The 277,333-nt window shown below is 50.8% G+C and overlaps 13 protein-coding genes and 1 pseudogene across 32 annotated transcripts in view; 6 read left to right on the top strand and 8 right to left on the bottom strand.

Annotated features, from left to right (window-relative positions):
* The first annotated feature begins 31,503 nt into the window (after positions 1 to 31,503).
* Positions 31,504 to 49,739, top strand: LMTK3 (lemur tyrosine kinase 3). Its single transcript, XM_045077085.1, has 15 exons — positions 31,504 to 31,870; positions 32,782 to 32,915; positions 33,170 to 33,320; positions 33,831 to 33,907; positions 34,383 to 34,501; positions 37,954 to 38,041; positions 38,380 to 38,528; positions 38,926 to 39,010; positions 39,090 to 39,211; positions 39,373 to 39,522; positions 39,948 to 42,472; positions 44,995 to 45,410; positions 46,602 to 46,737; positions 46,974 to 47,111; positions 49,226 to 49,739. Exons 1-15 carry the CDS (start codon positions 31,795 to 31,797, stop codon positions 49,240 to 49,242), a joined length of 4,383 nt encoding a protein of 1,460 aa, XP_044933020.1. The 5' UTR covers positions 31,504 to 31,794; the 3' UTR covers positions 49,243 to 49,739.
* A 3,830-nt stretch (positions 49,740 to 53,569) lies between these two features.
* On the bottom strand, positions 53,570 to 61,420 carry CYTH2 (cytohesin 2). Of its 2 annotated transcripts, XM_004767430.3 has the most exons (13): positions 61,207 to 61,420; positions 60,233 to 60,380; positions 60,078 to 60,144; positions 59,001 to 59,119; positions 57,876 to 57,956; positions 57,243 to 57,355; positions 57,009 to 57,157; positions 56,444 to 56,555; positions 54,891 to 54,893; positions 54,540 to 54,616; positions 54,182 to 54,253; positions 53,929 to 54,083; positions 53,570 to 53,848 (listed from the first exon to the last, which is right to left on the bottom strand). In XM_004767430.3, the coding sequence occupies exons 1-13, from the start codon at positions 61,223 to 61,225 to the stop codon at positions 53,761 to 53,763; spliced, it is 1,203 nt and encodes a 400-aa protein (XP_004767487.3). In that variant the 5' UTR covers positions 61,226 to 61,420; the 3' UTR covers positions 53,570 to 53,760. The 2 variants fall into 2 exon arrangements, with proteins under 2 accessions (XP_004767487.3, XP_004767488.3); XM_004767431.3 differs by lacking the exon at positions 54,891 to 54,893.
* Positions 61,421 to 63,575: 2,155 nt separating this feature from the next.
* On the bottom strand, positions 63,576 to 73,565 carry KCNJ14 (potassium inwardly rectifying channel subfamily J member 14). The gene is made up of 3 exons (XM_004767434.2): positions 73,094 to 73,565; positions 67,177 to 67,933; positions 63,576 to 65,522 (listed from the first exon to the last, which is right to left on the bottom strand). The coding sequence occupies exons 2-3, from the start codon at positions 67,879 to 67,881 to the stop codon at positions 64,926 to 64,928; spliced, it is 1,302 nt and encodes a 433-aa protein (XP_004767491.1). The 5' UTR covers positions 67,882 to 67,933; positions 73,094 to 73,565; the 3' UTR covers positions 63,576 to 64,925.
* Positions 73,566 to 73,719: 154 nt separating this feature from the next.
* Positions 73,720 to 79,691, bottom strand: GRWD1 (glutamate rich WD repeat containing 1). Its single transcript, XM_004767435.3, has 7 exons — positions 79,445 to 79,691; positions 79,128 to 79,245; positions 78,876 to 79,038; positions 76,731 to 76,944; positions 76,450 to 76,592; positions 76,096 to 76,293; positions 73,720 to 74,750 (listed from the first exon to the last, which is right to left on the bottom strand). Exons 1-7 carry the CDS (start codon positions 79,629 to 79,631, stop codon positions 74,430 to 74,432), a joined length of 1,344 nt encoding a protein of 447 aa, XP_004767492.1. The 5' UTR covers positions 79,632 to 79,691; the 3' UTR covers positions 73,720 to 74,429.
* A 1,054-nt stretch (positions 79,692 to 80,745) lies between these two features.
* Positions 80,746 to 119,124, bottom strand: GRIN2D (glutamate ionotropic receptor NMDA type subunit 2D). The gene is made up of 13 exons (XM_045077086.1): positions 119,016 to 119,124; positions 115,341 to 115,831; positions 111,341 to 111,960; positions 107,068 to 107,182; positions 106,527 to 106,738; positions 106,103 to 106,271; positions 105,486 to 105,639; positions 102,838 to 102,963; positions 102,413 to 102,642; positions 100,294 to 100,454; positions 83,689 to 83,876; positions 83,240 to 83,472; positions 80,746 to 83,061 (listed from the first exon to the last, which is right to left on the bottom strand). Exons 2-13 carry the CDS (start codon positions 115,803 to 115,805, stop codon positions 81,730 to 81,732), a joined length of 4,005 nt encoding a protein of 1,334 aa, XP_044933021.1. The 5' UTR covers positions 115,806 to 115,831; positions 119,016 to 119,124; the 3' UTR covers positions 80,746 to 81,729.
* A 2,872-nt stretch (positions 119,125 to 121,996) lies between these two features.
* Positions 121,997 to 130,278, top strand: KDELR1 (KDEL endoplasmic reticulum protein retention receptor 1). Its single transcript, XM_004767436.3, has 5 exons — positions 121,997 to 122,251; positions 122,917 to 123,017; positions 123,337 to 123,495; positions 128,084 to 128,336; positions 129,499 to 130,278. Exons 1-5 carry the CDS (start codon positions 122,161 to 122,163, stop codon positions 129,531 to 129,533), a joined length of 639 nt encoding a protein of 212 aa, XP_004767493.1. The 5' UTR covers positions 121,997 to 122,160; the 3' UTR covers positions 129,534 to 130,278.
* Positions 130,279 to 132,889: 2,611 nt separating this feature from the next.
* On the bottom strand, positions 132,890 to 140,735 carry SYNGR4 (synaptogyrin 4). Of its 3 annotated transcripts, none has more exons than XM_045077088.1 (5): positions 140,569 to 140,735; positions 139,597 to 139,793; positions 134,709 to 134,946; positions 133,475 to 133,614; positions 132,890 to 133,164 (listed from the first exon to the last, which is right to left on the bottom strand). In XM_045077088.1, exons 2-5 carry the CDS (start codon positions 139,687 to 139,689, stop codon positions 132,931 to 132,933), a joined length of 705 nt encoding a protein of 234 aa, XP_044933023.1. In that variant the 5' UTR covers positions 139,690 to 139,793; positions 140,569 to 140,735; the 3' UTR covers positions 132,890 to 132,930. The 3 variants fall into 3 exon arrangements, with proteins under 3 accessions (XP_044933023.1, XP_044933022.1, XP_004767497.1); XM_045077087.1 differs by having other exon boundaries at positions 139,597 to 139,796; XM_004767440.3 differs by having other exon boundaries at positions 139,597 to 139,796; positions 140,458 to 140,735.
* Positions 140,736 to 140,897: 162 nt separating this feature from the next.
* Positions 140,898 to 160,529, top strand: TMEM143 (transmembrane protein 143). Its single transcript, XM_004767437.3, has 8 exons — positions 140,898 to 141,078; positions 141,430 to 141,670; positions 143,029 to 143,133; positions 151,284 to 151,478; positions 152,313 to 152,443; positions 153,689 to 153,968; positions 158,627 to 158,816; positions 159,450 to 160,529. Exons 1-8 carry the CDS (start codon positions 141,056 to 141,058, stop codon positions 159,662 to 159,664), a joined length of 1,380 nt encoding a protein of 459 aa, XP_004767494.1. The 5' UTR covers positions 140,898 to 141,055; the 3' UTR covers positions 159,665 to 160,529.
* An 876-nt stretch (positions 160,530 to 161,405) lies between these two features.
* EMP3 (epithelial membrane protein 3) lies at positions 161,406 to 165,152 on the bottom strand. Its single transcript, XM_004767442.3, has 5 exons — positions 164,996 to 165,152; positions 163,974 to 164,136; positions 163,596 to 163,698; positions 162,551 to 162,691; positions 161,406 to 161,681 (listed from the first exon to the last, which is right to left on the bottom strand). The coding sequence occupies exons 2-5, from the start codon at positions 164,049 to 164,051 to the stop codon at positions 161,512 to 161,514; spliced, it is 492 nt and encodes a 163-aa protein (XP_004767499.1). The 5' UTR covers positions 164,052 to 164,136; positions 164,996 to 165,152; the 3' UTR covers positions 161,406 to 161,511.
* Positions 165,153 to 168,177: 3,025 nt separating this feature from the next.
* On the top strand, positions 168,178 to 189,647 carry ODAD1 (outer dynein arm docking complex subunit 1). Of its 8 annotated transcripts, none has more exons than XM_004767443.3 (16): positions 168,178 to 168,236; positions 169,202 to 169,258; positions 169,594 to 169,685; positions 170,882 to 170,981; positions 171,150 to 171,339; positions 179,486 to 179,608; positions 179,955 to 180,068; positions 182,213 to 182,280; positions 184,260 to 184,447; positions 184,600 to 184,734; positions 185,459 to 185,541; positions 185,643 to 185,811; positions 187,758 to 187,921; positions 188,031 to 188,134; positions 188,437 to 188,515; positions 188,592 to 189,647. In XM_004767443.3, the coding sequence occupies exons 3-16, from the start codon at positions 169,616 to 169,618 to the stop codon at positions 189,135 to 189,137; spliced, it is 2,133 nt and encodes a 710-aa protein (XP_004767500.2). In that variant the 5' UTR covers positions 168,178 to 168,236; positions 169,202 to 169,258; positions 169,594 to 169,615; the 3' UTR covers positions 189,138 to 189,647. The 8 variants fall into 8 exon arrangements, with proteins under 8 accessions (XP_004767500.2, XP_044933028.1, XP_004767502.2 ...); XM_045077093.1 differs by lacking the exon at positions 168,178 to 168,236 and adding an exon at positions 168,987 to 169,005; XM_004767445.3 differs by lacking the exon at positions 168,178 to 168,236 and having other exon boundaries at positions 170,885 to 170,981.
* A 7,810-nt stretch (positions 189,648 to 197,457) lies between these two features.
* ZNF114 (zinc finger protein 114) lies at positions 197,458 to 222,377 on the bottom strand. Of its 7 annotated transcripts, XM_045077094.1 has the most exons (7): positions 222,236 to 222,377; positions 216,774 to 216,926; positions 205,070 to 205,251; positions 204,479 to 204,539; positions 203,647 to 203,785; positions 201,420 to 201,546; positions 197,458 to 199,423 (listed from the first exon to the last, which is right to left on the bottom strand). In XM_045077094.1, exons 6-7 carry the CDS (start codon positions 201,451 to 201,453, stop codon positions 198,423 to 198,425), a joined length of 1,035 nt encoding a protein of 344 aa, XP_044933029.1. In that variant the 5' UTR covers positions 201,454 to 201,546; positions 203,647 to 203,785; positions 204,479 to 204,539; positions 205,070 to 205,251; positions 216,774 to 216,926; positions 222,236 to 222,377; the 3' UTR covers positions 197,458 to 198,422. The 7 variants fall into 7 exon arrangements, 6 of the variants coding, with proteins under 6 accessions (XP_044933029.1, XP_012919597.1, XP_012919595.1 ...); XM_013064143.2 differs by lacking the exon at positions 203,647 to 203,785; XM_013064141.2 differs by lacking the exon at positions 203,647 to 203,785 and having other exon boundaries at positions 204,479 to 204,564.
* A 3,986-nt stretch (positions 222,378 to 226,363) lies between these two features.
* LOC101681477 (caspase recruitment domain-containing protein 8) lies at positions 226,364 to 266,295 on the top strand. 4 transcript variants are annotated; one of them, XM_013064148.2, is made up of 14 exons: positions 226,365 to 226,730; positions 228,850 to 228,930; positions 230,715 to 230,832; positions 232,036 to 232,164; positions 233,785 to 233,919; positions 236,225 to 236,281; positions 236,534 to 236,589; positions 238,519 to 238,669; positions 239,461 to 239,684; positions 239,755 to 240,017; positions 241,781 to 241,906; positions 242,261 to 242,402; positions 243,670 to 243,714; positions 248,840 to 249,242. In XM_013064148.2, exons 3-14 carry the CDS (start codon positions 230,753 to 230,755, stop codon positions 249,109 to 249,111), a joined length of 1,680 nt encoding a protein of 559 aa, XP_012919602.1. In that variant the 5' UTR covers positions 226,365 to 226,730; positions 228,850 to 228,930; positions 230,715 to 230,752; the 3' UTR covers positions 249,112 to 249,242. The 4 variants fall into 4 exon arrangements, with proteins under 4 accessions (XP_044933030.1, XP_012919602.1, XP_012919601.1 ...); XM_013064147.2 differs by having other exon boundaries at positions 228,850 to 228,909; XM_045077095.1 differs by lacking the exons at positions 228,850 to 228,930; positions 248,840 to 249,242 and adding an exon at positions 266,215 to 266,295 and having other exon boundaries at positions 226,364 to 226,730.
* The window catches only part of LOC101681965 (caspase recruitment domain-containing protein 8-like), an 18,897-nt gene continuing 7,819 nt past the window's right edge, over positions 266,256 to 277,333 (top strand). The window contains exons 1-6 of the mRNA XM_013064126.2: positions 266,256 to 266,338; positions 267,970 to 268,068; positions 269,424 to 269,570; positions 270,797 to 270,952; positions 275,089 to 275,144; positions 277,176 to 277,326. Coding sequence (XP_012919580.1) covers positions 266,295 to 266,338; positions 267,970 to 268,068; positions 269,424 to 269,570; positions 270,797 to 270,952; positions 275,089 to 275,144; positions 277,176 to 277,326 — 653 coding nt within the window. The 5' untranslated portion in view covers positions 266,256 to 266,294. The remainder of the gene's footprint in view (positions 266,339 to 267,969; positions 268,069 to 269,423; positions 269,571 to 270,796; positions 270,953 to 275,088; positions 275,145 to 277,175; positions 277,327 to 277,333) is intronic.
* Positions 273,286 to 274,338, bottom strand: LOC106007305 (annotated as a pseudogene).

Here is a 277,333-nt window from a genome sequence, read left to right on the forward strand (position 1 = left end):
GCCGTCACTGTTTCTCTCTCTCTGTCAAATAAATAAATACAATCTTTAATAAAGTAAAATTAAATTAAATTAAATTAGATTTCCTGACCAATTATTGCCTGCCCCGTGTTGTTGCACACAGGAGGGATAGGGCACACGAGACTCACTAACAGATGCACAAAGGCAACTCAGAGAGGTGGGATGAGCTGCCCAAGGTTGCACAGTGTTGCCCACTTTCACTCCAATGGCAGGCAGAAGACAAACATTCCAGGACAATGCACCCCCTTGGTTCATCTGCCCAAAGGCCCACCACGGCTGAGGTGCTGCGGTGTGAGGAGCCGCCCCCAGCCCCACTCCCAACAGATGAGTTGGAATCTTACCTTGGCTACTTTCAGAATTAGCCTTGATGTGCCCATCTGGGCAGGGGGCTCCCTCGAAGGGAGTGGGGGAAATCAAGAGGGCTCGCTCTCCCTGCCTGGGGATGATGGACTTCTCTGATGTCAGGGAAGTAGGAGCACTGAGCTGGGACACCTTTCCTGGCCCTCTGGGCTAGGCTGCCCTGCCTTTCTTCTGCCTTAATGACTTTGTTTCCGGCTCTGAGGAGGTGACAACCTGTCTTATCCCTCCCATGGGAACCTCCCCTGAACCCTATCCCAGGTCCCCCCACAGCACTGTCAGAACCAGAGGAGAAACCCACCTGTGCCAACCTCAATTTCCAGAGGAGAGGGACTGTCTAGGGGGACCAGAACACTCAAACCTTCGAGGGAGACTGGGAAAGAAACTTGGGAAGGGGGATTGCCCTGGGGGACAAGGACATCTAGGAAGACCCAGGGAGAGTTGAAGGAGGACAATGTTGAAGGGAGAAGGAGGACCTGGTGGCTGTACCTGACTGGACAAGAGACCATTTAGATAAAGTAACCCAGAGACATAGAAATGTTTGCACCTCAGGGCCTTTGCACTGCCATTCCTCTGTCTGGTGTACACTTCCCCAGAAAGCTGCATGCTTTGGAGCCTCCCTTCACTGTACCCGGCCCTTCTTCTCTTTCCTGAACTTGCCTACCAAGTTCTCCAACCTTTTCACTCATTACCTTTTTGACATCCTAAATGTTTTACTTCTTGGTCTTGCTGACTGTCTATCACCTCATCAGACTGTCAGTCCCATGAAGACAAGGCTTATTATATGTTTGTCCCCTCTTGTAGCCCAAGGGAAGTGCCTGGAAAAGTTGCTGGGACTTAGGGGTTCCTGAGTAAAGGCTGTGGATGGAGTGAGTGAATTATCACAGGGTGAGGGGAATGAGCAGCTGGCCGATGGTGGTGCCTAGAGAATTAGTTGGATCTCTTCAGAAGATGCGGGTAAGGATGGGGAGAGGCAAGACCAGGTTGTATGGGCCTAGACTACTGAGGAGGTGGCAAGGGGAAACAGAAGACAGGGTGGCTTCTTACCCAATGACAGGAGGGGAGGGACAATAATGGGAATCACTGACCCCATCAACAGGGACATGAGGTAGGTATTTGAGGGACAGTAAAGAGATTTGGAGGTTTGGGGGGGTGTGGAGAAGAAAGTGGAAAAGCTGGTGTCCGCTGGTGCTCCCTGGGAGGAGCAGGGATTGATTATCCATCATCCCTCCATCCATTCATCTACCCACCCCCCAAACATCCATCCATCTATCCATCCTCCAACCATCCATCCATCATTCCTCCCTCCATCCATTCACCATCCATCCTTCAACCTTCTATCCATCATCCCTCCATCCATCCATCATCCATCCCTCAACCACCCATCCTTCATCCCTCCAACTCTCTGGAGAGGCCTCCTCTGCAGGACTTGGTGTTGCATCCATAAACAAGACAGTGAGTAAACACGGCTTAGAGCTGCCCTCTCAACACAGGACCCATCATCCACATGTGGCCACTGGGCTCTAGAAACGTGGCTCACGTGACCCGGGAAGTGAACATTTCCAGTTATATTTAATTTTAATTAATTTACATGTAACTTTAAAAACAGAAACAGCACCGAATACTTTCCTCATAAATGCAACAGTAATGCTTTGGTAAGATGACATTCTGACTTGGCACCTGGGTGGCTCAGTGGGTTAAAACCTCTGCCTTTGGCTCAGGTCATGATCCCGGGGTCCTGGGATTGAGCCCCATGGCTCTCTGCTTCTCTTCCTCTCTCTCTGCCTACTTGTGATCCCTGTCTGTCAAATAAATAAATAAAATCTTTTTTTTTTTAAAGATCTTTTAATTTATTCACTTGACAGATCACAAGTAGGCAGAGAGGCAGGCAAAGAGAGAGAGAGGAGGAAGCAGGCTTTCCGCAGAGCAGAGAGCCCGATGTGGGGCTCGATCCCAGGACCCTGGGATCATGACCTGAGCCGAAGGCAGAGGCCCCAACCCACTGAGCCACCCAGGCGCCCCAAATAAATAAAATCTTAAAAAAAAAAAAAAAGGATTACATTCCAACTTAACCCTTGGAACTGAGCAATGCCATTGAGTTCAAGCATGTAAAATATCTCCCGAGTAGTTTTTATATTGATTACACGTGGAAATGATGGTCTTTTAGACATACTGGATTAAGTAAAATGCATTCCTCAAATTAATCTTATCAATGTCTCTCTCTCTCTCTCTCTCTTTTTTTTAATGTGGCTGCTGGAAGGTTGAAAATAACATGGGTGGTTGCATACTGGTGGGCTTGGGTCTGTTGGCCTGGGGCAAATGCAGTCTGGTTGGTATCCTGCCTGCAGGTCCTGGGCCCCTGTGGGAGGTCAGGGATGGCTTTCCAGTGCCAAGGATGCCCCAGGAGGGGAACCTCTCCAGGTGAGAAGCCTAAAGCTCCCAAGCGCAGGGTCCGGTGGGGACAAAGACCCGGACGCTGGAGAGGCACCTGGAAGGGATGTTCTTTGTCCAAGGAGGGAGACTCTGGGGATAAAGGGGACATTTTGGGGCCCTAGGGTGGGAGCTTAGACCTGTCCCTGGGGGGGTTAAGGGTAGCAAGAATCAGTGCTAGGTAAAGGTGGGCTAGGCTGGCCAGCAAGCCCCCCATGAAGATGAAGATGTCACCACTGTACATGACTGACCAGGAGAGGAGCCCCTCTGCCTTCAGATGTCAGGGAAGGTCTCACATGTGTTCCCCTGTTCTGGGCCCCCCCAAACCAATTCCTTGGTATTTCTCCAGGCCCCCACTGGGGCCCTGGGAAGCCCCAAGCTATGTCATTTTGTTCTGGGAGCTCAGATGTGGGCAAAGGGAGGTCACTGGGTCATGATGTCATGTTTCCACAGAATCCGGGCCATTGTCACCTCCAGAGCCTGACCTTTCCATTAAAAGCTAGTAATTGCCGGGAATTCTGGGAGAGCCAGGACCAGGCCAGCTCTGGCGGCTTAGAGGCTGGGTTCCCAGGAGGGCGGAGGCTGGGGGGCAGGGCTCCCAAATCCTGGAGTCGGGAATAAAGAATCCATCTGAATTAGATTGGGGAGTAGTACAGAAGCTGGGGGTTCTGGCTTCTGGGTCTCAGGGAGGAGGGGGCTGGGGGCCAGGAATTCCTCGGTCGGTAGGATGAGGGAGGCGGGGCTGGAGGCCGGGACTCCCATGACCTAGACAGACACGAAACTGGGACACCAAGACACCGCGACCTAGGTTAGGGGTAGGCCACAGGCGAGGGATGCCCTTGTCGTCAAGGCTCTGGGGGACCCCTTGGAGAGGGCCAAAGAAGACGTCAAGCTGGACGGGAAGGGAGGAGTGCGGCTGACACCTCAAAGGCAGCCTATCCCTCCCGCCAGCTTTCCCCTCTAATCAGTGGGTCCATCTCGGGCTGTGCAGCGTTGCAGAAACCTCGTTCTCGGCTCCCCACCCCGATTACTCCATCCCAGTGGAGGAGCCCGCCCCAGGGCCGATACTGCGGGGCCGGGCCCCACCTGCACACTCACCCGGGCGCCCCGCCCACCCTGTTCCTGGGGCGGGGCTGGGGCTGCTGGGAGGAGGAGGCGGCCACGCCTGGTCCCCTGGAGGGGGGTCGGGTTGGGTGGGGGGACTGCACGGCTGGGGACCCTTATTCGGGCCAAAGACTGAGGAGGGACACTGGCGGCGGACCTGAGAAGCCGGGTCTTCACCAGATCACAAAAGAAGAGGGGCACAGGTGTACAGAGCGCGGGGATTCCCGGAGGTCAAGCCGGGTGATGACAACGTGGGAGAGCCCAAGACTTGGGAGCCTGGAACCCTGGCTCTGGGAGGGGGTCGGGCATAGGGAGCTTAGCTTCCTGGTCCCTGGCCCTGAGGCAGAACCCGGCGAGGCTTCCCGGCTGGGGGTGTTGGATATGGGATCCCTGGGTCCACAGGCACCTGCGTCTTCCGGTCCTCCCAGGTGCTCCCAGCAGCATCCTTGCCTGTCCCCAGGGCTCTCCTCTGCCAAGATGCCGGGACCCGCCAAACCCGCTGTGCCAGTCAGGCCTCCCGGTGACAGCCCCCCCCCCCCTCCCTGCAGTGGCTCCTGGAAGACCTGGGCCCAGCCCGAGGGCAGGGCAGTGAGTAGGTGGGTGGGAGGCGGGCTCAGGCAGGAGAACAGGATGGACCGAGTGATGCTTCATCCTCCGGCCAGACCGACCTGTCCTGCTCATCCCTGCTCCTTCCATCATCCTCCCGCCTTGGGCCAGGGGCGTCACCTCCACATCCTTCTGGGGATGGCACTTCCTCTTTGGCCCCGGGTCCCCCCAAACCTGCTCTACCAAACTTCTCCCCTGTCCTTCCTGCTCCGGTGTTCCATTCGTTCACTCGGCAACTCCTACAGAGTTCCTACAAGAGCGCCTATTGTGGGCCAAGAGCTGTGCCAGGCACTGAGGATGCGGCGGCGGACAGAGGCTGAGAGTGTGAGGCGGGAGCTCAGTCATGACCCTGGGCCCCGGTGGTCCCAGAACAGACCCGGGACCTAGCACGGCAAAAGGGGCTTTGGAGAGGCGATCAAGTCAAGGGTCTTGAGATGGGGAGATGCCCCTGGGTTTCTAGAGTGGGGTCAGTGTCATCACAAGGGTCCTAAAAAGTCAAAGAGGGAGCCTGGACGGTCTAGACAGATGTTCGGCAGCTGGTTTGAGAGAGGCAGGAAGGGGCAGTGGCCGAGCGGGGCAGGAGGCAGCCTCTAGAGGCTGGAAAAGGCCCAGAAATGGAGTGTCCTCTGCAGCTTCCAGAAGAGACCCAGCCTAGGGCACGGTAGGCTTTTTAACCCCATAAGAGCCACTTTGGACTTCTGATAAATTTGTGTTGTGTTAAACGACCACGTCTGCGGGAATTTGCTCCAGCAGCAATGGGAAACTACTGTCCTAGACAAGAAAGATAACAAGCAGCTAAAAATCACATCAACAGCCCAGAGCAACAAGCACTAGGGAAAAACTTAAGTCAGGTGAAGTTGCTGGAACATGGACAAGGGACTGTTTTCAGTGGGCGGTCAGGGCACTAGGAGACCGGGAGTGGGTCTGGAGTTGAATTGCAGTTTTTTGTTTTATGTTTTAAATGTAACTTCCACACCCAACGTGGGGCTCAGGACCCTGGGATGAAGATCGGACACTCCACTGACTGAGCAGGTCAGGTGCCCTGAATGGCAATTTTAACCAGAGGTGGTGACGTCTGAGCAAATGCTGGAAGGGGTGAGGGGGGGAAGGGCAGACCGTCTGCAGGAACAAAAGTTGGAGGTGGGACCCTGCCTGTCAAGGGGCAGAATGGAAGGATGGTAAGAGCTGGGGGCAATCCCAGTTTCCCTCTGGGACCTGGGACTCTTCCTCTGACTCCACAGGCTCTCTCCCAGCTCAGGGAAACTGACCCGCATTGCACAATACACAAACACAACCAGGGATGCTTTAGTCATACCAAGATCCATATTCAGTTCTGTTGTATTTGTGAAACACTTACGTAGCATTTATTGAGTAAGTGATGTAGGAAAGAACATTAGGGTTCAAAGCCAACAGCCAAGAAAAAATTATTTTCTTTAAAAGATTTTATTTATTTATTTGATGGGCTGGGGGGAGAACACAAAGCAGGGGGAGCAACAGGCAGAGGGAGAGGGAGAAGCAGGTTTCCAGCTGAGCAGGGAGCCAGATGCAGGAATCGATCCCAGGACTCTGGGATTATGACCTGAGCTGAAGACAAATGCTTAACTAACTGAGCCATCCAGGCTCCCCCAGAAAGAATTCTTGAGAAGTCTTTGGTGCAAAAAGGTGGTTTTATTAAAGCACGAGACAGGACTCGTCTGCCTTCTGCTTAGGTCATGATCTCTGGATCCTGGGATCAAGCCCCAGGTTGGAGTTTCCAGCTCAGTGGGGAGTCTGCTTCTTCCTCTCCCTCCACCTGCTGCTCCCTCTGCTTGTGCGCTCTCTCTCTCTCTCTCTCTCTCTCTGTGTGTGTGTGTGTGTGTGTCAAATAAATAAATAAATGAATAAAATCCTTAAACTTATTTCATTACTTTTAAAGTCATCTCTATCCCCAGTGCGGGACTCGAACTCATCATCCTGAGATCGAGGGTCACTCGCTCCACCGACTGAACGAGCCAGGTGCCCCTCACGGAAAAAAAGTTTTGCACATTGCCTGGCCCACAATAAATGCTTAATTAACAGTAGTCTGGGAGTCACCAGATCTCATCCTGGCTGCCCATCCAAATCTCTTTGGGAGGCTTTTAAAAGCCAGTCCCTAGGTCAAAGAAGTCAGAAACTCCAGGGGCCCAAGAGTAACAGCCTGTCTCTCTGGTTGGTTGACGGTCCCTGGAAGAGGGATTGTGTCCACTCACCTCACCGCCCAGGACTCCGCCTGGGGAGTAGGAGATGCTCCTGGGAATAGTGGGTAGAGGCCAAGATGAGGTTCAACACCTTGTAGCACACAAGGAGGCCCCACTTCAGAGTCATCTGGCCCCAGATGTCAGTGGTGAGACCTGCTGGAGACACCTTCCAGCTTTGAGGGAACCCGGAGGCAGGTGGGTGGTCTGAGCGAAGGGACTCCTCAGAGAGAGATGAACCCAGAAGGTGGGGCATTCCATCTAGAACAACAGACCAGGCTCCTCAGCTCCTCAGATCAGGAGCAGCAAAAGGGAAGGACCGCCCAAGTTACCCATTTCTCAAAGCTCCCTGAATTAAGATTTTTGCATTTCACACCATGTACATTGCATCCCATTTAAACAGCTACAACTGTGAACAAAGCTGAACTCGAGTGAATGACACAGTTGTGGAAGGGTGGGGTGAAATGCGCTGATTTCTGCAACTCACTTCTTAAATGAATCAAAAGATTAAGGGCGCCTGGGCGGCTCGGTTTATTAAGCGACTGCTCTAAGGCTCGGGTCTGGATCTCAGGGTCCTGGGATCAAGCCAGGGGCGTGGGTCTCCATGCTCAGCAGGGACTCTGTTCCCTCTCCCTTTTGGTCTCCTTCTGTGCGTCCTTTCTCGCTCTCTCCAATAAAGTAAATAAAATATTTTAAGAAGTAAAATCAATCAGTCAAAAGATTAGATGCATACCGTGATGTTGTGGTTTATAATAAGAAATATATATGGGGCACTCGTCTGGCTCAGTTAGAAGAGCATGTGACTCTTGATCTCAGAGTTGTGAGTTCGAGCCCCACAATGGGTACAGAGATTCCTAAAAAATTTTTAACTTAAAAAAGAAAAAGAAAAATATATTTGGTCCCTGTTCCTGGCACAAAGCTCCTAAAACCCTTGGCATTTCCTAAGCAACAGCAGCATGAAGGAGTTTCAACCACACCTGAGAATATGTTAATGAAGTGGCTTTTGGAAAAGACCTAAGGATGTGGATGGTTGCCTGGAGATGAGAGGAACCTCTAACCTACCCCCTCACCTCTGGGGAGGAGAAAGAGGCTGAGGGTGGAATTAATCACCAGCGGCCAATGAGTTAATCAATCACACCTATATAATGAAACCTCTGTAAAAAGCTGAAAGTTGGTGAACCCATGAAGATCGGGAATAGAGTTCAGCTTGGAGAGAGCATGGTCGCTTCATCTGCCCCTATGCATCTCTTCCATTTGCTGCTCCTGAGTTATAGCTTTTTATAATAAACTCGGGATCTAGGAAGTAAAATGTTTCTCGGGGTTCTGTGAGCTGCTCCAGCAAATTCATCCAACCTAAGAGTCATTAGAACTTTGCATCAGCTAATAGAAGGTGACAGCCGGGGTCATTGGCATCCAAAACTGGGGGAAGGGCGGTCTTGGAGGACAGAGCCCTTCACCTGTGGGTTCTGATGGTGTCTCCAGGGAGACAGTGTCCGAATTGAATTATAGGGCTCCCAGCTAGAGTTGGAGAATTGCTTGGTGTGGGGGAAAAAAAAATCCATCCGTCGGAATTGGTATTGGTGTCAGAATATTATATACCCACTAGGGGTGCCTGGCTGGTCCAGTTGGCAGAGACTGCAACTCTTGATCTGGGGGTCATGGGTTTGAACCCCATGTTAGGTGTGGAGATTACTCAAAAATAAAGATTTTTAAAAAATATTTTGTTTATTTATTTATTTGGCAGAGGGAGACACAGCAAGAAAGGGAACTCAAGCAGGGGGAATGGGAGAGGGAGAAGCAGGCTTTCTGCCGAGCAGGGAGCCCGATGCAGAGCTTGATCCCAGGACCCTGGATCATGACATGACCAGAGCTGAAAGCAGATGCTTAATGACTGAGCCACCCAGGCACCTCCCAAAATAAAATCTTTAAAAAAAAAATAAAAAAAAAAATAGAAAGGCCACGTGCTGGCAAGAATGTGGAGCCATGGGGCGTCTGGGCGGCTCAGTGGGTTAAAGCCTCTGCTTTCGGCTCAGGTCATGATCTCGGGGTCCTGGGATTGAGTCCCACATGGGGCTCTCTGCTCAGCAGGGAGTCTGCTTCTCTCTCTCTCTCTCTCTGCCTGCCTCTCTGCCTACTTGTGAGCTCTGTCAAATAAATAAATAAAATCTTAAAAAAAAAAAAAAAGAATGTGGAACCAATGGGAGTTCTTCTATATGGCCGGAGGGGTATAAAACGACACAGCTACATTGGAAAACAGTTTGTTGTCTCTTCACAAGGCAAACATTGACTGGTGTGACCCTCCATCACAGTCCTGGAATTTACCCAAGAGAAGTGAAAGCACGTGTCCATCCCAGTCCCAAGACTTGGACCTGGACGTCCACAGCTATTTCATTATAACCAAAATCGGGAAGAACATAAACATCTATCAACAAGCAAATGGGTCAGGAGATCGGCCCATCCAGACCGGGGACTACTGCTCCACTGGGAGAAGGAATGAACTGACACACGCAACAATGTTGGACAAACCTCAAAATAATCCTGCTGAGCCAAAGCAGCCAGACAAAAAATAGAACCTTCCATATGATTCCATTTATATAAAAGTCTAGAAAACGCAGACTGATCTACAGTGACAGAAAGCAGGTGGGTGGGAGGTTGGGGACAGCAATTCGGTTGGAAAGGGTAGGAAGGAGGAATTACAAAGGAACCCAGGAAACTTTTGGGGTGACAGATGTGTTTACTGTCTTGACTGTGGCCATGACCTCGTAGGGGTACACAGAGGTCAAAACTTGCCAGACTGTGTACTTTCGAACGTGTACAGTTTATTGTATATTAATGACCTCAGTAAAGCCGTAAGTCAATGAAAACCTACTCATTGAGCTTTGTACTTTCAAAATTGAGCCAGGGGGGCCTGGGTGGCTCAGTCATTAAGCATCTGCCTTCAGCTCAGGTCATGATCTCAGGGTCCTGGGTTTGAGCCCCACATTGGGCTCCCTGCTTGGCGGGAAGCCTGCTTTTTCCCTCTCCTGCTCTCCCTGCTTGTGTTCTCTGTTTCGCTGTCTTTCTCTCTCTCTCTGTCAAATAAATAAATAAAATCTTAAAAATAAAATAAAATAGAGTCAGGTACTCTAAGGGGATGAGTTCTACCATATTGAAATTGTATGACTGTAGGTAAGTAAGTGACACCGCGAGAAACTTGACTTATAAAAATAAGATGGACACAAACTTGTGATGGATAGATAAGTCAGTCCTGGATATCCAGCACCAAGCACAGTGATTATAGACAGCAACACTGTGTCATAAACTTCAAAGTTGCTAAGAAACTAAATCTCTATTGTTCCTACCACAAAAAAGAAATGATAATAATGTGACGTGATAGAGGTGTTAGCTAATGCTCTAGGGGTAATCATATTGCAACAGAAAAATGTAGCAGATTGACACACAGGTACACCTTGAGCTTACGCAATGTTACCTGTCAGTTGTATTTCAATTTAAAAAAATGGGTGAACAGAAAGGCTGTAAAGCAGAGTGAAACTGTCTACACTGACTCTAAGGGCCGAGTGTGGGGTATTCAGTGTCTAATCCTTTGGATTGTTCTGCATGTTTGAAATATTTTATATTAAAGTGCAGGTGAGGGGCACCTGGCTGGCTGGCTGAGGTGGGAGAGCCCGTGACTCTCAGTCTTGGGGTTGTGGGTTCGAACCCAACATGGCGTGTAGAGGTTACTTAAAAAACCAAAATCTTTAAAAACGAATAAAAAAATAAAATGGGGGAGAGAGGGTTTTCTCTCTTCACAGCATGCTGAGACCAGAAGTGTAGGCTATCCCCACCTTCCCGTCCCCCACCCTGAACCAACAAATTCCCCATCTCTCTGGACCCCAGCTGGGAGTCCAACACTTCAATTCAATTATGACCCTCACTACCCGCACTCACCACAGACCCCACAGATGAAGGGCTCTCGGTCCCTCAAGACTGGCCACCACTTCAGATCCCAGTCCCGGGTCCCAGTTTTGTCCACCTATACTTTTTTTTAAATTTTTTATTTTTATAAACATATAATATATTTTTATCCCCAGGGGTACAGGTCTGTGAATCGCCAGGTTTACACACTTCACAGCACTCACCAAAGCACATACCCTCCCCAATTTCCATAACCCCACCCCCCTTCTCCCAACCTCCCTCCCCCCAGCAACCCTCAGTTTGTTTTGTGAGATTAAGAGTCATTTATGGTTTGTCTCCCTCCCAATCCCATCTTGTTTCATTTATTCTTCTCCTACCCCCTTAACCCCCCATGTTGCATCTCCACTTCCTCGTATCAGGGAGATCATATGATAGTTGTCTTTCTCCGATTGACTTATTTCGCTAAGCATGATACCCTCTAGTTCCATCCACGTCATCACAAATGACAAGATTTCATTTATTTTGGTGGCTGCATAGTATTCCATTGTGTATATATACCACATCTTCTTTATCCATTCATCTGTTGATGGACATCTAGGTTCTTTCCATAGTTTGGCTATTGTAGACATTGCTGCTATAAACATTCGGGTGCACATGCCCCTTCGGATCACTATGTTTGTATCTTTAGGGTAAATACCCAGTAGTGCAATTGCTGGGTCATAGGGTAGTTCTATTTTCAACATTTTGAGGAACCTCCATGTTGTTTTCCAGAGTGGTTGCACCAGCTTGCATTCCCACCCACAGTGTAGGAGGGTTCCCCTTTCTCTGCATCCTCCCCAGCATCTGCCATTTCCTGACTTGTTAATTTTAGCCATCTGACTGGTGTGAGGTGATATCTCATTGTGGTTTTGATTTGTATTTCCCCGATGCCGAGTGATGTGGAGCACTTTTTCATGTGTCTGTGGGCCATCTGGATGTCTTCTTTGCAGAAGTGTCTGTTCATGTCTTCTGCCCATTTCTTGATTGAATTATTTGTTCTTTGGGTGTTGAGTTTGCTAAGTTCTTTATAGATTTTTGACACTAGCCCTTTATCTGATATGTCGTTTGCAAATATCTTCTCCCATTCTGTCAGTTGTCTTTTGGTTTTGTTAACTGTTTCCTTTGCTGTACAAAAGCTTTTTGATCTTGATGAAATCCCAATAGTTCATTTTTGCTCTTGCTTCCCTTGCCTTTGGCGATGTTCCTAGGAAGATGTTGCTGCGGTTGAGGTCGAAGAGGTTGCTGCCTGTGTTCTCCTCAAGGATTTTGATGGATTCCTTTCTCACATTGAGGTACCTCATCCATTTTAAGTCTATTTTCATGTGTGGTGTAGGGAAATAGTCCAATTTCATTTTTCTGCATGTGGCTGTCCAATTTTCCCAACACCATTTATTGAAGAGGCTGTCATTTTTCCATTGGACATTCTTTCCTGCTTTGTCAAAGATTAGTTGACCATAGAGTTGAGGGTCTATTTCTGGGCTCTCTATTCTGTTTCATTGATCTATGTGTCTGTTTTTGTCCAGTACTATGCTGTCTTGATGAGGACAGCTTTGTAATAGAGCTTCAGGAGAATAGGAATTAGTTCTTCTTTAAATGTTTGGTAGAATTCCCCCGGGAAGCTGTCTGGCCCTGGGCTTTTGTTTGTTTGGAGATTTTTTTTTTTTTTAGATTTTATTTATTTATTTGACACAGAGAGAGATCACAAATAGGCAGAGAGACAGAGAGAGAGAGAGATGAGGAGAAGCAGGCTCCCTGCTGAGCAGAGAGCCCAATGTGGGACTCGATCCCAGGCCCCTGGGATCATGACCTGAGCCGAAGGCAGAGGCTTAACCCACTGAGCCACCCAGGCGCCCCTGTTTGGAGATTTTTAATGACTGTTTCAATCTCCTTACTGGTTATGGGTCTGTTCAGGCTTTCTATTTCTTCCTGATTCAGTTGTGGTAGTTTATATGTTTCTAGGAATGCATCCATTTCTTCCAGATTGTCAAATTTATTGGCGTAGAGTTGCTCATAGAGTTGCTCATAGTATGTTCTTATAATAGTTTGAATTTCTTTGGTGTTAGTTGTGATCTCTCCTCTTTCATTCATGATTTTATTTATTTGGGTCCTTTCTCTTTTCTTTTTGATAAGTCGGGCCAGGGGTTTATCAATCTTATTAATTCTTTCAAAGAACCAGCTCCTAGTTTCGTTGATTTGTTCTATTGTTTTTTGGTTTCTATTTCATTGATTTCTGCTCTGATCTTTATGATTTCTCTTCTCCTGCTGGGTTTAGGGTTTGTCCACCTACACTTTTGACCTACCAGCTATCCACGGAAGTTTCCCTCCAGTGCCTCCTTAGGTTTGAGAATTCGAGAATTCACTATGGCAGCTCACAGAATGCAGGGAAACCCTTTTCTTATCTTTATCAGTCCATCACAAAGGATTTTATGAAGGATCCAGATGAACGGCCAGATGAAGAGGAGTATGGGGGGAGGAGGAGGAGATCCAGAGTGTAAGAAGTTCTGTGCTGTGAGGTATGCCACCCTCCCACGATGTGGGTGCTTTCACTGATCCCTGGGCTTTAGAAGTTCTTGTGCAGGAAATGAGATGAAGACCAAGTATATGTTTCTTATAGCTCAGTCTCACAGCAGGACTGCCCAGTGGAGAAGAAACTGAAGAGATCTAACAACTCGACAAAACACGGGACCCTTAGCTAGGATCCTGGTTCATTTATTTCTTTCCTTTCCTCTTCTCTTCTTCTTCCTTCCTTCCCTTCCCTCCCCTCCCCTTCCTTCCTTCCTTCCTTCCTTCCTTCCTTCCTTCCAGAAATCTCTATACCCAACATGAGGCTTGAACTCACAACCCTGAGATCGAGAGTTGCACGCTCCACAGACTATGACAGCCAGGTGCCCCTAAGGATCCTAGTTCAAACAAACCAGCTCAAGAGACCAGGGGGACACCTGAATATGAAGGACTCATTGTTAAGGAATTACTCTCCTGTATTGTGGTTGTGTGTGTGTGTGTGTGTGTGTGTGTGTAGGGGGAAGCTGTCCTTATGTTTTAGTGACACACACCAAATATTGTGGGGTGAGACGTCCTGCTGTCTGGGGTTTGCTTTAAAACACTTCAGCACTCATGTGACGACAACAGTGTGGGATTTCCTAAATGATGCTGAGCGGAGCGAGCTTGGCGTCAAAGAGTGCACACTGTGTGATTCCATGTATAGAATGTTCTAGAAGGAGCAAAACCAACTCATGGTATTGGAAGTCAGGTTGGAGCTGAAAATAAAGAGCTATGGTGAGAGGCAAATAGAGTGTTTCTTTAGGATCAAAGAATTGTCATTTAGGGGGCGCCTGGATGGCTCAGTCGATAAATCAGCTCAGGTCATGATCCCGGGGTCCTGGGACTGAGTGTTGGGCTCCCTGCTCAGCAGGGAGCCTGCTTCTCCCTCCGCCTGCTGCTCCCTCTGCTTGTGCTCGCTCACTCTCTCAAATAAATAAACAAAATCTTAAAAAGAAAAATTTCAGGGACGCCTGGGTGGCTAAGTTGGTTAAGCAGTTGCCTTCAGCTCAGGTCATGATCCCAGCATCTTGGGATCGAGTCCTGCATCGGGCTCCTTGCTCCGCAGGGAGCCTGCTTCTCCCTCTGACTCTGCCTGCCACTCTGTCTGCCTGTGCTCGCTCTCACTCGCTCTCTCTCTCTCTGACAAATAAATAAATAAAATCTTTTTAAAAAAACTTAAAAAAAAATTCAATTGGTCCTAACAGGCTCAGTCGCTTTTTTGTATCAATAAACTCCTAGTATGCTCTCCTTAACTATTCTGTCTCCAAAAGTCTGCAACCAACATTCTGAAGATCAAGATTCCCGCATCCTATTTACTACACAACAATTGCTTGTAAGACAAGCCATTTTGGCCTGTCCCAAGAGTTTGGGCCCTCCGCTCCACAGTTCATTTCTCTGCCCTAGCCCCTCCCACTCTTTTGGGAGGGGGATGGGGGTAGAGAGAGACAGATTCTTAAGTAGACTCCACTCTGAAGTAGACTCCACTCCCAGCATGTGAGCCTAACAGGGGCTCAATCCCATCACCCGAAGCCCAAACAAGGCCGCTTAACTGACTGAACCAGTTAAGTTAACTGACTGGTTAACTGACTGAACCAGGCACCCCAGGTTCCATGTTTAAATGGCTCCTCCAGTTCATGGCCATTTTTCATGGTGGTTAATTTGGGGGAGGTGGTAGTGCCAGGGGAGGGGGTATGCACACATGTTACACTTCAGGATAAGGTTCTAGGCAAACACCTGGGGGGAAGCACGGGGTTTGTTCAGGAGACAGAAGCAGGTGCAGCAGGAATCCCAAGCCAAAGCCTTTACCAGGAATTATGCAGGGCTGGGTTGAAGGGTTTAGGATTGGCTACTTCCTATAATTCTGGTGGGCTTTGGGATATAGGGGCAGTCTCTAGTCGCCTGGTATCTGGTCCTGGGTGACTTAAAGCAGGGGAAATAGTGGGTTAGTGTGAAGGTTGACTAAAGAGGGTATCTGGGGACTATGGGTTCAGGATGGGTCAGTTTGCATCTGAAAGGTGTGCTAGTAAGCACCTTGTTATCTTTAAGGGTCAGAGAGCCTGGGTGGGGGAGGGGCTGTTTTCCCTGGACCTCTAACCCCTAAATGTCAACATAAGATGCAGAAAAATGTTAAAGTGATTAATATGCTTGTAAATGCGTGATCTCACGTAGCAAACGTGATTCTGCGGGTGTGATTAAATTAAGGATCTTGAGATGGAGAAATGATCCTGGAATAACCAGGGGAGTCCAACTTGATCACAATGGTCCCTGTAAGAGGGAAGCACAGGGGAGATTTGATATACACTCAGAAAAGGAGGAGATGGTGTCGTGCAGACAGACACAGAGTTACCCTAGAAGGCACAAGAGGCAAGGAAACAATGGATTCTTCCCTGGAGGCTCCAGTGGGAACCCATCCACCTCAATTTAACACCAGAAGACTCACTTCAGACTTCCGGCCTCCAGAACTCTAAGAGAAGAAATGTAAGCTGCTTGAAATCACTTAGTCTGTGATGATGTGTTGCAGCAACCGTGGAAAACTAACACAGTTGGTCTATTTCAGGGTTGAATGAGAAATAGGGAACCAGCGATGGGAAAATGCCTGGATTGGAGCAGACCAAGGTTAATTGGGATGCTTCCAGCCTCTAGCATCAGGGGCCCTGTCCCCTCAGCTAGGGCTCCTCTCTCTGCTCTAAGGTCAAGGGGCTATGGTCCTGGAACCTAAAGAGACACAGCCCCAGTCTTGTTTCAGATTCCCAAGACTGTGCAGAGTCTCTTACAGAATAGTCACTGGCAGGATGTGGGGGGAACTTTATCCCCCTTTTCAAACCTGTGGTTGGGAATACTGAGACAAGACCAGGTCGCCCTTAACACCTGGAGAGGGGGTCCCCAGAGGGGGTTATGGACATTTAGTCCATGAGACTAGGGGTGTCCCAACTTGACTTCCAGGAACTGGGGAGCAAGTGGCATTCTTGGAAATCACCCCTGATATTCATGTTCATGAAAACACAGGCTCAGGATGGAACAGCTGACAATCATGAAGGAGGAAAAGAGGAAGAGAGTCATGGCCATGTTTTTTATCATGGCAAAAGAATTGGGAACGGGTGGTTCAGTGGGTTAAAGCCTCTGCCTTCGGCTCGGGTCATGATGCCAGGGTCCTGGGATCGAGCCCCGCGTCGGGCTTTCTGCTTGACAGGGGGCCTGCTTCCCTTCCTCTCTTTCTGCCTACCTGAGATCTCTCTCTGTCAAATAAATAAATAAAATCTTAAAAAAAAAAAAAAAAAAAGAATTGGGAACGACCCAAATGGTATCAGGAAGACAATAATTAAATAAGCCAGGACTTCATGAATATGGTATACCATGTGTTTCAAACCACAAGCAGGTGGGAGGGACAATCAGCCCTTGGAGGCATGTTAACTGACAAAGGCAAGTTACAGTACAATTCATACAGTATGATGTGCAAGGTTTAGGTGGGAAAAGATCTGCAGAAGTACGTATTTATAAAGGTTCAGACATGTGGGAAATACATGGGGATAAAAACCTGCGTGGGGTGGGAGGGTTGCCTGCGTGGCTCAGCGGGTTAAGCTTCTGCCTTCAGCTCAGGTCATGATCTCAGGGTCCTGGGATCGTATTGGGCTCTCTGTTCAGCAGGGAGACTGCTTCTCTCTCCACCCCTCCCCCTGCTTTGCTCTCTCGCTTTCAAATAAATAAATAAAATTAAAAAAAAAAAAAAGAAATAACAAGTAACACTGAGACCCATTTATTTCCAGGTTTTATTTTTGTAAAACTGTGTTGTTAGCACCCTCTTTTTGTCTCCAATTTCCTATATATAGATAAAATTTATATTTTATCTATATACGTATATAACGCACACTATATATGTCCCTTCTATGGTGCATATGTGTGTATATATATACTATGTACAATATATACATACATAGTATATATATACATACATATATATATAATCCTCCCTAGGAGAGGATAATACTGCATATGTCATTTTATATCTTACTGTTTTACACATTATTTTATTTTATATTAATTATTTTTATTAACATATAATATATTATTTGGCGCAGGGGTACAGGTCTGTGAATTGCCAGGTTTACACACTTCACAGCACTCACCATAGCACATACCCTCCCCAGTGTCTGTCACCCAACCACCCTCTCCCTATCCCCCACCCCCCAGCAACCCTCAGTTCGTTTTGTGAGATTAAGAGTCTCTTATGGTTTTACACATTATTTTAAACATAATAAGCATTTGCTGTGGTTTCAGGCTCTTCATAAACATGATTTCTAATGCCTGCTTCAGAGTCTAGGGATAGATTCTCATTTATTCCCCAGTTCCCTGCTGTTGGCCGTTTGGTTCATTTCCAGGATCTCACTGGGGTAATTACGTCTGTGTCCAGCACTGGTTCTGCATTTTTGGATTTGTTTCCACCCATCTCCAGACAGAATCCATGACTGCCCAGAGGAAGTGAACACTCGTTCTGAAGAGAATTCTCTTTCTTTGCACTCACAAACAAACAAAACAAAACAAACAAATAAACAAACAAAGCAATTGCATCCATATTTTTGTAAAGAGTTTGGAGATACAGATAAGCAAAAAACAAAAACAGAAACCGTTGGCGATTCTGCCATTATTTGCTATTGAGTTGTCCAGTAATTTAAAAATTATGGATCATTTTCCTTCTGTTTCTTGCTGAGAACACATTACACAGCACTTCTGAATCCTGCTTACTTTTACCTAATAGACCGTAAAACATAAAAACATTTTCCCATTTCATTTACAACAATTGCATGATATTCCATAATGCTACAGAACCTATAAAGTTTTTTAAAAATTTATTCATTTGACAGAGAGCACACGTAGGCAGAGAGGCAGGCAGAGAGAGAGGAGGAAGCAGGTTCCCTGAGCCTGAGCAGAGAGCCCCATGTGGGGCTTGATCCCAGGACCCTGAGATCATGACCCAAGCCTAAGGCAGAGGCTTAACCTGCTGAGCCACCCAGGCACCCCTATAAAGTCTATTAGTATAAATATTTGTTATATCCAATTCTGTGGGTTTAAAAAAAAACTTACAAATAATGCAATAGGGAAAATCATCATGCATAAACTTTTGTGCAGATCTTATGTTATTTTCCTAGAACCTAGTCCCAGGAATGGAATACTGGCAAAGAGTGCCAAGTCAGTTTCTAGAAAGGTTAAAATAATCTCTGTGTGTTCATAATAAGCTCGGTCTGGCAGGATTTGTGTCCCTGCATTTTTGTTATCATTGAGTGTCATTATTTTATGAGCCCTTTGCTAATGCATAAGTGAACAGTTCACTCTCATTTTCATTTATATAAATAAATAAATATATTATATATCCACTCAATAAATCAAAAAATAGTTATTGAGCACCTGTTACATGTCTAGGCTCAGGGGAACAAAAGAGACTCATATTCTAGAGGATGTAGGAAGGGTGATGGGCAGCCAACTAATAAATCATTGAACAAGGTTATCTCAGAGAGCGATACATTCCGTTAAGAGAGCTCATAATGAAAATCAATGTAGGGGTACCTGGGAGGCTCAGTAGTTAAGCATCTGCTTTTAGCTCAGGTCATGATCTCAGGGTCCTGGGATCGAGCCCTGTATTGGGTTCCCTGCTCAGCGAGGAGTCTGCTTCTTCCTCTCCCACTCCCCCTGCTTATGTTCCCTCTCTCGTTGTGTCTGTCTGTCAAATAAATAAATAAAATCTTAAAAAAGAAATGTGTTCTCACGAGTGTGTAATCCATTGTAGTTCTGCCTGTGACTTCTCTGTTCCCATTCTTTGCCCATTTTATCAGTATTGAGGTTCAGCATCTTCTAGTCTTTTTTCCCTTCCCTGCCCCAAGCTCAGCATTTTCTTTTTCTTTATGCTTTATCCTATCTATGGCAAAAACAGTGGTAGTACCGTGTATTGACCATCTGCCCTGTGACAGTGATTCTACTAAATGTCCTGCCCTCGTTATCTTGGGCAATTTTGCCAGGTACGTAGTTATTACCTTCACTTCACAGATACAATTTGAGGTTCAGAGAGGTTAAGCAACTCGCCCAAAGCCACACAGCTTAAGTGGGACAGCCCAGGCTTCCCCTCACCAGGCAATTTTGTTCCTAAAAAGCCTGAGACACTAGTTGTCTTATCTGATTATTTGCTTCCCTGGCAACAATAACTTTTCTTTTAAAATTTTAATTAGATTACAATGCACATATAAAAAAAGAACACAGTTCAGTAGTGGAAAGCAGGATGAATTAATTCTAAGCGGACACACCAGTTATCCAGCACCCTGATTGGAACAAAGCAGGAAAACCTTGCCTCTTGTGCCCTGTGGTGCTCCTGCCAAGGTAATCATGCCCATGACTTCTCATACCTGGTAATCATATTTTATTTTACTTTATTTTATTAAAGATTTTTAAATCTTTATTTGTCAGAGAGAGAGAGAGAGAGAGGCAGGCTGAGGAAGAAGCAGGCTTCCTGCTAAGCAATGAGCCTGACACAGGACTCGATCCCAGGACCCCAGGATCATGATCTGATCCCACTCACTTAACCGACAGAGCCACGCAGATGCCCCACAACTATTTATTATTGATGAGGGGTGCCCATTCCGTAAAGTTAGATGTCAATTGTTTTAAATCAATACACTGAAATAATTATGTTTCAAGTAGAAAGACAATCTCACAAGTTATTGTCCTGAAGGTCACTGGATGTTTTTGTCCCTAAAACTTCATCATCTGGGGACACCTGGGTGGCTCAGGTCAAATGCCTTTGGCCTTTGGCTCAGGTCATGATCCTGGGGTCTGGGGATCAAGTTCCACATGGGGATCCCTGCTCATGGGAGTCTGCTTTCCCCTCTCTCTTTGCTTGTCTCTCTGCCTACTCGCGATCTCTCTCTGTCAAATAAATAAATGAAATCTTAAAAAAAAAATGTTCCAGAGATCTATTGCACAACATAGTGTCTAAAGTTAACAATATGGTATTGTGTACTTAAAACTTTGAAAAGAATGTGCTATGGTGAGTGCTGTGAAGTGTGTAAACCTAGTGATTCACAGACCTGTACCCCTGGGGCTAATAAAACATTTTAAGTTAATTTAAAAATTTTTAAAAAATTTTAAAAAGACTTTGAAAAGATTGTAGCTCTTTCTTAAGTATCCTTACCTGAAAAACAAAAAATAAAAGCAAAGGGGTGCCTGGGTGGCTCAGTGGGTTAAGGCCTCTGCCTTCAGCTCAGGTCATGATCCCAGGGTCCTGGGATTGAGCCCCTCATTGGGCTCTCTGCTCGGCAGGTCATGATCCCAGGGTTCTGGGATTGAGCCCCGCATTGGGCTCTCTGCTCAGCTGGGAGCCTGCTTCCTCCTCTGTCTCTGCCTAATTGTGATCTCTGTCTGTCAAATAAATAAATAAAATCTTAAAAATAAATAAATAAAAGCAAAAATCAACAAAGACAAACCACACACACAAGAGGACACAGTAAACTCTTGGAGGTGATGGTATTATTACCTAGACTGTGGTGATGGTAACACGAGTGTATACGTATGTTTAAAGTCATCAAATTGTACACATTATGTGAAGTTTTTGTATATCAGTTATACCTCAATAAAGCTGGAGAAAACCTAAGTGGGTTACTTACACTAAAACAGAAGACAAAATTCAAATGATCCAGGGCGCCTGGGTGGCTCAGTGCGTTAAGCCGCTGCCTTCGGCTCAGGTCATGATCTCAGGGTCCTGAGATCGAGTCCCGCATCGGGCTCTCTGCTCAGCAGGGAGCCTGCTTCCCTCTCTCTCTCTCTGCCTGCCTCTCCATCTACTTGTGATTTCTCTCTGTCAAATAAATAAATAAAATCTTTAAAAAAAAAAAAAATTCAAATGATCCAGACTGCACGTTTCATGCCCACCCCCAAATTTGTTTTACAAGTTTGTTTTGTATCCTTGAATACCTTTCGTCTGAGCATGTATATGTATGTGCCTCAAAAAGTAGCTTTGGATTACTGTTGCTTTCTACTTTTTTTCTTTTGTAAATAGCATTGCACTGCACTCAGTGTTCTGTAACTTGGGTTTTTCAGTTGACAATACATCCTAAAACTCTTTCTCTATCAGTCCAAGACTCCTTCCCATTTTTAATTTTTTTAAAAGTTCCTTCATTTATTTGAGAGAGAGGGTGCATGTGAGATTAGGGGAAGGGGGCAGAGGGAAAGAATCTTCAAGCAGATTCCCCTCTGAGCATGGGATGCGATGAAGCAGGGCTTGATCCCATGACCCATGAGATCATGACCTGACCTGAAACTAAGAGTTGGATGCCTAACTGACAGAGCCACCCAGGGGACCTTCCTTCTCATTTTTTTTTTAAGATTTTATTTATTTATTTGACAGACAGAGATCACAAGTAGGCAGAGAGGCAGGCAGAAAGAGAGGAGGAAGCAGGCTCCCAGCTGAGCAGAGAGCCCAATGCGGGGCTCAATCCCAGAACCCTGGGATCATGACCTGAGCCGAAAGCAGAGGCTTTAACCCAATGAGCCACCCAGGCGCCCCCTTCCTTCTCACTTTTTAAACAGTTGTATAATATTTCATAGAACAGATGCCCCCCTTTTATGAAGCCACTTCCTATCAAGGAGCATTGAGGAAGCTTCCAATTTGGGGGGCTTTTACTTTAATGATGATCAAAGACAAATACACTATAGACAGAGAGGATCTGGACAGAGTGGAAGTATTGCTTCAGATTCTATAGTCAGACCTACACAAATATCTCTCTCTCTTGCTAGAAAAATCCAGCCAGCAGATCTGGACTTGCTGGCATAGCCCTTGGGCTCACCGCCTTCATGCCCTAGGTCAAGCCCCAGCCCTGTCTCTTCCTAAGTGTTTATGGCCATGGGCCAGGACCATGAGCTCTCAGAGCCTCTGTTTTCTCTTCTGTAAAATGGGCTGATAACGATATCTGTCTCTTAGACCTGTTAGGACAACATCTGTGGCCTGGTGAGTGTTCAGTGTGGTATTAAACACTCAAGCTGTTGCTTTTCTTATCAAGCTAAACATACCCCCACTTTCTGACCCCACCATCCCACTCCTAGGTATTTACCCAAGTGTCATTACAACAGAGATCCACGTTGAGACCTGCACATAGCTCGTTCACCCTTGTCCTGAACTGAAAAAGATCCAATAGAAGGCGGATGGACAGACCGTGGTCCGTCTCTATAATGGCATACACCGCAGCAGTAAGGAAGGAACAAAGCCAACAACAGGGACGCACTTCCAAATCGTTGTTCTGTGGAAACGGGTGCAGACTCTAAAGATACCAACTGGCAGTCCCCACTCACGTGAGGTTCAAGGAGACTTTCTGTAGAACAGGGATGTTCTAGATCTTCTTTGGGCCGTGCTTACAGAACTGTATGGATTTGTTAACACCCATCTAGCTGCACTCCTGCGATTGTGAATGTGACCCTATGCAAACTACACCTCAATGAAAATGAAGTGAAGGGGGGCCCTGGGTGGCTCAGTCGGTTGAGCATCTGCCTTCAGCTCAGGTCATGATCCCAGGGCCCTGGGATCAAGTCCCACATCAGGGAAATCCCCGCTCAGCAGGGAGCCTGCTTCTCCCTCTGCCTCTGCCCGCTGGGATGGAGGCATGTAGTTACTGAATGAATGAATGAATGAGGAAAGGGACTAAATTAGGTTTGAGGCAGCGCAGTGGCTCATGGAATATCCCTTGCTGAGCCCCTCACACCCCTGTGGCCCCCTGATTCTAAAAACGAGGAAGCGGCTCTACGCCCTGATCCTGGTCATCCTGGGCAAGGGCCCCTCCTGGCCCCAGAGATGCTAGGCAACTTGGCTCAGCAGACCAGACCTTCTGGGCACCTCACCCCTGCCCCCTGCTTAGGTCCTTCTACCCTGTCACTGCAGGCTCACCCCTTCAATCACTAGACACACAATTTCTTCTTTTTTTAAATAAGATTTTATTTATTTGACAGAGAGAGAGATCACAAATAGGCAGAGGGGCAGGCAGAGAGAGAGGAAGAAGCAGGCTCCCTGCTGAGCAGAGAGCCCAGCCTGGAGCTCAATCCCAGGACCCTGAGATTAGGACCTGAGCTGAAGGCAGAGGCTTAACCCATTAAGCCACCCAGGCGCCCCCCCCACACACAATTTCTGAGCATCTCCTGTGCACAGGCACTAGGGAGAGAGCTGGGGACAAGGTAAACCGATCCTGTCCTGATGGGCTCCGTAAACAAACGGGCAGTGTGATACCAGGGAGAGCTAAACACAATGAAAAACTGGGCTCAGGGCCCCGCGAAGGTGGGGGCCTTCGAAGAATTGGGGGCTGCAGCTTTGGTGACCAGGGAAGCCCTCTCTGGAAAGATCACATGTGGGCAGAGAGCCCTGACTGAAGCAAGGAGGTCAGCCAGGTGGAGATCTAGGGAAAGGGCATTCCCTAGAGAAAAAGAGCCAGTGCAAAGGCCCTGGGGGTAGTTTCTTATTTACACTGTGTGATTCAAGGAACAGGAATGAGGCCTGTGTAGCTGGAGGTGGGTGAGGGAGGGGAAGGGCGGGAGGACCAGACGGGAGGGCAGAGAAATATTGAGAGGCAGACCATTTAGGGCCTCATGGGTCATGGGTAAGAGCCAAAGGCTTTTGCTCTGCGTGGGATGGGAGCTGCAGGACAGTTGGGAGCAGAGGGGGAATGGGAGCTGACTTAGGTGTTAGCAGGCTTTCCTGGATGTCGTGGCGAGAAGACACTGTGTGTGCATGTGTGGGGGGCCAAGGGAGGGAGGCCCCTGGAGATGATACTGCAATGGTCCGAGCAAACTGTGATGGTGGGAGCAGAGGTGGTGAGAGGTGGTCAGGCTCTGAGACTATTCTGAAAGCAGAGCCAGCTGACGGATCGGGTGTGGGGGTGTGAGAAAAAGGCAGGATTTGACAATGACTGTGAGGTTTTGGGTGTGAGCCACTGAGCTGGGGGAGGCAGTGGGTGGGACGGGGGGAAGTCTCCTAAATGTTCCAGCCTGTCTCACACCTCCAGACCTTTGTGCACTCCATCCTCCCGGGCTGGAATGTCCTCCCTTCTCCACTTCCCACCTCCGTCCTCAGCCTCGCCCCGCTCCGGTTACAGCTGAGCCCAAATACCACCCTTTCCTAAAGCTTCTCTTTCAGCGGCCCTGGCTTGGCGCCAAGTGGGTGACTCTCTCGAGAGTGGCTGGGTAGGGGCCATGGCTTTAATCCAGCAGCAAATGTGTCAACAGGAAATGGCCCTGAATTCTTTTCTTCATTCAGCAAGTATTTATTGTGTCAGAAACTCTCGCAGGCACTGGGAAAACAGCAGGGAACCGGAGAGACAGGTCCCCTGCCCTCATGGGGGTCTAGTGGGAGAGATGACAATAACCAATGCAAAGAAATAAAGATCTAGCATGTCACATGGTTAGGGAGAGGAAAGAGGGTGGGGTGCAGTTATTAGTAAGGTGATCAGGGAGGGCTTCACTGAGGAGGTGACATTTGAGCATAAATTGAAAGTGAAGGAGGAGAGCAATGGGTATCAAGGAAGAAGGAACAGCCAGTGCAAAGGCCCTGTGGTAGGACTGAGCTTAGAATAGGGGAGGAATCTGGAAGTTCATCTGGCCAGAGCACGTGAGGAGAGGGGCCAGAGAGAGTAGGTGCTGAGGTTCAGAGAGAATGAAGGGAGTTGGGACAATCTTCAGGGCCTGGAGGGCCACTGTGAAGACTTTGCTTTGACTCTGAGTGAGTGGGAGCCATGGAAGGGTTCTGAGCAGAGGAGGGACAGGCTGGATTCAAGCTTCAACAGGGTCACCACAGTTGCAGCAAGAATTATTGACATTTCTGGAACATTTTCTGCTAACCAGGAACTGTGCAAATTGCTTTGTACAAATGATGTTGGCAGAAGGCCACGTGGTCTATCCAGTTGTCCAAGCCACCCTGGTGATCAATCTAGACACTTCTTCTCCCTCAGGCCCTGCGCCCAAACCAGCACCCAGGTTGGTCCAGCCACCTGCCCAAACAGTTTTCGACAGCTTAGACCACGCAACTGGCCCGCCCCCTTAAGTTGTCCAAATCAGTGGTCCTTCGTACATTCACGGGGTTGTGAAACCATCCCACCATCCATTTGAGCTCATGTTCGCCATCCCCACTGAGAAATCCTTAGCTCCTCCCTTCCCAAGGCAACAACTAACTTACTCTCCGATTTGCCTATTCTGGACATTTCCTATAAATGGAATCCTACAAGGTGTGGCCATTGGTGGCTGACTTCTTTCGCTCAGCACCGACTGGTCGGCGGTATCCATTGGAGCTGCAGCGTCCATCAGGAATTGCCTCCCTTTGGTGGCTGAATGACGTTCCATTTTCTGGATCTACCGGGCTTTGTCTGATGGGCACTGGGGCTGCTCCAAATCGTGCCTCTGGGAATTCCCATGCGCAGGTGCTTTGTGACCGCGTGTTTTCACTCCGCGTGGGTAGACACCTCGCAGCGGCATTGCAGGGCCCCAGAGGAATGCCGTGTTTAACGGGTGAGGAGCCTTGAGACCGTCTTCTAAAGCGACCGCAGTTTCCACCCGGCGTGGGTGAGGGCTCCGATTTCTCCACATCCTCGCTGACGCCTGAGTTTGTCCTGAAGCCACCTGGTCCTCTCCACTCGCGCTGCCAGCAGCGTCCTGGAGCTGCCTGCACTTGGACGTGGCCCCCAACCCTGGGCTCCCGGTTTCCACCCTGTCTTTCCTCACACGACCGGCAGAGGGCGCCTGTTAGCCCCGAGGTCGGGTCCTGTCGGTCCTCAGCTCAGGCCTCTTCTGCAACTCCTCATTGGCTGAGAGTAAACCCCCAAGTCCTCACCCTCTGACCGGGGGGGGGGGGGGGGGCGGCTCCTGCTCTCCTCTCTGACGTCACTAGTGTCCCCACTTTACACATTCAGACCCAGCCGCGCCCGCCTCCTATTCACTTCCCGATGCCGCAAGGACTGTCCAGTCTCACAGCACCGCCCCCCCCCCCGCCCCGTGCTATTCCCAGTCCCAGTATGCGTTGCCCTGTTCTCTTCCCAACTCATTTTTTTTTAAAGATTTTATTTATTTATTTGAAAGTGAGAGAGCATGAGCGGTGGGGAGGGGCAGAGGGAGAGGGAGAAGTAGACTCCCGGCTGAGCAGGGAGCTGGGTGTGGGGCTCGATCCCAGGACCCCAGAGATCATGACCTAGCGGCAGGACCGAGCTGAAGCGGCTTAAGCGGCTGAGACCCCAGGCACCTCTCTCTTCCCAACTCTTTCCTTCCCTTCTCAGATCAGAGCTTTACTGTCATCTTCCTAGAAAAGCCTCCCCTAACTCCTCTCCAGCCTAAGTCACACTCCTATCCTCTCCCTCTAAGCTTTGGACAGGGTTTAAAGTTGCATGTCTGGGTGACTGTTTGCCCAGTGGCTACCTTCACCGGAGTTGGTTTTCCATGAAGCTGGGCGAGCATCGTGCCTGGTCCACGAAGAGGGCAAACTAAACTATTCTCACTTCAGCCTCTCAACAACCACCTCCTACTGTCTTCTTTGCATGTGCAGTTCCCTCTGCCCAAACACACTCTTCCCTCTCCTTTTCTCTGGCTGACTCCCATGGGGTCTCAGTTTCATGTCACTTTCTCTTGACAGTATTTCAGTTTTTACTATGACACAGTGAATGAATGAATGGGTGGATGGATGATTTTCTTGTGACTGGGACATACATATAGACACAAAGCAGCAGCTCTCAAACCTTCACACCCTTAAAATTATGAAGGACCCCAAAAGGCTATTATTTAGGGAGGTTATATCTATAGATATTTATCACATTAGATATTAAAATTGATTAATGTTTGCAATGTTTATTATCACATTTTAAAATAACAATAATAGGGGCACTTCAGTGGCTCAGTTGGTCAAGTGTCTGTCTTTAGCTCAGGTCATGATCCTAGGGTCCTGGGATCGAGTCCTGCATCAGGCTCTCTGTTTCTCTGGGAGCCTGCTTCTCCCCCTGCCTCTGCCTCTCTCTCTCTGTCTCTCATGAATAAATAAATAAAATCTTAAAAAAAAAACCACCCTCCTACTGCTAATAAATAAATAAATAATTAACAATAATGAACCCATTGCAGTTAACATATAAACCTATGTTAATACAAACATGTTTTCCAAACAAACAAACAAAAAAAATGAGTGAGGGGATGCCTGGCTGACTCAGGAGAGCATGAGACTCTTGATCTCAGGGTTGTGAGTTTGAGTCCACATTGGGGGTAGAGATTACTTAAATAAAACTTTAAAATTTTTTAAAAATAATAACAAAAATTAGGGCATCTACCTTCAGCTCAGGTCATGATCTCAGGGTCCTGGGATTGAGCCCCACATGGGGGGAAGGTGTCTCTGCTCAGTGGGGAGTCTGCTTCTCCCCCTCCCTCTCCTTCCGTGTTCTCTCTCCCTCCCCTGCTCTCTCAATTACATAAATAAAATCTTTTTAAAAAAAGATTTTATTGGGGTGCCTGGGTGGCTCAGTGGGTTAAGGCCTCTGCCTTCAGCTCAGGTCATGATCCCAGAGTCCTGGGATTGAGCCCCGCATTGGGCTCTCTGCTCCTCGGAGAGCCTACCTCCTCCTCTCTCTCTGCCTGCCTCTCTGCCTACTTGTGATCTCTTTCTGTCAAATAAATAAATAAAATCTTTTAAAAATACTTCATTAAAAAAAAGATTTTATTTATTTGTCAGGGACAAGGAGAGAACATAAGCAGGGGGAGCAGCAGGCAGAGGGAGATGCAGACTCCCTGCTGAGCAGGGAGCCCAATGGATGTGGGACTCGATCCCAGGACCTTGGGATCATCACCTGAGCCGAAGGCAGATGCTTAACCGACTGAGCCACCCAGGCGCCCTAAATAAAATCTTTAAAAAAAAATACTAATAGAAACTAGTGAGAAGAGTGGCATTGTTTTTACCATTTTGCAGCTCAATCTGTAACCTCTGGTTCACAGAAAATTTGTTCCTTGTACCTGCTTGTGTTTACTCACAATAGCGCACCCCGTGTGGCTTCTGAAACTCCAGTTTACACTCAGGAGAGAATGAGTGTGAAAGGCAGGTAATGTGTCAATGTTAGTATGAAAAAAATTTGGGGGGTGCCTGGCTGGCTCTGATTGGTAGAGCACATGACCCTCGATCGCAAAGTCATGAGTTTGAGTCCCATGTTGGATGCAGAGATTATAAATAAATAAATAAATAAATAAATAAATAAATAAACTTTTTTTTTTTTTTAAAGAAGGGGAAAAAAAGAATTTTAACCTCTCGGATTCCCTGACAGGGTCTCAGGGACCCCCAGGGGACCCTGAACCACATTTTGAGCACCGTTAACCCACCGATGGTTTTGAAATCAATAAAGCTCCCAAGCCAGAAAGTTTGATCATCAGTTTGGAGGCAGAATTTGACCTAAAATTTAAAAATCTTAAATTTATTTCACCCCGTTATCGGGGTTGTCCACAGATTTCAGTGCCGAAATATTAAAATGATAGCAGTGTCTACCCCAGACACACGGGGCTGTTGAGAATATACAGAATATATTCAACGGCTTTATTTCCCACATCCAGAACACACCTGGCCCCACGGCTTCAGACAAGGGACCGTGAGAAATCCACGTTCCCTGCGTGGATATTTCCTCCACGCGGTCAGGCACTCTGCTATGTTCCAGCTTATTCTATTTTATTTCCCAACAAAACTTTGGTCACAAGCCCCAAGCTTGCTGTCACACCTCAGTAATGGCTCACAGCTCACCGTTTGACAAACGCCAGCGGAGGACCTTCCGTAAGCCCCTGTGACGACCCCGCCTCTGAAGGGCCGGGAAGGGGTTTGACTCATTCCTTGCTGCAAGTCCAAATTCTGGCATAGGGCCTGGCTCAGTACATAACGGGCACTGGATAAATGTTTGCGGAGTCAATAAATGAAGAGTGAGCCAGGGACAGGGTTAGGACTGCAACCCCATCTGTGCTGTTCTCTAGGACTCAACAATTCTGTCCACACTGTTTTCCAAAAACCCCGGCAGCCAGCCAACGGCACCTGCTACTGCTTGCTCTCCCGCAGGCGCTGAACCCGAGCCGCCCTTCTGGCTGAACCAGAACTACGTTCCCCACAAGTCTCAGGGCTGGGACTACACTTCCCGTAAGCCTCTGCGCTCGCCAGGTTCTGTGCCCTTCAGCCACACGGGCAGTTAATTGCATCTTCAGGGCTCCCTCCCCGGCCACCAATTTCGTTCTCTCTACCCGCATCCTAGTCAGTTCACCTACCAGGCATGGTCCCGGCGCCCTCTAACCCCCACTCCTCCTCGCGATGAACCTGCCTCAGTTTCCCCAAGTGAGACCCCAAGAGGCGCCCCTTCTCCCTCCCCGGGACCCCCCCCCCCACACCCTATGGGGCGGGCTGCGCGTCGCTGGCTGCGTGAGCCGCGCGTTCCCGCTGCGTCCCTGCGGGTGGGGGGTCTTGGACACCCTCTCCTCCGCTGGGGGGCGGAGGCGGGGCGGGCGCGCAGGGGAGGGGGGCCCGGGTCGCCGCAGCACAGCGCCGCGGGACTGCGTCTGAGCTGCGCAGCTCCCGCCCAGCCTCACGCGGGAGGGACGCAGCGCAGGTGCTCACGGCCGGCGGGGACGTCCGCGCGCAGGGTGGGAGATCGTGCTTCCGGTGTGTCTGCAGCTCGGCGTGCTGTGGGCTGGGGTGTGAACCCCCCGACGGCCGCGGCCTGGCACGTGACGTGTGCGTCGTTGTCTGTTTTGTCTGTGTGCCTGTCGCACAGGGTTCCAGTCCCCAGATCCGCCCCTGCCCGCCTGGGGCAGGCGACCGCACTTCGCCCTGACTCAGTTTCCTCATCTGTACTATGGGGCTGATCAAAGTACCCGTCTCAGAGCGCTGTTGTGTAAAGCGCTGAGAACGCTGCCCGACGTAGAGTGAATGGTCAGAAGAATAAATCAATAAAATAAACTATGATTATGTATCTTGTATGAAGGAGGCGTCGATGGCTATGTCATGCCGTGTAACCTCTTAGGAAATGTGGGTATTTGTGATGTGCGCGTTTCTGTAAGTGTAGTGTGTGTCCGCATCTCGGTATGTGTTCCCCTGTGTATTTAGGTATGTGATGTGTGCAAATAATGGGCAATGTGTCTTTGTGACCTTGTGTGTAACGTGTGTGTATTTGTAATGTGTCTGTCCATGTGTTTAAGTATGTGATATGTGTATATTTGCGTCTACGTATCTGAGGTGTGTGTGTTTATGTATAATCCCTATGACTATGTTTAGAAATGTATCTGTGTGTATTTTTGTATATGATTTGTGTAGCTTTGTATGTACGTGTAATTCTTTGAATGTGTTGTGTCTCTATGCACGTGTGAGTTGTGGCTATCCACGCGTATCTGGGTATGGGATATGGGTCTGTGTGTTCAGGGAAGTCAAGCGTGGGTTTGTGTATCTTTTAGGTACCTGTGAATATGTGTGTGTTGTGTGTGTTGTCATGTTTGTGATACATGTCTCTTCTTGATCTGCTGTGTGTCTTCATATATTCATGGTATGTGTATCTATCTGTGTTGAGTGTATGTCATGTGTGTGTATCTGTGTGTGTATCTGTGAAAGTGATGCCTGTGTGTATGTGTGTGATGTGTCTGTGTGTCCATGTATGTGAGGTTGGTATTGATGGGTGTTCTTTGTTGCCCATTTGTGGAAGGTCTACATGTTGTGACTGTGTGCCTTGGCAAGTCCCCCATGGGGTCTGCTGGATCTTTGTCTGTGGTGTAGGTGTCTGTGGATTTGGGGCTTGACTTTGTGGCATGTGTGGGTCTTTGTGATGCTTTTCTGTTCTTGTGTGATGGGGTGCATCTGTGCCGGGGGCCTGCTGGCCGGTGCGTACCCAGTGCAGCCCGTCGTCCCTGTGTCTTTGTGTGTGACGTGTACGTGTCCCCGTCTGCCGATGGCTGTCCACCTTTGTATGCGATGTGCTTGTCTATGAGGGTCTCTGCGACGTGTGTCAGGCGTGTGTGGGCTGTGTGCGCCTCCCCGACATCTGCGTCTCGGCGTGGAGCACACGTGTCCATGCTGGTAGTGTGTCACAGCAGTGTCCGGGCCAGGCGCTGTGGGCCCTGCGCCCCCCACAAGGGTCTGCTGGTCCCTGTCTGTCTCTCCTCCTCCCCTCCCTCCTGGCAGCCAATGCTACTGGGGAGCCAGTTGCCATGACGACGCTCCATCCTCCCTCCATCCTCCCTCCTCCCACCCTTCCTCTGACAGGCTCTCTGCTCCCCCAATCCTGGCTGCCCTCGGGGGCGGGGCCCTCATTCTCCCCCCCATCCTACCCTCTCCCCCCCACCCCAGCAACCCTGGCTCCCCAGCTCCTCTCCTCTGTCCGCCTCTCCATCCCTTCATCTGTCTGTCCCTTCAAAGAGGGGGAGGGGGGTACCTGAGCCAGTAAGCAGCCCCTCCCTCCCCCTGTCCTGCGTCTCCTGCCCCTCTCCTGGGCCGGGGGGAGGCCAGGGTCGCGCGGGTCCCCATGGCTGGGGGCTGAGGGCCCGCCCCCCCCTCCTCCCCAGCCGCCACCACCTCCACCTCCCTTCCATCCTCGACAAGATGCCTGGCCCCGGCGCCTTCATCCTCCTCGCGGCCGTCTCCGCCTCCGGCTGCCTGGCGTCTCCGGCCCACCCCGGTGAGTCTGTCCGGCCATCCAGCTGTCCTGCCATCCGGCTGTCCGGCAGCCCCCACCCCCACCCCGGGCCTGCCCGGGGGTCTGTCCGCGGCGCCCCGGCTCCATCACCTGCGTGCGCGTCTCCCCGCAGCCAAGCCGGGGCCTGGAGAGCCGCGGGGACGGTGCGGCTGTCAGCAGGGCCTGTGGGAGGAAGGCTGGGGGCTGGGTGGGGAGGGGGTCCGTTTGGGCAACATGTGTGTGAGCACACACGCATATGTGTGTGCAGGTGTGTGCAGGGAGCCGGGAAGGACGGGGCCTCTGGGAGAATTGGGGGCAGAGGGAAGGAATACTATTTCTAAGGGGGACACAGCATAGGAGGCTGCCTCTAGCTTTTGGGGGAGACCCAGAGCTTGCGGAGTTTCCCTTCACAGGGGCTTGGGCTGGGGACAGAGGACATGTGTGCTCCCCGAGTCCCTAAAAGAGACAGGCCTCAACCCCCGTAACGAGGGGGTTCCAGCGCGGGGCAAAGACTCTTCTCCCCGCCTGCAGCTGGGGGGCTCATCCTCTTGCCCAAATAGGGGGTAAGGAGACTGTCCGTTGGAGTGTATTTTAAAATCTGAGAGCTCCAGGCTCCACTATGACACCTCCTTCCCTCAGTCCTCACTGGAATTCATCCAGGCCTGCGGTGGGGTGATGGGGGGGGGGTCCCAGATTGGGGCGAGAGGAGGGACCCCACCCCCAACACAACCACCTGAGAGGGCCTTAAACTACAACTCCCACAATGCTGGAGGCCATCCGGCTCCTCTGTCAAGGAGTCCCTGGTTGCAGAGCATTATGGGAACTGTAGTCAATCCTGGACAGGATGGGAGGGGCAAGGATTCTGGGAGCTTAGGGCTTGAAGCCGGGACCCCAACCCAGCCCTGTGCCCACAGATGGATTCGCCCTGGGCCGGGCCCCTCTGGCTCCTCCCTACGCCGTGGTCCTCATTTCCTGCTCCGGCCTGCTGGCCTTCATCTTTCTACTCCTCACCTGTTTGTGTTGCAAACGGGGTGATGTCGGCTTCAAGGTGAGGTGCATGCGGGGGTTCTAGTGGGGAGGAAGACTCCCGCAAGGCCTTTGCCCCCCGAGCCCAGGTGGCTGGTGGGGGAGAGAGGCAGTAAGTCTGAGAGCACCTTCTGGCCTGAAGTTCTGGCCAATCCGGAGTGCTGGCATGATCAATCGGGGGACAGTTATCAGAAAGACGGGGAAACACACAATCGAGAAGGGTGATGGCGTGTCTCAGCCTTGTGTTCTCCCACCCCTTACCTCTCCCGGCCCCAGGAGTTTGAGAACCCTGAAGGGGAGGATTGCTCCGGGGAGTACACTCCCCCCGCGGAGGAGACCTCCTCCTCACAGTCGCTGCCTGATGTCTACATTCTCCCGCTGGCTGAGGTCTCCCTGCCGATGCCTGCCCCGCAGCCTTCTCACTCAGGTACTTCCACACCTTGACTAGGATGGTCCCACGGGACAGGGGGCAAGTCCCGAGAGTCTTCCCTCAGGGGCCAGGGAGCTGAGGTCCCCCGCAGCCAAGGGGAAAGACAGAGGTGGGAGCCGCAGAATCTTGGAAGCGGCCTATAGGGAGTCAGAGAGCATCTTGGTAGAAGCTATTGCTTCATCCAAAGCCAGATTTGGGGATTCTTGTGGGGCAATCGGTGGTGAGATCAGCGTAGATCTCAGTCTCAAAGGCAGCCAATGGCAGGTTGAAGTCAAGTCACAGGATCTTGAAACGCTAAAGGGAGGGATGGATTGGATGCCGGGAACTTGCGGGCAGCCAATAAGGAGGCTGAGATCCATCAGGGAATGTTGGGGCAGCCAATGAAAAAAGACTGGTATCGGCTTTGACCCCAGTCCTCACTGAATTGGAAGGGGGTGGTGATGGTGGCACTTGGGAGGGGAGAGAGGCTAAGGGGCCTCCCCTTTTTGCCCCCTCCCCACTCCCCAGACATGACCACCCCCCTGGGCCTTAGCCGCCAGCACCTCAGCTACTTACAAGAGATTGGGAGTGGCTGGTTTGGGAAGGTGAGTGGGGCTGGGGGTGGGAGGGAGGGGGGTCCATATGATCCAGGGCTGTGCTCCTCTTCTGTGTCCATTCCCCCACCCCCCCCCACGCCCTGCTCCCACCACTTCTCATCTGTCCCCTGCCCCTCAGCCCACCCAGCGTCCTCGTCTCTGTCCACCTCTCACCTGCTCCCACCTGCTCCATCCCCCCACACCTGTCAGTCAGCGCCTCCCTCCTCACTCCATTGACCACTCTGCCTCACCACCTGGCTCTCCACGCGTCCGTCTGTCCATCCTTCCATCCGTCCCTGCATCCATCGGACTCTGGGCCCGTGAGTCTCACTCTGCATCTGTTGTTGGGGGACAAGGGCGGTGGGATCTGAAGGGAGAAGTCGGATAGAAGGGGGAAGCTGGAGCCATGCGGCGGGGTGGAGATGGTCCCGGGGCTGGGCCTGGGGCACATGCAGGCACTGACTCCCTGGTCTCCCTTGGCCAGGTGATCCTGGGAGAGATTTTCTCTGACTACACCCCAGCCCAGGTTGTGGTGAAGGAGCTCCGAGCCAGTGCTGGGCCCCTGGAGCAGCGCAAATTCATCTCGGAGGCACAGCCCTACAGGTACCGGGGACTCTGGCGGCGGATGTGGGCCCTGGAGGCCCCAAGCTCCGGGTTTGCTTCTCAGGGAGGTGCCGTTAGGGAGTGGGAGGAGTCTCGCGTGCGGTCAAACCAGGTTTGAATCCTGGGTCTACTTCTTCCTGGCTGTGAGACTTGATGGACAGCATTTGCTTCTCTGAGCCTCGGCTTCCTCCTTGGGGCAGAGTCAGGGATATATTAAAGGAGGGGCAGGATGATGAGGGTGAGGGGAGGGCACGGAAGGTGAGCTAGAGGGCTGCCCTTCTCCACTCTGAACCTCAGAATCTTCATCTAGGTAGTGAGTCTGAGAAGCCCAAACGTCCTCATGTAGAGGGCAGCTGAGAGGATGTGAGATTTTGTGTTAAGCACTGGGTACATAGGGGTTGTTCCCGGCTTCAGGTCCCTGCTTGTGGGTGAGGAAAGCATCATGGACCCAAAATGGCCCTGAGGAGCTTCCACACCTCACCTCCCACCCCTACTGGACTCTTAGGTCTGGGAAGGCAGGACCCTGTCCCTTCCCTGCTTGGTTTCCCCTCCACTCTAAGGACTTCTAGATAAGAACTAGATGAACATTTGCTGCATAAATGTCTCGTGAGGTAGTAATTGCCCCATCGGAGAACCTTTTTCAAACAGTTGTAAAAGTGAGGCATACCCTGAGCCATACAGACACCGGACTTTACCACCCTCATGCTCTTCAACCTCCCATGGCTCCCTATTGCCTGCAGAACAAAGTCCCATGCCTCTGTACAACCCACACACCCTGCAAGGTCTGCCCCTGCTCCCTTCCTGCCCCTGGGCCCCTTGGCCCAGCCATCCTGGCCTCTTCACTGATCCTTTCCCATAACAGTCTCTTTCCTGCCTCAGGACCTTTGTCCTTACTGTTCCCTCTGACTAGGATATCACTCCTGGCTCACTCACCCCCAGCTTCAGATAGTGGGCTCCTTTCCCCTCCTCAGGTCCTGGTCAGAAAGGCCTGCCCTTACACACACACACACACACACACACACACACACACACATGTAAGGAGGGCCCTTGGCTGTTCCATCACACCAATTCGTTCATTTTCTTCCTAACACGTATTTCATTGGCTGGCTTGTTTGCCTGCCTCTCCCTAGACCCGTGCTGGCAAACACTAGCCACATATGGCTATTTAAATTTATGTTAAATAAAATGAAATCAAATGAAAAATTCATTTCCTTAGCTACACACAGCACATCGCAAGGGCTTAGTAGCCACATATGGCCAGTGGCTCCCATGTGCGACAGCTCAGATCTAGAACATTTCCACCTTCGCAGAAGGTTCTGGTGGAGAGCGCAGGATGACACTGGCAGCTCGGAATGGGGGGCGTCCTTCCACCCTGTGTAGACGCTTACTCAGAGAGCCAGCAACCTGGGACCAAGTCCCCACAAAACCACTGTTACCAGCTGTGTGACCTTGGGCCTATCGCTTTACTTCTCTGAGCCTCTATTTCCTCTGGATTCAATGGGAAACACCATCCTGCCCACCGGGGTGACAGAAGAGGATCCGATAGCAGAAGTGGCCAGCCTGGGCTCAGAATAGTAGGGGTCCAAGCCTTCCTCCATATCTGCCAACCTAAATCCCACCTTCAGAGCTCCAGCTGTCCCTCAAGTCCCCAGGACACACCGAGCAATTTATGACCACTTTGGTCTCGTGACCAGGCAGGGGTGCGAGGCACAGTCCTCCCAGGTGGAGAAGGTTGGAACTCGGGCGGTGAGGCTGGGCACCAGCCCCACCGCACACCAGTGGCCCCTGCCCCTGGCCCGACCCGAGTGGGAAAATTTCTCACTATACCCTGAAAGCCGGGCATGTTTTCACCTTTCTCCAGACCCCCAGGCTGGGAATCAGGACAAAAGCCTTCACTGGGCCCATTTTCATTGCACCTCCCCACCCCGCCCGCCCCCACCGTCTAGGCACTGGGGACACAGCCACCTACACAGAAAGTCCCCAAATTCTTGTCCTAGCAGGGCTCCCCCCCTAGTGGAGGAAATCTGCAATGGACAAATGAAGAAGGAAATTTTAAGAAGAAAATGTCAGAGACTGACAAGTGCCAGGAGGAAAGCTCTGGAGGATCCTGGGGGAGGCGGGGTTGACTGGGAGGGATCGGTGGCGCAGGCCTGGTGGGAAGCATGTTCCAGGCAGAGGGAAGAGCAGCTGCAAAGGTGGGAAGGCAGGAAAATGTGGGGCGATATGAGAATCAAACAGTGTGTTAACATGGGAACGGAAAAGCCGTAATAATAGCAAGGATCGTCCACTGTGTGGCAGCTTCTCCCTGGTCTCATGAAATTCCTCTTCACGACTGTCTGAGGGAGTTACTACAGCTGTGCCCATTTTACAGCTGAGGAAAACTGAGGCAGGAAGAGGTGAAGTTATTTCTCTGGGGTTACACACCTGCCAAAGGTGGACACAGGGGGCGCCCGGCCGGCTCAGTGGGTGGAGCATCTGACTCTATTTTTTTTTTCCTTAAGATTTATTTATTAGAGAGAGAGAGAGCATATAAGCAGAGAAGGGCAGAGTGAGAGGGACAGAGTATACCAAGCAGGCTCCACGCTCAGCCCTGATGCAGGGCTCCATCCCACCACCCTGAGATCTCCACCTGGGCTGAAATCAAGGGTGGGTCGCTTAACCCACTGAGTCACCCAGGTGCCCCAGAGCATGCGACTCTTGATCTCGGGGTCATGAGTTCAAGTCCCACGTTTGGGGTAGAGATGACTTAAAAAAAAAAAAAAAGTGGACTCAGGATTCAACCCTCCCCTTGCCCCCCAGCCTGACTCTTACCCACAGTGTGAGGCTAAAAGAGGGGGCTTGAGGGCGGTGACGTTTCTTGGGGAAATGATGTTGAAGCCGAGGACTGAGGGAGGAGGAGGACTGCTGAGTGGAAGCAGAACCGCAAAGGCCTGCGGTCTCAGTGGGTGCCTGTGTGTTTGGGGAGATGCGTGGGGCGTGGTGGGGACAAGTGATGCTGAGGAAGGGCAGGACACACCCAGGATCAAGACTTGCTCCGTCCTCGGGTGATCGGGAGCCACGGAGGGCTTTGTGCAGCGAATGGCATGTCAGAGACAGACGGGAGGCAGGGAGGAGGCTGAGAAGAGAGGCCAGGAGATGAAGAAGCTCCAGCCAGGCTTGGGGGAGGGGGTGTGTGCGGGGGTGGGGGGGTGGGGGGGTGAGGTGAAGACGCAGGAGGGCAAGGAGGCACCTGGGGGTCTGGCCTGGGAACTGGGGAGGAGTGGGGTGGTCCTGAGATGGGGACCCGGGGTAGGAAGCTGTGTGTTGAGGGAGCGTGAGTGTGGGGGTGTGGCCGGGAGCCGGGAGGTGGAGCAACATTTTGGTGTTGCGGGGAGGCTGGGGCGAGACAGGGGTCTGCGGTGGGACGGTGGAGGCTGTGCCCTGACCCTGCCGCCTCCCCACCCTGACCCCAGGAGCCTGCAGCACCCCAACGTCCTCCAGTGCCTGGGCGTCTGTGTGGAGACACTGCCCTTTCTGCTGATTATGGAATTCTGTCAACTGGTGAGGGTCTGCGGAGGGAGGGCGGGGTGGCGGGCTGGATGGGTTGAGGGCTGCCAGCAAGCCTGGGGGCCTGGGCATCTTTGGCAAAAACACGCGCGACGTGCGCTAACGTTTCCTGAGCGCTCACTGTGGAAGAGCGCTCGCTCGGTTGGCGCAGTCAACTAGCATGCGAGGTGGGTTCTCTTGTTGTGCCCTTTTAAGCCTCAGGGGAAACAGGCTCAGAGGGACTGCCCCCTGCGTGCAGAGGCCGCCCCCCCATCCTCACCTCGGATAGGTGGGATGAGTGGATCCCTGGAAGGGGGGGGGTCGTACTGACCCCATCCTGTCCTCCCTCCCAGGGGGACCTGAAACGTTACCTCCGGGCCCAGAGACCCCCTGAGGGCCTGTCCCCTGAGCTGCCCCCTCGAGACCTGCGGACACTGCAGAGGATGGGCCTGGAGATCGCCCGCGGGCTGGCACATCTCCACTCCCACAACTACGTGCACAGGTGGCTGCCGGGGGGGCCGCGGGGAAGAGTGTGTGTGGGGTACTACTTAAAGGAGGCAGGCGAGGGTGGGAGGCAGAGCCGCAAGGAAGGGGCTCAACTACGGGAGAAAGCGAGTCAGGAGGGGAGGAACCTGGAGGGGAGGGGTCGGAAGAGGAGCGGGAGGAATCAGGAGAGGGGAGTGGAATCAGGAGAGGAGGAGTCTTAGGGGAGAGGGGGAGGAGCCAGAGGGGAGGGGAGGAGTCAGGAGAGGAAGATGCATGGAGAGGCGGGGCAGGGGAGGAGAAAAGCAAGGAAGGGAGAAGGGGCGGAGCCTACAAGGTGGGCGCTGTGCAGGCGAGGCGGGCAGTCGGTCTCAGGCTGTCCCCCGTCTAGCTTCACGTCCTTGCCCCGCCCCCAGCGACCTGGCCCTGCGCAACTGCCTGCTGACCTCTGACCTCACCGTGCGCATCGGAGACTATGGGCTAGCCCACAGCAACTACAAGGTGGGGGCTGCCCTCCGTCAGGGCGGGGGGCGGGGGAAGGCCCCCGACCCGCCTGACCCGGCTCCGGCCCGCCCCCCAGGAGGACTACTACCTGACCCCCGAGCGCCTGTGGATCCCGCTGCGCTGGGCGGCGCCTGAGCTCCTTGGGGAGCTGCATGGGACCTTCATGGTGGTGGACCAGAGCCGCGAGAGCAACATCTGGTGAGAGGGTCCTCCTGCCCTGGTGCCCGCGTGCAGCCTAGGGCGGCGAGGAAGGGGGAAGGGTCACGGGTCCTGTGGCTGTGGAAACGGAGGCCGGAGGGGAGGCCCCCAGGCGGGGCAGGGCCAGGCTCTGACCTCTCTATGCCCTCTGCTCCCCGCAGGTCCCTGGGGGTGACCCTGTGGGAACTCTTTGAGTTTGGGGCACAGCCCTACCGCCACCTGTCAGACGAGGAGGTCCTCGCCTTCGTGGTCCGCCAGCAGCACGTCAAGCTGGCCCGGCCGAGGCTCAAGTTGCCTTATGCAGACTACTGGTGAGGGCAGGGCCTTACCCCCAACCCCTGACCCTCCCAGCTCACCCCAGGATGTCCCAGAGCCTCTCACCTCTCGGCACATCACCCCCAGCCTCACTCAGCACTCGCTATGCCCCACCCCTGTTTTCTGCTTGGAGGTATCTGCCCCTTGAAAGGGGCAATCCTGAGGCAAGACTGGTACTTGAACCCTAGTTTCTCCACTGCTGAAAGACCCCTGCCGCTTGCTTGTCTCTGATTCCAGAACTCACAGCCCAGAGAAGGAGGCCGCCTAGCTATCATTTCTTTACATCTGCCTTACTGTCTGTCCCCCCCCAGGACCCCTCCCTCCACCACCCCATCTGTCATACACATGCCCTGGGTCTCTCCCTGCCCCCTCCACACACCTTCAACTCTACCTTACTCACCTGTGCCTCCCCCTCCCCCAGGTATGATATCCTGCAGTCCTGCTGGCGGCCACCTGCCCAGCGCCCCTCGGCCTCTGATCTTCAGCTGCAGCTCACCTACCTGCTCTCTGAGCGTCCCCCACGACCCCCGCCCCCACCCCCCCCACCCCGAGACGGTCCCTTCCCCTGGCCCTGGCCCCCGCAGCACAGTGCACCCCGCCCGGGGACCCTCTCCTCCCCATTCCCCCTCCTGGATGGCTTCCCCGGGGCCGACCCTGACGATGTGCTCACGGTCACTGAGAGCAGCCGTGGCCTCAACCTTGAGTGCCTGTGGGAGAAGGCGCGGCGGGGGGCTGGCCGCGGTGGGGGGGCACCTCCTTGGCAGCCAGCATCCGCGCCCCCGGCCCCCCATGCCAACCCCTCCAACCCTTTCTATGAGGCGCTGTCCACGCCCAGCGTCCTGCCGGTCATCAGCGCCCGCAGCCCCTCGGTGAGCAGCGAGTACTACATCCGCCTCGAGGAGCATGGCTCCCCGCCCGAGCCCCTCTTTCCCAATGACTGGGACCCTCTGGACCCAGGAGTGCCTGCCCCTCAGGCCTCCCAGGCCCCTTCCGAGGTCCCCCAGCTGGTGTCCGAGACCTGGGCCTCCCCGCTCTTCCCTGCAGCTCGGCCCTTCCCGGCCCAGTCCTCGGCATCAGGCAGCTTCCTCCTGAGCGGCTGGGACCCCGAGGGCCGAGGTGCCGGGGAGACCCTGGCGGGAGACCCTGCCGAGGTGCTGGGGGAGCGGGGTACCGCCCCGTGGGCAGAAGAGGAGGAGGAGGAGGAGGAGGGCAGCTCCCCGGGGGAAGACAGCAGCAGCCTTGGGGCTGGCCCCAGCCGCCGGGGCCCCCTACCCTGTCCCCTATGCAGCCGAGAGGGGGCCTGCTCCTGCCTGCCCCTGGAGCGGGGGGAAGCCGTTGCTGGCTGGGGGGGCCACCCCGCTCTTGGCTGTCCCCATCCCCCAGAGGACGACTCGTCCCTGCGGGCAGAGCGGGGCTCCCTAGCCGACCTGCCCCTGGCCCCCCCCACCTCGGCCCCCCCCGAGTTTCTGGACCCCCTTATGGGGGCGGCGGCGCCCCAGTACCCCGGGCGGGGGCCACCTCCCGCTCCCCCCCCCCCGCCGCCACCTCCCCGGGTCCCCGCGGACCCAGCCGTGTCCCCCGACCCTCCCTCAGCCGTGGCCAGTCCCGGCTCAGGCTTGTCGTCTCCGGGCCCCAAGCCGGGGGACAGCGGCTACGAGACCGAGACCCCTTTTTCCCCCGAGGGAGCCTTCCCAGGCGGGGGGGGAGCCGAGGAGGAAGGGGTCCCTCGACCACGGGCTCCCCCCGAGCCCCCCGACCCAGGAGCGCCCCGGCCACCCCCAGACCCGGGTCCCCACCCACTGCCGGGGACCCGGGAGAAGCCGACCTTCGTAGTTCAAGTGAGCACCGAGCAGCTGCTGATGTCCCTGCGGGAGGACGTGACAAGGAACCTCCTGGGGGAGAAGGGGGCAAACCCCCGAGAGACGGGACCCAGGAAGGTGGGGAGAGGCCCCGGGAACAGAGAGAAAGCCCAGGGCCCGAGCAGGGACCCCACAGTCCTGGGCAGCGGGAAGAAAGCCCCAAGCCTGAACGAGGACCCGAGCCTCCCCATGAACGGGGTGACAGTGTTGGAGAACGGGGGCCAGAGAGCCCTGGGCATCGAGGAGAAGGTGGCAGAGAATGGGGGCCCAGGGACCCCAGAGAGAGAAGAGAAAGTGCTGGAGAAAGTGCTGGAGAATGGGGAGGTGACACCCCCAAGGAGGGAGGAGAAAGTATTGGAGAATGGGGAGCTGAGGTCCCCCGAGAGAGAAGAGAAAGTGCTGGCGAATGGGGGACTGACACCCTCAAAGATCGAGGAGAAGGTGTCAGAGAATGGGGGCCTGAGACTCCCCAGGAACATGGAGAGGTTGCCAGAGACTGGGCCTCGGAGAGCCCCAGGGCTCTGGGAGAAGGTGCCCGAGAGTGGGGTGCCAGCCCCAGAGACCTCGCTGGAGAGAGCCCTCGAGCCCAGCGCAGTGGCCTTGTCCCGGAACGGCGGGGAGACAGCCCCTGGCCCCACTGGCCCAGCCCCCAGGAGCGGGGTGCTGGAACCCGGGACCGAGAGGAGAGCCCCCGAGACTGGGGGGGCACCGAGAGCCCCCGGGGTTGGGAGGCTGGACCTCGGGAGTGGGGGCCGAGCCCCAGTGGGCACGGGGATGGCCCCCGGCGGCGGCCTCGGAAGCGGCGTGGACGCAAAGGCCGGATGGGTAGACAGCACGAGGCCACAGCTGCCGCCGCCGCTGCCGCCGTCGGAAGCACAGCCGAGGAGGCCGGAGCCAGCGCCGCAGAGGGCCAGGCCGGAGGTGGCCTCCTCCGAGGCAGAGCCCGGGGCCCCAGACAGCAGGGCCGGCGGAGACACAGCACCCAGCACAGACGGGGACCCCCCCAAACCCGAGAGGAAGGGCCCCGAGATGCCACGACTGTTCTTGGACTTGGGACCTCCTCAGGGGAACAGCGAGCAGATCAAAGGTGAGGAGGAGGCTGCTGGGAGCAGGGGAGCGAGGTTGGGGGGTCGAGGCCTGGCTCCTTCCGAGGGACATGGCTGAGCTGAGGATCTCGGGTTGCCAGGGAGCAGACAGGTCAGGCTGACCATAATGAGAGCCGGTCCTGGATCCTCCCCACCTGGGCTCAGATCTGGGCTCTGTGGCCCGGGACAAATGACCTTACTTCTGTGTACCTCAGTTTCCCTCCAAAGACAGATGATGAGGATAACTCATCTTCCTAATAGGGCTGAGTGGCTTCAAAATATTAGGACTTCCGAAGACCCTTTGCAATTCCATTAGACTTGGGGGTCTCAAACTCAGATGCCCATGGGGGCCAGACAGTATTGGGAAATGAAGGAAGCCATCCAGGAGAGAGGGGGTGGGGAGTTGAAAGAGATGCGGCCGCTTTCCACCTCCAGCCAGCAATGCCCACCTGGCATTGCCACATGGCTGCTTTTCCCTTTTTAACCGAAGTTCTGCGTGTTTTAATGGTTGAAGCCAATTCATGCTTACCTTCTCTTTGTGCCAGGCCCAAGCTACCCAAAGCCAGGGCCCAGGGAATTTCAGACTCTGCCCTGCCCTACACCCAGCGCCCCCCTACCCCATGCTATGGGTGACCTGAAAACTAGAAATGTCTTTTCTGGAAACTGAGTTTTGGTAGGAACACAGAAAGTGTTTTTTGTTGCAGAGGGGGATTGATTTAAGAGAAAGATGAATGGCCCCTCTTGAGTGGTGGGCATAGGGGCTGTGGCTCTACCCAAATCACCCAGAGGCCTGATTTCCTTACGTAGTGATATGAAAGTTCTAAATGGCCACTGGTTTATATTGGTAATCTCACAGCCCCCCTTGAGGGAAAGGGTATCCTCTGAGGGAAAGGTCCAGAAGGGGGCTGGGCACAGAACTTTCCTTCCTTTGAGCCCACGGTATTAGAACACTATCCCTTCCTTGAGATTGTTGTGGGGAATTTGTGACCAGCTGTGTCAGGAAGGGCTCCAGACAGCAGGAAAATATCAAGGGATGAGCAGCTAAGATGCTTCAGAGGATTGTGGGAGGAGGGGGGCACCGGGAGGGTGTTGCTGGGTGGGAAGATGCTGGGAATAGCTTGCTTAAAAAAAAAAAAAAAAAAAGTGCATGACCTCCTACTTATCCTTCAAGACCCCACTCAAATTTCCCCTTCCCTGGGAAGCCTTCCTGATTTCCAAAGGCTATCACCTTGTCCTTCCTGAGAGCTCCTTGAGAGCTCCCTCACAGCCCCCAAACCCATCGCCCTGAGATGGATGGTCAAGGAAGGCCTCAAGGAGGTGACTTTTGAGCAGATGTGAAGGAAGTAAGCTGGGTGGTCATTGGGGGAAGGGTGTTTTGGGTGGGGGGCACCTAGATGGGCACTAACTTGGCATGCTTGGGGAAAAGCAAGAGGCCAGTGAAGCTGGGATGGAATGAACGAAGGGAGGAGAGCGACCCCATCCACACCCAGTCTTTTTCCCTGCTCTGCCTTGACCCTCTTGTCATCCCCACCCTTGCCCCCACAGGGCCTGTCCCACATTTACTGGTGCACTAATGGAGGAATGAGTGGCCCCTGTTAATTTCCTGGTGAGGGGACAGAGACTCAGAGAGGTGGATTTCCTTGCCCAGGGGGAAAAAAGTGAGCAAGTAGGCTTGGGATTTGAAGCCAGGTTTCCTCCTCCAGGGACCTGGAGTCCTTACCTTCTTTTTAGCAGGCTGAGATCAGGGAGTCTTAGAAGTGGGGGGAAAGAAACCTTGAGATGATTAGACACTCCAGTTTTGTCTGGCAGTTGAGGACCAGAGAGGGAAAGTACCTTGGTCAACATCACATAGCACAGAACATTCATTCATTAATCCCACAAATATTGCCTGAGTACTTCTGGGTGCTTGGGGATGCAGCCAGAACGAGCCCGAGTCAAGTCCGTTCTGTGGCAAGGCAAACATGAATCACATGACCACAGAAATTCAGCTACACACTGAGCTCATCTGCTTGGAAGGAGCAGCTTGATGCTATGGGGGTGCAGAGCTGGTGGCCTTGCCTGACCTTTGGGGAGAACTCTGAAGGCTTGAAAGCCCAGACCAGAGCTAGGGGTTGAATAGGACTTGAACCAGAAAAGGAGCTTCTGGGCAGAAGGAACAGCCTGTGCAAAGGCTCAGAGGTGGGAGCAATAGGGAGGTGGCCCAAGTGGCTCGCTGGGTGAGGTGAGGAACAGAGCCCTAAGAAATCAGCGGGGCCAGGGCACTAGGGCCTTGGGCCGCAGAGAGAAGTGGGGGCTTTGTGATGCGGACTCTGGGGGAGTCATGGAGAGGGGTTAACCCCTGGAGTAGGGGGAAGATCTCTCCTACTCTGCGTGGAGAAAGGCCCCAGAGCAGCCCTTTGCTTCACAAGAGGGGAAACTGAGGCCCATACTGGGGCCCGATACTACCCGAGGATACACAGCAGGGCAGGAGGGCATGCCTCAGTTTCCCCGGGAGCAGAGGCTCACCGGGTCTCTCCCCTCGCAGCCAAGCTCTCACGGCTCTCTCTGGCGCTGCCGCCGCTCACGCTCACGCCGTTCCCGGGGCCGGGCCCGCGGCGACCCCCGTGGGAGGGCGCGGACGCCGGGGCGGCTGGCGGGGAGGCCGGCGGGGCGGGGTCGCCGGGGCCGGCGGAGGAGGACGGGGAGGACGAGGACGAGGACGAGGAGGAGGAAGAGGAGGCGGTGGCAGCGGGCGCGGCGGCGGGGCCGCGGGGCCCCGGGAGGGCACGGGCAGCCCCGGTGCCCGTCGTGGTGAGCAGCGCCGACGCGGACGCGGCCCGCCCGTTGCGGGGGCTGCTCAAGTCTCCGCGCGGGGCCGACGAGCCCGAGGACAGCGAGCTGGAGAGGAAGCGCAAGATGGTCTCCTTCCACGGGGACGTGACCGTCTACCTCTTCGACCAGGTGCGCTGCCGGGGGCGGGGGCGGGGCGGGGAGGGGCCAGCTGGCCGAGGGCGGAGCTGGGGAATCAGGGCAGGTCTTGGAGACCTTGGGTGTGGGGGCGGTGTCTGGGGAATGGGCCGGGGCATGGAGTGAGGGGTAGGGTGCGTCCTGTGGGGAGGACGCTGGACGGTTGGGGGGGCTGGAGGGTGAAAATGGGTCTGGAAGGACGGTGAGGAGATACCTGGTGGTCGGGGAGGAGTCCGGAGAGGCTAGGGAGAAAGTGCTGAGGAGATTGGGGCGTGGTCTAGACGGCGGGGGCGGGGCCAAGTGAAGTTTGGGGCGGGTTCTGTCGACCTGCGCTCTTGTGGTAGAGGCTAAGGGGCCGGCTCGGGATGAAACGGATTTTACCCACGAGGGGCGGGCCCTGGCGAGGCTGCAGGTAGGGCATAAGAGAAACGGCTTGTAGTGTTAAGATAGAAAGTGCAGGAGCGGGTTCAGAGGTAGATAGAGCTAAGAAACTGCGGTGGGGCTTAGAGAGATGGGTTGAGCATTGTGTTAAGAGTAACTAAGACTGAGAGCATCGTGCTGAAAAGAAACAGGAAAGGCGGGATGATGCTTGTGGATTGGGGCCGAGATGGGTGTGGATGGATCTCGGTCAACCTGGAGCGGGGCACACTGGGATGAGGTCCCGAGATGAGAGTCATGAACAGGGTCCTGGGCCACTGAAGCAAAGGCAGGGTCTGGCGGGCTGGAGCCGGGCCACTTCCGAGTACGGGGCTCAGGGCCTCGGGGGAGGTCGGGATGCGCAGGATGGTAGAAGGGTTTGGAGGACCAGAAGAGTAGGTAGTTCTGCGCCCCGAACTTGAACGCCTGTGGCCGAGATATCGAAAGGAGTTAGGGGTCATGGAGACAAGGCGGGACTTATGGAGATGGTATTGGGTTAGGGGGCTCCCACGAAAGCGTCGCGTTAAGGAGCAAGGAGAGAATTCCTGCGGTGGAGGGGCTTAGCCGTGGGCGGGACTCCAGGGGAGGAGCCTCGGGCCGGGGTGGGGTTAAGGCTGACCTGAGGTTTCGAAGGCAGATCAGGGCCTCCAGCCACCTCGTCAGAGGCTGCGATTGTAAATTGGGGTACCTGAAGCCCCAGAAGTGTTAGCGGGCTTTGTTGCTTGTTGGGTGGCATGTGACGGTTCGCCCCCTAATCCACCTGCACAGGAGACGCCAACCAACGAGCTGAGCGTCCAGGGCCCCCCCGAGGGGGACACGGACCCGTCAACGCCCCCAGCGCCCCCGACGCCTCCCCACCCCGCCACCCCCGGAGATGGGTTTCCCAGCAACGACAGCGGCTTTGGTAAGGGGCGGGGCGGGTCCTGGAGGTGGGGCTGGTCTTGAATGGGCGGAGCTGGGGCGGGGTCTGGAGGCGGGCCAGAGTTGGGGCGCTGTCCACCGTGTAGATTGCTGGAGACAGGTGCCTGTGGAGGGGCGGGGTTGGACAGCTGGAGCTGAAGGTGAGCGGCTCCAGAAGTGCCTGGAGGGTCTGACCGCGTCCTCTCCTCTTCTTTCTCAACACCCCCTTCCCGCCACTAGGAGGCAGTTTCGAATGGGCGGAGGATTTCCCCCTCCTCCCCCCTCCAGGCCCCCCCCTGTGCTTCTCCCGCTTCTCCGTCTCGCCTGCGCTGGAGACCCCGGGGCCCCCCGCCCGGGCCCCCGACGCCCGGCCCGCAGGTACAGTGCTTCAGACCCTCGGGCCTGCCCCCACTTCTGCCTCTCTTTCTCTGTCCCCATCCCTGAATTTACCTGTCTCTTTCTCCTCAGTCTCTCCCCCCCTTCTTCTCTCAGTCAACCCCCACCCAACTCTTGGAACCAGCTCAGACCAGGTCTATCCAACGGATAGACCAGGGCAGTCACGCCCCTTCCCTGAGCCTCAGTTTCCCCTTCTGTAAGGATCCCCTCAGAGTCTGGCTCATCTTTGCCCAGTCTCTTGCCTGGCACTTGTCAGATCCTGATCCCACGTCTGTTTGGGGGCACAGGCTGATCAAAGGCCGACAAAGGGAGAGAAAACCAGTGTGCCCAGAGCTAGTTAGCTGAACTGGAGCAGAGAGAACATGGTCAGGAAGTCCATAGCAATAACAACAACGGCATTACTACTAACAGTAAAAGGCCCTTACAGAGGCCCTATTTTGTGCTTGCACCTCTGAGCCGGGAGACTCCTACGGCGACTTGGGCTCTCTGCTGCCCCCTGCTGCCGCTCTAGAGAATACCCCTGGATGCAGAAATTGCGCTGGCCTGAGCAGACGCACATGCTCCCGAGAATAGGGCTGAGAAGGTGGAAAGTAGGAGCATTCCTGCTCCCCCAAATTGTGCCCGAATCCAGTTGTTGGCCCTGCCTGTCCTCGACTCGGTGACCTAGAGCAAGTCACTTTCCCTCTTTGTGCCTCAGTGTCCCCATCTGTAGAATGGGGATGATCCCAGGATCTAACCCAAAATTATTGAGGGGATTGCATAGTTTCATCCTACACACACACAGCCCCACAGACTGGTCATGCGCATGCGCGGTGGTCTCTGGTAGCTCTCACTGCGCTTAACGAAGTAGATACCCATTGAGCATTGCTTAAGTGCGGGTGCTGGGCTGGGCATGCGGGATTCCGTGCTGAGCAAGGTCCATGAGCCCCACAACACCCTACCCCACCCACAGACACTGACCCCCACAGTGTCATGGGAAATAAGTGTAAACTCAGGGCTGCTGGAGAAGCAGCTGACAAAGGAAAAGGGCTTCGTCAGTTTGGCCATGCCACTGCATCAAGTACTCGAGGGGCTGGCCGTCATGAACTAGGTGAAGGGGAAGGAGGCGACAGCACGCTAGCAGATGGAACAGCTTGCCCAAGGGCCTGAGGCAAGAGAGAACTTGGCCAGTTCAGGGAACAGAAGGCAAGTGGATGCATCTGCGGGCTACTTAGGGAGTGGGGGGAATGGAGGGTAGGGGGAGAGGGCGGACCCTGTAGGGCTTAAGGGTGGGCTGAAAAGAGGGACTTTGTCCAGGAGGCACTAGGGAGCCATGGGCCAGCTGTGATTAGGGGAAGGGCAGCAGTAGCCGCTGGTGCAGGAAGACCCCTCTGGGGCCATGTGAGGGATCCAACCGGAGGCTGGACAGGAGGCTGGCACCAGCGTCCAGGAAGGAGAGGAGAGTAAGTTGGGATTCGGGGCAGGAAGGACAGGGCCAAGGGCACACTCTTCACTTGGCTCCATCGTCAGATTTCACCTCAAATGTCACTTCCTCTCAGAGGTCTTCTCTGAGGCCCCCGTGAGGACAGAGTGGGGTGGGTCCAGGGCATGAGACACGGCCAAGGGGTGAGTCAGGGCTGAGAGCAGCGGGGACCAGCGTGCCAGGATGACTTCACCTTTAATCACTAGGAGAGGCAAGGGAGGGTCCAACTGTGCAAAAGCCCAAATCCCTTCACTCGGCCGATGCTTCTGCTACGGCGGGGCAGGGAGGCTGCTGACCTTTCTGTCTCCCAAGACCCTGGCGGGGGTTGCAGGCTGGGCCCCCCTTCCGTATGGACTTCTATGCTTGGTGGGGCTCTGCCCACTTACCCCTTGTCTACTGGACCCTACCATGCAAAGGCCCTGGGGTAGGCCCTGGAGCCCAGGAGAAACAGCAAGGAAGCCAGTGTGGCCATGGAGGGGACGGGGTGAGGGGGATGGGGTGGGTGAGGACAGAAACGGGATAGGGCAGGTCATGTGGGGGACCCTGTGTGTCCTGGTGAGGGCTTGGCTTTCACTCCAAGAGAGACAGAAGCTGCGAGCCTGTCTGCCCAGTAAATCATTTCCTCTGTCCTCAGGCCCCGTGGAGAACTGACTCCCCGACGACCCCACCCCCCTGCACCCCCAGAAGAGGGGTTGAGAGTAGAATCCTCTGTGGACGACGGAGCCACTGCCACCACCACAGACACCGCCTCTGGGGAGGCTCCTGAGGCTGGGCCCTCCCCCTCCCCCACCATGTGCCAAACGGGAGGCCCTGGCCCCCCACCCCCTAGCCCCCCAGACGGCTCCCCTGAGCCCCCCGACCCCCTCGGTGCCAAATGAGGCAGGAAAGCCCCTCACCCCTCCCTGAAGAGCCGCCTTTCTCGGAACTGAACTGAACTCTTTCGGGCCTGGAGCCCCTCGGCACAGCGGAGGCCCCCTCCTCACCCACTCCTGGCCCCAGAGAGGGGCTGCAGGCTTCGGGGACCTGGACCCCCATCTCGCGTCTCCCCTCCCCGCCCCAGCCTGGCCCCTGGAGGGGTCTCTAGTTCAAACCTTCGCGTGGCATTTTCACATTATTTAAAAAAGACAAAAACAACTTTTTTGGAGGAATGCAGGGCCTGCGTGTGTTTCGGGGCAAAGAGGGGAGGGTCCCGAAGACATCGCCATCAGCCGCCTGCCGCCCACTTCACAGATGAGAACATGGAGGCTTGGGAAGGTGGAAGCGCTGTGCAGGGGGAGGCCGAGGCTCTGCTTCTCTGGCTCCCGGCTGCGTCTGTTGCTGGCGGCACTGACCTGCGCTAAGAGTTGGCAGGGAGAGGCCAGGGCGGTCGGAAGAGCCCTGTTTGCCCAAGGCGGCTGTGGAGGTGGCCAGAGGCCCTGCGAGGGCCAGAGCTGCGGACGGGGTGCTCAGGAATGACGGGTCAGCACCCACGTGGCTCCTGGCCACATCCCCCACACCTCAGAACAGAGCTGCCCTGTGCCTCCACTGAGGCCACTACCTCCCTGCCCCACAGTGCCTGTACCTCAGTTTACCTGTGTCTGCTTGTGAGCGTCCGCCTGCCAGGACATTCTCATCCCACCTGGCCTGAGTTCTGTGGCCCTCTTCCTAATTCTACTATTTCTTTGTGTTTCTGCATCTGGATGTGTCTCCTCTGTGCCTCCCTGAAGCCTGTGTCTTTCTGCCTTGTCTCTTTGTCCCCGTTTCTTTTTTCTGTTTCTCTGGGGCTCCTGACTGATTCTGCCTCCTGTCTCTCTCCTCTGTTTCTGATCTCCTGCCTTCAACCTATTGCCCCATCCCTTTGGTCCCAAGTTCATTTGCATGTTTGCAGGACTCACTTTGGGTGAGAGCAAGGGAGGGAAGGGACCAGAAGTGGGGACCCAGCATGGGTGCTGCAGACTCCTGGCTTAGGAGTTAAGGGGATGAAGGCATTAGGGTCACTTGTTAAGTCCCAGGGATGGAGAAAGGGAGAGTGAGGATTAGACTCTTGCGTCTTTCTCAGAGGCACTGTGAGAAGACCGGGCTGTGCTTCAGCTGATCTGTGGACACACCTGACCAGGGTGTGTGCTGATGGAGCCAGGACTGGTAGGGTGGTGAGGGCCAGGACTCTGGAGTCTAAGGGAGGAAGAGCAGGGGGCCAGGACTCCCGGGTCTGAGGGAAGAGGGGCTTGGGGCCAGGACTCTTGGGTCTGAAGGAGTCCGGGGCTGGAGGTGAGGACTACTGGGTCTGAGGGAGGAGGGGCTGGGGCAAGACTCCTGGGTCTGAGGGAGGAGGGCTATATTACTAGTTCACTGACAGCATCTCTGTTCTGGAGGCTAGAATCCAAGATCAAGATGTCTGCAGGATCTGTTCCTTGTGAGGCTGTGAGGGAGAAACTGTTCCAGGACTGGCCTCACTTCTAGTGGTCGCCAGCCATCTTTGCTCCGTAATGTGTAAAAGCCTCACCCCAATTCTGCCTTCACCTTCACATGTTTTCTCCCTCCCCCCATGCGTGTGTGTCTGTGGGTCCAAATTTTCTCTTTGTATAAGGACACTAGCCATATTGGATTAGTGCCTATATTAATGACCTCATCCATCTTACCAGATTTTATCCGCAATGATCTGATTTCTAAATAAGACCACGTTCTGAGGTACCGGGGTTTAGGACTTCAACATACTGATCTCAGGCTGATATGATTCAACCTGTAACAAAGGGGCTGGGGATTTGGGGTCCTGGGAGAGGTGGGAGCCGGCAGCTAGAATCCTCAGTCTTTGGGAAGGAGATGGATTTGGGGCAAAACTGAAGGACGATTTTGAGGTGACGAGTCTGGTTTGAATGTCCCACAGGCAATTGCAGCTAAAGTTGGCCAAACCAGAGCCACCAATCCCTACTCCCCAGCCCCACAATTCCCTCTCCAACCATCTCGATCAATGGCATTTTCACTCGTTGCTCGAGCCAGAATTCCAGAGTTGGTCTGGCACTCAGCAAATCCTGTGGGTGCCCTTTCCCCGGTCCACTTCTCTCCATGACCTCAGCCCCAGGGTAAAACTGCACTGCGTCCTATCCTGCCTGTAGCTGCCCCCACTCCTTTCCAAATTCTTCTCTTGCAGCAGCCAGAGGCCCCTCCTACAGGCTCAATCCAAATACGTCATTTGCCTTCTTCACACCCTTGGATGGTTTCCATCAACTAAAAATACATCCAAAGTCCCTCCCATGGTGGATCGGGCTCCAAATGATCAGGCTTGTGCATCTCCTTTGACTCCCCTCTCTTACTAACTTCCCTCCATCATACCATACAAGCCTGCTGTCCGTTAACTCCAACACACCGTACCTTTTCCTGCCTCTGCTCATACTGTTCCCTGTGCCTGCAATGCCCTTCCAGGGTACCTCTGCGAGCCGACTACTCTCCCTGCTAGTGGACATTCAGGACCTATGGGTTTACTCCCCGGAGGCGGGCAGGATAGGATGAGGTAGTGGTGGGACCCTGTGTGTATCCAGAGACCTCCTTTCTCCTTGAGCTGATGACTCCCACTTCCCTGGAATGTTTGGAGTTGGGAATCCCATATTCTCATTTGGGAACTCCACTTCCCATCCGAGCCTGGGAGTTAAAGTGCCCAAGGGTCTCTTTGCCCAACCAGCACACAAGTGTAGGAAACTGGGCTAAGTAAGGAACACCCCACCCCACCCCCCTCACTGGAGCCTTAGGAAACTGCAACTCCCAGAAGGCCTCCAGACTGGCTCTCCCACTGGTGGGGACAGCCAGCCCTGCACAGCTTGCTGGGAATTGTAGTCCAAGGCTCCTGCAGGGAGAGGAGCCCACCTTCGAGGACAGCAGTGTTGCTAGTGCGCGTGGAGCAGGTCAATGCCTGTGGCCAAGGCAGAGCCAGGATTTCCACTTCACCAGGAGCACTCAATTAGTGCTTCCACCCTTTGAAGACAGCTTGGGGGAGGGAGGAAATGCAACTGCCCCCCCCCCCAATCCAAAACACACACAACCTGCAGCGGCAGGCCTGTTTCAACCTAATGCAGTCTGGTCCCAGGGCCTGCCCAATGTCGGGGTTTCTCGCACTCAAGCCTCCACAGCAGATTTGGGTGTGGGAGAGTGACGAGGGGGTCTCCCGTCTTGCCACCACCCCCCCATCTCTGTGCCTTTGTTCTTTGGGGATGCCAAGTGTATCCCAAGCTAAATGGCCAGGAGGAACAGGCCTGGCCCTGGGGTTCAGGGGTATCCCATCCCTCAAGTATTTGCTCTCAAGGAAAAGACCTCCCATTTCCGAGGCTGATTCCCAGGACAGGAGCAGTACCACGGGTTCCCAGAGCTGTTCCCAGTGGCTGGTTGAGAACCGCGCTCGTTGGCCCCCCAGTTCTCCACCCCCACCAACCACTCCCTCCTCTGACACCAGCTGCCTCTTGCCCAGCCCCAGGGGACAGCTCTTGGGCTCTTTTCTGGGCTCCTCTGCCCAACGTGCTCCTGGAGCAGGTCCCCCCCACAGCTCGACCCACTCTCTAGTTCTTGCTTGCAAAGCACTGGCCTGCTCACAATCCCATCAGCTCAGAGCTGCGGCCCCTCTGGGAGCACCAGCCGGCTGAGGGGCCCCCGCCTGGGTTTGGCTTGTCAAGGCGTGTCTGGAACGAAGGCTAGGCCTTGCCCCAGGACCTCTGCCCGCCCACTAGCTCGATACTATGCAATTCTAACCACACCACCGGCTGCCCCGTGACACCTCCCCTTTATTCCAGCCTTTATTCCTGCAGGCTTGGGGGGTGGGGGTGGGGGCAAAGGGGCGGACATGGGAGGCCCCTACTGGGCTGCAGCATCCCCAGCATCCATCCCTCACAGGCCCGGACAACCCCCAATAGAGACCAGTGCTCCCGGCCCCGCTGGTGCACAGGCAGCCCCGCGGGCTACAAGGCTGAGGCCCTCCGCCCTGTCAACCCCGAGAAAGGAGGGGTCCCAGGCCACAAGTGGTTAAATAATTAATAAGATTACCAATGGTGTGTTAATTACAAACAACGAGAGAGGAGCTAGAGGTGGTGAATTTTCCAAACAGAGAACCAGGATTGGAGAACCAGGATCCGCAGCCCCGGGGCCCAGGGGTCCGGCCACCCGGGTGGGGCAGCTCCGTAATAAATAACGGGGTTGGGGGGCAGGGGGTCAGGGCTGCTCCTGCTTCTTCTTGACGGAAATCCGCTTCTTCCTTGCTGCCAGCATCTCATAGAAGGGGTCCACGCTCACGGCGGCCCTGCAGAAGGGAGGTTCGCAGGCTGAGGGCCAAGCAGCCAGACCCCGCCCACTGCCCAAGGACCTGGAGCCCCGGCTCACTGGATGGACTTGATCCACTCCTCCTTCTCCTCCTGGGTTGGGGCCGAGATCCGGTAAACCATGTGGTTCCCCTCAACCACCCGGCCGTCCGCCTCAGTTTTACAGGCTTTGATGAGCTGCCCCTTGTTGTTGGGGATGTAAAGCTCAAAGCAGTTCTGGGGAGACACGAGAGCAGAAGAACAGTGGGTAAGAGTGGCCCCAGGACCAGAGGCCGCCCCCACCGCAGCAGGCTGGGGTACAGAGAGGGCCTTACCGGTTTTCGGGGGTCATCTACTTCTCGGATGCTCAGGTTCTCCAGGGGGATAATTCCACGGGGTTCCTTGTCCTGAAGGAAAAAGTAGCACAGGACTCAGACTCCCCAGCCCTCGCCCAGCCCCTCCTCTGGAACCCCAGCAATGTCTGTGGTTTGAGCCACCAACTCGTGGTACTTTGTCCCAGTAGCCCTAGTGCACTGATACAGCCCTCCTCCCTCAGACCCAGAAGTCCAGACCCTCAACACCCTCCTCCCAGCTCCCAGCTCCCTCAGATCTGGGAGTCTAGACCCTCAATGCCCTCCTCCCTCAGACCCGGGAGTCCCTGCCCCCAGCCCCTCCACCAGGCCCTGCCCTCACCGTGGTGTACTCAAAATAGTAGAGGCAGTTGTCTGTGAGGATGAACCAGCGGCGCTTCCACGTCTTCACCCGGCCCCCTGAAAGGGAAGGGGTGGGAGGGGGCCTGGGCTCAACAGGGGGACAGGGCCTCTGGGAGGGCAGGGAGGGCGCCGAGAGGCAGAGTGAGCGCAGGGAAGGCGGGGCTGGCGGGGCTAAGAACAAAGCAATGCGTGGGAAGACAGACAAGCAGGGACAGGCTGGTTTGGGGGCCCCAGGATCTCGCCCACCCCACTTCCTAACCCTGTCAGTCAGCCCGGGAGAGCCCCCTCCCCCGATGTCAGGTCAGGGAGCAAGGATGGGCAGCGTACCTACCTCCTGGGGCAGACAGCGAGAAAGCAGGCAGGACCAGGCGAGAAGGGAAGGCAGAAGAATGGGGTGCCCCCACAAGCCGCAGGCCACAGAAACGGGGGGGGTGGGCAAGGGCCAGAAAGCACAGGGGGTGGGACAGAAACAGAGACAGAGATGGAAACAGCAGAGAGGAACACGCAGAGATGGAGGGAGAGAGGGAGGGAGGGAGGGAGGGGGGAAGAGAGGGAAGAAAACCAGTTACATCGACATGACCCTCTCCCTCCCAGGGAGGCCGAAGATCAGTGCCTGGCTCCAGCCCGTCCCCTCGGGGTAGGTCCTCAGCCAGGAAGGCCCCCCAATGCCACAGTAAAGAGGTCTTCCCCCCACTCAAGTTATCACAAAGGGAGGGGACAAACCCTGCCTGCACTCCCAGCTGCTTGGCCCAAGGTGGCTGGGCCACCTCTTGCCCTCTCTGGACTCCAACCCACAGACCCACTTGTGCCCACACCTTCCTGCTTCAAGATGACCTGCTTTTGGGCTCCTTGACCGTGACAGCAACAACGGCCACCATTAAGCATCCTTGTGAACATGGCCGCAACCACCACCCACCACCACCACCACTGGTCCCCCTCAGCCTCTGGAGGAGGAGATGCCTCTCTCCCTGTCCCTGACCCTGACGCTGTCCACAAAGAACAGAAAGCTATACTCAGGGTCGGAGATCTGGTGCCGAGGCCACCCCAGCTCTGTGGCTGCTGCTGGACAGCGACTGAGCCTCAATGTCCCCACTCCAGAAAATGGGAAGCATCCCTACAGACGGAAAGGTCTGCAGAGAACTAGTTCCTGGGGCCTGCTTGCTGCTTCCCTGCCTTCTCCCTGGGCACCGGAAGCCTTGGCCCCCGGGACAGCGCCGTGGCCCTGGAGCAGCTGTCCGCTGCTTTGGGGCTCAGAAGCTGCGGCTAGCACTCCCACGGCGCCTACCATTACCACGCAGGGCTCCAGGCCAGTGGCTCTCAACTTCGGCTGCCCTGGAAGGCGGCTGGGGAGCTTTCAGCATGACTGACAGCCCATCCCGCCCTAGAAATCCCAGCTCCAGGAGGCTAAGGCTTGGCCGTCGGGGTTTTAAAAGCTCCCCAGGGAAATGTCCCGTGAACCCAAGGGTGAGAACCCCTCCAATCCTCAGATAACCCCCACAGAAGGGGCACTTGCCTGACCCCTGCTGACTTATCTAGAATCTGCTGGATCCCTGTGTTTCTGGGGGAATCGGCTCCACCCCCACCCCATTCCACCCCCGCGGGGACTCTGTGTTCATAAGCACAGAGCCTGGCAATTATTCAGTGCTCCCTAACGCCTACCCTGTACCCACAAATATTTAGGGGGCCCTCCTCTATGCCTGAGCTCGGGCCCGGCACACCGACCTCATCTTGTTTTTGGCCCCGTTTTGCAGATGTGGCAACTGGAGGTTCAGAGAGGTCAAATCGTTTGCCTAAGATCACACAGCAGGTGCGCATGGCAACGAGAACCTGGGACTCCTCACTTTCCCCTGCAGAGGCTGCCAGCGGGGTCAGGAGGGGACGTACCCAGCTTAAGGAGCCAGCCCTCCCGATCCGGGTTGAAGAAGGTGTGGGTCAGGTCATTCCCGTCATCCTCAGGAATCTTGAAGGGCTCGTTTCGGATGCTGTCGTAGAGGTTCTGAGGGGCGAGGATGCAGTCAGCATCTCCAGGCCCAAGGGACCCTCCCGGGGTGACCTGGTCATGGTTGGGGGGGCCCCAACAGCCAGGGAGGCGATGAGACCAATGGGACCAGGGGAGGAGTGGTCCGGGGAGGAGGCAGAAGGATGGAGGAGCCCCAGGAGAGGAAGAAGAGAGACAGAGTAGCAGTGGCCAGCAGAGTTCTCAAGATAGACAGACGGATGGAGAATCAGACACACTTAGACCCCGAGGGCCAGAGAGAAACGGGAAAGAGAAACGAGAGAGATGAAGACTGAGGGAGGCCCAGAAAAGAGAGAGAGAAAAGAAATGGGGCACATTGGCACGACTGCACTGGCCGGCTTGGGCACCGGGAGACCCACGGGGAGGGCCTGCGGCAGGGAGGGGGACAGCACTGGGTGGGGGGGCTGTGGGGAGGGGAAAAGGGGGCCTGACCCTGAGCAGCTCCTCGGGCAGGTCCCCACCCTCGTTGATGCCCCGGTTCATGGCCACGAAGCGCTCCAGGCCCGGCTTGTCCCGGACGTTGGGATTGTGAAGACTGGTGTTCAGCATGATCACGGCGAAGGACAGCACATAGCATGTGTCTGCAGCAGACAGTCAGGTGGTGAGGACACAGACAGGCGGGGCCCTGGCCCCTCCTTCCCAAAGCCCCCGAGGCCGGGCCCCCACCTGTGGACTGGAAGACCCCAGGGTTGCACAGGCAGTATCGCTGGGCAAAGGCTTCCATCATCCGGTCAATCTTCTGGGCCTCTCCGGGGAGGCGGAAGCTCCAGAGAAACTGCCTGCATTAGAGAGGAGCCAGGTATAGGTGCCATGTCTGGCAGAAGGCCCTCGCTGCTCTCTGCCCCCATGTCAGGAAGCAGCCAGTAACAGCCTTATGGCCTCAGCAGCTATCTCAGGTATGGCTCCACACTGACCCATGAGCACTGGCCGAGGGACTTTTGGTGGATTTATACAGGAAAAAAAAACAACAACAAAAAATCCCAAAACCCCTCTTTCTGCTAGGTTTGCTAAACAAGTCTGCAGGGACTTCTGTTGCCACGTGACAGGTGAGTCTACAGAGAGCAATGCCAATACAGTGGCAAGGACAACCCAAAGCTAGAGAAAATGGACCTTCTGACACCACTTGAGCACCTAGATATAGCTATGCCTGAAGGAGGCCCTACCACGGACTTCTGTGTTATGTGAGACAATCAATCCCTTGATCTTTGTTTCTGTTTTTACTCTGAGTGGGTTCATCAGTTGTAAAGAGCGAGCCCTGATAGGTACATTCCTGCCCTCCCAACCCCATCCCTCTCTCACCTGAGGGCCTGCACCAGATTGAGGTCAGTAAACTCGTGCAGGTCCACAAAGGCATGGAGCACTGCCAGGTTCAGTTCTTCCCTGGGAGGGCAGAAAGACATAGAGTCATGCACAGGAAAGAGTCTGGGGAGGCTGGAGCAGGAGCGGACAGGAAGCAAACACTGGGGCGGAGTGTCTGCCCCTGGGGCGGGTGGAAATTTGAGCCTGGCCCCATCACAGGCCTGGCACCAGGACAGGAACACTCAGAACACGCTCTTGGGAGGACCATCTGCTACACAATCACCACCGGTCTAGCGAACCTTCGTGGTCGAGAGGAGCACAGCAAACACATGCTCCACCCACTATCATCTCTCTGATGGCCCTTCTGCAGATGTCCAGAGATGGTCCCCGTGCACCCCAGCTGTCCACAGAACAGTCCCCACCACACCAGCTGTCCCCGGATGGCCCCTGGACATCTACAGAGGGCTACCCACCTCCCCCCGATGTCCAGACAGTCCCCACACAGACTAGATGCTCCTGAAACACTCCCCACGCACCCCAGGTGTCCACAGAGGGTCCCCCAGACATCTCCAGGTGCCATACAATCCCCATGATCCCCAGACAACCAGCGAGCCCTAATACAAGCCAGATGTCCAGAAGGTTCCACACATTCCAGATGTCCACACAATCCCTACGCTACCCAGACATCCCGCTGGTCCCAAGCACCTCAGATGTTCAGATCACCCCTGATGTCCATAGACAATCCTCATGCCCCAGACGTCCATGGGTCCCCGTGTCCCTGAGGACCCCCATAATCCCTAGCTGTCTATGTGGTTACCACGCTTAGAAGCTGTCTACAGGATTCTCACCACCCCCCAATGCTCACAGCTGTTCTCCGCTGTCCCAGACCTAAATGGATGGGCCTCAACTTTCCAGGGGTCCGCAGGAGATTCCCATGCCCCCCAGATGGTCACAGGCAGCCCCAGGTTCCCCTAGATGATCCCAGGCTCCCACCAACCCCTTCAGAGGTCCGCTCTGTCACAATCCAGTCAGAGGGCTGATCCACCCGGGCCTCTCCTTGGGAGAAGTGGGCGGGAAGGGCAGGAGCAGGGCGCAAGGGACTGTGGGAACTGGGCGGGGTCTCACCTCTCCCCCAGGTAGTCCCCGATGGCTGTCTTGTTCAGGCCCTCGCCCTTGTACAGGAAGCGGGCAATCTCCTCCGGTGTGTTCTGCAGAAGTTCATTCTCCACCAAGAACTGGATCCCCTGGTGGATGGGGGCCGGGTCTCAGCCCCGACAGCCAGAAAGCTCCCCGGACCGCAGCCTCCCCAGGGACCTCAGCATCCACACCCACACCCCCGCTCTCAACAGTACTTGGCCAGGTTCTGTCTTCAGGCTTCACCCAGGTACTTAAGCACCACCCCTCCCGCCTCAGAGCCTTTGCACTTAACTGCGCCCTCTGCCTCTGCCTGCTGAGTCCTGCACCAGGAGCAGGGTCCAGCAAGGAACGGGAGCCCAGGGAGTTTGTTGAATGTCTGATAAACTACAGCTGCCCGTCGAGGCCTGTGAGTGCCAAGCCGCAGGCTGGATAGGGCCTTCTGGGGCTCGGTCTGTGCCATGAAAGCTATATCGACTCTGGAGTGCAGTATCCATGTCTAGGGGCTCGCTGAGGCCAAGGAAAGGTCAAGCCCACTCTGGGGCTCCAGAGCTGCTCAGCACAGGGGCAAACCTGAGACAGCGTCAGAGAGCAGGAACGACCGGATAAACAAACATCGCTCTCCACCTGGTGAACACAGACTCGACCTTCAAACTGGACCTGACTGTCCTCTCCCTCCAGGAAGCCCTCCCTCACTTTCCGAGGCTCCCCCGGGAGGGTCCACAGCCTGGCTTCTCTCTGAAGTGGCCCTAGTCAACCCTGCCTTGCGCATGTCACCGTTCATGTTCCCTCTCAGTGTTGAAGCTCCTCATGAGACTCTAGGTGGCCCCATAAGAGGGTCCAGAAATAGGAAGAGAGCCTCCCCCGCAGAGGACACAGACCACACGGGCAAAGGTCAGGAGGCTGGAACGCCTGGTGAGTGGTCAGAGACCAAATGGACAGCCAGTATCTGAATCCGGGGATTAGGACCCCATCTGTCCACCTTAAGCATGCTTCTGGAATCTAAAGTTGCCAGAGCCCCCTGCCTGGATGTCTGCCTGACAGATCCCAGCTCTGTGGTCCAAGCACCTTCTTGGGATCCATGTTGAACTTCTTCCTGCCCATCGCCATCTTCCGGTTCCGCTGCAAGGTCTTACTGCAGGAGAGAGCAGGGGAGGGAGGCTCAATGCCGGGGCAGCCCTGGCCTGGCCCCATAACCCCCAAGTTCCCCACGCAGCCCTCACCTGCCCTCATTGGCCTCCAGACCCTCCACCTCGCTCATGGCTTCACTGAGCTCCTCCCGCAGACGCTGGATCTCCACCAGCAGCTCCTGCTTCCGCCGCCGGATGTTCTCCAGCTCCATCCGCTCCTCCGGAGTCAGGTCTGGGGGCTCTGAGGGTAGGGTCAGGGGTTGGAGGTCAGTTCTGGGGACTGGGAGCCAGGATTCTTGCAATCTGGGGGAGGACAGGGCTGGGGCGGGCAGGACTAGGTTGGAGGGGAGGGCCTCCACTGTCTGCTGGAAGAGGAGGCTGGGGGGTGGCGTGGGTCTAGATTCCTCAGCCCAGAGCAGGAAGGGCTGTGGACCTAGACTCTAAGTTCTGGGGGAGGAGAGGGAGCTAGGGGTCAGGACTCTTAAGTCTGAGGGACAAGGGGGCTGGGAGCCCGAGCTGCTGGGTCCATTACTTGGAAGGGGGCTGGGGCCTTGGTTTTCGGCCTCCATTCTTGGCGAGGTAACTGGGAGCTTGGGTGTCCGGACTCCTGGGTCCATGAAAAGTAACTACGGCTGGCAAAGCCTGACAGCTTGGAAGAGTTGGGGCAGGGGGCGGGGCATCGAAGGCCCCCGCCCACGCCTTAGCGGGATCGCTGCGGCCCCCAAGATTCCTCCCCACCCAAGCGCCCCAGAAGCCCCCCTCGCGGCTCCCAGCAGGCACTGGGCTCGCCCAGCCTTTCCAGCGGGAATGGTTCCGCCCCGGCCTCGCCTCCGTCGCTCCATCCCGCCCCCTCCCGCCGCCACCGGAAACAGGCTCGGCCCAAACAATGGCCTGGAACGCCCTGCTCTCGGGCCCCGCCGGAAGCCCGTCTCGCGCCCCACAAAAGCTAGTCGACGACGGGGCCGAAGGGCTCCGCGCGCCGCGCGCCGGGAGGGATGTTCGCGGCGGAACGTTCGGGTCGAAACGCTCCATCCCCTCCCAGCCGGCCCCGCCCCTCCCTGACCTACCATAGACACCGTCCTCCATGGCGGCTAGGAAGGCCCGCGGGGAGTCCGGGGCGGTCCCGCCGGTCGGGCCTGGATCCGCGTTGGCCCGCGGGCTCGGATGAGCCCGCTCAAACGCCCCGGGAGCCACCGCCGCCTCCTCAGCGCCAGTCCTCAGCGCTGAAAAGACTCTCCCTTCGCCTCCCAACCGCCCCGCCAATAGGGACCGCCCCTCGTTTTGACACTGTCCAATCCACGGAGGGCCCTCTCGTCTGCTCCGCCCCCGACCCCGAAGTATCGTCCTCCAGGGCCAATAGGCACACAAGGAGCAGACGTAGCCCTGTCCGGCTGGAGGTAGACGGTCTGTGGGGCCAATCGGAGTGCGACGAGGGAGCCGGGCCCCGCCTCCGAAACAATAGAAGGCATTTGGCTGGTGTGCCCGCCAATGAGAAGGCTCGGAAAGAAGTTGCATGGAGGTGGGACTATGCGCGAGCAGAGAGGATTGCGCCTGCTCCAGGGCACTGGGAGGCTGCTAGTCCAGTCCAGCCCCGCCTCTAGTCATAGGTTGCTGGGGAGCGGTACTTTGTTAGTCTCGTTGCCAGGGGGCGGCGCCACAACTGTCGGCTGTTTCCGGGAGCGACACCTCCTCGGCTGGCCAAGCAGGCTTTTGACCGCAGCGGTTGCCAGGCAACTGGGAGCGGCTTTGGCCGGTCTTTTGGCCTCTGTCCTCCCGGTACTGGCCCCTCTGATCTCCAGATCCTTTCCTTAACCCTTCTCAGGACTTTCCCATCCACTTCAGCCTCTTGAGAGTTAGGGAGTGGTGAAACAAAAGACTTATTCTTCTCACGCTATTGGGTGTCTGTCAAGGAGAATGGGACATTAGGGGAAGGCCAAATACAGCGAAGGCTCCGCCTCCCTGGCGCCTTCTGCCTCTCAGGGTCCTCCGCTCTCCCTCAAACTACCCCCCCGCCCCATTTAGCATCCCCCCCCCCCCACCCGCATAACAACTCCCTTTACTCAACGTCCTTCCACCTCTCTGGTTCCTTCCTCACTCTCAAAGTCCTTTCCTTCCTCTGTGACTCCCCTCACTTCAGGTACCCCCTCTTCTAAAACTCTTCCCTCCCCTCGGAGTCCCCCCATATAGGATGCCCTTCTCTCCCCTCCCCGTTCCCCAACCCCAGCCTCTGATTTCCATTCCTTGCAGAAAAAGCAGTTGCAGGCAGCTGGCCAGGATAGCGTACCTGGGCATCCCTGTCCTGGGGGGTTCCCTAACTGGGTTTCAGGTGGTGTCTGGGCCTTGTCCTCATTTGCTGTCCCTGGGCTAGGCAGGTGGGGCACAGATTCAGGGCCAGGACCTGGTTAAGCTGACAGATTAGACACGGAGCCTCTTAATCTCTCCCTGACCTTTATGAGTGGCCCAGGCCTTGTCCTCCCCAGTGGAAAGCTAGGCTGTGCCAGCTTTGCCCCACTCTCTTTCCTTCCAAACAGAATGCTTTTCCTGTCCCTTCACCCCCAATTTAACATCCTTCTCCGTGCCTGTGTTTCCAGTACCCCCGTCCCTACCCAGACACCTGCTCTGGGAGAACGGCTAGCTAATTAATCCCATCCGGTTATTAAGGGGGGATTTTGAAGGATAAAGGGAGGTGGAGAAGCCAGATCCGGGGACCTGGGCTGCTGCAGCCTTCGGGCAAGCTAATGGGCAATGACAGTGCCTACCCGCAGTTCTGGGACACGGGTGGGAATGTGTCCTCCTCCCTGGCACTGGCTCCTTCTGCATTTGGCTCCCAGCCTGCTGGGCACTTAATTAAATAGGAGTGGGCTGGAGGACAGGTGTGATGAGCCATCCGCAGAAGGACACTCAGACACACCAACAGAGGCCCCAGTGATTTAATCTGGGGCACAATTCTCCCCTGAACACATACTTTCTCCTGGCATTCAGACCTACCTTCTCCTTTCCCTGCCCCCTAACCTGGACTGGGGCCCTTAGCCACAGCCCACACTACCCCTTGCCTGCTGTGTTGTTCACACATCCAAGTTCAGAGCTGGCCTTCAAGAGCATCTCCTGTCCTGGTTACCCCTGGAAGGCCATGCCTTCCAGCACCAGGGAAAGCTGGGAAATGTATAGGACCCTCACGCCTGCCTCCAGCTGTCCCCTTCAATGAAGTGAGGAATCATCCTGGTGGAAGGGACTTTGGAGAACTTCAAGTTTGAGTGCTCCATTTTTACAGATAGGGAGACTGAGGCAAGAAAGAGGGGAATGATTAGCCCAAAACCACACAGCAAGTTGTTGCAGAGTCGGGATTTAGAGCAAAGCTTCCTGGATCCTCATAAGGGACTCCATTTCAATTAGCTCATACTCAGTTTCTAACCCTTTTGTACGAACCACAGGGAAATATAGATAGATATCTGTATTTATATTATATATATAATACACATATGTGTAACATCTTTAAGAAATAGACACACATTGCTAGGTGTAGGATTCCAGAGCATCATTGACCCATCAGCCTTGGGCCTCTCTTTCCCTTGCCCAACGACCAGCCCTGTAATCCACAGGGTCTTGTGTGGGCCCTCCCTTTCTGGGTCAGCCCAGAAATGCTGCCAATCAAGTCCCGAGTCCCCCTCCCAGAACTGCCAAGTTCTAGGTGCTGCTTAGACCTTCCAGGTTTTAATAATGGACAGCCCTGGATCCCTGGAGCCTTGATTCCTTTTGGCATTACAGAACCACAAAGAATCATCGAGATTCTCAACTCCACTGGGCAAACTGGAACCAGCCAATCTCAGCCATCTAGCATCACCTCTCCTTCCTTGACTCTGTGATCAATCTAGAGCCACAGAATCCTGATTCCTTTGGACATTCTAGAATGGCACTTTTTTAAAAAACCACTGTGGGTCATAAAGAAGCACTGATTATCCCCTGGACCCATGGACCCAAACCCCTTGGTTTGTTGTTCTACGGCTAGTGGCCTGGAGTTATCTAATATCAAGACTCCCAAGCTGTCGCTGTTGCGCTTCCAGACCCACAGACACTGTTTGTGCATTCTAGAAACATGACTCTTTAGCTTCCTCAGTAGCTCAACATTCTAATCAACGTGTTCTAGAACCACCAGTGCTTGCCTCTGTGGCCAATCCAGATTCACAGAATCTTAACTCTTGGGCCTTCTGAAACCACAAGTTCTTTTCTTGACCTGCCTTCAACAATCTTTGTCATTGGTTATTAAAGATCATCTTGAATTCTTGGGGAATTCCATAACCTTCCCTCCTTACGTGGTCTAGGAAAAAAAATGATTTGCTACTTGGTTAGCTGAGGCAAGAAGCAACAGTCCCTTGAATCTTAGGTCAGTCCAGACCTACACACTCTTAATCTCGTTGCTGTACCTGGAGGCAGTATATACCACTGATTCCTGACCCTGCTCAACAACCCAACCCAGCCACGTAGAAGAATCTAGAACCACAAGTCCTTGCCTCTTGGGTGGTCTGGAATTCTGGATCCTGAAGCTCTGGAGAGACTCAGGAATCAGGCTGATAAAGGGGTCTCAGGAAGGAGCATGGACTGCAGAGAGATTAAGATCCAGTATGTCTGTGGTGGGTCCACTGCGCATGGCAGAACTTCACCAGCTAATAATTTACCCAGCAGGCTTGTTGGTCTTGGGAAACACCTGCTCCCATCCCAGGAGAGGGCCTGAACTCTCCATCTTGCTATTTCTGGGAAGGGGGTACAAATAGGGGGACACCAGCTGGCATCACGGGGGTAGGGTCAGTGCGGGGGTTGGTGTTAGTACTTGGGGGCTGGCAGTCCCATCTTCTGCCTCCACCCCATCCCCCTCCTTGGCCTCCTCTTCCTCCTCTTCCTCCTGGCAGCAGCTCAGCGCAAGTTCATTCTCATAACAAAACGCAGCCAGAGAGCCGGGGAAACTGGACTTGGGGCTGTGGGAGGCCCGTTCGGCCTGTTCATCCAACTCCTTGGCGCTGCAGACCGGTGTCCCTGGGACCTCGTAAGTGCGGTGGAAGTGGCGATAGTCAACCTCATACTGGGAGCCGCGCTGGAAGAGGACTGGCTCAAAACGATGGCCCCAGAGCAGCTCACCAGGGAGGTAGGAGGAGCGACACTGTGTGGTCATGGCCGTGGCCTCAACCATGCCCTCGAGAATGACCACCAGCTCAAAGTCAGCCCGGGCCAGCTCGGCACGTCCTAGTTCATAGAGAGGACTGGCAGAGTCAATCTCGTGCACGATGGTGATGGGAGACACGAGGAAGATTCGATCGGTGCCGCCGTCAAAGCCCACGTCCACGTCCTGGTGATCCAGTGGTATGTACTCACCCTCTGGGGTCACACGGGGCTGCAGCAAGAGGGGAGGGTCCAAAGACAGCCCACAGGGAGCACAGAGATGAATGGAGACAGACATGATGAGAGAATGGAATGGAGATGCCAAGGATGGGGGAGCAGAAAGAGGCAGGGGTGGTGGGGTGAGAACACAGACCCAGAGAGAGGGGAATGGAGGCCCAGAGAGAGGATGATGGAGGCCCAGAGAAAGTGGGGGGACAGAACCAGAGGTAAAGAGTGAGGGACAGAGACTCAGAGGGTTTGGGGATAGAGATGCAAGAGAGGCAGAATGATTGGCACAGAGTAGCAGAAATCAGCAAGGCAGAGACAAGTTAAAGAGAGAGCAGAAGGGAAGAGTCATGTGCAAGCAGCAATTGGAGGAGGAGGAGAGGGATAGCAAAATGGTTTTCAATATATAGCCACAGAGGGATAAATAAGCATGACAACCTAGGTCCCACACTCCATATTCTACCACAGCGCTACCCAGGGGCTAGCCTGGGGGCAACCCAACTACAAGACTCTCTGTCCCACTGTGTGTGTGTGTGTGTGTGTGTGTGTGTGCATGGCGGGGTGGGGACAATGCAGTCCCCAGGCCAGATATTGGTAGTTTTCCACCTACAACCCCCCACTGGTTCCACAGGCAAGCTCCCAAGCCGTGTCAGCGCCCCACAGACTCCCGGAAGAGAGAGTATCTCTCCTATTCATGAATCTTAGTCATGAATCCAGAAGGAGCCCCCAGATGCTGCTGGGAGTTGTAGCTCCCACCACCATCCTGTCCTCCCTTTCACCAAACTCCAACCTCACCCCAGGGTTCTTAAGTGTCTCTACCTGGGCAAGGACAACTACTGCCCCAGGCTTTGGGCGGTTTCATCACAATTCTAGAGAAACACTAAGGCGCCTTCTTCGGGGTACCAGAGGGAGCTGCTACCCCAGGCGCCAATGGGGGTCAGTTGTTTTGACTGTCTTAGCAATACCGTACAATTCAAGGGTGTTTTCTAGCCCTGTACTCCCCTGAGCAGGAGGCTGGTAAGGCCGGCTGGGCCACTGAGAACTGCCTTCCACAGCTCTTTCTGCAGGTGTGACCTGCACCCCATCCTTGGGCTTACATCTCCCACAATCCCATGGGCCTAGCCTCAAGTCATAGACCCCTGTAGGTACTGCTCTGTGGGCTATGTGTGTAAACCCGAGCTGTGGTTTACAGCCACCCACAAAACGACATCATTGGCTCAGACCGTCCCTTCCTAACGGGTACCCTGCCCACAGAGGCTTCTGGGAATTGTAGTTCAGAGCCTTTACAGGCCAGGTGTGGCCTCCACAGGTCTCGATATCCCACAACCCCATTGGGGGCCCATCCTCAAGCCACACGAAGCTCTTTATGTCTCAAGATCTGTTTCAAGCCAAGGTCTCCCGTTAGCACTGGTCACAGAACTCTCTCTTGGGTTTCACCTCCTATAACTGATCCAGGAAGGAGCCTTGGGCCACAATGGAGACGAGAGGTTTCCTGCCCGCGTGACTGCTGGGAATTGTAGTCCACGCGCCAGCCAGGCCAGCCGCACACCACCCCTCCAACCTCACGCTCAGGCCTACATCTCCCACCATTCTACCCCCCTCCCCCCGCGGCGGGCCTCTTCCTGCCCCAGGGCGGGCCCTTCCACCCCTACGGCTCCCACCTGCAGCAGCTGGGCCCGCACGTGCGCCTCAACCAGGTGGCTGCGACGGAGGTTACCGACGCGCCACATGAGGCAGAGGCGGCGGTCGCGCAGCGCCACGACAGCGTTCTCGCTGAACACGAGCGTCTCGTTGCGCTTCTTGGGCTTGGCCATCTTGGCCATGACGGCGCCCACGACGAAGGCGTCGAGCACGCAGCCGGCGATGCACTGCAGCACCACGGCGGCCACGGCGGCCGGGCACTCCTCGGTGACGCTGCGCACGCCGTAGCCGATGGACGTCTGCGTCTCCAACGCGAAGAGGAAGGCGGCCAGGAAGCTGGCCACCTGCGAGAAGCAGGGCGCCGCCGGCGGCGGGGCGGCCAGGTCGCCGTGCAGCGAGGCTATGAGCCAGAAGGCCAGGCCGAAGAGCAGCCAGGAGGCGAGGAAGGAGCAGGAGAAGAGCAGGCACATCCAGCGCCAGCGCACGTCCACGCACGTGGTGAACAGGTCGCTCAGGTAGCGCGCGCCCTGGCCGCCCAGGTTCACGAAGCGCACGTTGCAGTGCCCGTCTTTCTTGACGAAGCGCCCGCGGCGCCGCCCCGCCGGCGACGGCGCCCACCCGTTGCTGCACAGCCCCGGCCCGGCCTCTTCTTCCTCATCGCCGGCGCGGCCCTCTCTGGGCTCCCGGGCGCCGCTAAGGCGGCGCAGGGCCCTGGCCAGGCCCATTGGGCGGGGGCACCCCCTCCACTTGTCCTAGTGGGGGGCGGGCGCCCCGAACCTGTGGAAACGAGAAGCGGGCAGCCACGTCAGGGGGGCGCCGGGAAGGGTGGGCTCCTCGGCCAGGCGTGCTCCCTGGGCCGTGGTGGCCTCATCTGGCAAATGGGTGGCTCATTACTCACCCTGAAAGGCGGAACAGTTCAGCATCGAGGACAATGATAGGGGATGCTTGCAACAATAGGGGAACCGCAGCAACAAAGTCATAGCTGTGACAATATGATAGCAAGCACCACAGTAATGAGAGCAGACATCCGTACTGCGCCAGACACTGTTGGGAGCCCCTGACATGAATTTACATAGTTGAGTCTGACACCCATCTTATAGATGAGAAAACAGGTACAAAACGTTTAACTTGCCCAAGGTTGGAGCTGAGTAAACAAGGATTTGAGTGTCACCAATCCAGAGTCCACAGAGTGGTGACTGTTTCTCAACATGGAATCCTCATTGGAGAGAGGGGCCGGGGCTCTCCATCACCTATGGCTCAAAGACGGGTTCAGGAAGCAGAAGCAGCAAAAGGAAAAATGGTGGATGAATTTGAACTTGATCAAAATTAAGAATTTTTTTAAAAAAGATTTTATTTATTTGAGGGAGAATGAGTAAGAAAGTATGAGAGAGGAGAAGGTCAGAGGGAGAAGCAGACTCCCCAAGGAGCTGGGAGCCCGAGGCGGGACGAGATCCTGGAAGTCCTGGATCATGACCTGAGCCGAAGGCAGTCTCTCAACCAACTGAGCCATCCAGGTGTCCCCCAAATTAAGAACTTTAAAAAAAAAACGATTTTATTTATTTAACAGAGAGCTCATAAGTAGAGGGGCAGGCAGAGAGATGGGGGGAAGCAGGCTCCCCGTCAAGCAGAGAGCTTGATGCAGGGCTCAATCCCAGGACCCTGAGACCAGGACCTGAGCCAAAGGCAGAGGCTTAACCCCCTGAGCTACCCAGGTGCCCCCAAATTAAGAACTTCTGAGGGGTCCATGGCTGGCTCAGTCCCTCCAGCCTGGGGTTGTCAGTTCAAGCCCCACAGTGGGTATAGAGATGGTTTAAAAATAAAATCCTTAAAAGAAAAATAAAAGCTCTTGTGCTTCAAAGGACACTATCAAGAAAGTGAAAAGATGGACACCTGGGTGGCTCAGTGGGTTAAGCCTCTGCCTTCAGCTCAGGTCATGATCCCAGGATCCTAGGATCGAGCCCCACATTGGGCTCTCTGCTCAGCAGGGTGCCTGCTTCCCCCTTTCTCTCTGCCTGCACTCTGCCTACTTCTGATTTCTCTCTCTGTCAAATAAATAAATAAAAAATCTTGAAAAAAAAAAGAAAGTGAAAAGACAACCCACCAATGGGAGAAAATAATTGCAAATTATATATGTAAGAAGCTTTCATCTAAAATATCTAAACAGGGGCACCTGGATGGCTCAGTCAGTTACGAACCTGCCTTCAGCTCAGGTCATGATCTCAGGGTCCTGGGATCAAGTCCCACCTCCGGCTCCCTGCTCAGTGCAGAGTCTGCTTCTCTGTCTCCCTCTGCCCCCCACTGGTGCTTACTCTCTCTCAAAGTTTTAAAAATCTTAGAAAATATATTTAAACACCCCTTACAACTCAATAGTAAAAAGACACCACAATTTAAAACTAAGCAAAGGAGGGGCACCTGGGTGGCTCAGTCAGTCAAGCGTCCAACTGTTGGTCTCAGCTCAGGTTGTGATCTCAAGTCCTGAGTTTGAGCCCTGTGTTAGGCTCCATGCTCGGTGCGGAGTCTGCTTAAGACTCCCTCTCCCTCCGTCCCTCCCTCCTGTGCTCTCTGTGTCTCTCTCTCTCAAACCAACCAACCAATCAATCTCTGAAAAAAAATAGGCAAAGGACCTGAAAAGACATTTGTCTAAGAAGGATTTACAGGTAGCCAATAAGATAAGCACATAAAGCATCTAAAGGGATGCTCCACGTGGTCAGCCATCAGGGGAACGCAAATCAAAAGCACAATGAAACTTGGGAAGAGGAGTTGGGTGTCCGCTCAGGACAAAACAAACATCCGCACAGACCGCTTGTTCACAGATCTTCCTGACAGTGTTATTTGAGATCGCCAGCAGATGGACACAACCTGAGGAGCCATCAGTTGATGAATGAATAGCGAAACATGATCTATGCACACAGTGATATACTACCCAGCTAGGAAATGTGCTGACACACCACAACATGGATGAACCTTGAAAGCGTCATGCTAAGGAAGCCGAATACAGAAGACCTCATGTTGGGAAACCTGGGTAACTCAAGTGGGTGAAGCATTTGATTCTTGGTTTTGGCTCAGGTCTGATCTCAGGGTCATGAGAGTAAGCCCTGTGTCAGGCTCTGCGTTGAGTGTAACGTCTGTTAAGACCCTCCCACCACATAGTGTATACTTTCATTTATATGTCCAGATGGGCAAGTCTGTACATTGAGCTCCCCTGGGGCTGGGGACATGGGGCTGGGGTGGGGGAGTGATAGCCAGAGGACATGCTGGGGTGATGAAAATGTTCGAAAACTGATTGTGGTACAACTCCATGAAAATACTAAAAAACACTGAATTGTACACTTCAGTGTATCAGTTGTATTTTATCTGAATTATATGTATTTCTTCAAATTTTAAATTATCTCTACACTCAACTGCGGGGCTCAAACTCATGACCTTGAGACCAAGAGCTGCACACTCCACTGAGCCAGGAGCCCCCTTTTCGAACTTGTATTTCAATGAACGGTCACAAAAATTCCAAACAAAAACCCAAAAAAGAGCCAACCCAAGCTCTGTCCTGCATCTCAGGTCTTGGGCAAATCTTTCTAAGCAGTTTTTTCAACTATAAAATGGGGCAAAATCAGACTTCATCAAAGGCCCCGGTCCTGGCTCAGTGGATGACGCACCGTATGCCCCGGGACCACTGGCTTCCTTTCCTGGAGTCTGGTCTCTAGAAAGAATCTGCGCTTTTGAATCCGAGCTCTGATGCTTCCTGACCGTGGGACTGGTGGCAAGTCACATCCCTGCCTGAGCCCTGGCTCCCTCCTCTGGGAATTTGAATCACCACTGCTCACAGGGTAGAGAAGGAAGGGAAACTGTGGGGCCGGGACCCAGGGACTTCGTCACCCTGCACCCTAGCAGCTGTGGAGGTGGCTAGGTTAGATTTGGGGCAGTCCCACCACTATTTTCCAAGTGCCTATGTATGTGTGGCCCCTGGGTCACACTCTGGGACCCCCATGAGCTCCTAGGCAGGGCCTGGAGTGCTCAAACTGAGAGAGCTGTTAGTCAATGTCAAGTCTGGCACCAGTGGGTTCCGCACTGCCCTCCCCCGCCAACAACGGAGAGCTGCACCTGCTGTCCATAACCACCTGGATGGCTCTGGCTGTTGACTCTGAGGATGCAAAGTGGCAGCTGAGGTCAGAGTGGACGGGGCCTAGCTGTACTGAGCATCAACCACGTAACCCCACCTTGACTCTTTTCTCACCTTCAACAACCCTGGGAGATGGGAGAGCATTCTTCCCGAGAGGGGTTAAGTGAAGCTGATGCTGGAGGGGCCGGGTTTGAATCCAACCTCTGAGCTCCGTGTTTGCAGCCCTCTCCCGCCCAGAAGCCGCCGATACACGTTGGTCCCATCAGCAACCACTGACACGGTAGGGGAGTTGCGTGCCAGGCTGGGTCCTCCCCTACCTGCTCACCGGTCTCTAACCACAACCTTGGATGTGGCGGTGGGTGGGCTTTGTTTTTCACAGTAAAGCAAACTGAGGCCCTGAGGTCCCTTCTTTTTCTCAGGCTCCCATCCAGGTTTCTCAGCTGCCAAAGCCTGAGCGACAACCCAGGACAACCTAATCGGAGCACTCCTGCTCCCTGAGCACCTACCGTGTCCCTGACCTTGCATGAGCTCAGGGATGCCTGCAGCCCGCCCACTGGACTCTGCCAGACCCCACCACTCACCTCACCTCAACTGTCCAGGACACCAGGAGGTCAAGATCACCACCCCACTTCACAGGTCGGGAGCGGGCTCCACGACCTGGCCAGACCCATGCAGTGCCGAGGGTGGGGTGCCGGTTTGGGTCCTGAGCCTTTCCAATGCAGGACTCTGCCTCATAAATTCCCCCCTCAGCCCTGTGAGGCAGAAGTGGCTGTGGCCATTTCACAAAGTCGATGGGGGCCTTCACCTCCAGGGGGCCAGTCTGCATCCCACATGGCCCAGCTCACACAGGGTGGATGGGACAGAGGTTCAAGCCTGCCCTCTCCTCCCCCCACACTGCCCCGTGAAGGCAGGACAGGAGGGGAAAGGATCCAGAGCCTCAAGTCCTCCCCCATCCTCCCCCTGACCTGCCAGAGCAGCTTAATGTTTCCATATAAAGGAGACATGGGGCTTAAGGTGTGTCAACTTGGTGTCAAAGTCACTGTCTAATCTGAGGCCAAGAAGCTCCGCCCCCAGGCCCCAACTCCCCCCACCCCCAAAAAAGGAGTACTTTCACACTTCGGGAGACCCCGGGTGTTGCCCTCCCCCCACTTTTCCCCCACCCACCAACAGAGTCTGAGCAGCAGCTTGGAGGGCAGAGACTGCCAGAGTGGGGGGCTGGGGTGTGAGGAACCAGAGGCTCAGAGGGGACAGGAAAGGTGCTGAGAGGGAGCCTAAAAGAGGGAAAAACCCTCTAAAGGGTATGGGTTGTAGAGGGAGGGGGACAGAAGCTCAGAGGGAGGGGGACAGAGACTGGGTGGTGGTAGGGTGTAGAGAAACCTGGGGAGGTATCAGAGACCTAGAGAGAGAGATCGGAGCCACAGCTGGAGGGGACAGAGACATGGCGGGAGAGGGCAGGAGAGACAGGCCGACTAGGAGCAATTGGGAAGGGAAGATGATGTGTCAGGAAACGGGAAGCCGGAGGGCTGGAGCTGTGGACAGAGATGGGCGGGAGAGGCTCGTGATGACAGGCAAGAGGGGGCAGAAGCCAGATGGAGACGGGGTCAGAGCTGGTCACCCAACCAGGGGAAGAGGTGGTTCTGGGTTTGGAATTGGTGAGACAGGACCTCCCCGGGGGAATAGCGAGGAGAGGGATGTAGGGCAGAGGGGTCCAGGCAAGGAAGGCGCAAGGAGGAACGTGGACTGGGGGGTGGGGGGGTGGGATGATTTCAGCCCAGGACCCTCCCACTCCCCGGCCAGGGTCCCTGTATGGAGACACATACCTGGTGGGGCAGCCCACCCCCATGCCCTTCTCTAGGGCTGTGGGGAGGCCTCTGTGAGTGCCAAGGGGCGGTGATGTGTCCTGGGGCCTTGTGCTGGGCGCCCGACCTCTGTGTCCACAGGCGGATCAGAGGCCCAGCCGAGGGAGGGGGCAGGGGGTGGGGCCAGCTCAGAGCCGCAGAGGGGGAGCCCGGGAGGACGGCCAGGCAGGGCGGCTGGGCCGTAGCCCAAGCAGGCTGGAGGAGATGCGGTGGCAGACACAGGGGGGGGGGGCAGGGAGACACGGGGATGTGGGGACACAGATGAGGGAACAAAGAGAAAGGGGACAGCAGTGGAACGACAGAGAAATGGGGGGGGGGACTCCCTGGTTCCAAAATGAAGCCTTCAAAAGTTGGGGGGACACAGGTGAGCCACCCTTCCAGAGACCCAGACTGTTCCACATGGAATAAAATCTATGGCAGGTGGATGTCAACAGCACCCGATGGGGCCAAGGGACCACATGATGCGGGGCTTCCCAGGGGCCTCTCCAGACACACAGGCCTCTGGACATCTGGGGGCCCACTTCCCACTGCCTCCTCCCGTCTCCGCACAGGGAAGCAGCCCGCCAGTGAGTCCTACACACGTCAGGCCTTGTTCCGGTCCTTTACTGCCTCAGGAGCCCCCTGGCATTCCTCCCCGCATGGAGCCCATCTTGCATGGTGGACAGAGGGGAGGAAGACCCCGTCCCCCGACAGCCCCCACTAGGAAGTCTGGACCAAACCCTGTGTGGCAGGAAGACAAAGGGCAAAACCAGATTCTGCCAGAGGAGCCCAGCTCACCACTTTGGCCCACCCATGGCGAAGTGCTCGAGTTCCCTGCGGGGAGACTGGTGGCGACAATTGGGTCCTGGGACGGAGAGGTCAAAGGGTCGAGCCAGGGGCCAGAGCTCACAAAATATGCACGATGACAGTGGCCCCCACCAGGTCCACCTGGGAAACAGGCCAGCAGGTCCTTGCACAGGTGGTGGGGAGAAGGGGAGGGCAGTCTGGGCCAAACCAAGTCTTCCCGCATGAGGGCCCCCGGCACCAAACGGGGCCCTGTGGTCAGAAGGCTCCCTGGACGGAACCATGCAGTTCTACAGTCATGGGTTAAACCAGAATCTTTGGCAAGAGGGGTGGTGGGATGAAATGAAGTCATTTCAAAGAACAAGACGTCACACAGAATCCATCACGGCAGCCAATGGCCCGCTTGACGTCCTTGGATTGGAGGAGGGTGGGTCGGCAGACCTGCCCCTGCCCGCGGACCCAGTTCTGGCCTTGGCGGCCGAGTGCAGGGCCTGGGGCCGCCGCAGCAGGTGCATCATACGCTGATGGTGCGGAAGACGGTGAAGCCCGACAGCGCCGTGCTGACGAGGAGCCCGGGACACTGCGGGTGCCAGTGCAACTCCTTCAGGTCCGTCTCACCCTGGTGCACGAACAGCAGCTGCTGCGGGAGGCCTGCCAGCCCGGGGTCAGTGCTCTCCACCTCGCCTACCTCGGGGTCACGCTCCACAGCCAGGTCCCACTGCGTGATCTGATTGTCCGCACCTGAGGCCGCGAAAACCCCACTATCCTGGGGGTGCCACTCGACTGAGGTCACGGGGGCCACGTGCTGCTTGAAGGTGGCCACCGGGGAGCCAGACTACGGGAAGAAGAGAGTGCGGGGCTCTGAGCACCTCAGCCTGACTCCCTGGGGTGGCCCAGGCCGAGCCCTCACCACTCCTAGGCTGTCGGGTTCCCCTAGGGCACAACCCCTGGGACCCACACAAGCCCAGGTTCTCTGAAAGGGACAGGAGGCCAAGTGCAAGGGTGATACGGGGCCTAATGTCCTAGGGGGCTGCTGAGAACCGTGGTTTCACCTGCAAAAAAGCCCTGTCCAGCTCCAGGTCACAAAATCCCCACCACTGGTCCTCTGAAACTAAGGGTGTGCCTCAGTTTCCCTTCCTATAAAAGGGAGCAGTTCTCAGGGCCCCAGGTGGCTCATCCAGTTGAGCGCCGACTCTTGCTTGCAGCTCAGGTCATGATCTCAGGGTCCTTGATCAAGCCCCACGTGGGGCTCTGCAACATTCTCTCCCTCTGCCCTGACCCCCGCTCATGCGTGCACATTCTCTCTCTAAATAAATAAATCTTAAAAAAGGAGGGGTGGTGGTGATTCTCAAACCTGCAGATTCTATGAAGGCCTTAAAGAGGGCAGAAGCACAGCTCCCAGGCTCCAGGGGCAGCCGAGGAAAAGAAAAACAGCACTTTTACTAAAGCGAAGGTGCTGCTGGGTGCTGGAGTCTCTCTGGATTGGCCACGTGGTTCCCAAGTACCAGTGGCCAATCAACTTGGCCATGGAAACTGCCCCGACACCTGCCTTGGGGGCTGGAACCCGTTTCTAGAAGCTTCCTTAGAGCTGATGCTGTGGAACTCACCACACCAGAGGGGAGAAAAGATTACGTCGTGGGGGTCCCGGGAAGGGTACAGAGCTGTACTTAGTGGGGGCGTCGGCCAGGGGGGGCGCCAGAGTTGCAATTCCTCCTGCCCAGAGCTGCCACCGACTCCGGGAAGTCAACTTTTGGCCCGATGGTGATGTCTCCTCTGCTCCTGTCCTTCCTGCACCTGTTTCCTCTCCTATGATGAACTACGCAGGTTCCGAGTCTCAGCTGACTGTACAGAGCTCGTTAACAAAAAGGCTACAGCTCAGAGGCGCCTGAAGCCTCCAGCTGCCCGGCTCACGAGCGGGGGCATGGAGTTGGGGGCCATGGCTGCTGCTCGGCCTGTTGTCTCCTGTCCCCTCTCCGGCTGGCGGAACAAGCAACCCTACACCAATCACAGCATTCCTCCCGCTAAGCCTGCTTCCACATCTGTACCCCAACAGGGCCAGACCACCCCCAACAGGCCTTCCCAGCTCTGGAAGACAAGAACCCAAGGGAAACCTGCAAATCCTAGCAGCTGCTGGGAGTAGGCCCCCTTCCAGTGAGGGAAATGTCTGGCTGGGAAAGTACCTTGAACTGCCGCAGGTCCCAGACCTTGAGGGCACCGTCATCCCCACCGCTGAGCAGGAAGGGTTCCCGGCGGCTCCAGCTGATGACGTTGACATCCCCGTCGTGGGCAGCAGCGGCAGTAAGCATGCAGGCCTTGCTGGGGGCGGCCCGGATGTCCCAGATGCGAATGGAGGCATCAGCTGAGCATGAGGCGAATACCTGGGCGAGGCAGCGTCTGTGTGACCCGGGGTACCTGCCTCCCCACCCTGGAGACCAGGGACGAGTAGTGGGCTACCCTCTTTTCCTAGTGTCCCCCTCACTGGGACGTAGCCACAGTCCCCGTCCCGGCCCCAAGACCCCTAAGGCCTCTCTCACTGTGTCCTCAGTTGGGGACCACTGCAGGTCCTCCACAGAGCGTGTGTGGCCCACAAACGGCCGCTGGTCCACGTGCCAGGAGCCGCCGTCCATCGGCGTCCACAGGTGGATGTTCTTCTGACAGTCACCGGTCAGCAGGCGCCCTAGAACCAGGACTCAGGAAACTGCCGGGGCCCAGCTGGCCCCGGCTGGCTCTTCTCCCCACACCCTCAGCCCCCACCCTTCCTATGGACCCTGCTCCCTCATCCTCCGGGGACCGAGTAGGCACCCCAGTGACTTACCAGACACACGAGGGGACCAGTCAAGTGCAAAGCCCTCGCCCATGTGGCCAGAGAAGGCGAATATGGGCTTCACACGGGCCTGCTCGTCCCGGAGGAAGGTCGCCAAGGCCTGGGGGTCATCCACCACCTGCAGGAGCCGCCGCAGCGCATACACCTCCACCTGGCCCTTCTCTGACCATATCCCAGCCACCGGCTCCTCCCCCAGCCACGACACCTGCAGGGGAAGAGAGAAGGGAGAGGGAGGGGAGAGTGACAGGAGGCTCAGGGTGGTGACCACAGTTCCCAGCATCCCCTGAGAATCAGAACTGCAGTTCCTCAGAACTCCCACTACTTCAGGGGTGGGGCTCTGGCTCCCAGAAGCCTTTGCGGGGATGGAATTAGCCGGCAGGACCAGCATGGTACCTGGGACAACTTCCCACATTGTGTAGGGGCGGTGATATGAGACGGAAAATGCCTAGAGCCCCAGGAAGAGAGGCCGTAACTCCACCAACCCTTGGAAAAGGGTTCAGACCACCGGTCTCCGTAACCCTCTAAATACTGGTGGATCACAGGCCTCTGTCCTTGGGTGTCTCTGCCCTGTAACATCTGCTCACTAGGAGATACCACGCGGCCTCAAGGTTTCCAGTAATCCCTCCTACCATACCAACTGTTCAAACATGACCGAAGCCAAGCTCCTAGTCACCACTGGCAACCTCCTCCTTCCTGGGGCTCCCCGCCTCAGGCCCCAAACTATTAGACTCACTGACTTGTCTTTTCCTCCCCACACCCACCCCATGCTACTGGCTACATTCAAAATGCACCACTTTCAACCCCTCAGAACCTCTAATGTCACCACTCCTGCTACCGTGTCTTCCTTTCCCTTGAATTATGGCTTCCCCATAGGACTGTCCTCCCTTGCCTCCCTGCATCTGTTCTCCATACAGTGGTCAGAGGAAATCTCTTTAAAACACAAGTCAGATCCTGGGGCGCCTGGGTGGCTCAGTCGGTTGAGTGTCTGACTCTTGATTTCGGCTCAGATCATGCTTTCAGGGTGTCGGGATCAAGCCCTGTGTAGGGTTTCATGCTGTGCGTGGAGCCTGCTTAAGACTCCCTCTTTCCCTCTCTCAAAAACAAACAACAACAAAAACCCGTAAGTCAGATCCCATTTGTCCTCTGCTCTAAACCCTCCAATGGCTCAAACTTTCTCCCCAAGTAACCAAGTCCTTCCATCAGCCTGTAAGCCCTATACAACCCACCCACTCCCATCCCCCATATGCTGTCACTCTCCCCTTCGTCCATGTGCTTTAGTGAATGCACTGGTCTCCCTGCCTTCCCTTGAACTTCCAAACATGTAATGTTTGTCCCAGGGCCTTTACTCTTGTGTTTCCTCTGCTGTGTTTCCTTTGGCTCATTCCCTTACTTCCTGTGGGTCTCCGTTCACATGGCACCCTACCATAAATACTTCCCTGACGACACTATTTAAAAGAGCAAATCCACTCCAGGAACATCCTACTTCCCTTTCCTTCCTTACTTTCCCCCACAATACCTGGCACCTCTGGATGCATTTACTCAGCTTCTTCTTGTTCCCTTCCCTGCTAGCACTTAAGTTTCAGAATACTAGAGACCTTTTGCTCTCTGTTAAATCTCCCGGGCACAGAACGTTGGCTGAAACACGGTAAGCCTTGAATGGGAACACACAGGAAGAGCTGTGGACCATGCACTGCCGCGAGTGCTGTTCAAACACCATCTAGTTTCATTCACACATCAGCTGCTCTGAAGGGGCTATAACTCAGCAGCACCAAAGTGACCCTACAGCGCAGGCCAGTTCCTGAACAATAACAATAAAACACACATTTCTATACTACAACCAAATGCTGTCTCTAGACACTTCAAATAACCATATGTTATTCCATTTCAGCATCCCGTCAGCTCATCAGGCAAGTTTTGCAATTTTCACCATTTTACTGAAGAGGAAACGTAGTAAAAAACAGCGCCCTACGGCTCCTAACACACAGTGACAATGACAAAGATACCTAAGAGAGACACAAACTAATATATGCAAACTGTGTGCCAGGTACTATTCTAAAAGCCAGAGGCATGGGCAAGAGGGTTAGGGGTGGAGGGGGTTTAGGAGAACGTAGAGAAGGCGCCAGGGACTGTACATACCCGGACCCGGTTGATGCCACCATAGTGGGGCACCATAGCCAGCTCCAGCTGAGGTTTCCGTTCTTCTTCATCCTCCTCATCTTCCTCCTCCTCCTCCTCATCGCTGCCCTCTGACGGTGGGGGCTTTGTCCCATGCAGATTATGCATCCGAAGCACCATCAGTCTGGGGTTAAAGTGTGGGGTGAGTGGATGCCCGGATCCTTAGGAGGGAGGGGGATCTGGGGGCTGGATAAAACCTCAGGTCTCACTCACCTATTGCTCTGGGCGCTCTCCGCCTGGGTCCCAGCACACAGGTAAAGTGTAAGAGGGAGCTCTGTTCGGTTGTCTCCCAGGTGATCGCGGACTATGTCGAAGCTGAGGCAGGGGGCTCCTGTGGATAGAAGGAGTTGGAAAATTAGGATGGGACAGAGATCTCAACCTCCTCGTGTGTGATGTTTTCACCCATCTTACAACCCAGTCTTCTCTCTGAGTGCCTCGTAAGTTAAACACTCAGTACCAGCCTCGCTCAGAACTCGGGATTCCGGTCCCCTCCTAACTCAGGAACCAGAAGTCCTGGTGCTCAGTCCTACCAGTCTGCGCTCGGTGGTACAGCACATAGGCCTCCTCGTCCATGACCAGCTCCTCTCCTTCTCGCAGCGGCGGTCCGCGACCCGGCAGGTACACCTGGGTCGGGCCTTCGGTCCCTGCGTCGCTGGACTCGGCCTCCATGGGTTCCCCGGTTTCACATGTGCGCCGCCTACCCTTGCGCGCCGCCATCTTCGAACCCTCTCACCACGGGCGCGAGGTAAGGACGTCACTTCCGGGTTGCGTTTCCCTCCTTGGGAGTTCCGCCTTGCGGCACGGTTGCCTTGGAAACCTCCCAGCTCACCCAGTTTGAGAGGGCGGTGGGGACCGGGTGAAGGAGAGCTAAGGTAACGGCGTCCCAAGCCTAGCGACCGAGGCCTGCGGTTACGGAGAAGCTACACCCTCCGCGTGACTTTGCGGCGCTATTCGGCAGAGCAGCGGCAAGGCCTCCTGGGAGTTGTAGTTCTGTACGAGGCCAGTTTTGTCCTACTGGAGGAGTTCCGAGCTTCGACTCCATCTTTCACCTTTGACTCATTGCTTCCTTTCCGTTACATTATTCATGTATGCAAATAAGAGTTCTTACTGGCAAGTGGACTGGTTTTTTGCTCCCTGAGGACCGTAAAGCCTGTTTCCTTACCCCTCCTTGTTATGACGGCTTTAATTCACTTCAAAATCCTTTAGCGTAGACGGGATAATATGTGTAAGTTAGTCTGTTGAGTCTACCCTCTTGGGGCAGGCAGTAGCCTAACCAGGCGTTCACATTGCAGCTATGGTCAGAGATAATCAGAAAGTCAGCCCTCTGGAGACCACTACTACGTATGCTTTGGCTCTCCTTATCGCTCATCAGCACCGGAGGTTTGGCTAATTGGCATAATGAAATGCTAAAATAGATTCTCATTGGTGAGATTGAGGGCATTCAAGGTAGATGGATTGGCTAGGACATACTAGACTCTCCCCTCGCTTGCATGAACAGGATGTGAAGACTCTAGCAAGCCGCGTTGCTTGCAGCCATAGGAATGGGACGCTAGACTTAATCCTGAAATGTTTTGATCCTGGATCTTTGTTGAGTTCGCTGTTCCTTCTCTCTAGGTCTCTGTCCGCCCTCACCCCTTCTCATTCCTTCTCTTCTTAGGATCTTTTCTCACAGCTTCCTCTGGGTCTTTGTCTCCCACCTCCCTCCAGGTTCATTGTTCTCAATACAATTTTCCTTCTGCCCTCTCTTCCTCTGTGGGACTTTTCTTAGTTTCTGTTTCCTCCAGAGAAGTTTGAGGGCAACTGAGACAAACACGGAGCTCAGACTTGGGACTGAGGAGGCATAAAAACATGGTTTATTCCAAACACTGCAATGTGTAACAGGAGAGTGGGAGGGGAGGTTGGTGGTGGGTGTGGATTCCCAGACCGTCCCCTCCACAACCCAGCTCCAGACCCGGCTGGAGATCTAGGAAGAGGAGGCTTGGGGGGGTCTGCAGGGTCATCATGGGAGGGTCGCAAATAAGGGCTAGATTTGGTGAGGCTGTGGATGGTGGCACGTGGGGGGTGGGAGTGAGGTGCGACAGGGTGGGAAGTTTTGGCCCCACGTTGGCTGGGATCAACGCTAGGGCAAGGGGAGGTGAGGCTTCCGTTGGGAGTGTCCTAGGTCAAAATAAGGAAAAGCTACGGGGAGGAGGAGGGTGTGTCAAGGTTTGACGTCAAGGGTCACAGTCTGGTCGGGGTACAGTCTGGGATTCGGGTCACAGTTTGGGGTCGGGGGTCACAGTCTGGGGTCGGATGACCATTTTAGGGGTCGGAAGTCACAGTCTGGGGTCAGGGGTTTCTGTGTGGCGGGGCCAAGGTCTGGGGTCACAGTTTGGCGAACGCATCTCACAGTTTTGAGTCCCAATGGATGAAAGGTTAAAAACGGGCTTCCCCGGAGGCGTGGCTGGGGCCGGGGAGCTGCACAGTGATGAGGGGGCCACGGCCCCGGGCGTGGGGGTGGGACGCGGGCGTGGCGTGACCCCCCACCTCCCGCCCCATCTGGTGACGTTAAAAAGCCCTTGTCGGGTTTAAAAAAAAACAAACTCCAGTGGGCTCCGAGACCCCCACCTTTCAGGCTGGGTGAGATTTGGGGGGACCAAATCCTTTCCGGCTTGTGGTGCCCCCAAAGCGAGGGGGCGCAGGACGCTGCTCCAGGCGGGGTCCGGCCAGGTCCGTTTTTTTCCTTCCCAACCCACGCGGGTCCTTTTCATTGCGCGTGCCCCCTCGGGCCGTGGCCTGCGCTGACCGAGGGGGCGCTAGAGCCCCCGGGGCCGCGTCATACCTCGGACTCGAGGCTGGAGAAGTGCGCCGAGCCCCTGCGGGTACCCAGGTCCCCGCCCCGGTGTCTCCGGTGGGGCACGGCGGTCAGCGGCGGCCCCCAGTGCGCAGCGTGCGGGCACCGGCGCGCGTGGCGGGAGGGCCCGGTGAGCCTGCGCGCGGGGGCGGCGCGGGGGCACGAGCTGAGGTCCTCCAGCGAGCGCGAGGTGGGAGCCGGCGGCGGGAGGTCCCAGCCCCCCGCGGCGCGCCGGTGCCGGTGGTGGTGCGGAGCGGCGGCGGCGGGTGCGCGGTGCGAGGCCCGCGGGCGGTGAGGGTGCGGCCGCGGACAGCCGCAGCGGGCTCGGCGCCGGGGCGGGGGTCCCGCGGCCCAGGGCGGGGGCGGCGGCGCCCACCAGCCGCCGTCCAGGCCGTCGTGCGAGCAGCTGAGATGGCGCGGCGGCGGCAGCAGCTCCAGGCTGGCGCAGTGGCGGCAGTGCCAGGCGGCTGGGCCGCTGCGTGGGGGCAGGTAGTCCCAGCTGCCCGCGCGCCAGCCCCCAAGCTTGTCAACCGACCAGTAGCGGCCGGGCGGCGGCCCGAGGCGCTCCGCGTACGGGTAGGGGAAGTCGGCGAACCACCAGGGCTCCAAGCCGCCCAGCGACGCGCCGCCCAGGCTCTCCGAGTCCTCCGAGTCAGACGGCGACGGCTCGAGGTCCAGGTAGGGGCAGGGGGGCGGCGCAGCGCGGCACGGGGGAGGCGCTGCCTGGGCTCCGCCGGCCGCGCCTCCCGCACCCCCAGCGCCGCCAGCGCCCGGCCCCAGCAGGGGCTGGCTCTCGGGGTCGGAGCGCGGCCAGCGCGCGGGCGCCGGTGGGCTCTCGTCCTCGTAGGCCAGCCGGCAGAGCGGCGGCCCGACGGCGGCGGCGGCGGCGGCCGGGGGCGCGGGCGGCGACGGGAAGCCGGGGAAGGGGCCGGCTGGGGGCTCGGCCGGCTCCTTGTCGCGCACGATGGCGAAGTAGGACGGCGGCGGCTTCTGCGGGGGCTGCGCGGCCGGCGGGGACAGCGGGCGCCCGGCCGAGCCCCGGGGTGCCGCGCGCGCCTCGCCCACGCCCAGGCCCTGCGGCTCTATGGGGCCGTAGTAGCGGTGGAAGCCGTCGGCCAGGCCCGGGGCCCCCGGAGGCCCTGCACCTTTGGTGCGACGCCAGCGGTCCACCGCCGCACGCTCGCGGGGCACGAAAGGTGCGGGGCCAGGTGCGGGCCGCGCCGGCGGGTACGCGGGACTGGGCAGCGGCTGCGGCGGCGGCGGGGGCTTGGCCGGCGGCGGGGCGGCCTCCGCGCTGCAGCAGCTGTACATCCCCTGCGGGGGGCGGCGAGAAAGGCAGGGTCAGCGCGGGATGCCCAGCACCCCCTACCGCCCCTGCCTTCCCACCGCTCCTCCCACCTCTCCCGCACCAGGCCCCAGGACTCTTGCACTTGTAGGCATGCCCACCTGCCTCCCGCCAGCTCCGCCCTTTTGCCTCCTCTGACCCCCCTACCCTAGAGAAGGCCAGCAGGAAGTCCATGCGGTGGGTGGGCCCCAGGCAGTGCCGCAGGCGCCAGTACACCAGGTGCTCCCAGGCGAAGACCAGCAGCGAGAGGCCCATGGCCACCAGGAGCATGTAGAAGACACCCGCCATGTTGTCGATGTCTAGCTTACTGCTCATCACCTCAATTTTGTCATTGTGGCAGATCCCGGAGAGCCACAGCCGCTCCAGCATCTCGATCTCATCTGGAGAAAAGGCATGGGGCGGGGAGGTGGGGAAGTGCTGTCATAGGTCACCTTCCATGGGCACCATCTGAGGATCCTCTTATAGGAGTCTAGGCACCCAGCCCCCTCTTCCCTCAGACCCTGGTGCCCTGATCCTCATCCCCTCCTTCGCCCAGGACCCAGGACTCTGGTCCCCCATGCCCCACCCCCAAGGCATCCCAGCCCGCTGCCACACACCGTCCCCTAGGAACTGCAGCAGTGCCAGATCGATGGGCCGCTTCCAGCGGGAGCCCTTGTGCAGGGCGATGCCATAGCCGGTTGTGGCAAAGACCTTGCCTGAGCCGATGGTGACGAGCTTGCAGCCTTCGTCCTTGCGGGCCATGTAGTTGAGCACTGCTGCATCATAGATGAAGGCATCCAGCTTCCTGGGGGTGGGGGTGGGGGGTGCATAAAAGGCAGGGTCAGTCCCACCCAGACACTCTCATGGCCTAGCCCAGAACCCTCCCTCACCCCTAACCTCCAGCTGCTCCAAATCCTGATGGGTGGTGAACTCTTGAGCAAGTCACTGTCTCTCTTGGTGCCTCGGTTCAATCTGTAAAGTGCGGTTAATGGTAACACTTCCCTTCCTGGTCCTTGCAAAGGTAAGAGGGTGCTTGGTGCCAAGCAAGTGCTGGAGACATGTTAGCTGTGACTGATCGTTCTTCATGGAACGCCCCCCACCCCAAGCCGCAGAAGAGTCTGCAAATGCTTCTGTTTTACAGGGGAGGACTGGGGCTCGGAAAGGGGACTCGTACACAGAGCAATAACGCTAACGATCACTTATTTTGTGCGAGATACTGTTCCAGCTACCGTAATAACTCATTCAATCCTCTCAACGTTCCTGGGAGGTGGAAACTCGTTATCTCCATCATTCAGATGGGAAATGCAGGCCCAGACATGCGTCTTACTTTGCTTGGGTTTTCCGACTAGGCCCTCATTTCTCAACCTTGATGGGAAGCCGAAGCCAAGCAGCGAGATGGAAGGAGCGCTCACAGATGGATACACCGTGCGTGTTACTTCCTTCACATATGCTTCTGTGATTATCTGATTCCTGTCAGCCTCTCCCATTAGACCGTGAGCTCCCTTCGAGTGGGATCGGCTGGGACACACTCCTGGCTGGACCCAGCCCGGTTCCTGGCACAAACAGGGTACTTGTAAACACTTGTGGGATACGTGAATGAGTGAATAAATCAATCCACGGTGGGGAACCCTGGGTAACTATTCTAGGAGACAAAATCTGACAGGAAGATGACCAGGGTGTATCCATGAGGGAAAAAAAAAAACAGGAGTCCCAGAATCCCACATAGAGCATAACCCCACATTAATTTTTTTTTAAATGGTACAGTGGGGTATAGTTTTGGTCGTCTCAACTGCAGACACCAGGCCAGTTCTTGGAGGAAGGGACCTGTCCTGCCCAGCATTGTCCAAGAGAATGTTCCATAATGACAGGCATGGCCCTTTCATGCTGTCCAACATGGTGGGGCGCCAGCCCCATGGCAAGGTGACCAGTAAGCCCAAGGGACAGAACTTGATTTTTTTTTTTTAAGATTTTATTTATTTGTTTGACAGAGAAAGAGAGAGAGACAGCGAGAAAGGGAACACCAGCAGGGGGAGTGGGAGAGGGAGAAGCAGGCTTCCCACTGAGCAGTGAGCCCAATCCCAGGCTCGATCCCAGGACCCCAGATCATGACCTGAGCTGAAGGCAGATGCTTGATGACTGAGCCACCCAGCCGCCCTCAAAGGACAGAACTTTAAATTTTACTTAATTTGAATTAATTTAAATAGTCCTAGACAGCGCAGGTCTAGGGAAAACAAGAGAGATCAAGGTATGTGGCTGGACGCTGGGTCATGGGGAAGGCAAAGGAGTTTTGGAGCCGTTTGCCTATCTGCAGACATAAACGCCTCTGGGACTCCAAATCCTCAGTAAAGCCCTGTCCACACTAGCACACACGATCCCATAAATGCCTTGTTGTACTTACACAGCATGACTGGTTGCAGAGAAAGGAAGGAAAAGGACAGAATTAGTCCACGGACCCTGAATGGGGAGACACTCAGAGATTTCCCCACAATGAACTGACTCTGGCCGAAGCAAAAAATTGGGAGTGGGGCAAAGAATTTGAGGCTCTGGAGAAGGAGCAGAAACTTGGGGAGGCCAGTTACTAGCCCATGGTTGGGGAATGGTGTTCGAATTAATTTTATATGGCTCCTAACAGGGAGATCCCAGCTCACATCTGGAAATAAATAAATAAGTAAATATCGGAAGAGGAGGGATGGAGGTACTGAGGACGAGGATGAAATGGAAGGAGGGTGTCCAGAGGTCCTTGAGGGGCGTTAGTGGGGAGAGACCCGGGGACATGGCAGAGAGGGCCAGAAATCAAGGCTTCCAGTGGCGGGGAGGTTTGAGGGATTTTCAGGAAGAGGGGATGCTTTGCTCAGCAAACAATAACTGCCTCCCTTCCCTTACGCCCTACCCCCTATCCCCTACTCCCTGCCCTTGTCACTAAACCTCGCCTGAGACTCAGCCACATTCCACAGCCTTGTTTAGACTCAGGTTCGGGATCTTAACCTTTGAGTCAGCTTCCGGTCCCTCCTCAGCTCACTACCTTCCCTTGGCTCCCAGTATCGCTCAGTAACTGGAGTTACCTCGCATTGCAAGGCCTCACAGCACCAAGCACCCCTGGATCCCTCCTACCCCTCTGCCCTCATCTCTCACCCATGCCTTCCTTGCTCCCCCTGCTCCAACCACCCTGGCCTTCACGCGCAGTTCCTGGATGGCTCTAGCACCCTCCTGCCTTAGGGCCTTTGCACTGGCTGTTCCCTCTGCTGGAACATTCTTCTTCAGAGAGCTGCCTGGCTCTGTCCCTCACTTCCTTCAAGAGTTTGCTTAAAAGACACTTTCCTGGGGCACCTGGGTGGCTCAGAGGGTTAAAGCCTCTGCCTTCAGCTTAGGTCATGATCCCAGGGTCCGGGATCGAGTCCCGCATCGGGCTCTCTCCTTGGCAGGAAGCCTGCTTCCTCCTTTCTCTCTCTGCCTACTTGTGATCCCTCTCTGTCGAATAAGTAAATAAAATCTTTAAAAAAAAAAAAAAAGACACCTTCCTGAGCACCTTATTTAATACTGCAACCCAAAGCCTCCTCCACAGCTCTACCAAACTCACTCCCCCGGCCGTATTTTTGTCCATAGCATGTATCCCCCTTGTAACTATTATATGTTCTTGATTATTAAGTTTATTGTCCAGGGGCACCTGGGTGGCTCAGTGGGTTAAAGCCTCTGCCTTGGGCTCGGGTCATGATCCCAGGGTCCTGGGCTCAAGCCCTGCATTGCATTGGACTCTCTGCTCAGCAGGAAGCCTGCTCCCCCCGCCCCCCCGCTCTCTGCCTGCCTCTCTGCCTACTTGTGATCTCTGTCTGTCAAATAAATAAATAAAATATTTTAGAAAAAAGTTTATTGTCCATCTCCTCCCACTGGAATTTAAATTCCATGAGGGAACAGGTCTTATCTGTTGGGTTTTCTGCTGTTTCCACAGGGTCTAGCACAGGACCTGACATACGACAGGTGTTTCATAAAGTACAGCCTGATGAATGAATTCAGGCTGGCTCAAGATGGGCATTCTGGGGGCCAGGCATGGAACTGGGAGGCAAGAGTTAATATGGACAAGATGCCAAGGGTTTTTTCTCCATGGAAAAAAGCAAGATGAGAATAGTGTGTGCTTTCAATAAGGAATGCATGAAGAGATATGTAGGCACACATAGTTTAGGTGATCGGAGAGAAATTAAAAAAAAAAATGGAAAGGGGACTTGAAGTTTCCTTTTTTGCCCTTCCTGTATGAGTGAGAAATTGAACATCTCTCACCAAATGGGCTTCCAAAACTGGCTGGGAGGAGAAGCCATGTTTCTGTATTTCTTTTTAAGAGATATATTTCTTTTCTTTTCCTGTGACCTTGCTTGCCCCCTGTAGTAGGGGAAGACCACATCTGGTATGTGAGCCACCAAACCCATGTGTGACTGCCAATTCCGTCCTACCCCTCTGTAAGGATGGCATTTCCTAGTGCTGTCCATAGTGGTGACCACTAGCCACACAGAGCTAAGTGAATTGGAATTTTTAATTAAAATTTAAAAATTCAAACAAAATTTAAAAATTCAGTTCCATCGTCACACCAACCACATGTCAAACAATCAGGAACTGCTGGCTACCACGTTGGACTGCCCGGATCTGGAACAGTTCTGTCATTGCAGAGAAGGCTGTTGGAGACTGATACTCTAGGAACATATGTGTGTCTGTCTCCCAGACTGGAAAGGAAGGTCCAAGAGAGCAAGGACTTCAACTTGTTCACTACTCTACCCCCAGTGCCTGGTGCAAGAAGATCTTAATACTTACTAGATGAATGTCTTTTTTTTTTTTTTTTGAGTTTATTTATTTAAGTAATCTACACCTAACATGGGACTCAAACTCACGACCCTGAGATCAAGCGTCATGTTCTTCCAACTGAGCCAGCCAGGCACCCCTGAATGAATGTCTTTTAACTTTTATATTATTGAGGGTTATTTTGTCAAGGAGATCATGATTCAGTATTTGTTTTCCTTGGTCCTCTCTATATTAAAAACATTACATATAATGAATGATACATGTACACACACGTACATATGAAATATTTCATATGTACGTGTGTGTACATGTATATATATGTATATATATATTTCATATGTACGTGTGTGTACTTGTCTTTTATCTTAGTCATATATATATATATATAAAAGACAAGAAAATACTGACATTGGGAATTCCACAACAAAAATGGTCCAGACAGATCACCTCCTTTGACGTTGAGTGAACAGTTTTGCTCATGTAATCACATCCCCACCATTTCTAGAGTTTTGGACTTCCACTCCCAGATATGGACAGACTACCAAGGATTCCTACACATCAGTAAAGTCTCAATAAAAAAGACAGAAACAAAACCAACAAATGGGAGGGAGAGGGGACTTGGAGGAAACAGATTATGCAGAGAGGAAAAAGTGCCAAAAACCCAACAACTACCAATATCATCAGAGAAACAAGACAAGATATTCAACTTTGAACAGCATATCATAAAACATAGAGTACTATCAAATAATACTATAAAATTTATAAAACACTGTAAAAATTCAGAGATTATTGGGGTGCCTGGGTGGCTCAGTGGGTTAAAGCCTCTGCCTTCGGCTCAGGTCATGATCCCAGAGTCCTGGGATCAAGCCCTGCATCAGGCTCTCTGCGCGGCCGGGAGCCTACTTCCTCTCTCTCTCTCCCTGCCTCTCTGCCTACTTATGGTCTCTGTCTGTCAAATAAATAAATAAAATCTTTAAAAAAAAATTCAGAGATTATAAAGTGAGTTCTTAGCAAGGTGCCTGGCTGGTTCAGTTGGAAGAACTTGTGACTCTTGATCTCGGGGTTGTGAGTTAGAGTCCCGTGTTGTGTGTAAAGATTACTAAAAATAATAAATAAACTTAAAAAAAAGAAAGAGTTCTTAGAAATTGAAAATATACTAGCAAAAATGAAAAGCTTAATAAAAGAGTGGAAGGTAAGGTTAAGAAAAACTCTCAGGAAGTAGGACAGAAAGATAAAGAGATGGAAAAATAAGAGAGGATAAAAGGAAGAATTCAGGAAGCCCAATATCGAATTAATAAGAGTTCCAGAAAGAAAGGATAAGAGTTCCAGAGAGAGGGGCACCTGGGTGGCTCAGTGGGTTGAGTCTTTGGCTCAGGTCATGATCCCAGGGTCCTGGGATTGAGCCCTGCATGGGGGGTGGGGTGGGGGTGTGTGTCTCTGCTCAGCAGGGAGCGTTTCCCCCTCCTCTCTCTGCCTGCCTCTCTGCCTACTTGTGATCTCTTTCTGTAAATAAATAAATAAAATCTTTAAAAAAAGAGTTCCAGAGAGAAATGGAGGGAAGGGGGAAATCATAATTGAAAAAAAAATCAATGAATGAATGTCATGAGAATACAATTGAAAGATCCATTAATGAAAATAAATGAAGATGTTGCTGAGAAATGTCAGCTTACTGAGGACAAGGAAAAGAAAAGCAGGTGACACACAGGCTTATGGATCAGAATGACTTTGGGATTTTAACAGTAATATTGGAAATTACAAGACAATGGAATGATGCCTTCAGAATTCTAAAGAAAATGATCTCCAGCCCAGAATTTTATACCTATCTAGGAGGCCTATCAAGACCAAAGATGTTTTCAGATACACAGTGTCTCTAAAATTTTACCCACCCCACCCCCATGTGCTTTTTGTCAGGAGGCTCAGAAGAACAAGGGAGAAAAACCCAGGAAGAGTGAGAATTAGAATATGACAAGAACCAAACCAGGGGGCAGGTGAAGGGATCTAGATGGTAGCTATGTGGCAGATGGGGCAGGCCAGAGGCCACGAGAGAAACTTCTTCCCTATGATGAAATTAGTGGAGTACGTGATGCGAATGAATATGTGAAGAAGAGGTTCGTTTGGTTAACAGAGAATTTTGAATTAACAAAGAAAACTCAGCCACTAAGCAACTTAAAAAAAAAAAAAAAAGACAATTATTAACTCCAGGAAAAACAAAGAATTGTGTGGGAGAGGAAAGTAATCACGGTTTACTACTTGTGGCAGCTGTGGGAGCATTTACACAGTCATAACATGTAAACACTGCATATTCATCTAGCCAGAATCACAGTGTGGGAGGCTGGAGTAATTTAAATAAGAGTATGAGTATGTGTCTTCCATAGTAAGCAGTGAATGGAAAATACCTAAAATTGAAAAATCAAGAGGTAGCCACACAAACATGGTATTTAGAGACAGGGGAGCAAACAGCAAGATGATACAATAAATAAGGTAAAAGCAGATTCCTCTGGGGTGGGAAAAATGGGGGGTGGGTAGGCAGATGGAAGACTGTTGGTTTTCTTTTAAAAAAAAATCTTGTATTTGACTTTCCAAACTATGTGGATGTATAACTCAGATAAAAATAGAACTAAAAGTTAGGGGGGAAAATGTAAAAAGGAATACTGGGGAGAAAAAGAATTCGGCAGAAGCAGAAATCAGAGCAAGAAGTAACAGTGAGAAGCACAAGGTATCCTTTGTGAATCCAAGAGGCTGCTGGGAAGGGGTACAAAGAGGATAATTCTGGAATTTTCACGGCCCACCTGAGGCAATGTAGTGTAGTGGTTGAGGGGCTGGGCTCAGAATCTGATGACCAGGGTTCAGATCCAAGCTCTGCTGCTCGGTACCTGTGGGATCTGGCTGTGCCTCAATTTCCTCATTTGTAAAATGGGAATGATAATATTCACCTCTAAGGTCTTATGGTCTCCCAACAGTTGTAACATTGAGGTCCTACCTCAGTTGGAGAAAGGGTCTTTACAGAGGAAATCAAGTTAAAGTAATTAGAGTGGCCCCTAATCTAGTAAGACAGGTATCCTTTCAAAAAGGGGTAATTTGGACAAAGAGACACATAAATGGAAGACAATGGAGAAGAGACCCATCCACAAGCCAAGGGAAGTTCCTTCCCTTGCCCTGAGAAGGAACCCAGAGGACTTCTAGCTTCCAGAACCATGAGGCAACAAATTTACAATAGCCCCAGAAAACTAATAATGAACTAATTAAATGAGTTAGAGCAGAACTGGATATATAATAAACACTCTAGTAAATTGAAAAGAGAGAGGAACGATCTGAGCCTTGGCAGGGATATGGGACAAGGGGAACTTTGCACTGTAGGCGTGTAAGTTGGCACGACCACTTTGGAGGATGTCTGGCAGGATCTTTTGAAGCCAAGCCTCTCTCTCCCTGTGATCCTGCCATTCTGCCCAGGGGGATTTACCCAAGAAAAATGAATGGCGCACATCCCCCAAAGACTTGTACAAGAATGTTCACAGTAGAGCATTCATAATGGCCAAACTCTGGAAACAATCCAGATGTGCACCAGCAGTAGAATGGACGAATTGTGGTGTATTCAGAGAGTGGTATACTCAGTGGGATATAGGAATGAACGAGCCTGGTAGAGCGTGGGGGCAAAACAAGCCGGACTGGTGGGACAGAGGGGAACCGGAAATGGTCCATACCCTAATCTGGTCATATAAAACAGCCACGTGTTATGTAGACAGTCAATGAGCTTCACACTTAAGATTTGCAGGTTCTCTCCCAACAACAAAAAATGACACAGATGAAGCCTCAAGTCCATTTTTAGCTATTAAGGGCAGGGGTTGTGGCTGACCTTTGGATGAAAAACAAAAACAAAAACAAAACACACACACACAAAAACGCATATCCATCCTTCTCTCAAGTCAGGGGCAGGAGAGATTTGGATTCATTCTTTGAGATGGGGCTGCTCTCGAAAACTCAGGAACTAAGTGGATCGGGGACATGGGGTCCCCCCCAAGTGTCTGAATTTTTGCTCTCTGAAGGTATGGAAATTGACCGAGAAAGTGACACGTAGCTCTAGAACTACAAGAAGACAGTTCCTCGGCTTCCCAAGGAAGAGCTTGTCCCTGTCCGGGAGTAGGGGTGGATGGGCAGAGCTTGGGGAAGCTGCCCCGCTTTGTGGAACAAAGGGAGAAGATCTGGAATTCCCAGGGGCCTTCCTGGAGGGAGGGGCTGAGGCCCAACCGGAAGAAGAGGCAAGGGAGTAGAGATGAGTCAGCTGGCTGCCTGGGGAGGATACTCTGGGGGTGAGCACGGAAGCGGAAAAAGTCCCAGGGGGCTGTTCCTATTGTTCATTAGGAAAATTTGCATTTACATGATGTAGACGGGGCGGCCCAATAGCGTAGCTACACGCCTTTGTGGCTGTTCCACACTCTTGAACGCAGCGAGTCTGAACTGAGATGTGTTGGGTGTAAAATGCACCACCGGCTTCGTGCAGGGCAGGGCAGGGAAGGGAAAACGAGGGGTGTGTGGGGGGGTGGATTATGTAAAAGGTCCCAACCATTTTTATGCTGTATTATTTTGGATCCAATAATATTTTGGATACACTGGGTTAAGTAACATGCATTACTAAGATTAATTTCACCCGCTTCTTATTACGTCTTTTAATGTGGCCACTAAAAAAACTTTACAGCCACACTGCATTCCAGAGGACAGCGGCTTCCCAGGCTCAATCCCAAACCTAGCACTGGACACTCAGGTCTGAGGCTAGTGGAGGCTTTTACGGGGATTAAGGGAAGGGGTGGGCTTTGATTTTGGTTAATAGCTCTGGGGCTGGGAAGACCCACTCGGGGCCAGTGAGATGCTCCAGAAAGCGAATTAGATCTGGCAAAGAGCAGCTTGAAGCAGGAGCGAGTCTGAGAAGCACAGGAAATTTGCAGCTTCTCTGGAGGGGAGTTTGGAGCCAATGTTAGAGCAATCCTTGGCGGGGTGGGGAGGCGGGGAGCCCCTATATGACCTCTGGGGCTGGGGCAAGCAAAGAAGATCAGGAAGGGGAAGAAGTCCAAGTACAAGAAGAGGAAGAGGGGGAGGGGAGGAGGAGGAAGAGGATGTGAAGGAGGAAATGAAGGGAAAAGAAGGAAGGGAAGAAATAGGAACAAGAAAGCTAAGAAGAGGCTCTGGTTGGCTCAGTCTGAAGAACCCAGGACTCTTGATCTCCGGGTTGTGGGTTAGAGTCCCACGTAGTATGTAAAGATTACAAATAAATAAATAAATGAACTTAAAAAAATGAAAAGGTAAAAAGACAAGAGTTCTGGGTTGACACTTCCCACAATGTCAGTCACTAGTCAGGTGTGGCCCATGAGCCCTTGGAATGTGGCAAGTCCAAACTGAGATGTGCTGTGAGTAGGACATACTTCAAATTATAAAAATAAATAAATAGGGGCGCCTGGGTGGCTCAGTGGGTTAAAGCCTCTGCTTGGGCTCTGGTCATGGTCTCAGGGTCCTGGGATTGAGCCCCACATCTGGCTCTCTGCTCAGCAGGGAGCCTGCTTCCCTTTCTTTCTGCTTACTTGTGATCTCTGTCAAATGAATAAATAAAATTTTTTTTAAAAATGAAATAAAAAAATAAATCATTAATTTTTATATCACATATTGTAGTCATATACTGGAGATATCGGGGTAAACAGTATTTCACTAAAATTAGTATCACCTGTTTCTTTTGAGTATGGCCAATAGAAAATTTTAAATTACATATATGGCTCCCCAGCTCTGCTCTAGGGAAAAAAAAAAGCTGGAGGAAACTCCTGGAATCATGAACAGTGGATAAGGAGGGGAAGTGGGGAGATCTTCTCTTTTTACCTCATTATTACTTTTTTAAAATATTTTATTTATTTGAGAGAGGGATAGCACAGAGGGAGAGTGAGAGGCAGAAACAGACTCCCCGCTAAGCAGAGATTTTTTTTTTCCCCCAGATGGGACTCAATCTCAGGATGCTGAGATCATGATCTGAGCCCAAGGCAGGCGCTTAACTGACTGAGCCACTCCCAGGCACCCCTTTGCCTTATTATTTTTAACACCAAGGAAGTGTCATGCTATGCAAGTAAAACCACTAAAGAGAGGTTATAAGACATTTGAGGGAAGGGAAATTTTGTTCCAGGGCTTGGGAATGTGAAGCGAAGGGTGCCAGGCACAGAGAAAGGGGGTGTCCTCCAGATGGGGTAGGCCCGGGGAGGGGTGCAAAGGGGTCCACCAGGCTTCGCAGCTGAAGGAGCATCCCAAGACTGCTTGCTCACAAGTGCCGGAAAGTTCATCTTTGAGAACCCTAGCAGAGCAGGGGTGTGGCAAGCCAGAACTCATGTGACCAGGCCCTGCCCTGACTGCCCCTGATTGGCCCCAGAATAGACACCTGACTCCCAGCTGGATCCACTGCAATGTCACTAGCCAGGATGTGAAATTGAACTGAGGCGTGCCAGGGCTCACAGGGGACCCTGGAGCTGAAAGGCTGCGTGGAAGCTGGGGGCCAAGGTAACGTGCAGATAGACTAAGACAGGAACCAGTGGAAGAGGCAGAGAAGCAAGGGAGGAACCTTGGTTCCTGATGTTTTATTTCCCAGAGCTGCTTCATAACCAGCTGGGATTGTTGATGCCATATTATGAAGGCGAAAATTAAGGCTCAGAAGCTCAACAGATTGGCCTAGGGCCCACAGCAAGTAAGGGGTACTTCCCATTCCAACCCTGGACCATCTGGTTTAACCATCAGTGCTGTCTGCTATTCAACATAGTACTAGAAGTCCTAGCCTCAGCAATCAGAGGACAAAAAGAAATAAAAGGCATCCGAATCGGCAAAGAAGAAGTCAAACTCTCACTCTTTGAAGATGATATGATACTTTATGTGGAAAACCCAAAAGACTCCACTCCAAAACGACTAGAACTCATATAGGAATTCAGTAAAGTGTCAGGATATAAAATCAATCCACAGAAATCAGTTGCATTTCTATACACCAACAGCAGGACAGAAGAAAGGGAAATTAAGGAGTTGATCCCATTTACAACTGCACCCAAAACCATAAGATACCTAGGAACAAACCTAACCAAAGAGGCAAAGAATCTGTACTCAGAAAACTACAAAGTATTCATGAAACAAACTGAGGAAGACACAAAGAAATGGAAAAATGTTCCACACTCATGGATTGGAAGAATAAATATTGAGAAATAGTGTCTATGCTACCTAAAGCAATCTACACATTTATGCAATCCCTATCAAAATACAATCAATTTTTTTCAAAAAATTGGGACAAATAATCCTAAAATTTATATGGAACCAGAAGAGATCCTGAATAGCCAGAGGAATGTTGAAAAAGAAAGCCAAAGTTGGCGGCATCACAATTCCAGACTTCAAGCTCTATTACAAAGCTGTAATCATCAAGACAGTATGGTACTGGCACAAAAACAGACACATAGATCAATGAAACAGAATAGAGAGCCCAGAAATAGACCCTCAACTCTATGGTCAACTAATCTTCAACAAAGCAGGAAAGAATGTCGAATGGAAAAAAGTCTCTTCAACAAATGGTGTTGGGAAAATTGGACAGCCACATGCAGAAGAATGAAACTGGACCATTTCCTTACACCACACACAAAAATAGACTCAAAATGGATGAAAGACATCAATGGAAGACAGGAATCCATCAAAATCCTTGAGGAGAACACAGGCAGCAAACTCTTTGACCTCAGCCACAGCAACTTCTTCCTAGAAACATCACCACAGGCAAGGGAAGCAAGGGCAAAAATGAACTAGTAGGACTTCATCAAGATCAAAAGCTTTTGCACAGCAAAGGAAACAGTCAACAAAACCAAAAGACAACCGACAGAATGGGAGAAGATATTTGCAAATGACATATCAGATAAAGGGCTAGTGTCCAAAATCTATAAAGAACTTACCAAACTCAACATCCAAAGAACAAATAATCCAATCAAGAAATGGGCAGAGGACATGAACAGACACTTCTGCAAAGAAGACATCCAGATGGCCAACACTCACATGAAAAAGTGCTCCACATCACTTGGCATCAGGGAAATACAAATCAAAACCACAGTGAGATACCACCTCACACCAGTCAAAATGGTTAAAATTAACAAGTCAGGAAATGACAGATGTTGGCAAGGATGCGGAGAAAGGGGAACTGAACCCTCTTACCCTGTTGGTGGGAAGGCAAGCTGGGGCAGCCACTCTGGAAAACAGTATGGAGGGTCCTCAAAAAGTTGAAAGTAGAGCTACCCTATAACCCAGCAATCGCACTACTGGGTATTTGCCCTAAAGATACAAATGTAGGGGCGCCTGGGTAGCTCAGTGGGTTAAAGCCCCTGCCTTCGGCTCAGGTCATGATCCCAGGGTCCTGGGATCGAGCCCCACATCAGGCTGTCTGCTCCGCGGAGAGCCTGCTTCCTCCTCTCTTTCTCTCTGCCTGCCTCTCTGCCTACTTGTGATCTCTGTCTGTCAAATAATAAAAAAAAAAAAGATACAAATGTAGGGATCCAAAGGGCCACGTGCACCCAAATGTTTATAGCAGCAATGTCCACAGTAGCCAAACTATGGAAAGACCCCAAATGTCCAACAACAGATGAATGGATAAAAAAGATGCGGTATATATACACAATGGAATACTATGCAGCCATCAAAAGAAATGAAATCTTGCCATTTGCAATGACGTGGATGGAACTAGAGAATATTATGCTGAGTGAAATAAGTCAATCAGAGAAAGACAGTTATTATATAATCTCTCAGGAGGAATTTGAGAGGTGGGGGGGCTGTGGTGGGTAGGGAAGGAAAAAATGAAACAAGATGGGATCGGGAGGGAGACAAATCATAAGAGACTCTTCTTAATATCACAAAACAAACTAAGGGTTGCCAGGGGTGTGGGAGGGTAGCAATAGGGTAATTGGGTGATGGACACTGGGGAGGGTATGTGCTATGGTGAGTGCTGTGAAGTGTGTAAGCCTGATGATTCACAGACCTGTACCCCTGAGGCATATAATACATTATATGTTAATAAAAATAATTTTTTAAAAATCAGTGCTGTTAAACACCCCCAGAATACTGCTTGGGGGACACCAGCACCCCAACATTATATGGGACGATCTGGATGGGTGGGCTCTAGAGAACAAATGAAAGGATGGATGGATGGATGGATGGGATGCACAATTTAAAAAACAGTTTTTCCTGTTCTGTGTCCTAGCTCCTCTGCCTGGGATTCTCCAAACTTAGTACCCATCTCAGACCTCCCTCAAGGGACTGCTATTCTAGACTCTGTGCTTCTGAGCATCCCCACTCCACCCAACTTTTCCAGAGGAATCCTGGGGCCAAGGAGTTGTACCCACCCAGAATCTATATCTCTGTTGGGTATTTATGCTCTGGGAACTTGGAGTAGGTAGAATGATGGTCTCCCAAAGATATCCACACCCTGGGGCGCCTGGGTGGCTCAGCTGGTTAAGCATCTGCCTTCCGCTCAGGTCATGATCCCAGGATCCTGGGATTGAGCCCCAGGTCAGGCTCCCTGCTCAGTGGAGAGTCTGCTTCTCCCTCTCCCTTTGCCTCTCCCCCCGACTCATGCTTGCGCACACTCTCTTTCTCTCTCTCTCAGATAAGTAAATTTGAAAATATTAAAAAAACAGGTATCCACACCCTGATACTTGGAACTTGTAATCTTACACTGGAAAAGAGACTCTGCAGATGTGAATAAATGAAGGCTCTTGGGATGGGGAGATTAGCCTGGGTTATGCGGGTGGACCCAATGTCGTCACAAGGTCCTTTCAAGAGGAAGGGCGGAGGGTCAGTCAGAATATAAGCTGTGACAATGCTAGAAGAGTTTCAAGGACCCAGGGCCAGGAGCCAAGGAATGCGTTTGGCCTTGAGAAGCTGCGAGAGACGAGCAGACAGATTCAGGTGGGAGGACAAGGAGTCAGGTGCTCTCCTGGAAGGCAGAATCCCGAACTTGAACTTGTTTAGCCTTTCTGTTGGTTAAGGTCTATTTGTCGAGGCAGCAGGACCCAACCTCATGAATGGTCAGCTAGCACGATCGATAAAAGTTTCAATAGTCGGACATGAGGTATGCGAGCCTCCGTGTGTACTCTTCTGCAAACGTTAGCCATCGGGCTGCCCAAAGTCTTGGTTGAAAAAGAAAAGCTTGTTACCCCAAATGCCTCCAGTTCATGGTGCTTCGAGGGGGAGGGTAGAGGAGAAAAGAGCAGTTCTCTGCCAGGGGTGGAGTGGGGCAGAAAGAAAGGACACGTGACTAATGAGAAGGGGCTCAGTGTCCGAAATGAGGCTTGCGGGGAAAGAGGACACAAAGAGGACACAGGGAGAGACAGAGACGAGAGACCTTGTGACCCCCCAGAAGTCCAGAGAGAGGAAGTAGAGCCCTGGAGAAGGCAAAGAGGCAAGAGGGAGGCTGTCTGGCGGCACAGTTACACATTCCACAAGGCCGGGACTCTGGCACAATCTCCATTTGCAACCTCTTCGTCTGCCACTGTCTACCACAGAGCCTGGGAGGCCAACACACCCAATTTCCCAGCTTCCTCTGAAACTGGGAATGACCCTCTGGCACACGCTCTGAAACAGCCACAAGTTCCTCAGAAAGGCATACTTGCCCCAGTATAAAGGCAAGGCTTGCCAGGAGGAAATCCATTCTCTTCCTCTTTCTCCTCCTTCTTGCCTGCAACCAAGATAGGCTCCACGGCGGGGCAGCAGCCATCTTGTGACCATGAGGCAAGCACAATGAGCTAGAAGGTCTAGGCACCAAGGTTAGCAGAACAAATACATGGGAAGAGTTTGGGTCATTGATAGTATCTTTGAGCTATCATGCCAGCCTCGGACTTCTTACTGAGAGAGGAAAAGAAACCTCTCTCTGTTTAAGCAGTCCTAAGGATCCGGGTGACCTACCTCTTTTATTGACTATTGGTATCTGGTGCAGGAACTGTGCCTGGCACAGAGCTGGTATTCCCACAAAGCCTCGATTTCTTTCCTGCTACTAGTTGTGCATCGCGACGCTTAGCCCCTGCATTGCGATGCTTACCCAATCATCTTCCTTACACCCGGTTGGCTGAGTTTCTTTTCTTGCAGCTCAACAATCCCAATCAAGACAGAGGTGCTAAAAGGAGGAGCTGCTTGAGGGGTGAGCTACATGGGGAAGGTGATCCAAAGGACCACACTGATGTCTGTCCATCCACTCTCCACCTTGCACTGGGGCGTGGGGGGGGGGCGGGGGTGGCATTTGCGAATGGAAATCAGATCACACCCTTCCCTACTTAAAATCTCCCTGCCTCATGGCTTCTTGCTGCCCTTCAAAGAAAATGCAACCCTGATCTCAGCTTCAGGGCTCACCCATGTACCCTACTCTCATCTCCCCTCTAACGTCCCCTCCCGGCCCCTCAGCCACGTTGACCTTCTTGCTGTTCCTCCAGTAACCCCTCGCCTGCCTCGTGCCATCGGCACACCCTGTTTCCTCTGCCCGCAAGGCTCTGCCTCCGTGAGTCCATGAGGCTAGCCCTCACCTCCCTCAGGGCTCTGCTCCAGTCACCTCCTCTGAGAGGCCCGCCCTGAACACCTTGGTGAATATATCCCAGTTTAGTCACACCCTAGCTCATGATCACTTTCTGGGTCATCCTGATTCTTCCGTTTGTACATTTCTTATTCATGTCCCATCCCCAGACCCTAAGCTCCCTTGAATGGAGGGAGCCTGCCTGGCATAGACGAGGGGGCCAAGAAAATAAATGAAGCGTGTTGAATGATGAAATCAAAGAGGCGCAGGGAGAAAGTCACTGTAATCAACTTTGTTGTAACCTTGGTCGGTACTCTGGAGTCTGAACTTAATTTTACCCTCATGACTTAGGAAACTGAAGTTCGAAAACAAAACCAAACAACCTCATCCAAGTATCCATTCCAGTGGGTTCAGATCTAATGATCATAATGAAAATAATAATTCAGCAGCAAGCGTCCACAGCGAGCTGGCACTACCGCTACCAAATAATATATTACACAGCCCAATCATAACAGCCATAATCATTCTTACAACAACCTTAGGAGGTGGGTCCTTTTCTTATCCCCATTTTACAGAGGAGGAAATGAAGGCTCAGAGCGGTTGAGTAACTTGCCCAAGATCACACAGCCATGAAGAGATAGAGCCTGGATTTGAACCCCGGCAATCCGGTTCTGGAATCTCTAAGTCCCGGGTCTCTGCAGACATCTGAAGGTGTCACAAGGACCCTGGTTGTGCAAGGGGGGGCCGTTCACTGCCACCCTCAATGACCTAGGCATGCCTTCCAGGCCGAACCACCCCTGGCTGACCTGATGCTGATGAGTGGCTCCCGGCCCCTGGCTCTCTGCCCGCATCCTTGGGGCCCCCGGCGGCCCCCCACCCCCCAGCCCGAGTCTGCGCTGACCCTGCCTTGAGCTGAATGAGCGCTTCCTCTACGCGGGGCTGATTGTAGCGCACCATATAGCTGTGCATGTCGGGGTAGTTGCTGCGAATGTTCTTCTCCGTGGACCCGTTGGGCACCGTCCCAAACTTCAGGGGCGGGTACTGCTCCTGGGGCCGCTGGAACTGGGGCAGAATGGGAAATTATTAGGGCGCCCCCCTGGGGCCATCTGGGTCAAGAATAGCCTTGACCCAGATGCTCTGTTCTGGGGGACACCTGCCAACTGGCAGGGACCCCAGCCCAGAAGTGTTTCTCCAACGTGCTCACCGTGACCCTCTTCTGCTCCCACCCAGCAGATCCATCTGCAGCCAGCCACACGTACACACACACACACACACGTGCACGCACACATATATGCATACAGAGTCTGGAGGAATACTGAAATATTTAACACTGGCATGGCCTGATCATAGTCCAGTTTGGAAAGGCACTGGCTACAGAGTTTGAAAAGGGCCGCAGAGGCCTCTGATGTGCCAGGCATTAACCCTTAGCTTGCTGGATCATGGGAGGTCCCAAGGGTGGGGTTTGGCCTGGTGGGGAGCTGGAGGCAATTGTTATTTACAAATCCATTCAGAAATAGGGACGCCTGGGTGGCTCAGTTGGTTAAGCAGCTGCCTTCGGCTCAGGTCATGATCCCAGCATCCTGGGATCGAGTCCCACATCGGGCTCCTTGCTCAGCAGGGAGCCTGCTTCTCCCTCTGCCTCTGCCTGCCATTCTGTCTGCCTGTGCTCGCTCTCTCCCCCTCTCTCTCTCTGATAAATAAATAAAAAATCTTTAAAAAAAAAAAAAAAAAAACAAATCCATTCAGAAATAGCACACTTTTTTTTTTTTTTTTTTAAAGAGAAAGAGAGAGATCTCATGCAAGCGTGAGCGCCGGGATGGGGTGGGTAGGGGCAGAGGGAAAGAGAGAATCCTAAACAGACTCCATGCTCAGCATGAGCCCAATGCAGGGGTCAGTCTTACAACTCTGAGATCATGACCTGAGCTGAAATCAAAAGCTGGATGCCTAACCGATTGAGCCACCCAGGCGCCCCAAAAGTTTACTCTTTGAACAACAGACATAGCCATATGGTGTGTGCTGACTCAGTGTCAAGTGCGTATATGACTAAAACAAAGGTACAGACATATTTTTGCTCAGTAATTAAAAAAAAAAAAAATGCTTGTTGGGATGCCCAGGTGGCTCAGTTGGTTAAGCGTCTGCCTTCGGCTCAGGTAATGATCCCAGGGCCCTTGGATCGAGCCCCGTATCAGGCTCCCTGCTCAGCGGGGAACCTGCTTCTCTGCCTGCCATTCGACATGCTTGTGTTCTCTCTCTGACAAATAAATTAATAAAATCCTATAAAAAATGCTTATTGCAATCCACTGAACTGATTTCTTAACCTTCTAATAGGTCATGATAATCCAGTGAACCACTTCAACCTCAAACCGTGCTCTGCAAACCACTAGTACCTGAACAGACCGTGATCTGCAATGAGGTAAGTATAGAAATCAAGAGAATAAGCACTTAGAGCAATTTTTTCAAGAAGATTTTTAAATTTGTTTCTTTTTAAAGTAAACTCTACACCTAATGTGGGACTCGAACTTATGACCCTGAGATCAAGAGTTGCGTGTTCTACCGACTGAGTCAGCCAGGCACTGGGCATTTAGAACAATTTGACAGAATAATTTTATGTCTGTTGAAACTACATAAAAACTCGGGTTTGAATTGTGCATGTCTTGGTTTTCAATTTTATGTTTCATTTCTCGTAATTCGTTTCTATTGTATCTTACAAAAGCACTGATCTCTACCAGAGAAAGTTCAAAGATTAGCTCTTCATCACACTCCGAGAGAAGCACTCATCTAGAATATTCCATTTGGCACTACTGCCCCCCCAGGACATTTGGGGTTACTCTCTTCTCCTGCGAATATTTAAATAGTCCTTTGTGAAACATAACCATTCTCTTCTAGAACATTCTTTTCTACCATTTTGGAACTCTTCCTGGGAAAAGACCCCCAGGAATCCAATTCGGACCTCCCATGTGCCAAATTTCAGCCTGACCTCCAACCCTAGCCAACTCCCTCTCTCCCCCAAACACACACACCTTTCGATCACTGAGCCCAGACACGGTGTCCACATACTCCTCCTGGATCATGAAGGCGGCAAGGTTGGCTGTGTAGCTGGCGAGGAAGATGACGGCGAAGAAGGCCCACACCAACACCATGATTTTGCTGGTGGTCCCCCGGGGGTTCTCCACGGGCACCGAGTTATTGAACACCAGGGCCCAGAGCAGCCAGATGGATTTCCCAATGGTGAAGGTTGAGCCACCAGGCCCTGCAGGGGGCCAGGAGGGCGACATGGACCCGAAATCCCTTCTACTCCATGAGGGAGCAGAAAGAACTATGATTCCCAGCAGCTCCCAAGGCCTCTGGCGCCTCCAGAGGCCACTGCTCTACCCCAGGGGCTGTTGGGAAATGTAGTTCTATCTGTGGTCCGGGCACTTGGAGGTGATGGAGGAAGGGGACTCACGCTTGCCCGTGGCCAAGCTGCGGTTGTAGCCGACGGGACTGAGGTACTCGAAGATGAAAACGGTGACGGCGACCACAGTGAGGCACATGACGAACATCATTACCCACACGGCAGGGCTGTAGGGCTCTGGGGGCAAGGAGGTATGGGGTCATGGCTTGGCCAAGCAAAGGACTGGAGGTGGGGGGGACCAAAGACATATGAACAAGGTGCATCGCAGACAGGATCTTGTCCTTCTCTGTCCCCTTCCCAGTCTCCCCACCTCAGGGACATCCAGACGCCTGGGAGACAGTCTCTCTCAAGAAAGCCAACTCAATCATTTCTGTAGTTTTGGTCAGTAGATAGATCCTAAATGTTTCCTGAGTCCCAGACCTGAGTCTCCCCCACCTCCCCAGCCACTCACCATGTCCCACACTGAGGCCAGCATCCATGCCCAGGCTCCCCATCCTTCCATCCCATCACAGTCCGACCCCCCATTTGCCAGCCTCGCTCCCTCCCTCCCGCCTTACCCCTCCGCAGCCACAGTCTATACCCCCCACCCTTGCCCCCTACCTTGGCCTTTCCTCCCCATTCTTTCAGGCAACAGGCTCAGGCCTCATCCTCTCTCCTGGCCCATCTCCACCCCACCCTGCAGCCATAGGTGCTCCTGCCGTGGGTGCTCCTTCGGCACCCAGAGGTGACCTGGCCTCTCCCCTGCTCACAGCCTCCTGTGGCACCTCAGCGCCTCCATGAAAGTCACTGCCCCTCAGCCTTGCTTCCAGGGGCAAGCAAGCCCCTCTCTGCAAGCTCCCTTTAAAGCAAGCTCCTCTCTGGCCTGATTGCTCTCTCAAGAGCCCAGTGCTTTAACTGGCCAGAACTCATGGTTCCAGAATGAGCCTCACCCTCTCTGCCTTGTCTCCGCCGTCCCTGCCACCCCCGCCACGCTGACCCATCGACCAGACACACTTGCACCCATGTGTCTCCTCCTCACACTGGCAATGAACCCAAATCACCACTTCTTGAGATTCATACCAGGTGATCTGCCCTCCCTGGGCCAAACGCAAGTGGCCAGGACTGCCCCCGTCACAGCAGGGTCACCACCCCAGACTGTCACTGAGGCATCTGGGGACACTCCTGTTGCCTCTACTGGGCAACGTGGTGGGGCATAAAATGACCTTGTCACTTCCCTGGTGAAGGCAGGGGCCCCATGTGGTGCATCTCAGGGTGCCCTGCAGAGACCTTGGCCAAGGGACGGCCACAGAGATGCTCTTGGCGAAACAGACAGAAACCAAACGTAAAGCAAGAGATGTCCCTTCTCTCAGCGTTGTCACTCCCAGGAGCTTTGCCCAGACTTCAGAGAGCAAGAGGGAACTGACGTGAACAGCTGCCCTTGGCCTGATGTGCACTTTTCCTTCTCTTGTCTCCAAGTTCAGCGAGATCCCTGCCCCATCCACCTCATAGCCACCAACCCATCAGGGGCCAGCTTCCTACCCACACTCCAAGCCTGGTTACTCGCCCACGCTCACTATCACCTTCCTATCCCACATCCACCTCCTCTCTGCGCAGACCTCTGCCTTCTCATGGGCCTCCTGCCCCTGCTGCCTGCAGTGGGATATTTTAAAAGCCTAGATGTGACCATAAACCCCCTCCCCCACCATCTACAGTTAAAACCTTGGCCATTGCCCTAAGAATAAAACTCAACTTTCCTACCAGAGCCACCAAGGCCCTGAACTTTCCCCCCATGTCCCCCAATTCCCTCTCAGCCCTTGCCTCCTACCCCCTCACAATCACTCACTGCCCCCTCTGGTCACACAGACTTCCGGCTATTTCCCAAATATTCCACACACAGTCCCGCATTGGGTTCTTTGCCCCTCTGCCTGGAGCGGTTTCTCAGGTCCCATCTCCAAAGGGGCCTTCCGGCCCTCTCGTGGCAGCACCAGCCCCATTCCTCTCCACTTCCTCACCCTGGCTTAATTTCTCATTATAGTCATCACCACTTGAAGTGATCTTGTCCATGTATCGCCTTAAGAGATTATTTTCTGTCTTCCCCACGAGGCCAAGAGCTCTTAGAGGAGAGGGGCGTGTGGGCGCAGCTCAGAGCCTGGCCCATGATAGATGCTCAGTAAACGCTGAGAAGTGACTGGAGCATTTACCATGTGCCACTCTCATGCTAATCCCTTTTCCTCATCTCATATACAGGGGAAGACTTGAGGGTTGTGGGGGCCTGAGGCTTGTACAATGTGGAGGGTTGTCTTTAAGAAAGAAGAAGAAGAAGAAGAAGAAGAAGAAGAAGAAGAAGAAGAAGAAGAAGAAGAAGAAGAAGAAGGAGGAGGAGGAGAAGAAGAAGAAGAAGAAGAAGAAGAAGAAGAAGAAGAAGAAGAAGAAGAAGAAGAAGAAGAAGAAGAAGGGGAAGAAGAAGAAGAAAAGAACACGAAATTATGAATACAAGAATACAAGGTACAGGGCCTTGAAGAGAATGTGCGAGAGAAGGTTCCTGAAGCTCCAGTTCCCTTGGCATCGTGGTAAAATGGCTTCTCCCATTTTACAGATTGGGAAACCCAAGGTCAGAAGCGACACCACCTCATCAGTCACGGTACGGGGACAGGCAATACCAGGATGGGAACTGAGCACGCAGGTGTCCCAGTGTTGCCGTCCCGGGGCCCCGGGCTCACCGAGGAAGGCGGAGGGGGACACAGTGCCGTTGCTGCGGGCCACCATGACGCTGATGCCCGTCTCCACGAAGGGCACAGAAAAATCCACGATCTCGGACCGCTCCTCGTTGATGGTGAGGGAGCCGATGGCCATGTCCGCACGCTGGTAGAAGACCTGGGGTGAGGGCGAGGAGGGGGTGAAGGAACCTGGCTGGGTCAAGAGCATAGAGGCGGATGGTGGGCAAGACGAGCCCCAGGTGACCAGTGACAGGGTGACAGAGAGGGCTAGGAGGGTGGCGGGGTGGCCTAAGGGGGCGCAGACTGGGGCAGGAGAGGAGGAGGTGAGAGGCGGAGAGCAGGGGTGGGAAGAGGTAGCCCCAAGCCCAGTCCCGCTCCCAGAACACGCTCTCTGGATTTGGGCTCAGTCCTCTCGGCCCCGCCCCCTTCGTTTGAGAGGGCCACCCTCCGAGTCCCGCCCCACCCGCCGACAGTTTCTTGCCCCGCCCCCAGCCGAGGCCCCGCTCCTCAAGGCCCCGGCTTTGCTCCCTCTGGCCACGCCCCTCCAGCCACAGAGCTCCGGTACCGTGGCCCCCCCCAGCTCGCCTCCTTCCCACCCCCACTCCCATCAGGCGCCCCACCTCGCCGATCATTCCGTTCCAGACGCCGTCGATCTTCTTTCCGTGCTTGCCGTTGGTGACCAGGTAGAGGTCGTAGCTGAAGCCAATGGTCTGCGCCAGCCGCTTCAGAATGTCGATGCAAAAGCCCTTGCAGCACCGCTTTTCCGGGCGGGGAGCGTCCGGAGGAGGGCTGCGGGGAGTGAGCAGGCTTGGGGATGCTGGGGATTCCCCCCGCCCCACTTCAGACTCTCCCAGGAGATGAGGGTATGGCGGGAGAGACACACAGCAGCTAAAACTATGGTTAGCGCTTTCTGGGGAAACTGAGACTCAAAGGAGTTTCGTGACTTGCCCAGGATGAGAGGGCTCTGTGGGTTCTGAATTCCAAGGGAGGAGGGGGCGGGGGCCAGGACTGCGGGGCTGCAAGCCCTGGAGCCCGGGCTGTCACCTGTGGGTGCGGTTGAGCTGGCTCCTGCAAGGCACAGAGTCCCGGATGCAAGTGCCACTGATGGGGTCGGCGGGCTCCACAATGACAAAGGGCCTCTCCTCCAGCGTGGCCACGGTGAGGTGTTGTGTGTCATCCACCGGCTGCAGGAAGCGGCCATAGCGGGACCACAGCGGGTACTTGAGGCGGAGAGTCTGCTGCTCCCAACTGCCCACCTTGGCCAAGAGAAGGGGGTTCAGGCTCCAGGGCGGCGACTTTGCAGCATGTCCTGGCCATCGGGGCCCTCCTTCCTCAGAACCCCAGGCCCCAGCTCCTTCTGCCTTAGATCTGGGAGTCTAGGCCCCATCTCCCTCTTCCCCTTCAAACCCACAGGTCCGGGCTCCCACTTACTTCTGCCAGGACCTAGAAGTCCGGCCTCCTTCCTCCCTCAGAGGCCAGAGTCCTCCTCTCCGTCCGGACCAAGGGGTCTGTGTCCCCACATCCCCCCCATCAGTGCCTGGGACTCCAGGCCTCTCCCGTGCCTGGGGTTGGGGCAAGGACTCACCACCTCCCAAGTCCTATCTCTGGTGAGGGAGATGACCACCAGAGAGGGGTTCACCAAGAAGCCATCCTCATTGAAGGAATAATCCCGGTTATCCCAGGTAATATTCATGAAATACCTGCCCAGGAGGAAGGGAGGCGACATGTGGGTACCCGGACTGGACCTAAGGGGCTGAAGGCAGAGAAAAATCCCCTTTCTCTGGACCAGCCCTGGCCCTTAGCTGGAATTTATCCCCCAAGACTCTGAACACCCAAACATCCCCCTTCTTTGTTCAGGAGTCTCTGCCTGATACCCAGCACTCCCTGAACAGGGTTGCAGACCCTCAGCCTGAGTTTGAGGTCCTCTTAGAGACCCTGTGTGTTCTGGCCCCATCTGGCTGTGCCGGCCCATCTCTGATCCCTGCCTCCCCTCAAACTCCTTCCACCCCAAGCCCTTTCTGAATGCAAAGTTACCCCCCAAACATATCGAGTGGTTTCCTATCCCTTGAGCATTGTAGGGGCTATGCTGTCTGCCTGAAAAATGCTTTTCTGTCCCTTTTCACCCTGATTAATTCTGATGCCTTCCAAGATTCAGCTCAAGTGTCCCTTCCTCTGGGAGAAGCCCCAGGAGGCCTCTGGACTTGCAGATGATCTTCACAATGCATGGTACTTGTACCGTGAATGCTTGTCCCTATGCCCCAGTCACTGCATGGGACCTTCAACTGCCATCCTCACTTCCTCGCTCGCCTCCACACTCAGTCCCCAAGTGCCACCTTCCTGCCCCCAAGATCTCTCCATGTCATCCCGCCTCTCCATTACCACAGACCCCCTGGACCCTTGCCCCAGCCTCCTGCCCAGCCCCCAACCTCCATTCTCTCTTCTCCAGTCGATTCCACACTCTACCACCCCGATCCCAGGGGTCTTTATGTATGTGAAACTGACATCTCTCCTTTCCTGCTCATAACCCACCATGGCTCCTCAGTGCTCTTGAACAGAGTCCAGCCTCTCAACCTGGCATTCGAGGCCCTTGTGGCCTGGCCCTGTCTGCCCCCACCCCCAGCCTCATCACCCTCAACCCCAATTCTCTTCCCTTTATCCACCCTGAGCTGTTGCGGTCCCACCAACATGCCTGAATTTTTCTCCCTGCTGGGTCTTTGTGCAATGCTGTTCCTCCTGCCTGAAATTTTAACCACATTCTAACCACAAATTAGAATCATATCCAACCCCCTTACTGTGGCCAAAATGCCCTGTATGAGCTTGGGTCTACATGGACCTCACTTGTTTCTCCAGACCCTATCCCCGCCTTACTTGCTAAGCTCCAGGCACAGTGGCTTTGTTTCAGGCTCCCAAATGGGCAGTTCCAGCCCGAGTGAGCACCCCTGCACCTGCTGTCCCCCCTCCAGTCTCGTCATTCAGATCTTCCAACGGCTGGCTCTTTTTCTTTGCCTGTTTCTTTTTTCTTACCTCCAAATTTCATCTGCTTAGAAAGACCTTTCCAGACAGCCTCACCTAACCTAGCACCCTGGGCATTTTTTCTTCTTTTTTTAAAAGATTTTATTTATTTATTTGACAGACAGAGATCACAAGTAGGCAGAGAGAGATTGAGGAGGAAGCAGGCTCCCTGCTAAGCAGACAGCCAATGTGGGGCTCGATCCCAGGACCCTGGGATCATGACCCTAGCTGAAGGCAGAGGCTTTAACCCACTGAACCACCCAGGTGACCTGCACCCTGGGCATTTCTTTCTTTCTTTCTTTCTTTTTATATTTTTATTCATTTATTTGACAGAAATCACAAGTAGGCAGAGAGGCAGGCAGAAAGAGAGGGGGAAGCAGGCTCCCTGCTGAGCAGAGAGCCTGATGCGGGGCTCCATCCCAGGACCCTGGAACCACGACCTGGACCAAAGGCAGAGGTTTTAACCCACTGAGCCACCCAGGCACCCCACCCTGGGCATTTCTTACCACATTCTACCTGTTTCATCACTTGCTGGTATTTCTTCTTTATCCTGTTTGTTCACTGTTTGTCTCCCCTGTGAGATTGTCGGCTCAGAACAGGGACTTTGTTCAACACAATGTACCCTTGTGCCCAAAGCAGTGCTTGGCACATAGCAGACTCTGATAAGGACTCATTCAATAAATGAATGAATGAGCCATTCGTCTCTTAGCTGTCTGCTTAGATGTCTCCTCCTCTTGGGGACCTCCCTGACCCCATATGCTGACCCGTGACAGAGTAGCCTAGTTTGGAAGGCTGATTGGGGCCGATGAAATCTGTCTTTTGGGAAGACATTGGCTGTGAGATTTGGGGTGCTGGGGGGAATGGGTGGTGGACAGGATAGGTTGAAATTATGAGTATCAGCAGAGAGAGCAGAAATTCTGGGTAAACGGTGAGTGGTAAGAGAAGAACTGGACAGCCTCTGGGAGTGGCAGGTCAGACAGAGAGGGGTGGAGGTGGAGAGAGTATGAGGGAGACAATCAGAAAGAGATGAAAGGGTAGCTGGTCCCCAGGCTTGGCCTCAATTCCTGGCGTCTGGGTTTCTGTGCATGTTTATCTTCCCAATAAACCCCCTTTTCCCTTAGGAAACTTGAATGAGAATCTGCCTCCAGCAACCCGAAATGTCCTGGCGCAGACAGTATTCCCGCTGGTTTTCCCACAATGCCCGGGCCACCTCTGTGATAGCAAGCATCACACTGTGTTGTCATTATCCCGTCCCTGTCTGCCACCCCTACAGGACCCTGTGTTCTTTGAAGAGAAGTCCATGGTCTTATACATCTTCGTGTTCCCAGAGCCCAGCATGATCCCTAGTTCCTAGCGGGTGCTCAGTAAGTATTTATGAACGAGGGATGCTTTTCTCACCCTCTTGTCTCCGGATCCTGTCCCCCAAGTCACCAATTCTCAATTCTCGTCCCTCCGGCTTTCTTCTCCACCCATCACCACCTCCTTCCAAGATGTACCAAACCCTGTTCTATTCTAAAACAATAGTGTGTTGGGGCGCCTGGGTGGCTCAGTGGGTTAAAGCCTCTGCTTTCGGCTCAGGTCATGATCCCAGGATCCTGGGATCGAGCCCCGCATCGGGCTCTCTGCTCAGCGGGGAGCCTGCTTCTGCCTCTCTCTTTGCCTGCTTCTCTGCCTACTTGTGATCTCTGTCAAATAAATAAATAAAATATTAAAAAAAAAATAAAACAACAGTGTGTAAGCCAGGCACACACCTGTCCAGCTAGAGTCCACACCTCGGGTCCTCTAGTCCAGACCCCATGTAAGTAAAACCCTAGGACAATTGCACCTCCTCTGCCTCCACCGCAATCACAGCTAGGCAATCAGAATCGACTTCTAAATAATTTGCATGTGACGAGCCTGTAAACAACCAATAAGGCAGCCCCGGTCGCCCCAGGACATCCCCACTGTCTCGCTTGCCCGGAAGGAAATTGCTTGCTATCTAGAATTCACACGTGCGGCTGACCCTGCTTCGACTGCACCAAGAAGGTGGCGGATCCTGACCTATCACATGGAGCAACAGAGCCACCTGATAACCTGGAACACTCATTTCTGGAATTTTTTTTTTTGAAGATTTTATTTTTAAGTGATTTAGGGGGTGCCCTGGGTGGCTCAGTTGGTTAAGCGTTCTGCCTTGGGTTCTGGTCATGATCCCAGGGTCCTGCTCAGCGGGGAGTCTGCTTCTCCCTCTCCCTCTGTCACTCCCCCTCCTTGTACTCTTTCTCCCTCTCTAATAAATAAAATATATATTTTTAAAATGATCTCTATACCCCGTGTCCCCATGGGACACGAACTCACAACCCCGAGTTGGAGAGTTGCACGCTCCACCAACTGAGTCAGCCAGGGGCCCCTCATTTCCGGTTTGTTAAGTGAGGAAGAACAACTTCTATCTCTTTTGGGTCTATGGATTGTTGGTCATTTTGTTGCTGGAATTCAGCTTATACTCTAGGGAATATCATCATACCCGTGATGTCATCAACTATAGGGTGCATCTCTAGTTTTTTGTACCACAAGGGAAGAAAAAGGTGCTATAAGCCATCAACTGTAAAGTATATCTTGATTTCAAAGACATGAAACTGGAAAAAAAAATTCATCTTATAATCAGAAAATACGGCAATACACTCACTGTGTCTTGGGTGCTTTTTCCAAATTACCTGATTTAACCCCAAGCAGGAGAGCGAACTGTATCTGTTTTACAGAAAAGTAAACTGAGGCTCTGAGAGGGGATGTGACCCATTTGAGGCTGCTCAGCCAGTGAGTAGTCAGGCTCTGGAACCTTCCCACAGCCCTCCCACACCAACCCCACTCACCTATGCAGACTCTCCCCTCGGTGGGTGCGGTTCTGGGCACGGCAGTCATGGCCGAGCTCGGGCAGGAACCCATAGTCACGTAGCAGAGCCTGGGCACCTCTGGCCACTACGGCCACACCAGCGGCCACCCGCCGGGCCAGGTCATCTCGCCAGCCAGCCGAGCGCACGGCGAACAGCCCGGCAGGCAGTGGGGCTCCTCCTGGCAAAAGAGGGGGCTCTCCAGGGGCGCCTGAGCCTCCGCCTCCGGCCAGCTGGGGCCCCACCATGAACCAGACGTAGCCAGGCCCCGTGAGGCCAGCCTCCTCCGCTGCCCGGAACACGGGTTCGGCTTCCTCCCGGGCACAGAAGAGGAGGCGGATCTGCGCGCTGACGCTGCGGAGTTGGGCACCCAGCACCGCCTCGCCTGCTCCCGGGTCCAGTGTCAGTGCCCCGCGGTGCTCCCAGCCCACCATGCTGCCATCAGTCAGCACCTCGATGTAGGACAGGAAGGCCCGGTGGCCGGGGGCACGTGTGGTCACCGCCACAAAGGATGTCCAGTCGTACTCCTCCAGCACCTCAAAGATGACCTGGAGCTGCTGCTCTGTGGACGAGCCCAGCTGCAGGAAGGTGGAGCCCTTCTCCTGTGGGGAGGAGGAGGAGGATGTCAAGCTTCCTGGGGGGGGGGACCCCAGCTCCCAACAACCAGGAGCGGGCCTTCAGTTCCCAGTTCTCAAATGGACCTCATCTCCCAGCAACTGATGAGGGCATCCTAGCTCCCAGTGGCCACGGGTATGTCACAGGTCTCAATAAGGCAACTGCATAGCTCTTCACCAAACCCCTCCCCTTTTCCTTGCTGGTGCACAGAGCTAGACCTGGGTTAGGTTTAGCCATGGGACTGAGTTCTAGACTCATCCAGAAAAGCTCTCCCCCCGTGCACCTTACTCTCTTCCCTGAGAACACATGCAGAGGCTCCAGGAGAGAACTCTGAAGTCCTATGTGGATTACAAAGCCATGAGAGGGAGGAGAATGAGCCCCTCAGTCATTCTTTGGCAGAGAGCCACCTCTAATCAGGAACACCTGTTTGGATTTTAGATGCGTGAGAAACAACCTTCCATTGGGTGGAGACGTGGGGGTTTATCTGTCACAGCAGTGAACATTACCCTAGAACACACGGAGCATCCAAGGAGGGAACTACAGTCCCCAGCATCTACTGAGAGAGACTACATTTCCCTCACACCTAATCCAGGCCATCTTCCAGTCTTCTCAGCTCTCAGTTCAAAACAACCCCATTCACAGGATGCCTAGGTGGCTCAGTTGATTAAGCGATTGCCTTTGGCTTGGGTCATGATCCCAGGATCCTGGGATGGGGGCCCCACACCAGGCTCTTTGCTTATCTGGAAGCCTGCGTCTCCCTCTGCCTGCTGCTCCCCCTGCTTGTGTGGTCTCTCTTTCTCTGACAAATAAGTAAAATCTTAAAAAAACAAAAGCAAAAAACCACAACCCCATTCTTCGCTACCGCTCCATCACAACCCTCGTTGACTGCTATCTTGCTTAGAGAACTGCAACAGCTTCGTGACCACTGCTAACATTTTTTGCATCTTCCAGTCCATTCTCCATCAGCAGCCAGAGTCATCTTTTCCAAAATATTAGTTGGATCACATCTCTTCTTCGTTGAAAACCTTCCAATACTCCTACCTTAGAGTCAAAGCCAAAGCCCTCACTTTGGCCCACAGGCCCTGCATGGACTGGCCCTTGCTGCCTCTCTGACCTCATCTACCACCACCCCCACCTCTCTGTTCTTCCTCAAACACATCAAGTTCCTTCCAGCTTCAAGGGCTTGGCCCTTAGCTGTTGCTTCTCGCGGGGACACTCTCCCTCAGCTCCTTCATGCTGGACCTGCCACTTCTCATTCCTCAGGTCGAGATCATTTGCCACCTCCTCAGGGAGGCCATCCCTGACTGCCATCCTACCCTTCTGCGAGGACGGATTTCACAATCTCTTATTTGCTTTCTGTCTCCCCATTAGAATGCAAGCTCCAAAGAGAGCAGGAATCCTATCTTTTTTTTTTTTTTTAAAGATTATTTATTTATTTATTTGACAGAGAGAGATCACAAGGAGGCAGAGAGGCAGGCAGAGAGAGGAGAGGAGGAAGCAGGCTCCCTGCCGAGCAGAGAGCCCGATGCGGGACTCGATCCCAGGACCCTGAGATCATGACCTGAGCCGAAGGCAGCGGCTTAACCCACTGAGCCACCCAGGCGCCCAGGAATCCTATCTTTTCTCCACCTTTTCACAACTATATTTCTGTGGAGCTAAAACAGCCCCTGCACAGAGTCAGCCCTCAGTGAGAAATAGTGAACTTTTTTCCTTAGGCATGTACCTGTGGTTTTACGTACAGGAGACAGTTGTCCTGAGCGGATGAGGCCTCCCAGCCTGCAGTGAGAATCCTGAGAGGACCTCATCCTTGGCAAGCGGAGATATGCCACATTTCCAGCATTCAATGGAAGCACGATGGCCCTATGAGGACCCCTCTTTCTCCCATCCCGAGATACTGAAGGGACTACATTTCCCAAAAGACAACGCGCGTACCCGAGCGGGCCACAGTACCCAGGTGACAGAACAGAGTGCTCCACGCTTCTCAGCATCAGTGGAGGAGGAGAACCACATCTCTGGGTAGGCCATAAAGGCAGCATCAGGGAGTAGCAGTTCATGTGGAAGGTGATCTGCCTGCAAATCTCTGGGCAACTGTCTAAAGAAGAAAGTTGGCCAGAGGCCCTTCCCAGAATGCCCTGGACAGGAGAGAACTGCAAGTCCCAGGATGTAAGTGGGACCTAGTCACGAAGCTACTGGCCCTCCACGTGGGAACTGGTGGGGACTTAGGCTCCACCCACTCAGATGGCCCCATTCATCCTAGCACCAATTCGGTTACACTGGCTCCACCCCCAAACAGGCCCCGCCCCTTCTCCTAGCCTATCCCTTCTACTTCTCAGTACCTGCAACTGGGCTTGGTCCTTTCCTACCAGAAGTCTGCTCCAGCTGGTCCCCCACACACACACCCCTCGTGCCCTCGGGTGGCAGGCCTCTTTCCAGGCCACAACCCGCTTCGGCCTCTGCCCCTCTCTCCTGCAGGCTCCTGGGTTGGCCTTCTAATTGGCTGGGCCTGCCTTTCTGGTGGGCCTTCAGCCTCCCAGGCCCAGCTTCTGGATTCTCGCTTTCCACACCTTACGACTGGGGTTGTGCTTCTGCCCAAACCCCACTCCTGGGACTGTTTCCCACTCTAGATCTCGCCCCTTTCGTCCTGAGCGTAGGCCCTGCCATCTTCCTGGCCTCCCTCTGTGCCGCCTCACCAGCTAGCTCTCCCCTTGCCCGACTGCCGTCTCCCCCCCTTCCTGGCTGCATGGTTCTGCCCTTCCCCAGCTCATCTGCGACCCCTCTCCTCCCGCTCCTCCTTTCACAGGATGGCTCCGTCCTCCCACCTAGACTTCGAGAGCCCTTGCTTGCTCAGCTGGCCGAATCAGTTGACCAAGTCCTTCAGTACCCTGACCTCCGCGTACCCTTTCCTGGCCCTCTCCCTGCCTTCCTGTCTCCTGCCTCCTCAGTAGACCCCACCCCTTCCTGAACCCCGTTCCTTTCCAGCTGACCCCTTCCTTGCTCATCCCCAGATCCCACTCCTCCCTCAGAGCGGGCCCCCTCTGGCAAACCCGTTTTGTTCCCAGTCCCCACCCCTCGCTGCCCTAACCCCGCCTCTTCCCCAGATTCCATTCCCTCCCCTGACTCGGTCCTCCCGGAGACCCTCAGTTCTCCGTATATTCTGCCCAGGACAGGCCTGTCTCTCACCCTGCTCCTGGGTCAGTGCCCCTGCGGGGTTCACTCACCCTATAGGCCACGCCCCCCAGTCAGCCCCGCCCCTCCCCTAGACCGGACTCTACCCTCGGACCCCACTCCGTCGCAGATGCGGCCCCTCCGTGTCGGCCCCGCCTCCCCAACACGCTGCTGGCCCCGCCCCCCCGCAGGTCGCGCGCACCTTGGGCGTGAGCACGAGCGCGGCGCCGCCGTGCACGGCCACGATGGGCAGCGAGGTCTGCGCCGACAGGAAGTCGAGGATGGGCGCGACGGCGGGCGCGCGCGAGTCGTCCTCGAACACGACGCCGTGCACGCGCAGCCCCGACAGCAGGTCGCAGAGCTGCAGCACGAGGCTGCGCGGGTCCGAGCCGTTGAGCACCAGCGCCACCGGTCGCACGTCCAGGCCAGGGCTGCGCACGGCTGCCGCCACTGCCGGGCCCAGGCGCGCCGCCTCGGTCGCGTACGCGGGCCCCGAGAACACGAGCGCCACGTTAAGCGGCCGCGCCCCGCCGGGGCCCCCGCCAGGCCCGCCGGCCCCGCCCGGTCCCGGCGCCTCCTCCGGGAACGGGCTGGCGCACGCCAGCGCCAGCAGCAGCAGCATCTTAGTGGGGCCCCGAGGGCCGCGGGGGCCACCGGCGCCGCGCATCGCCTGCGGGCCCCTCCGGGCGGCCTCTGACACGGGAGAGCGGGCGCGCCGAGCCGGGGAGACCCCGGTAGCGGAAAAGGACACAGATGGGAGGAAGACACAGAGACGGGGAGACAGAGAGAGGAGACAAGACAGAGACACGGAGAAGAAGAGAGAGAGGGAGAGACGCAGAGATAGGGAGGAGAGGGAAAGGTGGGGATAATAGAGACAGGGAGCGACAGAGAGAAACACACACACACACACACACAGGCAAAGGGAGAGCCAGAGATACGAGACAGGGAAAGTGGAGGTGGGTAATGGGGACAAAGAAGATACAGAGATAGGGAAAGAAGATAGACAAGGCAGGAATGGGGAGGATAATGAGACAGGACAGATGGGTAACAGACCCACAGAAATGGGATCAGAATCGGAGCAGAGAGAGACCGAGGGAGATGCGAAGAGAGATGAACACAGCCAGAGAGAGATGGTCAGAGAGAGACATGGACAGGAATAAGGAGAGAGAGGGTCAGAGTGACAGAGACAGGGAGAAGTGGAGGAAGAGAGAGATAAGACAGAGTGACAGAAATAGGGAGGGAATGATAGGGAGGCAAGGAGAGATGCAGAGATAGACAAGAAAGGTGGGAGAGATAAGAGAGGCGAGAAAGTTGGACAGAGACAGGAAGATGGAAAGAAGCCCAGAAAGACGGAGATGGACCCCACGGCCACCGAGAGACACGGACACACAAGAGATGGAGAAACAGGCAGAACAGATTGAGGGAGGAGGCAGGCAGAGCAGACAGAAAACACAGGAGGACAGAAATAGCGAACCAAGGCAAAGATCAAGACCCCCACCAGGGAGGTGCCCAGCACAGACATGAAAGGAAGGCCGGGAAGGCGGATGGCAGGAGGGATCAAAAATAAAAGGAAGAAAAGTGAGGGGAAAAAAATGAGAAAGGGAAAAGGGGTCAGGTGTGTGGGGGGAGAGAAAGAAGAGAGAAAAAGAAATGAGCGGGGCATCCCAAGGAGAGAAAACACCCCCAGGACCTTACCCCCCACCTCAACCACAACCCCCAACCTCTTTTTGTCCCCCTATGCTGTCCCTATCCCCCCCAAGTCTCAATGAGAGCTAGAAAGAGAGTCACGGCCCAGACGAGGTTGCAGGGTTGGGGGGCACAGCTGTGGAGAACTGGGGGGGGGGGCAGGGGTCCCTGGCTCCCAGCCCAGAGCAATTTAGTAAATTAGAGGAAATACAGCATCTCTTCCTGTGTCCCCTGTTGAATACTAGCTGCCTGGGGTGGTCGGGCTGGGAGCCCAGATGCCTGGCTCCTGGGTCTGAAGGAGGAGGGCACTGGGGGCCTGGACTCCTGGTTCCCAGAGAGAGATTAGAGCCTGCACTAGGGGCTTCCTGAGGGGGTGAGTGTCCAGAGGGGGAAGAGTTCTCTCTTGGCTGTCAATCAGGCTCCTGTCCGGTTGCCATGGTAGCGCAGGCCTCCTCTACCCCACAGGGTGGGGGAAAGGCCCACACCCCTTCCCCTGCTTACAGGGCTCACTGCCTGCCCCCCCCACACCTGCCTTCCTAGGGATCCTGGGCCATGGTCTCCCCAGGGATGGGGGTGGGGACTCCTAGTGTGCCCGTCCCTCCCAAATCCTGGCTCCCCTGGCCCCTCCTCTCCTCTGCCCTTCCCCAAGCAGCTGGCTCAATCAGTGCTCAGAATAGACCCCCCCCCACCCCAAAATAACCCACAGCTGTGGCCTGGCCCCCGCGGGGTTAACACTCACTCTCTCCTCCCTTCCCCGTTGCTTCTCATCCCTCAGACCCTCCTCTGCCTCTCTCAGACCCACCCCTGCTTGGCCTCTGTCCTTGGGGACCCCAGGGTCCTGTTCCCCGCTGAGGCCCAGGAGGCAACTCCAGCCCCACCCTTCTTAGGAAGCTGGTTCCGAGTCCTCTCGTGGTGAGGGCAGTCTCCCACTCCTCTAGGGTCTGAGTAGTGGCATCTCTAGCCACTGGGGGATTCTGGAGGCCCAGTTCCCAGAACCTATGCCCTCAGGGATCACATTGCCCAGGTCCTCAACCTCCACCTTGTCTCAGTCCCCAGGTCCATTCCCATGGGGCCCAAGAGCCGAACCCCCTCATCCTCTGCCTGTCGGAGACTCAGGAGACTGGGCCCCCAACCCCCTCTTCCCTCAGACACAGAAGCTCTCTCTTAACTTCTCCCATAAAGACTCAAGATGAGTCTCAGCACCCTTCTCCCCCAGGACCCGGGAGTCTGGGTGCTCTGCTCTGTCTTTTCCCAGGACCCAGAATTCTTGGCCCCCTCCAGCCCCTAAACTGGGTGCCCAGATTCCTCTATGCCCAGAAACCAGAAGTTCAGGTCCATAGCCCTCTCCTCTCTTAAGAACCCCGTTTTTGCCTCAAACTCTGTCAGTCCCACCATCCTGGGAGGCCCCCCCCCATTCCCCGCCAGCTCCAGCTTCCTGTCATCCCACTCAGGTCCTGTACACAGCACAGGCTGTCCCCCAGCTAAGAAGGAGGAGGGTGCCAGAGATTCCTGGGGTGTCCCTGTCTCCATCACTACCCCCTCAATCCATCACAGAAGAGGCAAGAGGCCACTTTGATCAACAGCCCGCCCCCCCCTCCCAGCGTGCTGCAGACGGCATTCCGTCCCCCCCCACCTTCCAACACCATTCTCTCCCCACCCTAATCCTGGTGCTCAGACCAGGCTGGAAGGGTATTCCAGAACCTTGAGGAAAGGGTGGTAGCTTGGGGTGAGGGGTGCTTGGGGCCTGGATGCCCTCAAGGACCTTGGCGGGGGTATTAATAGCAGACTCATAGCTCTGAGAAGGGAGGGGAGAGCGAGAGGAGAGAGGGAGAGGGCCGGCCAGCGAGGGGGGAGACCGATGCGGGCAGGGGGATGCAGAGGGAAGATGGGATGGAGAGATAGGGGACAGAGACAGATATGGGGTGTCAGGTATGCAGTGCTAGGGAGAGGGTGCAAAGTGTCCGAGAAATGGGGGGGTTAGGAGGTCTGAGGAGTAGAGACCCAGGAAAAAGGGGCTCAGAGAGGGAGAAAGAGAGGGGGCGGAGGAGAGCCTCCAGGAGACCAGGGAGCTGGGGAGGGCCAGAGACCCCTGCTCCGTGCCACCCCCCCCCAGGACCTGGCCAACTTTCCCTGTCCTAGATCTGGGGGTCCACATTCCCACCCACCCCTGCATCCCCTACCCCGGTCTTACCTTTTCATGACCCTGTTCTGTGGGGGGTATTGCGGGGGGGCAGGACCGGAACCCAGAGTCCAGCGACCCAAAGATTCGGTGGAGGGCTCAGGGAACCGCTGGGGGGGCCAGGCCCCGGGGCGGCGGCAGCGGCAGTGGTGGCGGCAGCAGCAGCAGCAGCGGCGGTGGGGACCTCCTGCCTGTCCCCGGCTCCTCCGGCTCTCCCTCCTGGTCTTCGGTCCCGTCCTGCCCTGTCTGTCCCCCAAGGTTGCGGCCACCCCAACTAGGCGAGGACGCGGCTACACATGTTGCGCTGGAAGTTGGGCCCCGGACATTGCGGAGGCTGTCGGGGTGTCCTCTCACCGCCCCGACCCCGTGGGGATCCCCCCTCCGCCCACCTGGGGTGCCCCCCTCTGCCGCTTCAGCCCCGGCTCCTCCCCCCTGTCCATGTGTCCGGTCCCGCCTCTCCCTGGCTCATTCGCACCCCCACCCTTTGTGCCCTCAGCGCCCCCCCCTTCCAGCGTCTGTGTCTGTCTGTCTGTCTGGGTCACCTCTGAAGCCCGCGGCTGGTGTGTGTGCGTTTGTGTGAGGGGTGGGAGGGTGCTTGTCCCTTCCTCTCTTGGCCACCTCCAGACCCCCCTCAGCACCCCCACACTCAAACCCAGGCAGAAACACACACATACACACACGCATACACGCACGGCCTCACTTCCCTGGGATTCCCCCTCAACACCCCCAGAGCTTGAGGAGGGAGACATACACACACACACACAGACACACACACACAGACACACACACACACACACACACAGGGGGTCCAATGGGGGCCAGGCTGCCACTGCCGTCCGGGGCTGTTTGGACAGACAGGAGGACACAGGCAGCTGGGGACGCCAGACGCCCAGCCGGACGCAGGCAGGAGGCACAGAGTCCAGGTACACACCATCCATTCGGGTTTGGGGGGCTGGGGGGAGGAAACTGGGGGCCCCACGACACCTAGGCAGGAGGCTCAGAATCGGTACAGACAGACAGACCCCTCCCTCCCTTTTTCCCTCCCTCCCTCCCTCCGTCAGCCGCCGCAGCCCTTACAGACACACCCCCCCTTCACCAGCCCAGCCCCAGACACCCTGACACACAGATCCTCACCGGGCAGATGGCAGACGCACGAGAGACCCCTGGGGGCCAGGCGGACCCACCCAGGTCGACACCCCCCAGCTGGGCACTGGTGGCCGAGGGCGGCTGCGGGCGGAGGGTGGCGGCAGCAGCCGCTGCTCGGAGGAGCTGGAGCGGGAGGGACTCGCACACTCGCTCTGTTCTCGCACACACACACTCACTCGGGATGCGATTAACATTCAGTCCCCGTCCGCCCCTGCCGGGAGACCCACAGCCCCCCTCTTGGCCTCCCTGGGGACCCCTCCTTCTGCCGGGGCTGGGGGAGGGGGCTGCCCCCAACCCCAACTCCCAGCTTCTGCCTTCCTCCTGGGACAAGAGAATGAGGGGTCGCAAATAAAAAGGGAGGAAGTGTGTGTTGAGTGGGGCGGGGTGGGGGGGCGGTGGAGGGGAGGGAGGCAGGGACTCAGAACCCAGCATTGACACAGTGGCTTTGGTCCTGGACTCCAGGGCCTAGGGGCTACTGCCCTCTGCCCCCTCCCCAGTTTGAGGCTTGAGAAGCAGGAGGCCATTCCCAGACTTCCGTCTCCGCCATGCTAGGACCCATCTTTTGGCTTCTATTGCCCCAGAAGCCAGGCTTGCAAACTAGGTCTCCATCATGAAGCTAGGAGTCTGGGCTCCCAGCCCCCCTCCTCTCTCAGATTTGGCTATTCAAGTCCCCAGCCCCCTCCTTCCTCCAACCCTAAAGTCCCCCAGTGCCTCCTCCCTCAGATCCCTTCCTCCAGGCCGGGTCCCCATTGGGCACTCAGACAACCCGACCCCCCAGCACAAGCCGACTTCAGGGGCCCACGAGTCCGAGATTGATGGATGTCACCCTCAGGCAGCCCATCCATCCAGGCCTCTGAGGAAACCAATGCCACTTCTGCTGCTGAGGTACCCTGGCCTCTGTCACCCATGGGTACTCAAACATCCAAGAGGAAAGCAGTGACTGCTTCCTCCTAGACACAGCCTGGACCCCAGAGCAGCCCTTGGGCCAGCTGTCCAGGTCGTGGCCCTCATGCTAGAGAGGCTGGGCCCACGGTTCTCTAAAGTGCTGGGGTGGGGTGGAGTGCAGGGCCCCTGGGCCCCTGAGGGCAGAGCCCAGGACAGTGTGTGTACATGCCTGTGAGGGGACAGGGCTGTGGGGGGCTGACTCCAGGGTCTGGGAGAACAGGGGTGATGAAGAAACTGGGGATCTGAATCTGTGGGTCCCATGGGGAGGGAGGGATTGTGCATCTAGGTTCCTGGGCCAGGATGCTAGAGACACAAGTCGGTTGAGGTGGGACCCTAAATCTCAGGGAACTGGGCCGGCGGGGGCGGGGGGGGGGGCGGGGATGGTGGTGGTGGTGGTGGTGCACACTCTTGGGTCTGAGGGAAGAAAGGGGCTGAGGTTCCAGACTCTTGGGTCCTAGGGGATGAAGGCGCTGAGAATCCAGACTCCTGGGTCTGAGGGAGGGGCTAGGGCCTGCTTTCTGGTTTTTTGGGTGGATTGGACCTGGAGGCCCCTGAAAGGCCAGTGTCTGGGGCCCTGTCCAGGATTTTTAAAGCTCACAGACCAGCCTCCCGAATCCTTGACAAAGGCAGAGGCTGGGAGGCTGAGCTGCCGCCCTTGCAGAGGCACAGATCGCCCGGAGGAGCAGGCGCCAGATTTGGGAGTTTCAGATCCCATCGACCCCACAAATTCCTACCAAGCAGCCTTGGGGGTGCCTTTAGCGCCGATTCTGCAAGCTGGGAGATGAGGGATAGGGGGCGCCGGAGACCCGGAACTCCGCCCTCGGGGGCGGAGCCTCCCGCCCGACTCCTCCCCCTCCCGCCCTCCTCCCTCTTCCCAGCTCCGGCTCCGCCACCAGCTCCGGCCTCGGCTCCCCCTCCCAGAGCCCCCTCCCCGGAGCGGAGCCCACCCGAGGGCCCCTCTCCCGCCCCCCCAAGCCCAGCCACCCAGTCAGAACATCAGCCCCGGGGGTCAGACCCCCTCCAGCCTGCCTCCCACCAGCCCAGCCCTGCCAGACCCCCCCAAAGCATGAATCTCTTCCGATTCCTGGGAGACCTCTCCCACCTCTTAGCCATCATCTTGCTACTGCTCAAAATCTGGAAGTCCCGCTCCTGTGCCGGTGAGATGCCCACCGGGGCGGGAGAAGGGGGGAGAGTGCGGGGGACATCCCAGGACTCGGGGAAGGGTTTGGAGGCACTAAGGGGACGGGTCTCCCCACCCATTCCCCCCACCCACTGCTTGCTGGGTATCCCCCTTCCAGGTCCGGGGTCACTGGAGGGTCAGTTCCCTTCCCCAGAATAGGGGTGCATACACTTGGGTGGGGGTGGCTCCGGGCACCCAATTCAGGTCCCGCGGGCCCTTCTCTGTTGGCCCCAGGATTTCGGGGCTGGGAACCGGAGCCGTGGCGGGCAGGGAGGTGGCTGGGAGTTGGTGACGTGGACCGTGGCGGCCAGGAAGGGAGCGGGAGAGCGGCGACCGGTTCCAGGGGGCTGAGGTCAAATGGGGTCCTTCCGAGGCCCCACCTTGTGTCCGGACTGTGGGAGGACCCCGAGGGGGCCGGGAGTGGCGGTGAGGCCTAGCCTGGGACAGAGCCTCGGGCTGGAGTAGCTTCAGGGCCGGGCTGCCCCCTGGCTGTGGGCCGTGGGAAAGGGCCCTGCTCCGGCGGGGAGGGCGGGGAGGCCTCCAGGGACAGCTGCACTCTGGAGCCGACTCTGGGATGGTCCCAGGCGCTGGGCCTCGCTGTGCAGCCCACGCCCAGCCTACCCGCCCCCCACTCTCTCACAGGGATTTCAGGGAAGAGCCAGGTCCTGTTTGCTGTGGTGTTCACTGCCCGATACCTGGACCTCTTCACCAACTACATCTCACTATACAACACGTGCATGAAGGTAAAGGCTCTGCCCTTCCTGTGGGCCTCCCCTGCTGAGGGGGGAGCCAAGCAAGGGTCCTAGGGAGGAGGGAGTATGGATCCCAGACGTCTACGTCCAAGGGGGGAAGGGGCTGAGGTTCCAAAGTCCTGGGTCTGAGGGAGAAGGGGGCTGGAGGTGAGGACTACTGAGTCTGAGGGAGGAGGGGCTGGGGGGGTGAGGACTCCTGGGTCTGAGGGAGGAGGGGGCCCGGAGTTCCAGACTCCTAGGTTCAAATTGCTTGGAGCCTCAGGCCCTGTGCTTTGTGCTGAAGCTCGCTTCTGGTCATCCCCCTTGGCAGGTGGTCTACATTGCCTGTTCCTTCACCACAGTCTGGATGATTTACAGCAAGTTCAAAGCCACTTATGATGGGAATCACGACACATTCCGGGTGGAGTTCCTTGTTGTTCCCACGGCCATCCTGGCGTTCCTGGTCAACCATGACTTCACCCCTCTAGAGGTAGGCTACCTGGCAGGGGCCCTGTAGTGGCTGGTGTCAGAACGGCTGTTGACAGTGGACCTTCTCGAAGGCTTCCTTGTGCAGGGTTTTCTCAGACTTCCTTATTTATTTTATTTTTTAAAAGATTTTATTTACTTATTTGAATGAGGGAGAGGGAGCACAAGCAGGGGGAGGGTCAGAGGGAGAAGCAGGCTCCCTACTGAGCAGAGAGCCTGATGCGGGACTCCATCCCAGGACCCTGGGATCATGACCTGAGTCAAAGGCGGACGCTTAACTGACCAAACCCCCCAGGTGCCCCCAGACTTCCTTATTTTAGGACATGCAAGTTTAGCACACAGGTTCGGGAGTCCGATGGTATTAATGCAGTAACAGCAGCGCTCACGGCGTTCTAGTGCTGCTCTAAGCATTTCTTTGTACAGCAGCCCCATTTTACAGAGGAGGCAACTGAGGCTTAGGGAGTGTAAATGACATGTCCAAGATTATTGGCTTAGTGAATAGCTCCAGAATTGGGAATGGGGTTTCTGGAGCCACGCTACTTGGATTTGAATCCCACATCTGCAACTTTCTATCACTGTGACCTTGGGCATGTGACTTGACTCCTCCATGTCTTGGTTTCCCTATCTGTAAAGTCCCGATTGGGTCATTGTGAGGATTTACTGATCATGTAGCATGGTCCTGTGGTTAAACACCTAGACTGTGGAAGCAGAGAGCAGGGGTGGGTCAAAGCCAGCTTCTGCTACTCAGCAGCTGCAGGACTGTGGGACTTTGGGCAAGTCTGTCATTTTGCTGGGCCTCAGTCTCCTTGTCTGTAAAATGGGGATAATCAATTCCTATTTCATAGGGTTTTTTTGTTTTTGTTTTTAAGATTTTATTTATTTACTTGACAGAGAGAGAGCACAAGCAGGGGGAGAGGCAGGTAGAGGGAGAGGGAGAAGCAGGCTCCCTGTGGAGCAAGGAGCCCAGTGCAGGATTCGATCCTATGACACTGAGATCATGACCTGAGCTGAAGGCAGATGCTTAACTGACTGAGCCACTCAGGTGTCCATTCCTATGGTTCTAATGAGAGGTTTATATTGGTAAAGCACAGTGTCTGGTCCTGAGTTGTAAATACTGTGTCAATGTTAATTTAATGACTGAAGTTTAATACCCTGTTGATACTTCTCCTAAAAGGCACGGTTTTCATCCCATAGCATTTGGTTTGCACCTGTACAAATTCCTGGGAACAATTTTGAGAGGGCCTGTGCTAAGTCTGTGAACTCACACTTCTTGAGGCCCAGTGGGAATCAGAAAATAGAGCAGCCCTCCTTCCCCTAGACCCTTTCTGGCCTTGCAGGAAGCTGGCCTTGGGTGGCCAGATGTGCTGATGTTTTCCACATAGATCTCAATTAGGGAGTTTTCCTAAAAGATTGAGCTTTACAAATTTGCCCACATATTCTAATTATATTTCTTTTTTTATTTTTAAGGATTTTTTTTTGTGTTTTTTTTTTTTAATAATCTCTACATCCAACATGAGGCTCGATCTCATGACCCTGAGATCAAGAGTACTGTGCTCTTCAGACTGAGCCAGCCAGGCACACCTCAACATTTTTTTTTTAAGATTTTATTTATTTTTTTGTCACAGAGAGATATCACAAGTAGGCAGAGAGGCAGGCAGAGAGAGAGGGGGAAGCAGGCTCCCTGCTGAGCAGGGAGCCTGATGTGGGGCTCAATCCCAGGACCCTGAGATTATGACCCAAGACGAAGGCAGAGGCTTAACCCACTGAGCCACCCAGGCGCCCCAAAATATATTTTCAAAAGCACCGTGAAGGCCAGACAAATTTGACCAAGGGAAGCATTGGCTCACAGGTCCCAGGAATGTCAGAAGGAGGCTGTACCGTGCTGTGGCGGGAACCCTGGGCTTGGCTGTAAGCCCTGGTCTTTGCAAGCATACCATCCTCACCACTTTTCTGGACCACTTACCCATTCTGCAGATGAGGAAATAGAGGCTGGGGGAAAGAACTGGGGCTTACTCTAGATGAAGGTGGCCAGGCTAGAACTCAGGACACTTGACTCCAGCTTTTGCAATTCCCTCACTCAGAGCGGGGAGGTCACTCGTGCAAAGTATTGGCACCCATGGTGTGTCCTGCTCTGCACTGGCTGTTCTAGATACCTCATCCTCTGATCCCTTGGCCATCCAGGACGCAGACATCCTCATCCCCATTTCTTAGAGCACTAAGGAGAGGCTTAGAGGGGAGAGCTCACAGGATTTGAACCCTGGTCCACCACCCATGCTGTTACCTGGTGCATGCTAAAAAAAAAAAAAAAAAAGATTTTTAAATTATGGAAGAAAATTATTCTTTAAGAATTGAGACATCACAGGGCATCTGGGTGGCTTAAGCATCTGCTTTCGACTCAGGTTATCATCCCAGGGTCCTGGGATTGAGGCCCATGTCAGGTCTGCTTCTCCCTCTCCCACTCCCCCTACTTGCGTTCCCTCTCTCACTGTCCCTCTCTCTGTCAAATAAGTAAATAAAATCTTAGGGAAAAAATAAAAAGAATTCAGACATCAGGAATAGAGAAATTAACATGATGAAAATATGATCTTCCCTCTCCTCTTCTGTCATAATTCTCTTCCCTAAGATTGATCCCAGGGGTAACAGTTGGGCGTGCATCAATTTAATGGGTACATTTTTTTGAGATCCTTGATATGCTTGACTTGCTGAGAGCGGTGCTGGAGGATTCTGAGTGATCACGGGAGCAAGCGCTGGAGTGCCTGGGCAGGAATCTGTTTCTATCCCTATTGTAGCTGTGCGACCTTGGGCCTCAGTCTTCTTTGTGTAATGGGAATAACAATAGGATTCAGCTCCTGGGAGTAAGACATAAGGTGGTAGAGCAGCACCTTGGGTATGGTAAATGGTGGGTGAGCATGAGATGTTCCCCCCTTTTCTCCCATAGACCAAAATAACAGGGGAAGAGCATCACCCGCCACCTGGCCTTGTGCTCTGAGGGGAAATTTCGGTGGGTGTCCGACCAAAAGTCACCCAGGTGGGACTTTCAGGTGGCTGAGGACTGAGAAGGAGCTGACAGATGTCTGTAGTCTCCCTTCCCGCTCCTACGATCCCTGTCCTGCTCACAAGTGATGATTGTCACTGTTTTCTAAATGGTGGCCGGTGACAGACAGGCACACGGGTTGCTGGCTCCCGTTCACTCACACATTCATTCAGGCATCAAATAGGTGCCTGGCTCTGTGGCCATGGGGTGAACAAGATGTGGGATCTGGGCCTCGTGGAGCTCGCTCTTGTTCTGGTGAGAGCTAAGAAGGAGGACAGAAGGGGGGTGATGTGACAGTCCTAGGGATAGGAGGAGGAGCACTGCCTCCACACCCTCACTTCTCATCCCAGCTGTGTTGCTTCCTAGCCACGTGCTCCTGGGCTGATCTCTGGGCCTCAGTTTCTTCATCCATAGAATGGGGATGCCAGTGATGGGATCTCCCTGCTGGGGTGGTGGTGAGGATTAAATTGTGGGGGAACAGATGACACGGGCAGAGTGGTGTCTGGCACACGGCACACGGTGAAGGGAGGTCTCTCAGAAGCGATAGATCAGTGAGGCAATAAGGAGGGTGGAAGAAGCCAAATACGACAGTCTGTGGAAGAGCTGAGGGAACAGCAAGTTCAAAGGCCCTGGGGCAAGAAGGAGTGTGGCGTGTTGGAGGACCAGCTGGAAGGCTGCCTCTTGGAGAGCAAGGGAGGGAGTAAGGCTGGAATGGGCCTTAAAGGCCACTGTTAGGAATTTGGAATTTATTCTGGTTGTGATAAGCAGCAGTGACTGGACTTTAAGTCAGGGAGTGAGAGAACCTGATTTATCTCTCTAAAGATTTTGCATTGAATGTCATCCCAGCAAGGGTGGGAAAATTAGCCCCATTTTAGAAATAAGGAAACGGAGGCTCAGAGAATCTGGGTCTCTTGTCCAAGGTCTCATAAAAGGGAAATCTCAGAGCCAAGATTCCAACCCAGGGTGCCTGGGTGGCTCAGTGGGTTAAGCTTCTGCCTTCAGCTCATGTCATGATCTCAGGGTCCTGGGACCGAGCCCCGCGTCCGGTTTTTGCTCAGCGGAGAGCCTGCTTCCCCATCTCTCTCTGCCTGCTTCTCTGCATACTTGTGATTTCTCTCTCTGTGTGTCTAAATAAATAAGATCTTAAAAAAAAAAGAGAGAGAGAGAGTCCAGCCCAGTCTGCCTCTCAGAGGGGCACGACTGCAAAGTACTCAGGAGCACTGCCTCCACACCCTCACTTCTCATCACAGCTGTGTTGCTTCCTAGCCTCGTGCTCCTGGGCTGATCTCTGGGCCTCAGTTTCTTCATCCATAGAATGGGGATGCCAGTGACGGGATCTCCCTGCTGGGGTGGTGGAGAGGATTAAATAGTGGGGGAACAGATGACACGGGCAGAGTGGTGTCTGGCACACGGCGAGTGCCGGGTCAGCACTGCTGTCCCTGTTCTTTCTCCACCGTCCCTGCGCCGGTGACTGCGAGGCCGTCCACCGCAAGCTCCCCCACCCTGTCCCCCACTGCCTCACCCCGCTGTCCATCCCTGCTTCTTGGGCTCCGCACAGATCCTCTGGACCTTCTCCATCTACCTGGAGTCGGTAGCCATCCTGCCCCAGCTGTTCATGGTGAGCAAGACGGGGGAGGCCGAGACCATCACCAGCCACTACTTGTTCGCGCTGGGCGTCTACCGCACGCTCTATCTCTTCAACTGGATCTGGCGTTACCACTTCGAGGGCTTCTTCGACCTCATCGCCATTGTGGCGGGCCTAGTCCAGACTGTCCTCTACTGCGATTTCTTCTACCTCTACATCACCAAAGGTAGACTGCGTGGAGGGCCAGCCGCAAGGCATCCTGTCCCATCCCCAGCTCCCATCCCCAGCTCCCGCCCTGCGTGGGGCCCAGGCTCTGTCTCCCTAGCCCTGCAGCCTTCCTCTCCTGGCTTCTGGGGCCCCCGGCTCACTGCCTTCCTAGGAGTTTGGACCTCCAGCTCCCGCCTACCAAAGCACCAAAGCATCATACTTCTAGTTCTCCTAGCCCCTGTGTCCCTGGGGAAGGAACAGCAAGGCATCCGGGGCCCGGGGTCCTGCTGTCTACTGCAGACTAGCGGCCTCCCGTGACCCCACAGTGAGTGGGCGTCCCTCTCCCCAGCCCCTGGGCCTTTGGAGGATGAGGAGATAGGACAAAAAGAGGGCAGGAGAGGCCTCTGACGTTTCTGCACTCAGAATCCATCCTAGGCCTTCCTCTCGGCCTCAGGTTCCAGATCCCATGAGAAAAAAATCAGAATTCTATCTCCCCAACCCCAGCCGCGCTCAGAGAAGGGAGAGCCTCCTCTCTGCTGCTTGGTCTCTGTCCTCACCCTCCGGGACTCAGGCCCACCACGGTTCATACACTCATTCCTTCAGCCATCCAGCAAACGTACTGAGCACTTTGCTGTGTCCCCGGCCAGGGCTAGGCTCTGGGTGAGCAGTGGAAGGGAGAAAGGCTGCCCTCCCCTCCCCTGTGTTCTAGGCGGGGCTGGGGGAGATGGTGTAGGACCAAGGAGAGAGAGCTGGTTACAGACAGCAAGAGAGAAGGAAACCAGGGATGGGTCGGGGAACAACCAGGGGGTGGGGCGAGGGGAGCGGTCTGAGGGGGGGACGATGGAAGCAGGGAACTGAGACACGAAGAGCCGGTCAGTATGAAGGAGAGAGGGGACAGTAAGGGCAGAGCGTGGAGACAGCCTGCGGGCCCTCTGGATTAAGGCTAGGCGGGTGGGGGGGTGAGTGATGGCACCTGGCCAGCCCTCCTGGGCCTTGGACCCTGTCCTTTGGAGACCCCTAGGTGCCTCTTGCCTGCACTGCTCAGCCCAGCCCTGGGCAGTTAAGGCCTGTCCTCCCCAGCTCATGATGCGGGGTCCCACGGCTGACCCTCCAGCCCATGTTGGAGGCTGTCCCCTCCACAGGGTCTCTTGCTAATACCTGCCCCCTCTGTCTCCTTGCAGTCCTGAAGGGGAAGAAGCTGAGTTTGCCGGCGTAGCCCTGGGCCCGGCCATCCCTCTCCTCGGCGGCCCCGCGAGAGGCAGAGGAAGGCAGCGAAAGACAAAGAGCCTTCCCGTCCAGGGGTGACTTTTTAAAGAACCAACCTCTCCGCACTCCCCAGTCCCCCTCCTGCCAGGTTTCAGGGGGGCGGTGGAGGACCCAAGTCTTGGGGAGCTCAGGACCTGGGGTGTTTGTAGTTTTTTGCCTTTTAGAGAAGAAGAAAAAGAAAATCTTTCCACTATTTAGTTTTTGATTCTGATGACTCCCTTCTCTTCTACTCTCTGGTCCCCCATTTTTATAAACTGTTTCTGAGTGTCCTGTGGGGCGGGGCGGGGTCGGAGATCTTTTCCCTCCCGCAAGCCCCTCGGCTTCCTTCCAGATCCTACCCCCAGCCCGCCAGTTGCCAAACACTAACCTTGCACATACCCACCTGTCTGACCTCCCACCATGGCCAATTATACAGACTCCCCGCCAACCCCCCCAAAAGTTCAGGACTGGGGAGAGGGAGGAGGGGAGGAACAGTCTCCCTGATTTTTCAAGATAATTTTTTTCCAGAGTTTGGATTTTTTGGTCTTGCCCTCATTTTTTGACAATTTGGGGGAGGTGGGGGTGCGGGGCCGGACATGGCAAAGGGGGTTGGCCTGAGGGTCACTGTGGCTCATCAGCCACATTTTTGTACAGAATTGATGGTTGATTCTTTGTTCTCTTGAAATAAACCGAGGAAAATGATGCCTCTTTCGCTACTCCTTGCCCTCTCTCTGGTGTTTTTGGGGTCCCTCCCGTTCCTCCGCCCCCGTCTGCTTCTCCTTCATCCCGTCAACAGCCTGCAGGTGACCGAAGCCTAGGGAGGAGGCAGGTGAGAAGCTGGGCTCCCCAAGACTCTGAGCTGCACCCTCACTCCTCATGGCTGTGATGGGGAAGAGGTTTCGGGGGGCAGGGGAAGGAAAATCTTGAAGATTCTCTTTATCCTGGCATAGAGCTTCCCTGGCAGTTCTCCCAAATCCCAGGACTGCCGAGAGCCTTCCAAAACACGTGATTTAGAGGTCACCAGCGGGCAGCCCCTGTCCTACCCTCATCTGCCATTTTGTTGAGCCACTCTGTTTTCTTTGAATGAATGAATGAATGAATGAATGAATGGAATCTGTTGCCAGCCTTTAGAAATCAGATTTTCACATTGAAACCTGGATTGCTGGCTTCTCTTGGAAAAGACTCCATCACTCTGACAAGGCCGAGTCCTCACTTCCGGGCGGCAGCAGATGGCTGGAGCCGAACTGATAAGACGAGAGCCTTCCATCTCAAACTCCGGGACTTGGCTAAGGGGTTGCTCCCATTTATTTATTATCCGGCCGACACTGGTGTTTTTTGTTTTTGTGTGGTGGACTTAGAAGAAAAGCCAAATATTTTGGCTCCCTCCAGATTGGCTTCACATCTGGCCTCTTACTTCCTTCACTTGTGTTACCTGCCTGGACCTTGTCAAGCTCTTGGAGTTTTGTCCCCTGGTTCGGGCAGACACCCTAGATGTCTGCTGAGACCTTCCCGAACCATGCTCGGTTCTGTCAGACGGCTTGGATACTTCAGCAGGCGGGAAGCTGGCGTTTCCCGACCCTAAGTGCCAGGCAGGGTGCGTTGCATGGATGAGGCCGCCGGACCCCCAAAAGCACCCCCTAAAGGGGAGTACTTTGTGGAGGAGGAAATCAAGGCGTAGGGGCAAGTGGCAGAAGTGGTGTTTGTCCCTGAGCTTCCTGATGCCGCAGCCCGTGCATTTCGCCACCTCTGTGGTTTTTCAACTGTTTTTGTTTCCTTGTAAGCTAAGGCATCCTCTGTTGACAGGAATTTTACCCAGAAGGCTGAGAGGAAAAAAACGCAGGAGGATGGCTGCTTGGGCCATGATTTGGGATGTGGAGGTGGCCCCTTTCTCTGTGCCATCTCAGCACCATCAATCGAAATGTGGTCGAGTCTTTAGTTTTTCAGCCAAGCCAGCTTAGCCAGGAGAGATGAAGGGCTATATCCCAGCTGATCGAGCTAGCAGCAGAACAGGACTAGTGCTCAGAGACCTCCTGTTTCGAACCTCGGAACATGACCCGCTCTGCTGCGCGGCTGTGGTTTTCCCAAGATGCCCACAGGGACCACATCCTACTTGTTTTCCTACCTTCAGGAGTGAGCACGAAATAAAATAAAAGGGACCATAGAACCCGCATGGGACGCCCCCACTCTCGGCTCGTATCCCTTTGTCCAGTTGGTAAATGAACGCTCTGCGGGTCCCAGTGGCCCTCATGTGGGTGTTTTGTTTGGCCTGTGTAACATTAATAGTTTTTCTTGCTAGTCATTGCCTGCGAACTCCACATAAAAAGAAATGGATTTCTGATTGTTTGAGGGAGACCAGAAGGTTCTAGAGCTTTGCTGTGTGATACAGTAGCCTTTGGCTCCTTGCAACCATTAGCGCCTGAAATGCGGCGGGTCTAGATCAATGGGCTGTCTGTGAATTCCAGAAATTTTGTAGGAAAGAATGTAGGAGACCTTGATTTTTCTACTGATGACATGTTGAAAATAATGATAAAATTTTGGATATATTGGCCTAAATAAAATCTACAAAAGCTAATTTCACTTGTTTCATCCTACTTTTCCTAATGTGGCTACTTGACCATTTAATATTCTGAAACTGCCCCAGGCCCCCTGGCTTGATTATATTCTAATTGGACAGTGCCGTGCTAGACACCCCAGGCCCGCGCAGCTGAATGGCGGATGCTGAGTGAAGGTTTCCTCTCCACGACACGGCCCCTGTCCCTACTACTCCCTTAATGAGTGCTTCACTCACTGGGGTCCCTGTTCGGCTTGTGTCTGAGTCCCCAGTTACCTTCTGGGTTCTAGAATAAAATCCCTTCCTCTTCCCTAAGACAGTCTCGCAAATGTTGACAGACAAGGATCTCCCCTGATCTCATTCACGCACTCATGGCCCCCTGTTCCTTGGTTTTGAGTTGGGTCCCTTGTCACTGGGGTGAGTGGAAGGGCTGCTTCCAGTGTTGGCTCTGGATCCCCCTAGTGCTCTCTCCACGGGCAGAAGACTTCTCTCTCTGCATGTGAACTTGCCCGACAACGCATCGGACCGCCTTGCACCTCCTTCCTCTGGTCAGAGTGAGGATCGAAGGGACCAAAAGGGATGTCCCCTTCCTGTCACCGGGGTGTGCCATCATCCCGGGGGTACCAAGATGGAGAGTCTGGGATGCAGTATGGGAAATGTGGCCCCCTGCAGAGACCCCGGAAATGGCCTCATAGGATTTCTCCCCACCCCGGCCACTCAAAAGATCAGAGAGGAACAGACACAAAAAGGACCGAGGGCTGTTTTCAGAAACCTTCTGGAGGGAGGAGTATCTCTTTACTGATGTGGAGGAGGATGTTCAGTTGTCGGTCATCATAGCGAGGCGGGGGGCCTTTGGGGTGGTTAGATAGGGGGACAGGGCAGAACTGGCATAACTCAGGTTGTTGGGGCCAGCGGTGGGCGTGTTAACAGGGCTGGCAGCTGAGGGCGGGGAGAGGGTGGTCAGCACCACACCACCCTCATCCAGGGAGCGCTTGTAAGGGACTGCAGTGTCATTCCGGAGGTCCTGGAGGGCCAGGTAGGCCTGGAATATCTGTGGGCAGGAAAGGGCATGCCGGAGGCTGGCTTGGGTTAGCCAGGGGAGGAGAGGGACCGGGGTTGGGGACCAGCTTAGGAGGGAGAGCAAGGTATGGTTGTGCTCACTGCTCACTGCACAGCACGAGGGCACCCAGCACGATGCACAATGCTGAGCCTCATCTGAGCTGCAACTTCTTTACAAGTTGCCCAGTCACAGGAAAGACGAGCAGAGGCCCCAGGAGGAGCCCTCCCCCACCCCCAGGGGAGCTGAGTGTGAGAAAGTTCTAGCCCCCCAAGCCCTGCCCTCCGAGGGGGTGCATCCTCACCCAGATGAGGATGGAGAAGAAAGCGAAGGTGATGGCAGCCTTGGCGCTGCTTCTTCCCAGGAGGAACCCTTTGGGTGAAGAATGCTGCCACTGGTTAGCCAGGAAGCAGAAACCCACGAACCAGATGCCTGTCCACAGGACTGGGGGGTCGCAGGAGAGAAGAGGGGCAGGGGGAATCTGGCTCAGGAAGGGTTCGGCTGGGGTCTGGCTGGATGGCCTCTCCCTCCCAGCCCTCCAGAAAGCACCCCACTGGAGAAGCTGGGCTGTCCCCTCCTGGAGCCCAGAGCCGTTGGCCACGTGCTGTGTTTCGATCAATTAAAATTGGATTTAAAAATGCAGCTCCTCTGTTGCACTGGCCACACCTGAGGTGCTCAGAGGCCCCATGTGGCCAGCGGCTCCCCTACTGGGGAATGCACATATGGGACATTACCATCTTCACAGAAATTTCTGGATTCATTTACCTTTGAGGGCCTTCCCAGCCTGAGATGCTGGGATCCTGCAGATGGGGAAGAGGAGGTGGGGACAGTTGAGATCAGACCAAGAAGAGGGAGCCCCAGGGCCTGAGGAAAAGGAACTCATAAGGGGAGACCGTGCTTTGCAGGCCAGAACTGCCATTCAGCAGCCCTGTGCCCAATTACGTAATCTCTTCCAGCCTCAGTTTCCCCCTCTGCAACATGGGGGTAGGAGCAGGACTTTGCTGCTCAGGTGGGTCTTCATTGTGCATGGGATGAGGCACGTGGAGCCCCTGGCTCTTTGCCTGACATGTGGGAAGTGCCCAGAAAAGGGCAATGCTACTCCAGGCCTCCTCTCTCTTATTTCATGCTCAGAAAAAGCCCTGCGTCGTGGGGGTTTTCATCCCAGCTTCTACTGAAGCTCAGAGCAGCTCGAGCCACAGGAGTGGAGATTTCAAACTCAGGTCTGCCTGGCTCCATGCTGGAGCCCCACCTCCGGTCCCCGGGGGGCTTTTCAAGGAATGTTCTGTGAAGAAGGGAGGTGAATGCGAGGCAAAAGCAGGGCAGGAGGGAGGCTTCTAGAATTAGCCTGGGGGTCAGAAGAGGTGACCCTTACACTGAGTCAAAAGGATGAGTAATAATTCCCTGGGGGGAAACAGCAGGTGCACAAGAGCTTCCAGAAAGGGAGGAGGGAAGCCTCAGGTCACGTGGAGGACGGTGGGCCGGCAGGGTGGAGAAGGGAGGGGTCCCCAGGGCCCCAGGGTGGAGCGGGGGGCGCTCACCAGCCAGGATGAAGTCCAGCAGCTGGAACGCCGTCTTGAAGCGGGCGCTGCCGCCACGGCTCTCGTGGGCGTCCAGGGCGAGGAAGGTCAGGCAGCTGAGGAAGGCCAGGAGGCCGGCTCCCACGGCGAAGCTGCAGGCCACGTTGTTGCTGTTCAGGACGCAGTGGAGCGTCGAAGACTCGGTCTTGTTCTGGTAGCCGTCGGTCAGCAGGGAGGAGAAGACGATGAGGGAGAAGACCTGTGGGCGCAGGAGGGCGTTCCCAGCCGGCCCACGTGGAGCTCAGCAACCACCGAAACTGCACCTTCTCCTGGGTCCCCGTCGAGGAGCGGTGGGCCTCGCTCCCCTCCTTGTCACATCCTCGGGGCCTCCAAGCCTGTCTTTATTGCTCCTCACCCCTCTTCCCTCCATCTTAGTTCAGGTCTAGGCCCTCCCCACTGGAACCTCAACCCCGCCTCCTCCCTGGCCTCCCCGCTTCTAGTCTTGGCCCACAAGCTCCCACGGAGGTCCTTTCACACCCTTCCCTTCTCCGTGGTCTGTACTGGTCTCGCTCCTCCAACTCCATCTTTCTCTCCCCACTCTCGCCCCCATCTCCCACCTCCCCCATGCTTCCCTTCTGCCACCCCAAACAGGTACCTGCCACCAAACCTGGGGGCCTTAGCGCAGAGCCTGGGACACGTGAGGAGCTCCAGAAGCATTTGCTACCCACGAGTATCCTCTGCCTGCCCGCCCTTCCTTCTGCCTGTGACTTCTTCCTCCTCCCTCCCCGCTCACCTGGTTCCTCTGAATTTGTTCAAATAAATTTGTGAAGTATTCCAAACACACACACGGAAGTACAGGGAGAGGGGTGTCAGGTGCTCAGTTGTTAAGCGTCTGCCTTGGGCTCAGGTCAAGACCCCAGCCACCCGAGGACGTGGGTAGTACTGCCAGCCCCATTTCCTTAGAGAATGGAACCAAGGCACAGAGAGGCCAAGGAGTTGTCCCAAGCCAGTCAGCTGGCAGGTGCCAGAGGCTGGGTTTGGATGGAAGCTGCCCAGCCCCAGAGCCAGCTTGAAGGCCCAGAGCTCTAAGGCCTGAAGCTGAAATCAGCTGTCTGGAGGGCAGGGGTTCACAGCAGTGCCACTCAGGGAAAGCTCCAGCACTGTGACGTGGGGCAAGTTCCACACCAGCTATGGAAGGAACTGGTTGGGTAGGGGTAGTGGTTGGTGGGAGCTGCTCCAGGGAGGCATTCTGGAGTGACGCAGGGTGAGAAAGGTTGTCTGGAGGGCAATAGGGAGCCATAGCAGAGTGGTGACCAGGGGAGGGCAGGGGCAGATCTGAGCCAAGACAGACTGGACAGAGTGAGACTGGAGGTTTGGGAGGCCAGGGAGGAAGCTGTGGACCTGGGGTCTGGGAGAAAATCAAGGTTTGAGCCAGAATGGAAGTTGTGGGGGTTTAATTTAGGAGGAAATAAGGTGAGGTGTGATTTGCACATTAAAGAATAAGGAGATTTTCGGGCATACCGGGAGGAAGGGCATGGGGGGTGGTGTAAACTGTGTGTGCAAAAGCCAGATGCTGCCAATGGGGCTCCTTCAGGGACTGGAGAGAAACCCACTGGAGGGATTGAGAGTGAGATGAGGCCGAAGAAGTGGGCGGGAGCGACAGCCTCAAAGGCCTTGAACACCAGATAGGAGGGTGTAGACTTGGGAGGCATGGAAAGTGAAATTTCTTGCTTGGATTTAACTTCAGGCATGGAAGTATTCCGAGCAGAGGGTGGCCGGGATCAGACTTAGCCCTGGAGTCAGAGAAAGATCTCCAGGGTGATGATAGATTGGGGTTGGGGGCAAGACGAGAAAGAAACACACAGAGAGAGAAGCCAAGACCAAAGAGGAGATTGGAGGGAAGGCTCCGGGCAGAAATGCGGAGGCCTGAGCTGAGGTCAGAGCTCTGGGGAGGCCAGTGATATTTAGTACGTAAAATTGGACTTGGAGATTGATTGGATGTGGCGGTGTAGGGGGCGGGAGTGGGGGAGTAGGTGAGGGGAAGGAATTCACCGGAATTGGAACTCCTCCTGGATAGGGGACCCATCTCTCTATCCCCACCACCAGCTTGGACCTCAGCCAATGTGTGTTGGAGTACTTGGGACTTTCTCTGCTCCCACCCTGTATAGATAGATAGATAGATAGATATAGATACATAGATATATACATATATGTATATATCTATTTATATATATGAGGATGGAGGAGGCAAAGGTTCAGCCCTTTAACTCCTCAGCTTGTGTCCATCCGCCTCTATCCTTCCCCTTAACTGCCCTCTCTGAATGAAAACCGTAACAGAACAATGACAACCAGTCTCTCTTTCGTCTGGCCCTTTTGCACGATCCAAAGCTGTTCACATCCATTCCCGGTTTCGGAGCAAGGAGTTCACAGAAGGGGAGCATCTCGGTCAGCTGCTTGGGGACGGAGCCAGGTCGAGGACTGGAAGGACCATCGATCACTCGAGCCCGTCTCCATGTTACCTGCTCTACCTCCCTCGCACCAGCCCCACGTGGTCGATTTCTGTTTCACAGGTGATGAATGGAAGCCATTAAGGTGGAGTGGAAAGAGCCAGGCGCGTCCGGCTCTGCCAGCTGTGTGGCCTTGGACAAATCATTCACCTCTTACAGCCTCAGTTTCCCAGGCTGTCTTGGGGCTGTGCAGAAGGGCAGGAGGCCTAGGCCTGATGATGGGTCTCATGATTGGCCAGAGAGGGGACGTGTCCTCTCAAGGTCAGTCAGCGAAGGAGGGGCAAGGACTGGGCTCTGGTCCTCCTGACTTCCCAGCCTGGGGTCTGTTCATCCGCTGACCCTGGAGACCCTGGGCTGCGGTGCGAGCCTCGGGCCCTGGAGACTCAGGGAGGGGGCTCAGCTGGGCCAGAGGGACCCAAGCCCTCTGAGGCCAGAGTCCAACTTCCTTCCACGCCCTCCTTGGCCCATCCCCAGGGAAGGAGCAAAGATTCATCAGTTAAGACACCAGCTGGCAGGTGGCAGTGAGAAGGACAAGAGGACCAGCTGCCCAGAGACTCCCTACTGAGGAGCCAGGCCAGGGGGGAAGGAGGAGAGGGCGGGAGGGAGGGAGGATGGAGGCGGCGGGCAAAGTCCGTGACCAAAACGTCTGGCACAGCCCGTGGCCCTTCCCTCCCCCTTCCCCAAGCCCGTTCACACCAGCTGGGCCTCCTCCCTTGCCACCCACTTTTCCTTCCAAAGCTTGGGAGGTGCGAGAATCCTTTGACTAGCTCGCCAGCTGGGTGATGACCTTGGCTAAGTCACTCCACCTCCATAAGTCTCAGTTTCCCCTTGGGTCGAACAGGGGTAGTTGACGGCCATGCCACTGGGTCACGGTGAGGAGCAGAAGTTAACGCCCACGACGGACTCGAACGTGGAATTCCTAATTCCCCTCATCCCCTGGGGAGGAACGGCAATGTACGCAACTCCCCATCACCCTCAGCCCCCCAGACCCATCCCTCGAGTTGCTCACAGAAATGAGTTGTCCTAATAATAATCTCTATTTAGGGATTCAGACTTTCCAGGCCCGTGCTTTTCCATTTAGGGACAGAAACTGGTTTCACTTGCAGAACAGTCTTTCCTACCAGTAGGCCATGGGGAGCCTTTTCTCAGAGAAATCAAGTCACTTTCTCAAGGTCACAGATATAGAGCGACTGGGTACGTTATCCACCAAAAACGGGGCACTTTTGGGGATCAAGGGCGGCACTCGAGCTGATTCAACCAGGTGTGGCCCCAGCAAAGCAAGGAGTGTGCCACCCCAGGGGGGCAGTGCGTGGCCGAGCCAGGATTCTAAGGCTTCTAAACCAGGCCCTTTGGATCCTTCTCCATCCAGAGGTTCCAGAAGGGGTAGGAAGGAGAAGCTCCAGGTGAGGACCCTGGATTTGATCCACCTGTTCCCAGGACCCCAGTCAAGTCTCACCAGCAACCTGGGCCTCAGTTTCCAGCTCTGTCAAAGGAGAGCAGGGGAGTTGGCCGAGCATAAAGCCCCGAGTCACAGCTCTAACCCCTTTAGGAACTGAGGTCCAGAGAGGCACAGTGATTGGCTCCAGGTCACACAGCCAAGTCTGTGCTGAATGAAGATTTGAGCCCGGGGGTCTTGAGTCTGGGAACGTGGTAATGATCCAAAAACATCTATAAAGCCCTGGCTTGGCACACAGTGACTGGCCCACAGTGGCTATCCCATGCCTGGTATCTTAGTCCTAAGTGACACGCTGTTGTCTCCCCTCTGCGCACCTCTTCCTTCCCAGAGGAACTTGCCCCTGCTCCTGTCCTATCCCTTTGTCTGAGGGGTGCCAAATTGAAAGGACTCTGGCATTTCACAGACCCCAGTTTGCATCTGAATCCCAGCCCTGCCTCTTACTGGGGGCCCTTAGCCAATACTGTCCAATGGAACTTTCCACCATGGCGGAAATGCTCTAGATCTGCACCGTCCATGTGAGGCTGGTGGGCATCTGAAAGGTGGCCACTGCGACCCCCTTTTGAAACAAACTCTTATTTTAATTAGTTTATATTGCAATAGCCACACGTGGCTTGTGGAGACCCCATTGGAGAGCGCAGCCTTTAAACAATGATGTCCTTAAAAATAAACACTGATTTGATTTTCTCCGATACTCAGTTTTCTCAACACAAAAATGGGGCTCATAGCACGTACTTGGGAATGCTGTGTCTTCCTCTGAGAGTTACTAAGCGCTCAGGGTAGCGCAGGGCCTAGAGTGAGATGCTCAGTAAGAGGGGACTTCTGTTATGAGCTCCCTTTTATTTTGTTCTCCCAATCTGGCCACTTCCAACCCCCCCCCCCCACCACCAACTCCCTCCACACTGTTTCCTGTCACCCATGGGGCAGTCAGGCCCCAAGAGGGCCTCACCCCTGCAATGATCCGGGTGATCGTCTTGGGCCTCTTTAGAAACTGCACGGCTTCACTGTCAGCCAGGTCCTGGAGGCTTTCAGGGATGTGCATGGCGGCTGCTCTGCTTCTGGGGTCCTGGGGGGCGTGAGCAGGGATGCTGGGTGCTGCCTGCTGGGCGCTGCCGTCCAGGGGCTCCAGGCCCACCCTGGGCTCGGCTGCTGCAAGACAAGATGGATGGTGGAGGATAGAGTCAGAGGTGTGGGCTGAAGGAGCTGCCAGGGGTCCCAGGAATGGGGGCATGAGGTAGAGGGTTCAGGGGGTCCCCCAAGAATGGGGTTATGTCGAGTGACGGGTCTACTAGGGTTGAAGGGGTTGGGGCTTGGGGGTGAAGGGGCCACCGGAGGTCCCAGAGGTGGGAGTGCAGGGCGAGAGGGTGGCTGAGGGTCCCACAAATGGGGTAAAGGGTAAGAGAGCTCCTGAGACTGGGGTCACATCTCTGACTCAAGAGCCAGGGAGCTCATTCTAAGGACTGTACTCTCTGGGTGAGAAGCCACGGGTAGGATTTTCCAGAGATTAGGGGGTACCAGAACATAGATCAGAACCCTTGGGAGGTCTGAGCCAGAGGAATCCCTTTCAAGGTTTGGGTGACAGCCCCCATAGTGGAGAATCAAGGCATCTCAGGGTGTATTTTAGGCCGGCCTCGTGACTTGGGGTTATTTTCTCAGGATAAGGGCCTCCCCTTAGAATCGAAGTCCATCTTCCTAAGAGTGCATTTCCTCCAGTTGGGGGGAGGCTGGACCTCAGATGTGTGGGGAACATGGGCTCAGAACGGAGCTCTCCCCTCAGAATTACGAGGTCACGCCCCAGGCACCAGGCTACCTTCTTAGAATCGGAGTCTTCCCTTTAAGGGCCTGGAATGGGGGTGCTGGGCTTGGGGTGATGCTGCCTGACAAAGGGCCACCCCTACGCTGGAGGCCCGGTCTTCGTCACCTGAAGGCCGGCTCTTCCTTCCGCCCACCCTCCCCTCCTGGTCTCTGGCGCCGCCTCAGCCTTTTGGTTCCGCTTTTTCCCGCCTTTTCACTCCTCCACAGCTGATTGGCTGCGTCCAAGTCCCGCCCCCGCGCTTTTCCCGCCTACTCAGGAGCTGACACGAGTCGGGGCGTGGCCTGAGCGGACGTTGGGCTGCCCGCCGTTGGCTGGCCGCGCGCGGGAGTCCAGCCCGGCCCCAGTTCTCCTCCGAGTCTCGCGCCCGCTCCGCCCCCTTCCCTTTGAAGCTCGCCGCCAAGGAGACACTTCCGCTGCGCACGCGCCGCACTCAAACAGGGCGAGAGAAGAAAGGCCGGCAGATTGCGCACGCGCAGTTGAGACAGGGCGTTAGGGGAAAGATGGACCCAAGCTTTGCGCATGCGTCTTACTGCAGGCTGAAGCAGAAACTGGGGGACCCAGGACACCTTCCTACACATGCGCAGGAGGCTCAATGACAGTCGAGCGTTGGCTAAGGTGAGGGAGAGGGCGGAGGATTGCATGGCCGGGGGAGGGCCGCCCTACACCCCCTATGTAGCATTTCCGAGCATCTCCTATGCTCCTAAGATCCACCTGCTGCCTAGACCCCGCAGAAACCCGTTGTACCAATATAGGGTCTCTGGGCCCTTAAAACGCCCCAGGACTCAAGACTTCTGACCCCTGCCTGCAGTTCGGGGCCACAGGAGCAATGTGGGAGGGCACAGGCAAGACGCGCTGCCAACGAGCAGTTGGGCTCTGCGCCCTGCCTGGGGAAGGGACGGCCCCTGGAGGTGGGAGGGTACGGTTCCTCTAGATGACCTTTGACCCCTGTTCATTTCCCTTGTTCAGGCTCCGGGGAAAGGGTCTGGCCATGCTGCATGTGACCCGGGGGGTCTGGGGATCCAGGGTCCGAGTATGGTCCCTGTTGCCTACGCTCCTCGGGCCCCCCCGGGCCCTGTCGTCGCTGGCGGCCAAGATGGGGGAGTACCGCAAGATGTGGAACCCCACGGAGCCCCGCGACTGGGCCCAGCAGTACCGCGAGCGGTTCATCCCTTTCTCCAAGGAGCAGCTGCTCCGCCTCCTGACACAGGTACCGCCCGTCCCGGGTCCGAGAGCCTGGGGACTACGGCTCCCGGCAGGCATCGCGGTGGCACAGCCCTTCGTGCCATAGAGGCCTGTCCTGGAGCCTCCTGGGAGTTGTAGTTCCGTTCCCTTTATTCTCCCGGGTAGGCATTCAGGGACAGACCTGTGAGGTGCTGATGTAGAAGCAATTCCGGACTCTCCCTTGTTCTAGGGCCTTGAGCAAGCCCTCTCTGGGGCATGGGTTTTCCCTCTGCAAAATGGGTATAATAATCATCCTCATCATTACTATTACTACCATGTAATAATAATTATTATACTAGTGAAAACATCATCATAATTATCACACTGTTTTAGCTCTTACTGTATGGCACAGTGCTAAGCATTTTCCACATCTTGTTGAGTCATCAGAACAACCCAGTAAGAGAGAGACTACCATGGTCCCTATTTTACAACTGAGGTGACTGAAACAGGTGAGGAGAGAAAGTGACTTATCAAGGTGATGATGTTGTGGCCCAGGTTAGAACCAAAGTGGCCTGACTCCAGAGCAGGGTAAGGACTGTGATCTCTAGTGAGGCATTAGGCACCTGCTGCACTGAGGGCCCAGCTCCAGAGCTAAGCTCTTACCCTACTCTCATCATCCTACTTGTCATTAGTGAGGATTATCATTCATTTATTTAAAAATTATTTATTGAATACCTCTGTATGTACTAAGGTCAATGCTAGACTTTATTCACAAGCACACACGTAGGTATCAACACACACAAACACTATTGTACAGGGACATGGAACTGCATCTCATTCTCACCATCGCTCTCTCAAAAAGAGGGTGTGGTCCTCTGTTGCTGATGAGGGAACAGGCTCAGGGAGGTGAAGACATTGATCTAGAGCACAGAGGTAGGAAGCATAAAGAAGTGGTTAAATATGTGTGTTCTGGAGTCACAGGCCCTGATCAGAGTCTCAGCTTCTTTTCCTACAAATACTGTGGCCCTCAGTGAGTGACTTCCACTGAGCCTCAGTTTCCCCTTCTGAAAAATGGGGGTTTAAATATAATTCCATCCAGCCCTGTGCAGCCTCTGGAGGGTGATAGACCAGCGAGCTGCAGCTGGTACACCATCACTGTGTCAATGTCAGCAAGTGAGTGTCAAAGCGGGAACTTGACCTTCTAGCTCTTTCCGCTGTCTGTTTTCCACTACACCGGGCTGTCTCAGTTTCTTGGTCAGTAAAATTGGCTGCTCCCCCTACCCCAAGCAAAACAAAATCTTTAAATTAAAACCCAGATCATATGGACTGCCAGAGAAAGAAATCCCACCCCGAGAGGAAAGGGGAAAGAAACCTAACGAGAAGTTTTGCCTCCTGAGGTAATAGGAATTCCACTCCAGCCCCAAGGAGAAGGCAGCTTTAGCCGATTTTGCGGCCCACGTGGACTTCTGCACCCTGTTCCACTACCACCACATCCTGGCCCGGCTGCAGGTGAGGACCAGGCCCCTGGCACCATCCTTGGTGTGCCTGTTTGCTTATCTGTTCATTCAGTAAGAATCCTCTGAGACTCTCTTTGGAACCCAGCCCTGCTCTAAGCATCAGTGAGCAGACAGATGAAGCCACGTCCCTGTGGAACTGAAATTCTGGTTGGGGAGACAATGAATGAAAGAATGAATGAATGAATATGAAATGGGATGGCCCAGAGCCATAAGTGCTGTGAAGAACAATGAAGCAGAGTAGTGGGATAGGGAAGGATGACATGAGGGCCTGTTTTAGACTAGGGTGGTCAGGGAAGCCTTCTCTGAGGAGGTGACAGTTGAGTGAAGACCTGGGTGGAGACACAGAAAGAGAGCCCTATAGATGTCTGGTGGCAGGCAGCGGGGAGTATTCTAGGCAGATATTCTAGGCAGAAAAGCAGATACAAATGTCCTGGGGCACAGAGAGTTGGGAGAACAAGGCAGGGAGCCCTGTGGCTGGGGGGCAGTGAGGGAGGGAGAGCCGGCAGAAGATGAAGGCAGAGAAGGGTCGGGGGTAAATTGTTTCCTTAGGTGATCTGGAAGCCACGGGAGGGCTCTGAGCAGAGGAGGGACATGTGCTGATTTAGGTGCTAACGGGATCCTTCTGGAACAGACTATCGGAGGCAGGGAGATCTATTCAGAGTCAATTATGTTTGTCCAGGTAAGGGATAATGGCAGCCCCAGCAAGGGTAATAGCTGTGGAAGTGGGGAAAAGTGGTCAGATGCTGGTAATGGTGGGATGGCATCAGCGTTTGGCTGGGCAGGCGGGCGGTGAGGGAGAGGAAGAAGCCAGGGGGGGCCTCCAGCCGTTTGGGCCCGCTCCCTTGGAAGAATGGAGCTGCCATTTACCAAGATGCGGAGGACAGAGCGGGGGCGGGAGGCAGATCTGCAGGGATGACGCGAGCTCCGTTTTGCACTTAGGGATCTGAGATGCCTATAAGACAGCCAGATGGAAAGATGGACCCAAATGGGGGTTCCGGAGGTCATGGGAGGGGTCTGGGCTGAGCAGCATCCCCTGGGAGCATTTACATTTTGCTGATGAGATCAATAGGGGGATTAGTGGAGCCCTGGGACATGCCAGCCTTGAGATCAGGAAGGGGAACTAGACCGGTGAGGGGGACAGCCAAAGAGCAGCTAGACAGAGAAGTGGAACCCCAGGGAAAGGTGATGTCATCAAGCCACATTCTCACATCCTCCCCTTTCCGCTCCCAGGATCCTGGTGGGGGGTGGCGGTGGGGAGGGGTCCCTGAGACAGTGATCAGCCTCAGTGATTTTCTCTGTGTGACTCACTGAGCTCAGAAAAGCTGTTAGGCTCACAGTAATAGTTTATTACAACAAAAGGATAGCGAACAAAATCAGCAAAGGAAAAAGGCCCTGGGGTGGGGTTCCAAAGAGGCCACGCCATCTCTCCCAGAAGTGTCTTACAAGATGACAATTAGTTCTCTCACCAGCAAGGTGGGATAGCGTGTATGGAGTACATTGGCCCGCCAGGGAAATTCACCTGAGCCCTGGAGTCCAGGATTTTTTTTTTTAAGATTTTATTTTTAAGTAACTTCTGCACCCAGTGTGAGGCTCGAACCCCAGCCCCAAGATCGAGAGTTGCATGCTCCAGTGACCGAGCCAGCCAGGCGCCCCAGCTGGGATCCAGGATGGTTACTGAGGGTTGGTCAGTGCTGTCTTGGCCGGCCTTAGCTACTCAGTCACCCTCCAGGGCCATGAAACTGCTCCTCCGTAGCCAAGGCCCCTACCATGAATCACACTGTTAGCATAGACTGGCTGCTGTGGCCCAAGGCCCCAGGGAAACCCAGATCCTCTTAGCAAGCAAACATTTCCAAGGCCTTAGAAGTAACCCAGGAGCCAAGGCCAGGGGCAGTCCTCTGGAATGTGCAGGTTTTGGACTACCCAGGCATGTTGAGCCCACCCTTACTGCACACTGCCCTGACATGTCCCCTCTGTGCTTTGAGGGGCAGTGACAATAGCCCCTTGCCACTGAGCACACACTCCTGGTCAGGCTCACGGACCCCTTTCTATGGCATCGAGGGGCAGCTGCCATCAGCCCCATTTACAGATGCAGACACGGAGGCTCTGGGAGGGCCTGGCCGAGCCAGGATCTGCAGCCAGGTCTAGCTGCCTCCGAGCCCTAGCCTGGGGTCCGTGAGAGGCAGGTTTTTTTTTTTTTTTAACTTATTTAGAAAATTATCTTATTCTATAAACAGTTAAATATATGGAAACACAGAACACATGTAAAATGAAGATGCATATTACCACTGCGGCAGGAGATTTTTTTTTTTTTTTTTTAAGATTTTATTTATTTTACAGACTGAGATCACAAGTAGGCAGAGAAGCAGGCGGGGGGCGGGGGAGCAGGCTCCCCACCGAGCAGAGAGCCTGATGCAGGGCTCCATCCCAGGACCCTGGGTTCATGACCTGAGCTGAAGGCAGAGGCTTTATCCCACTGAGCCACCCAGGTGCCAAGAGGCAGGAGATTTTTTTTTTTTTTTTTTTTTTTTTTTTTTTTTTTTGAGGCAGGAGATTTTAAACTGTGACACTAAGAGGGGAAGGGAAGGGTGGGAACAGAGACAGGTGGACACCATGGGGGACCTTTTCCTGATGACCTAAGTTCCCTGAGGAAGCCGCCCCTGGGCAGGCAGAGAGCTGGCTATGTTGTTTATCAGCCCAACAGTGACCTTGACAGGTGACCTCTCTCTGCACTTCCTTTCCCTTATTCATCCTTGAATTCATTCAGTGGGTATGTATGTACATATTTTAAATATTTATTTATTTATTTATTTGAGAGAGAAAGCGAGCAGGGGGAGGGACAGAGGGAGAGAGAGAGCCAAGCAGGCGCGACTCTCAGCTTAGAGTCTGATGTGGGGGTCGAACTGACGACCCCCAGATCACGACCCAAGTGGAAACCAAGAGTCTGATGCTCAACTGGCTGAGCCATCCAGGCTGCTATCCTTGGCCTTTCTCAGCTTGTAGACAACAACAGTCCAACCTCTGTCTCCCGTCTTCATATCACCTTCTTTGTGACTCCGCTTGTCCTTTTCTGTCTCTTATAAAGGACATGCTCATTGGATTTAGGCCCTCCCTAATCCAGGATGATCTCATCCTGGGATTCTTACCTAATTAGACCGGCAAAGACCCTATTTCTGAGTGAGGTCATATTTTGAGGTTCCAAAGAAATGTGAATTTTTGGAGGATACAGTTCAACCCTCTCCACCCAGTTAAATTTAAATTTCAGATAAGCTATGAATAACTTTTTTCTTTTGCAGTAGAATTATGTCCTATATAATACAGTCCTCAAATATAAAATTGTTAATTGTTGATCTGGAAATCAAATCTAAGTTGGTGTACTGCATTTAATTTAATTTAATTTAATTTAATTTTTTTTCTAAACCTGGTAACCTAATTAAGAAGAAAAAGCAAGCAGGAATGTTTTGCAATTTTAGGTAGAATAGTCAGGGAAGGCCTCACAGAGAGGATGACATTTGAGCAGAGACCTGAAGGAGGCAAGAGTGAGCCAAGAGATCTGTGGGAATGGTAAGCGCAAAGGCCCTGTGGCAGGAGTGTGCATGGTGTGCAGGAGGAACAGCAAAGAATCTGGGGAAGAGGGCCAGAAATGAGAGCAGGCTGGGGCTGGGGCCCAGATTCTGCAGAGCTTCTTGGTGAGCACTTTGCTTTGACTCTGAGTGAGGTGGAAGCCACCAGAGGGCTCTGAGCAGAGGGATGGGAGCTGGCTTCAATGACAACAGGTGCCCTCTGGCGGCTGCCTGGGGAACAGACTGGGTTGGGTCTGGAGGATGTGTGTAGGGGGACCAGTGCCCAGGCCACTGCCACAGTCCAGGGTGTAAGGGTAGCTCAGACCTGGGGCGAGAGGGGGGTGGTAGGGGGTGGTGATGAGAAATGATCAGATTCTGGATCTGTTTTGAATGTGGGGCCACCAAGATTTGCCAGTGGGTTCAGTGTGTGAGAAATAGAGGAGTTGGACGGACTTGGCCTCTTCTGAGCCAGGTAAGGTGGCAGGAGAATCAGGTCTGAGGAGTTTCAAGACTCCAGTTTGGGAGGCAGTGGGTTTGAGAGGAGCCCATCAGATGCCCGCGTGCAGGTGTCAGAAGGCCCATTTGGACGTCTGCCGGCAAGCGTTGATTGGGGCTCAGGAACGTCAGCAGCAAATTCATGCATGTACCTTGCCCTCAAGGAGCTGAACTTAAGTGGTGCGGACAGGTGGAAGTCAGGTGCTCTCCTCGATGAGTGGATAAATTCAGACAGTGAACTCACTGGGCATGGTTCATAGCAGCAGATAGCAAAGCTGACCTTGGTTTCTGTACCGAAGTCCGTGTGCAAATTGGTGAAATGCACTCCTTTCTCTTGACTGGTGCTGCATAATATGGTAGTTGCTATCCACATGTGGCTGTGTTTAAATTTGAGATCATTGCAATTAAATAAAATTGTGAAATTCCGTTCTTCCATTGTATTCACCCCATTTCAAGGGCTCAGTAGCCACCTGTGACCAGGCTATTGGATGGTGCAGATCTTGATGTTTCTGTCATTGTCAGCAGTTCTGTTGGATGGTGTTACTCTACATTCTTTATTTTCATCTGAAAGAGTGACAGGATAAATGTATATGTCTACTGCATCTAAAATGGTGCTCATTAGATCTGGCACATTTGTGCAGTGCCCAATCTGCCCAACCTCACAGGGCAGCTCTGCTCAGCCTAAGGAGCGAAGAATGGCTCTTTGAGAGTGATAAGGGAACTGGAATGTTGTAGAAGAATAGGACTTAAGTAGTGGACAGGGAGGGGGGCAGGGAGAGTCTTTTAACAGCATGTACAATGTCCCTGTGCCTGGAGGAACTTACACCAGTGTGGCTGGTGTTGAGCCACCAAGGGGGATTGTGGTGTTAGGTCCTCTGAGGCCTTGCAGGACACAGTACAGAGCATGATCCTATTTTCTGAGGGCAGTAGGAGCCTTGGAATGATTTTAGCAGGAGATCGACGTAGTTAGAAGTGTAATTTCCTGATATAACACTTCTTCGCTGTGACCTTGGGCAGTTACTTAACCTCTCTGTGCCTCAGTTCCCATTTCTGTAAATGAAGGTAACAATAGTACCTTGTCACATGGTGAGAACAACCTGCTTCAAGCAGTCCCTGGTGTGTAGAAAGTTCTATATAAATGTGCACTATCATTTATTACTGTTGTTGTTATGGTTTGATAGAATCTTGGCTGCTGTGTAGAAAGCAGATTGTTGGGAGTGGGGTGAGGGGATGTGGGGAGACCATTGAGAAGGCTGTTGGACTCCTCCAGGCAGGAGGAGCAGATGGGGGTGTGGATGGGGTAGGGCGAGGGGGGTGGTGCAAAGTGGTGATCTGTTTTGGAGGTAGAGCCAGCAGGGCTCATTGCATGGGGGAAGGGAGTAGCAGGGGTCACCTGTGACATCCAGGGGTCACCTGTGACATCCAGGTTTCTGGCCGGGAGCCGTGGGTGGAGATGGATGGGAGGAGTCCAGAAGAGAATTTGGCTCTCAGCGGATGCTTGATGAATGCAGATTTCTCTCTCCTCTGGCTATGAGCTTCCCTCCCCCTCAAACTGCGGCTCAGTCCTGGCAGTGGAATTTCTCAAGGTCACTCTGTGAGTCCGAGAACTTGGCCTGTGGGACCTGAAGGGCTTCTGGCACAGGCCCCAGCGTTGGGCCAGAGTCCTGTCCTCGGGCAGCACGCCCCAGCCATGGGAGTTCACTTGGAAGGGGACTTGCTGAGGCTCAGCTGTCCTAGCTGTCCTGTCCCCCTGCTCAGTGGTTTCCATGGCCCCGGGCCTCCCTGCCTCCAAACTTCTGCCCGGGTGTTCTTCCCACTTGGAGTACCTCTTTCCTTCCACTAATTCAAAATCACACTTGGCCTAGACAAGTTGTTCCTTAGGGCTACCTGTCCTGAGACACACAGGGTACTGGGCTTCTGGACCAATGATCCCTCCATGAGGTTCACTATATAGTCTGGGACAAGTCACAAGTCATCCTGAAACCAGCAAAGAGCCTAGGTACCCAGAAACTCCCTCCTGCATTCATTCACTGAGTCAGCATTTTTTCTTTTCTTGTGGGCAGGGGAGGAGGGGGTTGTGGGTATATAAAATGAAATGGGCAGAGCAGAGGCCAGTTTGTGGGGGACCTTGGAGGTGGTGGACAAGTTCTGGTATTTATGCCACTGCAGGGGGTTGGAGGGGAGAGGTTGCGGGATCTGTTTCTAGTCTGAATAAGCTCTTTGAGGAGAGCGGTTTGGAAGTGGTGAGCAAAGAAGCAGGAAGAACAGAAGCCCAATGCAGTTGTTGGGGCAGGAGGAAAAGGTGGCCATGGAGATGGGGGAGGGGGCAGATGGATTCAAGGGCAACTCAAGGGTCTAGCCTGTGAACTTGCTAAAGGGTTGGAGAGGGTGGTGAAGAGAAGGAAGGGATCAGGGGTGCCTCCAAAACATCTGATCAGAGCGTCTGTAGATTCGGGTAGTACTATTTCCTTTATTTATTTATTTAAAAAGACTTGATTTATTTATTTATTTGTCAGAAAGAGAGAGAGAGAAAGCACACACGCAGGCAGAGAGGAAGGCAGAGGCAGAGAGAGACAGGCTCCCTGCCGAGCAAGGAGCCCAATGTGGGATTCGATCCCAGGACCCTGGGATCATGACCTGAGCCAAAGGCAGCAGCTTAACCCACTGAACCACCCAGGCATCCCAGTACTATTTCCTTTAGAGAGAAGGCTGGTGGAGGGGAAGGAAGAAATGAGGCACTCTCCTCTGGCTGGGTTAGCTGTGAGATGCCGTTTCCAATGAGAGGTACGGAAGAGATCATTGACTATGACTGTCTGATGCTTGGGGTGGAGGCCAGGGCTGGTTGCCAGAGGAAGAGGTCTGGGAGAAGAAACTCAAATTTATTGGAAGATGGGGGTAGAAGGACATGACCTGTGGCTGGCCATGCTGCATTTGAGGCAACTGACATCCCACAAGGGATGTCAACTGGAGAGTTTGCTTTAGTCAGTATAAAGGCTTAGCTGCTGTAACAAGCAGACCCCATGACACAGTGGTTTAAAGGAAGCAGAGAGGGATGCCTGGGTGGCTCAGTTGGTTAAGCGACTGCCTTTGGATCAGGTCATAATCCTGGAGTGTTGGGATCAAATCCCACGTCGGGCTCCCTGCTCAGCCGGGAGTCTGTTTCTCCCTCTGACCCTCCCTGCCCTTGTGCTCTCTCTCATTCTCTCTCAAATAAATAAGTTAAAAAAAATCTTAAAGGAAGTAGAAGGGGACGCCTGGGTGGTCCAGTCATTAAGTGTCTCCCTTTGGCTCAGGTCATGATCCTGGGGTCCTGGGATCAGGCCCTGCATTGGGCTCCTTGCTCAGTGGGAACCTGCTTCTCCCTTTCCTACTCCTGCTGCTTGTGTTCCCTCTCTCACTCTTTCTCTGTCAAATAAATAAAATCTTGAAAACAAAAAACAAAAAAGGAAGTGGGGGATTCTTTCTCTCCCCCTTCACTATCCGGTGACAAGTGGGCCAGGGTTCCAAATGAGGTTATTATTCTAGGACCCAGGGTCCTTCCTTCGTGTTGCTGTGGCATTCCTTAGAATGCTGTCTCCATCTGTGTGTTCAAAACTAAGCCGGGGGCAAAGCTGTGTTTTCAGCCAGCAGTTGAAGGAAAAGAGTGGAGATGTAGGGGAGCGAGAAGTGAGGGGGAAGTCGGACCTTTTGCAGCCTTTCTGTTCACGGTCCGTGGATGAGACCTGCCTTCTGGCCACATCTAGCCTCCGGAGAGACTGGGAAACATATTCTCCCTCTGCATCCTTGCATCCCTCTTCCCCTCTGTTACTGGGGACAGATGCTCATGTCCCGGAACTGGGTATCAGGTCTGGAAACTTGGAGGACGGGTCCGGGCTAGAGATGTGAAGTTGCCCAGAGAGACACAGATTCGCAGAGCGGTGTTTAAAGGGATGGGAGTAATGAGGCTACTGAAGGTAAGCGCGAGGAGAGAGAAGGGGAGAGAGCCCAGCACAAGCTCTGGGGCACCCCATCCCCTAAAGGGTGGGCCGGGAACCATCCCTCATGCTGTGCCCTAGCCCATTTTTCTTCTCTCTGACTCTCTTCTCAGGCGTTGTATGACCCCATCAACCCCGACAGGGAGACCCTCGACCAGCCTTCGCTGACAGACCCCCAGCGTCTGTCCAATGAGCAGGAGGTGCTCCGGGCTCTGGAGCCCCTGCTGGCCCAGGCCAACTTCTCCCCGCTCTCGGAGGACACCCTAGCCTACGCTCTGGTGGTCCATCACCCTCAGGATGAGGTCCAGGTGCCTGTCTTCTAGGGGAGGCCCGGAACTTCCAGGAAGCCTTGGGGCAGCATGGAGCCTTTGGGAGGCAGAGGCTGCTGGGAGTTGCCCTGAACACAGGGTGTGAGCCCACAGCATTTTTGGTGAATTAGAATGCAGTACCTCTTTCCCAGTCACGGCACTGCCATCTGTTGGAAAAGTGTCATAATATATGAATCTTCCTAGGACTAGAGCCTTTATCATCATCTTCCAGAAAGCTGTAATAATAAATAATACAAAACGCTCATCCTTAAAGTCAACAAAATTAAAATAAAAATTGTAAAATTCCAAAATCCCCCATTTAGTGATTTTTAAGATACACTTTTTTTTTTCCAGAGTCATATTTTGTCTGAAATTGGGATATGACTTATAAGTGGTAGTATGGCATAGTTTTAACTGACAATATAATTCTCCTTCAGTTGCTTCATAAAATAGTGGAATATCCAGTTCACAATTATTGCAATATATAAATGTGTCAAAGTAACATGCTGTATACCTTAAGCTTACAGTGTTGCATGTCATATTTATTCAATTAAAAAAATGGGGTATCTTAAAATCAGTGTTATTTTAGATTCTCGGAAATGTGGTAATAAAAATGACTTTGAGGTAAATGATGCCATCTTAGATAGTATGCCCTTGTGCAGTATACAACATGAGCAACTGTACATGGCCATCCTGTCTAGACCCATCCCAGATGATGATAAGCCTGGGAGAGGAGTGGAAATCATTGAGGGGAGGGGCATCTAGTTCTAGTAGCCTACGCTCTCACCCTTGCCCATGCTCAGCTGCCTCTGCTTCCTTTGTCCCCCTTGTCAGGTGACAATAAATTTGGATCAGTATATCTACATGCAGTTCTGGGCCCTGGGCCAGCGAGTTGGGCAGATGCCCCGTAAGTCCAGCGTGGGCTCCAAACGTGGCTTCTTCAGCAGGTCACCCCCCGCAGAGAGGTGAGGCGGCCCTTGTTCCCCAGCTGCAGAGAAAGGGAGCAAGGTTAGAGTCGAGAGGGGACTGACAGGTCAGTGTCTGGATTTGGGTATTGGGACCTGGGAGGGGAAGTCAAGAAAGGGGTGGGGAAATCATCCAAATGCTGTCCTTTTTTCCCCTAGGGAAAGTAAGAACTACAGTGCCCAGGGAAGAGGAAGGGTAGGGACACTTCTCCCATTTTCCAAATGAGGACGGCTGAGGCTCAGAAAGAGAAGGCCACATTTTTTTAAAAATGGCGCAGCCAGGATTCTGGTGAACATTATATTTTAAACAGAAACTGCTCTAATACAGAGCAGGGTGAGGAGAGGCAGATCTCTTGGGCCTGTAAATTACCCAGCCTTTCTGGAAGTCAGTTTATCAAATATGGTCATGAATCCAAAAAACCAAACCAAAACAAAAACCCTAAAGACAAAAAAACAAAACAAAACACAAAAAAACCCAAAAAACAAAAAACCAACCCTTTTATCCCTATATACCCCTTAGTAATTCCACTTCCAGGAATCTATTCCAAGGAGATATTTATACTTGCAGACTGTGTGTTTAATTATCTGTCTCTCACATTGGACTAGAAGCCCCACAAAGGCGGAGACCGACTCATTTGGCTCCCTCTCCAGAGCTGAATAGCGCTCCCTGGCACCTCGCAGACACCCGAAATGGAAAGTAGGATTTGAGTTTGAAAAATAACCAAGGGGCACCTGGGTGGCTCAGTCGGTTAAGCATCTGCCTTCGGCTCCAGGTCATGATCTCCAGATCCTGGGATCGAGCCCCAAGTAGGGCTCCTGACTCAGCGGAGAGCCTGCTTCCCCCTCTCCCTCTGCCTCTCCCCTTTCTCCTGCTCCCTCTCTCTGTGTGTATCTCTCTGTCTCAAATGAATAAAGAAAATCTTTAAAAAAAAAAAAAAAAAGAAAGAAAGAAAGGAAAAGAACTAATGAAAAGATCGGCATTCAGTTCCCCATTCACGAAGTACCTAAAGCTGGAAGCCATCTATGTGTCCAATGACAGGGGATTGTGTTATTTTCACTGATGCCCTGTTGTTAGACACTGGTCTTCTTTCCGAGTTTCCTTCCGTCCCCATTAAGCAGCCTTTATGCTGAGTGTGTGACTCCAGAGCTAGAGAGTGTCCTGGGTGTTCGGGGCAGGGGGTCGGAGGGTGCTCCCCCAGAGTGATCTGACCACCCTGCCTCCCCCATCCCCCCTCTGTCTGGCAGGAGGTATTTCAAGAGGGTGGTGGTGGCCGCCCGTACCAAGCGGGGGCACCTGGTGCTGAAGAGCTTCAAGGACACACCCCTAGAGGGCCTAGAGCAGCTGCTCCCGGAGCTGAAGGTCCGCACGTCCACCACGCAGCGCGCGCTGCTCAACCTAACGCTTTTCGTCTCGGGCCTGGCATTCTTCGTCAATGTGGGCATGGTGGTGCTCACAGACCTCAAGATGGCCACCTCCCTGCTGCTGCTCCTCTTTGCCATCTTCATGGGCCTGCGGGCATCCAAGGTGAGTGGCCGGCCACTGGCGTGCCTATGCGGTCCCTGCCTCCCCCTGCTCCAGAAGCTGGGCCGCCCTGTGTTTCTGCTTCTTTCATGCATTCCTCCCCCTGCTGTGCTTCCTTCCTTCCCTCCTTTACTTTGTCATTCCCACATTCCCTCCATCTCTTCCTTCTCCATCCTCTGTACTCTACGCAACCTTCCTCTTAACATCTCGGGGCTTCAGTTTCCTCACCTAGAAAACGGAGACAGGAGTGAGACCTGCCTTGTAGGGTTGTCCTGAGCAACACTGAGTTTGAATCTGGCTCTTCCATCTCCCAGCTATGGGACCTTGAGCAGATTGCTTAACCTCTCTGGGTTTCTGCTCCTGCATCTGGGGAGTGGGGATGACAAGAACCTGATTCTCAGGGTTGTTGGGGGATTGGATGAATGAAGACACAGGTGATGCTGAGAACAGAGCCTGACATATAGTACAAAATGTACCATATAAGTTTGCTGTTCTGATGATTATTATTACTAACTGGGCTGTTGTTCTCTGAGTCCGGGCTTCCTCATCCTGGCGGGGTGGCATTATCACCAGGGGACCGGTTTTATAAATGTGGCCTCCTGAGCTCCAGCTCAAACGGACTGATTGGAAACTTTGGGACTGGGGCCAAGGAAACTATTTTTACCACACTCTCTTCCTGATTCCGCTACATATGAACGCATGGCTGCTTCATACAGTTGCGCAGGTTGTTCACCATCCAAGGATTCGAGGCCAAGGGGAGGGCTGGGGGCTGAAAGCTGACTTGCGCCATGCGTGCTGACCTGAGGCTGAGTCGGCCCAGGGGGGTTGCCTTTTACCGATTCTCACCAGGGCTGGCACCGGCCCCAGGAGTGTGGACTGGTGTATGGCATCCATTGTACTTGATTATTCACTCGCTGGTCCATTGCTTTTCAAGCTGTTTATAGCCATCCCAGCGGGGTCTTAGGAGGACTGGTAATAAAGCCTACAGATAATAGCCAGGCTGGGCTGGCTGAGAGGGTGAAGGGCCAGGGTGGGGTGTAGGGGGTTGTGGGGTGATAGCAACTCCCGCTGAGGACTAGGGGGTCAGGTGGGATCTAAGGGAAGCTTTGCAAGAGGGAGGATTGAACCCAGTGGGGAAGGGACTAAATGAGTACAGCTTGAGGGTTCTCACAGGGCTGGAATCCAGGGTACAGGGTGAAGTGAGGCCCCAGAGGGTGGCAAGGGCCTTGAATGCTAGAATAGGGACCCCGGGCTTTATCCACAGGGCAGCTCGTGGATAAAGTGCCACAGTGCCACAACAGAGTTTCGAGCCCAGAGGGAGTGGAGCCACCACAGAGGGGGTGGGGCTGTGAGCCCAGCGGCAGGGAGACTGGTGAGGGGTGTCCACTGGTCTGGAAGGGGACCCAGAGGCTCAGCCCTAGGTGCACCGTGCATCCCACCTCCCTGAGGCTCCAGGGGGCTGGGAGCCTCTCGGGCTCTGCAAGGGTCCATGTTAAAACCCAGTTCCCTAGTTAATTAGTGCATCCCCATTGAATGTTTTCCCATGCTCTGGGCTAAACTCCAGTCCTTAAATGTGGGCCCTCTGAGCCTCCCTCCAGCTGCACACTCTTGTCCCCTCCTGTGTGTCAGTGTCTCCCAGGTATCTGTCTCTGGTGCAAACTCCTGGATGTCCCTACACCCTTCCCATGGACACCTCATCCCCTGTGCCCAGGATCCTTTTCCCCCAAACCCCCTTCTAAGGACTGGTCTCAGATCAGATGCCTGGGAGCTGATTTTGCGGCCTTGTGCACGTCCCTCTTTCTTCCCCTGCCACCCGCTTCCCCCGCCAAACCAAAAGCTCATCCATTTCTGTGGTTTGCACAGGCAGCCCTCTGTCATCTCTTAGATCGGGGCTCCATGCTCAGCCTGGAGCAGGCCAAGTCCAGAACAGCCCCATGTGGGCACATTGCCCTCCCCTCCAGCAGCAGCTCCCCACACCCACTTCTGGTTATGGTTCTCATCTGTAGAGGGCCCTGTCCCCCCAGTTACTTGCTAGACCCCTGGAGATGGCCCTTGCCCTACCCCCCTGTTTGTCAGTCCCCAGCCTGGCCTCACTGCCCCTATTTTGCACCCATCTTGTTCCCTCTGTCCTGGCCACAACACAGGTCTTCCCAGCCTCCCCAGTCGGTCCCGTCCCAGTTCTCCAGCCCATCCCCAGGGGCCCCAGAGCTGGCCCTGCTCCTTGCTCATAGCCTGGCCCCAGAAACCCTATTTCCCCAGCCTCACCCAGCACAGTCGTATGCTTCAGCTCCCCCAAAACATAGTGCTCACACCCCCTCCTGTTCCGCGCTCTACAGCTTCGCTGCACTCTTCTCCCCTTTGCAATGCTGTTCCCAACCGAGGACCAAGGACTGAGATGTCCTTTCACCCCATTGGGCTGGCCATCCCCCGCTCACCCTTTACCCTCTGCCTCGAGGCTTCAGGAACCCTTCCCAGTGTGGGTACAGACGCATGGACAGACTGCTAGCATGCCTGACAGAGGTCACAGTGATCACTGCAGGAGCCCGATGACACTGTTGCTCCTCTGTGGGACACAATGTCCACCCTGAACCTTGAGGATGAGGCAGTGAATGTTTTCTAAGAACAGACCAGGGGTGACTTGGCTTGTTCTGAGGCCTGGAGGCCTGAGAGAGAGGGCAGCTCAGGATAATGTTTGGGCTGAATTGGCTCATCAACAGGAGACGCATTGAGAGCAGGAGAAATCTTCAGGGGCTGGGCCATGCAGGGCCTTAGCATCAGGCCAGGGAGCATGGACTCTCTGAGGACCCTGGGGAGCCATGGCAGGGATGTGAGTGGGGGAGGAGCAGGGTCAGCTCTGAGGCCCTGAGGAGACAAACTGGAAAGGGCAGGGGCAGGCGGGAGGAGGCCACTCACAAGGCAGTTTGCAGAGGGGATAGGGCTGAGAGAGTCAGGGCAGGAGGACAGGGCTAGGGACCGACAGTCTGCCAAGGAGGGAACGAGGATGCTGCCAGGGGTCTGGCCTGGGACTGGGCAGATGGCGAGGCCACCCAAGGTCTGGAGCACAAGAGAGGGGGAACTGGTAGGCTGGGGGGCGGTGAGGGGCCACGGTGAGGATTAAAGGGAACACCTGGGTGGCAGCTGCTCTGTCCTCTCCAGGGAGAGAGGTCTGGTGTCATCTCCATGCCACAGAGCATGACCGGCCTGGGAATTCAGCGGCATAAGCTCGGCAGAAAGACAGCAAACCCAGGGTGTGGTTCATCCTGGAGGGTCCCTAACACACGCAGCAGTTCTCCATCCCCCCACTCCCACCCCCCACCCCCCCGCTGAGATGGCCATTCATTCCCACACAGGGACAGACACTGCCTGAGTGGGGCTTGCGGCAAGGGAGAGCAGGGTTGTGCACAGCCTTGTCATTGGTCCTGGGCTGGTCATTTGAGCCATTTCCACGACTCTGAGGACTTCAGAGGCATTTCACCTTGGGTCCCCGTGTAAGATGGGCGGCAGACAGTACGGGCCTTTAAAAGACGGCACCTAGCCTGGAGTGCGGTTGAATATTCCATAGTAGCTAATGTCAAAATTCTTGTTACGGGTCTGGCGCAGTGCCAGGTGTCTCATAAACTTCTGGAACCTCATTTGACTGACAGTGCCCCCTGCAAAGGACTTAGGTCTCAGCCAAGGGCTCACAGAGGGTAGGGGACAGTGGGCTTGAACTCATTTTGTGGATGAATGGGGCAATCAGAGTGGAAGTTTTAGTGTGAGCCCTGGAGGGCACCTGTGGGCTCTCCTTTCCCTCCTTAGGGATGCCAAGTTTGGGGAAAGGGGTCCAGCCAAGGAGGGGCAAAGGTGGGGAAGGGGGCTGCTCCTTAGTAGGGACCCCAAACTTGCCCCTCCCCGCATTCTACCCCATTCTCCTTCCCTCAAAGAAGCTTGGAGTATTTATTTCCCGTTAATACTTCTCTTGACAATTTAACCTTTGAAACTTTCTATTACGGTAAATTTCAAGCAAATGCGGGAATAGAACCGCGTGATGAGCTCCCGAGTCGTCGGCATCCGGCGTGTATAATTATCCACAGTCGTTCGGTTTTCACCTAAGGACCCCCTGCGCACCCACCACTGGGTTATTTTGGAGTCAATCCTAAACATATCGTTGGAAATACTTGAGTAGGTGTCTAAAAGATAAGGACTTTAAAAAAAAATCATCGTCACAGAGTTCCAAGGCTAAAGCTCTAATCGCCCGGAAATCCTTGAACAAATCTATTAATACGTGCCTCAGATAGGCAAACCCGTGAAGCGGCGGCGTCGGGAGTGTGTGTGTGTTAGAAATACAAACACCCGGGCACTGCTCCTGGGGACCTGAACCTAGGAAGTCCCAGGAGAGCGCGCCAGAAGGCGGGAAGGACACTCCCAGCGCTCAGTGACTGGGAGGAGGAGTGTATAGGTAGGGGCGTGGGGTCCCAGCACTTCCCGCCCTCCCTCCTCTCGCCTCTCCCACCCCCGGTCGCCTGGCTGAGGCTGCAGAAAGGACCATCCCAGCACTTAGTGACTGGGGGGGGGGGGGTGGTATGGGTAGGGGCGCCGGGTCCCGGCCCCTCCCGCGCTCCCCCCACCCCCCAGCCCCCCCGGGCAGCCCGGCTGACCCCGCGGTGTGGTCCTGCCCGCAGATGTTCGGACAGCGGCGCAGCGTGCAGGCGCTGGAGCTGGCCCACATGCTCTACTACCGCAGCACTTCCAACAACTCAGAGCTGCTCAGCGCCCTGGCCCTGCGCGCGCAGGACGAACATGCCAAGGAGGCTCTGCTAGCCCACAGCTTCCTGGCCCGGCTGCCCCAGGGCGCGCGCGGCCAGCCGGAGGGTAAGCCTGGGCCCTGGCCCTGGTGGGTGGTCCTGCCCTGAGGTCCGCCCCTTGCCCCGCCCCCGGCCTTTGCTGCTCTGCCCCCATCCCAACGCGGCCCAGTAGTGACCTGGCCCCACCTGGAACTGACTCCATCCTGTCCCCACGGGGTCAAGACGGCCCCTCAGCAGATAGGACTCCCACTCCCAGCCCCCGAAGCCAGCTTCGGATCTTGATGGACCTGGTCCCTGGGAATTCAGCGGCATAAGCTCCCTATTCTGACCTTATCCCGAATAAGGGTCTTGGATCATCGGACTTCTGGAGTGGCTCGCCCTCCTTTGGTCCCAACTTCCCTAGCGCTCCTTCCAAAGGAGGGACTCTTGTCCCCTCCCAATGTGAGCCTCAGGTTGTCTCCTTTCCAACAGGACCCTCCCTGACTTGTCCCTAGATGACAGATCCAGAGCTGGACAGCACCCCCCCCCCCAACCCCCTCAAGGCCTTGTCCCACTTACTTGCTAACCTCAAGCCTACCCCTGGGCTTCTCCCAAACCCAGACCCCGCATGTTCCTTGCCCTGTGCCCTCCCTGCTGTCCCTTCCGGTCCTTCTAGGTCCCAGTTACCTCCTCCTAACAACACCTGCTTCTCTCCCCGCAGAGACCTCCCAGTGGCTCCAGTCCGAGGTAGAGCACTGGCTCTTGGCCCAGTCAGGCTGTGACGTGGCCTTCAACGGAACTCGGGCCCTGGCCCACCTGCAGGCCCTCACCCCCAGCATCGGGATGTACCCACCCCCGGGTTTCCCCAAACTGGACCTGTTGTCCACAGTCATCTCCGAAACCCCACAGCCGGCACCCAGCAGTGACCAGCCCTGAGAGAAACCTCCGCCCAGCCCCACTCGGCCACCTGGGGAGGCACTAAGCCCCGCCCCCACGATAAGCTGTCAATCAAAGCTACTCCGATGTGCCCCTCCCTAACTTTCACTCGCCTACAGGCAATCACTTCCGTTACACTGCACTCTTAAACAAAGCTAGCAGTTGTGACAGCCTGCAGTTGCTAGGCACCCCCCCCACAACATCCAGTCAAAGCTTTTTGGCTCTGCTTCTAGGCCATCCCTTAGTCCCACCCCGCCGTGAACATCCAAACAAGGCTGGGCTGAGAAGGAGTGTCCGCCAATCACAGCTGTTCGGTGGTACAAACCACCAGGCACCGTGGTTAAAACTGTCCCTCCCGAGGCCATAGATCATCGTCTTTTTAGCCCGCTCCGGGCAAAACGCCCAACAAGTTCACCAAGGCGGAGCCCCAGGCCACTGCCAATGGGAGCCGGTTAGCCCAGCTCTCTGGCCAACTGCCAATGACAGCTGCTGGGCACTGTCAGTTGTCGCCGACCAATCAGAACTTCTAAAGGAAACCCGATCTTTTCGTCAATTGCCGCCTCTCCTCAGGCAGGCTCTCCGGTCTGCTGCTGCTCAGCTGGTCCAGGCTAAAGGGGTTTGAGAGCCTTGTTTCAGGCAGAAGACTGGGGGTCAGGAGGAACCAGAGACCGTCCTCACTCCCAAGACTCGTTTCCACTCAGGCCCCAACAATCTCAGGTGCCTTTCCTGCCCAGGTTCCTCACCCTTTCTGCAGAAACTACCTCGGTCTGGATCTTTCTTCCACCAGTGGCCTGTGCAATATTTATTGGTCTGTCAACTTCTGCCCTGTCCCCTCTCTCAAAGGAATAAATCATGTTTAATAGCTGTGGATGCGTGGGATAGCTGCAGGGGTTGAAGAGAAGGAAAGCATCAGAATCTTGGAAAGAAGGGATGCATGTGGGTGGGACCTAGGAAGAGACTAGGTTCGCAGTTGGTGAAATAGACTGGCTGTGGGTAACAGAAGAGGATCTGAGAGAAGATTTGGTTCCTGAGGAGAGGCCCTGGTTCCCCAAAGACTGGATCTTATGAACAGGGAAGAAAGGAGAGCCATGTGCGGTTGTGCAAATTGTTCACTGCAAATGGCACACAGCCAGGGCATGGTTGAATGTAAAATCCAGCCATCTCCCCATACCCTACGTGTGTCCTGGTCCGGCTAGGTCAGCCTGGAGGGGTGGGGTGGGGGATACCATCTTATTTTTACTAAGACGTCATATGGACTAGTGGCAGAATTGGGCAGGGGAGGGGAAAGAAGAGGGTTGGGTTCTAAGGAGGGAAGGTGTCTGAGTTCCAAGCGGGAAACAGAAAAGTCTTCCCAGAGGTCGGGGGGGGGGGGGGGGGGGGGGGGCGGGGGGTGGAGACCAACAATCTAGAACAACACATACCCTGCCTGGTTGAGAGAAAGACACCCTTGTACATGGAAAAAGAGGACAGGAAACCCACATGCCTGGTTCTTCCCCGCAAGTGCCTAGAGGTCTAGACTCTGCAGGAATCCTGAGACGGGAGGGTGCAGGGCCACAGGTAAGGGGGAATGCGGCTGGGACCCCTGCTTCCTGTGTCCTGGTTTAGAAGGGCCTGGGGGCCTGAAGCTGGACTTTCTGAAGGCTGCTGCTGGAGGTGCTGTCCCAGGTTCAGGAAAGATCAGGCCTTAGCAGCCTGGGTCCCTGGAGGAGGCAGGGAGGAAGGAAGGAGACAAAGGCGGAGCAAGCGGTTAAACGGTTTTATTTTCTGGAGGAGGCCGGGGGCGGGGGCTTCAGGGATGAGACAGAGGGCCCGGCACCAGCAGTGGCGGCAGGGCGACGCGGGGGCCCTCACTCCCGCTTCCGCAGGTGGATGTAGATGACGCCACTGGCCAGGGCAAGGGGGAAGGCCACCCAAGCGAGGGCGAAGCAGTAACCAAAGCTGCCCCCCGGCGGGCGCTCCGCCAAGATCTCCTCAGCGTGAATGGCGTAGATCAAGGCTCCGGTAAAGACCGCCACACCTGCGGGGAGACCAGAACCAGGTGTCACGCTGTACCCGCAAGAAGACTGCATTTCCCAACAACCCACGGGGCAAAGAAGCCGCTGGAGAGCCAGGGCTCAGCGCCGGTGCCTTCTGGGAGTTGTGGTTCACTCCTTCAGAGCCTTGCGACGAGGCCACCGCATATGGTCCTTGGGCAATTTAGCTGATCTGGCTGGGTGCCCTTTACTCATTCATAAAATGGGAGATAATATTCATCCACCCATTCATCCATCCATCCACCCATCCCTTTGAGGAACATTTTTTAGTGCCTTTCTGTGAGCCAAGCTCGAAAATAGTAAATTAAAACGAGAGGGACTTTATACTTTATAGAAACCTAAGAGAATATTCTAGAAAATGACTATGATCACTTAGCTCTCTGCTCCTGAAGGCAAAAAATTTTAAAGTGTATGAACTTGGAGTGTCTGATACGCGGTAGGTCCACCAGAAACAGAAGCTCGCTGTACAAAATCACTGCTATTATGATTCAGAGTTCTCTCCTGGAGTATTACTTAGCCAACTGTCTCCCTCCCATCCTTGGGATCTAAAGTATTCGCTCACACCACCTTTTCCAGCCCCGGCTCCTTGAAGCTCTAAGTGTCGGCTTCCACATGACTCAGAGATGCATACCACAAAACACGGAATCAGTGAAAAGTACAACTCCCAAAAGTCCCCAGGCAGAGAGGTAGCCTGACAAGGCAGGTCCTTGGGCTGTTGTCCAAGGTGGACAGTCCAAGGTGGTCCTTGGGCTGTTGATAATTGTTTTCTTTGACCTGATGTCCATTCTCAGGGCCCACAGCACCCAGACAGTCCCCTGTCACTTCCCTTCAATTCCCTGGGGCCCGTACTCACTGGTGCAAAGCTGGCAGAGGCCAGTGGCATAGAAAAGCCCTCCTCGCCGCATGGTGTAGAGTTGGAACATGAACAGGATGAAGGACAGGCAGCAGAGGATGAGGGAAAGCACCATGAGGACCTGAACTGCCTTCAGCCAGCCTGCAGTAAGGAGGAGATAGAGGTGAAGTCACAGTATGTCCAGAGTCCCAGCTCCACCAGCTGGCGCATCGTTCACTGCCCTACCCCGTTCACAGCCATACAGGTTTGGATACTTGTGAATATCACTTATATTGACCTTGATTCCTATTACTTTGCTGAGTTCCCTTATCAGTTTTAGAAGCTTTTCTCAAGATTCTTTAGGATTTTCTACATGAACATGTCCACTGGGAAGAGAGAGACATTGTTGCTTTTTCCTCTCCCCTCTTTATACCTTTTATTTCTTTTTCTTGCCCAGTTGCATTGGCTAACTCCAGTATAACACTGAATAGAACTGGTGAGAACAGAAGTTCTTGCTTCACTCTTAGGGGAAAAGCATTTAATCTTTCATTTTCTTTCTCTTGGAAGTTTAGAAGGATACAGCTCTCCTCCTTTATCACTCAGATGCAACAGCACCATACCCCCAACCCACCTTGTTCAGGACCCTGGAAGGATTTAGCCCCACCCCTTTAGAACCCTAATGTGGTTCCAGCTTCAATGCCTTGGAACTTGGACAAACTGGTCCCAGACATCCATTACAAACACCAGTCCCATTTCCTTAGAATTTTGAAAACATAATCCTACCTTCACAGAATCTTGGGAGCTTTCTTCCCCCATTCCTTAAACCTATAGCATGTGCTCTCCCCTCTTTCTGAATCATAAAGGAGGGAGGGGGTTAGTCCATTCTCTCTAGAACAAGAGCATATTGCTCCCTACCATGCAGATAAGAGTGTCATAATCAGCCCCACTCACTCAGCATTGAGACCCAGAGCTGTCCACTCAAACTTTGAAGGGGTCCTAGTTCTTGGTCTCGGGAAGAGACCTGGGGTGACCCCTCCCTTTGCAGATTGGTCCGCAACCCCCTCACCATTCTCGCTGACGTTACTGCAGGCCCACGTTTTGTTGTCATTGTTCCACGTGCAGTCATACCAAAGATTCAGGGACTCCTTCCCTGGGAGGGTCCACCAGGACTGGGATGGACAGAGAAACAGGGGCAGCATTAGGAGAGGACAGTGGGTGGCATCAGGGAAATTGTGGGTAGGGCTGGGAAGGCATTGGACTGGGGAAGGCATGGATTTAGTAAGAAGGGGTGGGAGCAGTCAGGGGAAAGGGCACGGTAGAGGCCTCAGAGGCAGACCTCTGAAGGGAAGATGCTAGAGAAAAGGGGTGGGGCCCGAGGGACTTTAGAAGAGGGGTGTGGTGGGAGTCTGCAGGAGAAAATGCCTGCCGGCTGGAGTAGGCTTACCTTGTCCAAAGTGGCCACGAAAAGCAGGATGAGAATGAGGATATGAAGGGCAGAGACCACCAGCAGGAGGAGAGACATGGCTGCAGTGGAAGCCTGGGCTGGGGGGTGTCAGGAGATGGTTGTTTCAAGAGGCTGGCACAAGTGCTGGTGAGATGCTCCAATCCTGGTGGAGAAGGGGTCTGAGTCAGGACTCCCCGGGGGTGATGAAGAAGAGGGCTGGGGGCCGGGACTCCAGGGTCTGAGTGGGGGTAGGCTGGGGGCAAGGACTCCTGAATTCTCCAGAGGTTGGACCAAGCCAGGGATGGACTCTTGGGTCCAGGAGAAAGTAGGATGAGCAGTGTGGCCTCCTGTCTCCTCAAAGTCCTGATCCTGGGCACATATGAGCCAGGATGTGAAAATTCAAGCAGACACCCCTCTAGATTCATCAGAAGCTGGGGGCTTCCCCCCAGAGACAGGCGGCATCCTTGAGTCACCCCCCTCCTCTCCTGGGGTAGGGAGGAGGGGGACCCAATGAGTCACCCAGTGACTCATCTCACCCCCTGCCTCCAAGAAACAGGGAAACCCCAGTCCCTGGCTATGCCCATGAGGTCCCCACCCCACCCCACCCCACCCCATCTTGTAAGAAAAATGGGTGAGATCCATGCTGGGGGTGGGAGGCCTGGGTTGGCAGTAGGAGGCTTGACAAAATGAACCCATCAGTGTCCAGAAAGGGGGTGCCTAGACGTCCCCCAGATGTGGGGTGTTCTCTGGCAAGGGTCCTCAGGAGAGATTGGACAGCTATGGGGAAAAACTAAAGGAAGTTTACCAGTGGAGGGCTCTGCTGAGAACCCCGAATCCTTGCCGGGCCCCACCCCTTCCCGAATCTCCACCCCAAGTGCTAAGAGATCACTTCTTAAATGACAAGGATTTCCATGAGGTCTGAGAGCAGGGCGTCTCTCCCTGCCTGGGGGTATCCTTCCCAAACTAGTGCACTCCCAAGTAAATAAAGAAATCCCAGTCCGAATAACGGACTGAAAACTTACCGAGAGCGGCAGAAAAAGTCGGAGCTGGAGTCTCGTCCCTTGCTGGGGCCTCCGCGCCCCGCCCTTCTCCTCCCTCCTTCCACCCTCTCGAGGCCCCCGCCTCTCTCACCGCCTTCCTCCCTCCCTCTGGCTCTCTTCCTCCTTCTCCCCTTCAATCAGGATCTCTTTCTCTCCTTTCTTCCTTCTTTCTCTCTCCAGTCCTCACTGCCTATGCCTCCTTTCTCTCTCTTCTCACTCTCCTGGTTTTTCTCTCTGCTCCTCCCAATAAATACTGACCCTTTTATACCCACTCGCACCGCACCCATCTGAGGTCTGTAGTCAGAGGGAGGGACTAGGCGCTTGGGTTTCTCATTCTCTGTGCCACCACCCACTGCCCCCAGACAGGCATCTTCTGGGGCTCACTCCCAGCGTTGAGATGAGAAGTCCTTGGAGTCCAGGGAGTGGAGCAGCGGCAGGGTGGGGCAAGCATCGAGGAGAGGGAGGGCCCGATTTTCAGGACTCCAGACTGGGTCCTGTCCCCAGCTGGCCGCCCGGAGTCTGCTTTCCCTGATGGAACTTAGGACTGGATACTTCGAGGAATGGGGGTTTAGGAGAAAGGGCCAGATTCCCACTGCGTGGAGGTGGGTTGAGATCTGGGAGGGAGTTCGCCCCACAATGGGGATCAGGGGATGGAAAATGGTAACATGTAAAATTCTGGAAGGGGACAGGGAGTGGAAGTTGATGCCAGGGCCACTATTTCCTGCCCGGTGGGGCGGGGGGGGGGCAGTCTTGACTGATTATTTCAACTCTCTGAGCCCCGTTTTCCTCGTCTGCAACATACATGGATACTGTAATACTAAAAATACTGACAATAGGGGCACCTGGGTGACTCAGTCGTTAAGTATCTACCTTTGGCTCAGGTCATGATCCAGGGTCCTGGAATCAAGCCCCGCATCGGGCTCCCTGCTCAGCGGGAAGTCTGCTTCTCCCTTTCCCACCTCCCCTGTATGTGTTCCCTCTCTCACTGTGTCTCTGTCTGTCAAATAAATAGATACAATCTCTTAAAAAATGATAATATTGGCAATATACTAATAGCGGTAATCTTAATTCAGATACTGACTCGAAATGAATAAGGTAATGCCGGTACACTATAACGCAGCCACACATTCGTTCCTTTCTTCATCAAACATTTATTGAACATCTATTATGAACCGGGAGGTCATAAGAGAGAAAACAGATGTGATGCCTGCTGTTATCATGGAGGCTACTTTCCTAGTAGGGGCTGGTGGACCCTAAAGAGAAAATCTACCAATGCAGTGGAGAAATTTCAGAGGCAGTGCTAAGTGCTTTGCAGGAAATAAAACAGAGTGGAGGTGAGAAGGAAGTAGCGGCAGGGAGCTACTTTAAACAAGGTGATCAGACAAGGGCTCTGTGGGGTGGGGACATCTGAGTGGAGACCTGAGGACAGGAGTCATTTCAGGGCTGGAGGAAGGGGAAATGAGAGGCTGGAGTTCGAAAGAACAAGCTCAGGTTGTTTGGAGAGCAGACAGAAGGACCAGTGTGGCTGGAATTGGGGGGAGCTGGAGGGAGTGGTAGGAAGGGAAATTAAAGAGGGCCCTTGAAGACTAGGGGAGGAGCTTGGCTTTTATTCTAAGGGCAGTGAGAAACCACTGGAGGGTTTTAAACAGAAGTGTAGTACCAGGGACTTAATGTTCACTGTTATTATTACTTATTGTTGAATTATTGAATCAGGGTGGGATGTGATTACTATATACTTGGGTCTCTTGGAGGGTGTGGGTACTAGTAAAAAGTGAGGGACAGGGGTGCTTGGGTGGCTCAGTCGTTAAGCGTCTGGTCTGCCTTCAGCTCAGGTCGTGATCCCAGGGTCCTGGGACTGAGTCTCACATTCCCTGGGAAACCTGCTTCTCCCTCCCACTCTCCCTGCCTGTGTTCCCTCTCTTGCTATGTCTCTTTCTGTCAAATAAATAAATAAAATCTTAAAAAAGAAAAAGTGAGGGGCAGGGGATCAGGTGTCTGGGGTCCTGATAGGGAATTGGGAGCTGCAGGACTGAAATCCTAGGTTCTTGCAAGGGAAGGGAACTAGACTATTGGATGTCTGGTTATTTCAATGGGGCCAGAGCTAGGGGACAGGAGTGTGGTTGGTCCTCTCAGCTCCCTGAATGGGTGAGGGATGGGCAGTTCAGTGACTAGGCAGGTACTCAGGGGACCCCGAAGCTGGGGACCAGGACAGCAGTCTACAGAAGCACATGGGCTGGATTCAAATCCAAGCTGCTGTGCTCATTCTCTGTGATTTTGGACAAGTTACTAATAACCTCTCTATGCCTCAGTTTATCTGTAAAATAAGGATAGTCATAGTAAATCCGTCATAGGGTGGTTCTAGGAGTGTGCAGCACATAGTATGTGATTGTTATACCCAGCATTGGGGCCCTGAGTGGATTTAGTACTGGGGGACTCTAGTTCATAGTCTCTAGGATTTGGGGTAGGGGAAAATTCTTGGGTCCACTGGACATCAAGGCTAAAGTTAGGAGTGCAGAATTAGGGTCCCTGGGGACAGAGACTGGGGCTCTGAATTCAGAACCCAAGGAAGTTAGGAAGTCTGGGTCACTGAGGGAAAAATTAGAGGCTGGGGGGGGGGGGGTCATGTGCTCTTCATGGGAGTGTAGGCAAAGGGACAAGACCTGGCCCCGTTAGGAATCTGGAAACCAGGGGCTGGGGAGATGGAAATGTGAGTGAGGGAGGTGGAAAGCAGGAGGCTAGTACTCTAAATCAAATTCCCTGAGTGGAATCAGCCCAGATTTAGGTACCCTGGGAATGTAGGGTCGGGGCGTGGGAGGAGGTCCCTTAAGCTAGGAACCTGTGGAAGGGGGAGAATCAGGGAGCTGGAAGGCGGTAACGGAATCTCCCCTTCCTGGGCCTCCAGAGCTAAAAGCCGAGCTGAGCGCCCGCGGGAGGTTTCCTCCCACAGGAAACCGCAGGCTTCAGGCACACCCAGCCTGCAGGGAGCGGCGCCCACTGCCCGCCAGCTCGGGGGAGGCCCACGTGGGTAGCAGCCTGCAGCCCAGGAGGCGCGCCCAGCAGGGCGAGGGGGCGTGGCCAGACGGGGGCGGTACGAGGAGCTCGCGGCCCCGCCCACTTCCGCCTCTCAGTGCGCGGACCCAGCAGGCAAGAGGATTTTGGCGGCTTCGCAGGAGGCCGTTGGCCGCGCATGCGTAGTGGGTCACTGCAGGGACCTGAGTTGGTGGTGAGCACTCCTCCCCCTCACAATTCCCGGTGTCGGCACGGTCTTCCTAATGAGAGTCTTCGAAATAACGTGGTCGAAATAACATCTCTCAGGCCTCGTCCCGAAGGACCTCGGCCAGCTCCAAAGCCTTCCAGACGTTTCTCTCCCAACCCTGGCTCCATAGGGTCTTTCAGCTCCTTTCTCTCCCTCCCGAAAACACACAGCCCGCCCCTCACAGAGCCCCCCCCGCCCACCGATCCCCGTTAGCTCCTTCCAGACCTTCCAGCATCTCCCCACCAGGCCCCTCAGGTGTCCTTCTAACCACGCCCCTCGTAGGTCTGTGAAGCTGCGGCGTGTGCAGGTACCGGTGCCCCCTCCCCTCGGCAGCACCCCCCATAGTCTCACCCCATAGTCACCTCCCATTCTGGGTCCCAGCCCCGCCCTTTACGGATACTGTTCCGGGGTCCTTCTCTAGTCCCCCTCAGCCCCGCCTTCCGCAGGTACAGTGCTCCTCCCACCCGAGCCCGGCCCCTTACAGGTCTCCCGGCCCTCGGGAGCTGAAGCCCCGCCCCTCGTGGCCCGGCCAGCCCCGCCCCTCAGGGCACGCCCGGTCCCTCCCCTCACAGGACCTGCCCTCCTCCGCCCCTCGCAAGGCTCACAGCTCCGCTCCCGCAAGTTCTCCCAGCCCCGCCCCTCGCAGGGCTTTCCGCCCCTCGCAGGGCTTTCCGCCCCTCGCAGGGCTTTGCGCCCCCTCCAGTTCATCTGTACCCGCACCCCCCAGTCTTCTCAGGTCTTCTAGCTGTCCTGGCCCCTCTTCCCCAGCCTCCCCTCCCACGGCTCCTCCTCCCAGCGGTCCCTCCTCCCCAGCCTCCTCTTCCATGGCTCCTCCTCCCCAGAGGTTCCCCCCTCCCCAGTCTCCCATCCCACCGCTTCTCCTCGAGTCCTTGGTCCCACCCTCAGGCCTCATTGGCCCTTTATCTCCCCAGTAACCAGGCCACAACAGTGAACTCGGAGCACCAAGGACAGGGCAGGCACTCCAGCAGGTAGGGACTGGGCCTCGCTCCTCTCAGCCAGCGGAGGTTTTCCCCTGTCCGTGTCTCCTTCCACAAACAGCCACGCCTCAGAGATACCGCGAGCCTAGGCGGCCTGTCCCCCGCGCCAGACTTAGAGTTGAAACACAAGTCAAAAAATGGGAGAGGTGGGAGGTCGGGAGGGGCGTGGAGAGAGGCCTGAGAGGTGACCCCCTCCAACACATTGGAGGCACCGAGACTCAAAGATCGCAGCTGGTTCTGGGGTCACCTTCCAATTCCTAGTCCCTTGCGCTTGGTCCCCCACCTTCCTTCTGGATGTCTGAAGGGGTCCTGTGTCACCCCTGCAGGAGCCCCACCCGCTTGGCCAAGATGCCTTTGGGACAAACTTTAGGGAGCACCCGCTCGGAGGATGGAAGTGAGGCCTTCCTGGAAGGAATGGGTAATTCATACAGTCTTGCTCCCCCCCCCCCCGGCCTTCTTTCCTCCGTTCCCCAAGTTCCAGGTACTGTACTGCAGCACACGAAGGACGGGGAGACCTTCTAGCCGTGGGAATGGAGGTGGAGCAGGCAGAGGGGCTAGGCCGACCTGGGCAGTGGCACAGTCTGGGAAGACTTCCTGCAGGAGAAGTTGGAGTGGGGCTTGGAACTCTTCCCAGGAATTCCCAATGGGAGCAGGCAGGGAAGACTGTTTCAGCAGACACAACAGCATGTGCTAGAACAGGGTTTCTCAGCCTCCACACTGGTGGCACTTGGGATCAGATCATTCTTAGTCATGGGACTGTCCTGGGGAATTGTGGGATGCTTAACATCGTCCTTGACCTCTAGCCATCACTTGCCACAAGCACCTTCCCCTGCCCCGTCCCCACATCGTGACAATCAAAAATGTCTCCAGACATTGCAAACTCTCTGTGCGGGACAGAATGGCTGGTTGAGAGCCCCTGGGCCATGGGAGGTGGGAAGCTGCTGGACCAGACTCAAGAGGTGGGTAGGGTCAGATCATATGGGGTCTCGAACCCAGGCTGAGGAATTAGGAAATTATCCTGGAGGCCCTGGAGCTCCTAGGGAGCCCTGTGAGCAGGGGAGGGTCGGTGTCAGTTCTGGGTGTAGAAAGACCCGTTGGGGATGTGAAGGGAGGCCTGGAGGTTGGTGCGGAGGTTGGGGCAATGGTCCAGGTGGGACAGGAGAAAGCCTGAGCCTAGGGCCCAGGCTGAAAGTGAGGAAGCAGGAGGATGGGCAGGAGGACTGCCAGGTGATGGGGGCTGGAGGGGACGGAGGGAGCTAAAATGCTGTCCCCAATTCTTGGCACCTATCTTCAACTTTCCCAAGTTCCAGATCCTATGTGGCAAGTTCCCAAAGACCAAGAAGTCCACCAGGAGCGCCCTCTAGTGGGGAAGGGAATGTGTGCCAAACCTGGGGCAGGAGTGATGGGAAGAATCCTGAAGTCAGCTTGGGGTACTGGAGTGGGAAGGGGGATGGGAGCCGAGGTGCAGTGCCAGAGGGCTGGCCGGGCCTGGGTGTGCACTTCTGCTGCAGTTTGTGGAGACCCTGAGGGAGCCAGAATTTTCTAGGTCCTGGAGAGGAAGGGGCTGGGGCCTCCTGGATGCCTCCTGAGCCCCCTGGCTGGTCCTGCCCTCAGCAGACTGGGAGCTGAGCAGACTACAGCGGCAATGCAAAGTGATGGAGGGGGAGAGGCAGGCCTACAGCAAGGAAGTCCACCAGCGCATCAACAAGCAGCTGTGAGCCCACTGCCTGGTCCTGGAGCTAGGGAGGGGGCTCTACTGGGAGGGGGGTTGGGGCTCCCACTCCTGGCTCCAAGAGGGGGGAAGGGCCAGCCCTGCCTCTAGCCTTCAGTGATTCTGAGCTCCGCCCCTTGCTGGCTTGCTCCGCCCTCCCTGCCTGGGCAGTGAGGAGATCCAGCGCCTGGAAGGGTTGCGGGATAAACTTCAGGTGCAGATCAGCGTGGCCCAGAGCCAGGTCAAGCGGCTGCGGGACAGTGAGAGGCTGGAGAACATGGGCCAGCTGCTCAAGTGCCGGGTCCAAGTGCAGGCCGAGGTCAAGGAACTCCAGGAGCAGACCAGAACCCTGGACAAGCAGGTGGGTTCTGAGACCAGACGCCGGGGATCCCACATAGGGGCCGGGAAGGAACTGCTTTGAGCCTTAAATTCCTCGCCTGAGAAATGGGCTCATGGAAAGCAGCCACGGAGGAGGGTTACATTCAGCCTGTAGTGGGAATCTGGGTGCTTCCTGCTTAGCATAGTCCCCCACATCCCAAACAGGGGGCTGGTGTGGTTAAAGGGGAAAGGTTCACCCCTGGAGTCAGCAAAGCCTGCATTAGAATCCCGGCCCTGTCCTGTCAGAGCTGTGTGACGGAGGGCAAGACTTTACTTCTCTGGGCCCTACTTTCTTCATGGGCAAAAGGAGGATGCTGGTAATACAACGGAGTCTACAATAGGTTTTCAGTCCCACCTGCTTCCAGGTCTTGACCTTGGCAACAATGCAACTTCTGTAGGTCAGTGTCCCTTCAGGTTTTTATGACCATGACCTCTGGAGAGGCAGCTCACACACATGTGGATATAAACACACACATAGATCTCAAAGAGAAGTTTCACCAGGTAATACCGATGTTTCCTAGGTGGGATGCATTCTGCGATTTTCTATTCTAGTCTTGGTTAAAAGAGTCACTTGCTTAGACCAAAGGATTTCTTGCGCATGTTGGGTTACAAACAAGACTTTGAAGGTTACTTACATTGGTGGTCTGTATCATTTCCTATTTTTGTTGTAACAAATTACTACACACTTGGTGGCTTAAAATATAATACAAACTAGGGGCGCCTGGGGGCCACAGTCACTTAAGCGCCTGACTCTTGATTACTGCTCAGGTCGTGATCTCAGGGTCTTGGGATCGAGGAGAGTAAGCCGTGGGTCAGGGTCTGCACTCAGCATGGAGTCTGCTTGAAATCCTTTCCCTCTCTCTCTCCCAACCCCCTGCTCAAGCACATGCTCTTTCTCTCTCTCAAATAAATAAATAAAATCTTCCAGCGGCGGAGGACAGGAGTCCAAAACGGGCTTCCCTGGACCAAAGTCCGGTGTAAGCAGGGCTGTACCTCTTCTGAAGTCTTAGGAGGAGAATGTGTTTTCTGACTTCTCCGGCTTCTAGAAGTTTCTTGCATGGCTTGGTTTGCAGCTCCTTGCCTTGTCTGCAAGGCCCGCTGCAGGCAGCTGTCCTTCTCATGTGCGTGACTCCCACCTCTTCCTTCTCTGATTCAGACTCTCCTGCCCCCTCCTTCCACCCGTAAGGACCTTTGTGTTTATCCTGGGCCCAATATGTGGACATATTGGCCCTGTAGGAAGGCATCATTCTGTCTACCATATAGTTGTTTTTTTTTTTTAAAGATTGATTGATTGATTGATTTTTTAGAGTGAGTGAGTGAGTGGGGGAAGCAGAGGGAGAAGGAGAGAGAAACTCAAGCAGACTCCATGCCGAGTGGGGAGCCTGACGTGGGGCTGACATGAGATCACGACCTGAACTGAAACCAAGAGTCGGTCGCTTAACCAACTGTGCACCCAGGTGCCCCTACCACGGAGTTTTCTTCCATTTGACTTTCAATCAGTTTGTTTGCTCTGCTCTCACAAGCTCCCCAAGATTCCTTTTGGAAGCTGAATTCTGATTCACACATGCCAAACTTCTGGCTGTTTCGTGATGTGCAGTGGCTTTGTGGGGGTTGGCTGCTGGGATTGGTTTTCCTCAGTCTTTCACGGAAACTCATCAGAGTCAGAATTTTATACCCAGGGGCACCTGGGTGGCTCTATAGGTTAAGCATCTGCCTTCAGCTCAGGTCATGATCTCAGGATCCTAGGATCGAGTCCCAGGTCAGCCTTCCTGCTCAGCGGGGAGTCTGATTCTCCCTCTGACCCTCCCGCTGTTTGTGCTCTCTCTTGCTCTCAAATAAATAAATAAAATCTTTAAGGAAATAGAAAAACAGGTACCCAATGGAAATATTATCTCTGAATGAGAGAGAACAGACATTTTCTGGCAAAAAAAAAAAAAAAAGTAGACAACTTAGATTTTCACAAACTATGTGTGTTAATGGACCAACGTTTAAAATTTCCAATCTATTACTGACTGCTGCTTTTAGAAGGCTTGTGCCATTTCTGATGCTTACTTCAATGCTTGCTCTCATTTTCTGAGCCCATCACATCAGAGACTGATGACGGACGGTCCTTGGACTTACACCTGTTTATAGCACTGGTCTATGTAGAAATAAAAAAGTGTTTAATAACATTCAGCGTACATTCATGCTAAAAAATCTTAGGAAACCAGGAATAAGGGGTGCCTGGGTGGCTCATTCAGTTGAGGGTCTGCCTTCAGCTTGGGTCATGATCTTGGAGTCCTGAGATGGAACCCCGCATGGGGCTCCCTGATCTGCGGAGAGCCTGCTTCTCCCTCTCCCTCTGCCTGCCTCTCCCCATTTGTGCTTGCTTGTGCTCTGTCTCTCTCTGTCAAATAAATAAATAAATAAATAAATAAAATCTTAAAAAAAAAAAAGGAAGCTAGGAATAAAAGGACATTTCCTGAATTTGGTGAAGGGCAACTATAAAACATCTACAGAAAATATTGTGTTTGATAACAAAACATGACAAAGATTATCTTTGAGATCAGTAACAATATAAAAATGTCAGCTAGCACCACTTGTATGTAACATTGTGCTGGAGGTCCTGTCTGGTGCAGTACAGCCAGGAAAAGGGAAAAAACAATGTAAGCATTGGAGAGGAAGAAATGAAATTGTCATTGTTTGTAGATGATGTATTTGTGTACATGGGAGAGCCAGAAGAATCTAACAACAACTTATTGTAATTAATAAGGTCTTATAACAATGTGGCCAGGTACAGAATTAATATGCAAAGTTAATATTGCTCTGTATTAGCAATAACTGTTAACAAAATAAAAGAAAATATGCATTTATAATAACCAGAAGAAGTACCTGTGAAGAAATTTAACAAGTGTGCAAGACCTCTATGGAGTAAGTTGTAATATTTTATTGAGGGCTGGTAAAGAGGAGCTTAATAAGTGTAGAGACCTACACAAGGACTTGAAGAGTTAGTGTCATAAAAAGTCAGATCTCCAAATTGATGTATAAATTCAATGTAATCGAAACCAAAGTAATAAAAGTTTTTTTTTTCTTTTTTAAGGATTTTGTTTATTTATTTGACAGAGAGAGACCACAAGCAGGCAGAGAGGCAGGCCGTTGGGGGAGGATGTAGGCTCCCCGCTGAGCAGAGAGCCCGATGTGGGCCTTGATCCCAGGACCCTGAGATCATGACCTGAGTCGAGGGTAGAGGCTTTAACCCACTGAGCCACCCAGGTGTCCCTGAAAGTTTTTTTTTTTTTTAAATGGATGGAACTGACAAGCAGATTCTAAGGTTTATATGGAAGTACAATGGAAAAGATGACTTAGACTGACTTAAAAGAAGAACAATGTGAAAGGATTTGCTGTATCATTTATCAAGATTTATTATAAAATTCTTACAATTGATGCAGGGTTAATCACATGGATCAATGGGACAGAAGAGAGTCCTGAAAGAGACCAAAGCACATGTGGACACTTAACATATGACTTCAAGAAATGGAAAAGGAGGATAAGGGTGCTGTGAAAATTAGATATTCATATTGTAAGATGAAACCAGACCCTTCCCTCGCCTCGTACCCCCAAATTAATTCCAGATGGATCAGAGATCTGAATGTGTGGAGGTGGGGAAGGATTTCTTAAATAAGTTATAGAAATCTCTACTTCTAAAGGAACAGATTGTTGCTTCCTATGACTTCAAGGTTAATAACTTGTTAAAAGAAACATAGTGTGCAAAGTCATGGAATGGAAAGTTACTTGCAACATGTATAGCTGACAAAGGACTAGTAGCAAGAACATGCAAGGAACTCCTACAAATTATTGAAGAGTCAGCTCAATTGTATTTATTTTGCTTGTATTTTTTAAAAGATCTTATTTATTAGAAGGAGAGAGAGAAACGAGTGGGGGAGGGGCAGAGAGAGAAGCAGATTCCCTTCGAAGCAGTGAGCCTCATGCAGGACTTGACCCCAGACCCTGGGATCATGACCTGAGCTAAAGACAAACACTTAACTGACTGAGCCATCCACATGCCTGAGTCAGCTGAGTTTTTAAAAATAGAGGATTTGAGCTGACACATCACAAAATAAGAAATTCATTTGTCCAATAAATGTAGGAATTACTCACCACTCAATAGTAATCAGAGAGAGGCAAATGAAAATCACAGTGAGATTCCATTAAACACTCACCAAATTTGCAAAAATGAGTGTCCCAAAATACCAAGTGTTGGGGAGAGAAGCAGCAAGTGGGAACACCTAATGAACTGTTGTCAGGGGTATATAAATTGTCACATGTATTTTGAAAAGATCCCCCCCATTATCAATTACATTTACTGATAGACCTACACTGTGATTCGGGGCCGCCCCCACTCAGCATGGTCACCAGAAGCAGTTTTGGGTTCCACCTGACATTCACGCTCACAGGATGCTCTGGCTACAGAACTTGGTACCAGGTTCACTTTGTAGGGTGATGGAGGACAGGAAACAGCAGCATCTTGGCATGAGAGCATCAAGCACACCTTCCTTGAACATCTAGGCACTGCTGCCATGAGGATAGGGTCTAAGTCGAAGCCCCCACAAGGAGCACACTCAGGAAATACCCTGCAGGGGCGCCTGGGTGTCTCAGTCAGTTGAGCATCTGGATGTTGATCTCAGCTCTTGATTTCAGGGTCATGAGTTCAAGCCCCTTGTTGGGCATGGAGCCTACTTTAAAAAAGAGGAACCCGAAGAGAAACCAGGTTTCTGTTTCGTGCTGGTCATATTGGCCCTTGAGATCTATGAGCCCAGCTTGCAGTCCTTCTAGTCCAAAGTAGTTGACCAATCAGGGGTCATTTTTATAATAAACACTGTTGCCTGGGAACAGAGCTGGAATTCCATATTTACCTTAACCCAGTGTGTTTCCATGGAAACCGTTTCAGAAGAAAGTAAGCCAAAGTCACCTTCTAAGAGAAAACAGGTTTAGATCTGTTGTTAAAGCTCCCTCCTGCCCCGCAAGTACACTTCTGAGCACGTGCCACAGAACCAGGATTCACGTGAAGGAATGTTGAAAGAAACATTACTCACTCTTGCTACTCCAAACCGGAAGTAACCCAAATGTCCGACAGGATTTGAATGAATAAATAAATTGTGGTGCATTTGTATCATGAAATAGTATACAGTGATGAAAAATGAATGAATCACACACAGCCATGAGGAAGGAAGCAAGGCATAAAACATACAGGAAGCATAATCTCACTGACATAAAATATAAAATCAGGCGAAAATAAACTTTTGCTTAGGAGTGCATATATGGGTGATAAACTATAAAGTTTAAAAAAAAAAAAGAATTCCGCTGGAGGAAATATGGTAGACTGAATAATGGTCCCCACCCCCACACAAGATGTCCACACTATAATCTCAGGAACCCGTGAGTATGTTACTTTACATGGCAAAAGAGACTCTGCAGATGTGAATAAGGATTTTGAGATCCAGGGGTTACCCTGGATTGTCCAGGTGGACCCCATGTCATCGCAAGTGTCCTTAGGGGCGAGGTAGGAATGTCAGAATAAGAGAAGATGGAGAGGGTAGATGTGAGGAAGAGAAGCCGAGGTTGGAGTGGCCACAAGCTAAGGAATGCATAAATCAAGGAATCCAGCTTCTAGAAATTGCCTGGAGCTTCCAGAAGGAAGGCAGTGAGTGTGCCACCCCCCCCACCCCCCGCCCCAAGCTCCTTCCTGGGGACCACACTCAGCGTGTCAGCCTCCAGCTGCTAGTTTTTGCACCGTCTCTGAGCATCTGTGTTTTATCCCAGTTTATTTTCTGCATCTGTCAGCAAGTGTTGTCCTAAGGTATCAGAAAAGCCTAAGAGGGGTTATTTTGGGGCCAGGGGAATGCTATACATTGTTTCCATTAAAACTAATGGTAATTCCTCCTTCACTTTCTGCCAGTTTGGCTTATGAAGGGTCTCATAGGAATGCTGTAGTTTCAAAGAATGGGGAAACCTGTATTCTCCTCTTGGCTGTAGTGAATATATCCCAAGGTGACCTCCCACACCCACTGTGTACTACCCGCCCTTTCAGTGGGGGTAGAACCTGTGACTTGCTTCTGGCCAACAAAATACAGTACACTGGGGAGGGGACTGAAGGGAGGGAACGACATTCTCTTCATTGGGTGTGCTCTATTAGACTGGCCCTGCGTAGATCAAAGACAGGTGTTCTCTGGCCAGCCTTGAAGGTGCAAGAGGCCATCCCACGGAGAGAGCCACCTGGCAGGGGACCGCGCAGTGCGTCCCAGATGAGACCACAGCCCTCTGTGGAGAGGATCCAGCTGAACTGTGCGGGACCCCTGACCCATGGAAACTTCGAGATCATAGATGGGTGTTGTTTTCAGCCACCAAGCTTGGGATAATTTGTTTTGCAGAAAGAGGAAAATGAATACAGTGGTTACTTCCAAGCTGCCAACAGTTTAACTCATGTAATTCCTAAAAATGGAACAATCAGCTAGCTTTCAAGAGCTGTCCTGGGGTCCAGTCTTGTTCTGCTAACAGATCTACTTTAAATAAACCAGTGTTTTCATCCTAACAACCTAGAGACCATTTGAAAAAAAGAGAATATATAAGTAGAAAAAAACACACAAAAACCCCCTGTATTTCATTCTCCAAAGCCATAATTACTTGCCTGTGGGATGTTTGTGCCTCTGGGTCTTGGAGTCAGATCGGACTGACCACTCATACTCCGTGCTGATTTCTGGGCAGTATTCTCTTTTATTTCTTTCTTCTTTTTGTAACTGAAAATTTTACTCGGATAATTCAGTTTCACATGCAACTGGAAAAAGTAATAGAGATTACTTGTACGCTTGGGCACTTTCTCCCACTGGTCACATTTTTGGGTATTTGGTTTTTTATCACAGCAACAGCTAAAAAATGCTTGTTCACAAAGATGTGACTCATCGAAAGGGACATAGCACTACCTTGTGTTGAACCTGTGAACTGCCTTGAGCCGTAGCTCATGTGGTGTCTGACCATGTTGGTTGTCTCCCTCCAGACTTAAACATTCTCGTGGTGCAGACTTTGAGTTGGCAGTGATGCTGTGGGGTGGCGGGGGGCATGTGTTAGTTTTCTAGGGGATGCTGTTACTAAGTACCACAAACTCTGGGTGGCTGAAATGACAGGAATATATTGTCCCACTGTTCTGGAGGCTGGAAGTGTTGGCTGGGTGGCATTCTCCCTGTGTGCATGTCTGTCCAAATCTCCCCTTTGTGTAAGGACACTGGTCATATTGGACCAGGGTCCCCCCTAAGGACATCATCTTAACTGGATTATCTCTGCAAAGACCCACTCTTTTGGGGTATTGGGGATTCACACTTAAACAGAAGAATCTGCAGTGGTGGGAGTGTGGGCTGTGGACAGGACATAAACCAACCCCTAAAAGCACACAAATTGGCAAGCCCAGTTTTTTTTTTTTTTTTTAAAGTTGGGCCTAGAGCCCAATATGGAGCTTGAACTTAATGACCTTGAGATCAGGACTTGAGCTGAGATCAAGAGTCAGACACGTAACCAACTGAGCCACCCATGTGGAAAACACAGTCTTCAGCAGTTCATGTATTCATTTGATCTGCATGTTTTATTGAGCACCTACTTTGTAGGTTTTTGTTGAAAACAAAGTCTGCTCTCGTGGAGCTTCCAGTTTAACTAGAGAGATGCCTGGCCCCAGATACATAATGATGAACATAGAAACGAGGACAGCTTCGGATAGGTTTCACCCATAACCAGACCCAGGCATTCTAATGACGTCGGTGCTCATTCTCACCATCTCTCAGTCTCTTGTCTCCACTTTGTCTACTGGTCTCCTCCTCCCAGGACCCCCCGTGTGCTGGGGAATATGATCGTGGAAGTCTCAGAGCCCCACGCATCTAGCTCATTTCCCCCAATATACCGGGAAGGGATTGAGGCTGGCTGGGTGCCTTGTTGTGACCGGAAGCCAGAACCACAGGGAAGGTTGGGCATCATTAGCAGAAGGGTAGGACAGATGCCTGGGGCCACAAGGATGGGAGGGGACAGCTACACTCAGCCCCTCACCCTTTCTTGGCTCCTCAGTCTCTCCACATTCAGCCAACAAGTAGGCATCCTCCTCTTTCCTCCAGATCCAGGAGTGGGAGATCCGGATCTTTGTCCTAGGTAAGGAAGTCAGGGCCCCGGGGGTCATCCTGGATCAGAAAGTCAAGATCCGGCAAAGGATCAAGATTCTAGAAGACCAGTTAGACAGGGTGAGAGTCAGCCTCTTGGCTCTTTCCAGACCTGATCTCTGGGTGTTGGGGGTTAACTGAGCAGGAGCGAGTTCCATGGAATTCAAGTTCCAGGAATGATGGACCAGATTCCAGGAGGGAGGTGGGCCTGAAACACGGGGCTCCCAGAGAAGGATCAGGAGACCCGGTCCTGGGTGGATGGAGGGTTCCCAAGGAAAGGAGAGTGGTGCCGAGATCCTTAGGGTGGCTGGGCAGCGCTTTCAGTGTCTCCAAAGTGGGAACAGGCTCTGCCTCTGACACTTGTCAGAGCATGGAAGAGGGAGGTAGACCAGGCCTCAGACTTCTGTACACCCCGACTCCCCACCAGGTCACGTGTCGCTTTGACAACCAGCTAGTGCGCAACGCGGTGCTGCGGGAGGAGCTGGACCTCCTGCGCATTGAGCGTAACCGCTATCTGAACGTGGACCGCAAGCTGCAGAAGGTCAGTGGCCCTAAAACCCGGGACCCCTCAGCCCAGCCGGGGGAGAGGAGAGGTTGCAAGGTTCACCTTGCCAACTCCAGCACGGTGGCCTCAAGTGCAGAATCGGTCGGAGTCCTAGGTTTGATGTGGTCCAGGGGGAATGGAGACCTCGAGAAGGTTCTGGGAAGCCTCTAACAAAAAAAAAAAAAGCAGCCTCCTTCAGACTTGCAGAAGCCAGAGATGTCATTTTGAATATCATCGGCCAGGACAGTCAATGAGCAAGCAAGACCGTTTACATTCTGTGGGCATCTCCGTAACTGTTGGTGTCCCTTCCCTTTTTCTTCCACCTTCGCTTCCCTGGAAGGATAGTACAGAGAACTCCAGCCTTCACCAAGACTGATCATTTGCCGTATTCTCTCTCTCTCTCATTATTATTTTTTACCAAAAAGGATTTGTTATCACCATTGCTGAACTATGGAGAGCACACTGCAGACACTATGCCCCTAAAAACTTCAGCATGTTTTGGTCCTAAGAATAAGACCGTTTTCTTGCAGAAACACAGGGCACTTATCCAAGTCAGGAACTTCGATGTTATTACAATTCTACGTAGTCCCTGTTTAAAGTTCTCCAATGGTCCCGATGACGTCCCTTACAGCTAATTTGATTTTCCTGCTCCAGGCTCCCAGCCAGGGTCCCACACTGCATTTGGCTGTCCAAGGCTCTGTTCTGGAACCATCCCTCGGCCCTGCTTTGTGGTCACGGCTTTGACATTTTGGAAGCCCGTTGTGTCATACAAAGTCCCTCGACGGGTCTGTCCAATCTTCACGATGAGATTCGTGTGGTGTGTTTTGGGAGGAATAGCACAGAGGCGATGTTGTGTCCTGGGGGCTCATTAAGTAGGAGGCACGAGATGGCCATTTATCCCTGTGATTGAGGTCCACGTTGATCCCTGGGTCAGCCGTGGTTCTCCAGTGAGTTTTCCCTTGGTGAGGAGTAAGTGGAGATTCTCAGAGACCACGAAGATATCTTGCTCCCCGACACATTTCCACTCCATTGCTGGGGACTCTGATAATGATTCTTGCCCAATGATTATCACTGTCATGCCGAATGGGGGTCTTTTTTCCCCCACCTCTCTTGTTTCTCCTATGTGTGTAAGAGAGCATACATAAGGAAGAGCTTCTCGTCCTCCTCTGGGTATTTGTGTGTTATCGGTAAGCATCTGTGGGTTCTTCCTTTACTGCATGGAAGTCATCATGCGTGGTGATGTTCAACTCGTCCCAGATCAGGGAGACAAGTCAGTGGAAGCCAGTAGGGCCCTTCAAGTTGGCTTCTATGTGCTTTTGATGTGCCCCTGGTTTTTTTTTTTTCTTTTTTTAAAGATTTATTTATTTATTTGAGAGAGAACAAGCACAAGCAGGGGGAGTGGCAGGCAGAGGGAGAGGGAGAAGCAGGCTCCCTCCTGAGCAAGGAGCCTTATGGAGGACTCAATCCCAGGACCTTGGGATCATGACCTGAGCAGAAGGCAGATGCAAAACAACTGAGCCCCCCAGGTGCCCCTGAATACATGAGACTTTAAGAGGATTTCCCAAGACAAAACTATTCCAAAAGATATTCCAGAGAAACACCATTTCTTTTCCATCTCTTCCACTTCGATCCCTCTTTGTGTGTGTGTGTGTGTGTGCTCGTATGTTCATATATGTGTGTACGTGAACGACTGTGCGTGTACATGTTTTATTTGCATATACGTATATTGGATATCTATCTATACACACATACATCACATGTGTGTTCAAATATATATATAATTTCCTCCCTTCTTTCTCCTGAAAAGAACATTTTTTACCCATAATACTGCAAAGACATTTCTTTGGAACTAGAAATCAGGTTCATGTGGTCACCACTGCGAAATTCAAGCACATTTCTGAAGCGGACCACAAAGTTAGGTGGTGCTCTTAGGGTTTTGCTGGGAGAAGCCCTCCGAGCCAGCATCCCAGCTGTCAGTTTCCCTGCCCATGTACTTGGTACCTCTTAGGATCCCCGCCCCCACCTGGCGGCTGTTAATGGGGAAGGTCCACACACCTGGATGGCAGAAGAGCTTCGGGGCTGAAGGGAGAGTCCTACAGGGAGGAGGCTGTAGCAAGGACATTGGTTTTGTTCTCTCGCAGGAAATCGAGCTTCTGCGACACATGGTCAGCTCCCTAATGGTCTCCTCAGCGGCTGCCTACACCGTCAGGTAGGGCACCCCCCCACCCCGCCCCCAGTGCCCCCAGGCCTCCAGGGAGCTCATGCACTATGAACCTTGCCCTAAGGCTTTGGCGGGAGGGGTCAGAACTCCAGGAACAGACTGTCACAACCTGTTATTTTTTTATAAGGTGCCCCTTTCCCCCCTCCACTGACATCCCAGGTCCTCGGGCAACACTTGTTGGCTGTGTGGACCCACTTCTTTGGGTCCCTCCCCGCCCCCTCCTTCCTATCTTTCTCTTTCACTCCCTCCCTCCCTTCCTTTCCTTCCTTTTTTGCTAAGATGCACATAACAAAATTCACCATGTTAAAATGTACAGTTCAGTGGCCTCTAGGACACTCGCTTCTATCTGGGTCCAAAACGCTCTCATCACCCCAAAAGGAAGCTGGTACCCAATAGGCAGTCGCTCTGTCTTCCCCAGTTCCCTGGAAACCATTGGTTTCCTTCCTGTGCCTACCAGCTTCCTGGTTCCAGGCATCTCGGGGCAGCGGGACTGTGCAGCATATAACTTGGTGTCCGGCTTCCTTCACTGAACATAACGCGTTCAGAGGTCACCCATGTTGTAGCCTGGATCAGTCCTTCCTTCCTTCCTTCTTGTGGCTGATGCTGCAGTTTTTTGTCTTTGGTCCACCGCGACCCTGTCAGAGCCCCGACTCCATCTGGTGGCTTCTGCTCACGCTCGGCTTTGGCTTCATCCGAACTTGACCTTCAGAATGTGACCCTCTCTGGCTTCTCTCCGCACGTCCTTCTAGTAGCAGCTCCCTGCTCTTCCGTTCTTAGCTCTTCCCAACTCGGCTTCAGAGAGAGAGAATCTGAGTGGGCTGGCGCCTCTCTTCTGCCAAGTGCCACCCATGGTGGCCTGTCTGTGTGGTGAGAGCCTCGACCACTGCTCTTCCAGCCGATGGGGCAGGGGTGGGGGGCGCTGCTGGGTACCAGCACAGGGTGGTCTCAGCCAGAAGGCAGGGCTAGGCATCGTCTCCTGGGCCTCCTTGTTGGATGACCAGAGCAGGTCGCATCCCCTCTCTGAGCCTGTTTCTTCCACTGTGACATGACGGTAATGACCGCACGGCCTGGCTCTCAGGAAGTCGGGGCCCCTCTTCCCTGCCCCTCGGTTTGGCATGGAGCCCAGGGCACAGAAAGAACTGTGAGTCCTAATCCCTGAAGGACGGCCACCAGCACCTGGAGGGGTCATTGGAAACAAGGCTGGTGGCCACCAGGGGAGGCATCCCATCGAGGAGGACGGGCTGATGTGCGGAGGTCTTATAAAGGAATTTGACCGGAACAAGAAGCTGGAGCTCTGGATGGAGGCAAGGGTGTGAGGGTGGGAACTAGAATGGTCCATGGGCAGGGACATGAGGACACTGGCCGGCTGTGCTCCCAACAAAATGACCCTCTGACTGTGATCCTGTGTCCTGGGAAGTAGGTTTGGGACCCTCGGGATTTGCAGGGAGCCGCCCTGTGTTCAAAAGCTTAAAGGCCACATTTTCCCATGGGCAGGTCAGAAGGGGCTCAGTGACTGAAGCTTCTAGAGTGTCCCCATACCCCAACCGCGCTGGTGATGTCATCCACCTGCCCAACATGAGGCCCCGAATGGTCCAGGCTCCTTATATTTCCAACCACATGACCCCCAAACTCCAGCACCATACCTTCTGCCCTAGGTCCACCCCGCTCCCAGCCGAGTATGACCTCTGATGGTGCCCTCCTCGCTGTCCAGCCTCCTGTTCCCGGGCCCACCGTTGGCCCGCAGTGCACTGCAGCAGTGTCCCATCAGTCCCTTCCATGGCCCAGCACACCCCCCAGACCCCCGATTCCACCTCTTCCCGCCTGCAACCTGATACCCCTCTGGGAACCCAGAAAGTTTTCTGCCTTTTGTGACCTCGGGGAAACTGCAACCTGATTCTGCCCGCGCCCTGGGACTGATCCCAGGCTGACCCCGGGCTCACCCCCCCACCCCCCACCCCCACCGGCAGAGAGGAGGCCAAGAGCAAGATGGACCTGCTGCGGGAGAGGGCGGAGAAGGAGGTGGCCCAGAAAGACGCGGAGGTGCAGACCCTGCAGCGGCAGATCGCGCACCTGGAGCAGCTGCACCGCTTCCTCAAGCTCAAGAACAGCGATCGGCTGCCGGACCCCGCGGTCGTGGAGAAGCGCGACAAGCGCGGTGAGGCCCCGGCCGCGCGCCCCAAGGGCTCGGGATCTCCACTGGGCGGAGCGGGCGGGGCGCGCGCGGCCTTAGCTCAGCAACCCCCCAGACCCCGCTGCCCGCCTCTGGCCGCCGCGGGTGCGGGTCTCAGCGCCCCTCCCTCCCTCCAGCCCGGGAGGTGGCCGAGGGCCTCCGGAAGACCTCCCAGGAGAAGCTGGTGATGCGCTGCGAGGACGCCATGAACAAACTGTCCCAGCTGACGGGGGAGAGCGACCCGGACCTGCTGGTGGAGAAGTACCTGGAGAGTGAGTGCGGGCCGCGCCGGCGGGGCGGAGGGAGGGGGCCCCGGTGCAGGACCCCCGCGCTCCCCCGCCCGCCCCCATCGATTAGGCGCAGGGGCTGAGCTCCGTCACCGTCACCGAGGGCCTCCGCTTGGGCCCTGGGGACTCCGGCACCTGCGCTGGAGACTCGGGGCGTCAGGCGCGCCCTCCTCGCCCCTCTCCGCCCGCCCCGCCTCTACCCCTCTAGCCCTCTCCCCAGTCTCTCTCCCTCCCCGTCTCGGGCCTTCTGAGCCCTTCCTTCTGTGTGCGTCTCCCTCTGGCCTGCATCTCTCAGTCCCCTCCGTCTTTAGGTCCGTTTGTTTCTGGGTGCGTCTGTCTCCCCCCTCCCTCCCTCCCTCACCATTCCGGGCCTCCCGGTCTCTCTCCACATCTTCCCTCAGCCTCTGTGTTTCTCCCTCCGGGCGCTTGTTGCTGTCTTCTCCCGGGTCCTGGGCTCTCTCCCTACCTCTGCTGTTTTCTCTCCCTCTCCTCTCTTCCTCTGTGTCTCTGCGCCTCTTAGTGTTTCTCGGTCTTTCTTGATTTTGCCGCCGTCTATTTCTCTTACTCTCACTTGCTCCGGTTTCCTCTGTGTCCCCTCTGGTTTCCTGGACCTCCGTCTCTCTTTGTCTCTGCGTGCTAGTGTCTGTGTCGTCTTTCTCAACATCTCTCTCTCCCTGTCCTGTGCGTCCCTCCCGACCCGCCTCTCCAGTGGAGGAGCGCAACTTCGCCGAGTTCACCTTCATCAACGAGCAGAACTCGCAGCTGGAGCATCTGCAGGAGGAGATCAACGAGGTGAGTGAAGGTCCCCTCCACCCTCCGCTCCTCCTCCCCCATCTCCTCCGCTCCTCCGGGAGCGGGCCCCCCTGGCAATGGGCACCTGCCCTGCCCCGCAGATGCAGAAGGCCTTGGCGAGCACGCGCGCCAGCGAGGATTTCGTGCGCGCGCAGCAAGAGCAGGAGAGGAAGGACTTGGAGCAGCGCGTGGACGAGGTGCACGCGGAGGCCCTCGGCGTGGAGGCCAACTTCCAGGACATGCGGGGGCGGCTGGAGAAGCTCAAGGCCGGTGAGCGCCCGGCCCAGCTTTTTCCTCTGGGAGGATGCGATGAGCCTCCCCAGAGGGCCCAGCCCGCAGCCAGCCTCGGGGGAGGTGTTCCACAGCGTCTCTGTGTGCTGGCTTGTCTGTCCATCCCAGATCCTTCCTGCCGTCCATCCTGCCGTCCTTCCAGAGTCCGGCTGCCCTGGGTTTGCAGCCAGCTCCATCATTTGGGAAGCTTGTGTGTGGTTTCCACGGCCGAACCCCCCTGGCAATGAGATGGCAGATGACAGCTTGGGGGGTGGTCGGGAGAAGTGGGTGGGTTCCCCGCTGGGAAGTTGAGAAGGTGGGGGTGGAGGTCAGCCTGTGGTCACAGTAGGGGCTCTCCTACCGGAAGAGCCTCTTTTTCTCTGTCCTGACCATGACTGTAAGGGCTGCAGGGAGCCAGGTGCATAGTGAGAAGGGCCCCCAAGGGCAGGGCTGGGAGGGACACCAGCAGGGCAGCTGGGCACTCACTACCATCCCAGGGCCTAGGACAGCAGCGTGGGAGCCTCAAGGTTGCCGGGATTGGCTGGGCCCCTGGACAGAGTGAAAAGGTAGGGCCCTTTGTTAAACAAGAGAGCAGAGCCCCAAGCCCAAGGTGGGAGCCTCCTGAATGTGGGCGCCCTGAGCCGTCGCATCACCTGCTGCTGGCTGAAGTGGGCTCTGCCAGGGTGGCTGTGGGCTTCCTGGAAGCAGTGATGCTTGAGGCTGATTTTTTTTTTTTTTTAAGATTATTTATTTATTTATTTGACACAGAGAGAGAGAGACTGAGACATCATAAGTAGGCAGAGAGGCAGGCTGAGAGAGAGGGGGAAGTAGGCTCCCTGCTGAGCAAAGAGCCCAAAGCGGGACTCGATCCCAGGACCCTGGGATCATGACCTGAGTGGAAGGCAGAGGCTTAACCCACTGAGCCACCCAGACGCCCAAGGCTGATTCTGAAGGATGAGGATTTCACTGAAAAGTTCGGTTCGGGGGTGGTCCCAGCAGGTGGGGGCAAGGCCTGGAGATACGTGCAGGAGTGTAGGCTCTTTGTGTGGAGAAGGGGAGCAAGGGTGGGAGTGGGAGGGGGAGGATGGCAGATTCTAAAGAGGTGCTGGGCTGGGACACTGGGGAGCCATGGGAGGGCTGTGAGCAGGAGAGGCCATGGACAGGGGTGTTGGAAGAGGAGGAAAATGGAGAGGAGGGATGGGACCCAGCGGTATCAGACAGATGGGCAGTGATTGAGGGGGTTGCACAGGGTCTGGCCTGGGAGGGGTACTTGGGAGAAGAAGTGGGTTTGGGGATGCCCTTGAGCCCAGCGTGAGCATTGTAGAGGGGGGGATGTTCAGGGAGGGACCCCAGGGGGAAACTACATAGGAGTCGGGAGCTTAGGGGGAGGCAGCTCTGGGGACAAGTGGGGGGAACGCAGTGCCGTGGGCTGCAGATCTGTGTCAAGGTCACGGGTGCTTTCTAATGTCATTAACAATAGCCAGTTCGCCTGAAAGAGTGACTAGGTACAAGTGGGCCAACTAGGTACAAGTAGAGCCAAGGGTGGGTCATGGCAGTGGCCGGTGGGCCAGCCAAGGGCCACAGCTAATCAGCCGGGTGCAAGTGGGGGCCAGTATTGAAAAAAACAAAGGAGGCAGCCTTGGTAGTGGGTGGCTGGCCTCCGACCTCTCCCGTAGAGCACCCACAGGAGTGCCTCTCTGGGGTCGCTGGGTAGGATGGAAGTGGGGTGTTTCTGATGGAGCTGTGTGAAGGAGGCCTTTGAGACTAACTGAACAAAGTGAAATAAGAAACAAAAAGAAGAAGGCGGCCTAGAGAGCTGGCAGTGCTTTTGTCAGCTTTTCCACTGACCTCCCGCGATTTCTGCCTTCTGTGGTTCTGAGCCCCGTGGCCAGGCCCCAGGGGCTAGCAGGTCTGTGACAGCCTGTCCCCTCCCCCCACAACCTCAGACCTCCAGCAGCTCTTCACCAGGGCCAAGTGTGACAACACCATCATCGAAGACCTCCTGGGGGTTAAGACCCACATGCGAGACCGGGACATTGGCCTCTTCCTGGGCCTCATCGAGAAGCGGCTGGTCGAGCTCCTGTCCGTGCAGGCCTACCTAGATTTTCAGGTGGAGAGGCGGGAGGTCCCGGGGGGCGGGGGTGGGGTGGGCAGGGAGCCCAAATCTTGGAAGCTGGGGCCTTGGGGATGAGCTGACCACGGGTTTATCCACCTTCTAGAACTACAGCACCCCCAGCTTGGTTAGCACCGCCCTCCTGGTTCTGGGCCAGAGCCCTGAGGACCTCCCGAAGAGGATGGCCGTGCCCCAGCTCCCTGACAACCAGTGAGGCACGGGGCAGGAAGGAGGGCAGCGGAATTCGGTTCCATGGGGGCCAAGGGGACAAAGAATGAGGTGGAGGGTTTGGGGAGGTGGCTCTTGGGTACCAGAGGGTGAGTGAGGGTGCTCTGGAGGCACCTGAAGGAGTTGGGGCTCCAGAGGACTGAGCTGGCCCCAGGTAGACCAGAAAGGCCAAAGGCCGCTGTGCTGGCCAGAGCGTGGCTAATGGTCTCCGTCCATAGCAATGAGGAGCTCTCAGCCTTTTGTGGCTTCGAGTGTCCTCCCTTCCCGCCTTCCCCCCACTTTAGGGAGGACACCCCAGGCTTTGAGGCCAAAGAGGACGCCCCGATGAGCAAGGAAGAGCTGCGGAACCAAGTGACAAAGCTGGTGAGGATGGGGGCCTGCCGGGCTTGGGGCCGGACCTCAGCCTCCTTCCGGGGACGCTGACTCGCCTCCCCCGCAGCTGGAAGCGCGGGAGCTGGCGCGAGAGCAGCAGCTGAAGGAGCTGGCGGACACCGTGCGGAAGGTCGAGAGCGCACCCAGCGTACCCAGCCTCTCGGGCACCCAGCGGGTCTCCTCGGGCTCACCCGTGGGGATCGCCAAGAGCCCCAGCATCATGCCCAGCTCTATCCTGAGCCAGAGGACTAGTGGCGTCCTGGCGTCCAGTGGGGGCCGTGCCACCGGCTCCAATGTCGGCCGGGTCACCTTTGGTGAACCCAGCTCAAGTGTAGGCCACGTGACCTTTGGTTCCACCAGCGCCATGGGGGTTCCGCTCTCCAGCCGGGCCTCCACAGGGGGCCATGTGACCTTCAGGACCTCCAGCTCTAGTAACTACCTGGGGTCCACCGGGTACGGGGTGTCCAGCGGTGTCCACGAGAGCCACGTGGGCGTGGAGAGCAGAAGCATGGGGTCGGAATTGAGTGGAGGCCTCGGGTCCAGCAGAGGCCAAGTCTCCAGCCCCCGCCACACTTCCAGCACCCACCGCGGCTCCACCACCAGCAAAGATTAGGGCGCCACCCCCCCTGGCCCCGGGGCTTGACCTCCCTGTCTCGAGATTTCCTCATGACTCTCCATGTCTCTCTTGCCCCATGGCTGTCTGCATCTGCCCAGCACTGTGTCCCCCTCTGTGTCTGTCCACGCCTCACCACCTGAGACCTCATCTCCGTCTCCTGGCCCCTTTGGGTTCCCATCCCGCCTTTCCCTTCCTGTCTCCCAATTTCCAGTTCTCCCAGCTTCCTGTTAAGAGTATCTCTGTCCTGGGTTCGCCTCTCCCCAGCTCTGCCCTAACCTCCCCAGCTGTCCTCCCCTGCACCCCACCTCCTGTTTCTGCTCCCGCACCTCTAATCCCTGCCCCTGTCTGTCTTCCAGGCTCTCCTTGTACCTCATGTCCCTATCTTTGTAGCTCCTCCTTCCTCACCCTCCCTGGGAGCCCTGGGTACTAAGCATCGGGGCAAGAACTGGAGGGTCAGAGTGAGCTGTGACTGTAGGAAATAAAGGTCAGAGCCTGACTTTGACTCCATCCTGGTTACAAGTGTGTGTGGGAGCAAGCTTGAGACATGGCAGTTTCCTCTACCTCCAGCCCGGAAATTTATGACCTTTTCCCTATTCCCATTCATTCATTCATTCATGCACTCATTTAATATTCATTTATTCATTTTAGAGAGACAGAGAAAGAGAGAGCGTGAGTTGGGGGAGGGACAGAGAATCTTCAAACAGACTCCCCACTGCACGGGGAGCCGGACGCAGGGCTGGATCACACGACCCACGAGACCACGATCTGAGCTGAAATGGAGAGTCAGACGCTCAACCGACTGAGCCACCCAGGCTCCCTCCTGCCCCTCCCACCCCCTTTTTGGAGACTGTCACATTTCAGGCTCTAATGAAGACTAGGATGTATCAGTCAGGATAGGCTGGGTTATGCGGTAGTAACAAACAAGCCCAGGATCTCAGTGGCCTCGCGCAGCAATGGCTTATTACTTGCCAGTGTTACTGGTCTTTTGTGGGTCACCTCGGGGCTCTGTCCCACATCCTTCTTGTGACCCAGGCCAAGGGAACAGCATCTCTCTGGAGCGTTGCTGGTTCTAAAGCACTGGGAAGAGGAAGTGACAAAGCCTCAGTGACTTATAGCTTCTGCCTAGATCCGAAACATGTCACTTGTGCTCGTATCTTTTGGCCCAAGCAGGTCATTGGACGATGTGTAACTTCAAAGAGGAGGTATGGTGGGAAGTACAGTCTGTCTGTTGCCTGGGAGGAGAGAGGGAAAAGAATATTTGAGGACCTCCCTAACACTAGGGTCACAGAGATAAAGCAGACTATCCTCTTCCTGCTCTGGGGTGGTTTGCGAGGGAGGGGGATTAGAACACTGTGGGTCACTCTTCTCCATGGAGACCTGTCCTGCTGAATTCCCTGTTTAACCCACTGAGCCACCCAGGCGCCCCTGAATTCCCTGTTTAAATTTAATCTGACCAAATCCAGACAGATAATCCATCAACACCCTCCCAATGAAGGAAGGTAATACTCTGTGCCTCACTCTCCTTAAAATAGGTTGATGGTAGCACACACCTCAAAGGCTTGTTGTGCGAAGAAATGAGTTGGTACACGGAAAGCTTTAGCAAAAGTGGGGTTTTCCTGAATTAGTGTATGGTAATCCCCGTCTTTAGATTTATTTTTTTTTTAAGGTTCAAGCCAGTGAGGTCTAGCACTGTCCCATTTTCGCTCCTTTGCTAGATCACAGAGGTTTTAAGGAACTTTTTGCTGCAGGGAGTTTTCTCGGACCTCGGTCCGGAGCTAGAAAAGAAGGTGTGGATTCCCGCTTTACATGGAAGCTCTAAATGCCCTCCACATGGGTGGGGAGGCAGGGGATAATGTTGGGACGCATCTGAGTTTGGCCTTGGCTTCAGTAACTGTCCAAAATGTGCCAATTAATATTGGCTTTGACCTTGCCTCTGGAAACATGAATTACCACCTACCTATTTCAGTGCAATAGCCCTGAACTTGTGGGTGTTTAGTGATGTTGCAATCACATAGGTTACACACACACACACACACACACACACACACACACACACACACACGTATCGCAGGGTCAGTTACAGGAGCAAAACATTTTAATCGGACTTTCTAACTTTTACGTGTGCACTTTCCAATACGGGTAATCCGGAACCACAAGTTGTGCGTTCTCTACTGGTGAAATTCTATCAGTGCACAGAAGCATTAAGGTATATTTTCACCGCAAGACTAAGAGGACGGTGGTACCCTTCATTCTTTTATTGCTCAAGTGGCGAATTCTTGGTGCAGAATTTTAGGTACAAAATTTATGAAGAAATTCCTAATTGAAGCACAAACATTTTAACGGTAAGGGAGTATGTTTGTCATACGAATCTAGGAAGGATATTACTTCCTTTTTGAATCAATAAACAGTTTAGTAAAATTTAAAAGACTAAAGGGGTGCTTGGCTGGCTCCTTTGGAAGAGCATGCCAGTGTTAATCTCAGGGTGGTGAGTTCAAGCCCCACACTGGTCATGGAGCCCATTTTTTAAGAAAAAGTAAATGAGAATATGAGGAAGAATAACAAATTATGTTCTCTCTTAATTAAAATCTTTGTAGAGTATTTTGGTGTACCTTTCAGACTTTTAAAAGAAAATTCCTGTTTCGGAATTAAGCTTCCCGGTGAGCCTGTGTGTGTCTGGGCAACCAGCAGGGGCCGCCACCTTCCACGCTCAGCCATTCCGGATGTTAGTTCGTACTTGTGGTCCGGGTACCATTTATTCCACGTGGGCTCACTAGTTTTATTTGTAAAATAATTAATCCATCAGAGTAATGGGATTTTAATTTCCCATAATGCATATGGGAAAAGAGGAAAAAGCTATAGACTTTCTGATCTGATGAGAAAGCTTTCTTGTACTTGTAGAGTCTACACGCAGGAAGTCAGCGAGGCAGCAGCCTGGGTAGCCTTGGACAGGTGTCTTCACCTCTGAGCCCAGTTTATCTTGCTGGCGACCGCACAAGGTGGTGGACTAATACCGCTAGGGGGCGGTCTGGGCGCTTAGCCCTTTCTCCACTGTAATCTTTTGTCAGCGGAAAAAAAACCAGACCTGAAGACGGTGGCTCAGTGGATTAAAGCCTCTGCCTTCAGCTCGGGTCAGGATCCCAGGATCCTGGAATCGAGCCCCGCATCGGGCTTTCTGCTCAGCAGGGGCTGAGCTTTCTGCCTCTCTCCCTATCTCTGTCTGTCAAATAAATAAAATCTTTTTTTTTTTTAAAGATTTTATTTATTTATTTGACAGACAGAGATCACAAGTAGGCCGAGAGGCAGGCAGAGAGAGGAAGGCAGAGAGAGGCAGGGAAGCAGGCTCCCTGCTGAGCAGAGAGCCCGATGTGGGGCTCGATCCCAGGACCCTGAGATCATGACCTGAGCTGAAGGCAGAGGCTTTAACCCACTGAGCCACCCAGGTACCCTAAATAAAATCTTTTTATAAAAAAATCATACGGTTATTTCCTGAAGCTATGTTAATGTGGAATGATTTCTTACTGTGCATCACGGTCAGAAAAGTCTGGACGCCACAGGGAGACGGGCCCCAGCCTCGCACTGATTTCCAGACCCCCGCCGGATGCACTCGCGAGAGCATCTCCCTTTCAGACGCGATCCCACCTCGCCCGGAGCAAACCTTCCCGGTCTCCTCGCGGCGCTGTGCTGGCGGGACTCGGCCGCCAGGTGGCGCGCGCCCCCCGCCGAGAGCGGGTTCTGCTCCTTCCCACCGTCCAGGCCCGGGTTTCCACTTGGTCTCGCATCGCCCCGAGGGTCCAGTTTGCCAGGGCTGGAGACCCTGGCCAGGAGTCCAGCTCCCCGAGCAGAGAGCGGCAGGAGGGCTCGGGGGGTCAGGAAAGGATGAGTCCTACATCTCCCTTCGTTCTGCAATGATCATCCATACCTCCCGCTGTGCGCTGGACGAGTCACCGCTCCCAGAGTTTGTGTCCCAGAGGGGAGGACAGACGAGAACCCACAGTCACGACCCCGCCAGTAGGGGACGCCTCCCCACCTAGTGCTTAGAGACCGGTGTGGTGCTGGACAGCCGGGGGTGGAATCCCATCGGGCTCCCTAGATGGCTGTGTGACCTTGGGCAGCTAGCTTAGCCTCTCTGTGCCTGTTTTCTCTGCTATGGAACGGAAAATAGTGCCCATGGCACAGCGTTGTCGTGGGTATGAAAGTAGTTAATATTTGTAAAGCACTTAGAAGGGGCTTGGCATGTTTTTAAAACCAACTGTTAACAAATTCCTATGTTGCACCTGTAGGAAGGCATGGGGCGGCGGAAGGAATCCCAAAGCCTCATTCAACCTTCCCTGCCCGCCACTCCTTGGAGTGGAGTCCAGGGATCCTGACTCCCAGGCAGAGTCCTTTTCCTCTACAAGGCACTCCTGGTCATGGCCTGGGCGGATGGGGAGGGGGCCTAAATGCACCCAGATTCGTGGACAAAACAGTGAGTTGAAAAGGCAGATGGTGGGGCTGCACAAAGCAGGCCAAGCACGACAGCCCTCTCACCCACAGGCTGGGTCCCCTGACCCCCAGCTCCTCCCCAAACCTCCAAAGCTGAACTTAGCAGAGCTTTTGGGCGTCAGGCAGCTGTGGACACCCAAGGCCTGTGATGTCTTTTACCCTCCTTCCCCCTTCCCTGCCTTCAGGGGTTCATTCGGGCATAATTTACCGGCTGGAAAAGTCATCCACTGTGAATATTCAGTGATTTTTCACAAACTTACAGAGTTGTGCAATTGTCACCACAGTCCAGTGTTAGATAATTTCCACCATCCCCAAAGGTTCTGTCTTGGCTGCCTGCAGTGAAGTTCCTGTGCTATCTATAACCCCAGGCAACCACTGATCTGCCCTCTTGTCTCTAGATTGGCGTCTTCTGGAAATTCCATATAAAGGAATCATACAATACCGTCCAGTCTAAAATGCTTTTTTTTTTTTTTTTTTTTTAAAAGTAGTCTCCACGCCAAGCCTGGAGCCCAATGCTGGGCTTGAACTCATGACCCTGAAAGCAAGACCTGAGCTGGATCAAGAGTCCCACACCGAACAGACTGAGCCCCCTGGTGCTCCCTAAAAACACTTTTCTGTTGAACTTAAGCAGATTGTACAACCCAGCAGTTCTATTGCAAGAGCAACCCATTCAGAGACTTATCAAAATTGGTTTTAGCAACAATGTTTATAATATTTACAATGAGATACATGAACAAAGGTCTCTTTTGATGAATTTAACTAAAAAATAACCCACGGGGCAGTGAAAATAAAAGAACCAACCACCTGAGTTAATCTTTCTTTCTCTGGGGGCACCCGGGTGGCTGAGTTGTTAAGCGTCTGCCTTTGGTTCAGGTGGTGATCCTGGGATCCTGGGATCCTGGGATGGGCCCCCCATGGGGCTCCCTACTCGGTGGGAAGCCTGCTTCTCTCTCTTCTACTTCCCTTGCTTGTGGTCCCTCTCTTGCTGTGTCTCTCTGTCAAATAAATAAATAAAATATTAAAAAAAAATCTTTCTCTGAAAAAAGCAGAACACAAAGACATATTCACTGTGCTGTGATTGTGTGTAGTATAAAAGTCGGAAAATGTATTCGGGGACTTATACAAAGGCAGTAACATAAAGATGAACAAGGGAATATATACTTATATGGACAATACATTAGTCTCCACTTGGGGCTTGCAAGTAACAGCTGTAGGTACAGACCCGTATTCTAGGGCATTTAATGAATTGTGATGGGCGTGGATGGTATGTGCTGATCTCGTTCTTGACTTTTTTTTTTTTTTTTTAGATTTTATTTATTAATTTGAGAGAGAATGAGGGAGAGGAAGCTTGAGAGGGGAGAGGTCAGAGGGAGAAGCAGACTCCCTGCCGAGCAGAGAGCCTGAGGACTCAGGCCTCAATCCCAGGACTCCAGGACTATGACCCGAGGCGAAGGCAGTTGCCTAACCAACTGAGCCATCCAGGAGCCCTTTTTATTGACTTTTAACTGTATGTTTACATTTTCATATACTTTTGGGGAGCCATATTTTCCAATTTAAAAAAAAATTAATAAGAAAAATCAGTATATAAAGAGCCATGCCTCTATATAGCTCTGTCTTATTCCCAAGAAAACATGAGATAAAAGCTTGTTTTGTTCTTTCCTTTAGACCAGAGCCCAGCAAAGTACAGCCAGTGGCACAGATCAGGCCTCTAAATTAAGAATGGTTTTATATTTTTAAATGGTTGGGGAAAAAAGTAACCAAAAGAAGAAGATTTCGTGATATGTGAAATTATGTGAAATTCAAATTTCAATGTCTATAAATAAATTTCACATCCATTTGTTTACGTGTTGCCTGTGAAGCCTAAAATGCTCTTAGGCTCTCAGTCCTCAGCCTAAAGGAGATGCTCAAGAAGATATATCTGATTAACAACAGCACGGTCTCAAAAGCCAGAATAACTTAGTTCTGAAGGTTTTCTCTTGGCCCATTAATAAGCTTGATATTTCATAATGTACTGTAGTAGACAGAAGAATGGCCCCCAACAATATGTATGTTCTAATGTCCAGAGCCTGTGACTATGTTATCCTATTAGCAAAGGGGAATTAAGGTCACAGATGGAATTAAAGTTGTTAATCAGCTGAGCCTGAGATGGGAGATGATCTTGGGCTGTTTGGATGGATCTGATGTAGTCAAAAGGTCCTTATAAATGGAAGAGGAAGGACTCTAACAGAAGCCTAAGAGTCAGAGGAATGTGATGTGAGAATTCATCCACTGTCGCTGGTTTTGAAGGAGGGGAAAGGGCCATGAGTCAAGGAACGCAGGTGGCCTCTAAAAGCTGGAGAAGGCAAGACTATAAATTTTCCCTAGAGCTTCCAGGAAAGAAGATAGCACCATGGACACATTGATTTTAACCCAGTAAGGCCCACTTTGGACTTCTGCCTGCCAGAAATGTGAGATGATAAATTCAGGTTGTTTAAAGCCACTATATTTGTGACAACTTGTAACAGCAGCAACAGGAAACTAACACAGGCACTAAACCCTGAGCTTGACAATGAAAACTTTGTTTGGCTTGCTTTGAACCTCAAAAGAAGCCGTTTCCATCGGAAGGCTCCCTTAACTTCTGTGCTTCAGTTTCCTCAGTTATAAAAGAAAGATGATGAACATCTATTCGTGGAGTGGTGATGACAAACAAACATGGATTAAACAGAAAACTCACGTAATAAAGAAAATGACTAAACTCCTATGCATCTAATAACATTGTCTACAAATACATTAAACAAGAATTGATAAAGCTGCGAAGACTTTGATAATCTACTTCTCTAGTGGGATTTTATATGACAAGCTTGCTCAGTAAAAGACGGATGAAGAGTCAAAAATTTTATTTGTGAGAGAATGTAAAACACTCAAGGAGTGAAAATCAGTGTTTTGAAACACACAAGAAGCAGTTTTAAAAACACTGGCCCTACACTAGTTTTATCATTTAACTCTGGAGTTATAAAATGCTTCTTACTCTAACTAGGGGATCACCTCACATAATAAGTTTAGAAATGAAGCCTGTTGCAGCCACAGACACCCAAAAACATGCTACAGGGGAGTGGGGGTTCTTGTGTTTTGTGTGTTGTGTTATTGAGGCTATAACCTTCATCCCTATGATCCTAAAGTTGCTTGTGCTAATTCAGTGAACTTCATGCAACTTCCAGAGAGTAACTGGGAAAGAGAGCAAAGGGAACTTAGTTAAGAGAAAAAGAATGACAAACACTCTCCTCTTTCCAACAGCTTTCTAGGCATCCAAGCTAATGAATTCTGTCAAAGATGTAAGCTCTACCTACCATCAGTTATGAGAAAAAGTAGAAAATGCATTTAAAAACCCTCAACAGGGGCACCTGGTGGCTCAGTGGGTTAAAGCCTCTGCCTTCGGCTCAGGTCATGATCCCAGGGTCCTGGGATCAAGCCCCCATCAGGCTCTCTGCTCAGCAGGGAGCCTGCTTCCTTCTCTCTCTGCCTGCCTCTCTGCCTACTTGTGATCTCTTTCAGATAAATAAATAAATAAAATCTCAAAAATAAAAATAAAAAAAAAACCTTCAACAGTGCTAACTCTGGAAAAACAAGTCTATGCACCCTTAGTAAAGAGGATGAGAAAAAAATAATATGGTCAGGTAATTGACAGAATTAGCTCCAAGAGATTGAAACGATCATCAGAACACTTGTCTCACATCATCAACATCATAAAGACCGCATCCTCTGACCATAAAGCCATCAAATCATGACCAGTAAAATCCAACTGACCAAAAAAAAAAAAAAAAGCCTTATCATGGAGCACACTACACCACAATTGGAATTAAATGAGGTTTAAACAGATGTTCATGTTGGAGAGACCATCTGGATATAAATTCTAACAAATCTGCTACATACTGAAATTCACATGGCAGAGTTGCAAGGGCGTATAGGGGGATTTTCATCATCTTCTAGGATTTTATTAGAGAAGAAAAACTGGAGAATCACAAATTTTGGTCCCAGTTGAAGGATGAGATGATATAATAGCAGCAATCTTAACATTTACTGTGTTTCTCTCCAACTATGTACTCATCTTACGGAAGGCTTTCTTCTATCTATTACAATCGCAGTACCTCTCTGGCTGTAACTTAAGGAGTAAGTTTCAAAGGGGTCTTTCCCACATTCCTTACTCTGCAGTGTGAGTTCTTACAGGGATTACATTGGGATTATGTTGAGACAATGTTGAAGGCTTTTCCACATTCCTTAGATTCATGGCATTTCTCTCCAATGTGAGAACAAATGTCTACTGAAGATGAAAGAAGGGGGTGCCTGGGTGGCTCAGTCTATTAAGCAGGGGACTCTAGATCTCAGCTCAGGTCTTGATCTCAGGATCGGGAGTTCAAGCCCCATGTTGGGCTCCATGCTGGGCATGGAGTCTACTTAAAAAATATTACTAGTTAATAAAAAATGAAGAAGTCATAAAGCAGGAAGGCATAAAATCTTTCTAGACCTTACCTTCACAAGATGTGAATATGTAAATGTGTGAATTCTCACATTTTCATCCTTCAGGGAAGACTTGAGTTCCCTTAACATGTCCTTATGTGCTTGGTCTTTTGAGAAAATTAATGAAGCTTTTCTCACATTCCTTTCATTCACAGGACCCCTCAACTGTGAATTCTTATTTTTATCTATTTATTTTTAAAGCTCATCTATTTATTTAAACAATCTCTACGCCCGACGTGGGGCTCAGACTCACAACCCCGAGAGCAAGAGTCGCAAGCTCTCCCCATTGAGCTGACCAGGCATCCCTCAACGGTGAGTTTTCAGATGGCTTTTAAATCTGTGAGAATTGGTGAAGTCTTTCCCACATTCCTCACATTTATAGGGCTTCTTCCTAATGTGCTTTGCTAAGTGTTTGTCAAGGTGTAAGGTATATCTAAAGGCTTTCCCACAGGTCTTGCATTCATAAGGTTTCTCTCCGGTGTGAATTTCCATGTGTTTCCTAAGGAATGACAGATACACGTAACTTTTCCTACAATCTTGACATATATATCTCCCCTCTCTGGTCTTAGTCTTCCTGTGTGAGTCAGAATTTGCAATGTGGACAGAGGTTTTCACACCTTGATTCTTCTCGTGATTTGCCTCTGCCATATCGGGTTGCCTCTGCACATCATGGGTCGAGCTATTTTGGAAGGTGATTTCACATGGATTAGACTCATAAGTCTTCTCTTTCATGGGAGTCTTGCATAACCTAAGGGAAATGTCTTCCTCAAAGGTTTTTCCAAATGGATCCCATTCATGGAAGTCCACCCCCCTGCAGATATTATTATGGGTCTGAAGCACATTGTTCTGACGGTCAGTCCATATTTTGGACTCTGGCTCCATCTGATGTCCTACAGATGGGGTCGTCTCAACATGCTGCAAGATTGTATCATTTTTGTTGTTTCTGTAGATCTTTTGATGACTGGTTAGGGCAGGATTTTGTTTCAGAATGTTTGAGCCATGTTTCTGGATACGGTTTCCTGTAGAATCTCTCCATGAGCGAGGGAGAGAGTCGTCCCTCATATCATGAGAGTCATGGATTCTAACCGGAGACTCATCTTTTTCGTGTACAGTGGCAACTCGCTTCAACTTTTGCTCCCTTTGTGTGAGTGGTTTGTCTGTTTTGTGGCATTTCCGGTCTTCTCCCAATAGGGACTGCTGGGAAGCATGGCTCACGGTGCATACTCTCTTTGCTTCAACAGGTGTCTTTTTAGCAAGAATGTCTGGCTGAGGGGTTGAGTTTTTTGTCTGATGTTGCTTTAGCAAATCTGAAATAAAGGGACACAAAAGTTAAGTTCTTTGTTGACCGTTAAGGTGGGTTGGAGATGCTAAAACAGGCAAACACCGGTGTGGGTTTCTTTTCAAACATTCACTCAGCATATGTGAGGGGGATGTGAAAGGGAAGGAAGACCAAGCAAGTGAAGCAGAAAGACATCAGGGATTTGGGCCGCATCAGGAGCTTGACCGTGGTGATGATGGGTTCTGTGGGGATTAAGAGCATAGTCAGGAATGCCACATGGGCAAGAATGGAACAAAGAGTCTGTCATGGACTGAATTTGTGTTTCCTACAAAACCCTATGTTGAAGCCCTAACTACCCCCCCATGGGATAGTATTTGTAGGTGGGGCCTCTGGGAGTAATGGGGTTGAGATGAGCTAGGACAGTGGGGGCCCCCATGATGGGACTAGCGTCCTCACAAGAGCTGGGGAATGGAACTCACTGTCTCTCCACCATGTGAGGACACAATGAGAAGGTGGCCATCTGCAAACCGGGGAGAGAGACCTCACTGGGAATGAACCTGCTGGCTCCTTGACCTGGAACTTTCCAGCCTCCAGAATGTGGGAGAAAGTCTGTGTGTAAGTCACCCAAGCCGTGGTGTTCTGTCATAGCAGCCCTAACAGACCAAGACAAAGCCCATGTGTAATTTTAAAGATGAAGGGGTGGGGCCTCTGGGTGGCTCAGTCGACGAAGCATCTGCCTTCACCTCAGGTCATGATCCCAGGCCCTGAGATCACGCCCCACATTGGGCTCCCTGCTCAGCGGGGAGTCTGTTTCTCCCTCTCTCTCTGCCTCTCCCCAGCTTGTGCACTGTCTCTCTCTCAAATAAGTAAATAAAATCTTAAAAATTAAAAAAAAATTGCAATGAAATTCACTTAACATAAAAGTAACCATTTTAAAGTGTACCCTTCAGTGGCATCAAGGACATTGGCCATGTGGTGCAAAGAGCACCGCTACTCAGTTCCAGGACATCTCCATCACCCCCAAAGGAAAGAGAACTACAAGACCATGAAGCGGCCACTCCCTGTTCTTCCCTCCAGCCCTTGGTAACCGCGAACTGGCTTTCTGTTTCTATAGATTTGCCTATGCTAAATATTTCATATAAATGAAATCAGGTAATACATTGTCTTTCGTGTCTGCCTTTTTCCACTTAACAAGATGCTGCATTTGAGGTTCGTCCATATTGCAACCTGTTTACCATATTTCATTTGTCCATTCATCTGTTGATGGACAGTTGGTTGATTCCCACATTGTGGCTGCTGTGGGGAGTGTTGCTATGAACACACCTGTATCTTCTGGAACATCTGCTTTCAACCCCTTGGGTAGATACTAAGGAATGGAATTACTGGGTCATACAGTAATTCTACATTTAACTTTCTGAGGAGCCACAGCTGTTTTGCACATGGATGAAATGGATTCTTCATCAACATTTCCACATTGGAAAATCCTTCCTTGTAAGGATTCCTGTCTTCCCAGCAGGCAGGTGCACAAGGTAAAATTCCCCCGCACCATTCCCAGACCAGCTTCTTGCTCCAATTGGGAGACCAGACTCTGTTTGCCTAGTTGAGATGCCCGGTCACGGGAAACGGGACAGTGCATGATGGCTCAAGAGAGCAGGGCCAGGATTTTCCATGAAACAGGGGTGCACATTGTGGTCTGCAGGGGTTCTGGAGCTAAGTAAGTGTGAGTAGGGAGCAACAAAGTGGTCCCTCTGTTTTCCTCACGAAACGCTCTGTTCTCCATGTTCACCCACCTAAGGACCTCCCGAGGGCTGTTAATCAGGAAGAGAATAAAAATGCAATGCAATGGACAGATTTCCTGTCTCATGGGGTGAACTCTAGTCCACCCCCCGGGGGGGGGCGGTGGCCCCATCTTGGTTATTCAGCAAGTCCCACCCCATTTCTCAGCACCGCTCTGGGAACCTAGGAGGGGGTCTGACTCGCATTTGTCCTGGCCATGAACATGTCTGGGAGGGTAGGATGCTCACCCAGAGAGGCCAGGTTCCTGCAGTTTTCCAACATCACGTCTCTATAGAGAATTCTCTGCCTGGAGTCCAGGAGGGCCCACTCCTCCCTGGTGAAGTTCACGGCCACGTCTGTGAAGGTCACAGGGTCCTAGAACAACACACCCATTTGGGGAGCACTGTTATGAGCTGAAATGCGTCCCCTCCCAAGATATGCCAATGTCTTAACCCCCAGGACCTGTGAATGGGACAAGATTTGGAAAGAAGGCGGTTGTGAAAGAGGTACCATGAGGGGGCACCTGGGTGGCTCAGTCAGTGCAATGTGTGACTCTTGATCTTGGGGTTGGGGGTTGGAGCTCCACCTTGGGTGTAGAGACTGCTTAAAATCTTTAAATAGAGGGGAAAAAAAGCTTAGCAGTACAAAAGATCTGTCTAACCATTTGCTGTTAAATCATGGAAAGTGTGAACACGCATAATACAGGGAAAAGGAAATGCAAACAAGCCCTCACCCACCATCTACCTGTTTCCACCCATCCCCCTTCACTGCCCTTCTCCTATCGCATTATTGTCAACAAAACTCCAGCTATCATAGCATTGCATCCTTAAATACGTGCATTTCCTATCTCTAAAGCATGAGGAATCTTTTAAAATGGGGCCACAAGGGCACCTGGGTGGGCCCCGTGGGTTGAGCCTCTGCCTTCGGCGTGGGTCATGGTCGCAGAGTCCTGGGATCCGGCCCACATCGGGCTCTCTGCTCGGCGGGGAGCCTGCTTCTCCCTCTGCCTGTCTCTCTGCCTACTTGTGATCTCTCTCTCTCCCTCTGTCAAATAAATAAATAAATAAATAAATAAATAAATAAATATCTTTTAAAAGAGAAACACGAGCAGTAGTGTTTTTATAGAATCAAATACCCTTGTCGGTCTCGGAAGACCCCCCATATGACATTCGGTCACCTGAGCCTTTTAAGATCTGTAACACTAGCTGCAGAAGAGTGCACAATGAGCTCATTTTCTCATTTTCATGAATTAAAGGAAAAATAAGGAACCTTGAAAAGACAGGCAAGGATCTACAAAAGTGGCTGCTTCTGCGCAGCCAGGAGCCTCGAACAGAGCGAACCAGGGCAGATGGAGGAAGCCTTCAAGATCTACCCCAACCAACCTGCAATTTTTTAAACACATTGATCTATTATTACATATTCCAGAAATACATTATCAAGCAAAACACAACCTACAATTAAGTAATTTACAATACAATTGATGAGGTTGGCTTTTTTTTTTTTTTAAGCCTTGAAGTCATCTTTTCCAACTAAAATAAAAATTCCTTCTACTGGAGAGATTTAATTAATGGCTTTCATATTTCAAAATTCCCTAGGGGTGCAAACAATGTACCAGGTGTCAGAGTACCCACATCTTCTTAAATACACCGATTCTCCGGTCGAGCTCCACATCAGGACTCCCTGCTGGGTGGGGGGAGCCTGCTTCTCCCTCTGCCTCTGTCGCTCCGCCTGCTTGTGCTCTCTCTGTCTCTCTCTCAATCTCTCCCACAAATAAATAAAGTCAATCTTTAAAAAATATATACCGAATCCATTTCTTAAGAAACAGACATCCATCCTACCTAGGCTTCAAAATGCCAAACATTTATGTGGGGTCCCCAAGATCCCCTCGCATTCACTACTCTGGGGTTCACGCGAACTCAGGTTTTCACAAAACAAACAGAAACACGACCCTCAGTATGACAAAGTTACTAAGTGTCGGGGCAAGCTGGCGATTACAGGCAGCCCCATCACCGTGAATGCAAGGCTGCAAACCCGCCCTACCACTCATCAGGTGAAGAGATCAGACCCCGAGGAAACCAGCAGCAAAGTCAAAAGGATTCTTCCCCACCCCCCCACCCCCTTACTTGTTTGCTAACTCACCGATAAACTTTGTTCCCTAAAAATCACAGCCCTCAAAAATGCTGCTGTTTGACATCCTATCAGTAAGAAAAGTACATCCCACTCCTGCCTGGGGGGGAGTCCTGAGTCACTTGGACCGGGAGGCAGCCTCCAAGTGCAACTCTGGGCAGACCTTCAGATAAGGGGTTTGGGACACAACATTCCACCTCTATGTGACCTTGTAGTTTCCAAGGGACAGTCCGGTCCAGATCATTCCTTCACACGCAGTTCAGCCTGAGCCTATCTAAGCCAGCCTGCAGTTACATTTACTCTGAATTCCACCCCCTCCCTTCCTCCCACCCCCTCCCCGCCCCGCACCTCTCAATCCTGTAAGGAATGAATGCCTCCATCCCTTCATTTGCAAGGTTCCTCTCTGGGGTGGATCTCTGTCTCTCTGTCCTTGCAACAAACCCAGATAACTGGGGCTCCGGGTGAGTCCCTGGTGATCTCAGACACCCTGGGGTTTGGAGCAGTGGGAAAAGCAAAAAACAAAACCAAAAGAGAATTCATAGTTCTGGGTGGGCTCAGGTAAGCAGGTGGAAGGAAAACACCCACATCGGGACAGTGAAACTCGTTCCCACCGCTGCCCGGAGCTTCCCTGGGAACAGACCTTCCTGGAGTCGGTGAAGGACAAACAGGCAACTTGTTGAGACCAGGGGGTTTGATCCTGTCCACTCCCCTGAACTCCTTTCACCTTGGCCTTTTATAAATGCCCTTAACCGAGACCTCAGTTCCTCAAAAAGGAAGAACGTGCTTCCGGACCCTACTCAAATCCGGCAACCCTTTCCCCAGAAGAGAACCCCAATGGCCATCCCCTCGATCTGATTGTGCCCAGAATTTTTCAGCTCGCCCTAATCACGACAGACTCCAAGACTTACCTGGATCTAAACAGCAACCCCGCCCCGCCCCCGCCCCGCCCCGCTGCAGCCCCACCTCCGCCGCAGGCGGGTGTCCCCCAGCCCCGGCCAGGGAGTGCCCCCTGAGGCAAGGAGAAAGGCGCATTTAGGGCTCGACGCGCGGGCCACTCTCGGCCTCCTCTCTCCTCTGGGACGGAAAGAATCAGGCTTCCCCGGACAACGGCTCCCTACTCCCCGGAACCTGACCCGGTTCCCCCAGCAGTGTGGACTCCGCGAGAACCGCGCACACTCACCATCTCAACAACACCGGCTTCGGGACCGGCCTGCGGGCAGCGCAGCCTAAGGGCTCGTTCCCTGTGCGAGGCAGAGGGTTGCAGGGCTGAGGACCGGAGGAGTGGGACTGTAAAAATAACTAAAGAAACAAATAAAACAAAACGACGCCCCCCCCCCCCCCACCCCCCAGGAAGGATCGACGACAGAGACTCGTCCTGCCCAGGCCCTTTGTACCTGCTTCCGGACCCCCTCCTCAAAATGGATGGTTTGAGGGATTGGGTAGGGGCGGAGGGAGGAGGAGCCACAGGAAGGGGATCCTGGGACCTGCACCCCTGCCGGGCTCTGGGACTCCCCCTCTCCACCCCCGGGTCCCGCAGAACTTTCTCCCCAGCCACTTCTGGTCCTTGGGGGAGCCCGGAAATAAGAACCACTTCCCAGGGAAAAGAGGACTTCTCAGAGCTGGAAAAGGACAGTGTGGTGGAAGGGTCCCTGGTTTCCCTCTTGGGCCCCCCCCCCTCTTTTCCTTTTGCAACCTTCCCCACTCGGCGAGCGCGGGCTGACGGATAACTGCAAGGTTTGCGCGAACAGTCCTCCGAAAATACTATTCTGACCGTTACTGGGATTGAACCAGCGACCCTCCGGCGAGGAGCAGGAGCGACCTCCGATCCCAAATTCCAGCGAAAGAAAACAGCTGCCTAAAATTCAGCCGGCGAGGGTCCCGACCCAGCTCCCCTCGCTGCTGTCAAAGCGCCTGGATCCGGAGTCACGTGACCTTCGGGCGCCCTGCGAAACCCTTCGGTGGAATAAAGCGTTTAACCTCAATTAGAGAATTTATTCTGGATGGGCCCCGACAAGACGTGATTTACATGCCCCTCCCCCCGCCACCCTGTCACCTCCCCTCCACCCTCCCGTCCTCGCCCTCCGCCCCTCCCCCAAAGACTGAGGCCAGCCCAGCCCGTTCCTCTGACTCTAGGAAAGAAGGGCAGGGAGCCACCAAAAGTCCATTAAATCAATTAAATTTGTCTTAAATGTCTCTTTTCTAGTCATGCCATTCTACTCTAAAGCTTTCATTGTTTAATACTAATATATACCTAAACTCGTTTTTCAAAAAATAATCTCTACTCCCAAGGTGGGGCTCGAATTCACAAACCCCCCCCCCCCGCCCCGCCCAGATCAAGAGAGATCAGCAGTCCCACTGAAAGACCCTAGTGGACCCGCACCCAAGGACGCACTCACAAGAGGATTTTAATCGGGCATGCTCGGACTCCCAGGGACACTTGACCACAAAATCCGCGAGGGATGGGTCAGTGTCTGAGAGCCCGGATCTGTTTTGGGAATGACTTAATATAGAATTTTACAGTCCATTACATCAGAGCCCTCACTTTTCTAGCCAGTAATTTCAAAGCGTTACAGCAAGGCCTACACACAGGTAGCCACTCCTTTAAAACCAACCATACATTCTGGCCAGTCACCGTTCAGGTAGTGTACAGTAGAGGGTACGTGTTGAATTGCACATTTCTAACCTTTATCTGTATAGTGCTGAACCGCACGTCTCCGGCCTTGGTACGGGAGACAACCCTTATCAATTTTACTTAGTAGTAGGGGAAATTCTTAACAGGGGAAGGGTATAACTTTATTTGATTACACAGCGAGCGAGGGTTTAAGCAATTTTTCATTTTGTAGCAAAGCATTAGAAGCATTATTATACAGAAGCCAGAACCAGCTGGGTTAAACACAGATTTTTGCTATTCGTTATCCTGTTATGCTGCTTGCTGACTCCCTTATCTATGGTCAGCTGGCCACAGTTTCTTAGTTAGCATGAGCTGGTTATAAAAAGAATGTTAAAACTTATAGGCTATACTATAGTTCTGACCTGGGGTCCTTCACCACATGCTCCGCTGACTGAGCCAGCTGGGTACCCCCTAAACTCGTTTTTTAAAAAATGCTTCATTATTTTTAAAGCAGTATTAGGTTTACAATAAAACTTGGGCGGTACAGAGATTTCCTGTATCTCCCCGGCCCCAAACATGGTCTCCTTCCTTATCAACATTACTCTCCAGGATGCCTTTTTTTTTTTTTTTAAGATTTTATTTCTTTATTTGATAGACAGGGATCACAAGTAGGCAGAGAGGCAGGCAGAGAGAGAGAGAGAGGAGGAAGCAGGCTCCCAGCTGAGCAGAGAGTCCGACGTGGGGCTCGATCCCAGCACCCTGGGATCATGTCCTGAGCTTTAAATATGCCTTTTATGAGTGGAGCTACTGCTGTATTGAAGACTTCTTCCTGTTCTGCAGACGGGCCAAACACAAAATCATAGGTAAAGGATTTGTCAGTACCAACCACCACCTGAGGTTCCCCGGTACGAAAGAAAGGCACATCTGGCAGCCCTCACTAATCTCTTTGGGGACCAGAGGGCGACATCGCAGTGCCACTCTTACAGGAATTCCCTTCACCTCTCTTAACCCACTGAGCCACCCAGGCGCCCCCCCCCTTTTTTTTAAACCAGAGATGAACTTACATACAGTAATCAGCCAAAGCCCATAGTTTGCCTTGGGGTTCACTCTCCGCGGTGTACACTCTATGGATTTGGATAAATGTGTCCATCTATCCATCACTGTAAATTCACACTGAGTATTTTCACTGTCCTAAGAATCCTCTGCGCTCTGTCTCTTCCTCTCTCTCCCTCTACCCCCACCTACACTACAATCAATTTCTGTTGTGATAAATATACACAACACATGAACTCTTGCACTATTTAAAGGGTCTAGTTCAGTGGCATTAAACCCATTCCAACCGTTGGGCAATCATCCCCACTGTCTGACTGCAGAACGTTTTTCTCTTTCCAAACGAAAGGTCTGTATCTATTAAAGACTAAATCCTGCCAATTGCAAGAAAACCGACTTTTATTCACCATAGCCTGGGAAGGAGTCTTTCCGATTGCTCTGAAGAGGTCCTCCAAAGCTTGTTAGCTGCTGGGGACTATATCTACAGAAGGGAGAGGGGTATCTGTTTGTAAGCATTTCTCTAAGTACTTGAGCATCACAAGGTATAACTTGTTACAGTTGTTAAAATTAAGGTTTACGGATTTCCACTGAGACACAAGAAATACCCTCAGGTCATCTTAATACATTATGTTTTTTATCTGATTGTTTAAAAGTGTTGCTTGCATGCCTCTGTTTAACTGTTGTTTATTTTTCTGGTTTTGATTCTTCCTTGAGGTCACTTGAGAGGGTCACAGAAGGCTGACATCAGTCACTTAGCACAATTTGATTTTACTTTTTATTTTATTTAACTTATATTTTTATTTTTAAAAGATTTTATTTACTTAATTGACAGACAGAGATCACAAGTAGGCAGAGAGGCAGGCAGAGAGAGAGAGGAGGAAGCCGGCTCCCTACGGAGCAGAGAGCCCGATGCGGGGCTTGATCCCAGGACCCTGGGATCATGACCTGAGTCAAAGGCAGAGGCTTTAACCCACTGAGCCACCCAGACGCCCCTACTTTTTATTTTTATTTATTCTTATTTTTTTCTTTGTTCTTTTTTTAAAAGATTTTATTTATTTATTTGACAGACAGAGATCACAAGTAGGCAGAGAGGCAGGCAAAGAGAGAGGAAGGGAAGTAGGCTCCCTGCTGAGAGAGATCCGTCCCCATGGGGGGCTTGATCCCAGGACCATGGGATCACGACCTGAGCTGAAGGCAGAGGCTTTAACACACTGAGTCACCCAGGTGCCCCTACTTTTTATTTTTAAAAAATATTTTATTCTCTTAATATACCTGAGAGAGAGAGAGAGAGCACGGGCACAAGCAGGAGGAGCAACAGGTAGAGGGAGAAGCAAGCTCCCCAAGGAGCAAGAAACCAGATGTGGGACTCAATCCCAGGACCCTGGAATCATGACTGGAATTGGGGGCAGACTCTTAACCGACTGAGCCACCGAGGTGTCTGAACTTAGCACAATTTTAGTGCATGTCCCCATTTCCTTTTCCCTCCAGCCGCTAATAACCTCTACTTGCGTTCTGCCTCTATGACTCTGACAATTCTAAGTACCTCCTAGAACTGGAATCATATAATACTTGTGCTTTTGTGTCTGGCTTTTAATTTAATTTTTTAAAAAGATTTTATTTATTTATTTGACAGAGATCACAAGTAGGCGGAGAGGCAGGCAGAGGGAGTGGGGGGAAGCAGGCTCCCTGCTGAGCAGAGAGACTGATCCTGGGCTTGATCCCAGGACCCTGAGATCCTGACCTGAGCTGAAGACAGAGGCTTAATGCACTGAGCCACCAGGCACCCCATTTTATTTAATGTTTTCAAGGTTCATCCATGTCGTGGTCTGTATCCATGCTTTGCTTCTTTTTTATTGGTGAATAATATTCCACTGTAAGATTACACCACATTGGTTTATCCCTTCATCCGTTCATTGAATGTGGGTTGTTTTCCCCTTTGGGCTTTTGTGCATTATGCTATAAACATGGGTGTCCAGGGGCATCTGGCTGGTTCAGTTTGTATAGCGTGGGACTCCTGATCTCAAGGCTGTGATTTGGATCCTCAGGTTGGGTGTAGAGATTGCTTTAAAAAAAAAAAAGTCTTAAGAGGGGCACCTGGGGGGCTCAGATGGTTAAGCGTCTGCCTTTGGCTCTGGTCATGATCTCCAGGTCCTGGAATGAGCTCCAGATTGGGCTCCCTGCTCAGTGGGGAGTCTGCTTTTCCCTCTCCCTCAGCCCCTCCCTTTGCTTGTCCTCCTTCTCAAATGAATAAATAAAATTTTAAAAAGAAATCAAGAAAAAAAGTGGGTGTAAAAAACACAATTTTTTTTTAAGTTAGTGTTTTGTTTTGTTTTTTAATTGTCTTGGAGATGTGGGAAAGCATTGCATTTCCTTTTTTTAAAAGATTTTATTTATTATTTGACAGAGAGACACAGAGACAGGGAACACAAGCAGGGAGATGGGGAGAGGGAGAAGCAGGCTTTCCGCTGAGCAGAGAGCCCGATGCGGACCTCTATCCCAGGACCCTGGGATCATGACCTGAGCTGAAGGCAGAGGCTTTAACCCATTGAGTCACCCAGGCGCCCCTTTAAGTTAGTGTTTTTATGTTATAATTTATTTTAAGACTTCTGCTTTCCACTCTTCGGTATCATTATACTTAAAGCACATTTCTATAAGCTCTGTAGTAAGTGAATTTTTATTTTTAATAACTGAATCTTAAAAATCCCATCTGAAAAACTTTGTCTTTGAATTGGAGTCAATCCATTTATATTTAATGTAGTTACTGATATAACTGAATTTAAATCTGCCATTTTATAATTTAATTTATATTTTCTCCTTAATGTCCTGTGTTCCTTTTTTTACTTTCTTGCCAAATCTTGGATTATTTTATAATCCCTCTCTAAATTATTCAATCTTTAAATTTTTTTTTCAGTTACGCTAGAGATCTCAAAATACATTTTTTTTTAAAGGATTTTATTTTTAAGTAATCTCTACAACCAACACTTAGGGCTCAAACTCACAATCCCAAAATCAAGAGTCACATGCCCCACTGACTGAGCCAGCCAGGTGCCCCAGAAAACACATTCTTGACATAAATATCTAGTATATAATTATAGTTTTATTACATCAAAGATAATGTAAAGACCTTAGAATTTATTTATTTTTATTTTTTTAAAGGTTTTATTTATTTATCAGAGAGAGGGGGGGGGCAGAGAGCGAGCACAGGCAGACAGAATGGCAGGTGGAGGTAGAGGGAGAAGCAGGCTCCCTGCCGAGCAAGGAGCCCGATATGGGACTCGATCCCAGGACGCTGGGATCATGACCTGAGCCGAAGGCAGCTGCTTAACCCACTGAGCCACCCAGGCGTCCCAAGACCTCAGAATTTAAATTCACTTACTCCCTTGCAATTTATAGGCCTACTTGTGTTATGTGTTTTGGAACAGTTTGCATTTTAAATCCTACATGATGTTATCCCTATTGTTTTATAAGACCAACGTTAATTTGAATTTCCCTTGATATTTAACCTTCTTTTTGTGTCTTTGGTCCTTTCTGCATCTTTGTTTCCATCTGCATTCTTTTTCTTTTCTTTTTTTCCCCCTTAGTGTAAGGCAGCTGGTGATAAATTCTCTAAAATTCTTGCCTCAAAATGGTCCATTTCCTTCTTATTCTTAGGGATATTTTTACTGGGTATAGAATGCTGGGTAGGAACTTTCTCCTTCACACTTTCAAGACATCACTCTGTCCTTTCTCTGTGGTCCGATCTTTTTATTGGGAATTCAGCCGTCACTACAATTTTTATTCCTTTAAAGGTAAGAGGCTCTCCTTAGCCCCCTCCCCAATACAGCCAAGATTTAAAAAAATAGTTTATTTTATTTATTTATCTTTTTAAAGATTTTATTTATTTATTTGACAGAGAGAGAGAGAGACACCACAAGTAGGGAGAGAAGCAGGCAGAGAGAGGGGGAAGCAGGCTCCCTGCTGAGCAGAGAGCCCGATCTGGGGCTCGATCCGATCTGGGGCTCCATCCGAGAACCCTGAGATCATGACCTGAGCCAAGGCAGAGGCTTTAACCAACAGAGCCACCCAGGTGCCCCTGTCTCATGTAAAATTATTTATTTATTTATTTTTAAAGATTTTATTTATTTATTTGACAGAGAGATCACAAGTAGGCAGAGAGGCAGGCAGAGAGAGAGAGAGGAGGAAGCAGGGTCCCTGCAGAGCAGAGACCCCGATGTGGGACTCGATCCAGGACCCTGAGATCATGACTTGAGCCGAAGGCAGCGGCTTAACCCACCGAGCCACCCAGGCGCCCCAGTAAATTTAATTCTTAGTCCAGCTGGAAAGCCTTTCCTTCCCTATAAAATCATGATGATAAGGAGAATGAAGGGAAGAGAAATGCAGATAAAATTAAATCCCACTGATAAATATCTGAGGCAGGTTGAGGACAGTCCTCAAGGGACTTGTGGCGGCCTTAATGTAAATGCTTGGCTGGTGACAGAAAACAACCTGACCTTGACAATCCCCAGGCCTCCAGGACCCTCTAAGACTTCTTTAATGAAGGGAAATCCCTTTAGAGACTCATGTGACCTCTACCTGCCTACCCCCAACTCAAGAATATATAATCATTCCCACCTTAACACCTCATGCAGTTTCTTTCCTTCTTTTTTAAAGATTTTATTTTTCTATTTGTCAGAGAGAGGGCAGAAGCATGGAGAGCAGCAGAACAGGCAGAGGGAGAAGCAGGCTTCCTGCTGAGCAAGGAGTCGGATGTGGGGCTCAATCCCAGGACCCTGAGATCAGACGCTGAAGGCAGACGCTTAACCGCTTAACTGACTGAACCACCCAGCTGTTCCCCACGTGCAGTTTCTGCCCACAGGTCCTATCCCCAGGCTATAATAAAAGCACCTTTTTTGTACCATAAAATATCTCAATAATTCTTCCTTTTTTTTTTTTTTAAAGATTGTATTTTTAAGTAATCTCTATCTCCATCATGGGGCTTGAACTCACAACCCTGAGCTCGAGTCCCCGCTCCACCAATCGAGCCAGAATTCTTTCTTGACTGTTGAACTCAACTGCCCAGCATCAATTACGTTGTACACCTTAAACTTACCAATATTATATGTCAGTAATATCTCCAAAAAGGTGGGGGAGAAAAAGGAAATGCCACTCCAGAATACGTCATTTTGGGGTAAGGATTATTTTGAGCTGAAGGCAATCGAGAATGGGTTGATGCAAGAAGAGCTCTCTCTCTCTCCTTCCCTTAAATGACTGAAAGCAAACCATAAATTTCTCTTTGGGGAAGGTACCTTTACCCGACCCCCTCTCTCCGCCCCGCCCTCAGCTCTGTACCAGGGAGAGAAAAAGGACTCTTATTGTGGAAGGTGGGGGAGTCAACACAAAGACTAATTTGCATAAACTGACTTTACTAAAAGAGCCCGTATCTTTCATTAGCGCCCCCCCCATTTCTTAGTCCCCTCCCTCACTAGGTCTTCTCCCTTAAGGTCCAAAACCTCTTTTCTACTGCTTGAGTTTCACTTTTTTCCAATGAACTACCAAGCATGAAACTATTAATAAAAACTGTGCGCCTTTTCTCCCATGTATCTGTCCTTTGTTATTTAATTTGCAGGCCCCTGGTGCTTAACCTGATGTGGGAAAGAAAAGCAAAAGAAATATTAAATTTCCCCACTACCTATAGCCTGACAAGTCCTTAAAACAGGCAGAGTGACATTCCTCTAGAAACTCAGCTACCTTGATGTTAACACTTCGCTAAGGGCAAAGGACAATCTTAGCCTGACCCGCAGGATCCTTAAAATCTACTTTAACATGTAAAAATTCCTTTGGAAACTTCCTTTATCTCTACCACCAAGATACACGTTGGCTCATATCCCCCAAGCGCATGGCCCATTGATGTACATCTGAAGGGTCTCATGACTAAGGTTTTATTAGATGGTAATAAAAGGCCTTTTCTCAACAATAGGTAGCCCTCATCAAGGTCCTGAAATCTTGCTTCCAAAATTCCTTAGAGACTTACACTATCCCCAACTCCCTCCCAGCTTGAAAGTATATAATGGGCCACTCCTGTCCCCAGTGCAGCTCCTTCTGCCCAAGGGTCCTGTCCCTGGGCTTTAACAAAATCACCTTTTTGCACTAAACACATCTCAAGAATTCTTTCTTGGCCTCGGCTTTGAACCCTGACATCTTTCCTACATCAAACCTAAGAGGGAAGAGGAGAAGTCTTTCCTTCTCATTGTGGGAAGACAGTGCTAGAAAACACAAACACCACAGATCCGGTAACTCCGTTCCTTAATGACACTTAAGAAATGGAAAATGACTTTGTATCATCCTAGGGCCTCCTTGATTTGAAAGTGATCCACTTTGAAAATAAAATGCAGAATAAAAGAAGCCAGAAGTTCCCCCAAGGCAGTTAAGGATTTTCTCCTCTATCCTGACATTCCAAAGCAGGGTCTTTTCTTATCTACATTAATTGATCTTACTTTATGCATGAGGGCTAAGTTTTATTGAACAAGGAGTTGGGAGGGGGCACCTGGGTGGCTCAGTAGGTTAAGCATCCGCCTTCAGCTCTGGTCATGATCTTGGGATTCCAGGATCGAGCCCCACATCAGGTTCTCCGCCCCACATCGGGTTCTCCGCTCCATGGGGAGTCGTCTTCTCCCTCTCACTCTCTTCGTGCTCTCTCTCAAAAAATTAATTAAAAATCTTAAAAAATATATAAGAAATATATGTGCGGTCTTTGTTTTGTTTCGGAAGGCAAACTAGTGCACGGAGATTGACTTTGTCTTTGCCAGCAATTTATTTAACACAGGGTCACTGCGAGAAATCCTAGTAAGTTTGCAAGCCAACAGCATATAGGTTAATGTCTCCAGGAAGCCAATAAAGAAATACCACAGTCCAGACCAATGGCAGATCAGTCACACCAGTTCCAGGCAAGGGGAGATGAACGGGAATAAAGTCGTTCAATTGAGATGTATTTTTATACCCGTTGTACTCTGGTGAGCTGACGCCCAGCTGTCCGGACAAAAGCCAAAGTCCCCTGACGCCAGAGTGCTCTCTTGCTAGCACCTGCGCGGACAGCCTTTGGGAGGCGCTGTTCCCTTTCCACCTGTTGGGGACCGAGTTGCCTTGACCTTGGCAGGAGCTAATCTTCCGAAGGTCCTCAGAAGGTCCTCTACGTAGCTAGCTACTTAGAGCAAACAGTCTCCTTGCCCAGATGCAACAGTTTCCACTGATCTAAATGTCGCCGGTCACCAGTTGTTTTTACATTTTTATTGATAAAGCCCCTGGCTGGTTTCCTCTGAGGCGAAGCTACGGAGAACTTCCCAGTGACAACGGATGACTTGACCACATCCTGTCCTTCACGCTTCCAGCAAAATGACTTTACTTTTTTTTTTTTTTTTTTTTTAAAGATTTTACTTATTTGATACAGAGAGAGAGGGCACAAGCAGGGGAGTGGCAGGCAAAAGGAGAGGGAGAAACAGGCTCCCCACCCACTAAGCAGGGAGCCCTATACAGGGCCGGATCCCAGGACCTGGGATCAGGACCTGAACCTAAGGCAGTCACTGAACCAACTGAGCCACTCAGGCCCCCAAAGACGATTTTACTTTTAAGAACAATTTCATTTTGGAGGACCCCTGGCTGGCTCAGTTGGTACAGCACATTGACTCTTGTCTCAGGGTCACGAGTTCAAGTCCCATGTTGGGCCTGGAGCTTACAAAAATGGTGGGGTGGGGCACAATTTCATTTTTGTCATAAACAAGTGGGATTTGAAATCATAGCGAACTGATCTACAGCAGCCTTCTATCCTGTGGGGCACAGAGCTTCTAAAAATCCTTGGAATTTCCCATAAGGCTGATAAATGTGTTTTTGTTATGCTAATGAGGCGACTGCCAGAAAGCCCAGAAGGGTGCTGATGGTTGCCAGGGGAACCAACACCGTGTTCAGAGGGTTGGAACTTTCACCCAACTTTCCTCGCCTTTCCCTACGCTGAGAGGCTGCTTGGATTCCCTGGTTATGGCCCTTTCCTCCATCTTGAAAGTGAATCTTCCCACCATTGCTTCCACCGCGACGTCTGTGACCAACACTCCTGCTTCCCTCTCCAATTTACACATACCCTGGTGATCCCATGGATCCACTCGGAAAATGCAGGATAACCTTCCATCTCAAAGTCTTCATTTTAATCATTTTGGCCACACATCCCTTTTGCCATGCGTGGGGACAAATCCACAGGTTTTGGGAATCAGGGCATGGGCATGTCTGGAGGGCCATTATTCTGGCTACCGTAACATGGTAATGAGCTCCAAAGACATTTCTATTAAATGCTTTAATTACATTTACATAAAGATTGAGAAATGCAGGATCGACAAAAACGAGCCAGGAACGTGAGTGGGAAAAAAGCCAGGACCTGTGGATCACACAGCGGAGAGAGAAAATGGGGGCCACATCAGAAAGCAAAGGCAAATTTGTCTTCCTGTGGATGATTCCCACGATGGGTCAGGTCAAGTCCATGATGGATCTGGACGCGTGTATCTTCCCAATGCACAAAGCATTTATCTGTCTTCACAGAAGAAAACACCAACAGAGACAGCGGAATAGCTAAAATGCCAAGGAAAGTAAATGTGCATTTGAAAAATTCTAACGGGTGATTCTCTCTAAACAAACTCTGGGGGAAGGCAGCTGCTCCAACAGCGTTTTCTTTCTTTCTTTTTTTTTAAAGAAAATTTTATTTATTTGACACACACAGAGAACACAAGCAAGGGGAGTAGGTGAGGGAGAAGCAGGCTCCCCACTGAGCAGGGAGCCCCATGAGGGGCTGGATTCCAGGACACGACCTGAGTGGAAGGCAGACGCTTTAACACTCAGCCACCCAGGCGCAAGTTTAAACTTGAATTTAAATTCAAGTTTCTCAGTTACAGGAGTCATATTTCAAGTGCTCGCTAGTAACAGCTGGCTTGTGGCTTCTGCACTGGACAGCATGGATGGGGCACATCTTCATCACTGTAGAAAATTCTATCGGACTGCACTATTCTAGATATAATCTTGGCTCCTGTTTTTGATTATGTGATGGTGACAGAGACTCTCTCTCTCTCTCTCTCTCTCTTTTTTGCTTTTTTCAAATTTCTGATTTTCTTAACTCATCACAAAAGATGACATCTACTTCCTAGTTAGATTTTACCTTCACACGGATGTTTCTAGAATTGGATCTGACGCTAGATCCTCAAAAAAAAAAAAAAAAAAAAAAAAGAATTAGCTGGGATTTCCCTCATGATCCCAGTCCCAACACCATGGTCAAATGCAGCCATAGGGGTGATCGTAGCAAAATTGTTGAAAGATCCAATCTGTCTCGGCACTCAACTTTTTGCTCCCCAATCACTCGAATAAATTGGTAATTCCCTCTCTGAAGTTCTTACTCTCCAAAGTATAAATTCCTAGAAATTCACTGATCGACAAATCTGCCATACTACTGATATAAGGTCAAAGAACACTGTTTTATAATGGAAACTCGGAGGCAAACATATACTCAAGAACAAAAGAATTTTTTTTGATGGTAAAAATCCAATTATTTGGATAAGACGTGATAAATATTTTCTGGCAAGAAGCACTGCAATAAAATGGAATGATCTAGAACTCCCAAATTGGGCCCTGGTCACCAGGCACATTTTCTTGCTTGGGCTCGGTTTAGAATCCTGAGCCCAGTTCCCTGCCCAGCGGGGAGCCTGCTTCTCACTCTCCCTCTGCCGCTCCCCCTGCTTGTGCTTTCTCTCCCTCAAATACCTTTCTAAAGATAATTTTTAAAAAAGAAGATGGTATAGTATGTTACCTGTCTCACTGATTCTAATGATATTTTTGAGTGAAACAGGCGTTTCCTTCATCCTTGCTTTGAAATGCTCATCATCTTCAGGGTTCAGATTATGGCCCTTGCCTGGAATCAGAGGACAACATTCTTATTCTTCTTGTTCTCCTTCTTCTCCTCCTTCTCAAAAAAACAAAAAACAAAAAACAAAAAACATTTTATAGTACTCTGTGTACCCAATGTGGGGCTCGAACTTACAACCCTGAGATCAAGAGTCACGTGCTCCACCGACAGAGCCAGCCAGGCACTCCTGGAGGATAATATTCTGAGTGGTTATTTCTCAGATGTGAAATGGAAAGCCAGTTCCCAGAGAAAAGTAGTTCTTGGGACATCAGTATTTGAGCAGTTCACAGAGGGTGGGAGGCTTTCTAGGCATGGGCCAAGACCCCTTCATGTGATACCTGTAGCCGAACTCCAGCTACAAGAGTTCAGACCACGTGGGAGGACACCATGATTCCCAGATGTGCAAGGTCAGGACGAACACATCACCTCCCCCTCCCTGCCTCCTGCAAACCAGTCCCGGGGAATTAACATCTGACGCTGCTCTCTGCTGGGAAGGATGTGTTGGCCACCGAGCAGGGACCTTGGCAGTCATGTGAAGAAATGTATCATTCGTAAATGAAGTCACTGAAGATGATCATTTCTTCTACCTTTTCCAAAATCTGAACCTCACTATGCGGATCGCTAACACAACTCTCTGATACGTCCTGTGGGTGACTTAGACATTTGACAACCACCCACAATCTTGGATATTATCACCCCAGTTTGGGATCCCATTGACGTTCTCCAAATGGTGAATCCTACCGTAAGAAATACCGAAGCATATTTCTCAGATGCCCTGCGGGATAATGTGGAGATCTCCTCTACCAAATGTGTGCTTGATTAGGAGGGCTGCATGTTAAAATCTGATCAGAATGCGTGTCCTAGGGCAGTGATTCCAAACCTTGCCCTCGCATTGGTGTCACCTTTGAAAAATCCCTAAGATCCCGAGAAACTCACTCTCCAGGTTTCCTTAAAAAGTTAAATGGGGAGGCACTCGGCTGCCTTAGTGGGTAGAGCACATAACTCTTAATCTTGGGAGTCGTAAGTTCAAGCCCCACATTGAGTGTGGACATTACTTTAAAAAAGAAGTCTATGGGGACACGTGGGTGGCTTGGTCAGTTAAGCATCTGTCTTCGGCTCAGGCCATGATCTCAGGGTCTTGGGATCGAGTCCTACATCAGTACCCTCGCTCAGTGGGGAGTCTGCTTCTACCTCTCCCTCTGCCTGCTGCTCCCCATGCTTGTGCTCTCTCTCTCTCTCTAACAAATAAATAAATACAATAAAAAAAAGAAATCTATGGAGCACCTGGGTGGTTCAGCTGGTTAAGCATCTGACTCATGATTTCAGCTCAGGCCATGATCTCGAGGGTCCTGGGATCCAGACACGTAAAGCCCCCACCTTGGGCTTTACCTGGGCATGGAGCGTGCTTAAAATTCTCTCTCTCCCCCTCTCTCTTTGCCCCTCCCCATCCCATCTCTCTCTATAAGTTATGGTGGGGGGAAGGAAATCTAAAAAGCCACCCCAAACCCAAATTAAACAGAATTTCCATGACTCAGCGATTCTACTCTTAGGTACATACCCACGGGAACGGAAAACAGATCTTCATAGAAAAACTTGTACATGAATAATAGTAGGACTATGAAGGTAGAAAGCCAAAAGGTAGAAACAACCCAAAGGTCCATGAGTGAGTAAACACAACATGCTTATCGATACAATGGAATATTATTCAGCCTGAAAAAGGAATGAAGTATTGCGATGTCCTTCTCCATGCATGAACCTCAAAAACATTATGCTAAGGGAAAGAAACCAGTCATCAATGTCCAGAAGAAGCAAACTATAGAGACGGAAAGCAGATTAGCGATTACCAGGGGCCGGAGGAGGGACGTATGGGGAATGACTGATTAATGGGTCTGTTCAGGTGTTTCTTTGTGGGGACAACCTCGGGAACCACTGAATTAAGAGGATTATGTTACTAAGTTCTTGACTCCTTTGGGAGACGGCCAAAAGACAAATTCGAATTTGAGATAATCATAAAAATAATCAAGAGTCCATGAATCAGCTGTATTATGCCATTTTCAACAGTTCTGGACTTCCTATTTTTAAAGTTTGCTTTAAAATTTACATTTAGGGACGCCTGGCTGACTGTCACTGGAGCTGCGGACTCTTGATCTCTGGGTTGCGAGTTCAAGCCCCACATTGGGTGTAGATATCACTTAAAAATAAAATGAAAAAAAAATACCCCACGAAATTTACAGTTAATAAAATTCATGTTTTTGAGGCTCCAGCTCTGAGTTTTGACAATGCAGTTTCAAAGCCACTGCCAGACCGAAAGTAGGAGACTCTGACGCAGTGGAAACGTTTTCTTGGGCTGCCCCCCTGTGGCCAGCTTCAGTCCCAAGTCCTGGCAACCACTCCTCTATTCTCTCCCCAGTTTTGGGAAAACGGGTCCTAAACGCAGTACCACAACGCAAAGGCTTTTGAGACAGGGTTTTTTCCCTCTGGGTAGGAGGCATGTGAGATTTGCCATATGCGTGACTGTTTGAAAACTTCATTACTGTTTATTCTGAGTAGCGTACTAGAGTTTATTGACCTTTGGGTAGTTTCAAGTTTTTGTGGTCTAAACCTTCCCATACTGGGGTGCCCGGGTGGCTCAGGTCACATGATCTCAGGATTTTGGGATCCAGCCCCGCATTGGGCTGTCTGCTCAGCGGGGAGCCTGCTTTCCTCTCTCTCTCTCTCTCTCTCTCTCTCTACCTGCCTCTCTGCCTACTTGGGATCTCTTTCTCTGTCAAATAAATAAATAAAAATTTTTTAAAATAAATAAAAAATTAAAAAAAGAAATGGTAAAGAAAGAATTCTAAAATAAGGCAAAATAGAAATCATAAAATATATGGTAGAAACAAATCAAAATGTATCAGTAGTGACACAGTAGTGACACACACATGATATTGTCCAGTTAATGTACAATGAAAGTCAGACAGGGAAAAATGAAAGTTTCATTTTGTTTACCCAGAAAACAGAAAGCACAAGGCGACAAACATATGTTCTTTTTTTTTTTTTTAATAAAAGGAAAATTGTAACATGCAAATTTAGGGATCTTTTGCACTGAAGCCAATAAAACCATTGAACAGAATCTATTCAAAGTGCCACCCTTGCTGCTCCCCAGCCACACTTACAAGCAAAACTCCCAAGTGTCTGCACTTGACCCTGAACTCTCTGTTTCTGGTGGTCTCAGTGCCCCCACATTGTTGGAAAGTAGGTACCAACTCCAAAACACTTTCTTCTCTAGCAAGACCACAACCCACATCCCAGACAGAGCCCCTTGAACAACAGCTACCTTCTGCTCAGTCCGCCAAGACCTCCCGTGGGTTCAGAGGCAACCCTCTCACGTCCCTCAAACCCCTTAAAGGGCCCAGCCTCATGGGAACTCGTCTGATATTTCTCTGGATGTCCGGTCCCTCTCCTCTCCTGGGAGAGTGAACCAATTCTGCCCTGTTTGTTGCTCCGCTCTCTGTGCAATCCTTCGTCACCCTTGTCACTGGCCAACCTCACAATGGTACCCTATATTCTTCCATTTTTATTCTATTTTATTTTTAAAGATTTTATTTATTTGGCAGAGAGAGAGAGAGAGACAGCGAGAGAGGGAACACAAGCAGGGGGGAGTGGGAGGGGGAGAAGCAGGTTTCCTGACAAGAAGGGAGCCCTAAGCAGGATCGATCCCATGATCCTGGGATCATGACCCAGTGGGAAAGCAGACGCTTAACGACTGAGGCACACAGATGCCCCTCTTCTTCTATTCTAAAATTTATTATTTTTTAAAAAAAGATTTTTATTTATTTATTCGACAGAGAGAGACACAGTGAGAGAGGGAACACAGCAGGGGGAGTGGGTGAGGGAGAAGCAGGCTTCCCATGGAGCAGAGAGCCTGATGCGGGGCTCGATCCCAGAACCCTGGGATCATGACCCGAGCCAAAGGCAGACACTCAACCACTGAGCCACCCAGGTGCCCCCTAAAATTTATTTTTAATTCTAAAAAAGATTGTATTGATCGAGGGGATGGGGCAGGGGAGAGGGAGAAGCAGGCAGAGGGAGAGGGAGAAGCAGGCACCCCGCTGAGCAGGGAGCCCAACACGGGGCTGGATCCCCGAACCCTGGGATCAGATCATGACCTGAGCCAAATGCAAACACTTAAGTGACTGATACTACCTATATTCTACATGCCTTTTAACTACACTTTAAAGATGTCATACACCAAATTGGCCCTTGAGAAAATATGATGATAATCTAAACACCACTTACAATAAAATGCGTTATTGACTTGCAGTTTTCATCTGTTAGCAAGACAGGGTGATAATCGACATAGTATCATTATCGGCACATAAAGAAATTGAGGCCAAAGCTGCTGAGGCTGTGTGGTTCGAGAGAAAAGTGAGACGGGCATGAGGGTGCCGGGTTGGCTTAGCTGGTGGAGCCATCACGCCCATGATGCTTGGATCACAGGGTTGTGTGTTCGATCCCCCATGCCAGGTACCAGATTACATAAACATACATTTTTTAAAAAGCGAGTATTAATAAGACAATGAAATCCAGATCCTAGCCAATGCTGAAATTTTATCTCCACTTTACATATAAGAACACTTTGCTTGACAAAGTTAGTCAAGCCATAGTATCAAAATCCTATATATATTTTTCAATGTTTTAAACAAGATTTATTTATTTATTTACGCAATCTCTGCACACAGCATGGGGCTCGAACTCTTGATCCTGACATCTAGAGTCTCAAGCTCTAGGGACTGAGCCAGCCAGATGTCCCTATATATTTAAATTTAAATAAGAGTTTCCCTAGGGGTGCCTGGGTGTCTCAGTGGGTTAAAGCCTCTGTCTTCGGCTCAGGTCATGATCCCAGGGTCCTGGGATCGAGCCATGAATTGGGCTTTCTGCTCAGGGGGGAGCCTGCTTCCCCCCACCTTTCTCTACCTGCCTCTCTGCCTACTTGTGATCTCTGTCTGTCAAATAAATAAATGAAATCTTTAAAAAAAGAAAAAAATAGAGTTTCCCTGTCATAATTATAGTATTACATGCACAATTCAAAATTATGAATATCACCAGCATAAACATTAATGTAAAAATCATTATTATAGAAACATTTGCCTTTGAGTATCAGTGGGGGGCCTGTCTGGCTCAGCCCCTAGAGCAGGTAACTCTTGATCTCCGGGTTGTGAGTTCGTGCCCCACGTTGGGAGTAGCAACTGCTTAAAAATAAAGTCTTACAAGATAAAATAAAATAGAAAGACAGTAACCGCACATCTCCCTGGGAGAGCATTAGGTTATAAGTAACAGGAGGCAGGATTTCTACATTTAACAAGGGGAGGTTCGTTACTTCTCACCTGATTCAGCCTCTGTCCCTTCCCTTTGGGGTCCTCCTTCTCCAAAGTAATAGAATTTAGAGCAGCCTGGGGATGTCGGAGCCAACAGACCTGCCTTCTCCATTCTGCACCCTGGGGAGACTGAGGTTTAGCTGGTAAGCACTGCAGGAAGAGAGCAGGAGGTGTGGCCTTGGGGGAGGGAGGGACAAACCAGAGTGTCTATCAGCTGTGGATTGCCTCTTGCTGACTGCCTACCTTTTTTTTTTTTTTTTTTAATTTCTTTTCAGTGTACCAGAATTCATTGTTTATGCACCACACCCAGTACTCCATGCAACACGTGCCCTCCGTAATACCCACCACCAGGCTCATCCAACTTCCCACCAAAACCCTCAGATTGTTTTTTCAGAGTCCATAGTCTCTCATGGTTCATCTCCCCCTCCAATTTCCCTCAACTCCCTTCTCCTCTTCATCATCTCCCCATGTCCTCCGTGTTATTTCTTATGCTACACAAATAAGTGAAACCATATGAAAATTGACTTTCTCTGCTTGACTTATTTCACTCAGCATAATCTCTTCCAGTCCTATCCATGTTGCTACAAAAGTTGGGTATTCATCCTTTTTGATGGAGGCATAATACTCCATAGTGTATATGGACCACATCTTCCTTATCCATTTATCAGTTGAAGGGCATCTTGGTTCTTTCCAGAGTTTGGCGACCATGGCCATTGCTGCTATGAACATTGGGGTACAGATGGCCCTTCTTTTCACTACATCTGTATCTTTGGGGTAAATACCCAGTAGTGCAATTGCAGGGTCATAGGGAAGCTCTATTTTTAATTTCTTAAGAAATCTCCACACTGTTTTCCAAAGTGGCTGCACCAACTTTCATTCCCACCAACAGTGTAAGAGGGTTCCCCTTTCTCCACATCCTATCCAACACATGTTGTTTCCTGTCTTGTTACTTTTGGCCATTCTAACTGGTGTAAGGTGGTATCTCAATGTGGTTTTGATTTGAATCTCCCTGATGGCTAGTGATGATGAACATTTTCTCATGTGTCTGACAGCCATTTGTATGTATTCATTGGAGAAGTGTCTGTTTATGTCTTCTGCCCATTTTTTGACATGATTATCATTTTGTGTGTGTTGAGTTGAGATCAGGAACACGACAAGGATGCCTACCCTCACCACTCTTGTTCAACATAGTATTAGAAGTCCTAGCAATAGCAATCAGACAACGAAGAGAAATAAAAGTATCCAAATTGGCAACGAAGAAGTCAAACTCTCTCTCTTTGCAGACGACATGATACTTTATATGGAAAACCCAAAAGACTCCACCCCCAAACTCCTAGAACTCATACAGCAATTCAGTAATGTGGCAGGATACAAAATCAAGGTACAGAAATCAGTTGCTTTCTTATACATTAACAATGAAAACACAGAAAGGAAAATTAGAGAATCAATTCCATTTACTATAGCACCAAGAACCATAAGATACCTGGGAATAAACCTAACCAAAGAGGTAAAGGAACTGTACTCGAGGAACTACAGAATACTCATGAAAGAAATCAAAGAAGACACAAAAAGATGGAAGACCATTCCATGCTCTTGGATTGGAAGAATAAACATTGTTAAGATGTCTGTACTGCCTAGAGCAATCTATACTTTTAATGCCATTCTGATCAAAATTCCACCGTATTTTTCAAAGAGCTGGAGCAAACAATCCTAAAACTTTTATGGAATCAGAAGAAACCCCGAATTGCTAAGAAAATGTTGAAAAAGAAAAACAAAACTGGGGGCATCTCGTTGACTGATTTCAAGCTTTACTACAAAGCTGGGATCACCAAGACAGCATGGTACTGGCATAAAAACAGACACATAGACCAGTGGAACAGAGTAGAGAGCCCAGATATGGACCCTCAACTCTATGGTCAAATAATCTTCGACAAATCAGGAAAAAATACACCATGGAAAAAGACAGTTTCTTCAATAAGTGGTGCTGGGAAAATTGGACAGCTATATGTAGAAGAATGAAACTCGACCATTCTCTTATACCGTACACAAAGATAAACTCAAAATGGATAAAAGACCTCAACGTGAGACAGGAATATATCAGAATCCTAGAGGAGAACATGGGCAGTAACCTCTTCGATATCAGCCACAGCAACTTCTTTCAAGATATGTCTCCAAAGGCAAAGGAAACAAAAGCGAAAATGAACTTTTGGGACTTCATCAAGATCAAAAGTTTCTGCACAGCAAAGGAAACAGTCAACAAAACAAAGAGGCAACCCACGGAATGGGAGAAGATATTTGCAAATGACAGTACAGACAAGAGGCTGATATCCAGGATCTATAAAGAACTCCTCAAACTGAACTCACACAAAACAGACAATCATGACTGCCTACTTCTAAGCTCAGTTTGAAACCAGCAACACAAGGGAAGTGGGTTTTTGGGACCTCCGGAAGCCAAGGTCATTGTGGTTAGATCAGAGCCAGCCAGAGCCAGCATCCCAGGCAGAAGCAAGCAAAATCAAGCTCAGTTTTGCAGAGTTTATAATAGGCTCACACAAATCTTTCTTTTCAGCAGAGTAGACTACAGGCACGATAGGATACTTTAAATAAAACCAACGCTGGGCGTGGAGCTCCCTCTGGAAGGCGTCTAGCCCCTCAGCTCTAACCGCTCACGAGAAACTGGCCTTAATTTCGAATTGATTCCAGGGGTGTGGGTGTGGGTGTAGTTTTTTGTTCTTTCAATTTTGTTTTGTTTTAAGTAGACTTCCTGTTCACTGTGGGACTTGAGACGACGTGAGATTAAGAGTTGAGGGCTCTACGACTGAGCTAGCCTCGAGCCCTAGTTATTTCCTGTTAATTGCTCTATCAGGTTAATGCAGTGATGGCATCAGGAATGATCTAGCCATTCTTTGGATGATAGACATTTAGCTGGTTAACTAGCTTCTTCCCAACAGTGGGCAATAACACAACCAATAACTTTTTCTGTGCGTTTCCGGGTGCACATATGAGATCCTGGGAATGGGATTGCTGATTCAAACCAATTCAATGCTTGAATCTTTTTTTTTTTTTTTCCCTAGATGTAGCCAAATTATCTTCCAAAGTGGTTGTGTTTTCTCCAAAATCTGCTCACTACCAGTTTGAGTCTCTATTGCTTTACGTCTTCATTGACCCTTGGTTTTGTCATATTTTCTTCTTTTCATCGCTAACGTGGGTGAGAATGTTATCTCATGGTGGTTTCATGGGCCTTTCCATGATTACTAATGAATCAATCTTTCTCTCTCTGCCTGCCTCTCTGCCTGCTTGTGTGCTTTCTCTCTCTCTCTTTCTGACAAATAAATAAATAAAATCTTTAAAAAAAGATAAAATCTTTTTGTGTGGACACTCGTGTTTTTTCTTTTCTTTTCTTTTTAAAAAAATTTTATTTACTTATTTGAGAGGCAGAGAGACAGCGGGCAAGAGAGAGCGTGAGCAGGGAGAGGAAGCAGTGGGGAAGCTGGGAGTGGGTTGGGGCGGGGGACACTAGCATGCCTCCTATGGGGCCTTTAATGGTGGCGTGATTGTGTTCAGGGGATGCCTCGGTCGCTTTGACACTGGGAACTTCTAACATAACTTCTCGGGGGTCACAAAAGGATTTTTTTGGTAATGGACCTTCTCTTCTCCAGTTCCCAAGGGCTCTCCCTTGGGGTGCCTTTTAACCCACGGGAAACCATTCGGACTGCAAAATTTGTGAAAGGCCAGAGTTCCTGTAACACTGCATGGCCCCAGCAGGATCTATCGGGACACAGGCACATGGACCTGGGGTACCTTCATCGCTTTACCCCAGGACCCTGAGCTAAGGGTCTCTTGCAGGATCCCAGGGTTCCTGCTCATTGCAGGGCATGGGGGCGGGGGGGGGCACTGCTTCTCCCACTCCCCCTTTCTGTGTTCTCCTGCTCTCTCTCTGTCAAATAAATTTAAAAAATCTTAAAAAAAATGTGTTTGCCGGAATGAGTTCCACCAATAAACTCCCTCCTGACATGCTGGGCGATCATGAGCCAATAGACCTCCTCAGAATAAACCCAGGCCCGCCCAAGCAAAGGGGACGCCGACTCTCTCTCTCTCTCTCTTTCTCTCGTTGTTCCTCTTAATATCTACACTGGCTTCACCCTCGTTTCCATCGCAGTGACTCCCACTGGAACCCACTGCCTCTGGTTAGTCTAGCTTAGGGCTTTACGGAACACTCCTAAGCAGCTGCTGAAACTCCCTCTGTTTTGGGCCATTCCCTGTCTTCTCTGGCCTGACACGGACTCCTGATTCCACTTTGGAGGAGAAACAAATGTCCACAATTTTGCGTCTGCTCATCTGTCTGGGCTGACAGGTTTTAGAACCGGAAATCTTCTTTTTCTGCCTTCTGGCAGAATCTGTGTCTTCTGCCTCCTCTCCCCTCCTCTTCCTGTTTCTGTACCGTCATGCGTGCGACTGGCCTTCGGGGCACTGTTCACTTCAGATTTCCCCACCAGCATCTCAGGTAAAAATCGACAAAATAGGGACACCTGGGTGGCTCAGTAGGTTAAGCCTCTGCCTTCAGCTCGGGTCATGATCTCAGGCTCCTGGGATCGAGCCCTGCATCGGGCTCTCTGCTCAGCGGGGAGCCTGCTTCCCCTTATCTCTCTGCCTACTTGTGCTTTCTCTCTCTGCCAAATAAATAAATAAAGTCTTTAAAAAATTAGGGGGAATATTTGAAGAGCTTAGAAAAATGTAACTTTGAGGGAAATGTTGTTTAAAAAAATCGACAAAATAAACTGATGGGCTTCTAAAAAAGAATTCAGGTGGAATATAATTTGGTGTTTTAAGTAATGTAAGTGTGTTGGTTTAATTAAAATAAATACGGCTTGAAAGTTTTCAACGTTAAATGTGAAACTTTTATTCTACTAAGATTTACCGAAGGTCAAATGGGCTCATGGTTTTGTTTTTAAAGATTTTATTTATTTATTTGACCCAGAGAGAGCATGAGCAGGGGGAGCAGCAGGCAGAGGGAGAAGCAAGCTCTTTGCCCAGCAGGGAGCCTGATGTGGGATTCAATGCGGGACTCAATAGGATCGAATCTGGGGTCATGGTCTGAGCTGAAGGCAGACACTTAACTTACTGAGCCACCCAGGTGTCCTGGAAGAAAAAATTCGTATGTAGTAGGATGTAGTTAGATTGAAATGAATAGATTTTATTTTATTTTATTTTATTTTTTTAGATTTTATTTATTTGTCAGAGGGAAAGAGAGCACGAGCAGGGGGAGCAGCAGGTAGAGGGAGAAGCAGGCTGAGCCACCCAGATGTCCTGAAATAAGTGGATTTTAAAGGTGCATTGGGAGAAGATTGAAATTCTGCTTTCTCTCTCTTCAAAAGATGAAGTTTTCCTAAATCGTTGGTTTACTCTTGATGAGAAAATGTAAACAAAGTTGTTTTTTCTTTATCTGCCCAGGAAAATCAGTTTCTCTAATTTTTCTTTTCAGGTCTTTGATTACTTAGTTAAAACTTCTATATTAAACAAGCTAACTTTTGGAGCCTGGGTGGCTCAGTGGGTTAAGCCTCTGCCTTTGGCTCAGGTCATGGTCCCAGGGTCCTGGGATCGAGCCCCGCATTGGGGGGGGGGTGTCTCTGCTCAGCAGGGAGCCTGTTTCCTCCTCTCTCTGCCTGCCTCTCTGCCTACTTGTGATCTCTGTCTGGCAAATAAATAAATACAATCTTTAGTAAAAAAAATGTTATATGTCCAGGGCGCCTGGGTGGCTCTGTTGGTTAAATGTCTATCTCTGGCTCAGGCCATGATCCCAGGGTTATGAGATGGAGACCTTCATGGGCTCCTTGCTCATGGAGAGCCTGCCTCTTCCTCCACCTCTGCCCCTCCCCCATCATTGCTCTCTCTATCTCAAATAAATAATAAAATCTTAAAAAAAATAAACTGGGGGTGCCTGGGTGGCTCAGTCTGTTAAGAATCTGCTTTCATCTTGGGTCATGATCCCAGAATCCTGGGATGGAGCCCTGGGTCAGGGCTCCCTGCTCAGCGGGGAGTCTGTTTCTCTCTCCCCCTCTGCCCGATGCTCCCCCTGCTTGTGCTCTCTGTGTGTGTGTGTGTGTCAAACAAATAACTAAAATCTTAAAAAAAAAAAAACTGAACAGGAATTAGTAACATGGGACTCTTGTTCAAAACATTGCAGGTTCTCTAATGTTTAGTCTTCCAGATTAAAAAAAAAACTTTCTCTTAAGAAAACCATGACTCCAGAAATGTATGCGTTTGTCAACAAACTGAAGGAGTTAACTTTTCTCTCTACTTGAACCCTCTGAAAATCAAAAGGTCTTAATAAGTATTCTTTCTTCCATGGCAATCATAGTTATTTGCATAAGTTCGGTAAGATTCTGGTCTCCTAGGAATAGGACATCATTGGAAACATGGGTTATTTTGCCAAGGCTTTGACTGGAATGTTGTAATTGAGATAGACACACACAGACTCAGATAGGACCAGAGAGCTTTAAGGAACTGAGGTCGACTTTATGAAATGTGGAGCCATAAAGCCCCTTAGAACTGTTGGCCTGAAACCTTGCTTACAGGTTTCCAGCAGCCTCACCAGGTGAGTAAAGAATGTTACTTCCTGGCAGGTGTAGGAACCTCAGGATACTTTGGGGACCTCATGAAGAGGAATCCACCCAAATCTGCAGGTATTGCTGACATGCCTGGTGGTAAGTGCTTGGCTTGGCTTCTGGCCTGGAGAGGCTACTAAGACTTCAAACTAGAGATTCCTTGGGAAAACTTCCAGCCATGCAAATTTTAAAAGCTCTGTATGGCCAATTGCTCTTCTTGCTGAACTTATGTAAATAATTAAAACAAGCTTGTTAAAATTGGACTTGTTTTGTCAACAAATTTGTCTTGATTTGGCTATCTCTAAAAAAAAAACAATGAGGGTTATTATAGAGGAAATTATGTTTCAATATCCCACTTTTACACATGCTAAATCTAGTTCTGATTGTCTTTAAAAGTTGTTTGCCTAAGCTAGACAACTTGAGGTAAACTTCAGAAAAATTGACACAATAGTTTTGGCTGCTTCTTTGGTGGGATTCCCAGGACTTCCAGTAGGACTACCACAGAAAATAAGCAAAACAGAATGTTTACCCAGCAGGATTCTAAATTATTCTTCCAAGATGCCAAATGAACTTAACCAAAAAGGCCACAAACCTCCTAGTCAAGTTTCCAACAAAAAAACCTGCTGTAAAAATCTTGAGTGGCAAACCTTTGGGTCTCTCACTCTAGAGAGCTTTTCCTTCCCTTTCTGTTCTCACCTTCTCACTTAATGAACTTTTCCTTCACTTCACCCTTTTGAGTGCACGAGCATCATTCTTTGACTCTGGGAGACAAGAACCCTGCAATCCTGCAACATTGCTGTTGTAATGAACCTTGCCCTTAAAAGACCATGAACTTAATGGTCATGTTGTGACCATGTTGTATGTGTCCTGACTTCTCCACTGGCCTGCCTCTCCCCATCTCTCTCCCTCTTTTTGGATAACCCTAGTGTTTGAGACACAACAATGTCGAAATTGGGCTCATTAATACTCCAACAATGGCCTCTCTGTTCAAGTGAAAGGAAGAGTCACTTACGTCTTTTACTTTAAATTGAAAGCTAGAAGTGAGGATACTGGGGAAGGCATGAAGAAAGCTGACATAGCCCAAAGCCAGGCCTCCTGCTCCGGTTATCTAAGTTGTGCATTCAATGAAAAGTTCTTGAAGGAAATGAAAAGTGCTATTCTGGGGAACATATGGACAATAAAAAAGAGAAACACCCTTATTGCTATGTGGAGAAAGTTTAATGGCCTGAATGGAAGATCAAAGCAGCCCCAACATTACCTTAAGCCAAAGCCTCATCCAGAGCAAGGCCCTGACTCTCCTCCATTTTCTTTTGGCTGAGAGAGGTGTGGGGGCTGCATAGGACAAGTCTGAAGCTAGCAGAGGTTGGTTCGTGAGGTTTAAGAAACAAAGCCCTCTCCATAACAAAGATGCAAGGTGGTGTGTGCAAAATGAAACTCTTCTTCCTTCTCATTTTATGTGTTTTTTTTTCCTCCAGTTTTTTGTCCCATTGTGTTGCTGCAAATTCTTCTGTGGATTCCAGATGTCTCCCAGAGCTGGCTTTGTTTGTGGATAGCTGCGTATTTGTGATTTTCATCAGGGGGATGGAGGCTGGGTCTCCTCCAGCACCATCTTGGTGATACCATGTCTCTGATCTGGGAGTTGTTTCTGTATCTCTTATATTAGCACATACAGAGTTTTATATAAAATAAAACGTGTTTTCAACTTCATAATCTTTTCTGGGTCTCTCTCCCAAGTGCCTACCATTACTGGAAACACTTTAACTGATGTATTTCTATTGAATGGACAATAAACAATTTTGGTTATCGTGTGGAGATATAATGGCTAACATTTATCTGCAAGTTCTTCCAACTTACTTGGATACAATTTTCTTTTCTTTTCTCAGGGTTAATGTAGCAGGGAGATAAACACACCAGCTGATAAATGGGAAAAGATACATTTAAGGAAGAGATCCAGGAGATGTCTTCTGACAGATCCTGGAGATGCTGTCTGACATGGAGAAGGTATGTATCTACCCTTTGAGGGCTCTTGATGGCTTTGATTCCTCTATATCTCATTATTGCTGCAGAAAATTCTGAGTTCTGTGGCCTTTATTATTTATTTTTCCCTTAAATAAAGGCTCTGCTTACAGTTTTACTTATTTACACAATCTCATCATTCCAGAAGGGAAACACCTTCCTGGGCACCTAGATGTATTACTTCAACTTCTTCTCTCCATCGTGGGGTAATATGACCTTGACTCTGACCACACGACTTCATACCTGAGCACATGCAAGTCTATGGATGTTCCTCCAGCTCTTTCTCTGACACCATGGCCATGCTTTTGACCACCCCATGGCACCAGGCAAACCCACTAAGCTCCATCCATGAGTTCTTCTGCTCCTCCCCATCAACATGCTTTCAGAGGCTCATGTTTCATCTGTGACCAATTCATGCACATTTTTGCGTTGTCTTAGAACTTGCAGTAAATGAATCGGACCAAAGATTCAGCTACTATTCCCACAGGCCAGGGAATAAGGAGGATCACTGGAGCGAGTTACTTTCTCCGGGAACACAATGATTTCCAGTTTGGGTACTAAGTAATATTACCTTTCTATGATTAATCACTACAAGGATTTGTGTTATATCCTTATTCAAAAGTTGGAAAACTAATACTTAACACAGAGAATGAAGCCACAATTTTGCCCCGAGTGTAAGTTCTAGGAAATGGCTTTGCCAGATTGTGGATTCTTATCTCTTTGGTCTCTGTAGTCACGACCAACTCACACTAAAGAGCTGTTGCTTTGGGGGAAGTATAGTTCATCCAGTGTCATGTAACTTTATAAAAGTTCCCTCCTGTTTAGGACGAGTGAAGGTTAGCACGAGAGTCAGGGACTTCTCACACCCCCTACGTTACTAGTACGTGATATTGTTATACAAGTTATGTACGGGTCTGTAGCCAGTCTTTGCAGGTATTACATATAGATGTGATGGACTTAAAGGGCTGAGAGTCCGGTGAGGCATGTCTCCCGAGATGACATCACTGTCTGCTGCACAGGGACAGAGGAAGGGTTAACAGTGTGATGTAAGTGGATCCTGGGGCGAACATCCTCTCTGAAGATGGAACATCCAATTTGTGCTACGTCTTCTCCATCACAGCAAAGAGACCGTCCCACAACCAAGTTCTTTGCGCACAATCAAATTACAAATCCCTTGTGTCTTCCCAGGCTGTGCGGGTGGTGCTGCTTTGGAAGCAAAGAGGAACCAGCCCGAGAGCTCAACTACAAGTCAGGTCGGGGACGGAAGGCCGTGCTCCCTTTGTCTCTTCTTAGCCTGCCCTTTCCACGTTCTGACAGGTAAGGGACAGATAATCAGTAGGGAAAAATGGAAGATTTTGGATCTTGTTCTTCTCTCTCTTGTCCCTCAGTCTCTATGAGACAAAGACGAGAAAAGCAAAGACGTTTAGATTATTTGCATAAAACCAGCATATTTCTTTTTTCTTTTTTATCATTATAACTTTTTATTTTGAGATAGTTTAAGACTCATGGGAAGTAGCAAAAAAATACAGAAGTGACAAAAATGTACATTCAACCCAGCGTTCCCTGTTGGTAACACCTTTTACATTAGAAGTCATTGTCAGGGTCAGGAAATTGATTTGACTCAGTACTATTCACTCCGATACAGATTTTGATCAAGGTAATATTTGTCGGGCTGGAAAATGCTGCTGCTGAACACAAGAATTCCTCAGTCTTGCTTTGTCTACCCACCCTTTCTCAAAGACCCACTTCATTTGGTTGAGCCGGTAGGAGATACTCAATGCGGTGTCTAGTCAGCTGGACTATAGTAGGTGATCAAGGTCAGAGCTATCAATAACATTCTTGCCATGATAGATATATTTCATGTCCAGGGCGTTTAATATGGAAACTGGCCATTTGTCATGTTTGGGTGCTTGGGATAGGGCTAGTTCAAGTGAGGAGCTGATTTCTGAACTTAATTACTTAAAAAGTAAATTTATTTATTTTTTTTAAATTTTTTTTAAAGATTTTATTAATTTATTTGACAGAGAGAAAGATCACAAGTAGGCAGAAAGTCAGGCAGAGAGAGAGAGAGAAGCAGGCTCCCGCTGAGCAAAGAGCCCGATGCGGGGCTCGATCCCAGGACCCTGAGATCATGACCTGAGCCGAAGGCAGCGGCTCAATCCACTGAGCCACCCAGGCGCCCCTAAAAAGTAAATTTAAATAGGTTTGTGGGGCTAGTAGCTATCATGTTACACAGTGCAGGTGTTGGCCCAAAGGACACTCTCTGGCTCCTAACCTCAATCTTGATCCCAGCCAGTCCAGGGAGACCAGAGACCAGCTCTCAAGCGTGAAGAAGAAAGTACTTAGCTTAGGGCTTTCCAGTTCCATATCTGGATGAGGATCCCCAGTGGAAGAAGAAAACAAGACTGATATCCGTAATTTCCTTCCCTCTTAGCATCCTCATGGGTCCCTCACCACGTGGAGGCGGGAGGCAGAGAAGAGCATTAGTACTGCGTGGGTCCTTACAACACATACATAATCTCACTGATGTCCTGGAATTTCAATCACAATAGGGTCCCATTTTCTTGGGAACCAATGAAGGGTGAGGGCAGAATATTAGCTAGGAATCTTCTCTTTTCCCAAAAATTCTCAACAAGGTCTTCTAGGTCAATAACCTATTAGGAAACAATACCTTACAGCAGGTTCTAGGTGTTGAGAATCGACTGAGTTCTGCTTCCCCGGGATGGAGAGAGCAATGTGGAGCGGGACACAGAGACACAGCTGAATCCACTATAATGAGGGTGAGATGGAGTCATGGGGGCTTGAGAGAAGGTTTCCCTGAAGACGAAGCATGGGGTCTAGGGCTTTTAATGACATAAAGTCATGCTACAGAGACTGTCCTGTCACCAGACTGCCACCACGCTGTATTCCTAACACAACTTCCTTTCTGTTTTCCAGTGGATATTGTGAAGAATCTCTAAGCAGTACTTTTAAGACGTCAAACAACAGCTCCCAGGTTTGTCCTTCTTCAGAATCTGAAGAACTGTTAACAGGAGAGCCAACACTGCATATCCCTCCTGGACTTCTGTCTTGGTATGGCCAAAAAGAAAGACAGTTAAAAAAAAAATAGATATTTAGGGCGCATGGGTGGCTCAGTGGGTTATGCTGCCACCTTTGGCTCAGGTTATGATCTCAGGGTCCTGGGATCGAGCCCTGCATTGGGCTCCCTGCTCAGTGGGGAGCCTGCTTCCCCATTTCTCTCTGCCTGCCTCTGCCTACTTGTGATCGCTGTCTGTCAGATTAATGAATAAAATCTTTAAAAAACCACTAGTAACTTACAACTGCCACACAGACAAAAAAAACAAATGGTCCACAAAACATTCTCCTTTCCTTCTGAAGATTTTACAATGCATTGCTATCATTAACCAGTCTTCTACCATTAAACTTAAGTGGCCAACTGACACAAACAGTTCTGAGACATTTCTTCCACCACTGATTAAGACGGGGGAGGCTGGTATCGGAGATAATATTCATTTAGCTTTCTTTTTGTTATTTATTTATTTATTTTTAATGTTTTATTTATTTATTTATTTGACAGACAGTGATCACAAGTAGGCAGAGAGGCCGGCAGAGAGAGAGAGAGAGAGGAGGAGGCAGGCTCCCTGCTGAGCAGAGAGCCCGATGGGGGACTTGATCCCAGGACCCTGGGATGACCTGAGCTGAACGCAGAGGCTTTAACCCACTGAGCCACTGAGCCAGATGCCCCTACCTTTCTTTTTTTTTTTTTTAAAAGATCTTTATTTGTTTATTTGACAAAGAGAGACACATCAATAGAGGGAACACAAGCAGGGGGAGTCAAAGAGGGAGAAGCAGGCTTCCTGCAGGGTAGGGAGCTTGATGCGGGGCTTGATCCCAGGACTCTGGGAACATGACCTGAGCCAAGGGCAGATGCTTAACACCTGGGTCACCCAGGTGCCCCTTCATTTAGCTTTCTGACTTTCTGGGCAGACTTGGTGACCTTGCCCGCTCTGGCTGCCTTCTTGTCCACTGCTTTGATGACACTCACAACAACCATTGGTCTCATGCATGAACAGCAAAACAGCCCAGAGGAGGATAATCAGAGAAGCTCTCAACATGCACAGGTTTGCCAAGAACCATATCAACAATGGCAGTATCACCAGATTTCAAGAACTTGGGACCATCTTCCCAGCTTTTTCCCAGAATGATGATCTATCTTCTCCTTCAGCTCAGCAAGCTTGCAAGCAGTGTAAGCTGTGTGACAGTCCAGCACAGGTGCAAATCCAGCACTGATGGGCCTGGATGGTTCAGGATAGTCACCTGAGCCAGGAAGCCAGCTGCTTCCATGAGTGGGTCATTTTTGCTGTCACCAGCCACATCGCCATGACGAACATCTTTGACAGATACATTCTTGACATTGAAGCCCACATTGTCCTCAGGAAGAGCCTCACTCAAAGCTTCATGATGCATTTCAACAAACTTGACTTTAGTTGTAACATTGACTGGAGCAAAGGTGGCCACCATGCCAGGTTTAAGAACACCAGTCACTACTTGGCCTACAGGCACAGTACCAACACCATCAATTTTATAGACGTCCTGGAGAGGCAGATGCAAGGGCTTGTCAGTTGGACAAATTGGTGGCAGAATGCAATCTAGAGCTTCAGGCAACATGCTTCCACTGGCGTTCCCATGTTTATGGGTGACTTTCCAACCCTTGAACCATGGCGTGCTAGCACTTGACTCCAGCATGTTGTCACCATTCCAACCAGAAACTGGTGCAAATGCTACTGTGTTGGGGTTGTAGCCAATTTTCTTAATGTGTATTTGCTGACTTCCTTAATGATTTCCTCGTATCTCTTCTGGCTGTAGAGTAGCTCAGTGGAATCCATTTTGTTAACACCAACAATTAGTTGTTTTACACCCAGTGTTTAAGCCAGAAGGTGTTTATTTAAGGATGTTTAAGCCATGCTCACGGGTCTGCCCATTCCTGGAAATACCTGCTTCAAATTCACCAACACCACCAGCAACAATCAAGACAGCACAGTCAGCCTGAGATGTGCCTGTAGTCACGTTTTTGATAAAGTCTCTGTGTCCTGGAGCATCAGCGGTGGTCACATAATACTTACTGGTCTTGAATTTCCACAGGGAGATATCAATGGTGATACCACATTCAAGTTCAGCTTTCAGTTTTCAGAACCAGGCATACTTGAAGGAGCCCTTTCCCATTTCAGCAGCCTCCTTCTCAAATTTTTCGATAGTTCTTTTGTCGATTCCATCACATTTATAGATCAGATGACCAGTGGTGATAGACTTGCCTGAATCTATGTGTCCAATGATGATGATGTTGATGTGAATCCTTTCCTTTCCCCTTTTGGTTTAGGTGGAGTGGTGGTTTTCATGAAACCCGTGCTCTGGTGGTAACCTCATTGAGAAGAAGGTAATTGAATGTTTAAATGGCCCTTCCTGGCTAGTGGCCTCTAGCTTGTAATCACATCCCCTTTACTTATTTATTTATTTACTTTGGTGAACTGATTAGTTTTTTGAGATTTTATTTTTAAGTAATTTCCACACCCAAAATGGGGCTCAAACCCATGACCCCAAGATCAAGAGCCACATGTTCCAATGACTGAGCCAGTCAGTCTCCCTTCTGAACTGATTTCTAATATTTTCTTTATTTTTGAAATGCAAGGGTCCCAGGGAGTAGCAAATCAGCAGACCAGGAATCTTCACAGACACAAGAATCAGGTAATTGTCTAATATAGAGATGAAGCCAGGGGTGTATAGTGGGCTGATGGAAATGTCCTGTGTTTTTATGGGGAGAAGACAGTTTGAAGTCTTTGGGGGTAGTAACAATCAAAAGCATTTTTTCCTTAGCTCTAACACCATCCTCCCTACAACTTAAATGGGAATACGAAGTACTTGCCATCGTGGATAAAATGTCTGGAATAGATTCCATATTCTAAACACTCTATTAGGGACATTTTACATATTCCCTTTTTGTTATCTAAGGAACTCTGTGAATGCATCGTCTAGACTCTGTGTCAAGACAAATAAAGCAAACTTAGAGGAGAGAAATCTTCCAGGTGAGGTGTGACAGCGTAGGATTGTGTTTGGGTTAATTAAAAGGGGCTTGTTTTCTTTTACCCTAATCCATGCTAAGACTTCAAAACATAAGCAATGTGTGCTTAATGATCTTGATCCTTTGTGACATTTGTACTTTGACAGGCTTTGGGCTGGGAGACATTCCTACTCTATGAGTGTCCTAGGGCTGCCATAACAAGATACCCCAGATGAAGGGACTGAAATAAAAGAAGTTAATTTTGTCATCATTCTAGAGGCCAGAAGTCTCAGATCAAGGTGCTGGGAGATTTGGTCTCTGATGAAGGCTCTTCTCCTGGCTTGTAGGTGGTCACCTTCTCCCTGGGTCCCCACATGGCCTTTCCTCTGTGTATCCAGAGAGAGAGAGAGAGATCTAGTATCTCTTCCTTGTCATATAAGGACACAAGGACACCAGTCCTATTGGATTAAGAGTTCTTTCTTATGACCTCATTTCAGCATTAGGACTTTCTTACATGCTCCATCTTCAAATTCAGCACTATCCCAGCCGATGTTCACTGGGTTGGAAAAATTTACCCGACTCAACTCTCCTAGATCCTGTCATTACACACTCCACTTCTAAGTGCTCATGGTTGGAAACTGTCCCACTTGGTGTGAAGTAGTTTGAAAGCCACCTGAGATTCTGGAGAGCAGGGCACTGGTGTTGGCTGTGTCCTGGTGCTCAGCTCAGCTCCTGTGCTTACCTGCCACGAGGTTGGGGGAAGCTCATCTGTGTTCACATGAACGGCTGACACCGTGTGCTATTTTCTGGAGGTGCCACACAGCTAGTACCAAGATTCAGAGCAGTTCTATAAGGTGCGGGTAGCATTAGTCTATCTGACATGGGAGAAAAAAGTCTCAGAGTGGTTAGGTAACCGTCTGAGACTTTTCCTTTTTCCTATCCCAAATCCCTACTCTCTGCCAAATGAGATTCCATCATTTTTAATTCTTGATAAATCAGTTTTCTCCGAGCACAGTATTTCAGAGACTTCTATCATCCAGGGTACAGATATTTGTTCTATGCAAATCATCCTCACCCAGAGTCTGAGCAGAAAGAATGGTATCCAGGAGCGCGTGCATAAGGGTCTCTAAGTGCTGCTGGGAAGACTCTCCCAGTTGGGTGGTGGAAATGCTGGGGGAACCAGAGGATGGTCTGCAGTGCCTTGGGTTGGATGGCGGTGAACACTAGGGTGAAGAGTTGTGACTTTCCTTCTTAAGCTTTCATACTTGCTCCTTTTACAGACTTGTGTTCCCCCACCAGCATCAGGTGTTAACTGCTGCTTGGGACCATGTAGAAATTTAGTTGCCATGGTTCCTGCCCTAGGTGAATACTGCTCCCCAACAAAGCCATCCAGCCTCACTTCCTTCTTAAATTTGGGGGTTCATTTTCAGTAGTGACCAAGAACATTCTTGTGCCTTTCTTTGTCTGGATTCCAAGACCAAAGACCCTTGTTCTCCCTCCATACTCTTCTCTCTGATATCTGGATTCCCAACAGCACATGTGTAATTCAAAATCCAGAACGCCTTTAGGCCTTTTCCAACAAATCCAATCTGACATGTACAATGTGTATTTTTCAGAAGAGACTTGCTTGGAAGAGAAGACACTAGTGCCCCTTGAGGCTCCTAAACTCTTTTCTGGGGTTGGACCAGCTTGTCATAGTTATCAGTTTCTGGGACCTGAAGGAAATGTGGATATTGAGTTGATTGATGAGAGTGCAAACAGATACAGGTAAGAATTGAAGAAGTTGGTTGTTTCAATACAATTCTCCCATAAAGGAAGTATGTGCTGTGTGATACTTACATGTACACACCTACATGATAAGGTATGCGATTCACCCCTTCAACATTGGAAATTTTGTCAGGATTCTCTGATCCTATGCACTGAGTTGGTGTTTTATTTCTTTATTTATTTTTATTTTATTTTTTTTAAAGATTTTATTTATTTGACAGAGAGAGATCACAAGTAGGCAGAGAGGCAGGCAGAGAGAGAGAGAGAGGAGGAAGCAGGCTCCCTGCTGAGTAGAGAGCCCGATGTGGGACTCGATCCCGGGACCCCGAGATCATGACCTGAGCCGAAGGCAGCAGCTTAACCCACTGAGCCACCCAGGTGCCCCTGAGCTGGTGTTTTAATTTCACCACATGTAGAATATAGAGAAAGTGGGGCCCTCAGAGCGTCTTTAACTCGCCAGAGTGTTCTAATGTGGTGAAAGCCACAGAGGGGTCTTGGACTTTGCTCCACCACAACATCACATCCCTCTGCACCTTCGTTTTTTAATTAGAGACCCAGGGAGCCTGGGTGGCTCAGTCGATTACGGTCCGTCTTTGGCTAAGGTCATGATCCAGAGGTCCTGGGTCGAGCTCCAGTTCAGGTTCCCTGCTCAGCTTCTCCCTCTCCCTCTGCTGCTCCCCCAGCTCATGCTCTCTCACTCACTCTCTCTGAAATGCATAAATAAAATCTAAAAAAGAAAAATCAAAGTCCTGGTCTTCTCCCAGCATGACTATCACTCTGGCTCCTTTCAGCGTCCACTTCCCCATGGCTGGCTTCTATCTGTGGCCAACGACACGCCTCGGATTCTTGGTAACAGCAGCAGTGACCGTGAGGATAGCATTGGATTCTTGGAGTCTACACATGAAGTTACAGCACGAGAAACAGTGGATGGTGGCAGGCCCACTGTTTGATATCTCCGTGGAGCCCGAGGGGGTCATCGCTGAAATCCACCTCCCTCACATCATCTCCCTGCCAGGTAAAGAGGGGAGAGGGGGCTGTGGGGCTGGTGGGGAACTTGTCTGATGCCCTTTTTCATTGTCCTACAGCAAATGAGGTCGATATGTCTTGGTTCCACGTTGCCCATTTTAAGGATGAAGGTATGGTCCTAGAGCCACCAGCCCGAGTGGAGTGTTTCTATGCTGTCCTGGAAAACCCCAGCTTCTCTCTGATGGGAATCCTGCTGAGATTGGCTAGTGGGGCTCGTGTTTCAGTCCCCATCACTTCCACGGCACTGCTCTATTATCACTTCTACCCTGAAGATACTAAATTTCACCTGTACCTTATCCCCAGTGACTCCTTGCTAACGAAGGTAAGGTTGGCAGATTTGGAGAAGTGAGAATTACCCATCCGCTTACAACCTTGGACCTTGTGCTTCTGTTCCTTTTATTTTCTTTCTTTCTCTTTTAAGATTTTGTTTATTTGCAGGAGAGAGAAAGTGAGAGAGAAAGAGAGACTGAGAGAGATAGAGAGAGCACAAGAAGGGAGAGTGTCAGGCAGAAGGAGAAGCCAGCTCCCTGGTGAGCAAGGAGGTGGATGGAGGACTCCATCCAGGACCTTGGGATCATGACCTGAGCTGAAGATAGACGCTTAACTGACTGAGCATCGTTTATGCTCACATGAAACTCATGTTTCAGCATTGGACACCCTTCCTTTAAATGGATCTATGGATTTCTTTTAACATGAATCAAATACGCAGATAAATGGATCGCTCCCTAATTTTTGCAGTGAACACACCATGTGTGCAGCACCCAGATGGAGAAGTGGACATCACCAGCTTCTTTCCCCTTCCTGCCCCGACCTGATCGCTACCCACCAAGAGTATTTACTAACTGGACTGATAAGAGCATCTTCTGTAGTTGTTTTTAACAGCAATTCTTGCTTGTTAATTCCAGAAAGTGTGTATTGAGTTATAGCTGAGACTTGTCGAATGTTATTATTATTTTGTTATTTGAGTTCTATTCTGTATCGTGGGTGGATCCTCAGAGAGCTCTGAGGTCTCTTCTGTTCTGCTTCTGGGTCTCTCTGGGGTGACGTCACTGCTGTACTGCTTGCTGGTGGGCAGGTGGCTGTCACCTCATGGAGCAGGAGCCTCACGATGGAGGGAAGTCGTCTCTACCCTCGTCCCTCATAGATGCAGCTGCAGACAGCAATGGTCCTCTGTCGAGGCACAAGGAGGAAACCTCTTTGTCCCCGGATTTGAGGAACACTTAGGCGATCCCTGCCACATTATACAAAGAAAAATCAAACTCTACAGAGATTTGTAATAAAAAGAAACCCTTTGTGGGGGGAGTGATTGGTAGCTCAGTTGGTTAAGTGTGGCTCAGGTCATGATCTCAGGGTCTTGAGATGGAGCCCAGAGTTGGGCTCTGTGCTGAGTTTGGAGCCTGCTGAAGACACTGTCTCCATCTTCCTCTGCCCATTCTGCCCCGCCAAGGAAAAAACAAGCAAACAAACAAAAATGAAAGAAATCCCTAGCTCTGAGATAACCAGCAGGAAAATTTTATTAATACATGTCTCTCGTGCACCAAGCTGGGGCAGTTGGAGGAACATGCAGCTGTGGATCTCAGAGTTGTGAGTTTATTCCCCACATTGTGTACAGAGATTACTTAAAAACAAAATCTTTTTTTAAATTTATTTTTTATTTTCAGCATAGCAGTATTCATTATTTTTGCACCACACCCAGTGCTCCATGCAATCCGTGCCCTCTCTAATACCCACCACCTGGTTCCCCCAACCTCCCACCACCCCCCTTCAAAACCCTCAGATTGTTTTTCAGAGTCCATAGTCTCTCATGGTTCACCTCCCCTTCCAATTTCCCCCAACTCCTTTCTCCTCTCTAACTCCCCATGTCCTCCATGCTATTTGTTATGCTCCACAGATAAGTGAAACCATATGATAATTGACTTTCTCTGCTTGACTGATTTCACTCAGCATAATCTCTTCCAGTCCGGTCCATGTTGCTACAAAAGTTGGGTATTCGTCAATCTTAAAAAAAATAAAATCCCTCATTCTAGAAGCATATGTTTACTTTTAGCTTTGCTCCCTGATTTGCTTCTGCTGCTTCTTCCTCAGGCAATAGATGAAGAAGAAACTAAGTTTCACGGTGTGCGTCTACAGACCTCACCCCCCGTGGAACCCCTGAATTTTGGTTCCCGTTATATTGTGTCTGGTTCAGCTCACCTGGAAATAATGCCTGAGGTCAGTAGAATTTGAATGTAACTCAAATTTCACTCGGGTTTCAAAATATTTTGTCTTTTTTTTTTTTTTTTTAAAAGGAAGACCAGGGGAGGGTTAGTAGCTCACGTGATTATTCTCTGAACCATATCCTGATAGGAGCTTGGCTACCTTTCTTTCCATGGAATAATACTAATTTCTAAAATTGTAAATTTAAAAGATTGTTGACCATTCTCCTTTGGTCTCCCCTCAACCAGCCACAAGACTGTATAGGAAATGGCTAATATTTCAGTGACCAGTTCACTGCAGGCAAACAAGCCTTTCTACTCCTGCCCTCAATGCCATGATAGTTTAATTCAAGTGCTGTGCTTCTTCTAGGAGTTGAAATTATCCTACAGGAGTCCTGGGGAAATCCAGGTGTTCTCTAAAGTCTTTGCTGGGAAGATGGAGGAACCAATCATACTTGAAGTTACGGACAAAAGACACAAGACTTTGGTCTGGCGCACTTTGGTGAAGCCAGGTAGGTAAAAATATGGAGTTTAAATTTGGGGGGAAAAAAACAAATTATGCACCTCTTTTCTGTGTTGTAGTGAAGTGTGTCAGAGGAGAGGTCTTTTTATGGTCCCATCCCAGAGAAGAAAATAAATCTACTGCCAGCCTAGAGTCCATGTTGAGTTGAAACAAAAGTGTAGACACTCGTCAAGTTTGCCTGGGATAGGGATGGTTGTTGCTATCAACAACTGAATGCTCTCATACGTAGGAGGCAGTGAACAGGAAATGCTAATTATAAGAATCAGAAGGAACAGAAAGTCAATTTAATTCTATGTCCTGGGCAATTTTATAGTTGTTTTCATATATAGAGATAATCAGCTGCTGAAGGAAGGATGCAGAATTGATCAGAACTTCAAAGAACAGCAGGGCTTTTGAAAGACCATGTGGAAAGCTTCATGGTAAACAGACTCTAGTGACTTTCCCAAATGGTGGCTCCAATCGGCAAATCTCCCACCAACTTATATGTGTGTTCAACGTATAAATTTTGCACCATCACAATCCCAGTATTATAGGGTTTAAAGAACATCATCACTGGGGTGCCTGGGTGGCTCAGTGGGTTAAGCCTCTGCCTTCGGCTCAGGTCACGATCTCAGGGTCCTGGGATCGAGCCCCACATCAGGCTCTCTGCTGAGTAGAGAGCCTGCTTTCTCCTCTCTCCTCCGGCTTCCTCCTCTCTCTCTGCTTGCCTCTCTGCCTACTTGTGATCTCTCTCTCTGTCAAATAAATAAATAAAATATTAAAAAAAATAAAGAACATCATCACTTATTGTCAAAACCTACTCGCTTCATGATGGTATTTCGTGTCTAAAATACATTTGCCTGGAGGATGATTTATGTAGCACAGTGTGATAATGTTATCAAAGCTTTCACATTTCCTCACATATTGGCTTAGAAATAGAAATAGAATATTCGAAAAACTGTTACTTCCTCTGATTTATTTCCTGGGTGGGCAGTGAGTGACCTTCTACTTAATTGGGTTCCATTAGGTATATCAATGTTCCAATGGGATCCTTAACCCAGGAAATGGAATCAAACTATTTTAAAGCATTGCATCAAAGACCAGAGGGGCATCTGGCTGGCTCAGTCAGAAGAGCCTGTGCCTCTTGATCTCAGAGTTGGGAGTCTGAGCACCATGTTGGGTGTAGAGATTACAAGAAACAACAATACCTAAAAAAAAGAAAAAGAAAAACTAAATAAGGTAAATGGTTCATTTTCCAACTTTTCCTTCTTTCCTAGTGGAGCTCCAGTTTTATGCTGCATCACCGCCTTCTCCCCTCTCAGGTGAGTGCAGTGTCCACACCAAACATCAGGAGGTTTTGAGGGGTGTGAGGTGGCTCAGTGAGGGATCCTACCTTCTCTTCAGTTACAGAGACTGAGTGTGGTCGGACACAAAGAAGGAGTCTGAGCCACCTGAGCGAATTCATGGGAGGGTTTAATAAGCAGACTCTGAGCATGCAACCACGTCTTATTGGGGAAAATATCTTGCATCTGAGGAAGTCTCAGTGAAAGTAGTTTGATATGGCTGGAGATGAAACTTTAGAGGGACGGAGGACACATGAGACCAGAGCAGGCAAGAAACAGAAGTTGGAAGCAGAAGGGTGATGGCTGAACTCTTTTGGTCCTTAGGCTGAAGGCAAAGGGGGACTCAGGAAAGGTGGGTAGCAATGCACTCACTGTTCTGAACAGTGTGGATGACTGTGGGTGTGGAATGGACAGGAAGTGGGAGTCGGTTAGGAGGCTGTTGTGAAAGTTGAGAACAGGGATTAGCTGGGAATTGGTTCAGGTTACTGGAATTGATAGGTAGCAGAGAAAGAAATTATTCAAAGTAAGGAGCCAAGGGGTACCTGGCTGGTTCAGTCAGAAGAACATGTGACTCCTAATATTGTGTAGTTGTGAGTTCAAGCCATGACTTGGAGTAGAGATTACTAAAAATAAATAAAGAAATAAAGCCTTTTGAAAATAAAAGAAAAATAAAACAACAGTCAAGATTCAGAGGACTGCATTCTGCCTTCTGTGCTGTTGGCTTTGATTATTAGTCTCCACACAGTAAAAGTGACAGGCCTCCTGTAACAAAACAGATCATCCAGGAGGAGAAAGGGAACATCCCCTGATTCCTCTTACTCCTCAGGTGTCACACTGGCTTCAAATGGCACAAACCCACTTCCTGGCCAGCTGGTGTTATGGTCAGGGGGCCCAGAGAGGCAGATGAGCTACAGAAAATTAGACCCCACGCCTGGAGTTGCAGTTGGGTTCAAACCCAACCACAGATACAGTTAAGAATGACGTAAAGATGATTTCACAAAGGAAATCGAAAGGGTTTATGTAGGTGGTGAGTGTGTAGCACCAAGAACACGTCTCTACCCTTCCTCTTCTACAAGCTCTAGAGCGAGAGCTACCTGGTGTCAGAAGGATGAAACCCACCCTCGTGTGCTCTCTCTAGAACACCCTTCAGAAGCGGCTGCCAGCCCACGTCTTGAGTCAGATCTTCATTCTGGCCAGCATGCACTGTGAAGCCTGACATCTCTCTCCCCCTCTTTGCCCTTTGGCCTGGTGGCATCTTGTATTTAATACCAGAATCCTACTCCTCAAAATCCTCCTCTTATACTAACTCTTCTGTGAAGACTTTGCTTGAAAGTCTAGTCATCCCCTCCTTTCTGAGCCAAGGGCTATGGTTGCATTTTTCTCCTATGGAATTATGGTGATAAAAATGATCATGGAGACAAATGCAGCTTATGGAATGCCTGTTGCATGGCAAATTTCTGGGTACATAAAGGTGTACATTATACTCACCGCTTCTGTCTAGTCCTGTCAATGCACTTTGGCTGGCTTCCACAGAAAAGCATGGAGGAGCATCAGAGTGAACACAGCAGTGGTAGCGGTCCTGTATGGAACGTAGCCTGAGACAGACACCACCCCCCACACTCATGGGGTTTCTATTACAGCAGGTGAAAACAGTGAAGTTGATTTCCCAGTGCTTATCAAAATACAGTTGTGATACAATTATGAGAGGAATTATGAGAGGATAAGATGGGTAGTTCAGATCTAAACTTGAGGGAGTTGAAAAGTTTCCGTGTACACCATGGAGAGAGGACAAAAGTGAAGTTTATGTCCGTTGAAGAAGATTTAATAGAAACTGCTAAAGAAATGGGTGGGGTGAGAACAGTTGAGGCAGCAAGAATAGGTTAAGTTGAGCATCTTTCTGTGAGAGGAACTTTATTCATTCAAATTGAGGAGTCATGGAATGAGCACCTCCAATAACTTGAATTTTTTTTTTTAAAGATTTTATTTATTTGACACAGAGAGAGAGAGAGAGAGAGAGACAGAGAGAGAAGGAACACAAGCAGGGGGAGTGGGAGAGGGAGAAGCAGGCTTCCTGCTGAGCAGGGAGCCCAATGCCAGGCCCGATCCCAGGAGGCTGGGATCATGACCTGAACTGAAGGCAGACACCCAATGACTGAGCCATCCAGATGTCCCTCCAATGACTTTTCAATAGAAACACCAAGACTTCACAGAAATTACATCATTAAATTAAGCTATTTGTTTATGGCGGCATATGGCATTGATGATCTGAGCTACTGTGTTTAGAACAAAAGTTCTAGATGCATGAGTTGTACATAGAAAGCAATCATGTTTTTGGGCACCTGGGCAACTAAGTGAGGTTAAGCATACGATTTTTTTTCAAATTAACATGTAGTATGTTATTTGCTTTTGGGTACAGGTCTGTGAATCATCAGTCTTACACAATTTGCAACATTCATCATAGCACATACCCTCCCCAATAGCCATAACCCAGCCACTCTATCCCTCCCCCGACCTCCCAGAAACCCTCAGTTTGTTTCCTGAGATTAAGAGTCTCTTATGGTTTGTCTTCCTCCCAGTCCCATCTTGTTTAATTTTTTCCGCTCTCTGGCCCCCATAACCCTCCCTTGCCTCTCAAATTCCTCATATCAGAGAGATCATATGATAATTGTCTTTCTCTGACTGACTTATTTCGCTTAACACAATACCCTCTAGTTCTATCCACATCGTTGCGAATGGCAAGATTTGGGGCTTTTTTGATGACTGCATAGTATTCCATTGTGTGTATTAACCACATCTTCTTTATCCATTCATTCGTTGATGGACATCTGGGTTCTTTCCATAATTTGGCTATTGTGGACTTTGCTGCTATAAAAAAAAAGCCATTTACTATATGTAGGTTTTATTTTGATCTATTAGAAGAAACTGTATCCCAAAATTTTAAAGAAAGAAAAACCTATATGTATACTAAAAATAAGGCTAAATACAATGAAGGGATAGAACATGACTATAACAATGAAAATTTAAAAAGATTTTTGAAAAGGTATTGATAAGATAAAATAGTTAAAAAGCATTAAAATAGGAAAGGGGAAAAATTAAAAAAATGTAATTTAAAAAATTTAACCTTGAAAGACTAAAGAATCATGGGAAAAAAAGTAATGAATTCTATGTGTTGCTTTCCCCTAGCTCAGTGATCTCCGTGTGTCGTTTCTCAGTTCTCAGTCATCGGTGAATTTGGTTTTGACTGGATGTTCTTGCTGATCTTCTAAGGGAGGGGCCTGTTGCCATGATTCTCAAATGTCTTTGCCAGAGGTGGCATTGCACCGCCTGTGGCAGTGGCCAGGCTAAGCAATCTGCTAAGGTTCACGCTTGGAGTTTTGTTCCCTGAATGCTTTCTATACTGCTTTGGAGGACGGGAATGAAAATGGCAGCCTCCCAGTCTCCCGCCAGAGGAGCCGAGAGCTCAGGTCCCGCTCAGTGCACCCTCGGAGAAAAGCAGTCAATCACTCCCGTCTCCCTGGCCTCTGGCTGCACTCTGAGCTCACCTGTCTTGTGACCGAGCATTTCTATCTTGGGCGCCTGGCCCCGTTTGGAGTTTCCAAAACCAGCAGATTCCTGCCATGCCCCATGCTACTCCTCCCAGAGGAAGAAGGAGGGGTGTCCCCAGATCTGCCACTTATGGGGTCCCTGCTTGAAGAGCAGTGGTCCAACTGTGCTGTGGATCATGGTTTAAGGTAACCCCAAGCTGAAAGTCCCTCCTCAGCTCCATCTCTGTTGCAACTTCCCTGCTCTGATACTGGGGACTCTGTCACATTCAGATAACCCTGGTCTTTCTGTGACTCTGTGGGTCCTAGATCACACCATCCCTTCGAGGGCTCCACCCCCCACTTAGCCTCTGGGGCGATGATCCTCAGTGGAGCAGACTTCTAAAAGTTCCAATTTCATGCTCTGCTGCTCTACTGCTTGCAGGGAATCAGCACCCCCAACCCCACCCCTGGTCTCTTCTCATCGCTTCAGATTCACTTCTCCACGTGTCCTACCTTCTAGAAAGTGGTCGATTTTCTGTTCCTAGACTTGCTGCTTCTCTCCTCTTTGATCTCCTTTTGAGTTTGTAGGTGTTTTGGTAACTATCTAGCTGAACTCCTGGGGCCTGATGATATTTAGTCTCCTACTCCTCAACCATCTTGCTCCTCATCACCAAGCATCCAGCTCTTGATTTTGGCTCAGGTCATGATCTCAGGGTTGTGAGCCCCACATCAGACTCTGCACTGGGCATGGATCCTGCTTAAATCTCTCTCTCTCTCTCTCTCCCTCTGCCTTTTTCCCGCAGCTCATGCTCATTCTGTCCCTCTCTCAAAAAAAAAAAAAATCCAAAAGCCAATCTGCCAAGGTCACACAGGAATTATATGCAGGCAGGCACCAAACAGTACCCTGAGTCAGCATGAAATACCTTCTCTCCAGTGCTTCTGGTCCTTCTGTGTTGTACTTAGCCAGCTAAATAAATCCCTTTCTACTAGTTTATCGGAAGGCTCTTGAGAGTAGGGAGCTAGTCTACTGTACCTAGACCTCTGGTATCATGCGTACCAATGTATGAACTTCAAGATTGTTAGAAGGATGAATAGATGAATGTAGAACAAGATAGAGCTGTCTCTAGGGTTCCAGTGAAAACCAGAAAGTAAAGAAGAGGAGGTGCTCAAAGTTTAGGAAGGAGGGGATTGGATTGAAGAAGAGGGATCATTGAAGTTTCCCTAAATTCATAGACCCTGAGAACTGACTGCACATCTTGGGTCACTTGGGACAGGACTGCATAGGCTGTGTGTGTGTAAGATCTGGGCAACATGCAAAACACAATGAGCAACATCTCCACACAGAATATGTCTTTAAGGAGTGCCTGGGTGGCTCAGTCAGTTCAGTGTCTGACTCTTGATCTCAGTTCAGCTCTTGACTCAGGGTCATGGGTTCAAGCCCCATGTTGAGATCTATATTGGCTCTGGAGCCTAAGAAAGAAATAAAGAGAAATAGATAGATGATATTAAGCTGGACATAGGTCCTGAACACCTTAAATGATCTGTCCTTTTCTGAGTCTGCAACTCTTTCTTGTGTCCAGCTGAGGCCTTTATGAAGGAGAACCACCGGCACTTGCAGGCCAGGCTGGGGGACCTGAGCGGAGTACTAGATGATCTTCAGGACAGTGGGGTCTTCACCGAGGAAGAGAAGGAGCTGGTGCAGCAGTTTCCAACACGGCAGAGGAAGAATGAGACCCTGCTGAGGATGGTGGAGAAGAAAGGGCCCCAGGCCCTGGAGATATTCTTCAGAAGCCTTCAGCAAAGAGATCCTTACCTGATGTCCTACCTTAGCCAGCAGAGTTTACAACAGTGACTCAGGCCAATACTCAGGAAGAGACAATCCCATGTTCTGCACTGAAAATGGATAAACAGGCGTGCTTGGGTGGCTCAGTTGTTTAAACGTCTGATTCTTGATTTCAACTTGGGGTCATGAGATTGAGCCTTATGTTGGGCTCTGCACTCAGCTCGGAGTTTGCTTGAGATCCTTTCCCTCTGCTTCTCCTCCCACTCTCTCTCTCAAATAAATTAAATCAATCTTAAAGAAAAAAAGAACGAAAATGGATAAATGGGCATGTGATCATTGAGTTCATTGTTCAAGACAAAAGTGGTTAGTAACACCCAGCCATCACACAGGCTTTATTGAGGACTGATGTGTAACTACACAGATATCTATTTCTGTATCCTCATATCTTCCCCTCAACAAAATCTCAAGAGAGTAGCAATAATCATACTAAATATTTTTTTAAGCCAAATTTAAAAAAAATTCCCAGTTCACCCATTGACCTATTTCTTGGAAATCTGGGCAGAGGAAGGCAAGACCAGGTGTGGTTATGATTGACAGGGCCCAGGGAGACCAACTCTCCTGAGTCACATGAGAAGCAATTCTAGTGAACATTACATCTGAGCTGTTACCTGCTCACAGTGAAATCTAGAAAGGCTTACAGAACTCCCTGTTGAGGGCATTCATGACATTCACAAATTTTGATATTTTAAAAAAATACACTGTGTCTTTAACATTTTATCCGTTGCTATTTCTACTAGGATGATGAAGTCCCTTGAGGGAATAGAGCTCAGGAGTGGAAGCAAATGCCAAAGTTGGCAGAAAACCTTTGGTCTCTGGTATATAGGATGGTACCAGGGACGGGCACATTCTGGGTCACACAACTTCATGGAACAGCTCGGTGGATCGCAGAGGCGGAGTATGGATGAATGGTGTCCACAGAAGCAGCATGGGGGGAAAGGAGGAGCATCCGGTGGTTGTGAGGGAGGCCCTCCTGGCAGGTATGTCACAGAAATAGACAGAGCCTGACACTGGGGTTCTGCCATTGGACCCTGCCATTTTGTATGCGTCCCAGCTGCCTTTGGACCGGTGTTTGCGTGACATAAGTAATGCTATCCTCTGACTTTGAGCCCAGTTATTTCCTTGTATTTGAAGTGAGTTTGTAGAAGACAGCCTAGAGTTGGGTCAGTTGGCTTTTGTTATTTATTTATTTATTTATTTATTTATTTATTTATTTGACAGAGAGAGAGATCATAAGTAAGCAGAGAGGCAGGCAGAGAGAGAGAGGAGGAAGCAGGCTCCCCACTGAGCAGAGAACCCGGTGCGGGGCTCAATCCCAGGACCCTGAGATCAAGACCTGAGCCGAAGGCAGAAGCTTAACCCACTGAGCCACTCAGGCGCCCCGGCTTTTGTTTTTTTAACTCATTTTGAAAATCTGTTAAGTGGTATGTTCAGCTCTTTACGTTTAACAGAATTCTTGAAAGGTTAGGAGTTACCCCAAGTCAGCCATTTTAGTATTTGTTTTCTGTTTATTCTCTCTTGGTTTGCATACCCATCTTTCCTTTTTGGCTTTTTAAGGGCTTATTTAAAGAGTTTTTAGTATTCCACCTTAATTTATCTATTTTGTTTTCTTTGGCTATGTGGTTGTGTATTTTTTAGTGGTTGTGTTAGAGATGGAAAGATACATCCAGAATGCGTTGGTCCTCATATCCATAGTGTGCTAATTAAAATGGAATCTAGAAACCTTAGCACCATTTTGACCGTGGTACACTCTATGACCCAGTTGCTTTCAATATTATCTCTGTATATAATAAGGTCTTAATCAGAAAAATGTTTTAATGTTTTTCCCCTCTTTTTTAAAGAAAGATTTTATTTGTTTATTTTAGAGAGAGATACAGAGAGAGCATGGGGATGTGGAGAGCAGAGAGAGAGGACGAGGAGCGAGAATGTCAGCCAGACTCTGTGCTGGGCATGGAGTCCAAGGCAGGGCTCGATCTCTTGACTCTGAGATCATGACCTGAACTGAAATCAAGAGTCAGATGATTAATCAGCTGAGACCTCCAGATGTCCCTGTTTTTCACTTGCAATCGCTGAGTATGTTTTAAGGACCCATAAGGAGTATCATCGATGATACGTGCCCTGATATATACCAATTTTGTGGATCCTCCTGTAATCCTCGTATTCTTAATTTCATTGAACTTCCTTTGGTGATTCTTTTTTTTTTAAACTTCTTTATTTTTGTTAGCAATTTCTATACCCAAAATGGGGTGCAACTTTCAACCCTGAAGTCAAGACTTGCAGGCTCTACAGACTGAACCAACCAGGCACGCCCACAATTTTTTTTTAATGCAGATCTCCTGACTATGGATTCACTTAACTTTCCCTCATCTGAAGATGTCTTTATGTTACTTTCATTCCTGAAAGATATTTTTGCTGGTTATAGAGACAGTTCTTTTCTTCAGCCATTTATTTCTTGTTCCCATGGTTTGTCATGTGGACTCTGCAGTCATTCAAATTGATTCCCTACATGTAATGTATCATTTTTCTGTCTGTTTTCAAGATTTGTTTTCTTTGTGTTTAGTATTCAGCAATTGGATTATGGTAGATCTGGGTATGGATTTATTTAGATTTGTGCTCTTTGAGATTCATTCAGTTTCTTAAATTTGTTGGCTTATATTTTTTCACCAAACTTGAATATTTCTTTAAATATGTATATTGAATATATATAAATATACGTATATATATACATATATGTGTGTATATATATACACACACACACACACATACATACATACACGCAGGGACACATTTTTTTGTGTGTGAAATATGCGCCTCCCCAATGTGGAACCCAACACGGGGCTTGGCTTCAACTCATGATACTGAGACACAGACCTCAGCTGAAATCAAGAGTTAGAAACTTAGCTGACTCAGTTAACTAGGTGTCCCTAAGTATATTTTTTTCAATCTGCATTTTTTTTTCTTTTCTCCTTCTGGGATTCTGATAGTATGAATGTTAGATTTTTGTTGTTGCCTCATAGTTCTCTGAGATTTCATTATTTTCCTATTGTTTCCTCTTCCCATTGTTCTGATTGCATAACAATTTTTGATTCCTTTTTAAAAAATTCTTTAAAGATTTATTTGATTAAAAAAAGATTTATCTTATTCACTTTTTTATTTAGAGAGAGAGTGAGCATGAGTGGGGAAGATATTGAGGGAGAGAGAGAGAGAAAATCTCAAGCAGAATCCATGTTGAGTGCTGAGCCTGACTTGGGATCCCACGACCCTGAGATCATGACCTGAGTAGAAATCAAGAGTCAGATGCCCAGCTGACCTAACCATCCAGGAACCCCAAACTTACTGATTTCAAGTTCATTTTTTCTGTCATCTGTCATCTGTGTTCTTCTAGTGAGTCCATTCTCTGAATTTTAATTTTTAGTTTTTGTATTTTTCAGTTCTAGAATTTGGTTGCTCTATTTTCTATCTCTTTTCCCTCTCTACTTTCCATTTTCCATCACTATTCTATTTCCACATTTTCCATGTCATATATTCTATTTTGCACATATTTTTCTATTGTGCAAGTGTGTTTGTGGTTGCTTGTTAGAACAGTTTTAGAGCATTTCCTGTAACGTCTTTGTCAGGTAATCCCAAAATCTGAGTCATCTCATTATCTGATGTCTATTGATTGTTATTTTCCATGCGAGTGGAGACTTTTGTGGCTCGTCCTCATATTTTGAGTAAATTTAGTTTGTATCCCGGACATTTGAATGTTATGTTATGAGACACTGGGTCTTGTTTATGTGCAATGAAGAATGTGGATTTTTTTCTAAAGATTTTTTTAGGTACAGGTCACATTGTCCACCAACTGAGCCAGCCAGGTGTCCCTGAATATTTTTTTCTATTTTATAATTTCAAAGCTTTTAGAGTGTTATTCAGGTCTATTGTATATATTTATCTATGGATTGGGCCGAAGTCTCCCCAGTACCTCAGTTCTCAAAGTTCTCAGGATCCTAAATAGGGCCAGATCTATGTATACCTAGGTTGAGCTTGTACAGAGGAGTTCATATTACTGAGTCCTCATTCCAGAGCTTCTCTCTCTGCATTATTGTCCTAGTGGGAGAAATGGTAATTTGTGACTTTTTTATATCCTAATTTGAAGTAGAAGCACATTTTTAAGTTTGAAATTTAACTTATACAATACTTGCCTGGATACATCCTCGCAGGAACTTCCACAGTCCTTGGTGATATAGACACGAAGGAAACACAGTGTGTTCACTGAATAAAAACAGTTGAGAGTGAACAAGAGATACATAACGGAAAATTTTGTAACCTGACAGGATGGATAATCTTGAGCAAGGTGAAGTCTCCTCAGAGTCAGCTTCCATCAACAAGATTGAGAGCCACTTGTGATGCCTCTGACAAAACAAAAAAATAAAAATAAAAAAATAGAATGAATACCTAAGAGTCACGGGGCTGGGGCTGTTGCCCAAAGAACCAGAACCTTGTATTAACCAGGGTTTTCTGAAGTCCTTTTTTACCGCAGGTGAGCAGCTACTGATTGGCGGAGGGAGTTGTCCTGAGGAATCTGGGCACGTGGGCTGTAGAGAAGGCAAAGGTGTGAAGGACAGTAGGTATCAGCCTTGTGGCATGCTCAGTTAGGGGGTAAAAGCAAGACATACTCATTATAAGAGAGACACCATGGGCCTGGGGTCCTGCTTTTTGTTGGGGTTGAAGGTGGGGGTCTAGGGTCTGGAGGGCTCTCTCCTTAAAACATGACAGTCATACCTAAATGCCTTAGTCAGTTAAGCTACTGACTCTGGATTTCAGCTTAGGTCATGATCTCAGGGTTGTGGGATGGAGACCTGGACTGAGCTGCCCGCTAGGTGCAGAGTCTGCTTGAGATTATCTCTCTCTCTCCTCATCGCCCCCCCCCCATAAAATAAAGATAATCTAAAAATATATATAAAATAAAATAATATAAACTGGGTATTGGGACTGGTGGCTGGCTCAGTCAGTACAGCCTGTGATGCTGGATATCAGGGCCATGAGTTCAAGCCACACACTGGGTGTTGAGCTTACTTTTAAAAAATGAAACTTTTTTTTTTTTTAAATTGTGCACTAAAATTTTCAAGTCATCATAAAAAAATAGAGAAAATGATTATTTCAAAACCTGGAAAGAGAGAGAGAAAAAAATGGAACAAGAAAACATTTTTAATGTAACTTAAACCATGAAAAGTTAAGAAAGAATCCTAAAATAAGAAAGCAAAATAGAAATCAGAAAATATATGGTAGAAACATATCAAAATATATCAGTAGTGGCACACACATGATACTGTCTAACTAATGCACAATGAAAGTCAGATTGGGAAAAATAAAGGCTTCATTTTATTTACTCCTAATAATAACAGGAAGCACAAGGCAACAAACACATGTAATATTTTCTTGGAATAAAAGGAAATGTTGCTCTACTCTCTATGTTGCTCTATTCTCAGTCCCGTCCTTCATCACCCTTGTCACTGGCCAACCTAACGATGGTACTCTATATTCGACACGCTTTCTTTTTAAAAATTTAATTCAAGTGCAATTAATTAACATATAGTATATTATTAGTTTCAGAGGTAGAGTTCAGTGATTCTTTAGTCTTATAAAACACCCAGTGCTCATAACATCACATGCCCTCATTATTGTCCAACACCCAGTTACTCCATCCTCCCCGCAACTCCCCTCCAGCAGTCTTCAGTTTGTTTCCTGGAGTCAAGAGTCTCTTATGATTCTCTCCCTTTCTGGTTTTGTCTTATTTTATTTTTCCCTTCCTCCCACCACGATCCTCTGTTTGGTTTCCTAAATTCCACATATGAGTGAAATCATATGATAATTGTCTTTCTCTGATTGGCTTATTTCACTTTGCATAATACCTCTAGTTCTAGCCACATCATTGCAAATGGCAAGATTTCATTTTTTTAAAAAGATTTTATTTATCTATTTGACACAGAGAGCAAGAGATCACAAGTAGGCAGAGAGGCAGCCAGAGGGGGAGGGGGAAGCAGGCTCCCCACTGAGCAGAGAACCCGGTGCGGGGCTCAATCCTAGCACCCGGAGATCATGACCTGAGCCCAAAGCAGAGGCTTAACCCACTGAGCAGCCAGGTGCCCCAAGATTTCATTTTTTTGATGGCTGAGTTATATTCCATTGTATATATATATACCACCTTTTCTTTGTCCATTCATCTGTCAAAGGACATGTAGGCTTCTTCTACAGTCTGGCTATTGTGGACATGGATGCTATAAATATTGGGGGTGTGGTACCCCTTTGGATCACTATATTTGTATCTTTTAGATAGATACCTAGTAGTGCAATTGCTCAATCATAGGGTAGCTCTATTTTTAACATTTTGAGGAGCCTCCATACTGTTTTCAGAGTGGCTACACCAGCTTGCATTCCCACCAGGAGTATAAGAGGATTCCCCTTTCTCTGCCTCCTCACCAACACTTGTTTCCTGACCTATTCATTTTAGCCATTCTGACAGGTCTGAGGAGGTATCTCATTGTGGTTTTGATTTGTATTTCCCTGATGCAGAGTGATGTTGAGCATTTTTTCATGTGTCTGTTGCTCATTTCTATGTCTTCTTTGAAGAAATGTCTGTTCATGTCTTCTGCCCATTTTTTGACTGGGTTACTTGTTTGGGGGTCGAGTTTGATAAGTTCTCTATAGACTTTGGATACTAGACCTTTATCTGATAAGACATTTGCAAATATCTTCTCCTATTCTGTTGGTTGCCTTTTGGTTTTGTTGACCGTTTCCTTTGCTGTGCATAAGCTTTTGATCCTGATGGAGTCTCAATCATTCATTTTTGCCTTTGTTTCCCTTGGCTTTGGAGATATGCCTAGCAAGAAGTTCATGTGGATGAGGTCACAGAGATTGCTGCCTGTGTTCTCTAAGATTTTCATGGATTCTTGTCTCACATTTTGGTCTCTCATCCATTTTGAGTTTATTTTTGTGCATTGTGCAAAAATAAACTCAAAACTTCATTCTTCTGCATGAAGCTGTCCAATTTTCCCAACACCATTTGTTGAAGACACTGTCTTTTCTCCATTGGACCTTCTTTCCTGGTTTGTTGAAGATTAGTTGGCCGTAGAGTTGAGGGTCCATTTCTGGGTTCTCTATTCTGTTCCATTGATCTATATGTCTGTTTTTGGGCCAGTCCCACCCCATCTGGATGATTACAGCTTTGTAATAGAGCTTGAAGTCCAGAATTGTGATGCCGCCAGCTTTGGTTTTCTTTGTCAATATTCCTTTGGCTATTCAGGGTCTTTCTAGTTCCATACAAATTTGAAGATTATTTGTTCCAGCTCTGTGGAAAATGTTGATGGTATTTTGATAGGGATTGTTTTGAATGTGTAGATTGCTCTGAATAGAATAGACATTTCTACCAATCTGTGAGCATGGAATGTTTTTCCATTTCTTTGTGTCTTCCTCAATTTCTTTCATAAGTATTCAATGCTTTCAGAGTACAGATCCTTTACCTCTTTGGTTAGGTTTGTTCCTAGGTATCTCAGAGTTTTTGGTGCAATTGTAAATGGGATCTACTCTTTAATTTCTCTTTCTCCTGTCTTGTTGTTTGTGTATAGAAATGCAACTGATTTCTATGTATCAGTTTTATTTCCTGCCACTTTGCTGAATTCCTGAATCAGTTCTAGCATTTTTTGGTGGAGTCTTTTGGGCTTTCCACATAGAATATCATGCCATCTGCAAAGAGTGAAAGTTTGACTTCTTCTTTGCTGATTTGGATGCATTTTATTTCTTTTTGTTTTCTGATTGCTGAGCCTAGGAATTCTAATAGTATGTTGAACATCAATGATGATAGTGAACATCCCTGCCATGTTCCAGACCTTAGGGGAAAAGTTCTCAGTTTTTCCCCATTGAGAATTGTATTCTCTATGGCCTTGTTGTATATGGCTTTTTATCACATTGAGGTATGTTCCCTCTATCCCTGCACTGCAGAGAGTTTTAATCAAGAAAGGATACTGTATTTTGCCAAATACTTTTTCTGCATCAATTGAGAGGATAATATGCTTCTTGTCCTTCTTTTATTAATGCAGTGTATCACACTGATTGATTTGTGGATGTAGAACTCCCCTTGCAGCCCAGAGATAAGTTTTACTTGATCTTGGTAAAGAATCCTTTTAATGTACTTTGGATCCTATTGGGTAGTATCTTGGTGAGACGTTTTTGTGCCCATGTTTGCCAGGGATCTTGGTTTGTAATTCTCCTTTTTGGTGGGGTCTTTACCTGGTTTTGGTATCAAGGTAATGTTGGCCTCATAGAAAGAGTTTAGAAGTTTCCCTTTCATTTCTATTTTTTGAAACAGCTTCTGTTCAGTTTTTTAAAAATTTCTTCTGGCTTCAGTTTTGGTAGTTTATAAGTTTCTAGGAAGGCATCCCTTTCTTCCAGAGTGCCTAATTTGTTGGCATATAGTTGCTCATATGTTCTTACACTGGTTTGTATTTCTTCAGTGTTTGTTGTGATCTCTCCTCTTTCATGTATGATTTTATTTATTTGGGTCATTTCCACTTTCTTTTTGATAAGTCTGGCCAGGGTTTTTTCATCTCATTAATTCTTTCAGAGAATCAGTTCCTAGTTTCATTGATCGGTTCTACTGTTCTTTTGGTGTCTATTTCATTGATTTCTGCTCTAATCTTTATTAATTCTCTTCCCCTGCTGGATTTAGGCTTTATTTTCTGTTCTTTCTCCAGCCCCTTTAGGTGTAAGGTGAGGTTGTGTGTTTGAGACTTTTCTTGTTTCTTGACAAAGGCTGGTATTGCTATATGCTTCCCTGTTAGGACTGCCTGTGCTGCATCCCAAAGATTTTGAAGAGTTGTGTTTTCATTTTCATATGCTTCCATGAATTTTAAAAATTCTTCCTTAATTTCCTGGTTGACCATTCATTCTTTGGTGAGATGCTCTTTAACCCCCATGTATTTGTGTTTCTTCCAATTTTTCTCTTGTGATTGAGTTCAAGTTTAAAAGCACTATGGTCTGAGAATATATGGGGAATAATCCCAATCTTTTGGTACTAGTTGAGACCTGATTTGTAATCCAGTATGTGATCTATTCTGGAGAATATTTCCTGTGCACTAGAGAATGTGTATTCTGTTGCTTTAGGATGAAATGCTCTGAATATATCTGTGAAATCCATCTGGTCTAGTGTGTCATTCAAAGCCCTTTTTTCCTGTTGATCTTCTGCTTAGATGATCTGTCCATTGTTGTGAGTGGCATGTTAAAGTCTCCTACTATTATTTTAAGAGTATCAATGTGTTTCTTAAATTTTGTTATTGATTGGTTGATATAATTGGCTGTTCCCAAGTTAGGGGCATAAATATCTACAATTGTTAGATCTTTTAAAACCCTTAAATCATGATTTAGTGTCCATCTTCATCTCTTATTACAGTCTTTGGTTTAAAATATAATTTATTGGATAGGACACCTGGGTGACTTGGGGGTTAAACCTCTCCCTTCAGCTCAGGTCATGATCTTAGGGTCCTGGGATTGGTTTGTGGATCAGACTCTCTGCTTGGCAGGGAGCCTGCTTCCTCCTCTCTCTCTGTCAGCCTACTTGTGATCTCTCTCTGTCAAATAAATAAATAAAATCTTAAAAAACATATATAATTTTTTGGATATAAGAGTTGTTACTCCAGCTTTGTTTTGATGTCCATTAGCATGATAAATGGCTCTCCACCCCCCTCGCTTTTAATCTGGTGGTGCCTTTGAGTCTAAAATGAGTCTCTTGTAGACAGTGTATTGAAGGTTATTTTCTAATCCAATCTGATACCCTGTGTCTTTTGATTGGAGGATTTAGCTCATTTACATTCAGTGTAACTATGGAAAGATGTGAATTTAGTGCCATTTTACTTCCTGCCAAATCACTATACCCGTATATTGTCTGTGTTCCTTTCTGGTCTTTGGTACTTTTGGGCTCTCTCTTCACTTAAAGGACCCCCTTTAATATTTCTTGCAGGGCTGGTTAGTGATCACAAATTATTTTAGTTTCTTTTTGTCTTGGAAGCTCTTTCTTTCTTCTATTCTGAAAGATAGCCTTGCAGGATATAGTATCTTGGCTGCATATTTTTCTCATTTAGCACCTTGAATGTATCGTGCTAGTTCTTCCTGGCCTGCCAGATCTCTGTGGACAGGTCCTCTGCCAGACTTCTTTCTACCCTTGTAGGTTATGGACCTCTTGTCCTGAGCTGCTTTTAGGATTTTCTTTTTGTCTCTGAATCTTGCAAGCTTCACTATTGTACGTCGAGCTGTTGATCTATTTGTATTGCTTTTGAGGGGTGTACTCTGTGTCTCTTGGACTTGAATGCCTGTCTCCTTCCACAGATTATGGAAGTTCTCAGTTATAATTTTTCCAAATAAACTTTCTGCCACCCTTTCCTCTTCCTCTGGGACCCCAATTATTCTGATTTTTTTTTTCTTTTTGGTTTCACTGATCTCTCAGATCCTCTCTTGTGATCCAGCTGTTGTTTATCTCTCTTTTTCTCAGTCTCTTTATTCTTTACCATTTTGTCTTCTATATCACTGACTCTCTCTTCTGCTTCATTTATCCTAGCAGTTAATGCCCCCACTTTTTTATTGAATCTCAGTAGAAGCCTTTTTGATTTTTACCTGATTAGATTCTAGTTCTTTTATTTCTCCATAAAGAGAGAGATTCTCTAGTGTCTTCTATGCTTTTTCAAGCCCAGCTAGTATCTTTATAATCATTGTCTTGAATTCTAGTTCAGACATTGTACTTATATCCATATTCTTCAATCCCTGGCAGTGAGTACTGCCACTTGTTCTCTTTTTTTGGGGTGAATTCTTCTGTCTTGCTCTTATGTCCAGAAGAACAGATGAAAGAGAGGGAAAATACAAAAATAGCAACAATGACACCAGAAAAATATACACTACACAAATCAGAAGAAGAAAGAAACAAAAAAAAAAAATGAGAATAAAATCAAAGAAGAAGTTGAACAGAGAAGAAAAATAAACTAGATCCTGGGTGTATTTTGGTCTGTTTGTTTGGAAAAACTCAATCTGAACATAGGAAAGAAAAAAAACCCTAATATATGTGTATATATACATATATATGTATATATACATATATATTTATATGAAGTTGAATACAATGAAAGGAAGCAAAAAGGGAAAAAATATATAAAACATAAGTGTAAAAATGAAAATTAAAGAAACTTTAAAAAATAACTGATACAGGTAGTGGGTATTATAGAGGGCATGGATTGCATGGAGCACTGGGTGTGGTGAAAAAATAATGATACTTTTATGCTGAAAATAAATAAATGAAAAAAAAATAACTGATACAATAAGAAAATAGCTGAAAAGGAAAGTAAAATATAAAACTGAAGGACTAAAGAATAATAGAAAAAAAAACATGAACGAGATATACTTCTTTCCCCAAGAGCTGGAGTTTTATATTTCTCTATGATTGGTAAATTTGATATTAGCTACAAGTCCCTGCTTGTAGCTTGGTCTTCTGGAAGAGGGGCCTGTTGCACTGATTCTCAGGTTCTTTCCCCAGGTGGAATTGCACCCATTACATGACTTTCAAATAAACTTTAAAGTTTCCATAAAGCAATAACCTGGGTGGCTCAGTCGGTTGAGCATCTGACTTCTGCTCAGGTCATGATCTCAGGGTCCTGCAGTCATGACCTGAATTGGGCCCTGAGCTCAGCGAGGAGTCTTCTTGTTTCTCTCCCTTTCCCTCTGCCATTCTCCCTGTTCATGTCCTTTTTCTCTTTCTCTCCTTCTCTCTCTCTCAATTAAGTAAACAAATAAATAACATAAAATAAGTTGTCATAAAGCAAGTAGGCACTTGAGAAAAATATGGTGATGATCTAAATATACTTTACAATAAATGCATTCTACTTAAATAACTTGTGTGTTAGAAAGTTTTCATCTGCAAAGAAAACATGGTTATAATCAATGTATTATCATTACTAGCACATAAAAGGAATCAAAACTAAAGCTGCTGAAGCTGTGCATAGTTTGAGAGAAAAGAAAGATGGGCATTGGGGTGCTTGGCTGGCTTAGTTGATGGAGCCCCTGACTCTTGATCTCAGGGTTGTGAGTTTGAGCCCCATGTTGGGTACAGCGATTACCTAAATGTACCAAAAAAAGAGAGAGAGAGAAGCATTACTTAGGACAATGACATCAAGATCCTAGCCATGCTGAAATTTGGATTGCTTTTATTGCCATTTTACATATAAGAAAACAGGCTGCTTGACGAAGTCAGTCAAGCCATGATATCAAAATATTATATATATTTTAATTTTTAAAAATAGACTGATTTAATTAATTAATTAATATCTGCACCCAGCATGGGGCTTTAACTCATGACCCAGAGATCAAGAGTCACAAGCTTGGGGCGCCTGAGTGGTTCAGTGGGTTAAAGCCTCTGCCTTTGGCTCAGGTCATGATTGAGCCCCACATCGGGCTCTCTGCTCAGCAGGGAGCCTGCTTTCCTTCCTCTCTCTCTGCCTGCCTCTCTGCCTATTTGTGATCTCTGTCTGTCAAATAAATAAATAAAATCTTAAAAAAAAAGAGTCACAAGCTCTACAGACGGAGCCAGCCAGGCTCCCAAATATATTTCAATTTAAATAAAGTTTCCCTGTCATAATTATAGTATTCCATGCACAATTCAAGAATATTAATATCAACAACATAAACATTAATGTAAATTTATTATTATAAAAACATTTTAAATTGCCATTAGTGGGGCATCTGGCTGGCTCAGTCAGTAGAACGTGCGACTCTTGATCTTGGAGTTGTGAGTTCGAGCCCTACATTGAGTGTAGCGATCACTCAAAACTGAAATGTTAAAAAAAAATAAGATTAAAATGAGTATCAGTAACTGTTGCAGGATTTCCATTCCTTTAATGCCTGCAGTGCTTGGTCACTCTGCTTGGAAGAATGAAAAGATAGACCAGATGAAGAGTGATGGGCAGCCAAGCAAAATTTATGGAGCAGTAGTAAAGTTTATCGAGCGTAGTGTGGAACTCCCAGAGAACGAGGAACCTGAGAGGATTGCCACTGCAGTTCCTGAGTTTACGGTTTTTTTATGGACTTGTTGACAGGCTGTTTTAATCTGATTAACCCTCCAAGCCTCTCATCGCCCAATTAGATTTTTGTCTATGCACTCATTTACCTATCAGGTAGTTGATCACTTGGAGAAAGGGTGGAAGGCTCCTTTTGGGGTGTGTGTGCGTGTAAAGTCCTTTAAATGGTGATTTCCTCTTAGGGTGGGGGCCCTTTGTCTCTGCTTGCTTTTCTTGGAACTATCTTTCATTATACTCCCCCAGCTCAGGGAAGCCATTAGGGTATAAGTAACAGGAGGCAGGGCTTCTTCTATTAAGGGGAGGTCCCTACTTCTCATCTGATTCGGCTTTGGACTTTTCCCTTTGGGGTACTCCTTCCCCAGATAGATAGAACCTAGAGCAGCCTGGAGATCTCCAAGCCACCAGCCCTGCCTTCTCCTTTCTGTACTCCAGGGAAACTGAGAATTAGCTGGTAAGCACTACAGGTAAAGAGCAGATGGTGTGACCTTAGCGGTGGGAGGGACAAATGATAGTAGCTCTTAGCTACAGACTGCCAATTTCCAAACTCCTTTTGGAATCAGCAACCCTGGGGAAGTGGGTTTTCATGACCTCCAGCAGCCATGTGGGTTGTGGTGGATCTGAGTCAGCCAGCTGGCATCTGAGCCAGAAGAAAGCCAAATTAAACTCACTTTTGCAGAATTTGTAATAGACTTTCTTCCTTTTAAAAGACAAACCTTCCTCCTCTCTCTCTGCCTGCCTCTCTGCCTACTTGTGATCTCTCTCTGTCAACTAAATAAATAAAATCTTTAAAAAAAAAAAAAAAGACAAACCTTTCTTTTCAATAGAGTAGATTACAGGCACGATAAGACACTTTAGATAAAACTGAGGCTGGGCATGGAACTCCCTCTGGAAGGTGTCTAGCCCCTCAGCTCTAACTGCTGTCCAGCAACTGGCGTTAATCTTCCTGCATTATTCATAGTTTTCTAAATGTATATGAACATTTTTATTTGCTTAGTATCAAGCTGTAATATATGTCTTTAGCAATTTGGCTTTTAATTGGCATTATTTTTGCTTGTTTTTTTAATTTTAAAGATTTTATTTATTTATTTGACAGACAGAGATCACAAGTAGGCAGAGAGGCAGGCAGAGAGAGAGTGAGGAGGAAGCAGGCTTTCTGCAGAGCAGAGAGCCCCACGTGGGCCCGATCCCAGGACCCTGGGATCATGACCTGAGCTGAAGGCAGAGGCTTTAACCCACTGAGCCACCCAGGCGCCCTTTGTTTGCTTTTTATGTTTTTATTTTTGTATCAACCCATGTTTGGCGTGTGGTTCTAATTAATTCCTCAGTTTTTTGTTTTGTTTTAAGTAGACCCCATGCCCAACATAGGGTTTGACCCATTGCCTGAGATTAAGAGTTGAGTGCTTTAATGAATGAGCCAACCAGATGCCCTAATGAGTGCCCGTTAATTACTCCATCAGGTTAATGTAGTGATGGCATTATGGTCCTTGTATCCATTCTTTTTTTTAGATTTCATTTATTTACTTGTCAGAAAGAGAGAGCACACAAGCAGGGGGGAGTGACAGGCAGAGGGAGAAGCAGGCTCCCCACGGAGCAAGGAACCCAATACAGGACTCCATCAAGGACCCTGGGATCATGTATGTCCTGGGCTAGAGGCAGAATTCACACTTAGCTAGTTTCTATTTTCTTCGTCACAGCAAGCAATAACACGGTCAACATTTTCTGTGCATTTCTGGGTGCACATAGGAGACTCATAGAACAGGGTTGCTGATTCAAAGCATTTCAATGTTTGAATCTTTTTTTTCCCCTAGATGTAGCCAAATTATCCTCCAAAGTGGTTGTGTTTTCTCCAAAATCCACCCACTACCAGTTTGAGTCTCTATTGCTTTACATCTTCATTGATGCTTGGTTTTGTCCTATTTTGTTATTTTCATCACGTTTGTGGGCAAGAATGCTATCTCATAGTGGCTTCCATAATCGGTAATGAATCAAAAATCCTTTCTTGGGCACCAGTCTGGCTCAGTGGGAGGAGCACGTGACTTGGTCTTGGGATTGTGAGTTTGAGCCCCGTGTTGGGTGTAGAGATAACTTAAATAAAGTAACTTAAAATCTTTTCAGAACATTTGTGTTTTCCCCTTAAGACTTGTTCAGCCATGTCATCTGCCCATTGTGCTGTTGTTTTTTGCTTTAATATGTCAGGGAATGATGAATTTTATTCCACTTAAGGATTTTTAAGTAATGTTTAGAAAAATCTCCAATGTTGTAGAAAATGGATCATTTAATACGCAAGAATTTTAATTCAGGTACATCTCTTGCTGTTGTAATGAAAGATTATTGAAAAAAAGGTAGGCAGGAACAAGAAGCCCCACCCTAAGAGAAAATCTCTCTTAAAAGCATTTTACACCACCCTGGAATTCTAATTAATTCCACCTTCTCAACTAACTGCCTGATAGATAGATGCTTCAGGGGCAAAAACCTGACTGGGTGACACAGGCTTGGACGGTTAGTCAGGTTAAAACAGCCTGTCAACAAGCCCATAAAAACCCCCCATCCTTGTGAGCTTTGTACTGTTGCTCCAGAAAACCTTCCTATTGCTCCATAAACTTTGCTTTATTGCCTGGCACTCTTCACCTGTTCTACCCTTTCATTCGCACCTTCTCATACCACAGAGAGGTGAGACCAAGAACCAGGGGCACATAGGCAAGAGAAATCCTGCAACACTAGGACTTTGCAGACACTACCTTTTTTACAGACTGAAGGTTTGGGGCCACCAGCATGGAGCAAGGCTACCACTGCTACTTTTCCAATAGCATTTTCTCACTGTGTCTCTGTGTCACATTTTGGTACATCTCACAATGTTTCCAACTTTCATTATCATGATGTGTGTTCTGGTGATGTGCAGTGAGCCATCTTTGATGCTACTGTCGTAATGAACCATGCTTTCATAGGATGGTGAACTTGATCATCACATGTTGTGTGTGTTTTCACTGCCCCACTGGCCTGCCTCTCCCCATCTCTCTCCCTCTCATCAGGCCTCCCTAGCCCCTGAGACACATCACTGTTGAAATTGGGCTAATTAATACCTTGTCAGTGGCCTCAGTGTTATCCAACACATGGAAGATAAGGAAGAGAAACAGCCTATTGCTGATGCAGAGAAAGTTTAATGGTCTGGATGGAAGATCAAAGCAGCCCCAACATTCCCTTGAGCCAAAGCCTCATCCAGAGCAAGGCCCTGACTCTCCTCCATTCTCTGATGGCTGAGAGAGGTGTGGGGGCTGCAGAGGACAAATCTGAAGCTAGCAGAGGTTGGTTCGTGAGGCTTAAGGAACAAAGCCGATTCCATAATCTAGACGTTGCAAGGTGGTGTGTGCAAAATGAAGCTGTTCCTTCTTCCCATTCTCTGTGTTTTTTTCCCTCCAGTTTTTTATCCCACCGTGTTGCTGCAAATTCTTATGCAGATGCCAGATGTCTTCCGGAGTTGTTTTTGTTTATGGATAGCTGTGTAATTACTGATCTTCATCAAGGGAATGGGAGGCTGCTGCCATCTTAGTGATATTACTTCTCTGATCTGGGAGTTACTTCCATATCTCTTGTATTTGCACATAGAGGGTTAACACAGAAAATAAAATAAAATAACTTTTAAAGTTCATAATCTGGGGCACCTGGGTGGCTCAGTGGGTTAAAGCCTCTGCCTTCGGCTCAGGGTCCTGGGATCGAGCCCCACGTCGGGCTCTCTGCTCCGTGGGGAGTCTGCTTCCTCCTCTTTCTCTGCCTGCCTCTCTGCCTACTTGTGATCTCTGTCTGTCAAATAAATAAATAAAATCTTTAATAAATAAATAAATAAATAAAGTTCATAATCTTTTCTGGGTCTCTCTTGCATGCGCCTAGCATTACTGGAAACAAATCAACTGATGTATTTCTATTGAATGGACAATAAGCAATTTGTGCTATGGTGTGGAGATAGAACAACTAATATTTATCTGCAAGTTTTTCCAACTTCTCTGAATACAAAAGTCTGTTCTTTTCTCAGGATTAATAGAGACGTAGCTGAGAGATAAACACACCAGCTGATCAGTGAGAAAAGATACCCTTAAGGAAGAGATCCAGGAGATGTCCTCTGAGAGATCCAGAAGATGCTCTCTGACATGGAGAAGGTATGTATCTACCCTTTGAGGGCTCTTGATGGATTGATTCCTCCATATCTCATTGATGTTCCACATAATAGAGTACTTGGCTTTTTTTTTTTTTCCAAGAAAAGGCTCTGCTTGCATTTCTTTAAAAGATTTTATTTATAACAGAGAGAGAGAGAATATAAGCAGGGTGGATGGGTAGAGGGAGAGGGAAAAGAAGATTCCCCATTGAGCAGGGAGCCCGATGTGGAGCTCAATCCCAGGACCCTGGGATCATGACCTGAGCTGAAGGCAGAGGCTTAATGACTGAGCTCCCCAGACACCCCTCTGCTTACAGTTTTACTTATTCACTTGTCTCATCAAACCAGAAGGGGAAAACCTGCCTGGGCACCCAGATGTATTACTTAGACTTCTTCTCTCCCTTGTGGGGTAATATTACCTTGGTCTGACCACACAATTTCATACTTGACCACAAACAAGTCTATGGATGTTCCTCCAGCTCTTTCCCTGATGCCATGGCCATGCTTTTGACCACGCCATAGCACCAGGCAAGCCCACTAAGCTCCATCCATGAGTCCTGCTCCTCCCCAGAAGCATGCTTTCAGAGTTTCATGTCTCATCTGTGACCAATTCACACATTTTTTCATTGTCCTAGAACTTGCAATAAATGAATTGGACAAAGATTCAGCTACTATGGCATGTGTAGAATCCCCACAGGCCAGGGAATAAGGAGGATCACTGAAATGGGTTATTTTCTCTGGGATCACAATGTTTTCTAATTTGGGTACTAAGTAATATTGTCCTTCTATGATTACTCATAACAAGGATTTGTGTTATATCCTTATTTTTAAAATTTTATTTATTTATTTTTAAAGATTATATTTATTTATTTGACAGACAGAGATCACAAGTAGGCAGAGCAGTAGGCAGAGAGAGAGGAGGAAGCAGGCTCCCCGCTGAGCAGACAGCCCAATGGGGGGCTCGATCCCAGGATCCTGGGGTCATAGCCTGAGCCAAAGGCAGAGGCTTAACCCACTGAGCCACCCAGAAGCCCCTGTGTTATATCCTTATTTAAAAGTCAGAAAACCAATACTTAGCCCAGAGAGTGAAGCCACACTTTTGATATAAGTATAAGTTCTAGGAAATGGTGATGCCGGCCTGTGGATTCTTGTCTCTTTGGTCTCCGTAGTCACGACAAACTCACACTAAACAGATATTCCTTTGGCGGAAGGATAATTCATCCAGTGTTGTGCAACTTTATAAAAGTTCCCTCCTTTTTAGGACCAGTGAAGGATGGCACAAGAAGAAGGAATTTCTTACCGCTTACTTTAGAAGAAGTAGTATCATTAAACAAGTTATATACAAGTCTGTAGTCAGTCTTAGCAGGTATTACATATAGATGTGATGGACTTGAAGGAAGGGCTGAGAGTCCAATGACGCATGCCCCCTGAGATGCCATCACTGTCTGCTGAGCAGGGACAGAGGAAGGGTTAACACTGTGAAATAAGTGGATCTCCGAGTGGACATCAGGGAATGCCATTCTGAAGATGGAACATAAAATTTGTGCTACTTCCTTTCCATCACAGCGAAGAGACTGTCCCACCACCAAGTTCATTGCACACAATGAAATCACAACTCCCCTTGTGTCTTCCCAGGCTGTGTGGGTGCTGCTGGTTTGGAAGCACAAACCCATCAAGTCAAAGTCAGATGGTCTCCCAAACTCTTCGGGACTCACCCTCTATACAGTACAGTAGGTAAGGGACACTATATTCAGTGGGGGAAAAGGGAAGATTTTGGATCTTCTCACAGAGATTTGCATAAAAATCAGTGTGTTTGTCCTTTCTTTTTTGTCATTATAACTTTTTATTGTGAGATAGTTTAAGACTGATGGAAGTAACGAAAATAGTACAGAAGGAGCCAAAATGTACACTCAACCAAGCTTCCTCTAATGATAATAACTTTTATAACAATAGTCATTGTCAAAACTAGGAAACTGACACTGACTCAGTACTATTAACTCAGATACAGGCTCTGTCTCAAGGTAATATTTGACAGGCTGGAAAATGCTGCTGCTGAACACAAGAATTCCTCAGTTGCTTCATCCATCCACCCCTTCTCAAAGATCCCCTTTATTTGGTTGAACCAATGCCAGATACGGCAGTGCCAGTCTCTAGTCAGCTGGCTGGAGCAGATGATTAAGGTCAAGGCCATCAATAGAATTCCTGCCATGAAAGACATACTTCATATCCGTATTCATATTCATATTATATTCGTGTCTACTATGGAAACCGTTGGCCATTTGTGGTGTTTGAGCACTTGAAATAGGACTAATTCAAGTGGGGAATTGATTTCCAAATTTAATTATTTAAATTTAAGTTTAAATAGGCACAAGTGGCTAGTGGCTATCATATTAGATCCTGAAGGTCTTGGCCCAAAGGACATTCCCTTGTTCCTAACCCCAGCCTTGATCCCAGCCAGGAAAAGGAGACAAGAACCCAGTTGTCAAGTGTGAAGAGGAAAAGATCTAGCTTAGGGCTTTCCAGTTCCATATCTGGATGAGGATCCCCAGTGGAAGAAGAAAACAAGACTGATATCCATCATTTCCCTCCCTCTTAGCATCCTCATGTGTCCCTTACCACATGGAGACTGGAGGTAGAAGAGGAGCCTTAGTACTATGTGGGTCATTATAACACATACATAATCTCACTGATGTCCTGGAATTTTAATCACAATAGAGTCCCATTCTCTTGGACACAGCGATGGATGAAGGCAGAATGTAAGCTAGGAATCTTCTCCTTACAATTCTCAACAAGGTCACTTAGGTCAATGGCCTATCACGAAACAAAACCTTACAACAAGTACTAGGATTTGAGAATTGAGTGAGTTCTGCTTCCCTGGGTTGGAGAGAGCAATGTGGAGCGGGACACAGAGACACAGCTGAATCCATTATGAGGGTGAGATGGAGTTATGGGGGCTTGAGAGAAGGTTTCCCTGAAGACGAAGCATGGGGTCTAGGGCTTTTAATGAACATAAAGTCATGCTGCAGAGATTGTCCTGTCACCAGACTGCCATGCTGTATTCATAACATAAGTTCCCTTCTGTTTTCCAGTGAATGTTGTGCTAGTACTCTACGTACTGTGGTAAAGGTGACAGACCTCAGGCCTTCTACTTCCTTAGGATATGAGGTGATAACAGAAGAGCCAACACCGTATGTCCCGGCTGCTGGACTTCGATCTTATGAGGGAGCTCTTTCCAAGTAAGGGGAATAATTTCCCAGGGAAAGCTGATAATAGTATTGGATTCCGTTCATTGATATCACAGGGGTACAAGAGAATCAGGGGACCTGGGTCATTGATACAGGAATCAGCGGGAGAATGAATGAGCTTATCCAGTCTTACCAACCAACCCAGAAATTTCTGAATGAGGCCAACTACCTCTTCCTTTAGGAAGGCGTCTCGAGGAGCTATACACAAAAAGGCAGCAGATCTCATGCAAAGATCTGATTTTCAAGTTTAACGACTTAAAATTTAAGTTCATTTTTTATTTAAAAAATATTTTATTTATTTGCGAGAGAGAGACACACACACACATACACAAGCAGGGGAAATGGTAGGCAGAGGGAGAAGCAGACTCTCCACTGAGCAAGGAGGCGGATGGGGGACTCAATCCCAGGGCACTGGGATCATGACCAGAGCCAGATGTAGATGCTTAGCCAACTGATCCTCCCAGGTGTCCCAAAATTTAAGTTTAAATTGGCACATGTGACTACTGGCTATCATGTTACGCAGTACAGGTGTTGGCCCAAAAGATACTCCCTGGCTCCGAACCCCAATCTTGGTCTCAGTCAGGCAAGGGAGACCAGAGACCAGCTCTCAAGTGAGAAGAAGAAAGCACCTAGCTTAGGACTTTCCAGTTCCATATCTGGATGAGGATCCCCAGTGGACGAAGAAAACAAGACTGATATCCATCGTTTCCCTCCCTCTTAGCATCCTCATGTGTCCCTTACCACATGGAGACTGGAGGTAGAAGAGGAGCCTTAGTACTACGTGGGTCCTTACAACATATACATAATCTCACTGATGTCGTGGAATTTTAATCACAATAGAGTTCCATTCTCTTGGACACAGCGATGGATGAAGGCAGAATGTAGGCCAGGAATCTTCTCCTTAAAATTCTCAACAAGGTCACTTAGGTCAATGGCCTATCACGAAACAAAACCTTACAACAAGTACTAGGATTTGAGAATTGAGTGAGTTCTGCTTCCCTGGGTTGGAGAGAGCAATGTGGAGCGGGACACAGAGACACAGCTGAATCCTTTATAATGAGGATGAGATGGGAGTCATGGGGGCTTGAGAGAAGGTTTCCCTGAAGACGAAGCATGGGGTCTAGGGCTTTTAATGACATAAAGTCATGCTGCAGAGATTGTCCTGTCACCAGACTGCCATGCTGTATTCATAACATGAGTTCCCTTCTGTTTTCCAGTGAATGTTATGATGAATCACTATACAGTTGTTATGTGACATGGGATGAGCGTCTCCAGCTTTGTCCTTCCTCAGATTATGAAGACATGATAACAACAGGGCCAAAACCACGCATCCTTGCTGCTGAACCTCTGTCTTGGGAGGGAGCTGTTTCTAAGTAAGGAGAATGATTTCCCGGGGAAAGCTGATGGTAGTCTTGGATTCCATTCCTCAATATCACAGGGGCACAAGAGAATCCGGGGATTTGGGTCATTGATACAGGAATCAGGGGGAGGATGAATGAGCTTATCCAGTCTTACCAACAAACCCAGGAATTTCTGAATGAGGCCAACTACCTCTTCCTTCAGAAAGGCGTCTTGAGAAGCTGTACACAGAAAGGCAGCAACAATTGCAAAGGTCACTGTGTTATTGGCTGAGCTGGGAAAGAATGAAAGTAACCAACTCAGTGCCTGGGAAACTGACTGCTGATGAGGAGAAAGGATGGGCTGGGGTTGGGAAGGGGCACTGGAAAATGTTCAGGGAAAGGGGAGAGCCTTTGGTGGTAGTGTTTGCCAATTTCTGTGGGGTGACTACTTCCATCAGGCGGATTTCAAACTACCAACATGCTGTCCCTGAACAGGACGTTGGAAATAGGTGTGCAGTAGCCCAACTACAGAGTATTTTCACCACTCAGGTACCATAGATGGAAATAACTTCAGTTGAGCAGAGTATGGTGGTGTCTTGCTGACTCAGTCAGTAGTGCATGCAACTTGTGATCTTGCGACCCTGAGTTCAAACCCAACTTGGGTGTGGAGATTACAAAAAAATAAATAACTAGACTTAAAAACAAAAGAGCACAGAGTATCATAAGATGTAGTAAAATAATTAGAAAGTCCCAAGTTTTCAGCATTTATTATCTCTGTAATATAGATCTATTTAAATGAAAATTTTATATAATTTAATTTTATGTTAACATGTTTAACACTCTACCCACTAAATTCTTGGAAAAGTAACAGTCAGATCCCATGATCTGGGATAAGCTGGCTCGCACTCACCGGTGGCTTCCTCCCAGCTCCTAAACCTGACCTCAGCCACCCACTGGAACCCAGCATGCACAAGCAGAGAACAGAAGGCAGTGTATTTCCTCTCAGTGCTTTGCATGGGGGCTGACATAACCCATGGCTGATTTTGTAGCCTCAGACAAAGCACCAAGACTTAGGAGGGCAGGCCAAGTTTCTCTCCCCTGGCTTGCCCAAAACCCTTTTGAGAAAAGAGCTACAAATCCTTTTTTTTTAACTCCATTTCTCCAAATATGCATCTTTATTAGCCTTGGTCTATGTATAGTTCCTCTGTGAATCCTTTTCATGTTGAAGTGAATAGAGATATCAAGGAATATATAAAGAATCTGTAGATCAAGGATTACATGTATAGAGCAAGAAATCAGGAGACTCTAAGAAAATGTCAGTGAAATCAGACATTTCATGATCCCATGGCATCAATCATGCAATAACTACTGTATCCCCAGAAACCAATGCTTTCGGTCCTCTTTCATCACACCCCTTCTTAGGAGCTGGGACTGTTGCCCCATGATCCCCCTGGTCTTGATTCATTCCACATTTCCAACTCCCCAGGGCAGAGATCGGATAGAGTTGGTTGTCCTCATCCAGAAAATATCACCTAAAGGGAGTATAGCTCAGTGGTAGAGCATTTGACTGCAGAAAATATGTTCAGGCACATTTCTCGCAGTCAGGCATTTCCTTCATGAATCACTAGCTCACCCTATATCTGATGATTTTCAACATTGGCTGAGTATTGAAATCATTTGGGAAGCTTTAAAAGTAATTATGCTGGGGCGCCTGGGTGGCTCAGTTGGCTGAGCATCTGCCTTCAGCTCAGGTCAAGATCTTGGAGTCCTGGATTTGAGTCCTGTGTTGGGATTCTTGTTCAGTGGGAAGCCTCCTTCTCCCTCTGCCTGCTGCTCCCCCTACTTGTACTCACATGTGGGCTCTCTCTTTCTCTGATTAAGAAAAAAAAAAAAAAAAAAAGTAATGATGCTGAGGTCCCGCCTCTGCCTCCTGATTTGATTGGTCTGTGCTGTGACCCATTTATTGTTTTTTTTTTTTTCTTTAAAGCTTCCCAGGTGCAGTCGAATTTGGAGACCGCTCCTATGGGGCAGTATTCTACCCATGAGTCAATTGCTAATTCAATGTTTTTATTCCAATTGTCATAGATATCTATCATAACCATTTATTTACTTATTTATACCCAGTGTTCTTAAATCTTTATTTGACTAAATTCTATTTCATGAATAAGCCTGGTGGCCTCCCCTGTTTATTAGACTTTGGCAGTTAAAAAACAATAAACAAAAACCAAAAAACAACCAAGCAGTGGCATATCCAGAACAGTGCATATGCCAAGGGTGAGGGTAATCTACAGTTTTAATGTAGGAGAAGTATATCTTTTTTAAAAAGCCTCTCTCCCTCTGGCCACATCACCTCTTGGTTTTGACCTTTAAATATGGACACATTTTTCAAAAGTCATTTCTTTGCTTCTTCCAAGGTCTTCAATGCTGTCATCATCCACCTCTGATCATTTTTCCTGAATGACATCAAGTATGTCATCTGTAATGGCCTCCCCGAATGATCATTTCATCCTCTCCTGTTACTGAGGCACCACAGACTCTTTGAGAAAAAATAAAAAATGAAAACTCTGTTTCTTTTTTCCTTAGATTTTATTTATTTATATGACAGACAGAGATCACAAATAGGCAGAGAGGGAAGCAGAGGGGGAGGGGAAGCAGGCTCTCTGCTCAGCTGAGAACCTGATGTGGGTCTCAATCCCAGGACCCTGGGATCATGACCTGAGCCAAAGGCAGAGGCCTTAATCCACCGAGCCACCCAGGTGCCCCAACCCTGTTTCTTTTTTAAATTTTTGATTTAATATTTGAAAGACAGAGAGAGTGGAAGCAAGTGGGGTGAAGGGTGGAGGGAGAGGGAGAGAGAGAGAATCTCAAGCAGAGTCCAGCCAAGAGAGGAGCCCAACTCAGGGCTTGATCTCACAATGCTGAGATCATGACCTGAGCCGAGATCAGGAGTTGGATGCACAACCAACTGAATCATCCAGGCGACCCTCTCTGAGCTTCTTTAAGGCCACTTTTGAAATCCACAATGCCACGCATTCCTCTTACATATTTCTTTTTTGCTCTGGGATATTGGCAATCCTAACGTTTTGTGGTATTGTCTTCCTTTTTTACTTTATTTGACCCCTTCCACCTCTCTTCTGCTCTTCTCTCCCTTTTCCCTGCTGTGCGTTGACCCTCACTAAGTCCCGCTTCTTGTTTCTGTATCTTCTGCAGTAAGCTTTGCAAACTCATTTGGAACATTTTTTCTAAGCACTGTCTGCATTTAACAACTTCGGGCAGATATACTCAGTGCATGCTGTTGGTAGTGAACAGACTGCACTGTAAAGGACTCCAGGTGGGTAGCGTGCATCTAACTTGCCCTCAGGTATTGCCTGATCTCCTTGGCCATGATGCCCACCAGATTCAGAAATCCCAGCAGTCATCTCCCAAACCCAGATGGGAGCCCAGTTTCCTGCTGCCTCTACTCCTTGCACCACCACCAGCTGAAGCGACACACGCCCAGTCAGGGCAACTTAAACAAAAAAGTGAAGTGTGACCACTTTGGACACCACCTAATAGGAGAAGACATAGAATGGTCAAGCCACATTTGGTCTGAGAGGTCCCCTTGGTCCTACTCTTCAGATACCTGGTTAAGAAACCTCACTTTGTCCAAGTCATCTCCTTTTTGAAAGTCTAATGGACTGTCCAGTAGAACTTTCTGGGATGATGGAAATGTTCCCTTCTGCATCAGCCAATATGGTAGCCATTTGCCACAGGTAGGTATGAAGCACTTGAAAAGTGGATAGTACAGCTGAGGATCTGGATTTTAACTTAATTTAGTTGAATTTAATTGAATTGAATTGAGATTTTAAATGGCCCCTCCTGGGTAGTGGCCATTGTTTGTGCAAAAGAGCTCTAGTTTTTAATCACATCCCCTTCATTTCCTTTGGTGAATTGATTTATTATTTATTTTTTTAAAGTTTTTTTTAAAAGATTTTTATTTTGTATTTTATTTTTTGTTATTTTTTTGTTATGAATAAATAAAAGATTTTTTATTTTTAAGTAATCTCCACACCCAACATAGGGCTCAAACTCATGCCCCAAGATCAAGAGCCACGTGCTCCACTGACTGAGCCAGTCGGTCACCCCTTGTGAGCTGATTTCTAATAATTTCCTTATTTTTGACATTCAAGGGCCCCAGGCATCAGTGGATCAGAAGACCAGGAATCTGCACAGATACTAGAATCAGGTAATTGTCTAATATAGAGGTGAAGCCAGGGGTGTGTAGTGGGCTGATGGAAATGTCCTGTGGTGTTATTGGTAGAAGACAGTTTTGAAGTCTTTGGGGTGGTGACAATCAAAAGAAATTTTTCTTAGCTCTAACACCATCCTCCTTACAATATAAATGGGAACAAGAAGCAGGTATAATCTTGGATATCATGATTGGAGTGGATTCCATATTCCAAACACTCTATTAAGGACATTAGCACATTCTCTTTTTGTTATCCAAGGGAACTTTACGAGTGTATCATCTAGACTCTGTGTCAAGACAAATAAAGCAAACTTAGAGGAGAGAAATCTTCCAAGTGAGGTGTGACAGCATTGGATTGTGTTTGAGTTAATTAAAAGGGGCTTGTTTTCATTTACCTTAATCCATGCCAAGACTTCAAAACATAAGCAATGTGTGCTTAATGATCTTGATCCTTTGTGACATTAGTACTCTGATTGGCTTTGGGCTAGAACACATTCCTACTGTATGAGAGTCCTAGGACGGCCATAGCAAGATACCCCAGACGAAGTGGTTCGGTGGTGGGTATTAAGGAGGATACGTATTGCATGGAGCACTGGGTGTGGTGCAAAAACAATGAATACTGTTACGCTGAAAAGAAATAAAAAAAATAGAAGTTAATTTTCTCATTGTTCTGGAGGCTAGAATTCTCAGATCAAGGTATTAGCATTTTTAGTCTCTGGTGAGGGCTCTTGTCCTGGCTTGCAGATGGTTACCTTCTCCCTGGGTCCCCACATGGCCTTTCCTCTGTGTATCCAGAGAGAGAGAGAGAGAGAGAGAGATCTAGTGTCTCTTCCTTGTCATATAAGGACACAAGGACACCAGTCCTATTGGATTAAGAGTTCTTTCTTATGACCTCATTTCAGCATTAGGACTTTCTTACATGCTCCATCTTCAAATTCAGCACTATCCCAGCCGATGTTCACTGGGTTGGAAAAATTTACCCGACTCGACTGTCCTAGATCCTGTCATTACACACTCCACTTCTAAGTGCTCATGGTTGGAAACTGTCCCACTTGGTGTGAAGTAGTTTGAAAGCCACCTGAGATTCTGGAGAGCAGGGCACTGGTGTTGGCTGTGTCCTGGTGCTCAGCTCAGCTCCTGTGCTTACCTGCCACGAGGTTGGGGGAAGCTCATCTGTGTTCACATGAATGGCTGACACCGTGTGCTATTTTCTGGAGGTGCCACACAGCTAGTACCAAGATTCAGAGCAGTTCTATAAGGTGCGGGTAGCATTAGTCTATCTGACATGGGAGAAAAAAAGTCTCAGAGTGGTTAGGTAACCGTCTGAGACTTTTCCTTTTTCCTATCCAAAATCCCTACTCTCTGCCAAATGAGATTCCATCATTTTTAATTCTTGATAAACCAATTTTCTCTGAGCACAGTATTTCAGAGACTTCTATCATCCAGGGTACAGATATTTGTTCTATGCAAATCATCCTCACCCAGAGTCTGAGCAGAAAGAATGGTATCCGGGAGCGCGTGCGTAGAGGGTCTCTAAGTGCTGCTGGGAAGACTCTCCCAGTTGGGTGGTGGAAACGCTGGGGGAACCAGAGGATGGTCTGCAGTGCCTTGGGTTGGATGGCGGTGAACACTAGGGTGAAGAGTTGTGACTTTCCTTCTTAAGCTTTCATGCTTGCTCCTTTTACGGACTTGTGTTCCCCCACCAGCATCGGGTGTTAGCTGCTGTTTGGGACCATGTAGAAATTTAGTTGCCATGGTTCCTGCCCTAGGTGAATACTGCTCCCCAACAAAGCCATCCAGCCTCACTTCCTGCTTAAATTTGGGGGTTCATTTTCAGTAGTGACCAAGAACATTCTTGTGCCTTTCTTTGTCTGGATTCCAAGGCCAAAGCCCCTTGTTCTCCCTCCATACTCTTCTCTCTGATATCTGGATTCCTAACAGCTCATGTGTAATTCAAAATCCAGAACGCCTTTAGGCCATGCCTTTTCCAGCAAATCCAATCTGACATGTACAATGTGTATTTTTCAGAAGAGACTTGCTTGGAAGAGAAGACACTAGTGCCCCTTGAGGCTCCTAAACTCTTTTCTGGGGTTGGACCAGCTTGTCATAGTTATCAGTTTCTGGGACCTGAAGGAAATGTGGATATTGAGTTGATTGATGAGAGTGCAAACAGATACAGGTAAGAA

This window comes from Mustela putorius, unplaced genomic scaffold (genome assembly GCF_011764305.1).
Source record: "Mustela putorius furo isolate JIRA1106 unplaced genomic scaffold, ASM1176430v1.1 tig00000196_pilon_pilon_pilon, whole genome shotgun sequence".
Taxonomy (NCBI): Eukaryota; Metazoa; Chordata; class Mammalia; order Carnivora; family Mustelidae; genus Mustela; species Mustela putorius.

What these genes read in the sequence shown, in the direction of transcription:
- LMTK3 (XM_045077085.1), top strand. Translation starts at nt 31,795, where the DNA reads ATGCCTGGCCCCGGCGCCTTCATCCTCCTCGCGGCCGTCTCCGCCTCC. An exon ending in AGCCGCGAGAGCAACATCTG is followed by an intron (nt 39,212 to 39,372) that starts GTGAGAGGGTCC and finishes TGCTCCCCGCAG; the next exon opens with GTCCCTGGGGGTGACCCTGT. An exon ending in CAGCAACGACAGCGGCTTTG is followed by an intron (nt 46,738 to 46,973) that starts GTAAGGGGCGGG and finishes TCCCGCCACTAG; the next exon opens with GAGGCAGTTTCGAATGGGCG.
- CYTH2 (XM_004767430.3), bottom strand. An exon ending in AATCTGGTGCAGGCCCTCAG is followed by an intron (nt 57,356 to 57,875) that starts GTGAGAGAGGGA and finishes TCTCTAATGCAG; the next exon opens with GCAGTTTCTCTGGAGCTTCC. An exon ending in GAGTGGATCAAGTCCATCCA is followed by an intron (nt 53,849 to 53,928) that starts GTGAGCCGGGGC and finishes TCCCTTCTGCAG; the next exon opens with GGCCGCCGTGAGCGTGGACC.
- KCNJ14 (XM_004767434.2), bottom strand. Translation starts at nt 67,881, where the DNA reads ATGGGCCTGGCCAGGGCCCTGCGCCGCCTTAGCGGCGCCCGGGAGCCC. An exon ending in TGCGGGCCCAGCTGCTGCAG is followed by an intron (nt 65,523 to 67,176) that starts GTGGGAGCCGTA and finishes CTCTTGCTGCAG; the next exon opens with CCCCGTGTGACCCCAGAGGG.
- GRWD1 (XM_004767435.3), bottom strand. Translation starts at nt 79,631, where the DNA reads ATGGCGGCGCGCAAGGGTAGGCGGCGCACATGTGAAACCGGGGAACCC. An exon ending in CTGGTCCCCTCGTGTGTCTG is followed by an intron (nt 76,593 to 76,730) that starts GTAAGTCACTGG and finishes TCCTGGTTCTAG; the next exon opens with GGCGCCTGCTGACCGGTGAC. An exon ending in GGTCCCCAACTGAGGACACA is followed by an intron (nt 76,294 to 76,449) that starts GTGAGAGAGGCC and finishes TGCCTCGCCCAG; the next exon opens with GTATTCGCCTCATGCTCAGC.
- GRIN2D (XM_045077086.1), bottom strand. Translation starts at nt 115,805, where the DNA reads ATGCGCGGCGCCGGTGGCCCCCGCGGCCCTCGGGGCCCCACTAAGATG. An exon ending in GTCCCCCTCCGCCTTCCTCG is followed by an intron (nt 102,964 to 105,485) that starts GTGAGCCCGGGG and finishes CCTTGCCCCCAG; the next exon opens with AGCCCTACAGCCCTGCCGTG. An exon ending in CAGCTTGGCCACGGGCAAGC is followed by an intron (nt 102,643 to 102,837) that starts GTGAGTCCCCTT and finishes GGCCCCCTGCAG; the next exon opens with GGCCTGGTGGCTCAACCTTC.
- KDELR1 (XM_004767436.3), top strand. Translation starts at nt 122,161, where the DNA reads ATGAATCTCTTCCGATTCCTGGGAGACCTCTCCCACCTCTTAGCCATC. An exon ending in TATACAACACGTGCATGAAG is followed by an intron (nt 123,018 to 123,336) that starts GTAAAGGCTCTG and finishes CCCCCTTGGCAG; the next exon opens with GTGGTCTACATTGCCTGTTC. An exon ending in ATGACTTCACCCCTCTAGAG is followed by an intron (nt 123,496 to 128,083) that starts GTAGGCTACCTG and finishes GGCTCCGCACAG; the next exon opens with ATCCTCTGGACCTTCTCCAT.
- SYNGR4 (XM_045077088.1), bottom strand. Translation starts at nt 139,689, where the DNA reads ATGCACATCCCTGAAAGCCTCCAGGACCTGGCTGACAGTGAAGCCGTG. An exon ending in GCTGGACTTCATCCTGGCTG is followed by an intron (nt 133,615 to 134,708) that starts GTGAGCGCCCCC and finishes GCGACCCCCCAG; the next exon opens with TCCTGTGGACAGGCATCTGG. An exon ending in TCTTCTCCATCCTCATCTGG is followed by an intron (nt 133,165 to 133,474) that starts GTGAGGATGCAC and finishes TCCTGCCCACAG; the next exon opens with ATATTCCAGGCCTACCTGGC.
- TMEM143 (XM_004767437.3), top strand. Translation starts at nt 141,056, where the DNA reads ATGACAGTCGAGCGTTGGCTAAG. An exon ending in ACAGTCGAGCGTTGGCTAAG is followed by an intron (nt 141,079 to 141,429) that starts GTGAGGGAGAGG and finishes TCCCTTGTTCAG; the next exon opens with GCTCCGGGGAAAGGGTCTGG. An exon ending in TGCTCCGCCTCCTGACACAG is followed by an intron (nt 141,671 to 143,028) that starts GTACCGCCCGTC and finishes CTGAGGTAATAG; the next exon opens with GAATTCCACTCCAGCCCCAA.
- EMP3 (XM_004767442.3), bottom strand. Translation starts at nt 164,051, where the DNA reads ATGTCTCTCCTCCTGCTGGTGGTCTCTGCCCTTCATATCCTCATTCTC. An exon ending in TCGTGGCCACTTTGGACAAG is followed by an intron (nt 163,699 to 163,973) that starts GTAAGCCTACTC and finishes TGTCCATCCCAG; the next exon opens with TCCTGGTGGACCCTCCCAGG. An exon ending in CCTCTGCCAGCTTTGCACCA is followed by an intron (nt 161,682 to 162,550) that starts GTGAGTACGGGC and finishes GTCTCCCCGCAG; the next exon opens with GTGTGGCGGTCTTTACCGGA.
- ODAD1 (XM_004767443.3), top strand. Translation starts at nt 169,616, where the DNA reads ATGCCTTTGGGACAAACTTTAGGGAGCACCCGCTCGGAGGATGGAAGT. An exon ending in GGCCTTCCTGGAAGGAATGG is followed by an intron (nt 169,686 to 170,881) that starts GTAATTCATACA and finishes TCCTGCCCTCAG; the next exon opens with CAGACTGGGAGCTGAGCAGA. An exon ending in TGCAGGAGGAGATCAACGAG is followed by an intron (nt 185,542 to 185,642) that starts GTGAGTGAAGGT and finishes CCTGCCCCGCAG; the next exon opens with ATGCAGAAGGCCTTGGCGAG.
- ZNF114 (XM_004767446.3), bottom strand. An exon ending in CAGGAACCTGGCCTCTCTGG is followed by an intron (nt 199,424 to 201,419) that starts GTGAGCATCCTA and finishes CCTTTATTTCAG; the next exon opens with ATTTGCTAAAGCAACATCAG.
- LOC101681477 (XM_013064148.2), top strand. Translation starts at nt 230,753, where the DNA reads ATGGGAAAAGATACATTTAAGGAAGAGATCCAGGAGATGTCTTCTGAC. An exon ending in CCTCCTGGACTTCTGTCTTG is followed by an intron (nt 233,920 to 236,224) that starts GTATGGCCAAAA and finishes CTTTTGGTTTAG; the next exon opens with GTGGAGTGGTGGTTTTCATG. An exon ending in GAGAGTGCAAACAGATACAG is followed by an intron (nt 238,670 to 239,460) that starts GTAAGAATTGAA and finishes GGCTCCTTTCAG; the next exon opens with CGTCCACTTCCCCATGGCTG.